Source organism: Zalophus californianus, chromosome 4 (genome assembly GCF_009762305.2).
Source record: "Zalophus californianus isolate mZalCal1 chromosome 4, mZalCal1.pri.v2, whole genome shotgun sequence".
In the NCBI taxonomy this organism is placed as follows: domain Eukaryota; kingdom Metazoa; phylum Chordata; class Mammalia; order Carnivora; family Otariidae; genus Zalophus; species Zalophus californianus.
The window spans coordinates 11,794,531-12,042,447 of record NC_045598.1 but is presented as its reverse complement, the minus strand read 5'-3'; the positions used below and the strand labels follow the sequence as shown (position 1 = coordinate 12,042,447).

The following is a 247,917-nucleotide window of genomic DNA, read 5'->3' as shown; positions in this document are numbered from 1 at the left end:
GTTGGGCCAGGCAGCCCCCCAATAAGTGCTCCAAGGCGAGGCCAGGCATTTTCCCTCTAAGACTCTACTACTCTGTCTAGGTCAGACCCAGGAATGCAGCACGTGCTACATAAATGCACATCAGTCAGGCTGCACCCCTCACCTCAACCAGGAAATCAGTTCTGCAAATGGAAAACCAGGAAACAGGGCACCAGGCCAAAAAGGTAAGGGCCACCAAGTTGCCATGGCAACCAAGGCCAAATTTCGGCAGAAGTGAACTTGGCCAGGGGCAGAGAGCTGTCACTACAAAACTCTGGGACTCCCATTTTCCCACCTCCAGACACCCTCCAGAAGTCCCCTCTATAGGCTGCACACCCATAACCTGAGCAGCGGGGAGGTCACAAACGCCCCCTAGGCCAGGATCTCCACCCCTGCTTGCCCAGCTTGGCACCGAGGGGGCCCCAGATGTGCTTGGTGAACTGAACTATTCTGTGCCTTCCCCCAGCCAGTGCCCTAATGGATTAGGGGAAGGGAGCAGGATGCCAGAACCCTTGGCTCTGCCCTGAGTTCTCCCCCTAGAGTCCAACTGGGTTCTCTAGATCCCAAGAAATCACATCTAAACCCTGTGTGTGCCACATCTGCAGTCAAATCTCAAAACAGTGATTGAATTCCTCATAGAAAACGTCTGGACGTTATAGCTTCAGCATCCAACTCCAGTCTTGACTATGCCTCCCTACCAGCTGCGTGACCTGGGCCAGTGACTTCAGCTCTCTGAGCCTCAGTTTCCTCATCTGTAAAATGGGATGATAATGGTGGTGACTGTTTCTGTCATGAGGATTCAATAAGGTGATCTCTGCTTAGCTGTGTGCTTGGATGTGGTGTGGCAGAGACTGCTATGTGTTCCCCAAAACATATTTCCAATTCTTCTTAAGAAATGGGACTCCCCCCACATCGGGCTCCCTGCTCGGCAGGGAGTCTGCTTCTCCCTCTGACCCTATCCCCTCTGATGTGCTCTCTCTCTCTCATTCTCTCTCTCAAATAAATAAATAAAATCTTTAAAAAAAAAAAAAAGAAAGAAATGGGACTCCCTTGGGGCGCCTGGGTGGCTCAGTCACTGGGCGTCTGCCTTTGGCTCAGGTCATGATCCCAGGGTCCTGGGATCGAGCTCCACATCGGGCTCCCTGCTCCACGGGAAGCCTGCTTCTCCCTCTCCCACCCCCCTTGCTTGTGTTCCCTCTCTCGCTGTGTCTCTCTCTGTCAAATAAATAAAATCTTAAAAACAAATGATTACACGCTATTAAGGAGTGTATAAGTGTTGGCTCTTATTAAGTGTCATCATTACTACCACTACTATTATTGGCTCTTCCCAGTACCCATTCTAGAACCTTGTGCCTGGTACACAGTAGCGTACCTCAGCCATTGTTTGGCGAATAAATACAGAGGAGACACTCTTTGCACTTGTTCCCTCCTAGCCTGCTTGGCCTCTGCCCACCCTCCAAGCCTGCAGTTTGCCAGATCTAGCGGCAGGAACCAGCCAAAAAAATCCCTCAGAGATTACTCATGCATTTCAAACACATCCGTGTTCTTACCCACTTATGCCTTTATTCTCCTACAGCTGACCAGAAATTAGAACAAAAACACTGAACCAACCATGAGCCCGGCCCTCTGTCCGTAACTTTGCATCTGTACCTTGTCTGTTTTAACCTTCTTGATAGCCCTGTGACGCCAGTACTGTTCTACCCACTTTACAGATGACAACACTAAGGCCCAGCGAAGTTAAATAACTTGCTCAAAGTTACCCAGCACGAAGAGCTGGAGCCACATGTGAGACCCAGGCATGCCTGGTTCCAAAGTTTTGAACAATAACAGCAATGGCTACCATTATGTAGCGCTTACTGTGTGCCAAGCACCACCCTGGGTCTCGGATGTGTATTATATAAGCTGCTGCCATCTTTTGCCTGCACTACTGAGATGGTTCTTCATAGGTCTACCTGCTTCCACTCTTGTCCCTCAGTTCCAGTCTATTCTCATGCAATGGAGATTACATCCCTCTTCTGCTCAATGTCCCTCCCCCCCACGCCACACACACACACACACACACACACACACACACACACACACACACACACACACACACACACACTCTTCCTATCACACTCAAAATAAAATAACGAAATTCAAAGTCCGGCCACAGCCTACAAGGCTTGCCCAATCTGGCCCCAGTCCACTTCTCCCACCTCATCATCCCCTTCCCTCTCTCCCCTTGCTCATGCCACCCTAGCCATGCTGGCCTTGATTCTCATCACAACACATCAGGCACACTCCCACCTCAGAACCTTTGCACCTGCCACTTTCTCTGCCTGCAATGCTCTTCCCTCTTTTGCATGGCTGATTCCTGCTTGTCAACCAGATCTTGACTCAAAAGTATCACCTTCTGAGAGAGCTAATCCTGACCTCCCAACTAAAGTGGTGTCCCTGCCCATAGTCATACACTATTTTCTCTAACATGTATGTTCTCTATCTCCTCCAAGGACAGGGACCAAGTTGGCCTTGTTCAATGCTGTCTCCACAGCCAGCGCTCCATGAACAGCTGTTGAATGAATGAATGAATGAATGCTAAGAGACTAGGAATGATATAGGAATAATATAGGAAATAAATGAAAGAAATTAAAGAAAAAGAAACAATTCCCCTGAGCTTTGGTGGGCGTCACATTGGGCAAGTCCTGGCCATAAAAGATGTCACCCACAGACCCCAGAAGGACCCCCAGGGAACACCCCAGGAGCTCAGGGTAACAACCTGACAGCATCCCCCACAGGGGACCCCTGAGTGGGAGGGGTGCCTAGTGTCCAAGGGCTGGCCCTCATCTCCAGGGCTTGAGAGAAAGCCTGGGGAGAGGAGGAGCTAAGTCAGGCAAATCCTCAAGATCGAGGAGTTCTGACTCCTGAGGTCTTTTCTGAACCCTGCTCCTAACTAAGGAGCCCAGCCTGGCCTTAGCCTCGGTCTGCTCCTAACACAGGACTTGTTTTATTTATTAAGCACCTGCTATGAGCCCATCTAAGGAAAAGAGGAAATCTCAGATGAAAACAGACAGAGGGTACCCTGATGGACACTGCCCCACAGTGTCCCAATCCCCCAGACAAGTCCCAGTCCCAGGGGGAGCTGGGGAGACTGGCCACCATGGGAGCAGACATTGGCCCAGACCACAGTCCTCTTGGGTTTGCATAAAAATCAAGACGGAGACCATTCAAAATGCCAACCGTAGGCCCCACGTTGAGAAACCCGAGGAGGGCCCAAATCCCTGCACAGGCTGTGCCATCTTGGGCCACTCAATTGACCGCTCTGGGCCTCAGTTTCCTCATCGGTAAGATGGGGCTACTCTGCACTCCGTCGGGTCGCAGCGAGGGCGAAATGCCTTCCCGCGCGAGGACAGCAAGGACGGTGTCGGGCCCACAGGAAGCCGCAGCGCGGGAGCTGCTGTTTGTGGCGACGCTGGGGAAGGGCCTCCCGCGGCGGCCCAGCAGGCGGGACGAGGGGACCCGGCACGGGGGCCCACATCGGGGCCTCAGGCCGCTGAGCCCGGCAGGCCCCCGCCGCGCCCGGCCCCCAGCCCGCGAGAGTCGGGGCAGGGTCTGGAGCGGGGGGGCACGCAGGACGCCCGCAGAGCCGGGGGTGCGGGGACGCGGCGAGGGCGCACGGTTTCCCCAGGGCCGGGGGACGGCAACTCCGGCCCGCCCCTTGGCGCGCGCCCGCCTTCCCGCCCGCGCGCGCCGCCGCCTCAGCCCCGCGGCCTCCGCCCGCCGGAGCGCGCGCCCGCGGCCTCCTACCTTCGCGCGCCGCCGCCGCCGCCGCCGCTGCCGCCGCCGCCGCCGCCGCCGCCGCCACACGGGCCGGGAGGGGCGGGGCGGGGCGTGAACGGGGGGCGGGGACAGATGGTGGAGGCGTGTCCTGGATGGGGCGGAGGCGGAGTCTGCTTTGGGGGCGGGGCCAGCGCCAGTGCCCGCCCCGCCCGCGGTCCCGCGTAGCCCGAGGTGAAGGGCGCGTCGCGTCCCCGGGTCCCAGCGTGGCGGCGGCAGGGACAAATGCAGCGCCCCGAAACTGTTGAGCGCTTGCTGGTGGCGGGTACTGGGTTGAGGGTTTTTCCAACACGGTCTCGTTTGCTGCTCCGGACAACGCAGCAAACAGGGATTGTTCGCTCCTTTTTGCATGAGGGGAAATGCCTACGCTTAGCTGCAGAGTCCCGCTATGGTCTCGCCTGTGTTCCCTGGCCCGGCCTCGAAGGTCTAAAACTCAAGCTCTGGCCTCCACGCATCGCCAGCCAGACTGAGGGGTTATTCCCTGACCGCGCCTTCGGAGCGCACCATGTAACAGTACTGAGGCTTCGATGACTGCCACCCGCAGGAGAACGTTTTCCTGCTTGCCCTGCAACCTAGCCTGAGGCGCTCTGGCCTCAGTTTGCTCATCTGTGAAATGGCGGAACTCCATCTGCTACCCACTCTTTCTCTCAAACTCATGTGCCTTGCCCAGATGGGATAGGGATCAGACCATAGAGGAAACCGTGCTTTTTGTTGGTGTTGTTGTTGTTGGAATCTCTGCACCCAAAGTGGGGCACAAACTCACAAACCCGGAATCAAGAGTCTCAAGCTTCACAGACTGAGCCAGCCAGGCACTCCGAGGAAACCATGCTTTCGAAACTAAACCGTGATCTGTCATTTAACAGTAAGCTAGATTCTATCCGCACACTGGGCCTCAGTCTCCCTCTGTTCTCCAAAGCATTGAATCAAATCATCCATTTTCAAAGGAGGAGGCAGCTCTGAATCTCTAGGGCAGAGAAAGGGGTGCGCTTGTTTTGAAAAAGCATGTTTAATTTTATGATTTACGATTTTATTTATTTATTTAACAGAGAGAGAGAGAGAGAGAGAGAGCACAAGCAGGGGGAGTGGCAGAGGCAGAGGGAGAAGCAGGCTCTGCACTGAGCAGGGAGCCCCACTCGGGGCTCGATCCCAGGACCCTGAGATCAGGACCTGAGCTGAAGGCAGTAGCTTAACCGACTGAGCCACCCAGGCGCCCCTAATTTTATGATTTTATATTTGGAAAGCAGCCATAGGTGGGTAGGAGGGGGTGAGTGGGAGTTTTCTATCTGTCAGAGAAGGGCCTGGGTCTTACATCTGAGAAACGGCACTTGAGGCTGCCAGTGTGGCCTTCAAGCCCTGACACCCTGGGATGGTGCGGGCAAGGCTGTGGCCTGGGCCAGGGCTGTGAGTCGAGAAAGGTTTGGGTCAATCCCTGGGGTTTGGGGATGGGGAGGTGGAGCTGTGAGGCTGGGAGGAGAAGGGCACAAGGGAGGGCTGACTGACATCTGCCAGTAAGCACAGCTGGCCCCCAGGTACCCCAGCATGGCCCAGGTCTGTGTCACCCTGTCTGGAGTCCCCAGACTTGCTGGGTCCCTACCCAGGCCCTGACAGGCTCATGGCCTCACCAGTCCACTGCTGATCCTGCGTTCCTGCAGAGCCCTCACTCCAGAGAGCTCCTCCCAGCACCAGGGTCCAGGCTCAGGCCCCCATCCCTGTCCCTCCTGCCAGCAGACCTGCCTGTTGCCTCCACCAGGGGTCCCTTGGTTACCAGCACCTGCACCTGAAGGCAGCCTCCACCGGCTGCGTGCCACACTGTGCGGGCTGCCGTGGCTTCCATTTTCTCATGCTATCCTCAGTCCCCTCTGAACGCTCTGTGAAACAGGATCTAGGCTGCAAAGCAGGTTCTAGGATTATTTCTATTTTATGGATGAGGAAACCGAGACTCAGAGAGGTACAGTCACTCGCCCAAGGATGCGCACGGCAGTGAGTTCTTTGGCTTTCAATCCCCCCCTTCTTTCCTCTCTATACTATGCTCCCTGATGTGAGACTTTGGGAGGGACAGCAAACACAGCAGCTCTCTCCTGACCCTCTTACCCCAGAGCCCACAGGACCCTGCTGCAGGGGAGTCGCATATGTACCCCAGGCCTCCTCGGGAGGCCTCTGGCCCCCCTCTCTATGACGAGGCTGTGTCCCTGCTGTGCCGAGTCAGTGGCTCTGCTCAGCTCAGCCTGACCAGTGGGTCAACTGAGTCCCCAGAACTGTTGCCCACTGGCCACCCTGCCCCATAACTAGATGGTGCTCCGCCCAGCGACCCCAAGACCAGCCACCCGAAGCGAGTCGCACGAGGGGCTCACCTGCTCACTGCAGAGGGTTCTAAATCCGCAGCTCAGGTAACTGGAAAACAAGTGACTGGAATCTCCACCCCAGGGTTGCTAAGGCCAAATGCCTGCCAAATCCGGGTGCTAGGCTGGGTTGGACTCTGCCCACCATCCGTAAAACCACATTAACCAGGAAGCTTAGAGGACGGGGCGTTCTGATTAACTGGATTCACTGATATCTTAAGGGTTACTTGCAAAGTCTTTCTATAAGGTCCAACTTGAATAGCAAAAAAATTGGGAAGACTGAAAGGTCCAGCAATAACATATATAATCTTGGGTGGTTCGTTTAATGGAAAACCATGAAGTCATTCCAAATGTTAGAGAAGAACAGTCAATGCCTGGAGAAATGGTTATAAGTTATTAAGTGAAGTGTTTCAGAACACTAAGCCCGTATTTGTAAAAAACAAAAAATACAATTTATTTACTGCTTATATATAGTAAGATGAAAAGACACTAAAATGCTCACCCTGCTCCGTATCTTTGGGTATTGATATGACAGATGACCTTTTAAATGTAGTTTTTCTTTCTTGCTTTGAAAAGGTGGTACATTTACATGGGTCAGATTCAAACAAAGCTATCAAGTAAAAGTATCTCCTGGTGTCTAGCATCTCCGTCTCCCAGGCACCCAGTTCTCACCTGCAGGCAACTTGTGGGGTGCTATTTCCTGTGTACATTTCCAGAGACATTTTATGCACATAAAAGTAGCTTTCCTTCCCATTTATGCAAAATAGCATATTCTATCTACACCTTATTCTGTACCTTCCTGCCTGCCCTTGATAGAGCTCAGCAATACTTCCTTACCTCTATATGAATAGCTTTAAGAAAAAAAAAAAAGATTTTATTTATTTGAGAGAGAAAACAAGTGGAGGGGAGAGTCAGAGGGAGAGGGAGAAGCAGGTGGGGCTCGATCCCAGGGATCCGGGATCACGACCTGAGCTGAAGGCAGAAGCTTAACCAACTGAGCCACCCAGGCGCCCCTATCAAGAGCTTTTTCATTCCGTTTTCCCCCCAAAATCTAGTATTCCACTATATGGATGTATCTAAATTTATATAACCCATGCCTTACTACTGATGGACCTTGGAGTGGGTAGACTGTGGCGAGTTGAATTGTGTCCCCCCAAAAGATATGTTCAAGTCCCAACCCCCAATACTTGTGAATGTGACCTTATTTGGAAATAGGACCTTTGCAGATATAATTAAGGATTATATAATTAAGGACTTTGAGATAAAATCGTCCTGGGTTTAAGGTCCACCGATACACCTAAGGCCCTAAATCCAGTGCAGGGTGTCCTTACAAGAAAGGGAGAGGACACACACAGAGACTCAGGGAGAAGGCCACATGAAGACAGAGGCAGATGTGGGCCCATGTTCCTACAAACCAAGGAATGCTTGGGATGATCGCTAATATTCTTTGTGGTTTTGTTTTCGTACCTGGGTTACATCTGTAATCTGGAAGAAAACATTAAAACATCCATGTTCAAGCTGCAGTAAGGAAAAACTGGCCTTCTCCCAACTCCGGTCCATTCTGCCCACAGAGCACGGCATCCTCCCGTCACTCTCTGCTCAGAGGAATCAACAGCTACTGAGAGCCTACTATGTGCCGTGATGCATGGCAGTGGCTTCTGATCACCTAGGAGGCAAAGCCCCATCCTTGGCCTGCCATTTGATACCTGCAATATTGTGGCTTTCTTGATCTACTAGGAGAATGGGAACTTCCACGGATTAACCAGGTCTTCTGAGCCAGCCCTAGAGGCAGCCCTGGTTGCGCAGATCAACCTGATTAAAAGCATGGATGCTGGAGCCAGACGCCCGGGTTCTAAACCAGCTCTTAACCCAGCATTTAGCAGCCACGTGACTTCGGGCAAACTACCTAATCTCACTGCTTCAGTCTCATCGTTTGTAAAACAGGTGAGTACCTACCTTGTAGGGCTGATGTGATGGCAAAACGAGTTTTATGCCAAGTGCATGGAACAGTGCCTAGCACGGAGTAAGCGTCACCAAGCAACAGCTGTCAACAAGGCCCAAAGGAGCATGTGAAGTGAGCTGCCAAGGCCACAGAGGCCTTGAATCTGTCCAGATGCTTTTCTCTGAGACTCCCGCTTCAAATACGTTTTGCTCACTTCCTAGTCATCTATTGCCATGTAACAGTATCCCCACAAACTTAGCAGCTTAAAATATTTACTGGCTGTTTCTCTGGGTCGGGAGTCTGGGCCCAGCTTGGCCGGGTCCTCTGCACAGCTGCAGTCAAGCCTTGGCCAGGGCTGGGGCTCATCTGAACGACCAGCTGGGGAAGGACCGGCCTCCAGGCTCCCAGGCTCCCGTGGTTTGGGCGGGCAGTGCTCTGTTCCTTGCAGACTGCTGGACCAGGAGCTTTGGTCCCCTGTTGGTGGTCAGCCTGAGGCTGCCCTAGTTCCTTGCCTCTTTGACCCTCCAACTGGGGCAGCACACACATGGCAGCTTGCTTCTCCAAAGGCAGGGAGAGAGGGTCTGTCTCTGGACAGATGTCCGGACAGCAGGACAGATGTCATGTTCTGTAACGTGATCATGGAAACATCTTGCCACCTTTGCCCTTCTCAGGCTGCTCAGAAGTCACGGGTCTGGCCTACGTTGGAAGGAGATTACATGAGATGTGCACACCTGGTGGTGGCAATTGTGGGAGCCACCTCCGTCTGTCAGGGCATTCAATCCCCCTGCTCTGTAGAGCGCAGCCCAGGCCTCACATCCCCCCAAGCCCCACCAACTTGGAAGCTCCAGTCAGGTGTCTTGAGTGAAGAGAAGCCTGGTTTGGTGGTGGGGATTTTCCTGGGGACCCTAGTCCCACAGCAGGGTTTTTTTTTTTTTTCCCAGCCAGGATTCCAGTTGGTGATGGAGAACACCAAAATGTTTCTTGCCTCACCCCCACCCCTCACAGATCTGTCAAGGTGTTTTTCGGGTTAGATCCTTGACGGCTGCTTCACCAGAGGCCTCACCACCATTTTGAGTAATGGTTCAGGGTAAGTTATCTGATTCTAGATGAAGGTAATTAAGGCCAAACTATGGGATATGGGCACCTGCTAGTCCATCTATGCCTCCTGTGAGTGACATTTAAGGACGGAGCCTGCGGTCACCACCTAACCAGGAGGGAGCCTAGACCCAAAGCCCAGGTCCATCTCCAGAACCCAAGAGCCCACCTCCAAGGGGAGGTTCTTCCACTCAACGAAGGGCTCCTTCAAGGTAAGCTTCCTTTTCCAGCCTTCAAGTACTTAGGAAGAAGATGGGATGTAATGGGCAACAGACATAAAGTTTACTACTCCTGAGACTCCTCTGATGCAAATTCCTTACTCTTACTCCAAGGGCAGAGGACCCTTCATTCTAATTTTCTATGTCCCCCTCTTAACACGGTTTATTTGCCAGAGCAGCAGTTTCCATAACTAACAAAAACTGCAGCTTTCTTACCGAACCCTCGAGCCTGGTAAGTGCTGGGGCCTTTCGTTTTTGGCTTCTGCATGACTGTAGACCCTTACTATTTAGGAAGATGCTTCCATGGAGAGGTCTTGGGGGGAGGCAGGGGCCCCCTCCCACATTACAAGCTAAAAAGACGGTGCTCTTCCAGATGCACAGGGGAGAAGTTACTGGTTGCCTTAGGGCAACAAGACCCAATTCTCTTATTCTGGCTAATCTGACACCCTCACACCAGACTTTAAATCTGGACACACGATCAGTGGTGAGAGGTGGCTATGAGTCTAGCTGTGGCACCCTGGACGGCTTAGTGGCCATGCTGCCAAAAACATGTTCATCTTTGACATACACTGACAGAAGTAAAAATATTTATTTTTTTATCTTCGGAATCTGGTCCCACAAAAAGGCCAACACTTTTTTTTTTTTCAGTTCATTGTCTTGACCCTTCAAAAAATCGATTTTTCAATTAAGAGGTAAAGAATGCTGAGAAAAGCAAATTTCGAGGTGTGCTCAGATAAAATTATTTCTCATAAACCATAATACAGGCAACCCCAGGCTTCCAGTTCACTCAGAACTCCTTCTGTCATGTACAGTCTCTGAAGGAGAAACGAAAATAGGAGGCTGTCTGCAGACAAGGCACTTCAGAAACCACAGCAAGGAGAAAACCCAAGGCCCCTGGGAACTGTGCTGGGAGCCTGTGAACCCAGAGAGCTGTCGGTGGACAGGACAGCCAGACCCCCCACCTCCACGAGAACAGTGCCGGCTTTCCTGCCCAAACACGCTTCTGGCGCCTGCCTCAGCCCGGCACTGCCCACCTGGCCCAGAAGACCCGGCAGCCAGGCCACTTGGCCAAGACGAACACTGCTTTCTGAAGCTCAGAGCAGTTCCTGCGGCAGACAGGGTAGAATACTCTCCGAGGCCCCTGCTGGGGCATCTTGCAGGAGCAGTCCCTTTTGCAAAGGCAAGTTAGTGCAGATCAGCACGTTAGCAAAGCAAACATTAAAGATTTTTTAAAAGCTGACTAATACTCTTGATTTCCCTCCTGATTAGCTGTTCGAGCTGCAGCCTATAAACCTGCCAGAAATCAGGAAGGACTCCCCCCCTCTGAAGGCACCTTGAATGAAGTGGCTACAGCCAATGGGAGTGCAGAAGGCCCTCCTTCTGGACAGTGATCACGGGACGCCTGTAACCACTGAGAAGGGCCCAGCTGAAGCCAGGGAGCACGCTCAACCCCTTCTTTTGCTTTGGGGGCTTGTGTTTAATATGGGTCACTGCGATGGAAGCAGCAGTCTCAGAGTCTCTCACGTCAAGAGACGGACAGGGACGGGGATGCTGGAGCGTTCCTCCTCCTGTGTTGTGGTTGCACGCTCGAGTCCCAGCAAACAGTGTGACACTGTGCCAATTTACTGCCTAACATGCCAGTCTGTCAAGAAAGTCGGGCGAGGAGGAGAGGAGTCATGCTCCAAACAGAGGCTGGCTGGGAGTGCTTCGTCCCCCTTCCGTTGGCCCAGGTGAGGTGGCTCCTTTCCAGAAATTGTATGAGGAGAAAGAGGGGTTGCACTCAGATCAGAACTGGACCCAGCCTGTGCCTGGTTGAGTCTGGCTGGAAGTCGACCTGTAAAAGGAAAAAAGGGAGGGGTGGGAGAGTTTAGATGTTTGAAAATACAAAGTCGATAAAATGTGGCTTCTCTCTGGGCAAAAAGAGCTCCAAAAAGTCAGTCCCTGAATGTTCTAGAGCAGGGATCAGCCAACTATAGCCCAGAGACCAAATCTAGTTCTCTGTTTCTGTAAATAAAGTGTTACTAGCACACAGCCATGCCCGTTCCTTTACACACCATCTATGGCTGCTTTTGAGCCACAAAAGCAAGACTGAGCGAGCAGAGGCCATAAGGTCTGTAGCGTCTAACCGACCTCTCTCTGGAAAACCCGCGCTGAGTCCTGTCCTGCAGACTACCCCTATAAACAACGGTGCAGTGAGTTTTTAGCATCTCTTCACCTCGACTCCAAGGAAAGGCGTGAAGTTTTATTGAGGCAGAGAAGGCAAGAGACCATGGACAGGCCAAGGCTAGCACCAAGGCTAGTTCTGCCCAGTGTTCTGGGATTAGCTGGGGCAGGGGTGGGGAGTGTGGCATCGGGGAAGAGGGGAGCTGCTACTGGGGACAAGCCAAAGGTCGTTGGAAGACCCGGAAGAGTTACAGTGTAGCCCCAGGTCACCTAGCAGTAGAGAGCAGTGAAAAGCCTTCATGGAGAGACGTATGCCACCCAAAGCAGGCACTCTGGGGCTCTGCCCTCTGGCTGGCCTGAAAACGTCCAAGTCCGAGCGGTTGCTCCAAACGCCAGAAGAAAAGCATCTGGAACAACCCCAGGTTTCTAGGGACACAGCCCTGGCCCCAGTCCCGCCACAAAAATGTGACCCTCTCCTCACCCTGTGGATTTGGTAAAGTCTCCCCAGATGTCGGTGGTGGCAGTCGTGGCAGGCTTGGGTTGCGGCCAGGACATGGTGGCACCTCCTACTGATGTCCCCAAATCCGCCAGGCAGGGAGAGAAGAAAAGGAGACAAAGGAGTCAGAAATCTCTCTTTCTGCTGGTCTCAGTGACCCTGAAATCAGTCTCATGATTCCGGGTGGCCGAGAAAGACACACAGAGACCTGCTCTGGGACAAACAAACAAACAAACAAGCTGCCACATTTCCACCTGTTCATGAGCCCTTGGGGGCTCCTGGAGAAAAGTGGAAAGCCATATACATACAAGGTGGAAGGCAGGGTGCCAGTGAGGACGAGTCACACACCATCCATCACTCATGCCTGAAGCTGACCTTGTTTCCAACTGCTTATGTGTTGGCAATCTGTTTAAAATTCACTCTCTCCCGCCCTGGCTTCTTGAATCTCCCGCCCACCGACGACGCAAGGTCATCTTCACATAAAGCCCTCAGTCCAGGGTCTGGATCAACTGAATGAAAAAGTTATGCTCCAGAAATGTGCCAAGTGCTGGGACCCAAAGTGGTTAGGGTTTGCGGCGAGCCTTCCAGAAGCAGCAACACAGAAGCCAGTATCTGTGTGTATCTCTTCATCAAGGTGGGGGCACATGGGGCTACCGTGCCCGCCTCTGTGCTTTGCCAGCACCTCACCCTGTGCTGCTGTCCCTGCTAAAGGCCCGGCGCCTTCCTCCCTCCGCCCTCCCACCAATTTGCTATTTCTGATCTGCTCTGGGCCAGGAGACCAGGTAGCATCCCGAGGGCCCTCAAGGATTTAGTTTTGTAGCTCGCCAAGTGCTTATCGTGCACTGTCTCCTTCAGACCCATCACAGTCCGTGGGGGAGGACAGGCCAGAACCAACTGTGTGACTTGACACGCATCCCTTGAGTCTGTCTCCTTATCTCTCAAACGGGGGTGACGGACGGTGACAGTGACTACTTCACAGAACCGGTCTGCGCCGCAGGAGCTAATACAGTGAATGCTTGGAGAAGGCCCAGCACGCGGTGGTGATAATGACATTAGTGGAACGAGACCTGACAAACACAAGCACTTAGTGTTTTAGGTATTCACGGATCAGCTCATTTGATCCTCACAAGAAACCCACACCATAGGCTATCATGACTGCCCCCATCCTACAGACGAGAAAACTGAGGCACAGAGAAGCAGGCAATCTTCTGACTATCACATGATTGATAAGCCAGAATGTGAACTCAGCCAGTCTGGTTTACAGGATATACTAAGTGCTCAAGAAATGGTAGCTCTTCGTGGCTCATTATCTGACACCATTTTGTCTGTGCAGACACCCTAACTGCCTGTCTTGTACGTTGGAATGTAAGCCCTTGGGGCGCCTGGGTGGCTCAGTCAGTTAAGTGTCCGACTCTTGACTTTGGCTCAGGTCATGATCTCAGGATCATGAGATCAAGCCCCACATTGGGATCTGTGCTCCTAGTGGAGTCTCCCTGAGATTCTCCCTCTCCCTCTGCCCCCATCACTCTCGATTTCTCAAAATAAATAAATAAAATCTTAAAACAAAACAAAACAAACCATAAGCCCTTGAGAGCGGGAACTTGGTGCTGTACTTGCAACATTCCCAGGGCTTAAAACACTGCCTGGCACATAGTAGATACTCCATATTAGATGTTAAACATGCATCAGTAACCGAGGGAAGGCCTAAGATAGTGGCTCTCAGACCTCAGTGAGCATACAAATAATGTTAGGAACACAGATTCCTGTCCACGTTCCTGGTGATGCCAAGGCAGGTGGTCCTGTTACTCTGAGAAACAATGCTGGAAGAATGGTTCCTCGTTCTGTGGCAGAGGCTGGCTGACCACTACTCCTGCCCACTCCTGGGCTGGGAATCCCCCACAAGGCTGAGATTGGAAGCCTGATCGGCAGATGGGGAAGCCTATGTCCACACCCTTAAAAGGGAAAGAAAGCAGGCTTCCTGCAATCCTGTCCTCTAGAACCTAGTGAGATCTGTATGGAGAAATCACCCAGCCTGGGGAAGGCTTGGAACATCGGCTAGGCTGGGCGGGTAGGGTGGGGAGGCCAAGGAAATGGGCTAGCTCCCCATCTCCATCGGTGGCTGGTACTGGGCACTAACTTCTGGAATCCCAGGGTCACCAAAAGGCATTCCTTTACACCTTAGAACAAGCACCAGCATAGCGTGCTGGGCGAGTTGCCTCTCGGCTTGCTAGCCTCCTGAGGGCCTTACCAAGGACCTTGCTCTAAACTAAATCCCCGATTTTATTTTCTACCACTCACCTTGGCATACTTATGCTACATCCATTTCCCTATACACACCAGGTGTTTAAAAATCTGAGCCTTATTCACACTCTTCTGTCTGGAACGCCAAGCGTCCCCTGCCCCCATCTGCTTCCTTCAAGGCCCACCTCCAATGCCACCTTTTCCATGGAGCCTCCCCACATCATCCTGGCTGGTCATATGTGGACCCATACAATTGGTCTTTGTGCCCAGGACTCCTGTCTCCTACCAGATATGAGCAGACCATGTCTCCACCACCCACCCACCCACTCGACAAACACTAAGCAGCTTCTAAGAACCAGGAACCCACATGCTGATGCTTTCATAGCAAATCGGTGTCACAACCAACAAGCTGCAGCCCCCACCCATCGGGGGTAGACAGAGGCACTGAGGGGGGGACGTGGCAGGTATCAGGGAAGAGAGGAACCCCTTACCCAGTCTGGGCAGAATGAGCTTCGTGGTGTCACAGACAGGTACCACATGATGGACAGTGTGAGTGAAGGAGGGAGCACCACGGGGCCCCAGCTGCACCTGCAGGGAGAGGAACCCGCAGGTGCAGCTTTCGCAGCAAGTACAGTGACTCCCGAGCACTGACCTGAACTGGGAGCAACTGCTGTCTGGACGAGGGATCCCCCCCCAGACAACTGCTCCACAGGCGGGGGGATCAGGATGGAGGACTTCCCCCCCGGGGGCGGGGGAAGCAGGCTCAGTCCTCCTGTGCTGGCGGGCCGTGCTCGGGGACTCCCAGCTGCTCCTTCCTTCTTCTTCATGTTCTGAAGAGAGGCGAGGGATGCAAACCAGTCAGTTCTGCTAAGGTCCCCCTGCTTATCGGAAAACCCCACCAAGAGGGCCCAGGGGGTCCCCAAGCCCCAAATGTCTGTATAACCAAAAGATGGTCAACAGCTGCCCAGCACTCACTGTGTTGAGCTGTGCTCAAAGCATCACAATTCCAGAGCTATCCCAAACACATCTAATTCGAAAACTCAGCCCTGGCTTCATTAAGCATCAGGGAAATACAAATTAAAACTACAAATCAAAACGAGTGCTATACCATTACACACCCACCAGAATGGCCAAAACGTAGACTATCAAGTACTGACAAGGATGTGGAGCAACCAGAACGCTCACTCACACACTGCTTGGAGGATGTAAACAGGGAACACTACCTGGAGAAACTGTCTGGAAGAATCTATAAAGCTGAACACGTGAACTGATGACCCTACAATTTCCCTCCTAGAAACAGACCCCACAGAAACACATACTCATGGCACTGAAAGACATGCACTTGCACGTTCACAGCCGTTACTTTTTGTAATAGCTCCAGACTGGCAACTACCCCAGTGTTCACTGTCTAGTTAAAGAGTAACACCGGGGGGCGCCTGGGGAGCTCAGCTGGTTAAGCGTCTGACTCTTGGTTTCGGCTCAGGTCATGATCTCAGGGCTCAGGTCGTGATCTCAGGTCGTGGGATTGAGCTCCACGTGGGGCTCTGCGCTCAGCAGGGAGTCTGCTTGAGGATTCTCTCTCCTTCTCCCTCTGCCCCTCCTCATCTCAAATAAATAAATAAATCTGAAAACAATACCCGCAAAGAGTACCACTGTGATGCATTCTCGCAATGAAATACACCACTGCAGTGACAATGGACAAACTACGAGCAACAGAACAGAGGCAGATTTTCTTTGAAAACAAAATCTAGGGCATTCCACTCAGGACCGTGGTGACTCTGTCCTGCGGACAAGAACAGGAGAGGGGCTTCCAGAATGCGGATGATCTCTTTTTTTTTTTTAAAGATTTTATTTATTTATTTATTTGAGAGAGAGAGAGAGAGAGAGAACACGAGAGGGAGGAGGGTCCAAGGGAGAAGCAGACTCACTGCTGAGCAGGGAGCCCAATGCGGGACTCGATCCCGGGACTCCAGGATCATGACCTGAGCCGAAGGCAGTCGCTTAACCAACTAAGCCACCCAGGCGCCCCTAATCTCTGCTTCTTGATCTGGGGGCTAGTTTGCGTGGGTACATTTGGTTTTCAAAAATTCACAGAGTTCTGCATTTATAATGTGTGCACTTTTCTGTATGCATATCATACTTCCATAGAACATTAAAAAAAAGGGGCGCCTGGGTGGCTCAGCCAAGTCAGCATCTGACTTCAGCTCTAGTCATGATCTCAGTGTCCTGGGATCAAGCCCTCTTTCGGGCTCCCTGCTCAGTGGGGAGTCTGCTTCTCCCTTTCTCTCTCCCCCCGCCCCTGCTCTCAATAAATAAAATCTTAAAAAAATAAAATAAATAAATAAAAACAAAAACAAAAACCTGAGCCCCGACGGGAGCCAGAAACCAGTGCCAAGTTACAAAGAGGAAGACACAGCTCCCACCTTGTGAGAAGCAGCAGCTTAACCCAGCGCTAAGACCACAGCCCTAAAGCCAGAAGCCTCAAAGCCCTCAGTCAGAGTCCAGCTGTGCTGGTTATTTCCAGCTCTATGACCTGGGCAAGTCCCTTAAACTCTCTAAGCTTTATTTCCCTGCCTGTAAAATGGGAGAACGCTTAATTCATATAAGTGCCTAAAAACACTACCTGGCACACAGCTGATGCTCATTAAATGTTAGTTTCCTCCCAGCAAGAGAGGACTCACATCCCAACCAGTCCACTGGACATGACCTGTATTTTCTCTTAAGGGCCAGCTGGCCAACGTCAAGGGTCCCAAATCATCACCAGCATGAAGCAGAAAAGAGGAGAAAGAGATAGTAAATAAAGAGTAAGTAAAGAGGAAGAGCATTATCTTAGGGTTACAAAGTTTCTTCACAAAACATTTCCATGTGGTTCTTGATTCCCCCAAATCACTCCAACCCCACTCCCTATAGTCCGGTGAGGACCGAGTCCTGGACACCCAGCCCAGCCCTACCTTTTCCCATTCTCCACAGGAGCTAACAAGGGAAACCCAGATGCAGGGCAGCTCAGGATGAAGACACGGGGTGTCAGGACACCACCCCCACCAGCAGAAGCTGCCCATGAATCCCAGCACCCACCTCAACACCTTCCTGTCCAGAGCTCTTCCAAATCTTCCTTACTCGAGGTGCAAGGCCAGGATGCAGCTGACCCCCATTCTAAGAGCCTGGTCAGAAATGCCAGCCCTGGGAGCAAGTGACTGATGCTTCTTTTCAACTCAGAGGCTTTGCACATGCTGTTCCCTCTGCTTGAACCGCCTTTTGATCTCCCTCTTTCCCCTTCCTTACAGGTCACTTCTTCCAGGAACACTTCCTTGCTTCCCCTAACCATGGGCTGCATGCCCCTCCTCTAGGAGCTCACGGCACCGCGCTGCATCCCCTCCCCTGCCAGGATGTGGTCACATCTTGTCTCGCCCGTCTCCGTTTAACTCTGAGCTCCACGAGAGCAGAGCTCTCTCGTTCACCACCCGGCACAGGACCTGGCAAAAGGCTGCTGATCCACAAACATCTACTCAACTGATGGGGAACTGAAGGCTGGGGAAAAAAGGGGTGGGTTCTGGGCCGGGGTTGGGTGCTGGCCAACAAAGCCAAGTGAGGGTGGGACTCACCGCGATGTTGAGCTTGATGGTCTGGCCCTCTTTGAAGCCTAGGTCCAACTTGGGGCCCTGGTCTGGGTTCTGGGCCTGTTTTGCAAATTCACACTGCTGTCTCACCCACCTGGGCAGGGGACAAGAAAAAGGTGGGGAAGAGACCGGCTGCCCTGCATTCCCGCCCTCACTCCGCCTCCACCGGCCACTGCTCCAGGAAGAGGTTTTGTATGGTAGAAAAAGCGCACGCAGGCTTGCGAGCTGGGCCTGAATTCAAATCCTGACTCTGCCACATAAGTAGCTGCGTGCACATCAGTTTCCCCATCAACGAAATGGAAATACAATTCTGTATGTGTTAAAGACAGCTATGAGAACTCAGTGAGCTCATGGATGTAAAAGAAGGTCCTGACACCGGGCTTCAGGAAATCTGAGAACCTGGCCCTCGCCCCCCTAGCACTTGGCATGAGGACTAGGAGAGTGTAACCACATGCCCCACTCATAAGGACTCGTAAGGTAGACGGTGAGACAAGACAGATGCCCAGGAAATAGAGAGCAACACAAAGGTCCCCCCACCCTCCACGCAATACCCATCTAGCAGCCCCCGGGCCTAGACAGCAGGCCAGGGAAGGGCCAGAGGTGCCCACGTGAGTTGCTGCACAAACTCCAACTTCCCAGCGGCCAGAGATGGAGGCCTGTAGGTGGCAGGGGAGCAGTCTTCCCTGCCCTTGTCTTTCAGCTTTAGAAAGGACTCCCAGGACATCTGGCGGGTGGCCACCTGCCACCACTTACTGTATCACGGAGGAACAGGCTCAGGAATGAGCCTCCCATGGCCTCCGGCTCCTCTGGTGCCAGTAAGGGAAGAGGTATGGCAGCTCAGAGGCTGGGTCCGCTGACCAGTGAGAGACAGGGCCAGGGGAAAGGGAAAGGACTGGAAAGGAGAGAAGGCAGCCTGCCCCACAGGAGCAGTGAGTCTCCCGGAGGCTCTGCTAGCAGACGAATCCCACACAACCAGCTGGGTATCCTAAGCTGGGAAACCATTCTGTCCAGGGAAAGCAGGGAGGAGGCATGAGCACTTGTGGCCTCGAACCACTCACTTGAAATGGTCCTGCAATGCAACATTGAAGTCAAAGGCATCGCCTCGGTCCCCGAAGCCAATTCCAATAAACGCCCGGCGCCCTGGGGGACAACACATGATTAATCCCACTTGCCAGAGGCAGAGGAAACCCTTCTCATGAGGAGGACCCCCCACCCCCCGAGACCCGCACCTACCGTTTCCATCTTCGATGCGGATAACGAAGTACCTGCTGGAATCCGTCACGCTCTCCACGGCTGTGCCAGGAAACTGATCCACCGGGGCCTGAGCAAAGAGCTCCCCTGGAAGCACAAGTTAGGGTGAGCCTTGAGCCCCCTTCCAGCCTAACATTTCTATCACACCACTAGGGTCTTTTTCCTGAAAGGCAGAGAGGCAAACCTTACTCTGGGGTTCAAAACAAATCCATTCTGATGGAAGAGAAGACACAGACCTATAACCAAGGAAAGGTTTAAGTCAGGAGTGGCCTGCAAGTCAGATACAGCCCAGTGTTAATATTCTTAATTTAACTGCCAAACTTTTCAAAATCAAATTACATGTAAAATAATCCAGATTTCTAGTCTTCTCTGACAATCCAAAGCTCTAGCAATGCTGGAACTCCATTCCCACAGGAGGGCTGAGCTAGAGCTGACCTGCCCACACCCGAGGGCCCCGGAGCAGGCAGGCCCTGGTCCAGGTATAGCACAACCTCAGAAAAGGCCTGGGACCTGAGGCAGGACTGTAGAGGAGCCGTGGAACCCAGTGAAAGAGGGTTTGGGCACCTACAGAAGAATGTGAAGCAGGGATGCCTGGGTGGCTCAGTCGGTTAAGCGTCTGCCTTCGGCTCAGGTCATGATCCCAGGGTGCTGGGATAGGGTCCTGCGTCGGGCTCCTTGCTCAGCAGGGAGCCTGCTTCTCCCTCTGCCTGCCTCTCCTTCTGCTTGTGCTCGCTCTCTCTCTCTCTGACAAATAAATAAATAAAATCTTTAAAAAAAAAAAAAAAGAGGAGGATCTGAAGCAGCTGAGTTAGGCTAAGAGGACCACCGGTTTTAAAAGGGGCCCCTATGGAATGCATCCCTTGTCACTCCAGTTCTCTAGGCCCCAGTGCAGCGCACACCTTTGGGGGCGTTCTGGACTCGCATCACTTCCACAGGTGCTGACCTCTGTTCGCGCTTCCAGTACTTGACCAAGGCTTCTCTACTCAATGCTGGGGTTCACAGGTGACTGTGCAATCAAGGCTGAACTGAATCCAAATCGGTGGACCCCAAGTCTGTAGCTTCTTGATAATTTCTCTGCCCCCCTAGTTTCGTCCCTAGGGATCTGGGACTCACCTGGACACCTTCAGCCTAGAGCAGTGATTCTCAACCAAGGGTGGTTTTGCTCCCTGTCCGCCCCCAGGGATATGTGGCAATGTGTGAAGAGATTTTTGGTTTTCACACTTTGGCAGTGCTACTGGCATCTGGTAGACAGAGGCCAGGGGTGTTGCTACATATCTGAAATTTGACTTGACAGCCCACAACACTCCCCTGGCCCAAATGCCACTAGCCTTGGCCGAGAAGGAGTGCAGAGCAAGAGACAAAGAGGACCCAGCAGGCCTGACCCCGAGCGAAGAGCATGCTGGGGTGGCTCCTGCAGGGGAGGCTCAGCTCTGGGCAGTCGCTGTTCCACTAGGCTGTCACCGTAAAGTCCGTTCCCAAGGGTCCCAGAAAACAGGTGTTGCCATGCCTTGTGAGATCACCCAGCAAATCTAAAAGCCAGAGTTCTCTGGCCTAGTCACAGCAGCTGTCTTTTCAAACTCCTCTGCAGCCAATACCCAGCCAGCCCCATGTTCCAGAACAAATCAATGCTTTGGGTCACCTTGCAGTTCACAAAGCAACTGGATAAATGTGTGCTCACTTCGTATTTCCAACAATCCTGTGAAGTATGAGCTAATGGGATCCCCATTTCAAAAAGGAGGCCAAGGCACTAGAGGTCATGTGTGGCTCGCCCAAGGTCTCAAAGCTCAGACACAAGAGATGCAGTTCTCAGAGGCAGCCGGTTTTGCCTATGACGCTTTACACTTGGTCCCATCCCACCCAGGAAAATCTCTACATGTTAGAAAAATAAATGACCGAATGCCACAGTGCCCGATGCCTGCTCTGGGGGCTGGGGCTCTTTCAGATCGCATTGCCCTCCACAGCTCACCCGGAAGCCCTGGTGGCACATGACTTCCAGACAGATTTCCCCTAAGGTGACATCTGCCAGCTGACCCCAACACAGGCCGGCTTGGCTTGCCCTTTCACCAAAGAGCTGAGTAGGACAGCTTCCGGCTCTTTCAGTTAATGGGCGTGGTCAGTCTGGGGAGTTACCCATTTAGTTGATAAACAGAATTCCTGAGTAAGAAGCAGAGCTCAACTGCAGAGGGTTGTGCATCTTCCCCCCAAAGCTGGTCTTCAAAGCAAACTCTGGGGCTTCCTACCTGTGACCAACCTGTAGGTCTCCTCTTCCTGGATTCCAAAATTAGTATGTTCTTAAGGATGCCCCCCACCAAAGACAGGTGCTGGACAGGAAATACTCCCTTTTACACCTGGAGACAGTGCTTTCTACAATTAAAGGTGGGGGGAATGGAGGCGGCTTAGAGGTACAGCTGGGCCTTTGATTTCGAGGTTCGGTTCCCATGACCTGAGTGGACTGGCCAGGGCCGCCTTTCCCTTCACAAAGTAGGAGGTGTGGCATCTCAGCCCCACTAGGGCCTCCGCTGCCTTTACCTGAGGTCCTGTCCTCCAGCTTGATGTAGGCCACCTGCCCTTTTGCAGTGATCCGCAGCCGGCCACTCCATGATGGCTGGTCCAGCTGCCACTCCGCGGCCCTAAGGGGACAAAAACCATGCTGGGGACGGGAATGGGGAGGGCATGTGGGCTGCTTGCTCAGGACCAGAGGCTGGCAAACTTTCTCTGACAAGGGCCATCCCATCCCTGTCACCACTACCCACTCTGCGGTTGTAGGGCAAAAGCAGTCATCAACAGTACAGGAACATGCTGGCGCTTTACGTATTTGAAAGGAGTGTTTTCTGCTGCATGTGACTGTATTTCAGCGCAACTTTCTGGACACTAAAAACCTGAATTTCATATAATTTTCGCATTAAGAAATATTCCTTTTAAAATGTTCCCCAACTATTTAGAAACGTAAAAACCGTCCTTAGTTTGTGAGACATACAAAAACACGGTGGGTCGCAGTTTGCCGACCCCAGTTCTAGACTACAGAGACTTTTTCCCAGAAGTAGGACTTCCAGTTCTCTTTCTGTAAAGGAAGCAGTTCCTGGGCCTGCTGTTTCAGACACTGCTGGGCTGAGGGGGCCAGAGTGACCATTTGGGACCAGTGAGATGACCTCGGAGGAAAGGCGGGCGGGAGCAATCATATAGCAGAAAGAGAACAGGAGAGCAACGATTCATGTGAGGAAAGTGGATGGGTGTCCAACAAATATAACCCCAAAGGTGTCCCAGGCCGAAAGAACCCCAGGAAACCATGGACCTATCACAATAGCTTCTTTGGGGACTTTTAAAGCGGTAACTTCACATTTTACTTCTAAGAAGCAGTTCAGTAAAACCCCCAAATAGCAAGAACCTTGGGTGTTTTCAAGAGGGTTTTCCTGGAAGTCCCCAAGTGACTCCATTAACTATGGACACAGATTGTTTGAAGGCCACACAAATGCAGACTCTCAATTCACAATCAGACTCAGTTTCAGTTCCTCCTAGTGGGGCAACACAGGCCTTAGATCCAAGCTAAGAGGAGCTCTGAGGGTGAAGGGCAGGGGCTGCCAGTTTCCTCTATGCCAAACCAGCCAGCCTTGACACTTGGGAACCTCACTCTCAGGGGGCCAGGAGGGACCAAACCCATCCTACTGAAGGGGATCAGAGTAGACTGACCATCCCGGGTTTGGTGTCCCATCTCCAGTTTGATAACAGAAAGCAAACGTGTTTTTGTAATTGTTTCTCTTGTTGCTTTCATACTACTTTTAAGTTACACCATGCATGTACTAGGTGTTCAATAAAATAATCTGTTATCTAGAAAATCAGCTACAAGTCTGTGTTAACACAACTGGAAAGTAACAAGAGGCCAGATATGTGGACACTCCACCATTCTTGTGGTGCAGGCCAATCCTGTATTTCCAAATCAAGAGACAAACATTGCCTTCAAAAGCGACCCCACCCCCGACCCAGGGACACAAAATAGCTACAGACCAGGTTGTCTGTAACAGGTACATCTTTTTTTTTTCCTTTCTTTTCATAGGTAACACATAGGCTTGGTAACAAAATGCAAACAGCACAAAAAAGCATACCGTAAAAGGAAGTCTCCTTCCAACCCCCACTGCCCGCCCGCAACGCCCTTTTTCCTGCGTTCCCTTCCAGACCCTACAAGCATCTGTTTATCCCTCTCAGGGGAACATTTCACTAGAGAAGCGCAGATGGACTCCTCCCAACCGCCACAAGCTGTGATAAGGCCTGAGGTTCGTGCGAGGGAGCTGGGCAGGGAGGGGTCCCTGGGCTCTGGCCATCCGCTCACAGCTCCTGGGACGGGCCCTTTTGGCCAGTTCTGGGCTGTTTTCCTTCCCCTGGGGATTTCCTCCCGTGATAGGACCCCCTCCCCCTTCAGGCTTTTCAAGGTTCCCTTGAAGGCCACCAATTAGGGCTGAAAGAAAAGGGCCTGTGACACCACCACCCCCAACCACGCTTGGGGACACGGCTAGACACGGCGCCAACGCCTTCCCCGCGCTGGGAGCCCCGTGCGGCAGACTGAGACAGCCCCAAGTCTGGGTCTCCCTCCCTGCTCTGGCCTCAAACTGGGAGAAACCGCAGTATTACCTCCCGCCTCTCCCCTAATACCGGCCGGGGCCGTCCTCGGCTCCCGCGGTGGGCGTGTCGGGCGACGGGGAAGGGGTTAAATCGGGGTTAGTCTGGCCTTGCGGCAAGCGGTCACCTGTAACCACGGTTGGTGGCTCGCGGCGGGATGCGGTAGACGTGGACCTCCGGCTTGACACAGAGCACCGATTCGTACTCGCTCTCCTCCATCTCGACACCCGGAGCTAGCCGGACTTCCGGCTCCTTCCCCGCCTCGGGGTCGGAAGGGACGCGACTCTATGACCCGGGTCAGGCTAGAGCGGCAGCTTGCGGGCCTCAGCACGATTGTCTCCCGCGCGCCCTCTGCTGGCGGCTCTGGCTCAAGACACGCGGCGGACGGATCCTGGAGCCACGTGATTACGGACAAGCGCTTTTGGGGAGCTTCCCCCTCCCGCTAGGCTCCGTGCGCAGCAGAGGAAACGTCGGTGCAGACCCCACCGTAGTCCGTTGTTTGGTTGTGGGTCATCCCCATCCCCTCAGCGCTTACACTTGAGGCCCAGTTGGCTGAGATTCAAAGCTGTATCTACCTACACAGCTCACCCTGTAGCAAATCTCTCTCTGGCCTTTACTTTCCCGGGCTCTTCGTGAATGTCCTTCCTTCTCCCGACTCTAGAAGCCTCCACTGAGGCTCCTCCTCGTAGAGAGAGGCTTACCAGACCCACCACTAAGTGGGGCGCCACCCTTATCCTCACCCACCACGTGCCCAGGGCCCAGTGTGGCCTCGACTCGACAAAAAGAGCAAAGTCGACTAATTTAAGTCATGAAAAAAGACTCCCAGTCCTAACTTGGATTTCTCACAGAATGTCATAGGGGATACATTTTGTCCAACCATAGTCAAATTCTAATTCTCAAAATCCCTTCTCCTGTACCATCCTCTCATTCGTTCCACGGTTATTTACTAAGCAATTATTTATTGTTTACAATGTGCCAGGTCCTCCGTGGGGAACAGCTGATCCCAAATCTTTACTTCACTGAATGCTCCCAAACTTGCTCCCCCCGCATCTCCTCTCTCCTCTCTCCCCTGTACTCACACTGTATAACTTCTTTATTATGGAATTAATCTAACCTCTTAAAAGATCTTTTTTTTTATTGTGGTAAAATATACATAGCATACACTTTAGCACTTTAACCATTTTTGAGAGTGCAATTCAGTGGAATTAAGTACATACACAATATTGCATGACTATCACTGCCATTTCCAGGATTTTTTCATCTTCCCCAACAGACACTCTGTACCCATTAAACAATAAGACCCCATTTCCCCCTTTCCCCAAGCCCCTGGTATCCTCTATTCTGGGCTTTCTGTGTCTATGAAATTGCTTATTCTAGAAACCTCATATAAGTGGAATCATACAGTATCTGTCCTTTGTATCTGGCTTATCTCACTTAGTATAATGTCTTCAAGGTTCCTCCCTGTCATAGCAGCTATCAGAATTTCATTTCCTTCTGATGGCTGAATGATATTCCACCATGTAGATATTCCACATTTTGTTTACCCAGTCCTCTGTTGATGGACTTCTGGGTTCTTCCCACCTTTTGGCTCCTGGGAATAATCTGCTATGTTTGAGTCCCTGTTTTCAGTTCTCTCAGTATCTATCTAGAAGTGGATTTACTGGGCCAAATGGTAATTTTATGTTTAGCTTTTTCGAGGAACCACCAAACTGTTTTCCTTAGTGGCTGCACCATGTAACGTTCGCACCGGCTCTGAACAAGGGTTCTGATGTTTTCACCTCCTCACCAATACCTCTCTTCCATTTCTTTGATCACAGCCATCCTGGTGGGTGTAAAGTTAACTTCTCTTTATGTGAATTGATTTAACCTCTAATTTCAACTTTTCTCATTGCCCTGATTCTCTGCAACAAAGAAGAAATTGAGAAATGACCCAGAAAATGAGATTTCTTCTTCCTTCTTCTTTGATCCTGTCTCTTTATCTTCCTAAAGTCCTGGAGTGGTGAAGACAGAACTCCCCTTTAAAGGGAGGGGGGAGATATCGAAAGGGGCGGGGAGGACACACCCCCACACCGACAATCTTATCCCCTCACATTCCCACCATTGGGTTTATATGACTGTTCTCCCACCAGACTGGGAGCTTCTTTTTTTTTTTTTAAGATTTTATTAATTTATTTGAGAGAGAGAGAGAGTCAGAGAGAGAGAGAAAGCACAGGGGTGGGGAGGGGCAGAGGGAGAAGCAGGCTTCCCACTGAGCAGGGAGCCCGATGTGGGGCTCCATCCCAGGACCTTGAGATCATGACCTGAACTGAAGGCAGCTGCTTAACCGGCTGAGCCACCCAGGTGCCCCAGACTGTGACCCTGTCCCTGTCATCTGCGGGAGCCAGTATTCAGCCACACAGGTTTTGGCACAGAGTCAGTGCTCCGTGAATGAGTAAGTAAATGTGTGTTTTCAGTTGGCTACATCCCAAAACCAAGTGGCAATTTGGGGACGTGCCACCACGTTTTCTCTTTCACGCTCTGACTCCTTGCATCAATACGTGCTGAACAACCCAGGGGAAGAGAGGGTATCCAAGGAGTAAAGCACCTGGACTCATTTAGAGTGAGAGAACTTCCAGCTGGGAGAGCATCTAGGACCAGCTCTCGAGAGCTGAACTTTGGGGTGGTGTCCACAATCAGCACCAAGCTCCATCACGTCCACTCTGGAAGCCAAGCAGTGTGAAGGCAGCACGCGGTGACTGGCCTCGCCATGTGGCTGCCGCAGGTAGGAAGCCTTCCCCTCGTGAACTTCGGAGGGAGTCATCACTCCATGCCAGGGGACAGCCTGGCCTGCCAGCGTGTCACAACACCGGCAGGTCAGTTCCGTCTAACATACGCTGGGTGCTGGGTGCTGGGTGCTGGGTGTTGGATGCTGGCGCCACAGGGATGAAACCAACCCAGCTTCTGCTTTTTTTTTTTTTTTTTAAGATTTTATTTATTTATTTGACAGAGAGAGACACAGCGAGAGAGGAAACACAAGCAGGGGGAGTGGGAGAGGGAGAAGCAGGCTTCCCGTGGAGCAGGGAGCCCAATGCGGGGGCCCGATCCCAGGACCCTGGGATCATGACCTGAGCTGAAGGCAGACGCTTAACGACTGAGCCACCCAGGCGCCCCCCAGCTCCTGCTTTCATCGAGCTCACAAACCAGAGGACACAGCGAGGAAGAATCTTTACAACGCACGGGCACGGGCGGGAAGTGCTAGAATGGAGGAATTCCCGGGGGCTATGGGTGCCAAGGGAAGAGAGGCCCAACTTAGCCTGGGGCAGTCAGGGAAGGCTCTCCAGAAGAGGTTACAGTGACAGAATAATACCTGTGAGGTAGGCAGGGCAAAGATTGTTATCTCCATTGTGTAATGGAGGCCACTGAAACTGTGACAAGCTGTATCTACCTACACAGCTCACCCTGTAGCAAATCTCTCCTCTGGCCTTTACTTTCCCGGGCCCTTCGTGAATGTCCTTCCTTCCACACTGTCCTGCAGTCAGAGGAGGTCAGACAGTCCCTGGACTTCTTCTCAAACCTCCACCTCATAGTTGGACATTGCCCAAAAGGCATTCCTAGACCTCTGCTTGAGAATAATTGGACCTATCATCTACTCCCAGGTTAATTACATTATTTACCAAAAGAATTCAATTCAACCCAACAGGCAGAGGATAGGCTCAGATAGAGCCCGTCCCAAGCATGAGGAGGTGAGCAGAGAGGCAAAGTCTTGCTGATTCATCCAGCTGCTTTCTGGTAGGTCCAGGGCCAGAGTGGGGGTTTGGTGCGGACCGCGGTCCTTGGTGGCCTCCTGAAATATATATTATAGGTCACTTATTTTTCTCTGCTGTATTTTTCTTCCATCATAGACATTTCTAAGAGAAATTCCCCCATTCCTCAGATGGGGAAACCACTTATAAAAGGGCACTCAGTAACTAAACAATCTCGAAAAAGAATGAAATTGGAGAACTCACATTTGCCAGTTTCAACACTTACTACAAAGCAACACTAATCAAGACAGGATAGTACTGAAATGATGCTGGACGTATAGATTAATGGAATCGAATTCAGAATCCAGAAATAAACCCTCACATTTACAGTCAGTTGACTTTCCAGAAGTGTGCCAAAACAATTCAACAGAGAAACCATGATCTTTTCAACAAATGGTGCTGAGATATCCACATGCAGAAGAATGAAGTTGGATCCCTACATCATACCATATACAAAAAAGTAAAAATGGATCCTAGTTTTAGTGTAAGAGCTAAAACTACACAACTTTTAGTAGAAAACATAGACCTAAGTCTTCATGACCTTGGATTTATTTTCTAATAAAAAATAACTTAATGGATTCTCAGAAATGACATCAAAAGCACAAGCAAGAAAAGAAAAAATAGACAAATAAGACTTCAAGAAAATTTAAAACTTTTGTGCCTCAAAGGACAAAAAAGTGAAAATACAATGCACATCATGTGAGAAAATTTTTGCAAATTATATATCTGACAAGGGACTTACGTCTAGAATATATAAAGAACTCTTACCACTCAACAGTAAAAAGACAACTCAATTTATACATGAACAATGGACTCTAGTAGACATTTTCCCAAAGAAGATATACCAATAGCCAATAAGCACAAGGAAAGATGCTCCATCATGGGGCACCTGGCTGGCTCAGTCAATAGAACATGCAACTCTTGATCTCGGAATTGTAAGTTCAAGCTCTATGTTGGGCACAGAGATTACTTACAAATATTTATTTATTTTTAAAGATTTATTTGTTTTATTTGAGGGAGACAGAAAGTGAGTGCCGGTGAGGAGGGGGAGCAGAGAGAGTCTCAAGCCGACTCCGCACTGAGAGCGGAGCCCAATGGGGGGCTTGATCTCATGACCCTGAGATCATGACCTGAGCCAAAAAGAAGAGTTGAATGCCCAACTAACTGCACCACCCAGGTGCCCCCAAAATAAAATCTTTAGAAAAATGAATAAAGAAATAAAGATGCTCCATCTCATCAGCCATCAGGGAGATGTCAATCAAAACCACAATGAGGGGCGCCTGGGTGGCTCAGTTGGTTAAGCAACTGCCTTCGGCTCAGGTCATGATCCTGGAGTCCCAGGATCGAGTCCCACATCGGGCTCCCTGCTGAGCAGGGAGTCGGCTTCTTCCTCTGACCCTCCCCCCTCTCATGCTCTCTCCCTCTCTCTCTCATTCTCTCTCGCAAATAAATAAAATCTTTAAAAAAAAAAACCACAATGAGATATCACTTCATACCCACGCCCACTAGGATGGCTAGAATTAAAAAAGGCAGATAATAACAAGTGTTGGTCAGGTTGTGGGAAAGTTGAAACCCTCATACACTGCATCTGGGAATGTAAAATGAGGCAGCTCCCTCGGAAAACAGTCTTGGCGATTACCCAAGAGCCTAAACATAGAGTGAGCATATGACCCAGCAATTACTCTCCTCGATGCATATTCAAGAGAAATGAGAACATATATTTACACAAAAATCTGTGCATGAATGTTTATAGCAGTATTATTCATAATAGCCTAAAAGTAGAAACATACAAATGTCAATTAACTGATGAATGGATACGTTGGCCATAAAAGGGAATGATGGATGTAGGTTACAACATGGATGAATCTTGACGTTTTGCTGAGCGAAGAAGCCAGTCACCAAGGACTACATATTGTATGATTCCATTTATTTGAAATGTCTAGAATAGGCAAATCTAAAAGGCAGAGAGTAAATTAATGGTTGCCTAAGGCTGGAAGTTGGGTGGGAAGATGGAGGTGATGGCGGCAAGGTGTGAGGTTTCTACTTAGGGTGATAAAAATGTTCTAATATTGGGTGATGGTCAAACAATTCTGTGAATATATTAAAAGCCACTGAATTGTGCACTGTTTGAGGGTGAGAGAAAGGACATGAGTGGGGGGTCAGGCAGAGGGAGAAGGAGACTCCCTGTTGAGCAGGAATCCCGACACCGGGCTCGATCCCGGGACCCCAAGATCATGACCTGAGCCCAAGGCAGATGCTTAACCAACTGAGCCACCCAGGTGTCCCTGAATTATACACTTTAAATGGGAGAAATGTATGGTAGGGGAATTAAATCTCAATAAAGCTGTGAATAAAAAGAAAAGGCACCAAGTGCTCCAAAAGGAGAACATCATCTGTATGTACCAGCCACCCCCTCATTTCTGTCCTCAGATTCCATGCCCTTCTATTAGGGTTGGGGGCGTCCCTTGTTCAGATGCTCACAGAGTTTGTAAGTTCCAGATGGGGACAGAGAGGTGGCTGGATCCCTTCTGGAGCCTCTGCCCCCTTAAAATTTCAGCTTGTGGAATATTGGGGCCTGAGGATTCTGAGGTGGAGACAGTGAACAATGGGGGGCGTGTTCAAGGGGTCTCAAGGGGGCTCCTCCAGATGGGTCATCCACCCCTGGGGCAGGAAGGCCTGGAGGAAAGGGGAACGCGCAGGGAGTCTCATGGGAGAGAGACAGGAGGAGAGAGGAACTCCCCAGGGAGAGGGAGGGACTTGGTCGCAGTGCTGACTTCCCTGTGCCAAGTGAGAGACTAGATCTTTTGGGAGGCGGGGACTGCGCCTGGGGTGGGCATCCCACAGGAATGGAGATCTTGTTTGCATTGTGGGGGTGCTGGCCTAGCTGTGGGAAGAACTGGAGGGTAGGCAAGGGTGGGAGGAAAGGAGGAGGGAGCGGGGATTTGAGTTCGTGGCTGGGGCGGGCACCCCCTCTGTGCCCCCGATAAACAGTGAGAGCCTTCCGAACACCCAGGGTACCCTCCGGGCCTGGTGCTGTGCCTAGCTTGGGCACAGGTCCTGTGAAACAGCTGGTTGCGGAGGTAAACGAATGAGAATGAGTGGCTTGGAGGCAAGATCATATGGTGAGACAAGCAGTCTCGAAAGCCTCACCATCCTGGGTCTGAATCCAGATCTGTAGGCTAGCTGTGTTGTATTGGACAAGAGACGGGGCTCCTCTGAGCCTCAGGGCTAAACCCACTGACCTCACAGGGGGGTTAGGAGAACACACCGCTTACAAACATGCCCAGCAAATAGAAGTTCCTCCATGTCTGTTGGCTGGCCTGCCATGATTTAAAGTGAAAACACCATCAAGATCTCCAAGATCCCACGGTCTCATGGAGGGGTAGGATTTACCCCCTAGAAACTCATTCACAGTAAAATGGGGGTCTGTGATGCACCCATAGAAATAGCGTTAATGTTGCCTCCGAGGAACTCAGAGGCTGGGGGAGAGCTGAGGTGGCTGGAAGCTTGGAGAAGAGGTGGGAGGCTGAAGAATGGGGGTGGGGGTTGGAGAGGCAGAGAAGTGGGCTGCAGGCACAGAGGCTGGAGGTCCCTGGGATTAGGATTGCAGGAGGCTGCCCAGGTTAAAACATCATGTTTGTGTAGGGGATGGTGGTACAGCCTAATATGAGGTTGGATGGGAGAGGCAGGAGAGACACCAAGAAAGGCTTTAGAAAGGGTTGTATCCGGGCAGAGGCAGCTGGCGGGCGGCGGGCGGCGGGGGGGGGGGGGGGGGGGGGAGTGTTTTGATGAACTACATATGCCATTGGAGACCTTGGGGTTCTCAAGACAGATGTCCCCAACTGCTGTTCCTGAAGCCCAAGAAGAACTTGGAGTTTTCATCTATAACAGCAGCAGCCGTGACATTCTCGGGCACTCTTTAAAATGCCTATCTAAAATGTTATTAAAGGGTCTGAGAAGTCCTGCAGCGCAGAGCCTGTTCCATTTTAACTCTGCTCTTTCCAAACACATCTGGTCTCAGAATGTTTTTTGCGATATACCTCGTAGGACCAATATTAGGACCAAAGAGCACCCGTTTGGAAATGCTGTGGTAGGAGAAAATTATGTGTGTTTTGGGATCCAACAGGCCATGGTTTAATTCCTGCTCTGTGGCCCAGTTGGTGTTGGACCTTGGGCAAGTCACTTTCTTCCCAGAGCCTCCTTTTCCTCAGAGTCATTGTGAGAATCAGGAAGAATTTGTGCGTAAATTGCATGTGGCTAACTCTTTGGTTCTGGTGCATGCCCCTCAGTGCCAGGCCTGGCCCTGACTCTTCCCTTGAGTCAGGCTCTCTATATTACAGGTTCCACATGGGCTGCTGAAGAGGTGCTTATATAATGGGTTTGGTGGAACTTTGATTGGATTTCTCCTGTGGGACCACAGCAACTGATGCCCCTCCCTTGGTACCCCCATTGGCTGTGGCACAACGGACAACAGAATGTACATGGAGGGAAGGATCAAGGCTCCTGGGGCCCAGCCAAGTCCTGGCATAAGCACCACCAGCAAGAGGCCAGGTGCTGAACCCACCATGTCAGGAGTCAGCCAGGTAGGGCCCTGCACCTCATGTTCTGACCCTGCTATTTCCAGCAAGCATATTTCACCTCCCCTGCCCAGGTTTCCTCCCCAACTACTTTAATTAAAACTCAGTTACAAGTGACATAAAACCCAATTCAAACTGGATTAAGCAGGAATGAGAATATGTCAGCTTGGGTAACGGACAGATCTATCAGTAGACTTGAGATATGGCTGGATCAAGGTGCTAAATGAGTGTCTCTTGGCTCTGCCTTCCAATGTGCCATTCCTTGGCCCACTCTCCCTGAAAGACAGCCACTCCAGACTTAAATCTTCTCATCTTGCATCCTCTGGAATAGCATCCCCAACAGGAAGAAAGCCTCTTTGCAATAGTTGAAGAAAGTCTCTGATACCACTGTCTTTGGCCCACTGTCACATGCTCATCCCTGAATTAGTCACCATGGAAGAGCAGAGTGGCCCGGATCTCTTGGTATAATGAAGCCAGAGGTGCTACTCAGTTGGCTCCACTGAACCCCGTGGGCCCCATGACCACCACCACCACACACACACACACACACACACACACACACACACACACACACACACACACACACACACACACAAAATGCTGGCTTCTTTTACCAGGATAGATGCTGGATGAGTAAAATAAGAATTCCTACTTTCTCTACTATGTGCCTTCTGTGGCGTCCAGCCCCCTTTATAACCCTTATTCCCCTGGCAGCTGTTCCAGACTTCCATCCATGACCTCCCCAGCCCCCCAGCCTGCACCCTAAGATCTTATCACACCTCTCAGCCTCTTTCCATCCATCCTAAGTGCCAAGTGGCATGAACTGAAGAGCACAGAGAAGGCCTTCCTTCCCATCTAGTTTCCCCAGAGCCAAAAATGTCACCATGAAAAAAAGGTCAACATTCCCATGGGTAAAGTATTGCCCTCTCCCTGTAACTTCTGTTACAAGTCATGGCTTCCCCTGGGGGGCAGGGAAAGCACCTGAAGGTGTGGGGGGGGCTTGGAAGGAGGCTGGGGAAGACATTCAGGACTTCTTTCACCTCTACCCCTAGTTTATTTTTTCAACGAGCAAAGTCATGGGTCTCAGGCCCATCACATAACCATCTGTATGACCTTGGGCAGGCCACTGCACCCCTTTGAACCCCACTGTCTTGTGTGTGTCATGGGTTCAATCCCTGGAGGCATGGGCACAGGTCCTGCCCCCTGGGGTAGGTGACCTTAGTGTTGGCTTCCAGCACAGTCTCGCAGTAGAACAGTTATCATCGATTGATCGAGCCCGGCCACCTGGAGTCTGCTGACTCAGGTGAGGCTCGGAGCTAGCTCTAAGTCACTGGCTCAACTAGGGACTGATAGACCAAGGTGGGCATCAAAACCCAGTTCCAGAGCCTGAGCTCTGAAGCAGTGGAAATTGTGGACACCTCTCTTGGATCTTCTCAGGGTCTTGATGTCCCCCAGGGGGCCCTGTGGGGCTGACTTCAGGGAATCCCCTTGGCTCAGGTGCTGCTCTGGACTTCAGCTTTGTGCTAGAGCCATTAGTACTGAGTGACAGCCTCTGGGCCGGGCCAGGTCTTACGCCCAGCCACATTCTCTGCCACCCCCCCCCCCCCCCACCCCGTCTCCTCCTCCTCAGCTCTCTCCGTCAGAGGCCAGGACAATACCCAGGGAGAGGGAGGAGCCCTCCAGAATGGGTACTTGTGGCCATCCCTTGGGCCAGCACCATGGACATCTCTGTTCCAGGTTGAGTATCCTGATGCTACAGGGATGGACAGTGGGAAGCCGCCCTCATCAACTCCAGGAGGGCCAGAAAAGGGACCTAGACACAGGGAATCCTCAGAGGAGGGTCCTCTGGAGCTCAGGACCCAGGAGCAGACGCATCCGGCAGGACCAAGGTGAGCTGGGGACTTCTTAGAGAAGGTCCAGGAGAGAACTCCGTGAGACACCTGGGAGACAAGGATGAGGCAGGGCTCCCAGCCTAAGGCAGAGGTGCCCTTGCTTCTCGCTCAGGCAGCACAAATCACGCCACATAATTACTCGTGGAACCTCTCATCTGCACTGCCCTACTAGACCACAAGCTTCTTTGACGTGTCCTGCTCAGCCTCAAATCCCTCATGCCTGGGACTGGGCCTGGCACATAGTAGATGCTCAGTAAATATGTATTCACTGAATCAATGGAAGAATGAACAAAAGAGAGGCAGAAACACACATTTACATGGCATTATGGTGACTGTTTTCTAAATGTTGTATATTTTTAAACTTGTCTACAGTGAGAGTGTAATCTTTTTTATTGATTGATTTTTATTGAGCGATAGTAAAGGTTATTGAGCAATAGTACAAAGCTTCCGAAGAGAGAGAGGGCCCAAGAGGGTTGCCCTAATCTTTTTTTTTTTTTTTAAGTAATCTCTATGTCCAGCCTGGGGCTCAAACTCATAACCCCGAGATCAAGAGTCACATGCTCCACCGACTGAGCCACCCCGGTGCCCCTAAATAATTAAGCAAAGTTTTATGCAAGTTTTTTTTCTCTGTCCACGATAGAGGAGTGGTAAAGTCAAGTATGTTTATACATAAAATATATATGTAAAATATGGAATTTTAGGGGTCCCTGGCCGGCTCAGTCGCTGGAGCGTGCAACTCTTGTTCTCAGGGTTGTGAGTTCGAGCCCCACATTCGGTGTAGAGATAACTTAAAAAAATAATAAAGAAAATAAAATATGGAATTTTATACTTTCACTTAAAAAGGATGTTTATTTAAATGTTTTGGCAGGGAAAAATTTAGGTTATAATGATCATCGAAAAAGGATTGCAAAACGACCTATGAAATATGATTGGTCTATGTAAAACCGGGCAATTATTTGAAGATAGTAATGAAATAAATCCCCACGACAAATACATATGCACACCCATAGGAAGAAGCCTGGGGGAAGTATTCCAGAACATGAAAGTGAGATCCGACTGACACAGATTCAAATCCTGAGCTGTCACCTGCAGCTTTACGACCCTAGGCTCAAGTCTTCAGTCTCAACTTCCGCACAGCCCAGTTCTCTCTGATTTTTTTTTTTAAGATTTATTTATTTGAGAGTAGGAGAGAGCGGGGGGAGGGGCAGAGGGAGAGAATCTCAAGCCGACTCCCTGCTGAACACGGAGTCTGACATGGGGGGCTCGATCCCATGGCCCTGAGATCATGACCTGAGCCAAAACCAAGAATCGGACACTTAACCGACTAAGCCACCCAGGCGCCCTCCAGGATTTATTTTTAAGTCATCTCTACACCCAACATGGGGCTCGAACTCACAACCCTGAGATCGAGAGTCACATGCTCTACCAACCAAGCCAGCCAGGTGCTCCTGATTTTTCTTTTTTTTCTAAACAACGACAACAACAATAGTAATAATAATAATAAAATCCTAACTCCCCTAAACATTGACATCAAAATGTTTGGGATTTGGGGAATTCACGTCAGTCCTTCATTCATCCTCTCCAGCATTAAGTATGCACCTATGGTGTGCCTAGTTCTGCACAGATGCTATGAGAACCACATAGGAGCCTAAGAATATAAAACTGTGGCCCAATCCAGGAGCTGAGGTTTCGCTTTGTTGTTCTCCCCAGGAAGAAGCAGTCAACTCTGGCCCCCCAGGAAGGGCCCAGGGAGCTGCAAGCAGGCCGGAGTCAAGCCAAGCCAGGAAGTGAGCTGGGGGTGCTGCCTTCCAGGGTCCCTGCAGCACATGAAGGGAAAGAGACTGAGCACCAGCAGGGGAGACAGCAGAACCCAGGGATGGTGAAGGGTCAGGCCCTCCAGAGCCACCAGGTAAAGTCCGTGGAGATGTGGCAGGAGGGTACAGAATGACTGCCCCACATGGGAGACGAAGGAGCTCCCCCCCGTGCCCCCCATTTCAGTACAGTTGTGTCTACTTCTCTCCGCGTCCTGGAGATGTCAAGTGTCCAGTCTCTGTGGGCTACTGGGATATTCTGGATGTTCTTTCTTTTTTTTTTTTTTTAATTCATTTGAGACACAGAGATACAAAGAGAGAGAGAGAGAGCATGAGCAGGGGGAGAGGCAGAGGGAGAGGGAGAAGCAGGCTCCCTGCTGAGCCAGGAGCCCGATGCGGGGCTCGATCCCAGGACCCCGGGATCATGACCTGAGCCGAAGGCAGATGCTTAACCATCTGAGCCACCCAGGCGCCCCTCTGGATGTTCTTGATTGCAAGACTTTGCAACCTGTTACCGGAGTGGCCCACGGATGCTGGAGGCGGGGAGGAGTTGAGGGGTTCTCTGTACAATAAAAATGGGGACGTGCTGGATTTCACAAAGCTCAACAGTTTTCTTTATGCTAGGATGTCCTCGAAGCTGTTTCTTAGTTGCTGAGATTGGCGGGACCTTGCAAGAGGTGGTTAGAGCTTGGTGCCTTTTTAAAGCTATCTGACTACAAAATACCTTTTATTTTCATTTTAGGATTAAATTTTTTAAAGCTTCAGGGAGGTAGGGGGGACCTGGGTGGCTCAGTCAGTTAAGCATCCGGCTCTTGGTTTCAGCTCAGGTCATGATCTCAGGGTCCTGGGATCAAGCCCTGCATTGGGCTCCACACTCAGCGCAGAGTCTCCTTGTCCCTCTCCCTCCCGCTCTGCTCCTCTCCCTGCTTGTGCACTCTCTCTCTCAAATAAATAGAATCTTAAAAAAAGAAAAGCTTCAGTGAGGCACAATGGACACACACTTGCACATACTTCAAGTGCATAGTTTGATGTCTTGGACATACATTCACACCCATGAAACCATCACCACCATCAAGAGAATAAACATATTCGTCACCCCCCTAGAAGTTTCCTCATGTCCCTTGTCATGCCTCCTCCCACCTGACCCCATCCCCAGGCCACCTCTGATCTGCATTTCTTGCTACAGATTTGTTCGTATCTCCTGGAATTTTACACAAACAGATGGGTACAAGGTACATTCTTTTTGCCCAGCTGCTTTCCCTCAGCACGGTTATTTTGAGATTCACCCATGCTGTTAGGTCTCAAGACTTCGTACGTTTTGTTGCAGCCTGATATTCCACTGCATGCATACACCGCCATGTCTTCATCCCTTCCCCTGCTGATGGCCATTTGGTTCTCACTTTTCGACTATGACAAACAAAACTTCTCCAAAAGTTCCGTGTCTGCAGAAACAAAAGCTTTCATTTCTCTTGAGCAAATAAATACCTAGGAGTAGAAGGGGTCATGTGGTAGGCATGTGTTGAACTTACTAAGAAATTGCCAAAATCTTCTCCAAAGCGGTTGTGCCATTTTCCATCCCCACCAGAGGGATGAGCATTCCAGTGGCTCCACATCCTCCCCAAAACTTGGTAGGGCCGGTCTTTAATTTTAAACATTTTTTTTTAATTTTATTTTATTATGTTATGTTAGTCACCATACAGTACATCATTAGTTTTTGCCATAGTGTTCCATGATTCATTGTTTGCGTATAACACCCGGTGCTCCATTCAGTACATGCCCTCTTTAATACCCATCACCAGGCTAACCCATTCCCCCACCCCCAAATTTTAAGCATTCTAATAGGTGTCTAGAGGACTCTCATTGTGGCCTTATTTTGCATTTTCCCGATGACTAATGATGTTGAGCACTTTTAAAAATATTTTATTTATTTATTTGGGGTGGGGGAAACGAGCCAGGGGAGGGGCAGAGGGAGAGGGAGAAGCAGACTCCCCACTGAGCTCAGGGAGCCCGACCCTGGGCTAGATCCCAGGACCCTGAGATCATGACCTTAGCCGAAGTCAGAAGCCTAACTGACTGAGCCACCAGGTGTCCCAATGTTGAACATTTTTTATTATTTTTTTAAAAGATTTTATTTATTTATTTGACAGAGAGAGACAGCGAGAGAGGGAACACAAGCAGGGGGAGTGGGAAAGGGAGAAGCAGGCTCCCCACTGAGCAGGGAGCCCAATGTGGGGCTCGATCCCAGGACCCTGGGATCATGACCTGAGCCAAAGGCAGACGCTTAACGACTGAGCCACCCAGGAGCCCCTGTTGAACATTTTTTAATGTGCTTATGGGCCATGTGTATATCTTCTTTGGAGAAATTGCTGTTCAAATACTTTGCCCATTGTTTTAATTGGATTGGTCATTTTATGGTTGAGTTGTAGGAGTTCTTTATTCTGGATACTAGTCTCATGAGATATATGATTTGCACATTTTTTCTTCCATTTTATGGATCATCTTTTCACGTTCTGCCTTTTTAAAAAAACGAAGTTCTTTGTTTTCTTATTATTGAGTTTAGAGGGTTCTTACATATTCTGAATACAAGTCCTTTATCAGACATGTGATTGATGAATGTTCTCCCCAACCCTGTGCCTTGTCTTTTCTATTCTCTTAACAGTGACTTTCAAAGAACAGAAGTTCTGAATTTTGATAAGGCCGAATTTATTAATCTTTTCTTTAGGGCTTGAGTTTTTGGTGTTGTTTCTTGCACATCTTTGCTTAACCCAAGGTCACATCGGACATTCGCCTATGTTTTCTTCAAGACGTTTTATAATTTTAGGTTTAACATTTAAATTTATGATCCATCTTGAGTTAATTTTTGTGCATGGCATGTTGGATCGTGGTTCAGGTTTTGGCATATGGTCATCCAACCATTCCAGCACCATTTGCTGAAGACTCCCCTCTCCCTACTGAATTTGCAGCTTTGTTGCAAATCAGTTGAGCATGCATGTGTAAGTTGATTTCTGGGCTCTTTTGTTCCACTCATATGTTTATCTTTATTCCAATACCACGCTGTCCTGATCATAAGTCACTTACTTTACAATAAGTCTTGAAACCAGTTAACGTAACACCCCTTTTTTAGGGAGCATCAAGATGGATTCTTGTACTTCAAACATTCCTTGGAAAATCCCACTTAAAGGGAAACACCTCAGTTCCTCCAAGCTCCCCTTTTTTTTTTAAGAAAAATTATTTATTAATTTTTTCTTTAACTTTTTTATTGTTATGTTAATCACCATACATTACATCATTAGTTTTTGTTGTAGTGTTCCATGATTCATTGTTTGTGCATAACACCCAGTGCTCTACGCAGAACGTGCCCTCTTTAATACCCATCACCAGGCTAACCCATGCCCCCACCCCCCTCCCCTCTAGAACCCTCAGCCAAGCTCCCCTTCTATGTCCGCAGAGAAGCATGGACCATGACTTTGGGTAGGCCGTGATTCCTGTGGGCCTCAGTGTCCTCATCCCTGAAAAATGAGTCTGTGCTACCTTCTAGAGGTGCTGAGAGCACTCAGTAAGAGGATGCTTGCAGTGCCTAGATCACAGTAAGCCTGGGATGACAGGCGAGTGTTGAGGTTCACCTGGGAGCCAGGCTCAGGCTCCTCATTTTGGTGTCCTGTCCTCGGCAGGGCCAGGAGTGTCAGCCCACCCCAGGTCACCAGGCCACTCATGGGGCAGACACGGTGCAACCAGTGGGGATTTCTTGCACCTTGGACAGCGGTGGGCAGCCACAGGGAGACAAGCTCCCCAAGGAGGTGGACACCCCACATATCAGGCCACAGGAGGACAGTGCCCAGGAGGCAGGGCCCCTAATGCCCTTGGCAACTCCGGAGGAAAATACAGCCAACTCTTTCCCGCCATCCACGCCAGGACCTGACCCACCCAAAGGAAGGTAAGCCATCTTCTGATGCCATCCCCTACCCGGCTCCCTGACCCAAAAGGATCACGCTTCTGTTAAGTTACAGGTGAGGTGGATTCTAGTCCTGACTGCTCCTGACCTGATATAGGACTTCGGGCAAGGCATGCCCCTCTGGGCCTCAGTTTCCCCATCTGTAGGATAGCTCTAACACCCAGAATTCTTTGTTCTGCAAACCTGTACTTTTAGGGCCTCGTCCCGACGTGGGGATGTGAGGGAATGAGGGGCCCCTCTGAGATCAGAAGTTTGGAGAGATGAGGCTGGGGTAGTGCACCTGAGTGTCCCGGGGGCTGAGGGAAGGTCGGTGCAGAGGACGAGCCTTGAGCTGAGCCCCTCTGCCACCCCGGGGTCTCTCCCTTGTTTAGGGTCAAGGCTGTGGAGACCCAGCCAGCACCAGGGCCTATTCCTCCACCAGTAAGTAGAGCCACAGTGGGGGTGGGGAGGGCGTGGGTGGGGAATCAGGAGGAGGAAGGAGGCAGAGGAGGGGCTGGGATGGTATTTGGAGTCCAACTGGGGAAGGTGTGAGTGTGAGTGTGACTGTGTGTCTGTGAGTGCGCACATGGATGTGCATACACGTGCGTGTGTTTGTGTGTGTGCATGCACAAGTGTGTGTGCATCTTGGGTGGCGGGCAAAGGATGCCCTTGGACTCTGGAGCTTGGAAAACGGAGCAGAACCCTGGGCTGGTAGCTGGTAGCTGGAGGGGTTTGTCAGGGGAGATTTTTTTTTTTTAGAAGGAAGATAATATAGCATGTTTATGCTGATGGACAAAATAGAGCTGGTGCTTTAGGGACAAGAGCTGCATCTCACGTGGGAAAAAGGGCTGGGGAGGGGTCTGTGCGGCACGGCTTTGTGGCTGGAGGTAGGCTGGGGACGGCCCATCCCCGTAATAGGAGGTGCAGGAGATGGCTAGATTTGTTGGATGAATGAGTGGGCATTTATTAAGTGCCTACCACGCGTCATCACTGGATACTCATGGATAAAAAAGGCAAACAAGGTGTTGCCCGTATGAGGCTTACCTTCTGGTCAGGTCGGCAAACAACAGGTATTGACAAGGCCACTGAGGCTGTGCTCATCCCAGGGAAGGAAATAAAGGAGGGGTGGGGTGGGGAGCGACTCACTTAAGACCCAGGTTCATAGCGCTGGGAGGCGGCGGAGCCCAGGTCAAGTGCAGGGAGGAGGCTCGTGGGGCGCATGGGAGATTCGGAGGACATCCTCCAGGGGCCCAAAGAGGTAGAACAGTGTGAGGATGGAGAGTGAGTGGCAGGAGAAGCTTTGTGGGGCAGTCTGGCTGGATCTTCTCCCCGGTCCTGTCCCCAGGAGGTGAGGGGCATTGGACAGAGGAGGGATCCGGACCCTGTGCTGAAGCAGCCTCAGAAGCCCACGGTAGCCACGGGGGCCCAGAACCTTGGGAACCTTCGGCAGGGCTTCATGAAGTGCTTGCTGGAGGTGGAGGAGGAGGAGGCCACGCATCGGAGGGCTGCCAAGGCCCGGGCCCTGCCAAACCGGAAGTCCCCCAGGACGCTGACCCCCGTGCCCACCTCAGCCCCAAGCCTGCCTCAGACCCCCGCCTCGGCCCCTGCGATGGCCCCATCCTGGGCCCTGTTGCCAGCCCCCGGGCCAGTCCCCGCGCCCACCCCCGTGGGATCCCCAGCCCCGGCCTCGGGGCTGGTCACAGCCCTGCCGGCCCCCACCCTGGACGTGGGCTGGAGAAGGGCTGAACTCTTGCACCCGAGCGGAGAGAGGAGCCTGAGCAGCACCAGGACACGGTAGGAGCCACCCCGGAATGGGCGCCCGAGGTCAGAGCCTGTGTCCCGGTGTCCCCGGCGTCTCCTGTCCAGGCTCTCGTCCCCGGCACTGCACCTGTCCCCTCTGCACTTCTCCTCACTTCTGCCCCCCTCCCTCCCCCATGTCTAGGTCCTTTTCCCCATTTCTGCGAGCTTTTCTCTTTCTAATCTCCAACGGGCCTGTCCCTTCCCCTCAGGTCCCCTCACCTCTGCGCTGTCCCACCCAGGGTCACTCTGAGACTCTCACGACCTCCCAAAGCCCCCCTCCCCAGGGTCCTTCCCCTGCCCTCCTCTGCCCCACCTTCGCCCTTGCCCTCCCCTGGCTTTGGGGGTGGCCCCGGGCAAGGGTGGCTGGATGTGTGCCCCGTGTCTGGGGTCTGTCCTCTGCAGGCAGGAGCTAGAGGAGCGCCGCCTCCTCAAGCTGGACCAGAACTGGGATGCGAGGTTCGAGGAGCACCTCACCCTGAGGCAAGAGGAAGGTGAGGGCAGGCCTGTCGGGGAAGCCCCTCCCGTGGCAGAAGTCTCACTCAGTCCTGGGGTGGGGAGGGGCCGGACCGCACCGCTGACCTGATGCCCACTGCAGCCCCATGTCATGGGCCCAGGGGAGACCTCCTGGCTAGGGAGACAAGGCAGGGTGGCAGCTGTCTGGGAGACCCAGAGCCCCTGCTGGGCCCTCTCCCTTGGGGTCCAATCCTCTTCCAGTTCTGCAGCCGCCTCTCTGAGTAAATGGAGCAAGTCCGGCAAAGTTCTTTAGGTTTTGGAGGCATGTCTGCCTCCCTCAACCCAAGCCCCACTCTCCTGGGCCTCCGGAGGCCGACTGGATGGGAGGCAGGGCTCCAGGGCCCGCCCTGTCCGCCCTGTCCGCCCTAGACCATCCCTCACCATTTACCAAGACCAGTTGCCCTGGACAAGTCCCATTTCCCACCGCATCCCACCCCCTCCAAAAAGTTTTAAAGTTCGGAGCCCCCACCTGGGGGAGGCACTGTGTCTTTGTCTCCATCATTCTTGGGGCTGGGCCCCACGACTCCACTTGCACCGAGAAGGAGGCGGAGGAGGGAGCACTGATTCCATGTGCTCCACAGGTTGCCTGCAGCCCCGCCACACCCTGCCCCCACCCCAGAAGAGCACGCGTCTGTCCTCCCTCCACTCTTCACTCCTCCCCCAAGGTCTGTGACTCTCTCCACTGGCCCCTTCTTCTGACTTCCCTGAATGCGCTCTCTGGCTCCCCGGGACGGCTTCCCGGGAGCTCACTCCTTCTAGCATTACAACTCTCTAGCCGTTTTCAGAGAGGCTCTTCTTCTGCTCTTCTTCTGAGCAGAGTTCACGGACAAGGTGCTGCTGTGGCTTAGAGACTCGGGGTTCCCACCACGCCCCTCAGCCCTGTCTGGCTGCTCTGTTCGGATGGTCCAAACCATGGTGCATTTTGCTCGCATCTGCTTTTTTTTTTTTTTTTTTAAGATTTTTAAAAATTATTTTTTATTAGAGAGAGAGAGAGTACAAGCAGGGTACCACTCTGTCCATCTCACAGATCAGAGGCTCAGAGAAGTATGGGGGCTTGCCCCATGGCAGCTGCATGGTTTGCTTGGGCTGCCGTTGACAGAGTATCACAAACTGGGTGGCTGAGCATTTCTTTGCTCAGAGTTCAGGAGGTCACAGTTCTCAGATCAAGGTGTCGGCAGATTTGGTTTCTTCTGAGGCCTCTCCCCTCGCCTTGCAGGTGGCCACCTGTGTCCTCACGTGGTCTCACGTGGCCTTTCCTCTGTGCACACACATCCCTGCTGTCTCTCGTGTTTCTGCATTTCCTTTTCTTGTAAGGATACCAGTCAGATTGGATTAGGACCCATGCTACTGTCTCATCGTAACTTAACCGCCTCTTTAAAGGCCCTGTCACTAAATACAGTCACATGCTAAGGGCCTAGGGGTTAGGCTTCAACATAAGAATTTCGGTGGGATGCAGCTCAGCTCACAGCAGCAACCCAGCTTATTATTAAATGGCAGAGCCAGCCCCCTCCCTCAGTCTGCTGATTCTGCCGGCATTTTGCTGCAGGCTGAGAAGCCAGGCACAGCTTTGGCATCAAGCTATCCTAGAAGGCACGTCCATGCAGATAAGCGACCACAGAGCACCAAAGTCAAAGGCACAGACTTAAGGGTCAGAAAGACCTGTCTGGTCACCTAACCTTTAAGCCTCAGTTTCCCTATCGTGACAAAAGGAACAAGCATCCCACTCTTACGAGGCTGTTGTAAGACTTTAATGAGAATGTGGCTGTAAAGAGCCTAGCACAGTGCCTGGCACATAATAGGGGTGCCCTAAAGTGGGTGTGCTCCTGGTACAAAGTGAAGGTCACTAAGGAGCTTAGCTTTTGGCACACCAGCTGAACCCTTGGCCTGACCTTGGAATGGAGAGTGGGGTGAGTTAGTGGGACTGAGCTGTTTTAGTTGCCTGTGCCCCTCCATCCAGCCATGGTGGTAAACGGTGCTGGGCAGGAGGGTGGTTGGAAGCGGGGGGACGGTTTGGATGGTGGGAACAAGGCATGTCCCCGCCTCACGTGACCCCACCCCACCCCTGCTGCCCCACTGCAGCCTTCCGCAGTTACTTTGAGATCTTCAATGGCCATGGCGAGGTGAACGCCCAGAGCCTGGGGAACATCCTGCTGCTCGTGGGCATCTCCCTCTCGCCGGCGCAGGTTGAGGACGCCCTAAAGAGTGCTGACATAGATGGTGAGTGGGGGGAGGCGTCATTCTGAGTCCCAGGCAGGGCCAGCAATGGGAGACCTTTCTAGTCCCCCAGGGCTCCCCGCTTCAAGGGGCCTGCATGTGGTTTAATGCTCTGCTATTGCAGTCTGGAAACATTTCACAAATTTTTGAGTGAGGGGCCCCATCCTGCATTTTCATTTTCCACTGGAGCCCACAAACTATGTGGTTCATCCTGGCCCCCAACATTAATGCTCTCTGAGCACCTACTCAGTGCCAGGTTCTGGGGACCCAGAGATGACCATGACCTACCTCCTGACCCCGTGATGTAGTCGGTGATGTCTGAGATCCCTCCCTTTTAGGCCTGTGTGTGTGCTTCACAGGACATTCTCCCATGACTCGGGCACTCATTTGACCAGGTGTGTGACCTTGGACAAGTCACTGAAGTCACCAAGCCTCGGTTTCCGTACAGAAGCAGCACTTAAGGTGGCTTGGAGGAAGGGGTCAGGAAGGAAGGCTTCCTGGAGGAGGTGATGCCTGAGCCAAATTGTGAAAGATTAAATAGCGGTTAGGCAGGGAGAGAAAGAAAGAAGGGCATTCCTCGGGATAGAAATAAACTAGACAAAGGGAGGAGGATGCAGGGTGAGGGGAATCCCACGTGGTTTGGTTGGCTAGATGCCGGGCGTGGGGAGCACTGGAGCTGTAAGGGGCCTGGGCTCCTGGACACTACCTGTCTGACCGTACTTCCTCCATCACCGCACAGGGGCGAATCCACACACACAAGCCAGGAATTGACCCCAGCTCTGCCCCTACATGACTCTTGGCAAAACCTTGCTTTTCTCTGTGTCTTAGGCCCCATCTGTGATGTGGGGATAAGAGTATTAGGCACCTCCAGAGGGTGGTTTTCAGGATTAGAGACTATCCATTCATTCATTCATTCATTCATTCATTCATTCATTCATCTAGTAGCTCAGAAAACATCGGCTAAGACTTACCCGACTTTTTTTGTTGTTGTTATTAAGTAATCTCTACCCGCTATGTGGGGCTCAAATTCACAACCCTGAGATCAAGAGTCGCATGTTCCTCTGAGCCAGCCAGGCGCCCCCGAGACCTACCTGTCTTAAGCCCTGAGGACACAGTACAGAACAAAACAGACCCAGTCCCTGTCTTCTGGCACCTCCATTAAATTCCAGATCTTCCGAGTGTGTGGCTGAAGTACAGAGTTTTATGAGAGTGTTTAGGGGGGCAGCGGACCCGGTCAGGTCTGACTTCTCTTGGGGAAGGGATGATCAAGCAGAAGCATGCCTAAGATGTTTACTAAAGAGTTAGAGGGCGGTAGAGAGGATTCTAGGAAGAAGCAGCAGCATGTGCAAAAGCCCGGGGCAGGGAAAGTGCCCCCCGTGGAAGAACAGGTTCATGCGGGGGGCACTTAACACCAGGTGAGGCTGGAGACAGATAACAGGCAGGTCCTGCAGGGCCTTGAAGGCCGCGGTAGGAATCTTGTGGGTACATAATTCTCATGCAGTGACTAGCACATGGTAATAATAATAGTGGCTGACATTTACTGAGCTTGTATAATACATACGGCTCTGTTCTAAGCACTTTGCTTCATTCAATCTCCCATGAAATAGGTATCATGGTTATCCTCACCCTCTAGATGAGAAAACTAAGGCTTAGCGGGGTTGGGTGCTTTGCCAAGGTCACACGGATAGTAAATGGTGGACCAAGGATGTGAACTCAGACTGCTGCCCCGAGTTCTAGGAGCTCCCAACCCAGGAGATTTTAACTTCCACCTTCTACTTTGTTGTGTGCACCACACTTGCTGCACTGAATACATGTTACATATGTGTTGAATATGTGTCTTCTATGTGTTTTATAATCAAACCCATTGCGTAAATGCTAATAACCATGCGGGGCTGCAATGCCTGGGCCCACTCTGGCAGGCCCCTGTTCACTGTTATACCATTGGCCTCCACAGGAGATGGTCATGTAGGCTTCAAGGACTTCTTGGCTGTGATGACAGACACCAGGCGCTTCTTCTGCTCCATGGGTGAGTAGGGATGAGCCCAGAGGAGTCAGAGCTCGGGGAGAGGTCTGGTGGCTGGTGGACAGTGGGCATCCAGAACTACCAAATGGTAACGGCAGACATCATCCCATGTCCCCAGAGCAGAACGCCCTGACGGACATGGCTCCCCCAAACCCCCACACTCTGCTCTTTGAGATCCTGTCCCTGCTGGTGGAGATGCTGGCCTTACCGGAGGCAGCCTTAGAGGAGATCACCAAGTGAGTGCGGCTGGTGTTTGTGGGTAGAGGGTTGCAGACACAGAAATGGCACCTAGTATTTTGGCAGCTGAGGAATTTTGATAGTTAGGACTCTCAGTTGCAAGTGAAAGGCACCCAAATAAAACTGGCTTAAGCAAAAGGGGAATATATTGGCTCACATAACAGATCATGGCCTCAGGAATGGCTGGATCCAGGAGACCAGATACCACTAAGGCTTTAGCTCTCCTACTTATCTCTGTACCCTGGTTTCAAGCCCAGCAAGGCTTGGGGCACCTGGGTGGTTCAGTTGGTTAAGTGTCTGCCTTTGGCTCAGGTCATGATCTTAGGGTCCTGGTGTGGACCCTAAGATTCCCATGTTTTTCCATTTCCCCAGTTTAAAAATAGGTCATTTCCAATAACTTCAAAGCCCTGTGTGCCCTACCCCAATCACAAAACACTCTCTCCCCAAATAAGAACCATTATTCCCTTGCTTTCTGTTTTAAATTTCCACTACTTGTTTTTTCCCCTTGTTTACTGAAAATTTCAAATATACAGTGAAGTTGAGAGAATTTCACAGTGAACGTTTTATATCTTCACCACCTAGATTCTACCATTGCCAATCTGCCATGCTTGTTTTAATCTTGTGTCTACCCATCCCTCTATTCATTGATCCATATTGGTTTTTTATTCATTTCAAAATAAATTATAGTCACTTCCCTCTAAATACTTCAGCATACATACCAATAACTAGAGATCGACATTTATTTAGAGCTTTTTCCCCCCATTATTTGAGGTATAACTTACATTCAGTGAAACACATAAATCATTAGTGTGTGAATCTCAGCCACTCCTGACTCCTGGGCAACCTGAACCCCTCTCAAGTTATATACAACTTGACCATCATTCCCGAAAGTGCCCTCATGATCCTTCCCAGTCGGTTTCTGAACCCACTCCCACAGAGGCAATCACTCTTCTGATGTGTTTTCCATCCCAGATAGGTTTGGCCTTTTGGCAACTTCACATCAATGGAAACATACAGTATGGAATCCTAGGGTCAGCTTCTTGAACTCAGCACAATGCTTTTGCGACTTGTCCATGTCATTGTGGGCGTCAGGGTTCACCCCTTTCTATTGCTGAGTAGTGTTGCACTTGTGGATCTACCACAGTCGGTTCATCCATTCTTTTACTGATGGATTTCTCTGTGGTTCCCAGTGTGGGGTTATAATGAGCGAAGCTGCCATTAACATTTTTGTACAAGTCCTTCTGTGGACACATACTTTTATTTCTTTGGGCGAATATGCAGAAGGGAATTGCAGGTAGGTGTATTTTACTTCTGAGAACTCACCAGACCTTTTCCCAAGTGGTTGTACCATTTTACCGTCCCACCATTAATAGGAGAGTTCCAGTTGCTCCATATTTTGTGCAAATTTGGTACTGTCAGTCTTTCTTCTGGTAGATACGGAGTGGCGCTTTCTGATCTTCACTCACATTTGTTTGTATTCCTGAATACTTTATTGCTTAGCTTTTCATAAACTTTATATGAGTGGACTCATACTTCAACCAAAGCACCATATTGCAACAGATTGAATGCAGAGCAGATATGAGACAGAAAGCTGTCTTCCTTTATGCCAGACTCTGGCAGAGTGGACTCCTACTGTAGTAAGTCTTTTGTTACTTGTTTTTTCTCCTCAATGTTTTGTTTTTGTGATTCATTCACATTCTTGTGAGTAATTATCAATCATTTATTGTTCTCACTGCTACATACTATTTTTTAAAAGATTTTATTTATTTATTTTGACAGAGAGAGGGAGAGAGCACAAGCAGGGGGGAATGGCAGGCAGAGGAAGAGGGAGATGCAGGCTCCCCACTGAGCAGGGAGCCCAATGCGGGGCTCGATCCCAGGACCCTGAGATCAGGACTTGAGCCAAAGTCAGACGCCCAACCAACTGAGCCACCCAGGTGCCCCACCCCTTTACACTCCTAAAAATTTTTGAGGACACCAAGGAACCTTTGTCAATATTTTCTATATTTGAACTTAAAACTGAGAAAAAAATTAAATTACTTATTAATTTATTTAACTATAATAACCCCATTACATGTTAACATAAAAAACCGTTTTAAATGAAAAATAACTGTAGTTTCAAAAAAAAGTTAATGAGAAGAATGGCATTGTTATACAATATTGCAAATCTCTTCAGAGTCTGGCATAAAGGAAGACAGGTTTCTGTCTCATATCTGCTCTGCATTCAATCTGTTGCAATATGTTGCTTTGGTTGAAGTATATAAAGGACTCTGACCCACACAAATATGTAACTGGAAAAGGAAGTATTTTAATAGTCTTTTCATTTAATACCCACACATCATGTGGATCTTTTTCTTTGAGACGACACCAGACTTGATAAGTGGTAGAGCCTTATGTGGTTGCAATATGTAATCTGAAACCATATCAATGAACTTTTTGTACTCTTTTGCTTATTTTTTAAAATATTTTTTCTTTCTTTTTCTTTTTCTTTCTTTCTTTCTTTCTTTCTTTCTTTCTTTCTTTCTTTCTTTCTTTCTTTCTTTCTTTCTTTCTTTCTTTTTCTTTCTTTCTTTCTTTCTTTCTTTCTTTCTTTCTTTCTTTCTTTCTTTCTTTCTTTCTTTCTTTCTTTCTTTCTTTCTTTCTTTCTTTCTTTCTTTCTTTCTTTCTTTCTTTCTTTCTTTCTTTCTTTCTTTCTTTCTTTCTTTCTTTCTTTCTTTCTTTCTTTCTTTCTTTCTTTCTTTCTTTCTTTCTTTCTTTCTTGAGAAAGAGAGAGCGCAGGGGGAGGAGCAGAGGGAGAGGGAGATGAAGGGGAAAGAATCCTAAGTAGACTCCCAAGCTGAGCAGGGAGCCCAACACGGGGCTTGATCTCATGACCCTGAGATCATGACCCGAGCTGAAACCAAGAGTCGGATGCTCAACTGACTGCGCCACCCAGGTGCCCCTGTACTCTTTTATTTTTTTTTAAAGTCTGTTTATTTAAGCACTCTCTACATCCAACATGGGCTCAAACTCAAGAGCCACACACTGTATTGACTGAGCCAGCCAGAAGCCCCTGTTTAAATATAAGAGTCTAGGGGCACCTGGGTGACTCAGTCAGTTGAGCATCTGCCTTCGGCTCGGTTCATGATCCCAGGGTCCTGAGATCACGCACGTCGGCTCCCTGCTCAGCGGGAAGTCTGCTTCTCCCTCTCCCTTTGCCTGCTGCTCTGCCTACTTGTGCTCTCTATCTCTCTGTCAAATAAATAAATAAAATCTTAAAAAAAGTAAAAATAATAAATAAATATTAAAGTCTATTGGTCTATCTTGTAGTTTGAATGGGCCTTCTCCCACGAATGTTTTTGTAACATGCACTGGTCATTTGGAAAATACTGCGTATCTCCCAGGTGTTGACACATTTCATTTTAATTAGTGTATATATATACACACTATATAATTAGTATATATATGACACTATATTAATTAGTATATATATATATACTATGATATTATAGTATAATTAATATCACCACTAATATCAGAAAAGTCTTTAAGTATTAGAAGTGTTGTGTGTGGCTATAGTTCATTCATTTTCACTGCTATAAACTATTTTGTAGGGGCGCCTGCGTGGCTCAGTCGGTTAAGCATCTGCCTTCGGCTCGGGTCATGATCTCAGGATCCTGGGATCGAGCCCCGCATCGGGCTCCCTGCTCCACGGGAAGCCTGCTTCTCCCTCTCCCACTCCCCCTGCTTGTGTTCCCTCTCTCGCTGTGTCTCTCTCTGTCAAATAAATAAATAAAACCTTTTAAAAAATAAATAAACTATTTTGTATCAGGACATGTATATGCAAATGTTAATGGATTTAAGTTTCCCAAAATTCTTTTTCTTGAAAGCTTTCATTTTATTGGAGGCAACAAATGCTGTCAGTTGTTCTCCTTGAAGTGATGGGCTAACTTCGTCCACTTTTAGAGAAATATCCACCAAATACCAAAGGCTGAATAACCATAGTTTGTCCTTCGTTCAAGTAAAAATGTCATTTGATGTCCAGGAGAGGAAAATTTTCCATTTCTCTCTTAGAATTTCCAACTGGGACTGACATAAGATAGATGAACAGGAGGGGCACCTGGCTGGCTCCATCAGTAGACTGTGAGACTTGATCTCAGGGTCATTAGTTCAAGTCCCACATTGGGTGTAGAGATTACTTAAATAAATAAATAAAACTTTAAAAAAAAAGATAGATGAACAGGAGAAAAGCATATGAATCTTATTTATATGTAAACGGGCGGCCTCATAAGAAAAATGGAGACCCAAAGAAATGACTCGGCCTGAGTGTTCCTATACTAGGTTGAACAGAGAGTAGTGAATGTGGAGAAGTAATGAAACTACATGGGCAGACTAAAGGAAGATAAGAGTTATTTTAATGAGGTCTATTACGGAGTTCTCCCAGCCAAGGCTCCCATCTCTTGTGATAAGAATGTTTCTTCCTGGGGCACCTGGGTGGCTCAGTTGATTAAGTGTCTGCCTTCGGCTCAGGTCATGATCCCAGGGTCCTGGGATCAAGCCCCGCGTCGGGCTCCCTGCCTGCTTCTCCCTCTCCCACTCCCCCTGCTTGTAATCCCTCTCTTGCTGTGTCTCTGTCAAATAAATAAATAAAATCTTAAAAAAAATAATAAAAAAATTAAAAAGATTTATTTACTTATTTTAGAGAGAGAGTGTGTGTGTGTGCAAGCAAGCAGGGAGGGGCAGAGGGAGAGAGAGAGGAAGAGAATCTCAAGCAGACTCCCCACTGACCGTAGAGCCCAACACAGGGCTCCATCTCAGGACCTTGAGATCATGACCTGAGCCAAAACCAAAAGCCAGTCGTTTAACCGACTGAGCCACCCAGGCGCCCCTCAGTCCATATGCCAAAAGTGGCCTGTTTGGTAGCGGCATGCCCTAAACTCCTTCATTCCCCACCTACCTGAAACTTCTTTGTAAATCTCATATATTAAAAGCTTAGTGACTACAGGGAGAAATTTGAGTTAGAAATTGTGATATAAGATACCTGTAAAAAGGGGAGAAAAACAGATTGTAACAAGCAGAAAAGAACAAATCTAGGCATGATGTCCCATAGTTCACTGGCTCAGTGGTCCCTTCAGTTTGCATTCATCCTACTTTGGGTTCATTGAGCTTCCTGGATTTATAATTTATAGTTTTATCATATTTCTCTTTTTTTGGTACATTTTTCCATACATAATATTTTTATATGCCCCCCTCCTCTCCTTCTGGGACTCCAATTCCATAACACTTAAAAGACTCTGTAAAGGTCATTTGTTTTTGTTTTTGTTTTTTTTAAGATTTTATTTATTTATTTGACAGCGAGAGAGGGAATACAGGCAGGGGGAGTGGGAGAGGGAGAGGGAGAAGCAGACTCCCCCGCTGAGCAGGGAGCCCGAAGCCAGGCTCAAGCCCAGCACCCTGGAATCATGACCTGAGTTGAAGGCAGACGCTTAATGACTGAGCCACCCAGGTGCCCCCAATTCCATAGCACTTAAAATTGTTTCATAGGTTACTGGTGCTCTGATCATTGTATCCTGAATTTTCTCTCTGTGCTTCACTTTGAATAATTTATATTGCTAAGCATTCAAGTTTGCTGATATTTTCTTTTGCTGTGTCTAATCTCCTCTTAGGCTTAACCAATGAATTTTTCATTTCAGCTATTGCATTTTTCATATTTAAATATTTCATTTGGTTCTATTTCATAGTTTTATTTTTCTCTTCATATTCGTATTTCCTTTAAATCCTCGGGCATATTTATAATAGCTCATTTAAGGTCCTCTTCTGCTAATTCCATCATCTTTGTGTTTTCTGGGTCTATTTATATAAACTGATTTTTCTTTTTTTATTGGTCACTTTCCTGCTTCTTCTCATGTCTGCTAGTTTTTGATTGGATGCCGTTTTGTCTGGATTTTGTTCTTTAAAATGTTGAACTAGAGGGCAGGTGATTAAGTTTCTAAGGATAGTCTTCTTTCTTTCAAGGTTTATGTTATTTTATTTTATTTTAGTAAACTCTACCCCCACCATGGGGCTCCTATTCATGACTCTGAGATCAAGAGCCATATGCTGTACCAACTCAGCCAGGCAGGTGCCCATCTTTCAAGGTTTTAAAGCTTTGTTAGGGAAGATCGAGTATAGTCTCTCCTCTAGGGCTGAGCTAGTCCCAACTACTGAAGGAGGACTCATCTAAGAGCTCTACTAATCCCACAGGTGTTCAACAAAGTCTTTCCGCTCTGGCTGTTTGAAACTCACGTGGCTCTCGGCCCTAGGTAAACTCTGGTAATTGTTTTTTGTTCTTTGTCTGGCTTTATGAAATTTCACACTATGTGTGTACTGCTTAATATGCAACCAAAGACTCAAGAATACCCCATGCATATTTCTGCAACTCTTTCTTTTGCATGGCTCCTCTCTCTCTGATATCCTGATACACTAATCCCAGTGGCCTCCATCTTCACCAACTACAATGTCTGTCCCTCAGTGAGTCTGCTGTTCTGCCTGGGTGCCACTTCCGGTACCACAGTCCAAACAGCACCTCCAGGCAAAGTTCTCTAGAGATCATTAAGCTCACCTCATTGGTTTCTCTCAGGGATTATAGTCTTGTGCTGCCTGTTGCTCAATATCTGACAACAGTTTCATATATTTTGTCCATGTGTAGTTATTTATGGCAGGATGACAAGTTCGTACCAGTTCCTTCATTATGGCCAGAAACAGAATTCTGTTCATTTGTCTTCAAATTTTTTTTCCTGTTCTTCAGATTGGATGATTTTTATTGGTCTGTCTTTCTGCTATCTCCAATCTGCTACAAGTGACTTTTTCACTTCAGTTATTGTAACTTTTGGTTCTAGAATTTCCATTTGTTTCATGTTTGTAGTTTCTGTTTCTCTATTCATTAAGATCACATTTTCCTTCAATTATTTGAATATAATCTTAATATCTTTTTTAAAAGATTTTATTTATTTGAGAGAGAGAGAGAGAGAGCACAGGTGGGGAGAGGGGCAGAGGGAGATAAAGAGAAGCAGACTCCCCACTGAGCAGGGAGCCTGATGTGGGGCTCAATCCCAGGACCCTAAGATCATGACCTGTGCTGAGGGCAGACGCTTAACCATTGGGGCCACCCAGGCACCCCTTTAATAGCTCTTTTAAAGCCATTGTCTGCTAAATCCAATGTCTGGGCTTCCTCAAGTTTGCTTTCCATGAGTTTATTTTTATGGGCCTTACGATAGGCCACATTTTCCTGTTTCTTTGCATGTCTGATAATTTTTGAAAATATTTTATTTATTTATTTTAGAGAGAGCAAGAGCAAGCAGGGAGAGAGGCAGATGGAGAGGGAGATGATCTCAAGCAGACTCTCACTAAGCACAGACCCTGACACGGGGCTCGATCTCAGGACTCTGAGATCATGACCTGAGCCGAAACCAAGAACAGGCACCCCATGCATGGCTGATAATTTTTTATTGTGTCCTGGACATTTTATTTTTTTAAAGATTTTATTTATTTATTTGACAGAGAGAGACACAACGAGAGGGAACACAAGCAGGGGGAGTGGGAGAGGGAGAAGCAGGCCTCCCGTGGAAGAGGTGGCCCCATGCGGGGCTCGATCCCAGGACCCTAGGATCATGACCAAAGCCAAAGGCAGATGCTTAACGACTGAGCCACCCAGGCGCCCCTGTCCTGGATATTTTAGATGATATGGTTTAGAGACTGGATTCTGTTTTGTTTGGAAACCAGACTCTTTGATGAGTGTTAATTTTTTTTTCTTGTAGGCAGTTCAGTTACTGGCTGATCACTTCAACTTGGTTTTTTACTTTGTTAGGACATATTTGTGAAAGGCCCAGGTGTTACCTAAACCCTCTAACTTGGTAGACTCAACTTCCAAACTCTGTTTCTCCTGTGAATTTTAGTTTTAGGTAAGGTCTATAGCAGGCAGAGGTCAGCAAATTACGGGCTGCAGGCCACATTCTGCTCGCTGTTTTTACAGTTAAAACTTTTATCAGAACACAGCCACATCCATTCATCCACACATATAGTATATGGATTCCTTGATGCTATACCGGCAAAGCTGAGTATCCATTATCACTTCTGTGATAATGAAATTGTCTACTTCTCCTTGTAGTTTTATCAGATTTTGCTTCATATTTCATTTTTAGAATTTTGTATTTCCTGATGAACTGAACATTTTATCATTATATGGTAATCATTTGTATCTCTAGTAATGCTTTTTGTCTTAAGGCCTAGTTTTTAAAATATTAACATGGTTATACCAACTTCCTTTGCTTAGTATTCAGCTGACATAACTTTATCCTTTGAGTTAATTCTTAAAAATTTAATGTGTACGTTGTTTAAAAAGCCAAATAGTCCAAAAAGGTTTATAATAAACCCTTGTAGTTCCCCACACCACCCTTCACCATGCTCCCCACTCCCTGAAGTCTCCCTTCCCAAGACAAATACTTTGACTCTCTCCTTACTTCGAAAACATATGCATGTACTACAATATTTTGGTTAGTGATTTTTTTGACTTGTATCTATTGACTTCCTATTATGGTATGGGTTTAGCTGTCTGATACAACCATCCCCTAAGTTCCCCTCTACCTATTCTAATATATTATCATTTTTTACTAAATAATTTGGGGGGGTTTCTATTATTATGGCTATGCAATTTTTAACAGCTGAGTATTTTATTATACTATGATTTCATTTCCTTGCCTTTCTAGTTCCTGAAGCTGACAACTGCCTTGATTTTGTTTTCTTTGTACTCGTTAACCTGTGCCGCCTTCTTAGAGTTTCTTTTTCTTGGAAGCATGTTCTAAATAATTCCATTATTCTCACTTCTGGATTAATTTCTTTTTAAGCCTGTTGCTGAGCTGTCATCTTGGGGGTCTGTTGTCATCCTAGGAATTCTTTCTTCCTTTCCTCTGATTAGGATTCTCTGTTTGTTAGATTACATGCCTTACTCTTCCTTGGTTTGCTTAATCCTTCTTGGTTTGTTTGGTTTAGTTAAAAAAATAATGGAGGCATTTTCCCTAGTAGCTTTGTTTGGGTTAGAAAGGAAGTGATTCAACAACTAGTGCAGGAATGCCACCCCTATTCTGTCTCCTACACTATAGTGATCTAATCTAAACTCGTCCTTTATGACAGTTGCACTACCAACATGGGATCTCCCTTTACCATCTTCCTTTACTGTTGCTTCTCCTGTGTTGGAATTTCTGTTTTCTATATGTATATCTTCCTTTTCTGTTTTGGTTTATGCCCTCATTTTAGAAGAATATGTCCTCCAGTATCTTCCTGAGGAAAGAATGCAGGGGATACAAAATTTTTGAGATTTTATGTGTCTGCAAAAGTTTATTTATATTCCCACTGAGTAGTTTAGCTGGGTATAGAATTCTATATTGTTATATTAGTTCAGGAATAGACCCTGATGCACTACAGTTCAAACAAGATAGTTTATTTCTCTCTTATATTGACAGTCCAGAAGAAGCAGGCAGGAAGATGAGGCTGCCCAGCACACAGCTTATTGTTTCTTTCTAACTTATTGTCCCACCAATCCCTAGGTCAATCCTAAACCAATTTACCAGCAACACATCTGAATTCAAGACCGCGGGAAGGGGAGAGAAGTGGAGAGCAAGCAATGTCCTTTAAAACTGTGACCAAGAAAGTTGCACACATTTTGCTCATGTCCTTTGGCCCTTGTGGAGTGAAGTTATTTCTTGGTCATCTTTTTTACTCAACATGTTACATTTGCATTTACTAGTTTTACACAGGGGTCTAGATCCAACTTCCACGTGAAGGCTCTGGTATCCATTTTCTGTGTTCTATGTGTGAAGCTCATCAAAACCCCAAATTCCAGGCCCCAGAGATAGGCAAAGACCGTAGCAGAACCAGCAACTTAAGCCTTCAGTGTTTCCCAGCACCAAGTAGCATGCCCACCCCTCACCACTGCCTCAAAGCCCTGGATGGTCTGGCTCTGCCATCTTGCTGCCCACATCTCCCACTCTTCCTCACATACCAGGCTCTAGCCCCTCTGGCCTCCTTGCCATTCCTAGAGCTCACTGAGCTCTTTCCCACCTCCTTTCCACATGCCATTCCCTCTGCCTGAAAGACTGTTCCTCCAGAGATATCCATTTGACTTGCTCCCTCCCCTCATTCTGCTCAAATGTCACCACCTCTGAGACTTTTGCTGACCTCTGTGAGCAAAATAGCCCCTCATCACTACCCACTGTCCAGCTTTTACTTGCCCTCATTACACCCACCACTATCGACATGGTATTGTATTTATTTGTTCATGGTCTGACTCTCCCACTAGGTGCGTGCCTAGGTGGTCGATTTAGAAAGGAATTCCAGGGAGGAGCGAGAGAAGGAATGGGAACAGAGGAGGGCCAATACAAGCATGTGTTGAGTCAACCACTCCCAGGATCTTCTGAGGAGTCTAGGGATAGTGGTTCAGAATTCTGTCAGGAGAAGAAAGAGAAACCTGTATACCTCGGCTGCTAGCTTCTTTGGTCAAGGGTGGCCCCCACCGTGGTTTCAGAGAAGCTCCAGGCAGGCGGCTTCTGAGGTGAGGCCACCTCAGACTGTCCCTGTGCAAAGCTGCTCCAAGTCCGTGTGGAAGTGGTCACTGTGGCAGTGGCCGGAGTGAGAGAGGGGCTGGGACACTAGGAGGCAGGGACCTTCTATGGAGATCTCCTGCACTGCTTTCCCAAGCACCTAGATGCATGGCCAGCCTGCAGTAAACACCCACTGAGTATCTGCTGAATGCATGAGCGGAGCCGCAGTCTAGTGGGCGGGCGAGTAGCCGTGAGTCAAGAAAATAAAACTCAAATCTGGAAGATGAGCAGGTTAATTGCACAGCTGTCTTACAGAGCACTTGTACATCTAAGTAAAAATATCAGTGATGGAAAGCATAGGTGACACTGACCAGGCTCTTTCCATGGGCCACACTGCTGAGTGCTTGATGGGCCTTGTTATTTATTCCTAGAACGTGAAGACTGTTTGATCCATTTCCCCCAAGGGAAACCTGAAGCCCAGAGAAGTCATGTGACTTGCAGAGATAGGGTTGGGGTGACTGGAGTCCAAAGCAAGGCAGTGACAGGGAGTTAATGGCAGAGCTGGGACTAAAACCCAGGTCTCCTAACTCCTGGGCTTGTGTCCCTGTCCCAGAGCTGGCCAGACAGAACAGGGGCTCAGAAAGAGGTGGGGGGAGAGGGCGTGAATTAAACACAGCCAGGCTGAGCTGGGCGGGCACTGCCTCCCCAGCTATTACCAGAAGAAGCTGAAGGAAGGCACCTCTAAGACCCGAGAGATGGAGTCGGCCACTGGCTGGCTGCGGTCCCAGAAGAAGCTTCCCTACAACCCCCAGCAGTCATACTTGGAAGTCCCAGAACGAAGGGTCCTCAGGATCCTGAGCCGGCTGAAGCAGCAGAACTATGGTGAGGGCCTTGGGCACAGTGAGCACTCTGCTCTCCTGCCCCCCCCCCCCCCAGCCTCTTTCCCTGGGCCCACAGCCAGACCCAGGAGCTGAGAGACATGGTTTCCCACTTTGGGCTTAACTGTGTGCATTAGTCAATGGTCTGAAAATCACCACCCCACCTCTAGCCCTCTGACAAGGGCCTTCTGCACTCTTCCCTGGGGCTCAGCCCTGAGCACACGTTGGTCCCGAGAGCCTCCACTGAGCAGGGAGGGCGATTAGCAATCGCAGCTCCACATTTACTGAATACCCACTGGGGTCACTGCCCATGCTAGGCCCTTTGTAGATGTGCCAGAATTTAGTGCTCACGATCACATATTTACCCCATGTTACAGATGAGAACAGTGAAACTGAGCAAGTTTAAGCCCAAGGCCCAGGGCCCCACAGCTAACCTGTGTCAAGAAAGGGCAGTTTATACCCAGGTCTGACTCCAAAACCTGTGCTCTTTTCACTGGGCAAGGCTGCCTCCCTGTAAGAGCAGTTGCCATTGATTAAACTAGGAGTCCTACTGTGTGCCAAGTGATAGGCTAGGAGCTTTCCAGAGTCTCTCTAGTGTGCCTACCAGACTGCCAGGACCCAGCACAAAGATACGTGTTCCTGTGTAAGCTGTTACGAGCCCTTACACTGTGCTTGGCGTTCAGCGGCACGCTGCACACATATTATCCCTTTAATCCTCCTTGTCAGCTCTGTGAGGAGGGTACTCACCCCCAGCTTACACAGAAGCTCAGAGAGGTTAAGCGATTTGCCCCAAACCCACCCAGCTCAGGATGTGGCAAAGCTGGGATTTCAGCTGGGTCTGCGTGCCTCCCAAGGCTGGGCTTGTTCTGAGGCACTCCCCGCTCCTGCCTCCTCCTTCCTCCCTTGCCAGATGCCAACCTGCAGAGCCCCTACACGCAGGTGCCCTGTGTCCCACTCTGCCCTCGGCTGGAAAAGAAGATGAACCGTCGGAAGCAGGGTAGCCACTGCGTGCTGGACCCGTGCACCCCCACCAACCTGGGCCCTGACATCCGGAGACTCCTCTTCCAGTCAGGATCTCAGGGAAGCAGGTGGGTGCCCAGAAGGCAGGAGCTCCAGCCCAGGCCCATCCCACCTCCTTTTTTCACAAGGCCCTGGCCTAACCCAAGGGGAATCCATCCTTCCAGGAGATGATGCCCGGGATACTGCTGCTCCAGGGAGGAAAAGGGGGAGAAGGGGGAAAGGATGGAAGCAGTAAGGAGCTAAGCTTTACTGAGGGCCCACGTGCTGCACCGACTGTGCTTAAGTTAGGGCACTTCTGCCTTGCTGTGCCCAGACTCAGTGGCACATACCGTCTTTCTCTCAGGCTGGTACCACCACGTAGGGGGTTAGCTCGCAAGTCCTTTGACCGAGTCTGACTCCACATAGGAGCGGTAGGAAACAGGCTTGACTGCTGGATGGAGGGAAGCTTCCCCTGCCAGTCCTCTTCTAGGCGCTTTGGGGGCAAAAGAACTCAGGACTTGCAATCAGTCCCCTGAGCCCAACTACTTGGCTCCATTGCTTCCCAGGGAAGCCACCTCTCCCCTGGGGCACCTGGGAATGGCTCATTTCCTCCCACCCTTCTCCTCACCTCTCTCCCTAGGGAACACGGCTCTGAGAGCAGAAAGTGGCTCAGCTCTGTGCCGGCTCAAACCCACTGACCTCTGGAGTCCTGACTCTGAGCAGCTGTTCAAGACCTGCAGGTGGACATGTCATTAGGCAGGTATCGCCGCTGGATTTTGCTTTTGCGGCCTGGTAAGCCAATAAACACCAAGAACCTTGGCCTGTGTGTCCAGTGCCAGGGGAGGCCCCCAGGTTTTCACCCCTCCACTTGGCTCTCAGAGTGCAGGGCCCCAGCCTCCCTCAGGCTTAGGAAACCCTGAGGCAAGACACACCTTGAAACCCTGCCGGGGTTGGGGATCCTGCTAGAGGGACCCTGGGTGCAAAGTTTTGACCTTCTATGCACTCTCAAAGCACAGAGCTGGGACTCTCTTCAGATAAGTGTCTCCCCCAAAGGCAGAGAGCATCTCTCCCCACTTGCTTGAAGGGAATGGTGGGGAAGATTCTGGACCCTAAAAGGGGTAGACAGACCCTGCAGAAGGGCAGAAGGGGTCTCAGCCATGCTCTCACCAAGACAGCCCCAGGACCCATGGGGGCCCTTCTCTTGGAACCTAAGGGTGTGTGGGTCTTTGCCCCCCACAACCCACACACCACCCCAGGCCTATTTCTCTAACAAAGGGAGAGCCCCTCCCTGGGACTGAGCAGAGGTAGCTCCCCCAGTGGTTAAACAAGCAGGCACAGCAAGAGGTTAGGAGGCCAGGGACTGAAATGAGGACAAGGCACTGACAAGTTTAAAACATGTATTTAAAATACAATTTATAAAATGCTTAATCTGCCGACTCAGGAGCCCGCGGTGCGGGGTGCGGGGGGTAGGCAGCTGCCCGCTAGACCAGCAGAGCAGGACTGCAGGGATGCGGCCCTCCCTCCCATGCCCTTCTGTTCAGACACCCAAGGGGCCCATGTGCACCCCTGGATCACACGACCAGAAAACAGGACCCCAGAGGTTTCCAGAGTCTCTGCTTACCAGGGAGGCTGGGGCAGCCCTGCCGGCCCATCCCTGAGCAGAGCATACCCACATGGGGCAGAGCAGGGTTTGGCCGGGCTGGACAGGGCAGGGCGGGGCGGGGCAGTGGGCTCTGGAAAGGGCTGATGGTAGCAGATAGGGTGTTGCCTCCTGCCTGCAGGTGGGGAGCACCCTGATTGAGTGGGCTGAGAAGGGTTGGTCACCAGGCCTGGACCCCCAGCTCCTTTGGTTATAGGCTGACATCAGAGTAGTGGCTCATGGGAAGCGGTTAGCTGGAAGGTCTGAGGCCTGGCTCATGGGGTCAAGGAGGAGCTGGGGGAAGGGGACAGTACCATGAAGGCAGATAAAGGGGCAGCAGCCTCAGGTTTCTGCCCCACCCCCACCCCCCTGGGGTTTTCCAAGCCAAAGCCTGCAGCTTACTTTAAAAAAAAAAAAAAAAAAAAAAAAAGGCGCACTTAAGGAAAGTTACAGACAACTACCAAAAAAAAAAAAAACCAACAAACAAAAAAAAACCCCCCGACACACAAAATCCAAACCATTCTCCCATCTCCCCTCCCGCCTCCCCCCAACATAATACAGTTCCTTGTTTTCATTTCTTTCTTTCTTTTTAAAAATTTCCTGCCACCTCTCCATCTGGGAAGCCAAGGGTACAACTGCTGGTGGGTGGTGGCAGGCACACAGCGGGCAAAGCCCCATCTTTGGCCAGAGGGAGGTGGGAACACCAGTCCCTACTACATCCTCAATCCACAGACACCCATCAGCTGACCTTCCTTTTGGTTCCCGCTACGGGAGAGGGGGGCAAGAACAGGTGGTCCCATTGGCTGAGCAATCAGTACTCCTGGCCATGCCACCTGGCCTACCTCTGTGCCCTTCTCCAACTGAAAGGACAGTCTCATCTCGGGCCAGAAACCACTATTACATGAGGGCTGGACACTGCATCCAGAAGGAGGAAACTTGGTCACAGGGCAGCGGAGCTATAAAGACAGTAGCCGACCTTCTTCCTTGCCCACTGCTGGGGGTCACCCCCTCACAACAGCCTCTGGGTACAACCCAGCAGCCTGTGGCTTCCTCATGACCGAAGCTCCGTCCGAGCTCTGCACACGTACAAGTTCCCGGCTGCTCACAGTCACAAGGCTGTGCTATGGACTAGCTGCGATTCCAACGGCAGCTGGCCCTTCCTCCTCAGTGGGAGCTGCAGTGGGACACGGCTTGCTGGGCCTGGCCTACATTCCCACAGGGCAAGGCTGAAAGCCAGATGAACCGAAGGTGGAGTGAGCCTGCAAAACCGAGCTTGTCACCTTGGCCACCGCAAGCTGCCCTAATCACAAAACGTCCTTCCATCCACTCCCAAACTCATCCGCTGAGTGGGAGGCTATCTGGCTGGCTGAGGGATAAGGCGCAGTGCAACGGAAGAGACCAGAAAGCCTGAGAGGACCCCGACTGTACACACACACACACACACACACACACACAGCTGCTCTGCGCAGTTGCCCTTAGCCTCTTCCACCTTAAAGAGCCAAAGCAAATCTCTAGGCTCTAGGGACAGAGGGGAAACTGCCTTCATTCCAGGCCCTCGCTCTGGAAAAATGGGTGAAGGGTAGCCTGGGTCTATGGGGAACCAGTCTGTCACCACCAATCTTTGCAATGCACAGCTTGCCTTTTCCCAAATGAATGGTCAGCTCCCAAGGTAATGATTTCACAAAGGAAATGTACCAGGCATGGTTACCAAGCTGGTGCCATCAACAGAGATGGTGCTCCACAGACCCTTGAGAGTTTAAGCATTGCTGGAGTGGGAAGATCTAGCCACCTTCTGAGCACACTGGGCAGGAGGCTCAGAGTCCTGGAGCCACTCTCTCCTGGCTCTCCTCGGAGTAGCAAGTCTCAGCAAGACTGAGCAAGTCTCACATCCCTTACTTCCGAGCCCGGAGTGCATCTCACTCCCTGCTCTCTTCCAAAAGGAGCAAGCCTGGCTGGCAGGGAACCACCCTGAGGGGTATGGGAAGGGGAAGTCTGTTCACTTTCCCTATTTCCCAAAATACTAGAGGTGGGGTTGGCACCCTCCCCAGGCTCTCTGAGCCCGTACAGCTAGCTCAGTCTCCACGTAGGGCCTAGATGCCCCGGGACTCAGCTGAGGGAGGGAGATATAGGCATGGGGTGCTCATCTGTCCAGGGGGCTGCGGAGCCCTGCCCCTTCTCTGGGCGGCAGTAGGAATACAGAAGCTAAGCTCACCAAAGTCCTATTGGTTAATGTTCCTAGTGAATTTCCCAGAAACATTTTTAAGTAGACTACCAAACTACCCTTTCTCAATTAAAAATTCATTAAACTGCTAAAACCCCTCCCATGCACTTTTCCTTGCAAATCAGGTATTTGTATAAACAAACAAAAATAGGAAAGAGAAAAAAAAAAGAAAGGATACTTTCAAATGGAACTTGCTTTTAAGTGATGAAGACATGCACTTGCAGGTGGGTGGACGGGAATTCTCATCTGTGTTTTGAAATCCCAAATTAATGAGCATGATAAACTGTTATTGCTGGCACTGGCTTTACCCCAAGTGGCCAAGTGGCACTGTCTGACTCTCTACTCTGAGTCCTTCGTGGGTCCCCCCAACCCTCCCCTGACCCCCACCCTTTCCCTTTCCATTGACTTGGGACAGCCCTTGTAGACGTGCCAATCACAGTGGGAAGGGGGGGGAAGGAGGGAGGTCACAGTGCATGGGGTTCAAGGTCACAGTGGGCGGAGCAAAGGGGATCACAGTGCAAGTAAGTCAGGTCGTTCCCTCTGCTCAAGTCCAGCTGTCTGCCACAGCAGTGCGACCCGTGGCGGACGACCCAAGAGGCGGCGGCGGCAGCGGCGGCATCCTTTCCCACACGCATTTATCTGCGCTGTTTGAAGCCCTGTGACCCATCTGGACCCAAAGGCTGTCTGATCACATTATTGGGCTGCCTGCTGTCCTCAGGTTGGGAGATCCTGGTTGGCCTGGAGGGAAGAAGATCAGAGGGTGGCCTGAAAAAGGACATAAAAGAGGTCCCCAGATCTTAAAACTGCAGCTAGAGCACAAGGCAAAGTAGCCGTCAGCCAGCTCTGGCTCCCTCTCCGATGAGCAGACTCGGGATCTGCAAGCTGGGAAGCCCCTATGGGCAGGTGAGGCAGGTGAGGCAGGTGGTCTATGTTCACCTGAGCAGTGGCAGCGCTCTTCCCCTGAATCTAGAGGGCAGGGGGAGTGCTCAAGGGCCCAGCTTGTCCAGAGGCTCCACAGAGCCTCTGGACAAGTTCAGCCTCCACAGAACTGCGTGGTGCAGACCCTTCAGGGTATCGGGCAGAGGTAGAGACCCCTAACCAGAGCTCAGGAGAGGGACCAGGCATCGGCCATGGCTACCCTCCTGCTTCTCTCCAAATCATGTGGCTAATGGTTGACTCATTTTAACATGGAAGACTACAAGGAAACAGACCTTTTCTAGGCTGCCAAGTGAAGGCTTAGAGGAGAATGGGAGTCTATCAAATTAATGAAGGGACAGGAAGAAGGTACATAGATTAGTTCAAGTCCCAGAATAGCAAACCCAACGAGGCCTCTCAAAGTCAGAAAGAGGCTATTTTAACAAATACTGCTTTAGCAGGAGGTGACAAATTTACATAATGCAACCTCTAGGACTGCAGAGAAAAAAAAAGTGCTGGGAACGAAAAAGGATTTAGAAAATGCACCAAACATCACAGAGAGCTATTGTAAGACCCGGAAGATAACATCTAAGCACTTCGTGGGGTACCATCCGCTGTGCCAGGCGGGGTTCTCAGAACACTACACATTTATTTGCACAACGAGTTGACAAGGGAGGTACTATCGTTATCCCATTTCCCCCACAGATGAGGCTATGAGGATACAGAGAGGTTAGGCAGCCGGAAGTGGAAGCAAATGGCAGATTTTGACTCAGAGTTTGTGTCTTTAACCTCTGTGCCACACTGCGCCCTCCCCACCCCCGTGCCCGCCTGCAGAGGCGGCAGAGCAGTAAGCCACGACCTCAAAGCTTGCAGTCCTGAGCCGAAGCAGCAGACCCTGAACTTGCCCACCAGGTCGGGCTTGGCAGCTGGAGCTGCCACGGTTCTAGAGCTGATTCTGCCCTCTTCTCACTACTCTGCCTGCAGCGAAGCTACTCCCCCTTCCACCTCGGAGCTGCCTGGCAGAGTGGTGGATGGTCAGCCCTGCTGGCTGCACTCACCTGTCGAGGATGGGTTTCTCTTGTTCCTCCTCGGGGCTGGCGCTGCCCAAGATCCGCTTCCGGGCCTCAGCGTACTCCGCCTCACGCTGCGCTAGGGACTTGACAGGAAGGGCTGGCCTGCTGGTGGAGTTGGGGCTGCTGACCACACCATTGCTGGTGGGCCTCTTGAGGATGCGGATCTGTGGAGGGGGCCCCGTGGGAAGGCTATCGTCCTGAATCACAATGGGCACTTTGGGAGGAGATTTGGATTTCCTGCTGACAAAGAGCAAATACAGCTTCACAAGTCTTACCCTTGACTCCAGAGGCCCCATCCATGTCCCTCACCCACCCCCTTCACTTCCCCTCCCTCCTCCTAATTCTTTTCATTATTCTCTGGCCTCTGACCAGACACCAAAACTCTCACTCCTCAAGAGGGGTTTCCCAAAAGAGCAACCTTGCCATAAGCTTATGTCGTCCTCAGGTCTGCTCCTCAGACCTAACCCCAGGCAAAGGGGGGCTGGAACAGCACCTCATTCTGGGACTTCTATCCCCCGGTTCACAGTCACATCAACCACTGTTTGGCCCCTGTGGCAAAACATTTCGTGCCCAGAATCCAATGACGTCAGTTAAAATCCCAACTTCCCTACACAGACCAGAGTGTAACAGGCTGGTGTAGTGGGACCCCTTAGCTGAGGGGTCAGCAAAGTGTTCACTCTAGCCATGGCCTTCCAGCACAGGTGCTCACACCAGTCAAACACTACAAAGGAGCCCACTCCACCATCCCTGCCTGGCACCAAGACGGGGTTTACCAAACCGCCTCAGCCTTCTGGTAAGTGACCTGTGCCTCCCAGAGACAAGCTACTCCAGACAACTGGATCATCTCTTCAGAAGAGTTTCTGAGCAGAGACACCTCCCTCACCATGGCTCCCTGGGACGCTGGACGCGGCGGGGCTGGGATAAAGGATAATCCTAGAAACAGTGCTTGGCAGTGCTCAGAGGAGAAGCATTGTCCAAGGCTGGTGGATGTGCACACCGGACAATGCGTCCACAAGGAGAGGTGGAAAACCACACAGGAAGGGAGAGAAACAAAAGCCACCAGGGAAAAAGGGATCCAGGCAGGAATGACGGCCCTTCAACAGCCACAAAGACCCTCCCCAGAGCAGCCCCAACTAGCTTCTCTTCAGAAGCCAACAGCCTACGGGGGCCTGTTTTCAGAGTCCCAGTTGGCAGGATGGGAAGGGGCTGGAGCAACTCAGCTGCTGCCAGGGGGACTGGAACAAGTCCCACGTGGGACAGGAATGGCGTGGCAAAGGGACTGTAACCAGACATCAGTGCAGTTGCTGAGACAAGCAGACAGACAAGGAGCCAGCAATCTGATCAGAGGCAGGGAGCCAGGAAACTAGTGGGTGGGCAGGGCACCATGGCGTCCCCTGGGGAATGATAAGCAAGTCCAGAGAGGTCCTCTCCTCCTCCTCCCTTCACTGTCCCTGTGGGAAGCCCACAGGTTACCTAAGTCCAAAGACAGACGGCTGAGGTCAACTTTCACATGCTCTGAAAACCACTTTCTCTGCTGTCTGGGTGGGGGAAAATATCCTTAAAAAGGTCTTTGAGAATTTCTGAGAATCTTCTCTTCCGGAATACCCCCATAATGCCCTCAGCCACCATGTACGTCATGGAGGGCCCAGAGAAATCATCTGTCCAACCTCTTTATGTCACAGAGAAAGAAACTGATGTCCAGAGGGGAAAACAGCTTGTCCCAAACCTCAGAGCAACTGGAACAGAGCCAGACTAAAACCCAAGTTTTCTGACTTGTCACCTCCCCACTTTCCACCAGACCACCTCACACCGGGTACCTACTAAGTTAGAAGGCAGATGCAACAGTCCAGTCTCACTCTCAAAGCCTCCAGCCACATCCTGGAGGGACACGCTCAGGAACCTGCCCTGCTAACCCTAACGGCCACCTGGAGAACACCAATGACTGCCCAGCTCTCAACTGGCAGAGTGCATGAGCCCTCAGACCAGACAGCAGCCTTACCTCTCCTTTTGTGTGATCTTCAGTTTTTTTTCCAACCGTCTGTCTATTTCCTAGAGGAAAAAAATGTATATAAAAAGTGGAAAAAAATCTCTCTTAGATAAAAACTTATGTCTTTATTTTCAGAGCTAAGGATGGTGTCCTCTGAGCAGGGACATTAGTGTGCCCTTTGAGGTAACGGATGCAGACCTCCCTTTACTAGACTTGGGTTTGGAAACCTGACTCCCTAAAGGTTCATCTCCCTCCATCCCCATGGCCACGGTGATAGTTCTAGACCTCAGCATGCAGCTGGGTTCTTTGTATAGCTTCCGACTAGTCTCCTGGCCTCCAATCTGTCCTCCACAGAGCCACTCAAATCAACTTCCTACACAAAAATCTGGTTGTGTCACTTCCCCACTGAAACCCCTTCAATTGCTTGCCAGGTTAAGTCCAAGCTCCTAAGCACGCCTCGCCCCTAGCTTCCTTTATCTTCTGTTCCTGTTTTACATGACTATGAAACTGAGATGTTACTAAGCCCCAGAACCCAGCATGCTGATCCACCCGCCCGCAATAGCCTCCCCTTTGCAAACTTCCACTGACCCTGCAAACCCCACACTGACATCAGCCTTTGCGTGGTGAAATCCTCCCTGACCCCATACACAGTTCATCTCAGACATTAAGCTCTCCCTTTTCCATTCCTTCATGAGCACAGGTTATCACCTATTTTACAGCCTCTTCTCCCCCACTGTTATGGACTTGAACTCTGTGACTGGCACCTTTACCTAACCAAAGGTCTAGAACAAAGCAGAAGCCTAACATCTGTGAAACTGGTTGGCAGTGAGCCCTCAGGCCCTCGGCACCAGGAACTCTGTGATGCTCCCATACCCTCACGCACAAGGGTCCACACACTGGACGGGGGGAAGCTATGTGCGGACAAAGACCAAACCTTCAGGCTCCTTGGCTGCCCCACTGCTTTTTCATACGAAACATCCCACTCAACTGTCCTCAGTGAGGACAAGAACATTTAGCTACTGGAGTAGGAAAAGGTGTATGAAAAATTATATTATTTCTCTGAAGAAAAGACTTGTAACAGTGGTTCTCAACGAGGACTGGCTTTCCCCCCAGGGAACATTTAGCAATGTCTGGAGACATTTTTGGATGTCCCTGCCAGAGGGGAGGTGCTAGTGGCAGCTAGTGGGTAGAGTCCAGGGACGCTATGCTGCGAAAATCCTATAATGCACAGAACAGCCCTCACAGCAAAGTATTACCTAGCCCCAAATGTTAGTAGTGCTGAAGGTGACAATCTTGACCTATAGGATATATGGGATTTTTCAAAGGAGTCTAGAACTTGCAAAATGTTAAGAATCACTGCCTTAACTGCCAGTAAAGTCTTTGAAATTTGCTGAGATCCACCTCAGGGCCAAGTGGGTAGCCAGTTTTCATGTTTCAAATGTCTTGAAAATGACTATTCTACAGTTGATGAGTACAGTTCAAGCTGGTTAACTATAATGTTCAGAACCTCTACATTCTTACTCATTTGTTAGGTTTACTGACTATGCAAAGAATCAAAGATTATTTTCTAGTAAATTACTGTTCATCATTATGAAATGATCTTCTTTGCCTTAAAATTTATTATTTAATATGAATAAAGCTGTGCCAGTTTTCTTTTGGTTAGTATTCCCCAGAATGTTTCTCTCTTTTCCTTCTCATCTTTCCCTCTTCTTATTTTTGTCTCCTGTAAACAATATGAAGCTTGACTCAGCATATGAAGCTAGATTTCAATCCAGTCTAATACCGACATTCATTCTGATTGGTGCTGAGCTGTGTTTAACATTGTTTGTCTTTATGACCTACCTGACACTCAACAACTGTTTGATGACTGACTGGCAAAGGTGCACCAAGAGTACAGGCATGACCTGGATGGTTTCTGGGAACTGACAGACGCCCAGAGAGTCTAGGCCCACAGCACTGACTGTATCAGAATTGTAATTCTTCTAAATTTTTTTAAATTAATACCGGTTGTTTGGCCTGAGTAGATCCTATGTCTCACATTAGTCTAAAGCCTGTTACCATGTAAGGGCTTTCCACAAATAACTTAGTTTTAAAGCTCCATACTGTATCATTTTGTTCCCATCTGAAAATGACACTTCTTACTCAAGTTTCTCCACCATAAATGCAAAGTTTACCATCTGTGGGATTTAGAGGCCCTCACACAGGGTCAGAACCAAATGCCTCCACGGGCCAGGCAAGTAACCCAAACTCCTTTTGCAGGGAGCACAGTGGGGAACTGAAGGGACTGCAAGGCACCAAAGGGCACTGGCCCTGCCTACAGACAGGCAGCAGAGCCTTGGCTGACATGACCAGAGCTGGTATTTTAAAATTCAAATAAAATAAAATAAAAAACAAATTCAAGATTTTTATGGGAAAGCTCTACATTTTTAAACTTCATTACATGAATTCTCACTTTCATATCACTATGATATAGCCAAATAAGGCATTTAGGCAAATGGGCTAATACATGAGTCAATTTTTTTTTTAATGGTGGTAAAATACACATTACTTTAGCTGAATGTGAGAAGTCCCATCCAGGTTTCTCTCAGGAGAGCAAACTGCTTCCTTCTTTCTGTTGGGCCTGAGGGAAGATAAGAGAATTTGCCCAGGCCCAGCAAATGGAGACTGGATAGAGAAAAGTCCTTTAAGAGGGCATTATGGACCATACCTGAGTGAAGGGGCCTCTGTCCCCAGACTAGATATACCTGACATATAAACAGCTGGCTTTAAAAATAATGCCTTACGTCAATATAATGCTTTACGGCTGTCAAATACACTTCCCCCAGACACTCATTTTCTGTTCACACCACCCCTGTCTGATAGACAAAAGAGCTTTTACCCCTTTCTGTCAGATGAAGGAATGTGGCTCAGGAAGGTTAAGAAACAAACCCAGTGTCACAAAGTAAACCACAGAGGCAGCCCAAGAACTGCGGCCTTTCGAGGCCCTCCCCGACGCCAGCACAGCTCCACAGCTGTTCAACCCCCTGGAGATGGTAAAGCCATTAGATCCTGATCTCTTCCTCATCTCCCCTGAATGTCACATCGCTCCGTGGCGCTCCAATGACTAGCGCTCCCATCAAACTCCATCACACCAGGCAGGATGGCTTATCAGAGTTGAGCAGGAATCCTTCCATCAGATTAGAGAATGGGATATAAATCCAACAGCTTTGGGAGAAAGCTGATCCTGACCATGTCCGGACGGCCAGCTGGACACCAGTGTGCCCAGAGCTGGCCCCGCTAAGAGGGAGTGCCCTGCCGGCAAATGGAGAGAGCGCTGCAGCTCCCTCTGGCGTCTGTCCAGGTATCATGAGTCAGAACATTCTCTTTTGGGACAAGGCCTTGCAATTGAGCTGCTCTCAGTCTCGTGCTCTGAAGAGCTGCACCAAGCCAAAACTTTCCTACGGGGTGCACTACAAGGAGAATGCTTGTCTCCTCCAGAGACAAGTGGAGCCCAGTGGAATTAAACAGGTCTCAGAATGCTGCATGAGGAAGCATCTAGATGTGGGCCCCAACAAGAAACCTTATCATCTAAGGGCACCTTCTCTTTTCATAAGGATGAACAGAACCCTGGTCCAAGGTCAAGACTTCTGTGTTAGAGGTCCAAACTCCACACGCAGTGAAAGAAACCCATATATAAGCTCATCACTCTATGACTTCTCGGAGCGACGAGAGGTCACCAGGACACAAGCAGGTGTTAGGGCACAAGCACATCAGAGGTGAAGTGCTAAGAAAAGTTTGATTTCCCATGACTGTTCCTGGAAAGGCTAGCTATTTTTGGTCAAGTAGCACTGAGCAGACTCCAGAAGATGATGCCCTGTGCTCTGTTAAGAGGTCCGTGGTCTCCTCTTTGGGTCAAAACCCAAGCAAAAGCTCTGTTCCTACTAACAGATACAGGTATCACTTGCCCAGTGGGGCTACATCTCTACAAAATGAGGTACACCCTTCTTGGTCCGAGAGAACAAGCAAAACCAGAAGGAAGGAGTGAAGGCAGGAGGTCATGAAGAACCACAGTGGGGAGCAAGGTAGTTCTGGACAGGGCCAGTCCCTTATGGGAGGTAAAGGAGAGGCCCCAGCCACAAGGTGAATGAAGTCAAGATGCAACGAAGCAACATCTGCAAATTCCACTCATCTGAGGAAGAAGCACAGCTTCACTGGCTGCTGATGCCCTTAACCTTGCAGTGACTGTCTTTGTGAGCTCCCACAGAAAGCTGGGGGATGGAGGCACACGAGGGAAAGAGCAGGGACGGGGCCGTCCCAGCCTATTCTGTTACACAGCCACCATCTTCCAAAGGATTAAAGGAGACAAAGAGGAAAGGGATGAATCTGCAAGGGGAGGCAAGTTAGCAGGAAGAGGTGGATGAGAAAGGAAAAAAACCAAAGTGGGAAGCGGAGAGAAGAGGCAGAAAGGCAAAGAAGAGCAGTAACTGGGCTGCTCCGGGCCTCGGTGCAAAGTACAGCTCGGCCCCATTTGTACCCTCAGGCCTGAACATTCAAGAAACAGACTATCGGTTTACCTGGGGGTGATGACACCCTGGGGGACTGATTCAAACTAGCCAAACTCACAAGAGACAGAGTGAACAAACCCAAATCCTCCTCTGCTACACTGTGGGGGTGGAGAGGGTGGCCACCCTTTCTGGTGCCTGACCTTCTGCTGCCCCCCGCCCCCCGCCGCCATAGTGCCAGAGGAGCGGACTACCCTGCTCCACCACTGCATCTCTCCTCTGATAACCAGAATCCCCGGTCACCAACACAATCAACACAATTCCTAAGATTTCAAGAAATCTTATATCAAATGGAGATTCCTGACTCCAAGTTAGGAAATAACCTCTTTTTATCAGCAGAAGTTACTATTTAAGTGACTCTTCTCAGATAATTTGCTTCTCTTTGTCAGTTTCCATTTCAGAAGATGACACTTTCTGACTTTCAAATTCAAGGAATAACGACTGGTTTTGGACTCTTTGTGACCATGTACCACAGATTTGTCTGGTCTTGTGCAGCTACCCCAAACTGGGGAGCACACATCTGCAGACAGACACTGGGTGGAATCTAAAAAGAGACAGGAACCCCACACGTACAGGGTTTCTCTCAGAACTGAAGCCTGACAGGTCCTGATGAACACAATGCCACCGTTTCAGAAAAAAGCACAGGAGATGCTGGGAAGGAGGAGAAAGCAGGCCTTCATTCCAACATTTCTGGCCCTGAACTCCCAGCACCAGCGACAGCGCCAGGCTGGGCCTGATCTCTCTATGTCTTGGGCACGACCCCAGCATCCACTCCCTCCTGTGTCCCCAGCAAGGCACCTATGTCTCCCATACCACACATCTGCATGAGATTCTGCCTGTTCTTACAAGGGCCCCAATTTCACTTAGGAGTGAAACACAAGAATTTACAGCTAGAGCCAGCAAAATCTGGTTTAAAACTATCAGATAAAAAGGTCTCTGTACTTTTGGAGGACACCACTGGCCATTTCAAATCCAGGCGTGTAATCCACAGACACTTCTCCAAACCACCCCCACCCCAACTCTTGGTTTTTTTGTTCCCAACAATTTCATTTTTTAAGCTTTTATTCATTTATTTCAGAGAGGGAGGGAGAGGGAATGAGCTGAGCGGGGGAGGGGCTGAGGGAGAAGCAGACTCCCCACTGAGCAGGGAGTTCGATGTGGGAGCTCGATCCCAGGAACCAGAGATCATGACCTGAGCGGAAGGCAGATGCTTAACTGAACCAACTGAGTCCCACACCAACTCTGTTAACTGTATGTTTTAGCCCCGCTTGCCTTGTTTCTCTCCGTCAGTGGCTTGAGAGTGACAGTGCTTACTCTACCGCCGCTGGCTAACTCCAGGGAGAGAAGCCCTCAAAGTTTTACCATGCCAGGTTTGATCAAACCCATGTTTCATTCAGGATCACCATCAGGATCAAAACATTAACTCAACTCCTGGGCAAACACTATTGGTTAAGTCAAAAACAAAACAAAAAACCCCCCTGAAAGGTGGGACGCCTGGCTGGCTCAGTCAGTGGGGCATATGGCTCTTGATCGCAGGGTAGTAGGTTCGAACCCCATTCTGGGTATACAGACTACTTAAAAATAAAATCTTTAGGGGCGCCTGGGTGGCTCAGTCCGTTAAGCGGCTGCCTTCGGCTCAGGTCATGATCCCAGGGTCCTGGGATTGAGCCCCACATGGGGCTCCCTGCTCAGCGGGGAGCCTGCTTCTCCCTCTCCCTCTGCCTGCCTCTCTGCCTACTTGTTCTATCTCTCTGTCAAATAAATAAATAAAATCTTTAAAAAAATAGGGGCACCTGGGTGGCTCAGTCCGTTAAGCATCTGCCTTCGGCTCAGGTCATGATCCTGGGGTCCTGGGATCCAGCCCCACATCGGGCTCCCTGCTCAGATGGGAGTCTGCTTTTCCCTCCCCCCCCCCACCCAGTGCTCTCTCCCTCTCTGTCAAAATAAATAAAATCTTAAAAAACAAAAACAAAACAAAGATCTATTTAAAATAAACAAAATAAAATCTTTAAAAAGGCAGCATTCAGAAGTTGAGACACAAGACCATCAAGGCCATGAATTCATTGGCTGCCTTTTTAATACAGACACATTAGTGTATTGGAAGGTTCTATTTCCCACAATACACTCTTCCATTCTGTTATTCCCTTAGCAAGGAAAAAGATTCCACTTTAAGTGGGTTACTGTGGGGGCACAGGATATAGTTTTAAAATTCCCTCCCTAAGGAAGTCCATGCTTTGCTAATGTATCTCAAAGGTGTCCTTTTGCTTCACTGTGACAAAAAGCTGGAAAGAAGCATTTGTGGAAAATCTACTATAAGGTAGGAGATGTGTCAGATGCTGGACCCCCAGAGGTCAGGCAATCATCATTGGAAGAGGAGAGCCCAGCCAGGAGGGAGAAGACAGATAAGGGAACCACAGTTGCTACATCAGCTGTACGAACAGTGTTTTTGGAAGAGAAATGGAGAGCAAGTGATCCTGCAACGAGGAGTCAGGGAAAACTGCAGAGACCTAAAGAACAAAAGTGTCAAGGAAAAGGGAGGGGTATAAAAAAATCGAGCGGAAAGATGAAAACATGAAGAGAAGGAAAGGAAAAAAGGAAAGGGACCCCAAATAAGAGATTTCCTAAATTGAAAAACTTCTGAGATTACTTGAGCTGAAGTAGGCAATGGCTTTTATTAGCTGATATGAACACTACTCAAAAAGCTGCTGCAGAAAGTCGGCTATACTTCACTGGGCCAGCAAGGTAAGAATTTGAAGAAACCAGGGGCACCAGAAAACCGTGAAGGGCTTTGGCGGAGTGTGTGTAAAGACAAAACAAATCATACTTCCCTGGAAAGGAAAACTGCTTCCTGCTTTCCTTCCCAAGTTCACTGGGGCTTTCAGGATCTCTCTGCACCTGCCCAGGAAGAGGGAATCCTTTGGGCATACTCTCCAGCTACGCCCCCCCCACCCCGTCCAGTGGCCACCACACATGGCCAGTCCCAACAGAGCTGTGCTGTAAGTGCCAAATGCACAGCAGGTTTCCCAGACTTAGTCCAAAAATAGTGTAAAATAGCTCATTAACCTATTATCAGTATTGATTACATGGTGACATGATACTATTTGGGGTATACTGCATTCCGTTTAAAATATTAAAATTAGGGGCACTTGGCTGACTCAGTGGGTAGAGCATGTGACTCTCATTCTCAGGGTCGTGAGTTTGAGCCACCCTCCCCCCACTTGTTGGGTATAGAGGTTAAGTAAATAAAACTTTTAAAAAATACTAAAATTAATCCCACCTATTTCTTTTTACTTTTTAAATGTGGCTTTGAGGAGCGCCTGGGTGGCTCAGATGGTTAAATGTGGCTTTGAGGAATTTTTAAATTACATGTGTGGCTTGCATGGTACTTCCTTGGACAACACTGCTTGAGATCTAACTTTAGAATAAGATGTATCTATCTGTTATACGTTTAATCTTTCAGCAACTAGCAACTTAATTCCTTAGAGACCCAAGGGGCATGTTGTTTACTGATGTGCAAAACCTACTCTGGTGAGTCCTGTCATTTTGGCATGACAGCAACTAGCACTTACCCAGTGCCCAACGTTTGGTCCAGGCCCAGCTCTGAGTAACACTCACCACCTTGTGTCAAACTAGCTCTGAAACTGCTGTTGTTGGGAGTCACCAAAGACCTCCACTGCTGCCAAATTCAATGGTAAATTCTACATCCTCACTTCACTCAACCTCTCCGCATCATCCAACACTGCTCAAAACTCCTTCCTTAAAGTATGTTCTTTCTTTTTTTTTTTAGGGGGTGAAGGGAGGGTCAGAGGGAGAGAGAGAATCCCAAGCAGGCTCCACAGTAAGTGTAGAGCCCGACACAAGGTTCAATCCCACAACCCTAAGATCATGACTAGGGCTGAAATCAAGAGTTGGACACTCAGCTGACTGAGCCACCCAGCTGCCCTTTTTAAATTTTTTTCTTTAATTTTTATTGTTATGTTAATCACCATACATTACATCATTAGTTTTTGATGCAGTGTTCCATGATTCATTGTTTGCGTATAACACCCAGTGCTCCACGCAGAATGTGCCCTCTTTAATACCCATCACCAGGCTGACCCATCCCCCCACCCCCCTCCCCTCTAGAACCCTCAGTTTGTTTTTCAGAGTCCATTGTCTCTCATGGTTCGTCTCCCCCTCCGATTTCCCCCCCTTCATTCTTCCCCTCCTGCTATCTTCTTCTTTTTTTTTCCTTAACATATATTGCATTATTTGTTTCAGAGGTACAGATCTGTGATTCAACAGTCTTGCACAATTCAGAGCGCTCACCATAGCACATACCCTCCCCAATGTCTATCACCCAGCCACCCCATCCCTCCCACCCCACCCACGCTCTAGCAACCCTCAGTTTGTTTCCTGAGATTAAGAATTCCTCATATCGGCGAGGTCATATGATACATGTCTTTTTCTGATTGACTTATTTCACTCAGCATAACACCCTCCCAGTTCCATCCACATCGTTGCACATGGCAAGATCTCATTCCTTTTGATGGCTGCATAGTATTCCAGTGTGTGTGTGTGTGTGTGTGTGTGTGTGTGTGTGTGTGTGTGTGTGTGTGTGTGTGTGTGTGTACACACCACATCTTCTTTATCCATTCATCTGTCGATGGACATTCTTGGCTCTTTCCACAGTTTGGCTATTGTGGACACTGCTGCTATAAACATCGGGTGCACGTACCCTTGGATCCCTACATTTGTATCTTTGGGGTAAATACCCAGTAGTGCAACTGCTGGATCGTATGGTAGCTCTATTTTCAACTTTTTGAGGAACCTCCATACTTCCAGAGTGGTTGCACCACCAGCTGCCCCTCTTAAAGCATCTTCTATACCAGCCTCCCAGATCCCACCTCCCACAGTCTCCTCCTACCTCCCTGGTAGCTCCTCTCACACCCCGTATTTGATTTCTTTTGCAACAGGATAGGCTCCTCTTCCTATCCAGACCTCCCGAGGTTGGAGAGTTTGCCCCTCTCCTCTTCTATAGCTCTGCTGGCCTATTCAGTGATCTCATCTAGTTCCACATTTTCTTTTTTTTTAAAGATTTTTTTATTTGAGAGAGGGAGTGAGCATGAGCGGGGGGAGAAGCAGAGGCAGAGGGAGAAGCAGACTCCCCGCTAAGCAGGGAGCCCAACGTGGGACTCGATCCGGGGACTCTGGAATCATGACCCAAGTTGAAGGCAGATGCTTAACCGGGTGAGCCCCCCAGACGCCCCTCCACAGCTTTATAGACATCAATATACAACTGCTGACTCGATATGCCCACCCTAATTTCACAAGGGACCTAACCTTACCAGGTCCAAAACCAAACTCTTGATTTCATTCACTCACCCAAGTCTGCTTCTCCCACATTCCCTCCACTTAGCCCATCTCAGAAATTCCAGTCTTCTCACAGCTCAGGCCAAATACTCTGGAGTTAACTCTGATGCCTCTTTCATACCCCACATCAGAACTTGTTGATGCTACTTCCAAAACATGTCCTGAATTTTCTCAACACTTCTGCTGCTATGACCTCCCTGGTCCAAATTACCACAGTCCTTGAATGGACAGCTGAAATAGCATTCTCATCAGTCTGTTTCTACTCTTTCCCCTACAGTTTATTTTACACACAGCAGCCAGAATGATCCTTTTAAAAACCAAGTCAGTCTCTGCTCAACACCCTCATATTGCTTCCTATTTCAAGGTAATACCCACCATGGCCTAGTAGTCTCTACAGGATCTGGCTCCTTGCTACCTCTGACTTCTTCTCCTACCACTCTGCACTATTAGCCCCCACTGTTCCTCATATAAAACAAGCATGCTCCAGCCTCAGGACATTTGCACTTGCTGTTCCCTCTGCCCGAAATGCACTTCCACCAGTGTCTGCACACTTGCTTTCTTATTTCCTTCGGTCTCTCTGCCTATCTTTATGGAGAGGCTTTCTCTGACCTTCCCCCCCCCACAACAAAACGGCACTTCTGCCAGTCACTTTTTATGCTCCTTATCTGTTTTATTTTTCTTCATTGTGTATGTGTATAAAATATTATTGTTTTACTGTCCATCTTTCTCCACTAGAAAGCAAGCTTTATGAGAAGAAACTTCATTCACTACAGTTGTCCATAGTGCCTAAAATAGTATCCAACATATGAATTAATGAACCATCCTATGAAACAGGATTTTAGAAACATAATTTTTAAAAAAGATTTTATTTATTGGGGCACCTGGGTGGCTCAGTCATTGGGCGTCTGCCTCCAGCTCAGGTTGTGATCCCATAGTCCTGGGATTGAGCCCTCCATCAGGCTCCCTGCTCTGCGGGAAGCCTGCTTCTCCCTCTCCCACTCCCCCTGCTTGTGTTCCCTCTCTGTGTCTCTGTCAAATAAATAAATAAAATCTTGAAAAAAAATTTTTATTTATTTACTTGAGAGACAGCGTGCACAAGCAGGGGGAGAGGAACAGGCAGAGGGAGAAGCAGGCTCCCCGCTGAGCAGGGAGCCTGACATGGGGCTCGATCCCAGGACCCCAGAATCATGACCCGAGCCGAAGGCAGACACTTAACTGACTAAGCCACCCAGGTGCCCCTGAAACAGGATTTTAGAGATATATTCCCATTTCACAAATGATTTAGAAACTGATTCCAAGAGGTTATTTAACTCAGCCATGGTTCCATTGCTAGTATGGAGTGGAGCCAGAATTTGAAATGGGTCTATTTGGGTCCAAAGGCAGCAACACCATCCATATTCTAAGGCTCTAAGGGGGCTCCTGGATGTCACAGCTGGTTGGGCATCCAACTCTGTTTTGGCTCAGGGTCGTGAGATCAAGCCCCGAGTCAGGCTCTATGCTCAGCATGGAATCTGCTCGGGACTCTCTCCCTCCCTCTCCCTCTGCCCCTCCCCACCACTCGTTCTCATCTCTCTCTCTCAAATAAATAACTATTTAAAAAACAGAAACAAACAAACAAACAAAAAAAAAAAATAAGAGCTAAGGCCGCTGTAGGCCTTTCTCAGCAGTGGTGGCCGCAGCAGCATTCTGCAAGCACCTGCCGCAGGTTCATGTGAGGAAGGCACTGTGCCCTCCCTTCACCGCCTCTCATACTCAGCACAATCCAAGGGATGTACAGCAGCCTTGCTACACACTCAGAGGTTAAATGACTTGCCTAAGGCCACTCATCTAGTAAGTGACAAAACTGAACCCTAAATCTCAAGAGGAGGAAGCAAAAGGGTTCAGGAGCTGGCTAGTGGGTGGCCACAGGAACTACCAAGCAGGATAAAGGCTGACAGAGAACACCAACCTGCCTCCCCTACACCTCAGGCCAGGTTAGTGCAAGCTCAGGGTTCCTACGGAAGGACTACAGCAGTGGCAGATCACAACAAAGTCCAGATATTAAATCTGTGAAAAAGTACCCAAAAAGAAGTAATTCTTCAACAGAGAACAAGCCTTACAATTGAGATGTATCTCAAGCTGGATACATCTCAGAAACTATGAGTTGCCATGTTGAGACACTGTTTCCTTCTGCTTCCAGTACCTCTTCAAAGGGCTCCATGGGGGGGCGGGGCGGAATCCATGCAACCCTTTCCTTTAAAGGTGCAGAACAGGCAGCAGTAGGAATAATGGTGGTGAGCCCTATCCTTGGAATAAAATAGCGGGTAGAATCTAACGGGGCTCCCCTTTCTCCAAGTTTATTACTGTTTTTCCCTTCCAACTTGTACAGAAAAGAGTGTGTTAGTCCTCAGGCGCAGCAATAAAAGAGACCCCTCAGCCAGTCTCAGGAATTTCCCACTCTTCCCAGACAGAGGCTGTACTGGAGTGGCTGGGGAGCTGGAGAACAACGTCCTCCCGTTCACAGCAATGGCACTCTGTGCCCTGACATCTGCCTTTGCAGGACACTTTACTAAGTGCTTCACTCAGCTCTTACCATCAGGCAAAGCAAGATTTTATTAACCTAAGTTTACAAAAGAAGAAAATGAAGCTGAGAGAAAGATAGGCAGTGATTTGCCCAAAAACCAGACCTGGCACCTAAACCTTTAGCCTAGCCTTCTGACTTTTGTTATTATTGCCATGGACGGAGGAAGTGGGTCACTAACTGACAGAAGTGACTACTCTTTCTTCCTTTTATTAAAGAAGACAGAAAGGCTCCTCTCCCAAAGGAAATATGCATTTGGACTCTGGGGAATGGCACAAAATCATTCTTACCTCCCCTCTACACCACCACAAGGGTTTATCCAAACACCCAAGGGCAGTGTCATCAAAGGCTAGTTAGAATCATGGTACTAAGCAAGGGCAGCAAACACAATGCCTCCAGGGCCAAGCCAATAAAGCCAGCAGGACAGAACACAAGAGGTTACATAATACATAAAGTGCGGACTCCAGAGGAAAGGAGAGGAGATCAACCAAGACCCAGGTAAAGGCATTCAAACTCAATATATAAAAAACAATGTGCATCCCAAAGAGTATATAGGCTGAATACCCAAGAGCTGCCAGTTTGCAACTACGGATACAGAGATCCTTAAGACAGCGGGCAGAGTTGTTAAATCTTCTCAAGAGATCTGAGCAAAACTTATTTATATTATCTCTTTTCACCTGCCCAGATGTTAAAAAGTTATTTCCCACTTATGATCGAGATTTCAACCAGCATGTCACTTGCCATCAGTGTTCACTGTTTTTAGTGTTACAACTAACAGCAGCATCACCCTCTCGGCTCTCAAGAACCAAATTCGAGATTCTCGGACAGGAAATTTAGTACCTCACCATCAGGTTACAGAGGCAGAAGGTCAATCCCCGGTGAGACAAGTAACTACCTCAAAGGAACCAGCAACTAAATATCCTAAGGCACTGAACTGGTTAATTATCTGCTGAAAAGCAAAGGTAAACAGTCCAGAATGCTCCCTGAGAGTGTGGGCTCAGGATGCCAATAGCTGAGCTGAGATGGACCAAGTGATTTCCCCTCCTGGACACTAGGAATAAAAACACCTCCACATCAGTAGGTCACAGAGACTGACTGGGAAGATGAATGTACAAATGTACTCCACCCAGCCTGTAGTGAGAACTTAAGATGCTAACAAGCCCTTCCAAAAGGGGACTGTGGGATTTGGGAGTTTGCAGGCTTATGGTCAGAGTCCATTCACGAGCGAGTCATGCAGCCAGGTAGCAAAAACAGAACTGACAGCTGGAGGGTCACAAATGCCTGTACAAGCCAAGAAGGCCAGAGCATGAGGGCTGGGAATTTGGCTCTCATGGTCTAGGAAGAGTGGTGACAATCCTGACCTCTCCAGATTCGAGTCATAACTATCCTGTACAATCACATCTAAGGATCACAACCCTAAGGAATGCAATTTCAATGTACATATTATTCCTTTTAGAAAAGAATGACTGTTATTTCCTGTGTTCATTTTATAAGGGCAAGAGTTTTGGGTGTGGGGAGGGGATGACTTACTGGGAGGGACTTTTTTTTTGGGGGGGAGGGACATTTTTTTTTAAAGATTTTTTATTTATTTATTTGAGAGAGAGAATGAGAGAGAGAGAGAGCATGAGAGGGGGGAAGGTCAGAGGGAGAAGCAGACTCCCCACTGAGCAGGAAGCTCAATGTGGGTGGGACTCGGTCCCAGGACTCCAGGATCATGACCTGAGCCGAAGGCAGTCGCCCAACCAACTGAGCCACCCAGACGCCCTGGGAGGGACATTTTGAAATGTCTTACCCCCAGGGATAAGATTCTTTATCTACATAAGGACTGAGGTCAGGATTTGTTGCTAATTTCTTTTTTAAGATTATTTATTTATATATTTGAGAGAGACAGAATGAGAGATAGAGAGCACGAGAGGGAAGAGGGCCAGAGAAGCAGACTCCCTGCTGAGCAGGGAGCCCGATGCGGCACTCGATCCCGGGACTCCAGCATCACGACCTGAGCCCAAGGCAGTCGCTTAACCAACTGAGCCACCCAGGCGCCCCTTGTTGCTAATTTCTGAGGTGGTGGGTCTTAACCTCTATCTTCCCAACAAACATCCTGCAGAGAGCTGAATGTTAAAGAGAAGGATGCTTGGTAGAGGGTAGCAGTTAAAAACACTTCAGCAAGAGAAATCTCTATGGTTACTACCTAAAAAAAATGCATTCTGTATTCTGGCCACAGCTATAAGTAGCTAAACTCAGTCTTCTCCTAGGAAACCAACAAGTCAGTAACTGTCCCAACAGAAAAAAAATTTCTACTCCTGTGGGGCAAGTGTGCAGGAAAGAACACACCATACCTTGTGAAGGCTTCTACCTGGTACAGCCAGAAAGGGATATTACTGTGGGGAAGCCACCGCAGTATAAAGGTGAAAACTGGAAAGAAAGGGCTGGCCCCAGTAATACGTTTAAGTCATCAGATCGAGACAGCAGTGCCTTTTCTCTTTGTAGGAATTTACTGAAAGCTTCAGAGAGATACACTGAGTTCTCTCCTGCTGTATAAGGAAAAGCAAGAAGGCCTGTGACTGCGTGAATTTCCAGGCCACAGCAACCATGGCAGCTCTCTCAAACACCCAGAGCATGCTGGTAACAGGCCCCCCATGCAGCTTCAATGAAAAGAGCTGAGAAGTTATAGTGAAAAGCTCATTATCGTACCTTCTTTGAAACCATAGTAAAATAGATCTTTTTCCAGAGTCGCAGGGACAGACTGTTCACAGCATGATCATGTCTAAACTGGCCAACTGCTTTATAGAAAGTCCGCACTGAGCACATCACAGTCCTTAGGACCCAATCTTCCCAGAAAGACCGGAATAGCTTAGAAATGGCTCCTTTAGGCATAGTACACCGGGATTTGTGCTTTCTCATACCACGAGTTTTAAATGCCTTCTTTACTATAGGGATAGACAAAGAAATCAGTACCAGGTAGCTCCAAAATAACTGTTATTTGCCCACTACCTACAGCCACTGTAAATATTCCATAATGACAGCAGTTACAGGAAATGCTGAAGACATCAAAGTGAGGTAGAAGCCATGCTTTGGGGAGAATGGCCTCTTCTCTAAAGAATAAGAAGTTAATCAAAGTTCTTACCTCTTAAATTAAACTCTATGTCACCACTCTGCTTAAAACAAAACAAAACAAAAGGCTTCAAAGCTTCAGGACAAAGTGCAAGCTCCCCAGGACCAAGTACAACGAGGCCCTTCCAGATCTGGCCCCTGCATACCTTTCTGGCCTCATCTGTTTCCATGCAGTCCTGCCAACTCCCTACCCTACAGCCAGAAGGAGTATTTGAGTATTTGTAGCTCTCCCAATGCAGCACATTCTTCTCTTGCTGCCTATATGCACACTGGCCCTGCACTCTACCCACCTCTTCCAGACTTAAAACAACTTAATTCTAGTGGTCCTTTGAATCATCACCTTCTCTACAGGACTGTCTCTGATCCCAGCCATGGTACCCCATCTATGCCTCTTCCAAAGAAAGCGCTGCCTTACCCATTTGACTCCTCCATCCAGTGCCTGGTACGCAGTAAGTTTTCAGTGTTTACTGACACCTTCCTACAGTAGACTTGTATGCCACCCAGCATCACTGATGGGGTCATGTTTAGAGGCTCAAAGAGGGTAAAAAGTAAACATAAATTTGAATTCTAGTCCAGAAGACCAGTCATCCTTTAACTTAAGATATATTTTCTTTCAATTAGCTATATGACTTGCCCTTGCCAAAAACAAAATGCAACTTTTGAGATGCAAAAAAATCCCAGAGAGGTTGCCAATGCATTATAATAAGTCCAATTCCATTTGTGTACCATTTATCTTCCCTTAGGTTCGGATTAGCCCATTACCTACAAGATGGACTAGGTCATGTCTTTTTTTTTTTTTTGTCTAAACAAGTGAATAGGGCGCCTGGGTGGCTCAGTTGGTTGGGCGACTGCCTTCGGCTCAGGTCATGATCCCGGAGTCCCGGGATCGAGTCCCACATCGGGCTCCCGGCTCGGCGGGGAGCCTGCTTCTCCCTCTGACCTTCTCCCCTCTCATGCTGTTTCTCTCTCTCTCTCAAATAAATAAATAAAATCTTTAAAAAAAAAATAAAAAATAAACAAGTGAATATATAAGACTTCAAACTATCAGAAACTGAGCAAACTGCTGATCTGATTTTTCTTTCCTGGAGCACAAAGATGTCTTCCAATTACAAAATGCTCTATTTGTCCCCTGAAATGTGCTTAAGACAAAGGACAGAATTTAGAGTTTGAATCAACATTAACTCAATTTATATTTTCATTTCTCCCAAAGGCAGTGTATTTTTTTTTAGATTTTATTTATTTATTTGAGAGAGAGAGAGTGAGAGAGCATGAGAGGGGAGAGGGTCAGAGGGAGAAGCAGACTCCCCACTGAGCTGGGAGCCCGATGTGGGACTCGATCCTGGGACTCCAGGATCACGACCTGAGCTGAAGGCAGTCGCTTAACCAACTGAGCCACCCAGGCGCCCAAGGCAGTGTATTTTTAAAGAAGCATTTCCTTAGCGGAATATAAGCTATATTCCTTGAATTGTCCTTTGACTGGGGATGTAACTCCTTGGGAGGAAACAGGCAAAGGAAAAATTCTATATTAGGTCAATGTTCGCCATACTAAAAGCAAAAAGCAGCCTATTTAAAGAACATCTGGACTGTTTCTCAAAGCCTTCCTAGAATGACACAATAGCACTCAATATTGAGTATTTTGAAGATATGCAAGAAAAAATGACCTCAGATGTACTGACACATAAGACATTCCAGCATGATGTCAAAATTTTTTGTAGTGATGAGGGCAGGGATCACCAAAAGCCTCTACTTTCAAGGATCAGAACTACCTCCAGATTATATAAAGTTAGAGTGTTCACTTTAGAAATTAGCCAACCCCCATTTGCTAGTCTTCTCACCATCCAGGTTGCTTCTTTGGACGGTGGGTACTTAACACTCATTACTATGTATCAGTTGGAAGACAGGATAAACAGAAGCTAAAACTTACAGATGCAACTGCAGACTTTCAGATGCTACATCTGAAAGACATGTACAGTGCATTGGTTTCCCAGTGATGTGGACATAGTGCTTCATCCCCTCCCTGGCTCCCCTCCCACAAAAGTGCACATCTACAAAACCCTTTGTGAAATTCAAAAAGGGAATCAAATTCAAAAGAGTTTTCAAATATAAGCAGAAAGCAAACATATTAAAAAAGAAAAGTAATGCCCAACTCCCACGTCTTCCCCAGGTCCCAGGTAAAGAGACAGCAAAATGCTACAGATTGAATTCTGCTTTGGAGTCAGACAGGCTTGGTGTCAAATCCCAGCTCCCTACTTACTATCTGTGTGACCTTGAGCAAGACAGGTTACTCCCTAAACCTCAGTTTCCTTGTTTATAAAAGGACAATAACTCTACAGGTTATTTCAATGGTTCAATTAAAAGATATAGAAGAAACGTACATTTTGGCAGTTACCACTCATTACGTTGACAAGGCAAGGTTTGGGTTCCATCTTTGTACCTGGCAGTTTTAAAGGGTTTTACTGAAGTACAGTAGAAAGAACACTGAAAGCATCAGAAAGATCTAAGTTAAATCTTATATCCCTGGGGTTCATTCAGCTGTAAAATTTGAGATTGGGCTAGCTGATCCCTAAGTGAATTTCACATTCTGAAAAACAAAAGTAATCCCCAGTTTCTGAATCCTGCATTCATTCTTTTCAGTTTCTTCTTCTTTAACATGAAATACTCATGTCCAGGGGCGCCTGGGTGGCTCAGATGGTTAAGCATCTGCCTTCAGCTCAGGTCATGATCCCAGGGTCCTGGGATCGAGCCCCACATCGGGCTCCTGGCTCGGTGGGGAGACTGCTTCTCCCTCTCCCTCTGCCTCTCTCCCTGCTCATGCATTCTCTTCTCTTTCTCTGTATCTCTGTGTCTCAAATGAACAAATAAAATCCTTTAAAAAAAAAAGAAAAAAAAAAGAAATACTCATGTCCCTTGTAAACAGGTGAGAAAAATCAAAGAAAGGCCAAGATGCTCAAGCAACTTATCATTTGAGTCACTCAAATTGCAGGCCAGGCTTCTTTTGCAGGAGGGTGTACCTGAAGGGTGTCTGAATGATGCACTCATATTAGTGGTAGGCAATAAAATGCCTGTACCCGGAAATTTTGCATTCTCTGGCACAAAGTCACTGCTAAGCACACTGCCTACCCTGCACAGAGAGACACTAAAAAATGTTTGTTGAATAAATACCCAGATGACACCTGTTGCTCCATACAAAATCTTTCACTTGGTCTCCTTACTCAAGTCAAAATCCAAGAAAGATGGTCAGCACATAAGAACTGTACCAAACACCTTCTGAACGAATTACTTCTTCAAAACTTTAATTATGCTAAGTGGAAAAACATAAACACCATGAAAGAAATGCTGAACCACCGGAAAAAACTTCGAAGCGAAGCCAAGTTTCAACATTCCCGCAGAGATACACCCACTGCTGCGAGGGTCAATTTCTTGGCCTCTTCCAGCTCTAACGAGCACCCTCAAAGGCGCTTGGGGGTGGGGAGGAGGAACCCAGCTCCTGTTCTACCCTGGCACACTCGGCTCTCCACGCCCCACTCCCAACACATAAACCTTGAAGGTGGCTGTCACTCGAGCCAGCACTGAACAGACACGAACACGGGGAAGCCTAAAGGCCATCTCCCCATCTTCACGAGGGTCGCCACAGAACCACAAACTCTGATAAGATCCAAATTAATCACAAACCTAATAAACTTGGTTCCGGCTGTTCCAGCTTGGGATAAGCTATTTTTTCCTACAGCTTCTGGAAGTCAAATAAAAACCCCAAAAGCAAAATCGAACGGTCCATTTCCACCCCCTCCTCTCCCAGGAATGTGGCTACTTTACAAATCGCAAGCACTCTCCGAGACCTTCGCCCGGGGCTCAGATCGTTGGGTGGTTCCCCGGGGAGAGGGGCTGCCCGCCGGGCTTTCGGTTGTTCCGGCGGGGTCCCCGGGAGACCAGCCTGCAATGGGCTCTCAGAGTAAAACTGAAAGAGAAAAAAACCCCAGACTCGCCCACAGTGGCGGAAGGCGCAAAGCAATAGGGGATTTTAGCGCAGAGTGGAGGGGCCCAGAGACGACTCAATTTCCCCTCCGGCCCTCCGCAGCTCTTCTCCGGAGCCGGGCACGCCGCCCCGGTCCGCGCACCCCCCCCCACACATGGTATGTCGCTCCTCATCAGAGCACATGAACTTTAAAATGGTGCCTCGGGCGGGGGGGGCGGCGACAGAAGAGGAAGGGTCAGAGAGTCCCGGGACGAGCGAGCAGGCGCGGGGGCCAGGGAAAGAGGCCCTGGGTGGCGGGTGGGGCGCCCTGGGTGACGCGCACGTCGGGGGTACAGAGGAAAGCGCACCAGGCAGAGGTGGAGGGAGAAATGGAACGCGGCCCCTTTAAGAGGCCTTCACGGCGCTCAGGGACCGGGGGCCTCTCCTCCACCCCCGGCCCGGCGTGTGGGGCCCTTCCTTGGGGAGAACCATCCCCAGGCCCGCTCCCCGGAGGCTTCCCTCACGCCAGGTCCCGCCCGGCCCTGCCCCGCGGCGGCGGCTCCTCCTTACCCCGCTGTCTGCCGCCTCCTCCCAGCTTTCAGCGACCTCCTCATCTTCCATCTTACTCGCCGCTTTCCCTCCTCCCCCACCCCCTCCCCGCGCCTGCGCCCTGAAGCGCGCCTCCGTCGCGGGCGCCGGCACGCAAGGCTTTACTCAATGGGCCCCGCCCCTTGCCAAGCCCGGAAGAGGCACCCAGCCAGGACCCACTAGCATCGAGAAAGCCATCTTGGAAAAGGGTAGAGAAACCAGAAAGCTGCCATTTTTCTTAAGGGCAACACGTTACCTCTCGTACTGAAGAGGAGAGCCCCTTTGAAGTCATCGTCTTGAGTACGGAAAGTGTGTTCTTTGGAGCCATGTTTTCTAAGGGCAGTCAATCCCTGAAAACTTTTTTAAGTGAGTCGTAATCTTTATAAACTGCAGATTACGTTTTCTTCAACGTTCTGAAAACGGTTTATACCTCACCAGAGGATGAAAAATATCTGCTGATGCATAAGACATTCTATTATTTCTGTGTGATAGGGTGGAAATTTTTTAGTTTTTCCTGCACATAAAGCGCTATCACAAGCATCTCTTAACCCTCCTTTGGATCCTCAGTAAAAACATCGTTAGTTGATAATACTGGCACACGAGCTGGACAACCAGCACTACTAAAGTTCTCCTGAGTCGTTAATAACAGATACATACATTAGCATTTCCTTAAAAATTTACTTACGCGTCTTCCTAAACGGTATTCCTGTTTTATTTTTCTCCATTACAGAGGTAGAGACCTTCAACTTTAAAGTTCGACTTCGGACACTTCCAACTCGAACAAGATCCTGTGATCTTATGAGGTAACTTACGGTGTCTGTGCCTCTGTTTCCCCGAGTGTACAAAACAGAAATAATAGTAGTAGTAGACGCTTCAAAGGTAGATCGTCAGAATTAAACTAGTTACTATGCGGAAAAGCGTGGGACCGTGATTGACCGGCAGTAAGACTTCCAAAGGTTAGCTATTATCATCATAAGGGTGTCTTGGCTCCCTAAGACTTGAAATTCTCTAATCATCCAGTTTCCCAAAACACAAAAACAAAGGAAAAATAAACATCATGTATTTTTATTCTCACCGATGTGTTCCTATAAACCTCTAAGTATTTAAACCCTGTCATTTGGTAGTGTTGCATTTAGCTGTTGTAATCAAATTGTCTAACCTGGAATGTGTTTCTTCTCATGTTTCTAGCATGCCATTAATCTTCCTAAAGTAACAGCTTCCTGTTGAGAATTTTTGCAATTGTATTCCTAATAATTATTATTATAAACTGCAATCATGTATTAAATGTTACTAGTCCTTAGAAGTTAAAGTGACGTGCTTATTAATTCTCTGGTTTCATGATTTTCTGTCTCTGAAATATGGATCATCTCTGGGTGTGTCCTCAGTCGGTCGTTTTTACCCAAATGCTCATGGTGTGAGCCACCCACTGAACACTAAAGATTCCTAAAGTTGATTTCCAGCCCTGACCTCCCCTGGTGTTTTTGATTCATATAGCTAGGCTTCTTCTTGGCATCTCCACATGGATATTCCATTAGCAGCTCAAATTCTCTAAAATACAACTATTATGAACAGGCTGACCAACTTCAAAGTGTTGTCTTGCTCACTGTGTGGAGCTATGTTCATTTTGAATATATTCTTCTGTGAACCTGTTCTCTTAAATGAATTATACTGACTAAGCCTTAGGGACAGCAGGGGGGTATGAGATTGTCTATCAGGCCTCAGGTAAGTCTCTTGGGATGTGATTAGTTTTTCAAGGCAGCGGACACTTTTTTTTTTTAAGGCTTTGTAGTTGTAGCATGTTACCAGCAGAGGGAGATAATTCCTTATAATTTTGTTATATTTGGCAACGTGCCTTAACGAAGGAACGAGTTGGGCATTCCTGGGACTGAATTTTCTAGGAGAACAGAAGGATAGAGATCTTGGAGACCATTGGAGGATCCTGCAAAGGAAATAGCTTTTGTTCCAACAGATGGGCTACCAGGAGACCGGCCCTAGTTAATCATATAGTCCCCTTGTGACCTTGGGCAGGTCCCTTCCCCATCTGCAAAATGAAGAGATGGGACCAAATAAGCTCGAAAATTGAGGAAGTGGGGGCACCTGGGTGGCTCAGTCGTTAAGTGTCTGCCTTCAGCTCAGGTCGTGATCCCGGGGTCCTGGGATCGAGCTCCGCGTTGGGGTCCCTGCTCCACGGGAAGCCTGCTTCTCCCTCTCCCACTCCCCCTGCTTGTGTTCCCTCTCTTGATGTGTCTCTCTCTGTCAAATAAATAAATAAATCTTTAAAAAAATAAATAAATAAAATTGAGGAAGTGGTGGTGGTTTTCTTCCACTGGGGGAAAGCCCCAAAAGTTGAAGTAGGGGCACATATATATATTAACGGATATCCTAAAACATGAGTTTCTCTTTCCTGTGAAATACGTTTGATATACCACTCATGTTTGGGACTTGCTTTCAGAACTGCAGGCACATTTGATACACCACATAAAACACTGAGATGTGATAGGAATTAAGAGCAAAGCCCAGGGGCACCTAGGTGGCTCAGTCAGTTAAGGATCTGACTCTTCATTTCAACTCAGGTCATGATCTCAGGGTTGTGAGATTGAGCCCTGCATTGGACTCTGCTGGTGAGCCTGGAGCCTGCTTGGAATTCTCTCTCTCCCTCTCCCCCCCCCAAAAAAGAGCAAAACCCACAGTGAGAAAACTTTCCATCTAATGCACAAGCTGAGGCAATTGTGTTAAGAAATAAATGGCAAAGGAGGAAAGAAAGAAAGAAGAAAGAAAGAAAGAAAGAAAGAAAGAGAAAGAAAGAAAGAGTAAGCAAACTTACCAATGTTTAAAGGTACATGCCTTTTGACCCAGCAATTGCATTTCTAGGAAATTTTCCTGTAGATACATTTGCCCATAGGCAAATAAGAAAAGTACAAAGATATTCTTTGCTACTTTGTTTATAGTCACAAAACACTAGAGACAAATGTCCATCTCTAGAGCTTTTGTTTAAAAGATACATGGTACTGGGACACTGGGTGGCTCAGTCGGTTAAGCAGCTGCCTTCAGCTCGGGTCATGATCCCAGGGTCCTGGGATCGAGCCCCGCATCGGGCTCCTTGCTCAGCAGGGAGCCTGCTTCTCCCTCTCCCACTCCCCCAGCTTGTGTTCCCTCTCTCGCTGTCTCTCTCTGTCAAGTAAATAAAATCTTTTTAAAAAATAAAGATTTTGTTTATTTGAGAGAGAGACAGATAGTGACAGAGATAGCAAAGAGAGAGCACAAGCGGGGAGGAGGGGGAGAAGCAGGCTCATGCTGAGCAGGGAGCCCGACGTGGGGCTCGATCCCAGGACCCTGGGATCATGACCTGAGCCGAAGGCAGATGCTTAACCGACTGAGCCACCCAGGCACCCCTCTAAAATACTATTTTCATCATATATCCTCCCTGTCCCCAAATCTCCATGACCTAGAAAGTAATACCCAGTTTTCCTGATGATATTTCAGATCATATATAAACTGGCCTCAATCTTATCTCCTCCTGTTTGTCAGAAGGAACATTGCATAGAGATGAATACCATAGGTTTTGGTACTCATCATCACTCATCATCAGGGAAATGAAAATCAAAACCACAAAGAGATATCACCTCGCACATGTGAAAATGGCTATTACCAAAAACACAAGAAAAAAACAAGTGTTGGCAAGGAAGTAGAGAAAAGGGAATCCTTGTGCATTATTGGTGGGGATGTAAATGGGTGCAGCCACTGTGGAAAACAGTATGGACATTCCTCAGAAAATCAAAAATAGAACTACCATAACATCCAGCAATTCTACTTCTGGGTATTTACGCAAAGAAAACAAAAACACTAATTCAAAAAGATACATGCATCCCTATATTTATTGCAGCATAATTTACAATAGCTAGGATATGGAAACTAAGTGTCCATTGGTGGATGAATGGATAAAGAAGATGTGATATATGTTATCACTCAGCCATAAAAAAGAATTAAATCTTGCCCTCTGTGACAACATGATGGACCTACAGGGTATTATGCTAAATGAAATAAGTCAGAGAAAAACAAATACTGTATAATTTAACATATATGGCAACTAAAAAAAACAAAACAGGGGTGCTTGACTGGCTCAGTCAGTGGAGCATGCAACTCTTGATCTCAGGGTTGTGAGTTCAAGCCCCACATTGGGTATAGAGATTACTTTAAAAAATAAATAACTAAACTTAAAAAAAAAAAAAAACCTGAGGGCGCCTGGGTGGCTCATTTGGTTAAGCGACTGCTTTCGGCTCAGGTCATGATCCTGGAGTCTAAGGATCGAGTCCCGCATCAGGCTCCCTGCTCAGCAGGGAGTCTGCTTCTCCCTCTGACCCTTCCCCCTCTCATGTGCTCTCTCTCTCTCTCTCTCTCTCTCATTCTCTCTCTCTCAAATAAATAAATAAATAAAATTAAAAAAAAAACCCTGAAACAAATGAACAAACAAAACAAAACAGAAACAGACTGATAGATACAGAGAACAATGTGGTGGTTGCCAGAGGGAGGAGGTGGGAGAATGGGTGAAATAGGGGAGGGAGATGAAAAGTACAAACTTCCAGTCATAAAATAAAAATAATATATAAATAAATAATAAATATATGAATATAAATATGTAATAAATAAATGAATAAAATAAAAAAGACACAGCAATGTACAATGGGATCATGTACTCGCTGTGTACAATGTACACCATGGGGAATACAGTTAATAATATGTAACAACTTTATGTGGTAACCTTTGGTAGATATGTCTGTGGTGATCACTTTGAAATGTATATTAATGTTGAATCATTATATCATTCACCTGAAACCAATATAATATTGTATGTCAAACTATAGTTCATTAAAAAAAAAAGTTCTAGGGGTGCCTGGGTGGCTCAGTCGTTAAGCATCTGCCTTCAGGTCAGGTAATGATCCCTGGGTCCTGGAATCGAGCCCCACATCGGGCTCCCTGCTCTGCCAGAAGCCTGCTTCTCCCTCTCCCTCTCCCCCTGCTTATGTTCCCTCTCTTGCTGTGTCTCTCTCTGTCAAATAAATAAATAAAATCTTTAAAAAAAAAGTTCTAGAGATGGATGGTGGTGATGGTTGCACAACAATATGAATGTACTTAATAGCAATGAATGCTACTTCAAAAGGGTAAGATAGTAAATGTTGTTTGTTTTTTATGTGTATTTTACCACAATAAAAAAGTTGGAAAAGGGCGCCTGGGTGGCTCAGTTGGTTAAGCGACTGCCTTCGGCTCAGGTCACGATCCTGGAGTCCCGGGATCGAGTCCCACATCGGGCTCCCTGCTCGGCAGGGAGTCTGCTTCTCCCTCTGACCCTCTTCCCTCTCGTGCTCTCTATTTCTCATTCTCTCTCTCTCAAATAAATAAAATCTTTAAAAAAAAAAGTTGGAAAAAATAATGAACAAAATTAATAATAATAACAAAGTCTTTGAAGCAAAACCACCTGGGTTCAAACCTTTGCCTGTGATCCTGGGTTGAGCTAGTTAATCCCTGTGTGCCTCAGTTTCTTTTGCCCTTTTTTTTTTTAAGATTTTATTTTTGGGGCACCTGGGTGGCTCATTCGTTAAGTGTCTGCCTTCTGCTTGGGTCATGATCCCAGGGTTCTGGGATCGAGCCCCACATCGGGCTCCCCGCTCTGCGGGAAGCCTGCTTCTCCCTCTCCCACTCCCGCTGCTTGTGTTCCCTCTCTCGCTGTGTCTCTCTCTGTCAAATAAATAAATAAAATCTTTAAAAAAAGATTTTATTTTTAAGTGATCTCTACACCCAATGTGAGGCTCAAATTCACAATCCGGAGATCAAGAATCACATGCTCCACCAGCTGAGCCTGTCAGGTGCCCCTCAGTTTCATCATCTGCAAAATAAGCACAATAATGGCACCTACTTAGCAGTTTGATACATAATAAGAGCACACAATAAACATCAGCTATGATTATTATCAAAGATTTTGCTTTAATAATAATACTGTCATGCTTATCACAATTAATAATTTTATATTGGCTTATTTACTTGTTTATTGTCTGTCTCTCCCAGTAACTCTAGGGGACCTCTACAAGGGCACAGGGCTTTGTTAGTTTTATTTAAAAATGTTACTATACATATTACATGGTTTGGCACATATAGGTGCTCACTAAATATTTGTTGACTAGATGCCCTCTTAGTTGTCAAATTCCCAATGTGTTCACTTATTCAACACATACTTAGTAAGTCTCTACTGTGTGCCAGTGTCTATATTAGATGATATAGCAGTGAACAAAACAGAACTATCTGCTGTCTGACTTAGGAAATTGAGTGGGGGAGTGGTTCTATATTTGAACTTGTTCTAACATGATCCAGCAGTTCCAAACCAACCTGAGCATCAGAAGTCCTACAAAGTTTCAGAAAAAGTCTGAGGTGGGGTGGGGTGTCCTAAGGTGGGCCCTGGAACCTGCATTTTTAAAAGGAAGCACTTAATAGCTGGTCCAGTGTTTCTAACATTGAGCTCCATAGAGTATTTTGGTGGGTGATGGGATTGGTCACAAGCTCTATGGCAATTTTTATGCTTGGGTTTTTTTTTTTTTAAGATTTTATTTATTTATTTGAGAGAGAGAGCACATGAGAGGAGGGAGGGTCAGAGGGAGAAGCAGACTCCCTGCTGAGCAGGGAGCCCGATGCGGGACTCGATCCCGGAACTCCAGGATCATGACCTGAGCCGAAGGCAGTCGCTTAACCAGCTGAGCCACCCAGGCGCCCTATGCTTGGGGTTTTTAATGACAGGATTTTAATATTTCTTTTCTTTTTTTTTATTTGACAGAGACAGAGACAGCAGGAACACAAGCAGGGGGAGTGGGCGAGAGAGAAGCAGGCTTCCCGCTGAGCAGGGAGCCGGATGTGGGACTTGATCCCAGGACGCTGGGATCATGACCTGCGCCAAAGGCAGACGCCTAAACGACTAAGCCACCCAGGCGCCCCAGGATTTTTAGTATTTCTTTTGCCAGTTACAGTTGTCAAGTTTCTCTTTCATAATGATATTTCCTAACTGAAAGACTTTGAGTTTCTTAAATCAGAGTTTCTCATACTGGGATTCCATGAGTATATCCCCTGGGGCCTCTGCATTATTCAAGTTTGAGGACCACAGATCCAGTGTTTTCTGGAGTGAGGCTGACCCATGTCTCCTCAACAGCACCTTGCCCTCCCAACTTGAGAGGGGACTTGGGTTCTGACCCAGACCTATGTCCCAAGAGATACCCCAGAAGGTCGCCTTTATTCCTGAACGGTGGGCTGGCAGTGACGAGTGCTTCAGTTTCAGGTGCAAACGGTGAAGACCGAAGCCCCTGGGCTCTGTATCTCTGGCATTTCCTTAAACCACTTGCTGTACTCATGAGTCCATGAAGATTCTCACCTACACACCAGGTTTCCCCCTTGAAAGAGGTATTTTGTTGGACCCCGCCGCCTCGTGATAGTGATACCGTAAAGTACTGGAGCTTGGGAATCATATATGCCTAAGTCCAAATTCTGCCGTCTTCCCCACCCCCATCTTGCCCCTCAGATGTGTGGCTTCGGGAAAATATAGTGATAATACTCTGCGCCTCAGTTTTCCTCATCTGAAAAATGGAGCTAGTAACAAGTCACACAGTGGTCACCTCCATTAAGGGAGGCTTCGATTGCACAATCAAGGCACTGAGGTTCCCTTCTTCAGTTGACGTCCAAGAGCAGTTCCATTCACCACAGCCCTCCCTTGTGCTCATCAGGCCCCCGGGGGTCCAAATGAGTTAGAGTTGATTCCCAGCCCTAGGTCTATACAGTCTCAAGCCATTGGGAAAACTGCCCAGTTGCCCCTAGGCCTAAGTGCAAAGGAGGGTGGGTGCAGCCCTGAGGTCGGTTCTAGGGACTCAAGGAAGGCGGGCGCAGAAGCGCGACGTTTCCCCACCCCAGTTTCACTGCCCCGGGCGGCGTTCCAGCCTTTGGGGAGCCTCTGCATTGGACCACATCCCTTCCCAACATGGCGCCATCCCCAGGCCGCCTCGCTCGGGCCTGCCGCGCTGACGTATGTGCGAGCGCGTCCTCCGCGCTGGACCCCGGCGCATGCGCACTCCACACTGTCTTCTCCCGGCCAGAGCAGCAGCAGCGGCGGCGGCGGCGTTTGAGTGGAGGAAGATGGCGGCTCCGGGCGGCTCTGGGTCCCGCCAGCTGTAAGGAGCCCCAGTGCGGCAAGCGCCGGAGCGCCTCTGCTCTGGCCCTGTCCCTGGCTCCCTCATCGCCGTCGCCAGCGGAGCGAACCCGAGAGCGTGGCGCGGGCTGGGCCAGGTGAGGCTTCTCCCTCTCCTGGGGCCGCGGCGGGGAGCCGGCGCCTTCTGCCCTTTATGCCCCAGGCCCGCAGGGGGCAAAGGGGGCGTCCCTGGCCCCGCGCAGGCCGCGCAACCTGTGCGGGGGTCGGTGCCGGCTGGCCTGGGGGCCTTGCTGTCGTCATCCTCGGCCTCTCTGGGTTAGGCAGGGAGGAGGAGTGCCCCTTCCCACCCAGCCCTTGGAATGGGAGTGAACCCGGCCCCTCTCCTCAAGTAGGGCGGTTCACATTCCCCCACCGGGTCCACGAAGGGGTGTATGACTAGGGCAAGGATGGCTCTCAGAGTGTCAAATAATCTTTCACTCAGCCTCCGGATCTTTAACGTCTTGCGCTGAGGAGCCGGAGTCCAGTGCCTTCCAAAATTGGGGCTGCGGCGAGGGGCCAGCATCTGGGAAGCTGTAGCTGCAAAGGGGCAGATTTTGGAATTGGTTTAAAAAATAAAACACAAGCAGCCTGTCTTACCGCTTAGCTTTTTGAGTGTTCCTCTGGCCAAGTGGGAACTGCGGGTCTCCTTGACTGAGACAGCAATCCACGTTGTGGCTGTGAGAATTGATTGTGCAAAGGGAATGGTGGAGGGTGGGAACGAATTTGTAAACGGAGAAAAACCGATTCTGAGATCTTGATAGTCTCTGCAGAGTAACTTCGGTGCTAATGAAGTCTTCGTTTGTTTGAAAACCTTTGTGTTTTTGAGATTCGGAATGGCTAATTGCTTTTGTGTTAAATCTCCCGAATTTTATTAAGAAAATAAAAGCTTTCCTTAATTGCCAAAGTCTTTGGGCTTTTCTGTGGTGGGATTCTGATTACTCTGGGTGAAGATTTAAGCACCTTACCAGTTCTCACTTGCTGGCAAGGACATTGTACTGTGCTTGTTATTCCTTTTTGAGAATAAGTTTTTGTTGTTCAGCTGCTAATTGGGAGGTTTTGATTTCGTTTCTCACGTTGGGAAGCCGGTTTGAAGCCTTGTGATCTCTTCCTTGAAGAATGATGGAATCAGTTGGAATTGTGCTATGGGGAAAATGTTGAGGCAATGGCTTTGGCGTGGACACACCGAGTATCTTTGCAACTTAAATTTGTTTTCCTTGTGCTTGCAATGATGACGACATGGGTTTAAGGGGGTAAGGAAATTAGAGGAGAAATACCATCATTTTGAGTTGAACATTTAAAATTCAGTATGTAGCTTTTACAGTGAATAGTGACTGTGTCAAATTCCTAACTTTTGAGCATATTCATGTGTATAATCTGATTGGGTGTCCTTTCTATTGTATGTTGTCATTTTATACCCTCTAACTGTTTGCTTTTGACAAACCCAGTATAAATCTATTACTCAATCTACATTGACCAACGGATGTTTTGTCTGCTTCAAAAAGCTTTTAATTGTTAAAATGACAACTGCTTGGTTTAATAATAGCTAATTCTTTGACCTTTTCTTAAAGCTTTTCCCATAGAGATTTGTAGATTTTCTTAGTGCCTTTCATAAAGACGTAAACCTGAAGAAATAGCTTCACAGAAAATTGGAGAGCCACCTTAAATTTCAATTTGCTACAAGTCATGAAATAATGCAGTAAAACATCCTGATGGTTTGAGGATGGGAGTGAACCTGGCCCCTCTCCTCAAGTAGGGCGGTTCACATCCAAGAAGCAAGTATGCTTCTTGGCATAATGTGTTGCATTGTTGTGCTAAATCATCATCAGGTATTGATGCAACTTCATGACATCCATGACATCATTCACTCTCCAGCATTTTGCCCTTTGCAATTCCTTACTTTCTCAGAGTCACTGAAAGAACAGGATCAGGAAAAATAGCTTAGGATGCTCCTTACTGTCTGATTTCTTAAAAGAGCCTTCATATGACACTGCTTTATGTAGTTACTCGTGTAAGATTCAGAGCTGTGTGTGATTCCTACCTTTATGAAAAGCAGGCACAGAAAATACTAGTAAAAACCGCTGGGTTTTACAAGAACATTGAGGTCCCAAGGAGAAGTTATATCAAAGATGAACAAATAAGTGATTATCTTTTGTGATTTCAAGGTCGTTTTAGTGAATTGACAACTCTTTACAAAACCAGAAGCTGATTAACTAATGCCTTTTCTATTTCAACATTGTTATGTGGGTCAAAAGAGGTAATGTTTTGTGAGAGTCCTTTGTAAAATAACAGGTAAATGTTAACTTGATTATTCAACGATCAGTTTTATGAAAACCCCCTACTGAGGGCCCTCTATATACGCAGGGCATTTGGGGGAGTAGGTACTAATGATTCTAAGATAAGACACCTTTTGGTCTCAAGTTGCCTACAGTCTGGTTGGGGAGCCAGACAAGGAAACCAGTTAAGTATGTTATAGTGTAAGAAGTAAGACGTGCACAGAATCCAACCAAGGGAATCAAGGAAGGCTTCTTAGAGCCAGGATGGTTTCACAGCCTTTCCTATTCTGCAGAAAAATCTGCCTTTTGTGAGTGACTTGCTTTTTATAAGAACTTAAAAAAAATTTTTTTATCAGGAGTTCTTTCCCCCTTTTATTCATTCACTGTCATGACACTTCCCACACAGTATGCCCCCGTTATGATTTCTGCATTCTCAAAAATCGAACAGTCTTGGGAGAACCTGAGAGTGAGTCATATGCCAGGCAACAAACAAAAACATTGCAGCTGCAATGAAAATATCTCAGATTACTAAATGGTGACAACTTTAGAGTGATGATGTTTTTGTTTTTGTTTTGTAAACTGGCATAAGAAGCGACGTATGATTTTAATTTGATCACATTTAGTTAATGTTTAGTTGTCAATCCCTTAGAATGTTGACTATAAGTAGTTATTAGTACTGTCTCGTTTCTCCCAATAATCAAACAAGAAGGTCCTTTTTCTTTGGGTGAAGCTGACAATTTAAACCAGGACTACACTAAACTACTTCATAGAATCCATTCATGTAGATGAAGGTTGCTTAGCATCTCTGATATTGAACTTCTGTATCCCAATACAAGTTCCTCATCTTAGTGCTGTGGTAGTTTTATAATTAATTATGTTGTTGCCTATATTGCAAACATTTTATGAGTTTTTGGATGTGTAGAATCTACGTGGTGCAATATTAGTAGAACATTTACAGTTTGGTAACACTCACGTTTACATGTTACCATGTAAATGGTAACATGAAAATGAGGGCTTTAAGGTGTTGGTTGACAGAAAAATGAAGGTGATGTGTCTGTTTATTTTCCTATATTGTGAGTTTGTTACATATAGAAGGATATGACATACAGACAAGTCATTTTAAAATTGCCCAGTCTTGGGGTACCTGGCTGTCTCAGTTGGAAGAGCATGTGACTCTTGATCTTGGGGTTGTAAGTTGGAGCTCCATGTTGGGTGTATTTATTTACTTAAGTAAATAAATAAACTTAAAAAAAAATTGCCCAGTATTGTGCTCACAGTTCAGCTTTTCTCTTTCATTCATTCATTCTTTCTTTCTTTCTTTCTCTCTCTCTCTTTCTTTCTTTCTTGACTTATTTATTTATTTATTTATTTATTAGAGAGTGCGGTGCGGGATCACGAATGGGGGGTGAGGCAGAGGGAGAGAGGATCTCAAGCAGTCTCCACACTGAGCACAGAGCCCCATGTGGGGCTTGATCTCAGGACCCCGAGATCATGACCTGAGCCGAAACCAAGAGGTGGATGCTTAACTGACTGAGCCACCCAGGCACCCCCGGCTTATTTTCTAAGCTGTTTTTTGTGACCTGGGGGTGCTGGCTGGCTCAGTTGATAGAGCATGCTACTCTTGATCTCCGGGTTGTTGGTTCAAGCCCCACGTTGGCCATATAGTTTACTTTAAGATTTATTTATTAGAGAGAGTATGAGAGAGAGCACATGCATGGGGAAGGGCATAGGCAGCGGGAGAGAAAGAATCCTCAGTCAGACTCTCCGCTGAGCACCAAGCCTGACACGGGCTCTATCCCTCAACTCATGAGATCATGACCTGAGTTGGAATGACCAGTCGGTCACCTAACTGCTGAGCCACCCAGGTGCCCCGAGTATAGCTTACGTTAAACGAAAAAAGTGTTGGAAGAGGGAAAAAAAAAAAAGAACTAAATTGTTTCTTGTGACCCTCTAAATGTCTTGTAAAATTACAACTTAGTGGTATTCCTATAGCTTAAATTCTTCCTTACTCATGGTTGTATTGGAAAGCAAATTTGCTTTGAAATTTGATTCTTTCTGTATTAAATTTCTACTTTTTTTTAAAGATTTTATTTATTTATTCATGAGAGACAGAGAGAGAGAGAGAGAGAGAGAGAAGCAGAGGGAGAAGCAGGCTCCCAAGGAGCAGGGAGCCCAATGCGGGACTTGATCCCAGGACCCCGGGATCATGACCTGAGCCGAAGGCGGATGCTTAACCATCTGAGCCACCCAGGCGCCCTAAACTTCTACTTTCTAATTGTAAAGTTTTCCCCCAAGTTTTTAATTTTTTCCAGTGTCACTGTTCTGTGTTTTGTTTCCAAAGTGGAAATAATCTTGTGGTGCTTTGATGCTTATTTATATATATAAATCTGAAAATGTAGAGGTATTATATAAAGTAGTAGTCACTTGTAAAATATTACTACAGTAACTTATCCTCTAGTAATACATAAATTTGAGGTAGTTCAGTTAATTTCTATAAAGGCGAACAGGTTTTAGTTTCAGCTGTTAATATTTTTTTAGAATATTTAATATTTAGGATAAGATTTTTTTTTTTTTTAAGATAAGCTGTATGCCCAGTGTGGGGCTTGAACTCACGAATCCAAGATTAAGAGTCACATGCTTTACTGACTGAGCCAGCCAGGTGCCCCTATTTTGAATACTTTTATTTCAGCTATTTTAAGGAATTCACTAGTAGGGCATACTTTCCAAATTTGTGTTTCCTTTATTATTCTTGTTTTATTAATTTTTTAAGATTTATTTATTTATTTTAGAGAGAGAGCTGGAGAGCATGCATGGGTGGGCAGGGCAGAGGGAGAGGGGGAGAGAGAATTGCAAGCCGACTCTGCCCTGACTGCAGAGCCCCACATGGGGCTCTGTCTCAGGACCATGAGATAACAACCTGAGCCAAAACCAAGAGTTGGATGCTTAACCTACTGCGCCACCCAGGGGCCCCTATTAATCTCATTTTAAATGCTTGGTTCAAGTGCTCGCTTCGGCAGCACATATATTAAAATGCTTGCTTCATGTTGCTAATAGAGAACAAGGAATTTTTTTCCAGAATAAACCTCTTAGTGCATTGTTTGGAGAAAGATTGATGTTAATTATAAATTCATCAATACAGTTTTACATAAGTCAAGCAGACAAAGTCACTTATCATATGGTTGCACTTAATTGTGGAACATAAGGAGTAGCCTGGAGGACATTAGGAGAAGGAAGGGAAAAATGAAGGGGGGGATATCGGAGGGGGAGATGAACCATGAGAGACTGTAAACTCTGAGAAACAAACTGAGGGTTTTAGAGGGGAGGCGGGTGGGAGGATGGGTTAGCCCGGTGATGGGTATCAAGGAGGGCATGTACTGCATGGAGCACTGGGTGTTATACGCAAGCAATGAATCATGGAACATTACATCAAAAACTAATGATGTACTGTATGGTGACTAACATAATAAAAAAAAATACAGTTTTACTAAAGTGTTGCCTTTCCCATCTCCTGGCTTTTCAAATGGAAGTCAGAGGGAAATGGAATTTATCCTTCTATTTCAATGTTTCTTTTTAAAGCTTTTTTTTTTTTTTAAGATTCTGTTTTTAAGCAACCTCCACACCCAACATGAGGCTCAAACCTACAACCCTGAGATGAAGAGTCACATGCCCCACCGACTGAGCCAGCCAGGTGCCCCTAAAGCTTTTTTATTAGTAGTCTTGCTAGCTCTTGCCAAAAAGGAACATCTTCTTGTCTTGGGATCAAACAGTATTGTGTTTGCATTGTGTTGTGCAGGACTGTTTTTCTTAACTTTTGATTTAATACTTAATGACATCTTCCCAAATAGATTCTTTGGTCTAGTCAGGATCAAGCAAGCTGCCCTCTTCCTTATTACTGAATCTAAAGGTTTACTTCCCTGTGGGTCCTTCATATTTTGATTTGTCTACCTTTTTCACCTCTCCCCTTTTTCTCACGAAATGCAATTCTCTCCTCCAAAAGTGTGTTTCATACATCATATGGAATTTGGGAATGTAATTCTCTAGAGATGTATAATGACCTGTGGGTTAAAATTTCACATTTTATTTACCTTAAAAGTAACTTAATGGTAACAAATCTTGAAGACATGATAGGTGAAATAAGCCTGACAAAAAAGAACAAGGACTGTAGATTCCACTTATATGAAGTACCTAGAGTAGTCCAATTATAGAGACAGAAAGTAGAATGGTAGCTGCCAAGGGCTGGGGAGAGGAGGGTTTGGGGAATTATAGTTTAAAGTTAAAAGAGTCTCAGTTTGGAGATGGACGGGGGGATGGTTTTATAACAGTGTGAATGTACATAAGACCACCAAAGTGCACACTTAAAAGTGGTTGAGATGGCAAATTTTGTTACGTATATATTACCACAATAAAAAAAAGTAACAATGGTTTATATATCCTCTGTGGGATGGCTTGAAAACCACTTATTTTAACATAGTAACTAAGATCCTAGGCTTTCGCCCCAGGTAGACCGAGGCTCATACCCTACTTCTCTTTCCTAGTATGGATCTTAGCTTCTCTAAGTCTCAGTTTTTTCATCTATAAAATGAGGATAATGGGGCCCCCTGGGTTGCTCAGTCGTTAAGCATCTGCCTTCAGCTCAGGTCGTGAACCCGGGGTCCTGGGATGGAGCCCCGCGTTGGGCTCCCTGCTTGGCGGGAAGCCTTCTTCTCCCTCTCCTGCTCCCCCTGCTTGTGTTCCCTCTCTCGCAGTGTCTCTCTCTGTCAAAAAATAAATAAGATCTTTATTTTTTATTTTATTTTTTTTAAAGATTTTTATTTTATTTACTTGAGAGAGAGAGTGAGAGAGAGCACATGAGAGGGGGGAGGGTCGGAGGGAGAAGCAGACTCCCCGCCGAGCAGGGAGCCCATTGCAGGACTCGATCCGGGGACTCCAGGATCATGACCTGAGCCGAAGGCAGTCGCTTAACCAGCTGAGCCACCCAGGCACCCCTAAATAAGATCTTTTAAAAAAAGAATGAGGATAATGATGCCTGTGTTGTGGGACAATTAAATATGGGAATGTATGTGACCTTCTTAGCACATTGTGTAGCACATATAAACATCCAAATGTTAGATGTTATTATATTATTTTTATGGAACATTAAAACTGGGGACAAGGGGTGTCTGGCTGGCTCAGTCGGTGGATTGATCGTGGGTTTGTGAGTTTGAGCCCCACGTTGGGTGTAGAGGTTACACAAATAAATAGATAAATAGGGGCGCCTGGGTGGCTCAGTCAGTTAAGCATCTGCCTTTGGCTCAGGTCATGATCCCAGGGTCCTGGGATTGAGCCCGCATTGGGCTCCCTGCTCTGCAGAGAGCCTGCTTCTCCCTCTGCTTCTGCCTCTCTCTCTCTCATGAATAAATAAATAAAATCTTAAAAATAAATGAATAAATAAACTTAAAAAAATAAAACTGGGACAAGGGGAACTTAATCTCCTAACTTCTTTATAAAGATTTTTTTTTTTTTTATTCATTTGAGACACAGAGATATATATAGAGAGAGAGCATGAGCAGGGGAGAGGCAGAGGGAGAAGCAGGCTCCCTGCTAAGCAGGGAGCCCAATGCGGATCATGACCTGAGCCGAAGGCAGACGCTTAACCATCTGAGCCACCCAGGCGCCCCTCTCCTAACTTCTTTATAGTGTGGTCCCAGTGGCATACCTGTCCTGTCGCAGGAATGCATGTTTTATTTTTTCCCTTTCTACCCTTGATTGGAGAACTGGGCTTATTCATGGCTTCATTTGACACCACTGCCCTGATGTCTCTTAAATCCATCTAGATGTGATCTTTCTTTTATGCTTCTTGGTTCTCTAGGGACTTTGTAGAGCATATTCTCTAACTCAGCTGTGCAGGTGTTCACAACTGAGTCCATTATCTCATCTCTCTCCTCTGTTAAGGTAAAAACCTTCACTAAACAAGTTCCCTTCTTAATATTCCCATATCCGTAGGTAGAATAATATTATTGTGGTCTGGTAGACCATAAAACTAGGAATCTTTTTTTTTTTTTTAATCTTTCGTCTCCTGTATCCTGCCATGCAGTTCTATATACTCTTCTTCAGTATCCATTAGGTTTGCTTGACTTTGCTGTGACTCTAGACCAGGCTTTCCTGAGCTGAAAGCAGACTGAATTAGTGTTAGAGTTCTTAGCTGCTCTTGTTGCCAGGGCTCTGCCATTTGGTAGTTTTATGATCTCAGTCTCCCTCATCTTCAAATGGCAATTACAAATCCTATCTCATGACATATGTGTAAAATATTTAACTAAATGCCTAACACATGGTAAACACTCAATAAACAGAAGCTGCTGCTGTTTGAGATTTTCTTCTCAGTAATCTTTGGAAATGGTTAAGATTGAGGTGACAGTATTTTGACAGAATAGTCTTAAGGGATATTGTTCGAATGTTTCTCCTCTGATCAAGAACCCATGGTAACTTGTTAAGTGCCTAGTTCCCTGCTTATCTTTTGAACTCTCTGTATGACCTTCATTGTACCTTCCCTTGCCTCATGTATATTATGCTTGTGTGTACAACTGGAACATGCGTCTTCCTAGGTAGAGGGCCTTTTTTCTTTTAAAGATTTTATTTTTATTTGAGGGAGAGAGCATGCGTGCACGCGTGAGGGAGAGCATGGGGGGCCAGGGAGGCAGAAGGAGAAATAGAATCCCTGCTGAGCAGTGAGCCTGCCGCCAAGACCCTGGGATCATGTTCTGAGCCAAAGGCAGACGCTCAACTGACTGAGCCAACCAGGCAGCCCAGGCCTTTTTTTTTTTTTTTTCCCATTTAACTACTCTGCAGCTCTGTATACTATCTCCTCTATACTCTACCACTTAGCCACTCGTCCTTGCACAATTAGGTTAAAGTTAATATTCAAAAAGAAAATTATTTGCTAATTAATTTCTGCCAAATAGCTTAAAAGGGATATATCATGCAGTGTAATTCATATGTAATATTTTTAGTGCCTTGTAGGCACATTTAGTGCTTATGTATTAGGCACTCAGGTATTCATTTAGTATATATTTTCAGTTCTTAAAGATTGATGTTCCTCATGAGCTTTCTGAGATATTGTATGATCTCAAGTGTCTGTTGAATCTTTGTTGCCTTTTTGTTGGTCCATTTATTTAACAAATATTTATCGAGGGGTGCCTGGGTGGTTCAGTTGGTTAAGCGTCTGCCTTTGGCTCAGGTCATGATCCCAGGGGCCTGGGATGGAGCCCCACTTTGGGCTCCTTGCTCGGAGGGGAGCCTGCTTCTCCCTCTCCCTCTGCCTGCTGCTCCCCATGCTTGTGCTTTCTCTTTCAAGTAAATAAAATCTTTTTTAAAAAAACTCCAAAACCCCAGATATTTATTGAACGCTATTATGTGCTAGGCATGGTTCAAGGTATTAGGAATACAGTGGACAAAATAGGCAAGGTATCTCGTTTCCTGGGTCTTACCTTTGAGTTTGCAGAAAGCAATTAATGCATGAATAAAATTTCCGATTGTAGTAAGTACTAGGAAGAAAATAAAACAGGGTGATGTGATAATAACATGGAGCAGAGGGGGATGGCTGAGATTGGACGGTTTAGAGGCCTCTGTGAGGAGGTTGTGTTCAGGCTGACACAAGGCTCAATGTTCAATGTCAAGTTTGGGGAACAGAGAACAAGTGCAGAGGACTGACGTAGGAACCAGGATCCAGCCAGTATCCCCAAATTGCATTTGGCTTCAATTAGCTTTTGCTTCTTAATCTAAAACAGCCCTCTGCCCCAACTCCCCTTTTTTCTTTCTCTAAATGACATTGACTTTTTGAAGGTACGGGTCTAGCTCTCTGGTAGACTCTTTCACATTCATGATTTGTCTCAAAGTTTCCTTGTGTCATTTAGCCCCTTTATCCCCTTTTGAGAGGACTCAGGCTTGATTGTATTCATATTTGCAATCCTTTGTGATACTGAATACTCATATTGTATCATACTTGGTGTCATATTTTTCCATTATAATGATGCTAAATTTGATCACTTGCTTAATATGAAAGTCTTGGTCTTTCTATTATAAAGCTTTCCCTTTATAGTGATCAAGTAATCTGTGGGGTAGCAATTTAACACAACACAATTATGCTATTTCTCAACTGTCTTTTGCTTGTTGGTTTTAGCATCCATTAATGATTCTTGTCAGGATCAGTTATTTCATAGGATGTTGCAGAAGGATGATGATTATTTCTCTTCCTTCCACACACAGTAGCTGGCAAGATATGATCAACTGAGAATGAGCTACTAGAAATCTCTCCTAATAAGGTAGAGTGTTTAGTTCTTTGCTTTTCATTGTAAATTTTCTTAGTAAAGAATCGGTCACCTCACTGGTGGCAAATAAGTTTCTTTGCTGTTTTCTGTATCACTGTAAGTACATGATTTTTATATTAATTATTTTACACGTAGTTGCAGCCATTAGTCTTTTTGACACTGAACTTTGGCTAGTGTAAGTCTCTTTAAGCTGATGTTGTGTCCTTCTGACATGCCCCCATTGGTCTTTGGGTTGTTTTCTGTCACAACAAGATATCCTAGATTCACCTTGTACTTTCCCTGACCTTGACTGAAATCAGTCATTTTTTTTCTAGGAAGACCTAGTTTCTTTTATAGGTAATGTCATTAGAAACCTACGATCTGAGTGTTAGGAATGCTCATCGCTACTGGGTCTTCATTATTTCTAGGTCCTTTCAATGGGCAGAATTGGAAAATATGTTTTTTAGAAATAAAAACTTCATATTGATGTTTCCAGCTTAATTTGAACATATTGCAGGTTTTTTTCTCTAAGAGAATTCGTATTTGTCTCTCTTTAACTGGAAGTCTTGGTTTTTAAGTACTGTTCACATTTATTTATTTTATATTACAGTAGACATAAATTTTAAAAATATAGTATCCATGTTACTACTAACCACATTACTGAGGCAAATTTTTTTTTTTTTAAGATTTTATTTATTTATTCATGAGAGACAGAGAGAGAGACAGAGGGAGAAGCAGGCTCCCAAGGAGCAGGGAGCCCGATGCGGGACCCGATCCCAGGACACTGGGATCATGACCCGAGCCGAAGGCAGACGCTTAACCATCTGAGCCACCCAGGCGCCCTACGGAGGCAAATTTAAGATTCCTTTGTGATTCTCTTTACCCTTAACATTCTGTCAGGATCCATTCAAGAGAATGAAAAATGTACTAGATATTCAAATGGAGATTTAGTGTAGAGAATTGGTAGTATATGTGTTGCAGGACAGTAAAAAAAGAGGAGGGTGTAACTTAGAAAATCATAACTATAGGGTGAAACTGTAGTCTCAGGAGTTGGGGGAGGGGCATCTGGGTGGCTCAGTCATTGGGCGTCTACCTTTGGCTCAGGTCATGAACCCGGGGTCCTGGGATCGAGCCCTGCATTGGGCTCCCTGCTCAGCGGGAAGCCTGCTGCTCCCTCTCCCACTCCTCCTGCTTGTGTTCCCTCTCTCGCTGTCTCTCTGTCAAATGAATAAATAAAATCTTAAAAAAAAAAAAAGTTGGGGGAACCTAAAGGTTAGATGGTATTACCAGAACTTTTAAAGAATATGGAGGAGGGGGTGCCTGGGTAGCTCAGTTGGTTAGGTGTCTACCTTTGGCTCAGGTCATGATCTCAGAGTCCCAGGATTGAGCCCCACATTGGGCTCCCGGTCAGCAGGGAGTCTGCTTCTCCCTCTGCCCTTCACCCCACACATGCTCTCTTGCACTTGCTGTCTCTCACTCTCAAGTAGATAAATAAAATCTTAAAAAAAAAAAAAAAAAGAATATGGAGGAGGGTCACCACCTCAAGCACTGGCTGCCACTTTCAGAGCTGGGACCATGAGGAAGGGTTGCCAAGATGTGCCACGTGACTGGTACTTGAACTCTCCTAATTTTTATTAACTTTTGGTTTATCCTTTCAGTGTTTCTTTTTGCAAGAATAAGCAAATATCTGCATATATTCATTTTTCTCCTTTCTTACACGAAAGGTTGCCATAGTATGTATACTGTCGTCATGAGCACGCTATGAAGGTGCACACACAAGTTGTCTTTCCACGGTGTCAGCTTTATTCGATCATAAAGCAGAGTGAAATCACAATTATAAAGCAGGTTCAGGATTCCAAACTCAATGACAGTTCACCATGTGATTAAACCTGGCTTCTTACACAGTATACAGAGCAGGAAAGAAAATGAGCCGTACAACAAACAAGATAACAGAAAGGTGCAGGAAGTTAATAAACCAAACTCAAAGGCAGCCTGTGGGCGCGCAGTTGAGATGAGGCCTCAGTCTGGTCTGGCTCAGCTCTCGGCACTTCCTGCTGCTTATGTTCAAGCGGGGAAGGCTTTCGGTTCTGTTTGGAGATCCTTCAGGCAGAGCCTTTGGCCGCAGTTGCCATTTTTATGTGGTCATAGAGGGGTCAGGTCTGAAGAATCTGACAGTTTACTGCCAAAATCCTTCCCTTTTTAAAGGGATTTAATTGGTTTGGGGTCTGCAGACTTCTGGTTCTGCTCGTTATTGGTTCTAGGGTGTCAGCTGATGCTTGTCCCCATGATATCTCCTAGCTGCAGTACCTTAACTGCTTGTGTCATTGCTTGACACAGGCCCCTGCTTGACATGAAAGACTCCAGTTTGCTCTCTACAACACTGTTCTGCACCTTTCTCTTTTACTGTATCTTGGAGATTGTGCCATATTGGAACAGAAGTAATCCATCTTTTTCTCAGCTTCTTTGTGTGGATGTGCTGGATTTGTTCATCTAGTCAGTTTTTGATAAACATCAATGAGTAATGCTTTACTACCACTCTTTTTTTGAAAGTAGATTTGGGTATGGTGTGTTAGAAGGAACATTGAGCTGAAAAACAAAAGACACAGGTTCTGTTTTGCCACCAATTACCTGCACGACATTAGGAAGTTGCATGTTTTCTGACCTCAGTTTCTCCTCATTGGTAAATAAAGGTTCAGTTGCTCTGTAATCTTTAAGATCTCCTGTTATAATATTTTATACTTTTCTGGAAATTTTATTGGCTATATTTTTCTGGAAATTTTATTAGCCATATTTTAAACCTGTTGCTCAGTAAAGTATGCAACACATAGGAAAACTATAAATGAGAACAGCAGATTAAGTTTTAAAAGTACTACCGAGGGTTTTCTGAACGTGGATCTACTGTAGTGTTTGTTTAAAAAAAAAAAAAAGATTCCTGGACCCTTCCCTATTTTCGGATAGTCTCTGGGAAATTTACTTACTAGGTGATTTTTTTTTCTTTAATGGTCAAGTGAGCTTGTGAAACAAAGATTTACTTTATGTGTACATGCTATTGTCCTTTAGGTTTTTTGGAGGATAGGGAATAAACAGAGATTATTCACCTTTTATGAATTCCTTTGCTCTCACCACCACCAAAAAAAATAGAAGTAGAAATAAAAATTTCCATTCCCTTAAAGCATCTTGTCAAAATGTATTATGTTCTTTGTAGAATGTGTTTGTGTGTCAGTGAGGAAGCTGGTTCTATATGCAAACTGAGAGATTTGATAAGAGTTATCTTGGGATTGTAGAGTACTTTGAATTCTACTTCCTGAAACACCATTTCCCCATGTTTCTCATTTGCTCACATTTAGTGAATTCTTTCCTGGAGACTTCAGAGTAAATTGATGGGGCCAGAGACTGGAATCAGGGAAGTTAGATATTAGATAGGTATTAGCTAGTTTAAATGTGAGTAACAATGACCAGCATCATAGCAGAGGGAATAACAGTAAAGGGAAGGCCATTTTGAAGAATGAACCAAAGGGGGAAGGTAAAAGTCTGTATGCAAGATACTATGAAATGGAACATGTTATAGTTATTTTTTTGAGAATTATTTTAAATTAATTTCAAAGCCTGATTTATACTGTCTCTTTTTTAAGAAATGGAATCAGAATTCAATTCAAATTGTGGTTCCTCTTCTTTTTACAAAGCTATGTAATCATGAGCAAATTAATTTATTTGAGCCCTGTTATCCTTTTTTTTTATATTTTATTTATTTATTTGAGAGAGAGAATGAGATAGAGCATGAGAGGGGGGAGGGTCAGAAGGAGAAGCAGAGTCCCTGCTCAGCAGGGAGCCCGATGCAGGACTCAATCCTGGGCATGACCCGAGCCGAAGACAGTCGCCTAACCAACTGAGCCACCCAGGCACCCTGAGCCCTGTTATCCTTATCTGTAAAACATGGCTGATAAAATGCCCCTCATAGAGTTGAGGTAAGGGTTAAATGAGATAAGGCAGCTGGCACATACTCTCAATACCTGTTGATTCCTTTAAAAAAAAATTTAAATTCAGTTAATTAACATATAGTTTATTATTAGTTTCAGAGGTAAAGTTTAGTGATTGATCAGTTGTATATAATACCCAGTGCTCATTATATCAAGTGCCTTCCTTTAATGCCCATCACCCAGTTACCCATCCCCCCATCCACCTCCCCTCTAGCAACCCTCAGTTTGTTTTCTAGGGTTAAGAGTCTCTTATGGTTTGTCTCCCTCTCTAATTCCCTTTTATTTTATCATCTTGACACCAGCCACGTTTTAATGGCTATTTAAGAACTTTATATTCTGGGACGCCTGGGTGGCTCAGTTGGTTAAGTGACTGCCTTCGGCTCAGGTCATGATCCTGGAGTCCTGGGATTGAGTCCCCCATCGGGCTCCCTGCTCAGCAGGGAGTGTGCTTCTCCCTCTGACCCTCCCCCCTCTCATGCTCTCTCTATCTCATTCTCTCTCTCAAATAAATAAATAAAATCTTAAAAAAAAAAAAAAGAACTTTATACTCTGAGTCCATGCAGTGGCAGCATTGGAATCACCAGGGTTAGAATGCAAAATGTCAGGTCCCACTCCAGGCCTACTGAATCCAAATCTGTAGTTTAATGAGATCCACATTAAAACTCAAGAAGCATTGGAACTTTAAGAGATTCCCAGTGAGAGATTTCCTCCTTTTTGCCTGAGTTCCTAATGATAGGGTTGTTCTTTTTACCTTTTGGCAGGTTGGTTTTGCTATGCACTATTAGCTGAAGTTATTTAATTAATTAATTAATTAATTTTTTTTTGAAAAAAGGATTATTTGAGAGAGAGAGTATGCACAAGTGGGGGGAGAGGCAGAGATAGAGGGAGAGAGAGAATCCTCAAGCAGACTCCCCACTGAGCTTGGAGCCCGACATGGGGCTTCTATCTCAGGACCCCAAGATCATGACCTGAGCCAAAATCAAGAGTTGACGCTTAACCACCTGGGCCACCCAGGCACCCCAGGATTTTATTTTTTAAGTAATCTCCACACCCATCGTGGGGCTTGAACTCACAACCCCAAGATCAAGAGTGGCAAGCTCCACTGACTGAGCCAGTCAGGCACCCCTGAAACTATTTTAGATGAAACATATGAGCAGATGTTTAAGAGTAAAAGTTCAACTGCAGAAATATTTACATGTTACGATTAAATAGTGTTGAAGGTTAAGTTCAGCTAGATTTTTAACTATTGTGAGACATTCAGAAGAATGCATAAAATGTATGTGTTTAAAGAATAATTACAAGCAAACACCTGTGTAACCACCAACCAAGTCAAGAAATAGAATATTGCTGGTGCCTCAGAAGCACTTCCAATGTACTCCTCTTTAATGACATCCATTTCTGTCTCTTGGAAGTAATCACTGTTCATGTTTTGTGATAATTTCCTTGCTTTTTTTGATACTGTTATCACCTGCATGTATATCTCTAAGCAGTAGTTTAGTTTTGCGTGTTTGTCAGCTTTACATAAATGGAACCATACTTTATGTATTCTTTTGTTGTCGTCTTTTGCTCAATTTTAAAGTAGCGAAGCCCAAAAAAGTCTGGCAAGTTTCGAACAATTTTAGAATAATTTTAGCTATAGCCTTAAACCTTGATGTTTAGTTGTCTCTAGAGAACACCCATTAATGCAGAGTTTGTTTTTCCCCCTACTTAAAGATACACAGTTGTAATATGTAAACCACTCAGCACTTTGATTCTGAACATTACAAAATTGCTAATTTTCTTATATTTATTTTTGGCAGGAATATTATAAAATCTCCTGGGTGTCTTTTTTTTAAATTAGACTATAGAATATTCTACTTTTAAATATGCATTTTTACATTTTAAAATTGGAACGGAGTTGGATTTACTGAAAATTTGGAAGACGTTTTTAAAAATTAAAGAACAGATGCTTGCTGTAACCAGTTCACATAAGCGAATCCTTTTTACAAACTGCCATAGATAACTACTTTTAACAGTTTGAAATGAAATTTTTTCTGTGGTTACAAAAAAATTCATCCTCACATTTTTAGGCAGAAATGGCTTTTTGAATTTTACAGTATGTTGTAGAATATAAAGTTAGTACATATAGTTCTACCTCCTTTTTAACAGCTGCTTAGGATTATGATTGTGTCATAATTTACTCCCCTGTGAATGGACATTTAGTTTGTTTTCTTTCTTTCCTTTTCTTTACCTTTTCTTTTCTTTTTTCTTTTTTTCTGTTGAAAAAGTACTGCACTGACCATCCATTTTGCAGTTGTGCCAAAGTTTACTTCAGACATATTTCTAGTAGAACATCTGGGTCATCTGGCATGTGCACTTAAAATGTTGACAGATAACAGTTTTTTTTTTAATTTTATTTATTTATTTGTCAGAGAGAGAGAGAGAGCGAGTACAGGCAGGGGGAGAGGGAGAGGGAGAAGTAGGCTCCCCACCGAGCAGAGAGCCCGACACGGGACTCAATCCCAGGATCCCGGGATCATGACCTGAGCCGAAGGCAGCCGCTTAACCGACCGAGCCACCCAGGCGTCCCGACAGATAAGTTTTTAAAAGATTTTGATGGGTATGGTTTAGTTTTCCTTCACAGTCCTCAATTGATTGGAAATTTTGAGTTATATTTTATCTTTATTCTTTCGTCATTGATCCATTCTGTTCATTTATTCATTGTCTGCTACCTGCTAATTACCAAAGGCAGTATATACATGATTAGACATATAACCCATACTTACTGAGAAGTGTGTGTACCTGATTATTATATACGGTGGAAAGTGAGAAGGAAATTTAAAGGGAATTCAGAAAAAGAGATTCCTTTTAGTTGGAGAAATCAGGGAAGGTTTCTCGAGTAGGTGGTGCTTGAGCCAGCCTTGAAGGATAGGCAGGTTTGCACGTACGAAATTGTATCCCAAACAGCGCATCAAGGACAGGGTCACAGAGGTAAGAGGAAGAGGCTCTGTGGACATTTTAGTTTGTTAGAGTGACAGGGGACTAGGTTGGGGTGGGGGAGGCACACAGAAAGTGAGGTTTGACCCAGAGTGTGGTGACTTTGAAGTGTTATGCTAGCTGTGGAGACCAGTTCCTCAAAAAATTAAAGATAGAACTACCATATGACGCAGCAATTCCACTTCTAGGTATATATCTACAAGCTTTGAAGCAGGAACTTAGACAGGTACTTGTGCGTCAGCATTCTTGGTAGCATATTCCCAGTAGCCAAAAGGTGAAAATAACGCAAATGTCCATTGAGAGGTAAGAATTACGATATTCTGTACAGTGGAATATTATGCAGCCTTAGAAAGGAACGAAATTCTGATACATACTACAACATGAATGAAGATTAAAGGTATTATATTAACTGAAATAAGCCAGACACAGAAGGACAAATACTGTGTCATTCTACCTATATGAGCAGTCTAATTCATAGAGATGAAGTAGAGTAGGGGTTACTGGGGGCTGAGGGAGGGGAGAAATGGGGAGTTTGTGCTTAATGGGTTTGGAGTTTCTGTTTGAGAAGTTTCGGAGATAGTAGTGATGTTGGTACAATGTGAATGCACATAATGCCATGGAAGTATAGACTTAACATGATTAAAATTTTTTTTTATGTTACATGTGTTTTACAATACAAATAGAAATAAACAAGAAAAATGCAATGCTGGAGACCTTGAATATTAAAGAAAAGGCATTTAGTAATCAATGAAAGTTTTTTTTACTGAGGTATAATTAACATACAGTGTTATATTAGTTTCAGGTATGCAGCAATGATTTGATGATTCTGTACTTACTCAGTGCTCATCCACAGTAATTATAGTCACCACCATCTGTAGCTATACAAAACTACTACTAGAGATTGCTGGCTATATTCCTTACGCTGTACTTTTCATCTCTATGACTTATTTATTGTTGTATTTTGGAAGTTTGTATCCCTTAATCCCTTTATTTCACCCATCCCCTACTTGATGAAAGTTTTTGATCCAGGTTTGCATGAAAATTAATCCTGAAATAAAATACAGAACAAATAGGAGGGGGTGCCTGGCTGGCTCGTCAGTGGAGCATGGGACTCTTGATCTCAAGGTCATGACTTTGAGCCCCATGTTGGGTTAAAGATTGCTTTATTTATTTATTTATTTTAAAAGATTTTATTTATTTATTTGACAGAAAGAGGCACAGCAAGAGAGGGAACACAAGCAGGGGGAGTGGGGGAGGGAGAAGCAGGCTTCCCACTGAGCAGGGAGCCCGATGTGGGGCTTGATCCCAGGACCATGGGACCATGACCTGAGCCAAAGGCAGACGCTTAACGACTGAGCCACCCAGGTGCCCCTGCTCTGTTTTTTAAAGATTTATTTATTTATTTTGGAGAGGGGAGAGGGAGAGGGAGAGAGAATCTCAAGCGGATTCCATGCTGAGCACAGAGCCTGACGTGGGGCTTGATCCCATGATCCTGAGATCACGGCCTGAGCCAAAGTCAAGAGTCAGACTCTTTTTTTTAAAGATTTTATTTATTTGAGAGAGAGAGAATGAGAGAGCAAGAAAGCACATGAGTCGGGGGGAGGGTCAAAGGGAGAAGCCGACTCCCTGCCAAGCAGGGAGCCCGATGCGGGACTCGATCCAGGGACTCCAGGATCATGACCTGAGCCGAAGGCAGTCGCTTAACCAACTGAGCCACCCAGGCGCCCAAGAGTCAGACTCTTAACCGACTGAGCCATCCAAGTGCCCCGAATGCGTGGGATATTTGACAACTGATTAGGTGTGGGAGGAAAGAGAAAAGGAAAAATAAAAGATGACCGCTAGGTTTTGAGTTAGGTAAACCAGAGGATAAGCAGCTGGCTGAAAGAATGTTCAATATGAATTTGGCATCACCTCTCCAGAAGGCATTAAAAATATGAAAATGGGGAGATGTAATTCAGGAGAGTCAGGCCTAAAGATGAGTTGTGGAGTGATTTGTCTGTCTGTCCATCTGTCCATCTGAACAAATGTCTAATCAAATCTGCCTTTGCTGGACATATTATATGAACATAACAGTCTATAACCAAGGATCTCATGGTCTAGTGAATCATTCTCTTAGCAGTTATATTTGAAACCAGGTAATTGCCTAACAAGAAAATGTAGCAAGGAAAGAGAAGGCAAAATGGAATTTTAGGGGCCACATCCACATTTAGGGTGAAAGGAAAAAGGAACCTCAGAATGAGGGGTCAGAGAGGTAGTAGAGACCAGACCAATGGGAATATATAGTCATCAAGAATTAAACTGAATTTAAGGAATCAAAATAGTGATAACAGATGAAGTTGGAAATTTTCAGAAATTTGTTTTTCAGAATAAATTTAAGGTTTGCTGTTTCACTTCTGTTTGTCCATAGGTGTGATGACAATGTAATCTTAAAAATCTTTTTTCTCTTGTGCCATTTTTCATATTTTTTGATCCATGACTGCTATTGAATTACATTAGTGTGCTAGTCTGCTGTGCTTTCAGTTTTGAATTTCTGCTATTAAGCAGAAATTCCCACTTGGAATTTTTTTCCTTAGTTTTTACCTGTAAATAAAATACTGTCTTCCTTTAATTTAAACTGGCCAGATTCATGATATTTTTCTTTCTTGTGGTAAAATATACATAATGTATAATTAACCATTTTAGTGGATAGTTCAGTGGCATTAAGTATATTCACATTTTTATGTAACCAGTAATATATTTCTTTATTCTTACTGCTTTTTATTTATTTTTTAAAGATTTTATTTATTTATTTGACAGAAAGGGAGAGAGGGAACACAAGCAGGGGTAATGGGAGAGGGAGAAGCAGGCTTCCTGCTGAGCAGGGAGCCTGATGTGGGCTCGATCCCAGGACGCTCGGATCATGACCTGAGCTGAAGGCAGACGCTTAATGACTGAGCCCCCCAGACACCCCGTATTCTTACTGCTTTTTAAAAAACAAACCTCTTTCCTAGCAATTTTTCATCTTTCCCACACATAAAATTGATTCTTCTTGAGGTTTAATTTCACTCTAATATTTAACTCACTTAATTCAAAGTATCCACTAGAGTGATTCAAGAGTGATACTTCATTTTCCTAGTTTTTTCTTTTTTCTTTTTTAAAGAAATGCAGTGTTTTATACCACATTTTACAGAAAATAAATTGCCATTTACAGAGGCAATAAAATTTTTTTTTTAACATTTCAACTAGTTTTATCAGGTTTGTCCTTTTGCCATATTTGCTTCAGATTTTTTTAAAAAGGAAAATAAAAGGGGCGCCTAGGTGGCTCAGTTGGTTAAGCAACTGCCTTCGGCTCAGGTCATGATCCTGGAGTCCCGGGATCGAGTCCCACATCGGGGTCCCTGCTGAGCAGGGAGTCTGCTTCTCCCTCTGACCCTCCCTCCTCTCATGCTCTCTCTCTCTCTCTCTCATTCTCTCTCTCAAATAAATAAATAAAATCTTAAATAAAAAGGAAAATAAAAGACACAGGTATCAGTTGAAACCCTCTGTGTTCCCCTTCCAATTGCCTTGAGCACTCTCTAAAATAACCTTAATGATTTTTGTTCATTATTCCCAGGCATGTTTGTATGTTTTACTGTATATTCATGTATTCATAACACTATGTAGTGATAGTATTGTGTAGGTATTAATATAACTGATAATTTTTATTTTTAAATGGGCAATATTATACGAATTAGATTTAGTTTTATGTACTCATCTTTGTGACTGTAAAAAATGAGTTGGTGAAGGGACATCTGGCTGGCTCAGTCGGTAGAGTGTGCAGCTGTTAATCTTGGGGTCTGAGTTCAAGCCCCATGTTGGGTGTAGAGATTACTTAAAAATAAACTTAAAAAAAGAGTTGGTGAAGCATGTCTTTCTTTACTAATGTACATAACTTTTTTTTTTTTTTTTTACTAACAACTTCCCTTTTTAGGTCTAAAGTTAATGCAACTTGCTTTAAACTGAAAATATGCATTCTATGAAATATGTATATAATGAAATACCAATTAATTTATTTCATTAATTTAATGAAGGTATTTTCATTAGTGCTGCAACTAATTTTTGGACAACTACTGCTGCTAAACCAGCAGAGGGGGCTCAGCAATGTAAAAAAACTGCCAATGTCCATTCTGACTAGAAAACATGAAAATTTAAAAATAGAAGAGTCCGGGTGACTCTTTGCATCTTTGCATATAAATGACTAACATCTTGATTATTACAAATTTGAAATCAGTACCACTGTGGGTGAGTGTTGTTAGTAATAATCTCTTGTAACATCTAAATCTTAAGTGTTTCCCCACTCCCCATTAAATATATGTGTGTGTGTCCCTCCCTCCCTCCCTCTCTCTGTGTGTACACACACACACACACACACACACACACACACACACACACACACACACACGCATGCATATGATTTTGCATTTCTTCCTAATCAGATTCTGGTAGACACTAAACACTTGTAGAATTTGGTGTAACTGTGTTTTTTAAAGTCTGAAGAATACTTTTTTTCCTTCAATTCTTTAAGTTTGCAAATAGCTCCTGGTTCTGGCCATAGCACTATGTAAATAGGAAATAATAATGAAGATAATTATGGTAATCTGTTTTAGTTAAGTAGGCTTTTCTTTATAAAATTAAACACTTAGAACAGTAACTCTAGGCTTCCCTCAAGTAGTGCTGCATTTTATAAACAGAATTTGTGGCTAAGCTGATTTTAAAAGGTTTTTGTTGTATTAGGGCTTCCTGAATTCAAGAAGTCAACTATAGATAATTTTGGAGGATAATAAGAGAATATATTTTCTCTCCTAGTGTAATATAAGCAAATGAGCATTAGTATAAATAAATTGCCTAGATTTACTTTATCAGTATAGTTTCCATACTAATCGTTTGTAAAGGACCATAATTAGAAAATTGTTTGCTTTTGTAAATTTAAAAGAAAGTATTTTTTATTTACATACAAAATGTTTTACTCTGGGGTGCCTGGGTGACTCAGTCGGTTGGGCGTTTCTCTTCAGCGCAGGTCATTATCCCAGGGTTCTGGGATCAAGCCCCACATCAGGCTTCCTGCTCAGCAGAGAGCCTGCTTCTCCCTCTTCCTCTACTGCTCCCCCTGCTTGTGTGCTCTCTCTCCCTCTCTGTCAAATAAATAATAAAATCTTTAAAAAAAAAAAGTTCTAGGGGCGCCTGGGTGGCTCAGTTGGTTAAGCGACTGCCTTCGGCTCAGGTCATGATCCTGGAGTCCCGGGATCAAGTCCTGCATCGGGCTCCCTGCTCGGCGGGGAGTCTGCTTCTCCCTCTGACCCTCCTCCCTCTCATGTGCTCTCTCTCTCATTCTCTCTCAAATAAATAAATAAAATCTTAAAAAAAAAAAGTTCTACTCTGGCAGAAGTGGGAATATTATTTGTACGGAGTGACAGTAACTCTTCTATCAAAGTGAAACCAGAGCTTCTAAAATGATTTGGAAATCAAGCAATACATGTTACATGATGAAAAATAGTTTCAGGAAATTTTAAAGATAACAGTATGAGGTTTTTATTTTTTTATTTTTATTTTTTTAAAGATTTTATTTATTTATTTGACAGAAACACAGCGAGAGAGGGAACACAAGCAAGGGGAGTGGGAGAGGGAGAAGCAGGCTCCCCCAGGGAGCCCGACGTGGGGCTCAATCCCAGGACCCCAGGACCATGACCTGAGCCAAAGGCAGACGCTCAACGACTGAGCCACCCAGGCGCCCCAACAGTATGAGGTTTTTAATTGTGGGATATTACTTGACATTAAAGAGATACAGAATATATACACATATATATTATTATTTTTCTGTGTGCTTTGTGTGTGCAAAGACATCTCCAGAGGAGCTCTGACTAAAGCATTATGCTCATTGGAAACCAAAATCAAGGGAAACCAACTGATCCTGGCCGACTGTTTTATCTCCTTTTGGACCTGTAATATGTGGCACTGCTTTCAATGGAAATTTCTTTGCTAGGCTTAGAACTCTTGGTGTAAGTGATTGTAAACTGCAACTTTTTCTTTGAATGTTTGCCATCCTATGTAACAATATAGGGAACACTATTTTCCGAATCAGTTTGAAATAAAGCCCCCTATGTTTACATTTTTGTGCTTATTAAGAACAGTGATTCATCTAATTTATTGTTGTAGAATATACAACTGCTTTCCTCAAAGGAAACACATCTTCTGGTAAAAAATTGGTATATATGGGGCGCCTGGGTGGCTCAGTCGTTTGAGTGTCTACCTTCGGCTCAGGTCATGATCCCAGGGTCCTGGGATCGAGCCCGTGTTGGGCTCCCTGCTCAGTGGAGAGTCTGCTTCTTCCTCTGCCTCTCCCCCTGGTTCGTGCTCTCTCCCTCCCTCTTTGTCTCTCTGTCAAATAAATAAATAAAATCTTTTTAAAAAATTGGTATATATGGTAAAACCAATTTACTCTCACTACTGGCTTGTTTAAAATGTACTTTAACCGGGTGCCTGGGTGGCTCAGTTGGTTCAGCAACTGCCTTCGGCTCAGGTCATGATCCTGGAGTCCTGGGATCGAGTCCCGCATCAGGCTCCCTGCTCAGCGGGGAGTCTACTTCTCCCTCTGACCCTCCCCCCTCTCATGTGCTCTCTCTCTCTCTCTCATTCTCGCTTTCTCAAATAAATAAATAAATAAAACCTTTTAAAAAATGTACTTTAACCATACTTCTGCAAATAGAAATGTAAAATAAAGTGCAAAAAACATTTGAGTATTTACTGTATATATGTCTTATTCTTTTCGAAGAATTTACGTGCATTAAAGCATTTAATCCTCATAATGGCTTTATGAGATAGGTATTATTATTACTCACATTTTATAGCTAAGGAAATGAAGGCTTTTAAAAGAAATACTTAAATAGAATTCAAAAATTTAAATAGAGCTTTTGCAGGCAATTGTGATTCCAAGATATACATTCCTTGCCAGTCTAATTTTATTTATATGCATACAAAAGTATTTCTGTACCATTTTCCCAACTACTGTGGCACCTTTGTTTTGAGAATTCTTCTGGCAGCATCACAGTTTTGCCACTGTTCTCAGCAACCTCTCATTAAGTATGCCCTTAATTAGTGCACAGAGTTTGGTCAAACCTTTTTCTTCCTTCTTTAACTTTATGTAAGGGGAAATTTCAAATATATTCATAAATAGGCTACTGTAGTGTATCTCTCTGTATTCCTCACTTAGCTCAGAAAATTACATGTTACCTGTCTTATTTCATCTGTCTTTGTACTTTTGGGCTGGGGTGTAGTGAAGTGTTGTGTTTTTTTTTTTTTTATGTTTTGTTAATCACCATACATTACATCATGGTGGAGTGTTTTGAAGCAGATTCTACATATCCTCTCATTTCACAAATAAATACATATTCGTCTTCAACTGATTTTCGGGTCTTGGGTTTGTTTTTTGTTTTCTTTTTTCCTTCCTGTATTTTGCAGCTCTTATTGACAATATACACATTTTTTAGGATTATTTCTTCTTGATGAATTTGCCTGTCATTGTGAAATATCATTGTGAAGTGTCCCTCTTTTTTTCTTGTTAATAATTGTTTTGAAGCCTATGATGTCTGTCATTAATATAGACACCGTAGCTTTCTTTTTTCTTTTCTTTTCTTTTAGATTTTACTTATTTATTTCTCAGAGAGAGAAAGAGAGCACAAGCAGGGGGAGTGGCAGGCAGAGGGAGAAGCTGGCTCCCGGCGGAGCAAGGAGCCCAATGCTGGGACTGGGATCCCAGGATCCTGGAATCACTACGTGAGCTGAAGGCAGACACTTAACAGACTGAGCCACCCAGACATCCCAGACACTAGCTTTCTAATCCTTGGTGTTTCCTTTCTGTCTCATCCTGTGACCTTTAGCCTCTCTGCACCTTTATATTTAAAGTACATTTTTTGTAGATAGCGTGTAATTAGGTTTTGCTTTTTTAGCCAGTCTGGTAATCTCTATTTTTTAATTGGAGACTTTAGACCATATATATTTAATATATTTTGATACAGATTTTAATTTACTATTTTTCTATTTTCTCTTTGTACCACCTGTGCTTTGTTCCTTTTATCTTTTCCTACCTTCTTTTGTATTAAGTAACTGAGTATTTTTTAGTAATCCATTTTATTTTCACTATTGGCTTATTAGCTACACCTCGTGTGTGTGTGGTTTTAGGGTTCACAATATATAATTTATCACAGTCTACAATATACAATATAAATTTTTCCAAAAAGATGTTTATTTATTTGAGAGAGAGAGAGGGAGAGAGGGAGCACAAGTAGGCAGAGAGGCAGGCAGAGGGAGAGGAAGAAGCAGGCTCTCTGCCGAGCAGGGAGCCCGATGTGGGACCCGATCCCAGGACCCCGGGATCATGACCTGAGCTGAAGGCAGCTGCTTAACTGACTGAGCTACCCAGGTGCCCTGGAATATAAATTTTTAAAAAGATTTTATTTCTTTAGAGAGAGAGTGTGTGCTTGTGCACAAGAGGGTAATAGGGGCAGAGGGGGAGAGAAAGGGATAAGTAGACTCCATGCTGAGCATGGAACTTGATGTGGTCTTGATCTCATGACCCTGAGATCCTGACCCAAGCCAAAATCAAGAGTCAGAACTGACTGAGCCACCCAGGCACCCCTATAATATGCATTTTATTTCTATATATGTTGTAAACCTTAAACTCTATTATTTTTGCTTTATTTTTTATTTTTTTAAAGATTTTATTTATTAGAGCAGGCAGAAGGGCAGAGCTGAGCAAGGAGCCCAATGTGGGACTTGATCCCAGGACCCTGGGATCATGACCTGAGCCAAAGGCAGACACCTAACTAACTGAGCCACCTGGGCGCCCCTTATTTTTCCTTTAGACAGTCACTTTTTAAAAAAATATATTTATTTATTTGAGAGAGACCATGAGTGGAAGGGGCAGAGGGAGAGGGAGAGAGAATCCCAAACAGACTCTGAATCCCAAAACAAGGCCAATCTCACGACAAGATCACAACCTGCACTGAAACTAAGAGTTGGACACTTAACTGACTGTGCCACCCAGGTGCCCCTAAACAGTTACCTTGTAAGGAAATTTTAAAAGTGTGAAAACGGAAGTCTTTTATATTTAATCATATATGATTTCTTGTGCTCTTCATTTCTTAGTGTATATCCAAATTTTTAGCTGATACCATCCTTCCACATTTAACATTTCTTGTCATGCAGGTGTATTGGTGTTATATTCTTTCCACCTTGTCTGTCTGAAAATATTTTTATTTCACTTTTTTCTTTTTTTTTTTTAAGTTTTTTAAATTTAAGTAATCTGTACCCCATGTGGGGCTCAAACTCATGAGATCAAGAGTCACATGCTCTTCCGACTGAGCCAGCCAGGCGCCCCCTGCACTTTTATCTTTAAAGATCTTTTCGTGCATATAGAATTCCAAGTTGATTTTTTTTTTCTTCCGGCGCTTTAAAGATGCCGTTTCTTTGTCTTCTGGCGTTCATAGTTTCTGACAGTCATTATCACAGGTTTTCAGCAGTTTGGTTATGATATGCCTTGGTGTGGTTTTGTCTCTGTGTATGTGTTTTATCCTGCTTGGTTTGTTCAGATTCTTGCCTCTCTGGGTTTATAGTTTTTACGAGATTGGGAAAATTTTTCTCCTTTATTTCTTTTTTTTTTTAATTTAATTTTATTTATTTGACAGAGAGATAGAGAGAGAGCACAAGTAAGCAGAGAGGCAGGCAGAGAGGGAGAAGCAGGCTCTCTGCGGAGCAGGGAGCCCGATGCGGGGCTCGATCCCAGGACCCCAGGATCACGGCCCGAGCCGAAGGCAGCCGCTTAACCGACTGAGCCACCCAGGCGCCCCTCCTTTATTTCTTAAAAACTTTATCTGATTATCTGGCCGCTACCCTCTATTCCATCAGGACTCCAATTACATGTGTGCTAGACTTTCTTATACTGTCCTCAAGGTTACTGAGGCTTTGTTAATTTTTTTCTTTTTTTTTTTTTCCTATGTGTTTCATTTTGGGTAGTTTTGTTGCTGGATCTTACATTTCAACTGAAATTTTTCTTATGCATGCTCTAATCTGCCATTAATTGCACACAATGATATTTTCATTTCATATATTGTATTTTTCCTTCCTAGAAGTTTCTTCTTTTAAATATTTTCCATTTCTTTCGCTATTACAATTTTGTTTCTTTTTAAGTCCTTGAACATAATAACATTCTCAAAGTTTTAATGTCCTTGCCTTTCAGTTCCATCTGCCATTTCCAAGTTTGTTCCTGTTGACTAACTTTTCTCTTAGTATGGTTTTGTTTTTGTTTTTGTCTGTTGGCACATGTAGTAATTTCTGGTTGGGTGTTGGATGAGTATCTGGCTTTCCTTGCCTTTCTTTAGAGTGTTTTCGCAGATAATTAGGTTGCCTGCTGATCAGTTTCATGGTTTTGAGCTCTGTTTTTATGTTTTGCTTCAGTAGATCTAGAGTTGCCTTCATTGCAGGGACAATTGAGCAGTATACTGAGGGGTGAATCCTGTATAGAGTCTCTACTGAATATCTCGGGTGATCACCAAGGACTCTTTACCCCAACTTGCTGGAGCTTGAATGTTTTTGTGCTTGTGAGCTATGAGAACTGACCGGCTTACAACTTCCCTGTCATTCTTTGCCTGACTGTTCTGAAGAAAAGATTCACAGCAGCTGTACTCTTAGTTTTAAAGGGGGAAAAAACATTTTATTGATAATTATAAAAATCTAACAGAAACTTGAAGAAAAGGGAAATCTTTGTATAGGTCAGGACAATAGTAAGCAGTAAAGGAGAATAAGACAGAGTTACATCAAATTGGGGACTTAATAACATCCAACCTCATCAGCTGGGGAAGCCCCATAGAGACAGCCAGGCTGGAGTCCCCATTGAGAGGCCCTGGTGAAGCGCCATTCGCAGAAAAGTGGTATTTATAGGGCAAATGATGGGGTCTGAAGTTAAACATTTGTTTGCCTACGTGCAGTTTGGAGCGAGCTGTGTTTCTATGTTACCATGTCTTACATATTCAAGGAGGCTGGGCTAGGTGTGTATGCCTCCCTTCCCAGATTCCATTCTGGGGGGCCAGCGCAGCCTGGAGCCGGAGGGGATGCAAGGCAAAATTTATAGCTCTTGGCATGCAGACTAGAAGGGCCAGTTCTGACCTGGAGGCCAGCTAATGTCAACTAATCAGGCTCCCAAGATCACTTGTGCAGCACAAGTCTCACAAACAACATTCTTTAGGCCGCCTGCATACGTGTAGGTCTGGGTGGTAGGTTATGCAGGACAAATCACAGAAACCTCCATCCGTACAATACCCTGACTCATCGTGCAAGTGTTGCACAATACTTAGAAAAGATTCAAGGGGATACTATGCAGATTGTTGTAGTTCTTTTTCTGTGTAGCTTCCTTCCTTTCTGGAATTTTGCCCTGAAGTTCTAGCCTCTTCAGCCTCCCTGAACCGTTATCTGTCTTCTCAACTCAGGAGAGGTTGTTGGGCTCCTTTGGTTCCCTCTTCACTTCATTGAGATCCAAAAATTGCCTCCAGGCAGACAGCCTAGGTAATCAGTCTTTTTTTTTTTTTTTTTTTAGATTTTTTTATTTATTTGACAGAGAGAGACACAGTGAGAGAGGGAACACAAGCAGGGGGAGCGGGAGAGGGAGAAGCAGGCCTCCCACAGAGCAGGGAGCCCGATGTGGGGCTTGATCCCAGGACCCTGGGATCATGACCTGAGTTGAAGGCAGACGCTTAACAGCTGAGCCACCCAGGCGCCCCAATCAGTCTTTTGAATAGCAGAATGTCCCATAGTCTGCATTTGTATGATGGCTTTCTTGTGGTATCATTTAGCTTAATCTAGAGGCTAAATAATGAAATTAAAAATTAAAAGCAGGAGTGCTTCACAGGCAGTGCTGCATACTTCCCATTGTTTGGCTCATGATGCGTAATTTCTAGAGGTCTCACTTTTAACCATCCTCAGATCAGGCTCTGGGTTCAGATGACAGTAGCCTGATCTCTCCATTAGAATGTTTTCTTTCGGGGCGCCTGGGTGGCTCAGTTGGTTAAGTGACTGCCTTTGGCTCAGGTCATGATCCCAGCGTGATTGGCTCAGGTCATGATCCCAGCGTGATCAAGCCCTGCATCTGGCTCCCTGCTCAGCAGGAAGCCTGCTTCTCCCTCTCACACTCCCCCTGCTTGTGTTCCCTCTCACGCTCTCTCTCTCTCTCTGTCAATTAAATAAAATCTTAAAAAAAAAAAGAATGTTTTCTATCAGCCTTTCATGTAATGTTTTTAGTACCTTTTGTTGATTATAAATTATTAGGGCTTGCAAAATGGTACTTTTCTTATTCTGTCCTTACTTCTTTATATAAGTGGAATTCCTCAGAAAGAATTTTACCACATTAACTGTTTGGTTACCCTGTTGATTAGTATAGGAAAGGCAGGAAAGGGATTTGATTCTTCCCCTTATTTTTCAAGTAATTTGAGAGTAATCATGAATCAGTCCCTTTAGCAGCCTGCCCTGATGACCATGAATTTTCTTTAGTAGCATTATAAATGTACAGATTTTTATATATTTCATATGTTTGAGTCCATAGTTTTGGTGCTCAAATTGTTTCCTCTTAGGCCTGTGGGAGTGCCTTTTTTGGGGGTCCTGTGACCTTTTGACAGGACTGTATTAGTCTTTAATAGTCTCCTTGCTTTGGGCACAAGAAGATGTTCCAGGCTCACCTTGCACATTTCCTGCCCCAATTTTAGAAATAGCCATTTCTCCAAGGAGACTTATCTTTTTAGTGGAAAATAGGATATAAAGACTGCAGTCGGGGTTCTGGAATATTCTTTGCTACTCATTGCTTTCGAATCTTTTTCAGTAGACAGGGTTAGAGAAATCTTTCTCTTTCTTTTTTCCTTCCTTTTCTTTTCTCTTCTCTTCTTTTCTTTCTTTTGTTTATGTAATCTCTCCACCCAACCTGGGGCTTGAACTCATGACCCCGAGATCTAGACTCGATGAAGAGTCTTACGCTCTACCACCCCAGGAGATGAAAAAAACGAGTTCCCCGGGGCTCCGCTCCTCAGTGCGCCCCGGAGAAAAGCAGTCACTCCCGTCTCCCTGGTCTCCGGCCGCACTCCATGCTCACCCGGCCTGTGACCGAGCATTTCTATCTCTGGCACCCGACTCGGTGTGGAGTCTCCAAACCCAGCAGATCACTGCGGTGCGCTCCCGCGCCACTCCTCCCAGGGGAGGAAGGGGAGTCTCCCCGGCTCTGCCGCTTGTTGGGTCCCTGCTGGAGGAGCAGTGGCCCGACTGGGCCGCGGAACAGTTTATGGCAACCCCGAGCTGAGAGCCCGCGCCTCGGCTCCGTCTCCGCAGCCAGCTTCCCCGCTCCAATCCCTGGGAGCTCTGCCGCACTCAGGCACCCCCGGTCTTTCTGTGACCCCGAGGGTCCTGAGACCACCCTGTCCCGTGAGGGTTCCACCCCCCGCTTAGCCACTGGAGCGACGTCCCTCCGCGGAGCCGACTTCTAAAAGTTCCGATTTTGTGCTCCGGGGCTTTATCACTTGCCAGAAGCGGCCGATGGAGACCCCCTATCCCGCCGTCTATCCTCCCGAATATCCCCTCGGATTCACTTCTCCGCACGTCCTACCTTCCAGTAAGTGGTCGCTTCTCTGTTCAGAGAGTTGTTGCTACTCTCTTCTTCGATCTCCTGTTGAGTTCGTAGGTGTTCAGAAAGGTTTGATCCCCATCCAGCTGATTTCCTGAGACCAGACGAAATCCTGGTCTCCTACACCCCACCATCTTGCTCCGCCTCTCCGGTGCATAATCCTTTTAATACACTGTTGAAATGGAAAAAAAAAAAAAAAAAAACGAGTTCCCACTGATACTTCTGATTCAAATGTACAATTACAGGGTTTTTATTTTTCAAAAAAATTTATGTATTTGAGAGAGAGAAAGCACGAGCAAGGGGAGGAGCAGAATGGGGAAGGGGGAGGAAACAATCTCAAGCCCACCCTATGCCAAGTGCTCTCCGACATGGGACTTGATCCCATGACTCCGAGATGATGACCTGAGCTGAAACCAAGAGTCAGACACCCAACTGACTGAGCCACCCAGGTTCCCCAGTTACAGGGTTTTTATTTACTCTTTTTAATTTTATACTTATAGCTCTCCATTTATGCTAAATTTTTTTGGTTTTTAATAGTTAACATAATTTTTTGTTGGCTTTATCCTGTACTTTACCTATATTAGTTTCAAAATAATAATGATAGTATTGTTACCAACAATAAGACTATTAAGTATAGCTTTATTGTTTCTTATATGGATTTTTTTTCGTACTTAATTTTTTTTAAGCTCTGTGCCCAACATGGGGCTTGAACTCATGACCCTGAGACCAAGAATCACGTGCTCTACCAGCTGAGCCAGCCAAGTGCCCTATGCTTTTGTACTTAAAATATAACTCACAGAAGATATATAGTCAAAAATGCTGTATTTTAAAGCTGCTTGAACTAATCCTTTCTCTGTGGTGTTATACCACCAACTTGATATAAACTTAGGTAATTTATTTCTTAAAAATTTTTCTTTTCTTTTTGATAATACATCAAGATCACTGTTTACCTTTCTAAAACTCCCATTTAGTGAGGGTTTGCTTTCATTCAGAGAATTTCGGTGTATAAGAATAAGAATTTTTTTTTTAAAGATTTTATTTATTCATGAGAGAGAGAGAGAGAGAGAGGCAGAGGGAGAAGCAGGCTCCCAAGGAGCAGGGAGCCTGATGTGGGACTCGATCCCAGGACCCTGGGATCATGACCTGAGCCGAAGGCAGACGCTTAACCATCTGAGCCACCCAGGCGCCCAAGAATAAGAGAATTTGAATGTGTCTGTATACCTGTTTGCCTATATAGTTCATCTTTATGCACTCTCTACTTAACATTTCTCCTGAAGTTTGGATTTATGGTTTGCAGCTTAAAAGAAGTAACAGAGAAGTAGATAACTTTTTTTTTTAAGATTTTATTTATTTATTTGACAGAGAGACACAATGAGAGAGGGAACACAAGCAGGGGGAGCAGGAGAGGGAGAAGCAGGCCTCTCGCCAAGCAGGGAGCTCGATGCGGGGCTCGATCCCAGGACCCTGAGATTATGTCCTGAGCCGAAGGCAGATGCTTAACGACTGAGCCACCCGGGCGTCCCAGAAGTAGATAACTCTTAATAACATAAGTATCATCTTTCTTCTGTATGACAGTGTTACTGTGTGAGTGGGAATTCTATAAATGCATGTCAGTTTGATTTTAGAGTTTGTAAACTGATTGAGAATAGAACATGTGAAGCAGTGAAATTAGGAGTATTTTGTTTTATATTGTGTTCTTGTGGGTTTCTTTTAAAGAATATTTAAATTTAGTCAGCTGTTTATGGGGAGCCTGGGTGGCTCAGTTGGTTAAGCGTCTGCCTTTGGCTCAGGTCATGATCCCAGGGTCCTGGGATCGAGCCTCGCATCGGGCTCCTTGCTCAGCAGGGAGCCTGATTCTGCCCTGCCTGCCATTCCCTCTGCTTGTGCTTGCTCTCTGTCTCTCTCTCTCATTCTTTCTGTGTCAAATAAATAAATAAAATCTTTAAAAAAAAAAAAAGTCAGCTGTTTAGAACAAACCATACAATTATCCTTTAACTCCAAACACCAGTAAGGTGTTGTCTGAGGGCATTTCTTTTGTCTGTAGAATCAATTTTAAGTAAGTACAAAATTTTGCCTTCACATATTTCTGTCTGGTAGTATATATATATATAAATATATATATTTTTAAAGATTTTATTTATTTGAGAGTGTGTGTGAGAGAGAGAGATCACAAGCAGGGGGGAAGGGTAGAGGGAGAAGCAGACTCCCTGCTGGGCAGGAAGCCCGATGCGGGACTCGATCCCAGGACCCTGATGAAGGCAGATGCTTAACTGATTGAGCCGCCCTGGTGCCTTAGCTGAATTCAATATTAATAAGCTTTCTTTGAATACATTTATATTCTGCACAATCTTCACTTATTTTTATACAGATGATACAAAATGACCCATTTTGAAATTTCTGGTAGTTTGTTTTTTTTTTTACCAGCTAATTGATACAGTATGCAAAATCAGTTTCCCTCAGATCACAGCAAATTTAAAGATCAAAAATGGAAATCAGTTTTCCTGACTCCATCCTTTTAAATGTGGACTCTTTAAATTAGGGTGTTAAAAGATTTTCAGCCATCACATTACCCATCTGAAGTACAGTATGATGCAGCACATAGAAAAGTGCAGTTGGCATTTGGTCATTTCACATGTTCCTAGACACCCTATCTTAATGCATATTGTCTGCCTGAAAGCAGAATTCCGGCTGTGTATGTTGAATTTCGATTACCTTTTGTGCTGTTGCTTTTGTCTGGCCTTTATTGGAAACCATAGCAATAAGAAGTGAAATAGGGGTTTTAATTAGGCAAGTTATTAATGAGTAGAATTGTAACTTTTGAAGTGATGAAAAGTGGGAACTATCTGTGTTATTTATCTAATGTTGGCTTAAGTCTTGTAGGCCACCTAACTCAACAAATATTTATACAGCTCTAAGATAATGAAGATACTGTACAAAATTAATAGAAGGCCAGAAGGAATACTTAATGAGCTGGAGGGAATGGGAGGATCTCACAAAAGAGATAACTCTTAAATAACAAGTAGAAATTTGCCAAGCTGGCAAGTAGGAGAAGGGTATTTTAGGAAGGTGGGGTAGCCAGCAAGAAGAAAGACCAGAGATGGGAAAAGAGCTGAGTCTATTACAGGAACAAGTAGCTCAAAATGACTGAATTGAAATTTGTGAGGAAGAGACATTAATCTTATTCTTAAATCCTTGGAATGTTTTGGCAGCTATTGTCTGGTAATTTTGTTCATTTTATCAAAACATTCGTATTGTTGATAGGAAGAATTAAACCAAATAAGATGTATTTTCTAGGGCGCCTGGGTGGCTCAGTTGTTAAGCGTCTGCCTTCGGCTCAAGTCATGATCCCAGGGTCCTGGGATCGAGTCCCACATCGGGCTCCCTGCTCAGCGGGAAGCCTGCTTCTCCCTCTCCCACTCCCCCTGCTTGTGTTCCCTCTCTCGCTGTGTCTCTCTCTCTGTCAAATAAATACATAAAATCTTTAAAAAAAAAAAAAGTTATATTTTCTAGGGTCCAGGAAGGTAAACTTTATTTACTTTCTGCCCAGGTGACATATCAAAGTTTAATCCATGAAATCTTTTCATCTATTCCATAAATGTTCTTTTTTTGGGGATAAAAATAGGTATGTTTGATTTTCTTCATTCAATAATAATAATTATCTGCTTTCCTACTGTGTTGGAGAAATTTAAAATTTTTAATATATAAGTACAACATTTTTTATTTAATTTTTTAAAAAGATTTTATTTATTTATTTGACACAGAGAGAGAAAGCACAAGTAGGCAAAGCGGCAGGCAGAGAGAGAGGGAGAAGCAGGCTCTCCACTGAGCGGGGAGCCGGACGTGGGGCTCGATCCCAGGACCCAGGGATCATGACCTGAGCCGAAGGCAGCCGCTTAACTGACTGAGCCACCCAGGCGCCCCAAGTACAACATTTTTTTTAAAAAGATACTATTTTTAAGTAATTTCTCTACCTAACATTGGGCTCAAAGCCCCAACCTGGAGACCAAGAGTCGCATAACCATAGACTGAGCCAGTCAGGTGTACCGCGATATCATCTTTAAGTATAAACAAAGCTCTCAGTATATGTGGTAAATTTTACTGAAGGTGGCTAAGGGGTAGTGACATTTTAATTTCATTTGTTTCCCTGCCTCCCCATACCTGTTTGTTATCCCAGAATCAGTCAATTTATCAATACCTTTTTTGGGAGGACAAAGGAACACAATATAAAAGGGCATCGCTTAAATCAATAGATCTTTTCTAAGGCAAAAATATGCTGCATCATAAGTGACTAAACATTAAAGGTAATGAAATATAACCAGTAACCCATCCTATATACTTTCTTTAAAGTATTAGTTTATTGGGGCGCCTGGCTGGCTCAGTTGGTAGAGCGTGCAGTTTGATCTCAGGTTGTGAGTTTGAGTTCCATGTTGACTGTAGAGATTGCTTCAAAATAAAATCTTAAAAAAAAATGTTAGTTTGTTGTGCTATAAATCCACTGTGGCTGGGGCGCTTGGGTGGCTCAGTCGTTGGGTGTCTGCCTTCGGCTCAGGTCATGATCCCAGGGTCCGGGGATCGAATACCACATCAGGTTCCCTGCTCCGCGGGGAGCCTGCTTCTCCCTCTGCTTCTGCCTCTCTCTCTGTCCCTCATGAATAAATAAGTACAATCTTTAAAAAAAAAGAAACTGTGTTTTAGAAAATCCTGTTATGGGGGTCAGTTGAGTACTGCCCTCCTTAAGATTGTGCTTCTGTCATACAGCTCTTTTACCATTTCTATTTTTCATTTGCACAGAAGCTGAATATATATTAATAAATATTGATAGTTCACTTTAGCTAAAGGGAAGAATAACTTGTAAGCAAGGGTTTTGTGATGATGATTATTAAGTTAGCTACTGTTATTAAGTCAACTACCAAAATTAGCAGAGCCTAGTTCTTGGGGTGCAAATATGAAGGTATACTTGGGAGGTAATCACAACTTGGAAATCATGATAGTTGGAAATGAGGTCTCGAGTGCCTTGGTGATGCCTCTTAATGGAAAGTACTTACTGGTTTTCATTTCTTTATTTTTAACCTCCATTTCCCCATTGTGAATTTCCTGGCATAGATAAACACATTACCCAGGGTATGAGGAGTGAAGCTATGCAGTAGTCTTCTGGTTGAAATTATTTTTTATGTATTGTAAAAAACTAGCTTAGTGTCTAGCTACACTGTATGCTAATAAGAATTCTACCTAGATAGAGACAAGTTAGGAAGATGGGGAAAATTAAGCCCCACCTATTGGAAGTATGCGTATGTGAATTATTATTATTATTTTTTTAAAGATTTTATTTATTTATTTAACAGAGACACAGCATCCTTAAATGGGTTATTTAACATCTCATTTGCCTTACGTTTATTTATTTTTAAATTTTATTTATTAGAGTGTGGGCGAGAGAGTGAGCGAGAGCACAAGCAGGTGGAGCTGCAGCAGAGGGGGAAGCAGGCTTCCCGCCGAGCAGGGAGCTCGATGCAGGGCTCGATCCTGGGACCCTGGGATCATGACCTGAGCCGGAGGCAGACGCCTAACGACTGAGCCACCCAGGCGCCCCTCTATATGAATTATTTGGAAATCTGCAAGGGAGATTTGTTTCCTGTCTTTTATTTATTTTTTTTTAACTTATTCAGTCATTTGTGTTAGTATGAACTCATGGATATTGTGCTCACGATGGCTCATCTTTGGCCATATCATTTGTCTCCTCTGTCCTTTTGACATGATCTTATAAGTGTTTTGTTTTTGAATTGTACCCTTACTTCCTGACACAATAGGGTTATTCAAGCGCATCTTTCATAGTTTCTGTCCTGGTCCTGGATTCTGCCATTTCACCAAGGAGCCCAGCTTCCTTTTATTAGAGAATGGTGTTAGAAATCAAGACCGGGGCGGGGGTGCCTGGGGGGCTTAGTCAGCTGAACGTCCAGCTCTTGGTTTTGGCTCAGGTCATGATCTCAGGGTCCTGGGATCACACCCTGCATCGGGCTCCATGCTTCTCTCCCCCTTCTTCTGCCCCTCTTCTCTCTCAAAAAATAAATTTAAAAAAAAGAAATCAAGATCTGGGTGCTAACGTATGCTTGTTGCTACTTGAGGGTGTTGTTGCTTCTAGGCCGCCTCAGCTGACAGAGCAAGGATCCATATGTGTATATACTAACCCGTGTATATACATAAGTGTAAATATTTCTGTATCTAATAATCTGTGTCTATATTAAGCTAAACATGAGTTCATACTAATGCCTGTCTAATGCACTCTCATATGATCATTACATCTTCCCCTTGCTTATCTATGAATTCCCACCCCAAAAGTGAGAAACTTGGCTCCAGCCATCAACCATCCATTTACTTACTTGTTCGAGTCCAGTATACGTGTATAGCTGTATTAGAATTATTAACTGGGCTCCTGTAGGAAACAACTTCATCAGATAGAGTCTGATAGAGTCTAGTGCTTATTCGTAGTGCCTTCTGCATTTAGTCTTACAGATGTCACTTATTTTCAAAGTTACTTAGGTTACATGGTTTCCTCCACCCACAGCTGTCTTATGTATTTGTAATACAGTTAGATTCTTTTGTCATAGTCTCATTCCTTCCTAGTAAGTTTTTTAATTTGCATACATTAAATTTTTTTAAGTTTATTTAAGTAATGTCTGCACCCGGCATGGGGCTTGAACTCACAACCCCAAGGTCATGAGTCCCATGCTCTTCCATCTGAGCCAGCCAGGTGCCCCATAATTTGCATACATTAAGTTTCACTCTTTGTGTTGTCAAGTTCTGTGGGTTTTGACAAATGTGGATTGGGATCATTTTACTAGAATGTTAAAATGCTTAAAAAGGGACACCTGGGTGGTTCAGTCAGTTAAGCATCTGCCTTGGGCTCAGGTCATGATCCCAGGGTCCTGGGATCAAGTCCTGAGTCGGGCTCCCCACTGAGCAGGGGAGTCTGCTTCTCTCTCTCCCTCTGCTCACCCCCTACGCTCGTGCTCTCTGTCTCTCAAATAAGTAAATAAAAACAACAACAACAAAAAGATGGTGATTTGGGGTCGGGTGCCTGTTTAGTTTTTTTATCAGCTAAGCCCCTAAATCTAACATGCAGATTTTCATAAAGTAATAGTTATATTTTCAAAGAATCCAGGTATTCAGAATCTGGCACTGAACAGTATCTTGACACTTTACCCTTGTTTTTGGGTGTTATCCCTATTATTCATTTTATCGTTTTATTCTTAGGGGGTTGACTCATTTGGTTGGCAAGAAGTTAGGTACAGCAAGTAGTTGAAGATTTATTTTTAATTCAGTAACTTTATCAATGAAGAAAAACCTGTTTTATGTTCTACTCCCAAGTAAGGCAGACTGTCTTACAGATGGCTTTGAGCTTTTGGTCACAAGGAGGGCTATGTGAAAGTAGAATCCAGTAGAGTCCTTCCACATTAAGCACTAAATACCTTAAGAGTGGCAACCAGAGGTGAGTAACACTAACCTCTTCAGTAAGGGACCTTGTGATCTTCATTCATTAAAAAAGTTTTTAGGGGTGCCTGTGTGGCTCGGTTGAGCATCCGACTCCTGATTTTGGCTCAGGTCATGATCTCAGGGTCCTCGGATTGAGCTCCATGTCAGGCTCCACACTCAGTGGGGAGTCTGCTTGAGATTCTTTCTCCCTCCTGCCCCTCCCCCCACTTGCATTCTCTTTCTCTCTCTAAAATAAATAAATCTTAAAAAAAAGTTTTTATGTTGATAAGGTACCTGCTAATGTGCCAGATGTTACAAAGACGAAAATGACTTGGACTCTTTCCTCAAGTAGTGTACCATGTAGTGGAGAAGAAAGGAAGTTAAAATGGAATTTAGAAGCAGACCATAGAAAGATGGGCTTTCTATGAGGGCTGTATAAGTGAATAGGACTTTTAGTGACATCTGTTGCAGATTAGAAAAAGTTAAATGCACATCATAAATTGGAAAGTTTTTGGAGGATATATACCTTGTTTAAGGGCATTTACCAATCACTTAGATGACATCTGTGTAGTTCATTTCTGTGTTTTGTCAATAGTCTAAGTTTAAATTATATGGGTAATGAAAGCTGTAGCTGATTCTGGCTGATGTGTTTTAAATGAAGTGTAAATTTCTAGAAAAAGATAGGAAATCACAAAATTGACTCAAGAAAAAAACAGAAAGCTCAAGTAGTCCTATTACACAAGAAATGGAATCTGGGTACAGAAAAATCTCACAAAGAAAACTCTAGGCCTATATAGATTTACAAGTGATGTCTGCCAAATATTCAATGAGCAGATAATTCCCTGTTTATTTATTTGTTTATTTACTTATTTATTTATTTATTTAAAAGATTATTTATTTATTTGACAGAGAAAGACACAGAGAGAGAGGGAACACAAGCAGGGGGAGTGGGAGAGGGAGAAGCAGGCTTCCCTCTGAGCAGGGAGCCCGATGTGGGACTCGATCCCAGGACCCTGGGATCATGACCTGAGCCGAAGGCAGATGCTTAACCAACTGAGCCACCCAGGCACCCTCCCTGTTTTATTTAAACTCTTCCAGACAATGGGGGGAAAAAGAACAGTCCCCAAATCATTTTATAAAACTAGCATAATTTTGATTCCAAAACCAGAGATAGACAGTACAAGAAAGAAAAATTATAGGCCATGTCTCTCTCATGAACATAGATAGAAAAATTCTAAACCAAACGTTAGCAAACTGAATCCAGCATTATAAAAAATACAGTAAATCATGGTCTAGTTTATCTGAGGAATGCAAGCTTATTTTAACATTAGTAAAGCAATTAATATAATTTGCTTCAGTAAACTAACAGAAAACCATATATTTTAGTAACTGCAGCAAAAACATTTGATAAACTTTTAAAACTCATTTATGATTTTAAAATAAAATCAAATTGGGGCACTTGGATGGCTCAGTTGGAAGAGCATGCGACTTGATCTCAGGGTCATGAGTTCAAGCCCCATGTTAGATATAGAGATTACTTAAACATAAGTAAACTTTAAAAAATTAAATTAAAATCAGTTGTTGCATACACTGTAGGAGTGTAAATTGGAATGATTTTTGAAGACAGTTTGACATTACCTTGTAGAGATGTACACGTCTGTACCTACATCCTGCAATCCTGCAATTTCACTCCTAAACATGTATTCTACAGCGTTGTTTTCAACTTAATGGCTTGTAGCCCAGTAGTAAGAATGAGGGCAGTTTAATGGCATTTGACCAACAGTTTTCTTAAGTGTTAAATACAACAGAAAATATTTGTGTACTTCATTATAAGGGTATTATTTTTTTTTAAAGATTTATTTATTTATTTTGAGAGAGTGAGAATGAGAGAGAGAGAGAGAGAGAGAGTACATGAGAGCGGGGAGGGTTAGAGGGAGTAGCAGGCCCCTCGCCAAGCGGGGAGCCCGATGCGGGACTCGATCCCGGGACTCCAGGATCATGACCTGAGCTGAAGGCAGTTGCTTAACCAACTGAGCCACCCAGGCGCCCAAGGGTATTATTTTGAGAAACTTATTCCCAATTATATATCTGTATGTGTAGGTGAACTGATTTGTGAGGTAAAATGTATTTTCTTACTGTGTTTGCTGTCAGGAAAGTTTGAAAGCAACTCCTAATCTACAGAAACTAAAAAATGCTCATGATTTCATAAGAGCAAACATTGGGGACACTGATTTCTTTCAACAGTAGAATGGATAAATTGTGATATCTTTGTACAACAGTTTTATATTGTAGTGAAAATGAACTACAGCTACATCCAGCAACTAAACAATATATTGCTTAGGAATTTATTTCTTTGTCGTATCCTTATGTGGTAAAGGTATAAGGAAAAGTAAGGGAGTGATAAAATAGCACAGTGATTACTTCTGGTTGAGTCAGAGGTGGATGGTAATGAGGGGGCATTCCTAACTTGGATGTGGGTACACGGTGGTTCATTTTATCATCTTTTGAATTGTACATCTGTGTTCTGTACAGTTTTTTAATTGTGGTAAAATATACATAAAATTTACCATTTTAATCATTTTTAAGTGTGTGGTTAAATGGCACTGTATATATTCACATTGTTGCTTATCAAACACTATCCATCCCAGAATGTTTTCATCTTCCTTGACTGAAATTCCGTACCCATTAAATAATAACCCTCCGTACTCCCCTCCCCTCAGCCTGTGGCAGCCACCATTCTGCTTTGTGTCCATATGTATTTACTACTGTAGGTACCTCATGTAAGTGGAATCCTGCAGTACAGGATAATGTATGGTAACGTACAGGATAATGTCTTCAGGCTTCTTCCATGTTGTAGCAGGTGTAAGAATTTCATTCCTGTTTAAGGCTGAATAATATTCCATTGTGCTTATGTGCTGCATTTTCTTTATCCGTTTATCAGCTGATGGATATCTCTACCTTTTTGCTGTTGTTAACAGTGCTGTTGTGAACATGGGTATACAAATAATCTCTTTCAGTCTGTCTTTTCAGTTCTTTGGGATATATATTCAGAAAAGGAATTGTAAGATATGGTAATTTTGATTAATTTTTTAAGGAATTACCATACTGTTTTCCACAGCTCCACCTCTATACAGTTTTATATATATGATATTTTTGGCTGTTAAAAATTAATTTTAAAAAGGCAAAGACTCCGTCTTTACCTCCTCAGAGATTATACTCTCAAATTTGATATGTGTATCTTTCTAGGTAATTTTTCTATGCATTTATATATATGGAGACTAGGTGGATGTATAATTTTTGTTTGTTTGTTTGGACTGGCTGTGAAAGAGTTGTTTGGGTGCTTTGTTAAAGATAAAAATGACTGAGATCCAACCCCTGCCTCCACCCACCCCTCCCACCCCTCCAGTGCATGCCCCAGAGATTTTGATTTGGTTGGTGTGAATGGTCTTAGGAATCTGAATTTTAATAGCTTTCAAGATTTTCTGATTGGCAGCCACTGATTTTTTTTTAAGTTTTTATTTATTTATTTTTTTAGTAATCTCTACACCCAACCTGGGGCTTGAACTCACAACCTCAAGGTCACGAGTCACATGTTCTTCTTACTGAGCCATCCAGGGGCCCCTGATCTATTCTTTATGGTATTATGCATTTTTTGCATAATAGTTTATCTTGGAGATTTCTTCATGTCAGTATATGAAATAAGCCCACAATTGAACTACCCAACATTTTTAAAAACTGCTATAATTATGTAATTTAGGTTCAGCATTATTTACCTAGCCATTTTCCTATTAATGGACATTTAAGTAGTTGCAAGTTATTGTCATTACAAAGAAGATACCACAGACCTCCTCTTGTACATACATCTTTGTGCATGTGTATGGATGTTTGTGTTGGAAAGATACCTGAAAATTAAAATTTGCTGAGTCAAAGAGTTTGAACATTTTATTTATTTACTTTTTCCTGAAGATTTGATTTATTTATTTGAGAGAGACAGCATGCGTGCACATGCAGGGGGGAAGGAGAGGGACAAGTAGACTCTGCTGAGCACAGAGCCTGACCTAGGGCTTGATCCCATGACCCCGAGATCAAGACCTGAGCCGAAACCAAGAGTCGGATGCTTAACCAACTGAGCCACACAGGTGCCCCGGGTTTGAACATTTTAAATTGATAAATATTGCTAAATCCAATACATTCTTGAACTTCTTCTGTATGAACTTCTCCTTCTGAAAGAAATGCTTAAACAAGTATTTACTTGTATAAAGTAAAATGAATTTGTTAAAAAAAAAAAATTATTCCTTCCACTGAAGTAGATCTACAATGGGTAAGTGAACCAGAAAGCTGTTAGCCTTTCTTAAAACTGAAGCCATGAAGTGGTGATTGCTTTAGTCAATCCTTAATGCAGGGGAGACTTTGTTTTCTTTATTATTTGATACTTTCTACTGGATCTTGAAGAGTTTACTAGCTTACATAATTTTGGAATGAACTTTAGACTTGTTCTTTTTTTTGTTTGTTTGAACGTAGCACGGCATAGCATCTTGTGTGAGAACTTGATGCTTAAAACTTTAGCTTCTATGGAAAGTTTTGAAACTATACTATGCCTGTAATACTCCCAGTAACAGTAATAAAATCTGACTAATATATTCAGTTGCAGTTTAAAAGAAAAAAAGTGCTATAGTTAAATCTTATTAAAAATAAAGGCCTTAAGAATTTAGTGGGGAAAGCACATGAGTTAAAAAAAACCACAAAACATTGTAAATTAAAAAGCATTATGAAAAGAGCAGCTAAGATATCTTTTTAAGATTTTTTTTTTTTTTTTTTTTTTGAGAGAGAGAGAACGCACAAGGGAGTGGAGAGGGGCAGAGGGAGAGAGAGAGAGAGAGAATCTTAAGTGGACTCTGTACTGAGGGCAGAGCTGGACACGGAGCTTGATCTCACGACCCTGAGATCAGGACCTGAGCTGAAACCAAGAGTCACACAGTCAATCAGTTGTGTCACCCAGGTTCCCCAAGAGCAGCTAAGATATTTCTAAAAGAAATCAGGTTGCATTCATCTTTCATGTACTCTTGCCAGCAGCCATCACTCCCTCTGTCTTTGTAGCATTAGGAAATGGTTTCCCAGCATACTGGGAACAGCTAGTTTTGTTAAAAAAAATTCACCAAATAAATAAATAAAATTCATCAACAAACTGGACAACCTAGAAGAAATGGATAAATTCCTAGAAATATGTAACCTACCAAAACCGAAGCAGGAAGAAAAAGAAAATTTGAATAGACCAATTACCAGCAATGAAATTGAATCGGTAATCAAAAGTCCAGGATGAGGCAGCTTCACAGGTGAATTCCACCACACATTTCAAAAAGAGTTCATACCTATTCTTTTCAAACTATTCCAAAAAGTAGAAGAGGAAGGAGAACTTCCAAATTCTATGAGGCCAACATTACCCTGATTCCAAAACTGGTTAAATACACCACAAAAAAAGAGAACTACAGGCCGTATCTCTGATGAACATTGGTGCCAAAATCCTCAGTAAAATACTAGCAAACCGAATCCAACAATGTATTAAAAAAAATCACCATGATCAAGTGGGATTTATTCCTGGGATGCAAGAGTGGTTTGATACTCATAAGTCAATCAGCATGATACATCACATCAATACGAGAAAGGAAAAAAACACGATCCTGGGGCGCCCGGGTGGCTCAGTCAGTTAAGCACCCAACTCTTGATCTCAGCTCAGGTCTTGATCTCAGTGTCATGAGTTCAAGCCCTGCGATGGGGAATTTTTAAGTGGAGCCTACTTAAAAACAAAAAAACAGGTGCCTTGGTGGGCTTCAGGCTCTTGGTTTCTGCTTGGGTCATGGGATCGAGCCCTGCTATGGGCTCCACGCCCAGCCCAGAGTCTGCTTGTCCCTCTCCCTCCTCCTCTATTCCTCCCTCAGCTTGCACATGCTCCTGTGTGCACACTCTCTCTCTAGAATAAATGAATCTTTAGGGGGAAAAAAAAAACCCCATATAATCATTTATCAATAGATGCAGAGAAAGCATTTGACAAAGTATAACATCCATTCCCGATAAAAAAAACTCGACGAAATAGATTCAGAGGGAACACACCTCAAAATAATAAAGGCCTTATATGAAAAACCCACAGCTGACATCATACTCAATGGGGAAAAACAGAGCTTTTTCCCTAAGGTCAGGAACAAGACAAAGATGTCCACTCTCACCACTTTTATTCAACATAGTACTGAAGTCCTAGCCACAGATATCAGAAAACAAAAAGAAATAAAAGGCACCCAAATTGGTAAGGAAGAAGTAAAACTTTCCCTATTTACAGATGACATGATACTATAATTACAAAGCTATAGCAATCAGAACAGTATGGTACTGGTATAAAAATAGACACATAGATCAATGGAACAGAATAAAAAACTCAGAAATAAACCCACAATTATATGGTTAATTAACTTTTGACAGAGGAGGAAAGAATATTGCAATGGGAAAAAGAATCTTTTCAACAAACATGTTGGGAAAACTGGACATCTACATGCAAAAGAATGAAACTGGACCACTTTTTTTACACTACACACAAGAGTGAACTCAAAATGGATCAAGGATCTAAATGCAAGACCCGAGATCATAAAAATCCAAGAACAGGCAGCAATTTCTCTGACATCAGCCATAGAAGCAACATCTTTCTAGATATGGCTTCTGAGGCGAGGGGAACAAAAGCAGAAATAAACTACAGGAACTGCTTCAAAATAAAAAGCTTCTGGGTGCCTGGGTGGCTCATTCAGTTAAGCGTTTGCCTTTGGCCTGGGTCATGAACACAGGGCCCTGGGATCGAGTCCTGCATGGGCTCCCTGCTCTGCGGGGAGTCTGCTTCTGCCTCTGCCTCTGCCTCTCTTTCTGTCTCTCATGAATAAATAAAGAGAATCTTTAAAAAACAAAACAAAATAAAAAGCTTCTGTATAGCAAAGGAAACAGTCATCAAAACTAAAAGGCAGCCTACTAAATGGAAGAAGATATTTGCAAATGGCATATCCAATAAAGGGTTAGTATCCAAAATATATAAAGAACTGATACAACTCAACACTCAGAAAACAAATAACCCAATTAAAAAGGGGGGCAGAAGACATGACTAGACATTTCTCCAAAGAAGGCATACAAACGACCAGGAGACTTATGAAAAGATGCTCGACATCACTCATCATCAGGGAAATGCAAATCAAAACCACAATGAGCTATCATGTCACACCTGTCAGAATGGCTATAATAAAAAACACAGGAAACAACAAGTGTTGGTGAGGATGTGAAGGAAAAAGGAACCTTCTTACACTGTTGGTGGGAATGCAAACTGGTACTGCCATTCTGGAGAACAGTTTGTTGGAGGTTCCTCAAAAAGTTAAAAATAGAACTGCCCTGTTCAGTAATTGCATTACTGGGTATTTACCCAAAAAATACAAGAACACTAATTCTAAGGGATACATGCACCCCTATGTTTATTGCAGCATTATTTTCAACAGCCAGATTATGGAAGCAGCCCAAGTGTCCATCAATAGATGAATGGATAAAGAATATGTGGTGTGTTCGTGTGTGTGTGTGTGTGTGTATGTGTGTATGTATATAATGAATGGATAAAGAAGATGTGTGCATGTATATATATATGCACACACATACAATGCAATATTAGCCATTAAAAAGAGTGAAATCTTGCCATTTGCAACAACATGGATGTAGCTAGAGAGTATAATGCTAAGTGAAATAAATCAGAGAAGGACAAATACCATATGATTTCACTCATGTGGAATTTAAAAAATAAAACAAATGAGCAAAGGAAAAGAGACAAACCAAAAAACAGTCTTAACTGTAGAGAACAAACTGATGGTTATCAGAGGGGAGGTGGGTTGAAACCAAAAAACAGTCTTTTTTTTTTTTTAAAGATTTTATTTATTTATTTGAGAGATAGATAGAGCACATGAGAGGGGGGAGGTTCAGAGGGAGAAGCAGACTCCCCGCCGAGCAGGCAGCCCAATGCGATGCGGGACTCCATCCAGGGATTTCAGGATCATGACCTGAGCCGAAGGCAGTTGCTTAACCAACTGAGCTACCCAGGCGCCCAAAAAAGAGTCTTAACTGTAGAGAACAAACTGATGGTTACCAGAGGGGAGGTGGGTTGGGGGATGGGGGAAATAGGTGATGAGGATTAAAGAGTGCACTTACCATGATGAGCACTGAGTAATGTATAGAATTGTTGAGTCACTATATTGTATACCTGAAACTAAGATAACACTGTATGTTAACTATACTGGAATTAAAACTAAAACTTAATAAAAAAAATAAAATAAAATTCAGATTAGAACTTATTTTAATTATGGGATTTTTTTTTCCATAAAGCAAAGTATTAAAATGAAATACCATGACACAGTAGTGGTTCCCAAAAGTACTTGTTCACCCTCATTGTCTTGAGGGTGTGTGCACGTGTGTGTGTGTGTAAGATTTCCTTTCTTGGAGGGGAAAGCTTTTATTGGAAGATTATTATCTTCTACCTTGTTCAGATTTTTAAATCTCCTTTGTGAAGCTATGATATTTAGATGGTAGGATTTGTGTCTGTGGTGTCTTTTTTTTCCTTGTCCTTACTTGGGAAAATAAAAATTTGTTGGCCCTATGTCAGTCTAAAAAAATTGCTGATCTGTGAAATTCATAAGTCTGGGAACCATTGTGATAGAATCTCTCCACAAAAGGCTAAGAGAATCCTGGCCTGCAGTGGTTTTTGCATACTCCTCTCTTGTTATCAGAAGAAAGGTGCATAATGACAGAAAAATCTGAACATCTTAAAAGTAGTAATGATTTGGGTGCCTGGGTGGCTCAGTAGGTTAAGTGTCTGCCTTCGTCTCAGGTCATGATCCCAGGGTTCTGGGATCGAGTCCCACATCAGGCTCCTTGCTCAGTGGGGAGTCTGCTTCTCCCTCTACCCTTCCTCCCTGCTTGTGATCTCTCTCTCTGTCTCTCTCAAATAAATAAATAAAATCTTTAAAAAATAATAAAAATAATGATTTGTTTAGATACTGTACATTTTTAATTTAAGAATAAAAATTCCCAGGATGCCTGGGTGGCTCACTTGTTTAAGCGTCTGCCTTCGGCTCAGGTCATGATCCCAGGGCCCTGGAATCAAGTCCCACATCAGGCTCCTTGCTCAGTGGGGAGCCTGCTTCTCCCTCTGCCTTCTCTGCATGCTGCTCCCCCTGCTTGTGCTCTCTCTGACAAATAAATAAATAAAATCTTAAAAAAAAGAATAAAAATTCCCACTTCTTCATGCCTGTTTTTACCCTCTATCCTCTAGTTTTATTAGTCTTTAGCCATCTGAATTTTCTTCTTATTGTTTTTTTTATTTTACTTTTTGATATGAAGTGTTTTTCCATTAGAATATGTAGGAATTAACATTTAGGTTTTGTCATTGACTCTAAAATTAATTCATAAAGTTGTATTTGCTTATTCATTCAATAGCCTTTTGCTGAGCTCTTATATGGATGCAGAATATAATTTTCTTTTGTGCCCTAAGGGGAGAGGAGGAGGCAGACAGACAATTGCAGTGTAGTAATTCCTAGTACTTCAGGCAGTACTTAGTATTGTGGGAGCAGAGAGGGAGAGGTAGCTATGTTCTGAGCATTTCTGTAGTCTGATGCAGTCAATTTCGAGTTAATATAGTTTACTACTGTTACAGTATGAGTATTTCCTCCTTTTGCATTTTTCTTTCTTAAATATTATTTTTTGAAGATTTTATTTATTCATGAGAGACAGAGAGAGGCAGAGGGAGAGACAGGCTCCCCGCGGAGCAGGGAGCCCGATGTGGGACTCGATCCCAGGACCCCAGGATCATGACCTGAGCCGAAGGCAGATGCTTAACCAACTAAGCCACCCAGGTGCCCTTAGATAATTATTTTTGAGAGGGGAAAAAATTTCCAAACCCAGAACAATGTACCCTTTAATGCACCTTTTTTCTCCTCTAACTCCTCTGATTCATACCATACTTCAGATGAAAGCCTTTTGTTTAAAATCACTGTTATATGTTAGGGCGCCTGGGTGGCTCAGTTGGTTAAGCGACTGCCTTCGGCTCAGGCCATGATCCTGGAGTCCCGGGATCGAGTCCCACATCGGGCTCCCTGCTCAGCAGGGAGTCTGCTTCTCCCTCTGACCCTCTTCCCTCTCGTGCTCTCTATCTCTCGTTCTCTCTCTCTCAAATAAATAAATAAAATCTTAAAAAAAATAAATAAAATCACTGTTATATGTTAAATTATTGCAATCCTAATTATTCTGTACTTTGTACACTATCATTGTCTTAAAATCTAAAAATTCAAGCTCTCACAAAATATAAATTTGGGTACTAAAGTTCTTTTGTATTCTTTCTACCAAATGAAACATTTTGTTGAACCTAGAATGTGTAGTTCCTCCATATGGAATTTTCAGAACCTAGAGTATTTCCGTTCATGATATGAAACGAGCACATTTTTCTTGACCATATACTTAGTAATAACAAATCTACATATGAATATGGGTGGCTCTGGAAAAGTCATAAAGTGCTTTCATTTAGTGTCAGTCATTGTAAAGATAAAAGTATTCTAAGTGGGTAGTTTGGCAAAATATTTTTCAATTTCATTAAAGTGAGTCTTAATTAGATAACACATTGATGAAGTTAACCACTACCGCAGCTGATATCTCTTACTAGGTTTGGAATGCTTTATAGAAACAACTCTCTGAATTTGCTTGTCAAAATAGCTCACAGTTTGCTAATAGCAACAGTAGTTAATGCCAAATGATTCTATTTCTAGACTTTGTCAAAACATTGACTGTGAGGAACTAAGGAATCTTCAGATCTGAGCTTCTGTTAATGTAGGTAAAATATTAAGTAGTGCGTGCAAATGGTAAAACACCCATCGAATAAAAAATAGGTTTTCCCTTTGTCCTAAAGGTAATTCCATAAGTAGCAAAGAATATCATTTCAAGAGATAGTAATTTGAAGATCTTTATCCCTCCACCTTCTCCCATTTCATTCTCTGAATTCCTACTTTTTCTTCAACGTGGAAATGCTTGCCTTTGTGTAATTTCCTGATCAGACTAGTTGGAAGCCATCTCCTCCTTTCCTGAATTGCTAAAGCTTCTTGTTTGTACCACAGGTCTGTCCTGTGTTAGTATGTGTCTTTGGCTCTTACCAGGTTAATGTCCTTGAGAGGAAATAGTGGCATATTCTCTTTTTTCTTTTTTTTTTTTAAGATTTATGTATTTATTTGAGAGAGAACATGTGTGCGAGTGAGGACAGGGGCAGAGGGAGAGAATCTTCAAGCGGACTCCCCGCTGAGCATGGAGGCCCACACAGGGCCTGATCCTCGACCCATGAGATCATGACCTGAGCCAAAACCAAAAGTCGGACGCTTAACTGACTTGGCCACCCAGGAGCCCCGGCATGTCCTCTTCTTTTTCACTCGCATGGGATGTAAGCACAGTATTTTCACGTATAGTAAATGTCCCATTGATATTTGTTGAATGCATGACGTAAGGTAGAAATTTATATTTTACCATTTTCTATAACTTTTTCATTTGACTTAGTACAATGATAATGTGGTATATTAATAAGAAGGCTTGTTATCATCTTAGATTGAATCATATTGTGGTCTTCATTTAACCGTATTTTATATTTTCAAGAGTGTATTCAATACCTTTTAGCTAACATGAGTGCTGCTGAAGTGGGTAACTTCATGAGTTCACACTGACATCTGTGCAAGGTTGCTGCTTTGCTCCTGAAGCCTCAGAAGCCCTCATGTTGAGGGATAACTGTGGGTGCTTTTCCATTCAGTCCAGCCACATGTTCTTCAGTGAAGTCTCAGTGCTTTATCTTACTGTCACTGAGAGGTTCCCTTATTGCATTTTTTTTTTAGCTTTTTGAAATTGTGAAGAATAATCTTGATTGCATTTTAAATCTTCAACTTTCTTTTAGTGAAGTGTATTTTGATTTTCATAAAGACGTGTACTCCAAGAGGATTGTCAGATGTCTAGTTGTACAGAAATCAAAGGCACAGTTAATCAAATATTGTACTAGGATCTGGTAAAAACTTGTATGTGGATAACAGTTTCATTCCCATCCTGAATTTCTTTGAATTGATTTTAACTCTTCACAAGGTAATCAGTTTCCTCCAAGGAGTTCAGAGTAGTTTGTTGATATCTGCTACCTTTACAGAATCTTTATAAAGTAGGTAGGGAATTTTCATTACTTAGAGTAAAGAGGTTTTCCCATGTTGTTCTGTGTGACCTATCCTGGGTCACACAGTGTTACAGGTAGAAACAGTAGCCAAATCTCCTTGTCTCAAAATCTTAAACTTAATTTATACTTCAGATGGGCAAGGTATATGGATTTTTGTTTTTTAAATAAGCTCTATGCCCAGTGTGGGTGTTTCTTGAGCTCTCTGAGATCAAGAGTCACATGCTTTACCAACTGACCCAGCCAGGCGCCCCAAGGTATTTGGATTTTTAAAAGTAATTTGTATTTAGTTGGATGTAGTCTCGTAGTATACTATATATAGTATAGTATAGTAGTGATACTACTGGGCCAAATAAATGGTTTCTTTAGTACCGCCCATCTTGACCCAGCAAAAGTTCATTGGGTATGGCTCCAGAGTCTGGTGCAGACTCTCAGGCCAGTGTACACCTTAAAAGGTCAAAATTCAAGGAACCAGAGAGATATGTTCATTCTGACCAATGAAATATCTTGGCAGCATCCAGTGACATATAAGGGTAGGGTCTGCTATTCTCGGATATACTGATGATGTAATTCCTAGTATAAAATAATGCAAAGTCAGCACAAGGGTGGTGTGAGTAGAAATTTCAGTAGACCTTGTGCTCATTTGCATGTCTAGTTCTAGCAAGAGAAGATGGCTAGACATGGTCTCTGCCCTCAAGGAGCTCAGATTCCAGTAAATGACTTTAGTTTGTGGTTTCTCCCAAAAACTTGAGGAAACTAAGAAGGTCTAACACAAATGTGAAGGGTGAGGAAGATTTCTCTTAAAGACTTCATGATGGGATGCCTGGCTGGCTCAGTCAGTGGAGCATGTGATTCTTGATCTCAGGGTTGTGGGTTCGAGCCCCACATTGGGTGTAGAGATTACTTAAAAAAAATAATAAAGACCAGGAAAACTGAGGCGCCCGGCTGGCTCAGTCTGTAGAGGCTGTGACTCTTGATCTCATGGTTGTAAGTTTGAGCCCCACATTGGGTGTAGAAATTACTTAAGAAATAAGATCTTGAGGGGCGCCTGGGTGGCTCATTCGTTAAGTGTCTGCCTTCAGCTCAGGTCATGATGGGATCGAGCCCCGCATTAGGCTCCCTGCTCCTTGGGCAGCCTGCTTCTCTCCTTCTCCCATTCCCCCTGCTTGTGTTCCTTCTCTCACTGTCTCTCTCTCTGTCAAATAAATAAATAAAATCTTAAAAAAAAATAAGATCTTGGAAAAAAAAAGACTTTCATGAAAACCACATTCAGTGAGTTAACAACAATTACATGCGAATTGTTTTGTAGGGCTTCTTTTGGCATGAAGAAAACAAAAACTGTTTCAGAATGCCTCCATATCCTGTGGGAATATGAGTGATGATTTCATTACCTAATCATGGAAGTGAAAATGAAGGACTGTGCAAATTGGTACTGGGCGTGTAATTACAGAGGAATCGCATCTGAGCCTATCCCTGTGTGTTCTCATTGGCATCTTTGCTCAGGGCCAAGTTTGCAAACATGCCTCAGGAGCATCAGGTTTGATGCTTTTGTGGACAGAGAAATGGTTGACTGGGAGAATAACCTAAAACTGGGTATACAAAAGTGTGAGTCCCTTTATGTTTGCTTGCTAATTGTACTTTGAGAAGATTTGGGAAGGGATTAAGAAGTTGTTTTATTGGGCCAAACATTTATTTTGCTTGGGGAAAAAATAGTATTCTATAAATAAGCTCTTGCAGCCTTTACTGATTTAGTTTGTTCTGAAGAAGACCCTAGCCTCACAATCTGTCAAGCTTTTGAGTAAAGGAACAACTGTATTTGAGATTTGATGTGTAATTCAAATGTGGAAGATGCAGCCAAACTCAAGGAATCTGTTTCTTTTTCTTTTTTTTAAGATTTTATTTATTCACTTGAGACACAGAGATACAGAGAGAGAGAGAGAGAGAGAGAGAGCATGAGCAGGGAGAGAGGCAGAGGGCGAGGGAGAAGCAGACTCCCCGCTGAGCCAGGAGTCTGATGTGGGGCTCGATCCCAGGACCCTGGGATCATGACCTGAGCCAAAGGCAGACACTTAACCATCTGAGCCACCCGGGCGCCCCAAGGAATCTGTTTCTTTGGATTCTTTTCCCTAGTGAATTTCAGCGTGCTGAGTGGGGGTTAAAAATATGAGAAAGTCAACAAATTAGGGAAGATAGCCAGTGGGAAGTGAGAAATGATAACTTACAGGGGAAAGAATAAGAGGGAATATGGGAAGTAATTTTTTCCCAGTAGTAAAAAGTACCTTTTTTTTTGCCAGAAAAAAAAAATTTTATTTTTGTTTTATATTTTATATGATTACTCTTTAGGGTAGGAGTTAGGGCTGGAAATGGAAAGGCCTTCCTTTAGTGAGTTAAGCATGTGGAAAAACAGCTCACCCAAGGTGGGGGTAACTATCTAGGATAATTTAATACAATTACAGTAAACCTACTTTTGGGGAATGGAGGGGATTGCTGCCACCTTCCCTCTGCTGTCCCTCCTCCTCCAGCTAGGAGAACTTAGGCTACTCCACTACTTCCAGTTAGCCACCTGTTGTTCACCATCATCAAGATTCTAGCAGCCACTTTGCTAGGACACATTGCAATATCAAGAACTAATTTGATATATGAGTTTCTTGGAAGCGACTTTATGAGCTAATGCATTTTTTCATTTTCCTTAATGGGATCATTCTTCCAGTTTTTAAGATGTTGTACATAGTTTGTATATAAATTACAGGAATGGTAGAAATGAGGGGGGAAAGTTGCTGTTCTTTGCTCTCCCCACCCCCCTCATCTTTTGGAACATTTCAGATCTCTCTCTCTCTCTTATATATATATATATATATATGTATATGTATGTATGTATTTTAAGTAATCTCTGTGCCCAATGTGGGGCTCGAACTTACAACCCCAAGATCAAAAGTTGCATGCCCTACTGACAGCCAGCTAGGCATCCCTGGAACATTTCAGATCTTTCTCAAAGCCACAGGTATATTTCAAGATTACTTTTCTCTTCCCATTATTTTTAATTCTTTGCATCAGTGTTAGAGGGAATGCTGGAAATTTTAAGATGAATGGCCTGTGAGTGATCTGGGTAGGTGTGTATGGGCAAGGAGAATAGATGTATTAGAAAATAAGAAAATGAACTCAGATGTCCCTTCAAGAAAGGACTTCCTGCCCATCTGTAAGGAGTATAACTGAAGAAATCCCTTAGTCCCTTCAGGGTGGGCCTCAGCTTTGGAGCAGCCCCCAGCCAGAGCAGAGCAATTATAGATGAGCCCAGTAGTGGAGCCCCCTAACTGGCTATCCTTGTTCCTGAGCTCTGTTGGACAGGCCCTGTCAGGGGTACATTGAGCTGTGTTCCTCCTGCTCAGTCCCGCTTCCTCTTTTTTTCTTCTCACAAGAGTTCCCCACCTTAAATCTTTTTTCATTCCTAATTTTGTTTTTTTAGCATTTGCTTCCTGGAGAATCGAACCTGTGACACACTTCTTACATAAATCACCCTATTCCCTTCATTTTACTGTCTTTATCTCAGGCTTTGCGTGAAACATCAGAAGAATGATATAAATGAGTTGCCTGCTTCTATGTGTGTATTTTAACATATTTTGTGCTCTTTCTAGAAAATTTAGGGAATATAGAAAAAGAAGTTGAAAATCATCCATAATAGGGCACCTGGGTGGCTCAGTCGTTAAGCGTCTGCCTTCGGCTCAGATGATAATCTCAGGGTCCTGGGATCGAGCCCCGCATCGGGCTCCCTGCTCCACGGGAAGCCCGCTTCTCCCTCTCCCATTCCCCCTGCTTGTGTTCCCTTTCTCGCTGTGTCTCTCTCTGTCATAAATAAAATCTTTAAAAAAAAAAAATCATCCATAATGATTTTTTAAAATTAATTACCTTCACGAGAGGTAACTGTTGATAATGGCTCATTTTGGTAAGCTTTAGAGAAAGAAGTGCATTAAACATTAAGTACTCATATTGGTGGATTTTTCACAGACTGAACACATCCGTGTAACCATTACCCAGTCAGGAAACAACTTTACCAGCACCCCTGCAGCACTCACTTGCAATAGCATGAATTAATTTTGCCTAGTTGTGAATTTGATATAAGCATGGTCATGTAGTATGTACTCTTCTGTATTCTTTTGCTCAGTATTATGTTTGAGAGACTTATCTGTGTGGGTGTCTGTAGTTCCTTGCTGTATTCCACTGTGTTAATTTCATTGTGTGAATGTACCATAGTATATCTGTTATGTTATTGATGGGCATAAATATTGTTTTTTTACTCCTTGGATCTGTTTTGATGCTTTCTAATATAAATATTGCCTTATATGTGATATTTTAGCTAGTTAAGCCTATTCTAGGAACATTTGTTTTCCTCTTAAGTGAATTGTATAGAAGCTAGAAAAACTTTTCTTAATCCGCATTCTCAGAGTGTTCTTACTACTCTTTATAGGACCCACAGTTTGTTTTTCCTTTGAAGTTTGAGGTCTTGAATCATGCCAAGGGAATCTAGTTGCTGTCCCCTTTGCTGTCTGTCAGTCAGAAACTTGCCTTAGAGTAGCTGTTACAGAACAATCTTCCAGTTTTATGGTTATACTGGAACTCAGCAGTCATTCTGGTTTACAGCAGAGAGAAAAAATACAATCAGAAGCCTTTAGGGATTTGTTAGATATTTGGGATGGGCTTGGTATTTGAACTCTACCTGTCAAATGGGGGTGGCTCACAGTTAGTGTGGGCAAGTACCGAGGAACAGATTTCACTGAGGGTCTAAAAGAAATCATGTGCTGCTTAGACGTGTGTACCTGAGTTGTTTCAGAGCTTCTGACAGTGTGTCCTGATGTTTGTTCATTTCCCACCGAAGGTGTTTGAGTGGAATGTCATGGCCAGCTCCTCGGACAGTGAAGATGACAGTTTCATGGCTGTGGACCAAGAAGAAGCTCTGCTGGAAGGGACAATGGAGCAGGAGGAGGAGCCCCGCCCGGCGCTGGAGGCTGAGGAGACGAGACCTAACAGGTCCATGTCTGAGCTGCCAGAGGAGGTTTTGGAGTATATCCTATCCTTCCTCTCGCCGTACCAGGAGCACAAAACCGCGGCCCTTGTCTGCAAACAGTGGTACCGACTCATCAAAGGTACTGGGGACAGCGGAGGGGCTTATTTAAAATCTGTTTTAATGATTTATTTTTGAACTCCCAGTTTCATTTTCCCCTTTCTCCCTTAAATGTGTTATGTTCTAAACTTTAGTGTGAGACATCAACTCTGTACGTTTTCCTTTTCTCTTAATCCTGGTTAGTTTTGTGAACAGCCTGAATTTTGTGATACTTAATCCAACTTGCAATTTTAAAACGAAGATTCTTTTTCTGCATACTCAGCGTTGATCTGGTAAATCGTATTGTTCTAGAACTGGAGAAGCAGGGATGGATATGGGGTAACGGTATGATGAATGTTAATATACCTCTCACTGTTGTCGGGCAGTGTAGTGACTGCTTTCCTGTCCTCACGGCCGACTCTGGGCCAGGTGAAGAAACAGAGTGTGAGGCATAGTTAAGTAATTTACCCAAGGTCACACAGGTAGCAAATGGGGGAGCAAAGGTTCGCATGCAGGCAGTCTGGCTTCCGAGTCCGTGTACTTTATGAGGGTATCATTTTGTTTCTTAAAGTAGCTAATTGTGGCAAATGTGGGATTGTGCAAGCATTTACTGCTTAATTTTCTCTCAAGCAGTACAGGCCCTGTGCATATCTTTTACATTTAAAAATGAGTTTCTCCTGTTTGTCCATCATTTCTAATCAAGATTTCAACTTTGGCCAACTGTTGTAGTTACTAGGTGTGCTGTATTTTTAATTAATGGATAGTTAATTGGCTTCATTACTTTTTTTTAAGATTTATTTATTTATTTGAGAGAGAGACAGAGTGGAGGGGAGGGGAGGGGAGGGGCAGAGAGAGTCCTAAGCAGACTCCACCCTGAGTGTGAGAGCCTGGTGAAAGGCTTGATCCCACGATGCCAAGATCATGACCTGAGCCGAAACCAACAGTCGGCCACTCAACCGACTGTGCCACCGAGGTGCCCCTTGGCTTCATTACATTTTAAGTGGAAAGGGCCCATTTTTTAAATGAAGATAATCAGGCCAGTTGAATAATCTTTGGTCAAAGCAAGGGTTGTATCAATTTGTTCTTTCCTGGTGGGAACAGAGTTATGACAGAAAAACCTTTAGATCAGACTGAGTCTTAAAATCTTTTCATCAGGGTGGTTCTCGTGAGGCATGGGGTCGTTGTCAATTGCTCAGACTCCAGCCTGAAGACTGAAGACCAGCTGTGTTGAAACTGCTTGCTAGGCCCTGTTACTGTGAGGTCAGTTGCTCACAACTGGTAATACTGGTGTGCACAGCCTGCTTCTATTTGTAGACTTAATGGACTCTCCAGGAGAGACTGGCTGCCTACCCTGTGGAAGTAGATGATTTCGTCTCTAAAATAGAAGTGGAAGAATCACAGATGAGGGACTGTGATCAAATCAAATATATGAATTTATTCTTCGTTTTATTTGGCATTCTTACCCCTAACCTAGTACTCACAGTCTTAAATCTTCTGGGGGAAGTAAGTCACTGCCAAGACATTTTCCCCCCTGTCCTTTTCTATCATTAAGTATCTGTCTTTTATTCCTTGCTGCCTTACCTCATTTCAGTGTTTATAAATCTGTGTTACTTTCTTCATCAATGTATAATTGGCAGTGCTGTCACACATTGAGTGGCTGTGTCTTTTTAATATTTCTTTTTTTTTTAAGTTTTTTTTTTAAAGATTTTATTTATTTGACAGAAACACAGCGAGAGGGGGAACACAAGCAGGGGTGGTGGGAGAGGGAGAAGCAGGCTTCCCGCTGAGCAGGGAGCCCAATGTCGGGCTCGATCCCAGGACCCTGGGATCATGACCTGAGCCGAAGGCAGATGCTTAATGACTGAGCCACCTAGGTGCCCCAAGATTTTATATCTTTATATGGGAGAGAGAGAGAGAGAGAGCACGAGCTGGGGGGCAGAGGCAGAGGGAGAAACAGGCTCCCTGCTGAGCAGGGAGCCCGATGTGGGGCTCGATCCCAGGTCCCTGGGATCATGACCTGAGCCAAAGACAGACGCTTAACCGACTGAGCCACCTAGGCACCCCTTAATATTTAATTCTTTTTTTTTTTAAAGATTTTATTTATGTATTTGACAGAGAGAGAGAGCTAGCGAGAGAGGGAACACAAGCGGGGGGAATGGGAGAGGGAGAAGCAGGCTTCCCGCTGAGTAGGGAGCCCGATGCAGGGCTCGATCCCAGGACCGTGGCATCATGACCTCAGCCGAAGGCAGATGCTTAATGACTGAGCCACCCAGGCACCCCTTAATATTTAATCTTTAATTGTGAGTTCAGCCAAGAGATAGTAATCGTCTTTAGAAAACATGTATAAGTACTCTGATCCCGTTTAAGGATCCACTAAGGTGATATGAATTAAAAAATGATATGTTCAAAAAAAATTTTTTTAAATGATATGTTCTTTCAAAGTGTAACATAATTTGTTATTCTCTTCATTCAGAATGTTGCTCTTTGAAATAAGATAATCATTTCATGAGTTAAAAAGATAGATTGTTCCAGAAACATGAAGCTCTCACTTAAAAAAAAAAATAGACTGTATTTTTTAGAGTGGTTTTAGGTTCACAGCAAAATTGAGCAGAAAGTTCAGTGATTTCCCATATACCCCCTGTCCTCCCCAAATCCCAGCCTCCCCTACTATCAACATTCCCCACCAGAGTGGTCCATTTGTTATAGTTGATGAACCTCATGGACATATCATCACCCCAAGTCCACAGTTTGCATTAGGGTGCACATTCTGTGGGTTTGAACAAATGTATAATGACACGTATCCACCATTGTAGTAAAAGCTCTTACCTTTAAAAAACAGCTTTCCTTAGTTGTAAATTCATCATTTCATAATTCCCTGTAAGCTAATAATCTCTTTGTTTAAGATGGAATATATTTGGTTGCCATGGTTTAACCATAGATATTTATGAATGCCTGTAATTTACATTCCAGACAGTTTTACCATGCTTTTTCTCATAAAGCTAAATTATTCCCCAGCCCCTTTGCTTTGGAGTAAATAATACCAATTGTTTTAATTTTATACTATTTTTATTTATTTATTTATTTTTTAAAGTAAACTCTACGCCCATTATAGGATTCAAACGCATGACCCCAGGATCAGGAGTTGCACGCTCTACTGCCTGAGCCAGGCGCCCCTACCAGTTGTTATAATGTGTTGCCTCATCATGCGATGTAAAGAGCAGTTACAGTGCGAGCTAATTTTGTAACCTTGAGCTTTGTAACATTTAACCTCCCTAAACCCTGGTAAAGTAGAAGGATTGGATCTTCTAGTTTTGAAATTCTGTTTTCTTTCTTTGAAAAATCAGAGAAATTTGGAGTTCCACTAAGAAACTTAGGTCTTATGAAAGTGATAAGACAGTTAGTACATGCAGTTTTGTTTCTCTTTTTAAGATTTTATTTATTTATTTGACAGAGAGAGACACAGCAAGAGAGGGAACACAAGCAGGGGGAGTGGGAGAGGGAGAAGCAGGCTTCCCGCGGAGCAGGGAGCCCGAGGCGGGGCTCGATCCCAGGACCCTGGGACCATGACCTGAGCCGAAGGCAGATGCTTAACGACTGAGCCACCCAGGCGCCCCAGTAGATGCAGTTTTAATAATTTGATTGAAAAGTGAAGTATCCAGGCTGAGGCCTTTGTTTTTTTTGTCTTTAGGTGTAGCCCACCAGTGTTATCATGGTTTCATAAAGGCTGTCCAGGAAGGACACATTCAGTGGGAGAGTCGGACGTACCCTTACCCTGGAACCCCGATCACTCAGCGGTTCTCACACAGTAAGTATTCACCGTGAGAGCAGAGGCCACCCTGCCTGTGGTCGTATTTCTAAAAATTACTTTGGAAGCGTGTATTTTGTTTGACTTTTTAATGACATGAATGCAAAATGAGGATTTATATTAATTTTATAATTAGAATCAGGGAAGGCTGTGAGCCTAGGTACAGTGTAGGTACCTTGGTATAATTTTATATTTGGATTTTTCTAGTATCTGCTCCAAAGAGGTCAAGGTATTATCTTAGACTTGAACATCTGACATCATGTCAGAGGAAAACAAAGGAAAGGAGTGCATGAGGGTATTTCTGAGATCCTACTTCCAGAGTAGCCAGAGTTTAGCAGTAAGTCTTAGGATAATTCTTTATTTTAACATAGTATATGTTTAGAAAATACTGATTTTGACTGGGGTCATACAAAAATTTTGAACATGAAGGGTATTAACTATAAATACAAATTTAAATAGTAAAATTATAAATGCTCTGGCAATTTGGATGTAATTTAGAGTTTTAAAAATTATTTTAGAATTGACTCTCCATTTTAATTTATTTTTGTAGACACCATTTTATTCTATTAGAGATTCATACCTTCATCAGAATGAGATGTGGTATATCTTAGGCCAGTAAAGGTGTATTATTAATAGTTCTGCATAAAGAAAGGTCATTGGAGGGGGACTCTTAGGAAGTTTCTCATAATTACAGCTTTAATTATATTACTTCCCTGTTCAAAAAGCTTCAGTACCTGTCCTTTGCTTACAAGATAAAAGCTAAACTTAGTGTTATATTCAGAGCCTTCTTTAATTTGATCTGTGTCCAGATTTACTCCTTCATCTCCCAGCTTCTCCCAGGAGCTCCCCTCTTTCAGGCTGTCACTTTGCTGTACCGGTTTCTTCCTTGCTTCAGTATTCCCATCCACTTAGCTGAAGCCTGCCTTTCCTTGAAGACTCAGCTGAAGTTCTAGCTCCCTCATGAAACCTCTCAACTCTTTAGCTCATAGAAAAGTTTTTCCTGTTCTGAGCCTGTGTTTTTGTCTGGAATACTAATTTTGATACTCTTTGATACTAATCCTAATTTTGAACTCTTTTTTTTAATTTAAGTTTTTAATTTTAATTCCAGTATAGTTAATTAGTTTCAGGTGTCCAGCGTAGTTATTCTACAATTCTGTAAATCACCCCGTGCTCATCATGATAAGTGTATATATTTTGAACTCTTGAGGAGAAGGAGAGTGTATTGGTTATTCATGTTGCATAAAAATTAACCCCAAAACTTAGCAGCTTAAAACATTTCTTATCTTACAGAGTTCCTGAGGGCCAGGAATTTGGAGTGCTTTAGCTGGCCCAGGGTCCCTGATGAGCTTGCAATCAGTCTGTCAGCCAGGGCTGTAGTCACCTGAAGGCTTGACTGGGGCCCAGGGGATCTGCTGCCAACCCCACTCAAGTAACTGTTGACAGGAGGCTTCCGTTCTTTAGGACTTGGACCTCTGCATAGAGCTGCTAATTACTTGGTAGCTGGCTTCCCACAGAATGAATGAACTGAGAGAAAGAGACAGATACCAAGACAGAAGCCATGGTGTCTTTTCCAGCCCCTTTCTGAAGTGAATACCAACTTTTCTGCTTGGTTCTATTGGTCACACAGAGATTGACCAGCAGTGTAAATACCCGGAAGTGAGGACCATCGGAGGCCATCTTGGAGGCTGGCTGCCCCAGACCATATGTTGTACTCATATCCAGAGGAGAGTTCACTCCATAATTATAATTTATTGTTATCTTTGAACTGGGTCTAAATAGATCAAAGGAACAGGCCAGACTATTCCTGTGTTTTCAGTTCTTTTGAGGAGCTATTTTTACTTGTCCTGTTATAAACCCCCTAAGACAGTGGATCTCAAAGTGTGATTCCTGGACTTTTGGGGAGGAGGGCATCGGTGAGACCCTTTTAGGGGTCTGTGAAGTCAGAACTGGTTTTATTTTAATACCCCTGCCTTGAGTCTTACACAGGCTGCAGCGGTTTTACCTAGCATTGCTCTTGCACCATCAGTGCAAACATCAACATAGTGAAAAGAGCCATTAACAGCAACTACTGAAAAATACTCCAAACCCAGACTGGTACAACTAGTACTACTAGTAGTACTATTACCACCATCACTACCTCCTCCTCCTCCTTTCTTCTCCCTCTCCTCCTTCCCAGTATTATTCCCTCAGACATCGTTTTGAAAGGGTCTTGAATGTTTTCAGGAGTACAGACTGTAAATGAATTCTTGCCAAGAATATTTAATGAAATTACAGAAGAATCCATGTTAGGTCCAGTATTTATTGTTGAGGGGGAGTTAACTTCAGTGACCTACAGATACTTGGAATAACAAGTGGAGACGGGGTTTCCAAAGGCTGTTTTCAGATTGTTTTTTGAAACAAGTAGCTTTAGAACCCTAGGTGAGGGAAATCTGGGGAAAGTAGAAACCAAACTGGCAAGTATTCAGAGGTGAATAATTATCACAGTAACAGTTCAGCTTTCTAATGAGAGAAGAAAAAAATGTTTTTCCGTTAACAGCTTTGGAAAGAGCATCACCACAAAATAGAGTTATTTGAAGGGGAAATGGAGAGGAAAAGTACAGTGAGTAAGCTCACAGAAATTCGGAGTTTGGTGGGTTTTGATATGTGTTTTTACCTTGAAATTTTTTCGTATCTTCACCTGAAAGGCAAGAAAAGGTGCCATAGATTTTTAAAAAAGGGGTCTATGTCTGGGCGCCTGGGTGGCTCAGTCATTAAGCATCTGCCTTCGGCTCAGGTCATGATCCCAGGGTCCTGGGATCGAGCCCCACATTGGGCTCCCTGCTCCACGGGAAGCCTGCTTCTCCCTCTCCCGCTCCCCCTGCTTGTGTTCCCTCTCTCACTGTGTCTCTCTCTGTCAAATAAATAAATAAAACCTTTAAAAAGGGGGGGGGTGTCGGTGTCTCGTTTCCTCTCAGCGCATCTCTCATTGTTCCCTTTCTCTCTGTGTGCTAACTGGCAGACTGAAGGAAGACGGTTACACGGAAATGGGCATTTTTCAGAATAGGTTGAAAACCAGGAATTCCTTCAGTGTCTTTCCTTAGCTCCTTTCTCTTCCTACTGTGTGTTTCTCCCCAGAGCCCAATTTTATTTCTTATTCCTGACTCACCTTGAGATCAAGGTCTGCATTTCCAGCTCTTTGCTCCTACTGCCCCAGAGATACACAGACGTTTCCTATCTCGCCAGCTATTGGTGGTATTTGGTAGTTGCCCCCAGATGTTCTGCTTTCCATAATTTAGTTAATGGCATTATCGTTCTTTCAGTTACACAGGCTTGAATTCTTGGATTTATCCTCAGTTCTTCTCTTTCCTTCAGCAACAAAAGTCAAATCTTGTTGATTCTGTCCATTTTTGCAATCTCTATCTTTCCTTATTTTTCCCATTACTCGTGTTTATGTGCTAATTGTTTCTTTCCTAAATCTTTTCTAACTGGTCTTCTTTTTCTCTCTCTTCATCTAAACCTGCACTAGACACTGTTGGCACCCATCTCTGAAACTGGGGACAGTGCCACCTCGAAGGGCATTTGGATATGTAAGATCATTCATTGTTCATTTGCTTGACTGGAAAGCACTGCATGCATTTAGTAGGCAAGGGCCAGGACTGTTCGCCGTCCTGCAGTGAATGGGATGCTCCTACACAAAGAGAATGGACTTGCCTAAAATGACGGGAGCCTGTGTCTGGAACCACTGCAAGTCTGTAACCTCAAACCAGTCTTGTCACTCCTCTGCCAGAAAACTGCAGTCTTTCCACACTGCATGCAGAAGTTTCCCCTCCCTCTGACTTTCAAGGCCCCAGCATACTCTTTCAGCTTAAATCTCTGCTGCATCCTCACACAGCTAGGCTCCACCCACATGAGACTCCTTGTTATGTCTTAAACTTCCTTACTTTTTTTTTTTTTAATTTTTAAAAGATTTTAGGGGCGCCTGGGTGGCTCAGTCAGTTAAGCATCTGCCTTCAGCTCAGGTCTTGATCCCGGGGTCCTGGGATCGAGCCCCATGTCGGGCTCTCTGTTCAGCGGGAGCCTGCTTCTCCCTCTCCCTCCCACTCCTCCTGCTGGTACTCTCTCTCTCTCTCGGTCAAATAAATAAATAAGATCTTTTTTTAAATAAAGATTTATTTATTTATTCGATAGAGACACAGCGAGACAGGGAACACAAGCAGGGGGAGTGGGAGAGGGAGAAGCAGGCTTCCTGCTGAGCAGGGAGACCGATGCAGGGCTCGATCCCAGGACCCTGGGATCATGACCTAAACCGAAGGCAGATGCTTAACGACTGAGCCACCCAGGTGCCCCTAAACTTCCATACTTCATGGCCTTGCTTGCATGCCCCTATTGCCTTCTTCCTTTCCCTCTCATTCCTTTTTCGTCCATGGACTTGTTTGTCCCTTGTTAATGGACTGAAAGTGTTCCGAAAATGTTCCATCCTCTAACACCCATCTCAGAGATAAAGCCAAAAGCCACATTCTTCATAAACTCCTCTCAGATTTTCTGCCATGGAGATGAAACTCTTTTCTTCCTCTACTTGTACCCCCTTAAAACACTCTTCTTATCTTTCTCGTACTGTTTATTACCATCTCTCGCCATAATTGTCTTTCAGAGAGGCTGAATATGAAAGCACTTTAAACTTGAGAAGCAAGTTCCTTGGCTCTTCTTTTTTTATTTTTATTTCACAAAATTTTTTTTAAAAGATTTCATTTATTTGACAGAGAGAGGGAGGAAGCACAAGCGGGCAGAGCAGCAGGCAGGGGGAGAAGCAGGCTCCCTGCTGAGCAGAGAACCCAATGCAGGACTCCATCCCAGGACCCCAGGATCATGACCTGAGCCGAAGGCAGACGTTCAACCAACTGAGCCACCTAGGTGCCCCTTTAACATTTTATTTTTTTTTTTAAGTAATTTCTACACCCCAGCATAGGGCTTCAACTCACGATCAAGAGTCACACGCTCCACCGACTGAGCCAGCCAGGCACCCCTCCTTGGTTCTTCTAACCCAGTGTTCTCATCTGTAAAAAGTGTGTAACAAATTCTGTTTATGCCACAGGGTTGCTAGGAAATTTAATCAAGGAAACACTTGTAAAAATATTTTTTAAACTGCAAAGTGATAGGGTGATGAAGATGTCTCCTCCACGAGTGGTTGTCTACTGGAGGACAAGCAGGTTCCAAGTCTTAGACATCCATGTACCTTTCACAACACGTGGTTCGTAGTTGAAATCTACTGAATTCTTTGAAATTAAGTATCACAAAGATGGATCAGCACAGCTTCTTTCCGGTGTAGAAGCCTGGGACCAAAACGAAGCCAGTTTTCCTAGTTTTTTGGCGGGTGTGTGCATGAACAATCATGAAGCCTTGACTAACAGAGAATGTCCTTTTCAGATTGATGTAGGGCTCTGTTAGAGCCCCCAGCATCATGCTTTTAGTGTTTAGGTCTAGGCTGCACATAGGGTCCGGTCATTTCCTACCCATGCTAGTAGTGCTCCTGCAGTAGCTAGCAGGCCCAAACTGGATTACCAGCCTTGCTTGTTCCATAGTTATGTAATTATAGGCCTTATCAAATCTGTCCTGGCTTGTAGACTGAGACACATGACAGCGTTGTCTTTTTAAGCATGGGATAAATGCCTCAGGACCTTTCCCTGGAAACAAGTGGAAAACAAAAGAGAATTTAACGTTTGAATGAGCAAAGGTTGGAGTTCAGTGGACATTGCCTGAGTGACTCCCAGGCATCATAGGAAATATGAAACAACTGGGAGACCTTGCCCTAGAGAGGATTATACTACAGTAGGCAAGTGTTCAGGATGCTGAAGAACTGCTTGCCTGCTGGGTGTTAATGTGAATATTTGACTTGCCTTTGAGTAGGGATTATTAGATATTAACTGGAAATAGATGTCTTGCAATAGTTGTTCATGGAGCAATCAAACCACTTCAGAAAATTTGAAGAGATTTAGCAATTAGAATAAACATTCCTAATGTTACTTCTTAGCAGAATATTCATACTGTGAACTATATCTTTTGTATGGCACATCCCAGTGGTCTAGATGTTCTGAAAAGAAAATGTGCTGTTTGGGTGGAGAACATTGGTAAAAGGGAAATGACCACTTGAGCACTGGCATTTGCTTAAATTCTTAGTTTTTCTAAAAGGCCCATTGAACTTGTTGGGTCTCCCCACCCCCACCCATACCAACATGTAGGTGTCTTAAATAAAAATAGACAGTAAACAAAAGTTTAATAGGATGCTTAAAATATTTGAGTGTATTATTATGATGGCTATTTTCTCATTCCATTATATCAGAGTTCTAAACATAGCTGCTTGAATTGACTCCCTTCCGCTCCAGGCTTTGTTGCTAATTAACTGATAGGCATTGAGAATACAGTGTGTGTGAAACTTGTCATTTCAGTCCTGCTAGTTTTGCAGAGTTTGGGCTGTGCCTTCCTCTTCTAGAAACCTTTGTTTGCTCAAAGAGAAGCAGGAAAATACCGATTGCCTTATTTTAGTGTAGGATTAAAATACATGTGGCAAGGACCTCATGGGGCCCAGCTGTTGGCTGGGTTTTCAATCCAAATAGAGAAGAAGAATGTTTGCTACCTCTTTGAAAAATAAAGGCACTGTGCTCTTTTGCTATATGAAGGAAACAGCTGCCGAGATTTGATCTTTGAAGAGTGGTGAGACATAAATGAGCCCTTGACTCTCTTAGTTATGGATTTGTCTTATTAAACATTCTTATAATGGACACAAATTAAGGCTTCAGAAGCCATAGGACACTGCTAATTTCTGTTCCGTAAGTATGGGTTACCAAGAGGAAAAGAATGTTCTTTCATGCCTGGCACCAGTTGGTTCAGTTCAAAATTTCAGTCCCATTTGTTGGAGTGGCTAGTTGAAGACAGATATGAGAAGACCCAAGATATTGAAGCTCAGCTTCTTTAGTGGAGATTGAAATGTGGTTCCAGCAGTTATGCTTTTTGTTTGTCTAATGTCAGCTAAATTCTGTCCTTTGTTATTTGCAGTTCTTTTTTTTTTTTTTTTTTTGTTATTATTTGCAGTTCTTAACACTCTGAAATACGAGCAGTGCAGTGCAGTAGAGTTTCGTAGGATTTTACTTCTTGGTGGGGGAGGGTTACTTCTTAATAGACTTTCTTGTTGCGGTATGGATTTTAAAACTGATATAGATTAGCAATTATTTTCAAAGGCAAAGAAAGTTAGTGGAAAGTGCAAGATCACTTAAATCTTCATATACCATTGTGTAGTGTTTGTTAATTTGAAAAGTCTGCACCTCCATTATCGTACAGTGTCAGAGGTCAGATGATTTGGATCTCTGCCTTCCACTGGCTGAGATGACCAAGTGTAAGTGACGGAACACACTGCTTGTAGTACCTCATAACTCCTGCAGTTTTCTGATGTGGCCTTCCTAGTGTAGAGATTCCTTAAAGGGCCTGTGAAGCGGGCTGGGTTGAGAAAAAAAAAGGACAGTCATTCGCAGAGCTAGTGCATATCACAGAGGTAATGATAGCAGTGGCACTTCCCTTTTTCTGACCGTGAGTAAGTGGTGGCAGAGTTCAGAAGGGCTCTTACAAACAGAGGTGTGCTAAACTGCACTAGACCCACAAATAAGCTGGCCAATCACTGAAACCATGCTCTAGTGGATTGAATCTTCAGGCTTCTTTTCCCTTTCCCCTGCCTCATATGGGACACTTACTGTTCCAGCCTAGTTTCACATGAACATTAAGAGGTCTTTTTTTCCCCCACCAGTATGCATGAAATGAATGGAAAGGAAAGTTTTGCTCGGTCCTCTTCCTGTGAGCCAAGATGGTAAATGCAAGACTGTAAGGAGTGGGGTCATCTTTTCCAAAGGATAGAGACTTAATGAGCTTTTTAGTGCCAAGCAAGGTGGCAGTGCCTCTCATCTAAACTCTGGCTCTGGTCCTCCTGGTTTTGGGGGAACAGCCCAGCCCTTCTTACAGTCCTTGCCCTTTTGCTTTGGAATGGTGCCCATCAGTGAGGCGTATATAATCATCTGATTGAAAAGGCTCTTCTGAAAGACTTTGGTGCTTTGTAAATGTTACTGAGCTGGTTTTCCATTCGGCACCAACCAGCCTGTGTTGGTGGCTTTTGGATGCACCTAGGGACTTAATAACTTCCATGCTTTTCTCTCAGTTGCTTTGGGACCGTACTACTTCTAAGGTCCCCGAGCTACATCGATCTTTATGTGCTGTTACTTCATGGCATTGATTAAAAATGTCTTCTGTCATTTTCTTCATATAAAGATGTGCTTCAGGTTTCATTTGAAAGCAAAAACGGTCAGAGGAGGGCTGCAGGTAAGAAGTGGGAGGACTGAGTGCGTCTGTTATCACTGACTCCGCCCAGCCCTAGAGCATAATGATGCAGATTTAGATGAATTATGCAGCTGTACTGAAATTTTACTCATTAAGCACCCTTAATCTGAATTCTTGTGTGCTCTTGCTGGAATGATACTGTCTTATTTGATGACGACATTGTCACTTTGCTTAGTGTGCTCAGAAATAACATTTCCAGGGGCGACTGGGTGGCTCAGTTGGTTAAGCGTCTGCCTTTGGCTTAGGTCGTGATTCCAGGGTCCTGGGATCAAGCCCCGCCTCGGGCTCCCTGCTCAGCGGGGAGCCTGCTTCTCCTTCTCCCTCCGCCACTACCCCCATTTGTGCTCTCTCTCTCTGTCAGATGAATAAATAAAATCTTAAAATAAAGAGTGATGTGATATTAACCAATCTGAAGACAAGAGGCTGGTTATAGAAGGATGGTACCTGGCAACAGAGTTGCAAAACGAGTGAAATAATTGATCTTTGAAAGATATGGGCTATAATTATGGTGTTAGAGGGGCTTCAGAGTTAAACATCAGCTATGAACTTATTGTTTTCTTTCTAGGTGCATGCTATTACGATGCTAATCAGTCTATGTATGTGTTTGGAGGCTGTACCCAGAGCAGCTGCAATGCTGCCTTCAATGACCTCTGGAGACTTGACCTGAATAGCAAGGAGTGGATCCGACCTTTGGCTTCAGGTAAGAAATAAAATTCTGATCTTTGCCATCGTACCAGGTAACTCCCTTTGCATGGTAATTCTATCTGGCTGTTTTGGTTTTGGTCTCTGGTACTGGGGACCCAGGCCCTTTGTCAGATCTGCTTTGTAAATGCCAAAAGTAATGTGCTTGTATAAGGTCTTTGGGGGAAAAAAAAAATCTTTATCCTGACTATTGGTGCCCTGCCAGAATTGCTGTACTACTGTGTGAATTCATCTGTGTGGTTTTCTCAAGTGCTTGCACTGGTGTGATACGCTTTTTGGTATGAAGTTGAAGTAAGAGCAGAAACACAGCATCGTGAGAACTGTAGTTGACTGACAGAAGCTGTTGTCCCAGGGCTAAGATCTCTGAATGAATATCTTTTGTTGTCGCCAGCTCAGATATTTGGGGAGTGTATGGAACATGCCTCTACTGGTTACTCTTAACACCTCAGGAGTGTGGGAAGATTCTCGAGTAGGTACATTACTGCACAGCCCCACTATGCCAAAATTCTAGCAAAAAGAAACTGTTTTCTCCTTTTTGACCTAACCTTTCTTGGGGCGGGTGGGGGATTTGTTTTGGCACTTTTGAGGCAGGACAATTTGAAAAGGCATAACCATAAGATTGAAGGAGCTAGTGTGATGGAGAAAGAGTCCACTGAGCATAAAGTACTCTACTAGATTTGTTGGCAAGCTTTTCCCAGACATTCATTTGGCTTTTCAAGGTCAGAATTCACACTAGGACTAAGGAAACTGAGGTTTTCCTTGAGTAGATGCTTTACTTATTTAGGTCTTGATTTACTACTTTGATTACTAGATGGGGAGCTACTTGGTATAGTAGAAAGGGCCCTGAGTTTCATTTCCTGGCACAGGAGCCAGTTCTCCTTATATCAGTGAACAGGTGACTTCATCTCTCTGGGACAAATATGGAGTGGGACTAGATGATGCGATTTTCCAGGGGGTTGGGAAGGCTAGTTTAGCTTACCTTTTTTTCTGTAATGACTGCTATGACTGTCTAGGCCAGGGACTTAAAACTGTTGTATGAGACGACGCTGTGTTTTGCTCCCCCAAAGCTGTAAGCTCCTGTTCCTTCCCCTGCAATAGGCAAACATAGGAGGCAGGAGCCTACCGACAGCAGGTACTCACAGGTGGGGTTGGGGTTTGCATGGAGGAAATTCTTTATTAAAATCATTAGAAAGATGACCAAGTGTTAATCTTTTAAAAATTTTGGAAGTCGGTGCTGTTTTAGGGCCCTCAGAATTGTGTACTTCGGAGAGTTTCTTCTTCTAACCCTTTGTCCCCGTTGCACTTGGTGTAATACTGATTAGTGTTTGGATCACAGATTCTAAAATGTAGACAATGTAGACTATCTCTTCAGCTTAAGCATCCTGTTGCCACTGTACTTGGTGTCCAGGTCCCATTTCAGAGCAGCTTTGATTATTTCAATCACAAAATACTAATACTCTCTTCCTCTATTTTGTAACCAAGCTTTATGCCTTTGATAATTTGAGCTAAGCACTGCTCTTTCTTCTAGAAGTGAAGCTCTGGACTGTGGGACCCTCATAACCCATTGCTAACTACTGTGCTTATTTTCCCTTATTTCTCCCTGTAAGGTAGACATGGGACTTTTTTCTTTTAAACCACTAAGACTATGTTTTGAAGTATCAGATAAATAACTGACTTTACAAATACAATGTCAGGGGCACCTGGGTGGCTCTGTCAGTTAAGTATCCAGCTCTTGGTTTTGTCTGAGATCATGATCTCACAGTCGTGGGATTGAGCCCCGTATCAGGCTCCGTGCTCGGTGGGGAATCTGCTTGAGATTCTGTCTCTCCCATTCCCTCTCCCCTGCTCTTGCGCGCCCACATGCGCGTGCTCTCTCTCTCAAATATAAATCTTTCAAAAAGGGGCACCTGGGTGGCTCAGTCGTTAAGCCTCTGCCTTTGGCTCAGGTCACGATCCCAGAGTCCTGGGATCGAGCCCCGCGTCGGGCTCCCTGCTCGGCGGGAAGCCTGTTTCTCCGTCTCCCACCTTGCTTGTGTTCCCTCTCTTGCTGTCTCTCTCTCTGCCAAATGAATGAATAAAATCTTTTTAAAAAAATAATAATAATAAATAAATCTTTCAAAAAAATAAAAATGCGGTGTTAGACTATTTCCTTTTATAAAACATAGAAACTCCTGAAGGTTTAATTTTCTAACAAAGTGTCTCAAAGAATCTGCTGGCCACTTCACTCGAATCTACAATTAAAGCCTAGCTTTAAAGGGGGAAAAACAGCTATTTGAAATGTCTCCTTTTTAAACAAACAAGCACTGGTTTTTAATAAAGAATGCTATGAGATTCTCCTTCAGGCAGAAATCCCATGGGAAGATTGCCTGAGGAAATGTTTCTGTCGGCTGTCATGAGTCCCAACCAAAATTACTTCGTAACAAACATCAGTGAGTCTTTCTGAACAAAACACAGTTGTTGATGTGCCTTGGTGTGCCTGACGCACCCATTTTAGTGCTTGGAGGTGGGTAGGTTGGAAGGTGGCTGAAGCCTCCGGAGGGTGCCTGCCACCCTTTGGTGCCAGCTGTGAAGTCTTCTCACATGTGAGCATTCGTCAGCAGTGAGTATTCAAAGCAATAGCCTAAACAGGGTTCAGTCTTCGGGAAAGTGTAGCGGTACGAAGAAGAGCATCAGACAAGCAGGAGGGGGGCAGTTTCATTTGGAGTGGAGAGTCTTTCTGGAGAGTGCTACTGCATCAGGTGTCTTTTTCCTTGTTTATTTGCTGATACTGCAGGTGAGACTGGAGCCTTCTCATTTTGGGTGGTGTCCTAACCCACTCAGGCTGCCATAGCAAAGTAGCATAGACTAGGGGCTTAAACAACACAACTTTATTTCTCATGGTTCTGGAGGCTGGGAGTCCAAAGTCACGGTGCTGGTGAGGGCTGTCTTACTGGCTTGCAGGCAGCTGCCTTCTTGCTCTGTCCTCACCTGGCAGAGATAGAGTTCTGGTGTCTCATCCTCTTTTCATAAGAGCACTAGTCCCATTATAAAGGCCTCAACCTTATAACTTCATTAAACCTGATTATCTCCCAAAGGTTCCATCTCCAAAGGCCATCACATTGGTGTTAGGGCTTCAACATACGAATTTTGATAGGACACAATTCAGTCCATAGCCATGGGAGTTCATGTGACTTGCCCCTGAAACCTTGTTAGTTCCTTTTGAAATGATGTAAGTGCTCCATCTGGAGGGAGCGTGGTAGTGACTAGTGTTAGAATGACAGCTCTCATGGCCGAGTGAGACCTCGGGAGGCCTGGCTGGCTCAGTCGGTAGAACATGTGACTCTTGATCTCAGGGTTGTGAGTTCTAGCCCCACGTTGGGTGTGGAGCCTACTTAAACAAACAAACAAACAGGGGCACCTGGGTGGCTCAGTCGGTTGGGGTCTGCCTTTGGCTCAGGTCATGATCCCAGGGTCCTGGGATCGAACCCCATGTCAGGCTCCGGGCCAGCGGGGAGCCTGCTTTTCCCTCTCCTCCCTGCTTTCACCATCTCTAGAGTCTCTGTCTCTCCCAAATAAATAAAATCTTAAAAAGAAACACACACACACACACACACACACACACAAAACGGCTGAGTGAGACTTACCACAGCTACACCCTCCTACAGCTAGTGCTTCTCAGGCATTTCCAGTGAGGTACCTCCTCCTCCCTCTACAGCTAATATTGTAGCCCCTCCTCTCATGAAGCTTGTATTGTATTGGGGGAGAAACAAAAACAGAAAGTATGAAGAAAACAAGAAATAAGAGGGGAAGAGCTACTTTAAACAGGAGGCAACATTCTTTGCTGAGATTTGAAGGATGAGTGGAGAGAGTGAGACCACATGTGCAAAGACCCTACAACAGCAAAGAATAGGACATACACCGAGGGCCTGAAGACACACCTTGTGGGCGTGGCACGGTGAGCAAGGGCTAGAGTGGTGGAGATGGGGTTGGGATGTAGACGGGCCAGTTCATTCCCACCCCAAGGTCTGGGAGATTTTGAGATTGTAAGCAGAGGGATATTATCCAGTTTACATTTTAAAGAACACTTTTGCTGCCATTTAGGAAATGGATTGGAGAAGTCACGAGAACAAAACAGAGACCGGCTAGGAGGCCATCACAGTGGTGTGGGTGAGAGGAAGTGATGACTTGGACTAGAGTCCTAGTGGTAGAGAGAAAGGGAAGCATATGAATTTGAGCTGAAATTTTATAATAAAATCAACAGGACTTCTTGGTGGATTGGCTCTGTGAGGGTGAGAGGGTTAGTCAAGGCTGAGTCAGGTTTCAGGTTTGGCCCATTTGCTAAAATGGAGAATACATATTTGGAAGAAGTTTAAGTTTTGATTTCTTTATACATTTAAGTGGTGGTATCCCATAATTAGTTGTTGTGAGAGTTTGACATTTAAAATAGAGTGCCTGCCTTCCCTTAAATGACGCCATAGCCCGCCCTTTTGTTTGGTTAATTCTACTCTCATCCTTCATTTGTTCTGACAGCAGATATTTATGGATTTCCTACTCTGTCTGGTATTGTTTCAGATGCTGGGGATACATGAATGAATAAAACAGACAAAAATCCCACTCGTAATGGAGATCAAATCCAAATGAGGGAAGACAGATATTTAAAATGACAAGTAATGTTGGGCACCTGGGTGGCTCGGTCGGTTGAGTGTCTGACTTTGGTTTGGGTCATGATCTTGGGGACCTGGGATTGAGCCCCGTGTTGGGCTCTGCGCTCAGGGGGGAGGCTGCTTGTCCCTCTCCCACTGCCCCTCCCCCGCTTACACTTGCGCACGGTCTCTCTCTCTCTCAAATAAATCTTTTAAAAAAATAATAAATAAATGACAATGTAATATAATATGTTAGAAGATGATTAAGCTACTGAAGCGAAATGATAGCATGGTAAGGGGGCCAGGGATAGGGGGACTGCAGCTGGGGTGACTAGGGTAGACCTCACAGAGGAGGCAACATTAGATCAAAGACTTGATTGGGTAAAAGAAGTGAACCGAATGAATATCTAAGGAAACAACATTACAAACAGAGGGAATATCCAGTGCAAAGGTCCAGAGGCGGGAGTGTGCTTGGGACGGTCCAGGGATAATGACAAATCAGTGTGACTAGCATCTGGTGAAGAAAGGAGAGTATACTAGCAGAGGGGGTTGGGCAAATAATGGAGGGAAATGTGTCATACATGTAGGACTTCCTGGCTGTTGTAGGGGCTTTTTCACTTTTTTTTTTTGAGTGAAGTGACTGGTCATTTAGGGTTCTGACAAGACTGTAAGAGGACAAGTGTGGCAATGAGGAGGCCAGCTAAGAAGTGGTAGCAGTAATCTAAGCGAGAAATGATGGTGACAGGGACTAGGGTGTTGTCAGGACGTTAAGAACTGGATGGATTGGACAGAGGGAAGAGGGTTTGCCCATGGCTTGGATGTGGAGTATGAGAGAGAGGAGTCAGGGACGGCCCTAGGGATTTTCAGCCTGGGCATTGGAAGGAATGGCGTTGCCATTAGCTAAGGTGGGTAAGAGTGTGGGTGGTCAAGGTTGGCAAAGTGCAGAAGTGACACATGCCGTTTGAACCATACTGCGTTGAAACACCCGTTTGGACATCCAGGTGGAGATGTGTCTGGAGTTCTGGGAGACATGTAGGCTAGAGACATTTGTCTAGATAGTCAAATGGAAGTTATTAGCATATGGATGGATTGAAAACCACGAGGCAGGGTGAGATTGCCAGGGGAGTGAGTGAAGATAGTAGAGGAGGAGGGTAAGTCTGGGACATAGCAGTATTTGGAGATCAGGGAGGAGAGGGGGAAACAGCAAAAAACTAGAAAAGGAACACTCAAGGAGGTGGGGGAAAGCCAGGAGGACGTGGCATCTTAGAAGTCACCGTACTGGAAAGTGTTTCCAGGAGAGAGGAGATAATCAGCTAGGTCCTACACAGTGAAGAGGTCCAGTCATTTGAGGACTTAGGATTGTCCTTAAAATTAGTAAAGAGTATTTTCGATGAGCGATAAGGATGAAAGTGTATTTGGAAAGGTTTCAAGACAATGGGAAGAGAGGAATTGAAGACAGGAAGTATAAATAGTGCATTACAGTTTTTGAAGTTTTGCTGTAAAAGAGAGCAGAGAAATGAGATGCTAAGTGGAGGGAATGTAGAATTGAGAGGTTTATTTTTAAGATGACAGATTGTATAGCATATTCATGTTGATGGGAATGATCTAGAGGGAGGAATGGGTGTGGAGGGAGAGGAAGGATTGTCAGAGCTGTGTCCTCCTGTCGTGAGAAAGGCAGAGGGGTTAGCCATGGATGGGAGCATTGACCGTTTATCCAAAGGAACAGGAAGGGTTGTGTGATTGCAGATGCTGGCGGATGGGTAGATGTGGGAACTGGTGGAAGTTCTTACTGATTGCTTTATCACTCACATAAAATAGCTGAGGGTGGGACAGAACAGAATCCTTTGGAAATCCTGGCGGGTGATTATGAATGCACAGTTGTGTACGTTGTAGTCTTTGCCAGACGGTTCTAGGAAGTTGAATGTTCCACCTTCTGGTGTTGTACTAAGGGAACACCTTAATTCTTAATCAGCCTGTGTTTGATTCCCAAAGCAACTGCACAGTTCTTGGGATAGGTTCTTCAGAAGGCTGATGTTTAAACCACTGATTCTAAAATACCCTTTCGTCAGACAGGCTAATTTTGGCATCTATTTAATATATAATAATTTCATCAGTCACAGCCTTTTTTGGTTACTGCAAATCCGGTAGAGATTTTCAAGCATACATTTTTACACTTAAAATTGGAGTGTCCTGATTTTTCCAAACTTCTTAAACATTAGCTCATACCCATTTACAAAAGGGGAATGAATTTCAGTATTCGAATTTTCCAAAGGTAGGAGAGTCGGTAAATGTTAGGGGAAGATTTAAAGCCCAGTCTGTCATCTCTGTTAACTAGTCCCTGAGCACAGTAGATTTTCCCACTACACTCTCCCCATAGAATCTTCTTGCCCAATAAATCCTTTTGCTTTTCGTTTTCTTCCCTGTCAGTCACACATGCAATTCCAAGTGACAGCTTATGGTTCGGGACCTTTGCTTTAGAAAACACTCAGGACAGAGATACACAACCGAGCCACGAGCCATGTGTTCTGGTCTTGGCCTTGCCACTCCTGAACCGCTTGCCTCTGAACTTAAAATCCTTAATCACTTCTGCATTCTTTGGGCCTCGATTTCCTTCTCTGTGAAAGAAGAAGAGACAGGATCACTGTTTCTAAAAATCCCATAGCAGATCACTTTTATCCAAGTCATCTAAAAATACTAAAAATAATAGATTCCTCAACCTCATACCAGACTCACCTTATCTCAAGGGGTTGGGGATAGAGTGGTGGATCTTTTTAAAAAAACGGAAAAATGTCCCGGTTGATTCTAAACCTAGCTAAATTTGGAAATCCTGGATCCCTGCAAAATCTTTTGGCTTTCTCATGTGCAATCTGTGACCTCACTTTGATATCACAGTCTGTTAGGTGAATGTGTAATATGCAGAGCTGCACTCCCTAACTTTTGTTAAGGAAGGATGGCTCTCTTAAACTGCTTCTTTGTAGAAAGAGCTACCTTTTACACCCTGGTTAGTCAGGAGTGGCCTGCTGTCTGAGGAAATGTGTATGGACACCCTTGAGAGGGTTTTGGGGGTGGAATGTTGGTGGTCTCAGATTATTTAAACATACTATCTAACCTTCAAACCAACCCAGTTAGGTTGGCACTACTATTATCCCCATTTTACAGATGAGGAAACTGAAGCTCAGAAAATCACCTAGTAATTTACCTAAGATCACACAGCCAATAAATGATGGAGCAGTGATTGAAACCCAAGATTTTGCCTCTAAAGTCTGTGTTCTTTCTACTCTGCCATGCTGTGAGTAGTTTTCTTTTCTCTCTCTCTTTTTCTTAAGATTTTATTTATTCATTTGAGACACAGAGATACAGAGAGAGAGAGAGAGAGCACGAGCAGGGGGAGAGGCAGAGGAAGAGGGAGAAGCAGGCTCCCTGCTGAGTCAGGAGCCCGACGTGGGGCTCGATCCCAGGACCCTAGGATCATGACCTGAGCTGAAGGCAGATGCTTAACCGACTGAGCCACCCAGGCTCCCCTAGTTTTATTTTTTTTCTATAATTTTTTTCATATTACCTATTTTTAAAAAACTTTTTAAATAGACTTTGTGTTTTAGAATAGAACAGAGTTCCCATATACCCACACCCAGCTTTCCCTATTGTTAATATCTTGCATTAGTATAGTACATTTATGACAATGAATGAACCAGTACTGATACATTATTATTAAATAAAAAGTCCCTACTTTACTCTGATTTCCTTATTATTTTAAAAAATATTTTATTTATTTATTAGAGAGAGTGAGAGAGCATAAATGGAGGAGTGGCAGAGGGAGAGGGAGAAGCAGACTCTCGCTGAGCAGGGAGCTGGACTCGGGGCTCAATCCCAGACCCCAAGATTATGACCTAAGCCAAAGGCAGACACTTAACCCATTGAGCCACCCAGGCACCCCCTTACTATTATTATTTTAATCTAATGTCTTTTATCTGTTCCAAGATCCCATCTTAGGATACATTACACTTAGTCTTTATGTCTCCTTAGATTCCTCCTGCCTATGACAGTTTCTCAGACTTTCCTTGTTTGATGATCTTGACAGTTTTGAGGAGTACTGTCAGATATTTTGTGGACTTCATTCAGTTTGGGTTTGTCTGAGGTCTTTCTAACAGTTAGATTAGAGTTATGGGTTTTTTTTTTTTAATTTATTTATTAGAGAGAGAAAGATCACAAGCAGGGGGGAAGGGTAGAGGGAGAAGCAGGCTTCCTGCAGAGCAGAGAGCTTGATTTGGGGCTCGATCCCAGGACCCTGAGATCATGACCTGAGCTGAAGGCAGATGCTTAACTGACTGAGCCACCCAGGCGCCGCTAGTTACGGGGTTTTGAGGAGGAACCACCACAGCAGTAGAGCATCCTTCTCATCACATGCTATCAAGAGGCCGTATTATGAACATGATTTATTGCTTTTGATAACCTTGATCACCTGGCTGAGACAGTGTATCTTTGATTGCTCTACTGTAAATTTTTTTTTTTTTTTTTTTGCCCTTTCTTAAAATTTTTTCAGGGCACTGGGTGGCTCAGTTGGTTAAGCCTCCAACTCTTGATCTCAGCTCAGGTCTTGATCTCACGGTCATGAGTTCAAGCCCTATGTTGGGCTCCATGCCAGGCATGGAGCCTACTTAAAAAAATTTTTTTTTTCCTAGGTTATTTTTCTTTCTTTTCCTGTGATTCCCTTTATTTGTAGTTGTCCTTGGTCCTTGATCTTCCATGGAATTTGGGGGGAATAACTAAGCTATCTGGCTGTTATGTCTATCATCAGAGTCAGGAAAGGGTAATGAGCAGAGGGTGTGTCATTTGAAGAAAAATTTTCACAGCTTAGGAAATTTTTAAATATCAACATGACTTTTTAAAACTTTTTGGTGGGGAGCAGAATGCTGAAGACAACATCTTTTTTATTATGACCTAGCACATCTGGATCTTTCCAGCTGCCCAGAGCCAAAAGCTCTACTGGAAATAATTTTGTTCCATTAGGACTGTTCCCTAAATGAATAATAACATCTTCCAAAATCACTGAGTAATCCAGCCGAAAAGCTAGTTTACTTTTGGAGTTGGATAGCAAAAAGAAAGAGTATTGGTCATATCGGTCGTATCAGATGTCTGTGGGAAGGCCAGGATAGCCTTAGAAGCTGGAAAGTTCTGGAACTGTCCAGAAATAATTGCCCAGAGTGTCATTGTTTCTCTTACTATGTAAATGATACCTTAAAAATGATGCACATAGGGCTCTTGGATCCATTGATGTTTTGCTGTCCTGTGTCTGGTAGAAAAGTTTAGTCTTAGGTTCTCTACTGCCTTTTCCTAAGCCTGTGGTAACGTGTCCAGGAAATGTCAAAACAAGTAAGGGAGTGTGGGACTGATACCTGGCACCAGGTATAACTAAAACAGCTAACCAGGAGAGTCTGTTCTGGAAAAGATCACACTCCTTTCCTCGGTGTAGGTCCCAGGTGTCAGTGTTAACATTGAAATAGCTGAATGTGGAATTTTAAAAATAATGTATTAGTGTACTTACTCATAGGCATGAGATTCTGCTTTTTAGTATTGTTTTGCATCTAAACACTTTATACATTTTTTTAAATTACCATTATATGCAAATGTGTTCTGAGAATGCCAGTTCTATGGAGATGAGAGAGAGGTGGATGCTTATCAACTGGTAAATATTGTACCATATAACAAGAGAACACATATGCCTTTCAAATACACGCCAAGCTTCTGTTCTCTGTTCTGAAAACAGGTCATCAGGGGTGCCTGGGTGGCTCAGCTGGTGAAGCATCTGCCTTCGGCTCTGGTCATGATCCCAGGGGCCTGGGATCGAGTCCTGCATTGGGCTCCCTGCTCAGCGGGGGTCTGCTGGTCCCTCTCCCTCTGCCTGCCTGCCCTCCCCCGCCACCCCCCATCAAATAAATAAACAAAATCTTAAAAAAGAGAGAGAGAATTCTGGGCTTTCATATCTGCACACTGTTATCCTGTCTGCCTACCATCTTGACAAGCAGTTTTTGGTTGCTCTTGGGTGTCCTGTGCAGTAAAACTCTCAGACCATCTAGGGTTTCTGTTTTTCTCAGGTATCCACATAACCTCCCCTCCCCCCAACAGCACTTGATGTGTTATGAGCACAGTAAACTTCATTTTGCATGATGCCTTATCCCTGTGTATCTCCATTGCTATATAGATTTATTGATTTTACTTTGTGTCCTCAATGAAATTGCAGAAGCCTAATCTTATGTGGGGGGAACACAAAAGATACTATCCTAGAGTCGTTCCTGACTCCTGCCGCATGGATGACACTGTTGGTTTTTAGGACACTCAGCAGTGTCTCATACCAGCTCCTGCCAGGTGCATATTATTTGGTTGTTTATTCTCTATACAGTCAGGATTGGTCCAGTTTCTCAAGCTTTCCAGCTCTTGTAACTTTGAGAAGATTTATAAACGATCTATTGGGTGGTCTTTCTTGGTGGGTGAGGGTTGTGATGGGTCATTTATTAACTTGAAATAGCAACTTAAATCCTTGGATACTACCTTATCCTTTCAAAGCTTAGAAGCTACCTCTCATCTCTTTGGGAAATGAACTCCTAAACTGTTGCTTTAACGAATCCTACTTTTCACACAAGCAGTGCCCCGGATAATTTCCTCTGTTCCATAATTCTCTCTAGAAGTGGTTATGGGCTATGGATTTTATATTTGATTTGTTGGCTTTTATGCTGTTCCTTTTTTACCTTCTTTCCCATTTTAGTAAGGTTTCTGAAATCCATTGCCCAATCTTAAAATGTTTCTCGCTGTTTGTTTGATTTACATGTGTGAGTTATAGCATGATTGCATTTTATTTGAGGAATATGTTCTTGACGACCTCACATAATGAATTTTCTGGCAGTGGATCAATGGTCTTTCTGTTTACTGGTTAAAGCGGTGGGTGATGCCATGTGACAGTGGCACAAACATGGTTGATAGTTCACTCTGTCAGCTCAGACGTTAGCTATTCTTTTTTTCTTAACAATACTTTTTTAAGACGTAATTTATATATAGTAAAATGAACAAATCTTAAGTACACAACTCCGACTTGTAAAAGCATGTATACAGGGATGCCTGGGTGGGGTGGCTCAGTTGGTTGAAAGTCCAACTCTTGATTTTAGCCCAGGTCGTGATCTCAGAGTCCTGGGATCGAGCCCTGCGTCAGGCTCCACACACTTCGCACTCAGCAGGAAGTCTGCTTGAGGTTCTCTCTCTCCCTCTCCCCCCACCACGCTCTTTCTTAAATAAATCTTAAAAAAAAAAAAAAGTATGTAGGGGCACCTGGGTAGCTCAGTTGGTTAAGTCCCTGACTCTTGATTTCAGTTCAGGTCATGATCTCAGGGTTTTAAGATCAAGCCCCATGTCAGGCTCTGTGCTGGACGTGGAGCCTGCTTAAGATTTTCTCTCTCTTCCTACCCCTCTGCCCCTCTCCCCCCAACACATGTGTGCTCTCTTAAAAAAAAAAAATTGAGGGGTGCCTGGGTGGCTTAGTCATTAAGCGTCTGCCTTCAGCTCAGGTCATGATCCCAGGGTCCTGGGATCGAGCCCCACATCAGGCTCCCTGCTCGGTGAGGAGCCTGCTTCTCCCTCTGCCCCTGCTTGTGTTCCCTCTCTCACTGTCTCTCTCTCTGTGTCAAATAAATAAATAAAATATTTTAAAAAATTGAATAAATAAATAAACCTCATTAAAAAAAAAAGTATGTATACAGCCATGTGGTTATCACCCAGGTCAAGATACAAAATACTTCTGTCACTTCAGAGAGTTCCCTCATGCCTTTTCCTGTCAATACCACTCCCCACAGAGGTAACCACCTTTTGACATCTAAGTGATTTGAGATTCATCTTGGTTTGTTTGAGATTCATCTGTGTGGTTGCATTTACCAGTGGTTTATTCCTTTTCATTGCTTTGAGTGTTCCATAATGTGAATATACTATTTTTTTTAACCCATCCTCCTGTTGATGGATACTTGGGATATTTCTATTTTGAATATAGTTGCAGTTAACATTCTCATATAAGTTTGTGGACATATCATTCATTTCTTACTTACTTAAGACCTACTTGTCAACTTTAAGAAATATTCTAGTGGCGGCGCCTGGCTGGCTCAGTCTGTAGGGCATGGGACTCTTGATCTCGGGATTGTCAGTTCGAGCCCACACTGGCTGTGGAAATTACCTAAAAATAATAATAATAAAAACCTTAAAAAAAAGGAATATTCTAGATATGGTGAGTATCCCAGAGAGTTCTCTGTTCACTTAGGCCTCCTGCTCTAAGTAGGAAGATCTGATGATGTAACTAAGTATTATAGAGGATTGGGGAGGAACGACTGCTTGTCTAATAATTAAAGATACTCTCATAATGAGGGCCTCCCCACCTAAAGTGATGGGAGGAATGTGTTGGAAGAGGGAGGGAGGCTGGTTGGGAACACCATTAAGAGCTTGGTTTTTGTGCCAGACAGACACAGGTTTGCATCAGATCTCTGTTGCTTAGTAACTGGCGACCTTAAATGGGTTATTTAACATCTCATTTGCCTTACCTTTATTTTTTTTTTAATTTTATTTATTTGACAGAGAAAGACACAGCGAGAGAGGGAACACAAGCAGGGGGAGTGGGAGAGGGAGAAGCAGGCTCCCCACTGAGCAGGGAGCCCAACGTGGGGCTCGATCCCAGGACCCTGGGATCATGACCTGAGCTGAAGGCAGACACTTAACAACTGAGCCACCCAGGCGCCCCTTGCCTTACCTTTAGAGTAGAGATGGTAGTACCTACCTTTCCTAGTTTATATTCAGATTATATCCCATTAAGGTATTCAGCTGGAGAGGGGATATAGAATCTGATGAAGTTGACACCTTTACATATACTGAAGTACTAGCTATGGAGTGGGGAGTAGTCAGAAGCTATCCTCAAGTTCTCAGAGCTTGAAAAGTGATTGCATTCATCTGTCTGTATTCATTTTCATGCCTTTATTTATTGAGCATTTATGGCCGGTGCTTTCCTAGCTATATAGCAGGTACAGACGTGAACAAGATGCAGGGTCTGTTGGGGACAGCCAATAAACCAATCAGTCAATCCAGAGAGAACATAAAGCACTAAGAATAGAATAACTGGTGGTTCCAGACAGCAGATGGCATGTTTAAAATAAGTTATAGGGGCGCCTGTGTGGCTCAGTCACACAGGAGTCCCAAAGAAGGCCATGCCTGTGCATCTGACTCTTGATTTCAGCTCAGGTCATGATCTCAGGGTCGTGGGATCGAGCCCCGTGTCAGACTCTGCTCAGCACGGAATCCGCTTGTCCCTCTCCCTCTGCTCCTCCCCCCGCTCTTCTCTCTCTCTCTCTCTCTCAAATAAATAAATAAAATCTTAAAAAAATAAGTTCTAAACTGTGTCGAGTCAGGACTTCTGTATGGACACATGGATTTTTGAAGGAAATCTGATTTATGAAGAAAGAAGTAGCACAGTAATGAATTTTGGATTCTTTTCACAATTTGTTACAATTTATTTTTAAGGCCAGTTGTGTGTTTTTATTAAGATGATTTGCTTTTGATTAAAATGACTGTGAAGTATTTTAAACATTTTTCTGTTTTCATAGAGGGAACGCATCCAGGTGCCCAGATACCACTTCCAAGTGTTAATAATCTCTGTGAAGAAGGCATAGGATATTATTTAAGCTACTACTTTAAGTTCTTTGTTATATTAGCAACTTCCTGATCCCTGGACCCGTTCCTGGTTAATCTTCTTTATGAGTTGGTCATTTCTCCTTGTCTGCTCTAGCCATTTGCAGTCCTGGAAACAACCTGGATCTGTGGTGGTCTCGGGAGATGTGCATGAGAGCAGAGCCAGTGGGTTCCCCTAGGAAAGGAAGGAATCCTTCCTGTTTATGTATAAAGTTCAGAACCTGGGATTTTTCCAGAATACATGCTTTTCTAAGGTGGGTACACATTCTCTCCTGCTGGAGAGAAGAGTGGGAAAATTTGCATAGCACAAATCTGGGTAAACCCTAGTCTTCCAGGAGAGAGAATAAATAAGATTATACCATATTTCAGTTTGGCTCTCTCCCGCCTGACTAGGATTTTCCTGTTTTGACACCAGGCCAGAAACTTTATGACTAGCAACATTGTTTTTACTTCTAAACAGAGCCACTTCAAAGGGTACCCACTCTCCAACCCCCATTAGAACTGCAATTAACAAGTTATCAGATTAAGCAGACTGTGGACCTCTTCTCTTCCAGGAGAAATTGAATCAAAAAGACTACTTGAAATGGTAACAAGGAACTATTATTGGTTTCGTGTCAATTTTTAGCTGATAAGTGCTATCCTATTCATCAAGTGGCCTTTCTCCTGCGTTTATTTAGAAGTGAAAACCGTGCCAATAGGGAATTTCTTTTTGTTAATGCCTGTGGCGGGCATACAGGATCTAAACGTTTCTCATGCTCATTATAAAAGTTCCTCTTGTTTTGGATGTTCTGTAAGTGACCCAAGGAGTGATGTTTTGATGTGGGTATAATTATAGTAATGAAAATCTATGCCCTAAAGCCCGAGATCCAGACAGGCTTTGTCTAATATCAGTGAATTGTTTTGATATCAGTCAGTAACTTTCTGGCCATTTTGCAACTGAAGAATGAAATAGGAAAAAAAAAAAAAAAGGCAGTGTAAGGGAGACACCCCAAAAAGTGTTTGGCCTTACCCCTGCCGAGTGACTGACTGATGCCTCCAGGGTAGGCTGTGATTAACTGGAGCCACTTTTATCCCAACTCAGGAGGGATCTTTAACCATTTGGTTTCCAGGGTTGGGTTTAGTTCAGCATTTTCATAAGAAATAGTTCTTGCCCCTTAGGATAGTAAAATCTTACTGGGAGACTCTAAATGGATAATTTCAACACAGTGTGTTAAGTTTTGGGACTGAAGTAGATACAGGATGTCCCTTCCCTGTGTACCCCTCCTCTTCCAGGAGGCTCTTTAGCTCAGCAATAGGAGGGATATGCTGGCAGAGGTCCCAAAGAAGGCCATGCCTGTGCAGAAGAATTTAGTGTTCTGCATCCAGTACCATGTTCCTTGTAACTTAAATCTCTATCTTAGACTGTTTAAACAACATACTTGAAGTTGTAGAAAGCTGTTTAGGGGTTCTCTAGTGACTTAGCCAAATAATAACTTTATATTTGCTTCCTACTTTGTTTCTGTAAAATAAGCACTGTATTTTTGTATCTTCTGAGGGCATCTCTATAAATGCAAAGACTTACTGTAATTATTATTGGCCACATTGATGGTAAATTGGAAATATTTTCATTATCAGGAGAGAGACTGTTATCTGTTCCAGACAGAACCCCTGTGGACCTTGGCTGTGTACTTTGGAGACCATTCGGAATAATTATTTGTCTTCCAGGTGTTTACAGCCCAAGACAGATTTTATACTCAGAAATTGTACAATGTTCTCAGTTTTCCCTTTTGTCTCTCCATTCCTCAAACGATAAAACTGTGAAACATGCTTTCCTTGTTTCTGTGACAAAGTATTACCTATAAAACCAACAGTTTAGAGATAGAAGCAGTTAAATTATAACTGCAGCAGTTTTTCTTTGAGGGATATCTTGCCTTTACTTTCTAGCCTGTCCCCTCGTACCCTCTCGGTTTTCTGATTCAGATGCTAATATGGTGTTCTGGGAAATGCCTTTCGAAATTATTCTTTTCCTGACCTCTGAACTCTTGCTGTCAAGGTCAGTCACTTCACACACTACCATAAAGACAGCTCTATCAAGCCAAAGGCTTGGTCAGCTTCCCAAGACCCAGCTTCGATTCTCTCAGCAAAATTCATCTCTCCTACCCCCTGTGCACACACCAACTCGAGGCTCCTGGCTACCACAGAGAAGGAGCACCCCACACAAAAGAAGCTGTGAGGTAGGATTGTAGGTCAGTCTGGTCTATCTGGTCTTCCTTTGCCCTGGAGGCGTGGGAAGGACTTAGGGTGCTGCCTGTGGAGCTGCGAGGGAGTGCCTTTCTTTGGACCTACCCTGCATGTGAAAGTGAGTGCATGTGAAGAGTTGCTAACACGAAGTGGGGACTGTGACCTGGAACTTCAGCAGTTACTCATGCTTTAACATCCCCATCGGCATCATTACTGTAAAATATTTGAAAGCATCCAGAGGAAAATCTTTTGATTGCCAGTTAAGAACCAGTTTAGACCAAGCCCCCTTTAAAAAGCAAATCACATAGCAGAACTTTCTGGAATTCCATGAGCAAAATAAAAGATTTTTATCCAGTACTTTTCTTCTGGATCTATTAGTATGCTCATGAGTCCCATGGTTAAATTTTTCATGTTCATAGTCGTTTTCAAACTTTACCTCCTGTAAGTCCCTAATTCCTAGTCGTCAAGTCTTTCTGTTTTCAGAGTCATGGAGAACTATTAGCAGGTAACCTATGTTGCTGTAAATAAGTCTTAAAGCTGTTTGCCTGAAAGCCAGTAGGTAGAACTTTTTTTTCCTTTTTATTTATTTTGCAAAGTGTAAGTTAAGTGACCTGTAGATGAGGAGAAATGTTTGTATACTGAAAATGTGAGGGTTCTTTTCACCACCCCTGTGAGCAAAGCATTTGTTGAGGAAAGCCCACTTTGGACCCTTGTCCTTACGTTATTAACCAAAATGAAGGTTTCCATATAGTCATATACTGAGTGTGCCTAGAAAAAAACTCTGTATGGGGTGCCTGGGTGGCGCAATAGGTTGAGCGTCCGCCTCTTGGTTTAGGCTCAGGTTGTGATCTTACGGGTGGTGGGATGGAGCCCCATGTGGGACCCTGCCCTCGCTGCCTTCCCCGCCCCCTTACACACACATGCGCTCACTTCCTCTCTCTCTCTCAAATAAGTAAATCTTAGAAAGGAAGGAAGGTAGGAGGGAAGGAAAGAAAAGAAAGACAGGCTGTATATATTCCATGTTAATGTCATTTAGGAGCATTACCTAACATGCTCACTCAAGGATGGTTTAACTCTGCAACATGGTTTTCAAAGTCTAGTCCCCAAACATGAACATCACCTGGAAGCTTGTTACAGATGTAACCTCTGGGCCCCCACTCCCTACCTACTAAATAGGAAAGGCAGAAGTGAGGCCCAGCAACCTGTATTGTAACAAGTCCTCCAGCTGCTTTTAACTTAACATAAGCTGGAGTTTGAGAATTAACGCTCCAGGGGGACGGTGGCTATTGTTTATAACACCTTAATAATAAATCGATAATATTAATAAAGACTGATCTTGGAATAGAGATGTAGAAATAATGTTTTAGCCATGCATAAAATTATACGCATCCCTAATTAAAACCAGTACTTGTTTTATCTTGTATCAAACATTTGAGCTGTTCTTCTAGTCCTTCGTTCTGTGTGAATAGAAACTACAGTTGTGGGAAAGTGGCAAAGAAACCAAACCAGAATTTGAACTTGCTTCACTGTTTTACCGTCTTCTTTGCAAAAGTAAACAAGAATGCCTTGTAATTCTGCCACTGTCTTTCACATGTGAAATTCCCTGATTTCATAGGAACCTTGGGAAGCATCTGAACTAATTTTAGGGAATGTTAGTTCTGTGTAGAGGGTGCCTGTCTGATTATCCAGTTTCCCACAGCTGCCTTTTTGGTTTGTGCCTTGTTCAGAGATTTGCTCCATTGATCAGATCTGTGTGATTATGTTTGGGGAATGAACCCTGTGAGGCTAACTATTGGCTCTGGGGGAGGAACAGGCCCGAGTAACATGGTTTGATATGGGCACATTCGGTCCTGTGGTGCTTGACAAGAGCCTGCATGGGAGCGACACCCTTTCTTCCTCTACTTTTGTGATACAATGATATTTAGACTGTCTAGAGGCTTAGTAGCCACGTTATTTTGAAGGTAGGCCAAGAGATGTCCTAATGAGTATAAATTCTTCATAAATAAATTTTCTTAAGGGAAGGGGATTTATTTCATCATACGTCACCATGATGATAATGATGGGCCTCTTAACTGTGGAGGGTCTGCTGTTGTCAAAGTACTTTATAATGTACCAGATTTCCAATAAATCAGTTTCTAGCATGGTAGGCAGGTGTGTGTTAATAAAAAATTATTAAACAAATATGGTATCATTCTAGCTACCGTATGGGAGGAATTGGATGCACATATGTACAGTTCTTCAAAGTTTTGGACCCCACATTTTGTCTAGGGCTAGTTCATATAAAAGCTATTTCCCTTATCTAACGGTGTGGTCATGTTTTGAGGGTTTTTGTTTGTTTGTTTTGGGTTTTTAATAAAGTTTTAAGTGCTCTTGAAATAGCTTGCTTTTCTTGGAACTTTAAAACATAGATAAAGGTGTGTAATTTGAATATGAGTTTTCTTGTTTTTTCAGAATTCTAGTACAGACTTGTTTGCTTTCTAGAACTCCGCTTGGCTAAAAAGACCGTTTATTCTTCAACTTATAGAAATTGCCAAAGTTCATTGACCCCGCAGTCTCTGACCTCACGATAAATTTAATTCATTTGATTTGTGAACCTTGAATTAAGATCACTGGGAGGGGAGTTAAAGACCCTCTGCTTTAAACAAATTCAAAATAGGAGGGCGCCACCTGGGTGGCTCAGTCATTAAGCGTCTGCCTTCGGCTCAGGTCATGATCCCAGGGTCCTGGGATCGAGTCCCACATCGGGCTCCCTGCTCTGCGGGAAGCCTGCTTCTCCCTCTCCCACTCCCCCTGCTTGTGTGCTTGCTGTCACTGTGTCTCTCTGTCAAATAAATAAATAAAATCTTTAAAAATAAATAAATAAAATAAAAAAAATAAATAAAAGTTAAAAAAAAAAAAAATAGGAGGGCGCCTGGGTGGCGCAGTCCGTCCGTGTCTGCCTCCAGCTGAGGCCCTGATCTCAGGGTCCTGGGACAGAGCCCCGGGGTGGGGCTCCCTGCTTGGGGGGGTCTGTTTCTACTCCTCCTCCTCCTTCTTCTCCCCTCCCCCTCCTGCCCTTGCTCTCTCTCAAATAAATAAAATAAAAAGAAAGAAAGAAAGACGTAAATTCTTAGAAATGATCAAATTAGGGACTTTGTATTACAGAGGGTTCACTATTGATTCTTAAAGTAACAAGAATTTAAAAGTATCCAATTTGCAACAAATACAAACATTATATGCATAATTGGGTCATAGAAAATCTGATACATTAGTATTTTTTACTTCTCCTACCTGAACTAACTAAATAGGGGCTGTATGTTGAATTCTGTGCCCTCCTCACCCCCCCCCCCCCCCCCCGCCGCTTCATTTGTTCTTGTGTGGTAATTTTTTCCTACCTTCCTTACAAATCTAGGTGGAGGAACACAGTTAACTTTATGACCTTACTTAGTTATCAAAATATTTAAGATGCTGAAATTAAAATATATATTTGTGACATGAAATAGGCCTTGGAAATGCTGGATGAGGGAGTTCTCCCACTCCTTGGGATAGGAAGTAGAGGGAAGGATTTTGGCTTTCTAAAAGGTCAAGATATTTGAGAAGTCACTTTTTTTTTTTTTTTTTTAAGATTTTATTTACTTGAGAGAGAGAGAGCACAAGACGCGGGAGGGTCAGAGGGAGAAGTAGATTCCCCACTGAGCAGGGAGCCAGAAGCAGGGCTAGATCCTGGGACCCTGGGATCATGACCTGAGCTGAAGGCAGACACTTAACCGCCTGAGCCACTCAGGCGCTCCAAGAAGTCACTTTGGAAAGTCCTTACCTAAGGTGATTCTTAAGGATTGATATGTCATTGTCACTGGCCCCAGTTTACTCTTCCTTGGAGAGTTCAGAGAACAAGTAAAGTGTCCTGTAACAGCAGTAGGTTGTGACCCAAAGTCTTGTGGGGAAAAAGAGGTCCTAAGAATAGCCTTCTGTTCAGTTTATTTACCTCTCTTGTGTACTCGTTCTCTGTGGCTTACCTAATTAATTAAGACTTAGGAAAGTGTTTTTTCAGCTTTGAAACACTCCCACCTTTTAAAATATCTGACTTGGGACGCCTGGGTGGCTCAGTCGTTAAGCGTCTGCCTTCAGCTCAGGTCATGATCCAGGGTCCTGGAATCGAGTCCCACATCGGGCTCCCTGCTCTGCGGGAAGCCTGCTTCTCCCTCTCCCACTCCCTCTGCTTGTGTTCCCTCTCTCGCTGTGTCTCTCTCTGTCAAATAAATAAATAAATAATCTTAAAAAAAAATAAAGTATCTGACTTGCTTGTGGCAACTACTCAGAAAGGATGTATGTATATGCATGAAGAGCAGTTTAATAAAATGGCTAAGGGAATGAGTTCTGTTTTATTTTTTTGTAAGATTTTATTTATTTATATGACACAGAGAGAGACAGCGAGAGAGGGAACACAAGCGGGGGAGTGGGAGAGGGAGAGGCAGGCTTCCCACCTAGCAGGGAGCCCGATGCGGGGCTCGATCCCAGGAACCTGGGATCATGACTCGAGCCGAAGACAGACGCTTAACAACTGAGCCACCCAGGTGCCCCAAGAATGAGCTTTAAATCCCGATTAAATAAGATTAGAATTCTTATTAGTCTGTGACCTTAGGTTATTTAAATGAGCTGTGCCTCAGTATTCTTCACCTGTAAAATGGGAATAAAACTAGGAGGTTTGTTTTGTTTTGTTTTAAAGGGAGGGATTAAATTAGCTTTTGCATGCGAAGTACTTGGGTGGTGCCTAGCATATGATAAATATACATATTAGTCATTATCATTAGTAGTAGCAGTAGTTAATAGTAGTAATTGCAATTTCTCTTAAAAACCAAGTCACCTGGGGTGCCTCAGTGGCTCAGTTGAGCATCCATCTCTTGGTTTCAGCTCAGGTCATGATCTCAGGGTCATGAGATTGAGCCCCATGTCAGGCTCTGTGCTCAGCACGGTGTCTGCTTGAGATTCTTTGCCCCTCCTTCTCCCTCCGGGCTGCTTCTCATCCCCACCCCCCCACCCCCACTCATGCATGTCTCCCACGCTCTCTCTCTAAAGTAAGTAAGTAAATAAATAAATAAAATCTTTATGGAAAAAAAAAAGTCACCCATCCTTTCCTACCACCTTCCCCATAACCCCTAAACATAGGCACATGGTCAGTTGCTGCTTTTAGTTTTCACCTAATAAAGAATGGACATTGATTGTTCTAAGACAAATAAAGAGCCCCATAATTTTTAATTGCCACATAGTGTTTTTTTATATAACTATTCCTTGGTCTACTTTAACAGTTCAAATGAGCATCCTTGTATGTATCTCTTTTTTCATTTTTTCCAGCTATCATTAGATAATCCTTAGAAATGGAATTACTGATTGAAAGCATATGCACTTAAAATTTATTTTTGAGATTTATTTATTTGAGAGAGAGAGTGTGTGAGCGAGTGAGTGTGGGGGGAAGGGCAGAGGGAGAGGGAGCGAGAATCTGAAGCAGGCACCACACTCAGTGCAGCGCCAGACATGGGGCTGAACTCACCACCCTGAGATCTTGACCTGTGCCGAAATCAAGAACTGGACATTTAACCAACTGAGCCACCCAGGTGCCCTGCACTTAAAATTTTTTGATGTAAATTTGATACAAATGGCCAATTAAAAATTCTGTTTGATCGTTTCCATGATTTTTTAAAAATTTAATCAGTTTATTTTTTAAAGTAAGTGCTAGGCCCAACATGGGGCTTGAACTCAACAATCCCAAGGTCAAGAGTTGCATGCTCCTCCAACTGAGCCAGCAAGGCGCTCCTGATTCCATGTTTTTTTGTTTTGGGGACCCTTGGTCTGCTGCTTCATTTTATTTTTTTAAGTTTTTATTTAAATTCCAGTTAGTTAACATACAATGTAATATTAGTTTCAGGTGTACAATATAGTGATTCAGCACTTCGTACACCACCCAGTGCTCATCACAAGTGCCCTCCTTTAATCCCCATCACCTATTTCACCCATCCCCTCCCACCTCCCCTTGGGAACCATCAGTTTGTTCTCTGTATTTAAGAGTCTGTTTCTTGGTTTATCCCTCTTCACCCCCGCCTTGTTCATTTTGTTTCTAAAATTCCACATATGAGTAAAATACGGCATTTGTCTTTCTCTGACTGATTTTGCTCAGCATAATACACTCCAACTCCATCCACGTCATTGCAAATGGTGCTGTTTCATTTTGTACACTTGATTTTAAAAGCCAGGATTTCTAGTATTTCAAATCCCAAACCAAATTTTAGTCTCGAAGGTTTTTAAGTAACTACTCTGCTGAATCTGTTATGTGTTTTATTTGTTTTTTCCAACTTTTTCATAGTATTTATGAGTTCCAAAGTTAGGGCAAGAACTTGAAGCATTGTTTGGTATTTCACAAATTAAATCATTTTGGGGAAATACTAGCATTTTAACTAGACCACTATATTAGTTAAGTTTTCTAGGAGGCTTCCTCCTGGGAACGCAAGGGTTTTGTTTGTTTGTTTGTTTGTTGTTGTTTTTTAATTTTGTTTATGGAGAGAGAGAGCATAAGCAGAGGGACCAGCAGGCTCCTTGCTGGGCTAGGAGCCCGATGTGGGACTCAATTCCAGGACCCTCGGATCATGACCTGAGCCAAAGGCAGATGCTTAACTGACTGAGCCACCCAGGTGTCCTATGGGAAGGCAAAAGTTTTCAGTAGAGATCACAAGACTCTGTGAAGGACAACAGCCCCCTTAGTCATGATTCCAGAAGGGTATGAGGGTAGCAGGAGCAAGCTCATGGAGTACCTCAGCCAGTATTCCCTCAGTCAGTGCTGCTCATTGACAGCAGAATCATTCCTAGAGAAAACTCATTTCTTTGGTCAGATCCTGTTTGGATTGATGTCTGTTCTGTTAGGAGAGTGCTCAAAATAGCTGATGCCACATAGTACTCTTAGATGCTCACTCCACTGTCTGAGGATTGGTACCTTCCCAGTAGATCATGGAAGTTCCTGTTAAGTGGGAGCCCAAGGAAGACAGCCACTTGCTCACTTTTTCAGCCTTGAGACTTTGTCATCAACACCATTAAAGCAGTCTAAGAGGGGTTTTCAAACCATGTTCCCAAAACCCCTTGCTGAAGGGGAGGGGCCCAGCTCTTTACCTGAATGGGAGCACCTCAGCTGCTATTAGCTTAATATACTGTTGGGATTCTTTCTGCTTAAGATTTTTTTTTTTTTTAATGGATCCTGTGGTGGTAACAAAAATTTTTTTTCTTGAATATTACAGTATTTACTGACACCTGGGTATTGAGACAAATTTCTTTGATCTTTAGCAAACTGAATGTGGCACGTAGAGTAAGAGATTGGGAGAAATAGCAATTGTTATTTAAAAGACAGAAAAGGCTCTGAAAAATCCTGTTTCTATGTGACATTTGTTATCCCTAAGGTTTTCTAGCATAAGCCATATTTCTGTTGTTTCAAGATTTGGTCAACGTAGCTCAGAAGTCCAGCCTGGATGGCCTTAATAGACACTGCTGGTATCAGGCCTGCAGCTCCGTTGGAATGCCTTCATATTGAGCCTGAAATTCTGCCCCCATTTGTGCTAGTGAGGCCCACAGCTAGAGGCCTAGAGGTCACCATGCTAACGTGTGACTCGACACAATGGAGAACTCCAGGCTGCCACCTGTTTTACCCAGGTTTGCTAACAGCAGCCGTTTTTATGCTGCATCCAGGTACTAGCCTGTATGTGTACTCGCTAGATTCCTTACATTCTTTTCCTGTGTGGGTTCTAGTAAGCTGATTAAAGGGATGGGCAAGAGAGTCAACATTTATTGAACACCTGCTTTGTGCCAGGCACTGTGTATGTGCTTCAGGTGTATTTTTTATTTTTTCTTAAGATTATTTATTTATTTTTTATTTTTTTAAAGATTTTATTTATTTGACAGGGAGAGACACCGCGAGAGAGGGAATACAAGCGGGGGGAGTGGGAGAGGGAGAAGCAGGCCTCCCATGGAGCAGGGAGCCCGATGCAGGTTTCGATCCCAGGACCCTGGGATCATGACCTGAGCCGAAGGCAGACGTATAACAACTGAGCCACCCAGGCGCCCCTAAGATTATTTATTTATTTGAGAGAGAGAGAGATACAGCGAGCACGAGCAGGGGAGAACAGGGTGAAGCAGGTTCCCCACTGAGCAGGGAGTCCAACGTGAGGCTTGATTCCCAGGATCCTGCCGAAGGCAGGCTCTTAACTGATTGAGCCACCCAGGTGCCCCTCAGATGTATTCTTTAATACTCAAAACAGCCTCATGAAATAGGTACTCTCATCCCTAATTTAAGGTAAGCAAAATAAGTAACTTTCCTCAAACTCAGGTTTCTCTCTTTTAATTATAAATGATGTATAAGTCCAGTGATATTATAATAGTGGTGTATGGCAACAGATGGTAGCTACACTTGTGGTGAACTAAGCATAATGCATAAACTTGTGGATTCACTATGTTGTATACCTGAAACTTAAAATAACATTGTGTATCAATATTAAAAAAAAAAGTTGTATAAATTGGTGATGGTTTTCTGTCAGACTTCAAACCAGTTTTGTTCTCCCCCTTTCCCTTATGTTTTATAATATTGGTTCCCCTTTTGTGATTCTTTCAGGGAAAGGTGATCTGTAGACAACCTGCCTATGGCTTGTGAGACCCTGAATCCTAACCATGATGTTATTGACCTTTCCTAGGGTCCTATCCTTCCCCTAAAGCTGGAGCAACTCTGGTCGTGTACAAGGACCTACTGGTGCTGTTTGGTGGCTGGACGCGGCCAAGCCCGTATCCCCTACACCAACCAGAGAGATTCTTTGATGAAATACACACTTACTCACCTTCTAAAAACTGGTAAGCCACAAAGATAAGATCCTTTCAATCCTTGAAATCTAATAACAGATTTCAGATGAATGGACGACTTACCTTTTTTGTGTCCAGGAATCTCTGAGAATTTGGTAAAAGCTCTGGACTCTTTCCGGGAAACAAATTTACATATGCACAGATTTGCTGACAGTTTCAGAAAGTTTACAGGACCCCCTTAAAACCTAAAGCTACGGGGCGGCTGGCTGGCTCAGTTGGTGGAGCATGTGGCTCTTGATCTCCAGGTTGTGAGTTCAAGCCCCATGTTGGGTGTAGAGCTTACATTTAAAGAAGTTTTTTTAAAAGGTAAAAAAAAGAATTAAAAAAAAATAAACTAAAGCTAAGAACCCCTGTTCCAAAGAGAAGAAGTGGAAGAGGTTTATTCCACTTCCTAGAAAAATAAATGTGCCAATTGGAGAATAGAGGCTCTTCAGTTTTGGCTGCTCATTCCTCAGGTGTGTTGTGGATCCAGATGATTCATTGTTCCCTGCTATGTCTCGAAGACTGATTCCTGACGCTCTTTTTCCTTTTTCCTTGTAATGGACTACTTAGTACAGGGCTCTTGGCAGCTGCGTCTGATCAGGACTGTAGAAAGAAGTGGAAGGTGGTCCTTCTTTAGCACATTAGGCTGAAGCAGCCAAGGAGTCATGATGGCGTCTCTGGTCACCTCTACACTCCACCTCTAAGCCATACACACTGAGAACTTGAAAGTGAGCATAGCTTTAGCAGGTTTGTAGGAAAGGCGTAATACCTTCTGCCATCTTCCATTTATTATCCTAACAGTATCTCTACTGAAGGTGATAGGATTGTCATTTTAAAGGCATTCCTACTTACTGTTTCCACCTTAAACACGTAAGACCAGATACAGGTGGTGTGACTTGCTGGCTTCCTCCTCTCTTTTTGTATTAGGTGGAACTGCATTGTGACAACCCATGGGCCACCTCCAATGGCTGGCCATTCCTCCTGTGTGATAGATGATAAAATGATTGTCTTCGGTGGCTCCTTAGGATCCCGGCAAATGTAAGTATATTTGGTTTGCTGCCTATCGACCTGAAGGTAAATACTCCTGGGGATAACAGGTCGGAAGAGTGAACTAGTCAGGTCAGTATTCCTCAGCCTGGTTCTGGTTGATCCAACCAGTTGTTGCTTCCTAGCATTCTAGGTTTTGATCCCCTAATCACAGAGCAATAGGTTGGAAAACTTCCTCCACAAAATCAGAGCTGTGTAGAATCTTTTTATTTGGTATGTGGTTCATTCGGTGGGATCGAATTCTTATATAGCCTCCACCTTGTTTGTTTCTACCTGTGCCCACAGAAGGCCACCTTCTAAGAAGCACAGAGTGCTTTTACTTGCTCTCTCCTTTATGTCTCAGCCTGTGCCCTTTCGGGCTTTATAGAAGAGAGGTAGATTGACAGGGCAGGTTGTAAATGATTCATTCTCCAAATGAGATGGGTTGGGGGAGTGGGTAGGAGTGAGAAAACTGTCAGGTCCGATGCACTTCTGTGAGGCTGTGCTCCCTACCTACTGTCCTTACCATCTCTGGCCACAACTGGCCAGCTCAGGCCAGAGGCAAGGGCCAGAGCAATCCATCGGAATCACTCTTTATCTGAGTTGATGGTAGCTGCATTGATGGTCATGAGAGGGAAGTTGATGAGCTGTCAACAGTAAAAGCATTCCAGACCCAACTCTCTTCTCTGTTAGACAAGGTATTCCCCATCTTCCTATTTCAAAACAGTTGTGGAGAGACTGAGCTGCCCCCCAGATGAGAAAGTTTAGGTCTTTACAGTATTAGAGTTCTTGTTCCTGTGTTCCTCTGTATGAGTAAATGACCTTAGCGAGGTGATGGTAAAATAGAGGCTGCCTTCCAGTAGTCTGTCCTTGCCATACTGGTCCCCTGAGGGTTGGAGATGCCAGTTTGCCCTTGATAAAACTGCAGATCTCATTAGCCATGGTGAAATTACTTTTTGTAGCCAGAATCGATAAATCTTTATCTCCTGGACAGTGATAGAGCTACCTTTTACATCAGTTTTTTCTCTTCCTTGTGGTTTTTGCTTTTGAATGGCTGTGTCTTGACCAGTAGCTATTTCCTGCTAACACTGGTTCACTCGTACTTCAGGTACTAGTATGTGGCTGCAGACATGACTCAAGAGAGGCTTTATGGGTCAGTGGGAAGAGCAAAGGTTTGAAGGTCTTGAGATGGGCTCCAGGGAAAGGAGGGGAAGAAAAATATAGTTTAGGATGCTATGACCAGAGCATGAGGGATGCCACGAATTCCGTTTGGAAGCACCTTTCAGCTTGCCGAGTAGACACCATGAGCAAAGCTCACCCTCCCGAGTTGAAAAAATTTATGGACAAGAAATTGTCATTGAAATTAAATGGTGGCAGACATGTCCAAGGAATATTGTGGGGGTTCGATCTGTTTATGAATCTTGTGATAGATGAATGTGTGGAGATAGCAACTAGTGGGCCACAGAATGATACTGGAACGGCGGTAACACAAGGACATGGTATCATCATGTTAGAAGCCTTGGAGCGAGTATAAACAATGGGTGTGTTCATCAGAAGAAATCAGCTGCTTCCACATGTCCCCTCCATAGTACCTGTTTTACTACGATATAAAAATCAGGTCGTGTGCGTTTTCATATTGAACTTTTTTGTTAAATAAGCTTTTATAATAGTAAAAAAAAAAAAAAAAAGCTTTGACCATGGCATTTTGCTAGGCATCTTTATAAATGTAACTTCCGGGGCACCTGGCTGGCTTAGTTGGTAGAGCGTGCAACTCTTGATCTCAGGGTCATGAGTTCAATCCCCATGTTGGGCATGGAGCCTACTTAAAAATAATAACTTAAAAAATAAATAAAATATAAATGTAACTTCATTTATATCAGCTCTGTGGTCCCTGGGAGCTCCCAACTCCTTCAACCTTATGTCCTTATCTTATAGGAGCAACGATGTCTGGGTCCTTGACCTCGAGCAGTGGGCGTGGTCCAAGCCGAACATCTCCGGCCCCAGTCCTCATCCTCGAGGTGGCCAATCTCAGGTGCTCAGGAATTAAAATAACTATTCAGCAAACACTGTAGCATCTTCCGGTTAGGATGGGAAAGGGAGGAGGGAGTCAGGTAAGCTGCCAACATGAATAAGCCAAAGAGACTTTGTCGTTCTTTTTTGCTGGTATTTATTTTTCAACTTCTAATGGGTTGTATTTATTTTTAGTGCCTTTATATTATGCCTCTCCCCAAAGCATTTACTTTGCTGTTTCATTTCTCAAGAGAACCCTGCACTTTATGTACGCTCACGTTAATGTTTGATCAACAAGGAATATATCCATTCAGGTGAATCATCAGTAATTTGTTCACAAGGATCGGAATTGACATGGTTTTGGGAGAATGGAGAGTTTATGGTGACTGGAATACTCTTAATTTGGGTTCTGGGTAGGCTATTTTCATATACCACTGACGCATAGGAGATCAGATGCCTGTGTCTTTGTAGGTTTATTTTAAATGTCTTCCTCTCCCCAGATTGTCATAGATGATGCAACTATCTTAATCCTTGGAGGGTGTGGCGGTCCCAATGCTGTGAGTATTGCTGGTGTGGCATTACAAGGCACATGCTGCTAAGGGTTCAAAACTTGCTCCCTTGTCTCACCTTGTGAGCATGACGTCCTTTTTATTGAGAGAGTACCTTTTTCACTTTGGGTATATAGCTGTGGTATTTTCTGGCCAAACTCTGCTCTGTTTCTTTTCCTTTTTTTCCCCCCTGTGGGGTGAGAGGTGCTTTAAATCAGAGACATTTGTCTCTTAAATATTCATATCTATATCTATATTCTTCCTACTCCCACTTCCTCTTTAGGCTGTAAGGTTTGCTGCTATTGTTTCTTTCAGGGAGGGGTGGGACAGAAAAACAGGCTGATAACTGCCAGAGTTTACATGGAATTTATTTAAGAATGCAGATTCAGAAAGTTGCAGATATGTATTATCTACCCTCTCCCCTACCAACACACACACACACACACACACACACACACACACACACACACACACAACCACAGGCAAAATTCAAAACCACTTACAATTGATTCATGGGTTACAAGCACAATCGCATGTTCTGGGCCAGTGGTAGTGTGTGAATGAATGAGGGCATGAGTGAATGAGTGACCACAAGTGTTGCTATTCTTTCTAAAGAGCCTACACATTCTCTAGACCAGACAGCCCAGCTTTGGGATTCCCAGTATGTGTATGTGTTTTGTAGCGTACCTCACCTGAGTCCTGGTGTTGGTCCTTCTCTTCTAGCTCTTCAAGGATGCTTGGTTGTTGCACATGCACTCGGGCCCCTGGGCCTGGCAGCCGCTCAAGGTAGAAAATGAAGACCATGGGGCCCCAGAACTGTGGTGCCACCCAGCTTGTCGGGTAAGCAGGGCACTGACTGTAAAGCCAAATTGGCTCGTCAGGTTTCCAAGCAAATTTGTATGGAAATAAAAAACACCTTGATATATCATAAAAGAAGTGGACATTAACCATTGCTCCTTGGGCATTGCTTATTGTGAACCTCTAGATGGGAAACCTGTGTGAGCCCCATTGATCCCTTTTTTTTCTTTTAAGTATATTTATTTGAGAGAGCATGCAGGGGAGGGGGCGGGGTTGGGTATGGCAGAGGGAGAGGAAGAAGCAGGCTCCCTCCTGAGCAGGGAGCCCACTTTGGGGCTCTATCCCAGGACCCCAGGATCATGACCTGAGCCAAAGTCAGAGGCTTAACCGACTGAGCCACCCAGGAGCCCCAGGTTTATTTATTTATTTATATAATCTCCGTGCCAAGCGGTGGGGCTCGAACTCCTGACACCAAGATCAAGAGTTGCACGCTCCACTGACTGAGTCAGCAAGGAGCCCCCACCACTGGTCCTTTCAGTGCCAGCCTTAAGCATCTCTTTGTGAACCTTTCCTCAGGGTCCCCAGACAGAAACTGATTCCTCTCTCCACCCCACCCCTATCCTGCAGACATACTTCTAATGATAGCCCTTGTCATGCTTCAGCCATATATTGTTCCTATGTCTGTCTCCCCGTCTAGCCTAGAAGGCAGACTACATTATTTTCACCTCTGTGTCTCCAGTACCTACAGAATGCCTGGCCTGCCCAGGTGCTCATAATAAAATGTTTGATATTACGGGCGCCTGGGTGGCTCAGTTGGTTAAGCGACTGCCTTCGGCTCAGGTCATGATCCTGGAGTCCCGGGATCGAGTCCCGCATCGGGCTCCCTGCTCAGCGGGGAGTCTGCTTCTCCCTCTGACCCTCCCCCCTCTCATGTGCTCTCTCTCTCTATCTCATTCTCTCTCTCAATAAATAAATAAAATCTTTAAAAAAAATAAATAAAATAAAATGTTTGATATTAAATGAATGATCAGAACTGAACATAGGTCTTTTGTCTCCCAGGTGGGGCAGTGTGTGGTGGTCTTCAGCCAGGCTCCTAGTGGGAGAGCCCCACTCAGCCCCAGTTTGAACTCCCGCCCATCGCCTATCAGTGCCACTCCTCCAGCCCTGGTTCCTGAAACCCGAGAGTACCGCTCTCATTCTCCAGTAAGGAGTATGGATGAAGCCCCTTGTGTTAACGGCCGCTGGGGAACACTGAGACCCAGAGCTCAAAGGCAGACCCCCTCAAGTTCCCGGGAAGGGAGCCTTTCCCCAGCCAGAGGAGATGGCTCTCCCATCCTCAATGGTGGGAATTTGTCTCCAGGAACAGCAGCTATAGGTGGCTCTTCGTTGGACAGCCCTGTGCAGGCTGTATCTCCTAGCACTCCATCTACCACTGAAGGATATGACCTCAAAATGGGACTTTCTCTGGCCCCCCGACGAGGGTCACTACCGGATCAGAAAGATCTGAGGTTAGGATCCATAGATCTGAATTGGGATCTGAAACCCGCACCGAGTAGCAATCATATGGATGGTGTGGACAACAGGACAGTTGGGGGAAGCATGAGACATCCTCCTGAACAGACAAATGGTGTGCACACCCCGCCACATGTGGCCAGTGCCCTTGCAGGAGCTGTCTCCCCAGGTGCCCTGCGTCGGAGCCTAGAAGCCATCAAAGCAATGTCATCCAAAGGCCCTTCAGCCTCTGCAGCACTAAGTCCTCCTCTGGGGTCTTCTCCAGGCTCTCCTGGGAGCCAGAACCTGAGCAGTGGAGAAACAGTGCCCGTTCCCCGCCCAGGGCCTGCCCAAGGAGATGGACATTCCTTACCTCCCATTGCTCGCCGCCTGGGCCACCACCCTCCTCAGTCCCTAAATGTTGGCAAACCTTTGTACCAGAGTATGAACTGCAAGCCCATGCAGATGTACGTGCTAGACATTAAAGACACCAAGGAGAAGGGGCGGGTCAAATGGAAAGTATTTAACAGCAGTTCTGTGGTCGGACCTCCTGAAACCAGCCTGCATACAGTGGTCCAAGGCAGGGGTGAACTCATCATATTTGGAGGACTCATGGACAAGAAACAGAATGTGAAGTACTATCCAAAAACAAACGCCTTGTACTTTGTGCGAGCAAAGAGATAATGTGTTCTAAACCCCTTTCCCTTTCTGTGGCTTTTAATTTTCCAGCGTGCAAGCATTTGGACTGAGAATTGGGAAAACAAAGGACAGATACTCCCATAAACCAAAACCCCAGTTCCCAACCTCACTCACTCCAGGCTGGGATCAAATCTCCATTAAGAAAAAAATTATATATAAATCTATAAATATATATTCTATAGCCAACTCTGTTTACAGAGAGGGAGACGTCTCCGTCCTGGTTCAGATAAATTTGTTGCTGTGTTTTAGCAGAGGCTGTGCTGCCTTTTTCTACTTTGCTGGTAACTAGACCCAGAATTTAGGGAACAGACTAATGTCAGAATTTACCTAAAGCAACTGAAGAGCCCCCGTAAATCTTTATGTGGCCTTCTTGGAGTTAGAGAAAGAGCGTGTGTAAGGTGTGCACGTGGAGCCTCCCGATCCTCGGGCTCCAGGAGCTGGCAGGGTGAAAGGAGCCTGTAGAGAACTCTTCCTCTCTTCCTTTTAAAACCACACGGGACCTGTGCAGACTTCTCTTTGAGGTCATGCCCTCTGCCCTTGGGACTGAGGAAAGTTACCCAGCCAGGAATTCTGTTCCACGTGTGTGTGCCAGGATCACCATGAGGCAGTGTTTATACAGGGACGCCTGTCCACCTAGTGTCCACTGGTCTTTAGCGTGCTCCCTCCGTGTCTCAGAAAACATATTGGTGTCTGATTTTGGAATTTTCTGACAATCGTATTTGATTGCAAGTTGCCAAAAACCACATTTGTTCCCTTAAAACTTGATCCTCAGAAGCTGCCTTTTCCTTTTTTTTGGCATATGTGGATTTTTTTTTTTTTTTTTTTTTTTTAAGCCCTGAAAGCTTTCTCACTTTCTGTTTCTTTTACAAAGCTAAGGTGCCTAGGGAAATCTCCTAGAGATATTTTTGGAACCCCTTCTCTGGTATCACTTAGGGGGCCTGGTAGGGAATTCCAAGATGTCAGTATCATGAGAAATCCTTAAAGCATCAAAAAATACTGTTTTTTCCCTTTGGGCTTCTTTTTACTTCCAAAGCACGTTGGGCACACCCATCCATATTTATACAATGTGGAAATTGATCCTGAAAGGTAATCTCAGTAATACTTCCTTCTAGAAGTGATTTCTGCCCTTGTTGCGACATGCATTTTTCTGCCTGGCTGTTGACTACTACTGATTGGGTTGAGTGTCGGGTGCTTAGCTCTTTGATGCAAGGCTCACCTCAGGAGCGGCCCCTCCTTTGTGACTGTCTCTTTCACATGTGACCCAAATAAAGGTTGGGTTTTTATGTCACGCCATTTCTGAGATAAAGTGCAACGAACTAGAGCATTTCTTTGGTTGATATAGGAAGTTACAAATTACCAGTCTGTAAACCATGGCCTGAGCCTAGAAGATGTTAGAGTAAGTCAAATGGCACCACTTTAATTTTTGGTAATTTCTCATCCGTGGAAAGATTTTTACTTTGCCTTTAGGATTTGAATTTTAAAACATTGCATTTCCCATCTTTCACACTCCCGTTTTTCTTAATAGCATTTCCCAAGCAGAAGCCTGCCGACAGCTGGCCTTGGGTCCTGGCTTTCGGCCAACACTTAGCAGTCTGTCTGATAAGTGTGTTTTCTCCTATTACATCATGTTGAATTCTTTCCCCAAGCCATTAGCTTTTACAATGTGGTCTTGGTGGGAAAGCCCCTCTGGTGCCAAGCCCAGGAAAGGGCCAGATCACAGGAAGAGGTCTGTGTTCCAGAAACTGTTCCCTTAGATGATGAAACTACCATGTGCCTATTTACTATGGTGTCCACCTACTCCTAGCTCAGCACTTAGCTTGCTAGACACCTTGCTCCTGGGCTGTTGCTGGTCCTTCTTCGGCAAAGACTGTTAGATCATGTGGGGTCCTTACTCACAAGAGAAAGCTTAGCCTGTAAAATTAGGTATTACATTATTGCTATTGCTGAACTTTGTTTATGACATTGCATATGTGCATGGACAGCATCCCCAAACTCAGTTCCTATTTAAATATAAAGTATTTGGAAGCCTGAGAGTTCAGAATCTCAACTTTGTGACAATTCCCTTTGTCCTGTGTCCTCCCTCAGCCAGCTATTGGCTTGTGGATTCCCTCTATTTGCCCCAGACAGGCAGGCAGTGGAGGTGATGATGCCCTTGGAAAGTAACTGGCTCCTTGGAACTCTGGGGCACCCAGTATTACCGAGACCGCTTGGAACCAGACTGTGTTTCCAGCTCCTTAAGAAAAATCTGCCTCAACTGCACCTGGTGGTTTTGGCCTTGGTGGCTCCTGGGCGCTGTGGGCAGATACCTTAGGAGAATGACTCCACACGGTCAAGGTGGTCGTGTCCTCAGACCCTTGTGAAGCCATCCGTGCAGGGGAACTTCAGGTGTCCCATGTGCGGAGAGCGTCCACCAGCACCCTGGGTGCTTCTGTGAGGGCACGTTTAACTACAGCTCTGGTTTGGACGGGATAACAATTTTGTCTTAACAATTCACTGAGAAAAATGAGACAAAAAATTTCTTTGGCCTTCAGGAGCACCTAAATTAGCAAATATTTGTCAGTATTGAAGTATTTAAAATACATCTTGTTTCTACTTGAAGCTTTAACCCCTTCCATTCCTGCAAGTGTGCCTTTGAGAGCCCCACTGTCACATGGACATCCCCGGCCACCTTGGGGACCTGTGAGAATCTCGGTGTCTTCCTTCCCTCTTGGACAGAGCTTCTGTTTTCTCACCTTGCAGGCTGGGCAGCAGAGAGGGTTCTGTATTTCCGTTCACATTTCTACTCTTCTAAACATGGGTGGTGCACTGCACAAACACCCCTTCACACCCCCCGCCCCACACACACACAGTTCTGTATTTTAGGAGCACAAATTAGGTGTCAAAACAAGCTTAAATTTAGTTGTAAGGGTAATATTGGCCTTCCTCTCCTCCTAGCCCTCTGCGGATTGATCTTATTTTAATGTTTGAGTTTTATATCAAGAGCTAAAACCACGAACTGTCCCAGGAACTGTGTTGGAACTCTAAAATGAAGAGGACAACAAAAGAAAACCAACTTGAGAAGTCCTGGCTTGGAGAACAGAAGGCCACCAGCTGATGGAGAACAGAGGGATACTTCTTTTCCTCTAACTTTATCTTTCTGGGTTTCCTTCTGCTTTGCTTCTTTGCTTCCCCTTAAAAGTGATGTTCCTGTGGGTTTGTCTGTCTGTCCTTGTCCTTGTCCTTGTGGGGACCCTGGCATGGTGATGGGCTCTGCTTTGCATTGTCTGTGCTCTCTTACCAGCGCACAAGTCAGTGGGGAGGATCTGAACACACCCAGGGCCAAGGAAGCCGAACTTTGAGGCCTGCGTCCTGGGCAGCCTCCCCACGAACTGCAGAAGGCATGTTCTGCATGGTCACCAGTAAGTGGCTCCCTCTCACTGTGTTCATTGTCATATGAGAGCAACCCTTAGGCCTTGGCTCCACCCTTGCTCTCTTTCCTCGCTCTGCTCCCTTCCCACCAAGCAGGGTTCATGTCCGCGCACACCTGCCGTGCCCTGGCGAAGCTGGTGCTGTGAGTGATGTTTCCCATACAACTCAGGGGTCCCTGGCGGCTTACCCTGAGATGGTCATTTTAGGCACGTTACAGTGTAGGAATGAAAAGTGGACTTCGTTGATATTTAAATCTGTCAATTTCATTTTTTGTTGAGGTTTTCCCCAATGACTTTTTAGCAATTTAACAAATAAAACAAAATGGACAGAATTGTCTTAACTGTTTTATTAGTAGAAAAGAAGAAACAACCTTAATGGCAAGCAGTTGAGGTTGGAGATTGAAGTTGGAAGCGAGGTAGTTGGAAAACTTCCCCTCCTCTAGGAGGGTTGTGTTTTGGGGTAGAGGTGGAGAGTTGCCCTTTCCCAGGGGACAGTTCCGTTTAATAATAAAGCAACTCTCTGTCATGGTTGAAGGACTTGGCATTTCAGAGCCTCAGGTACCACCCTGTAGTGGAGACCCAAGAGAGGTGATGAGTTTGGAGCAGAGGCCCAGGGACCAGGAAAACAACCACATCATCGCTGGCCTCCTAAGCAAGGAGGAGGTCACAGGGCCCCAGGATCTTGAAACAGCATAGCAAATCGTGGTTAGAAACATAGGCCTGAAGCCCTTAGAGGCCTATGTTCTAATCCTGCCTTCCCCTGCTTACTGCTTAACCTTGGATACAAGTTTTCTCATCTGTAAATATAGTTGTTTCTGTCTTAAAGGATCATGGGGATTAACTGAGGTTGTATATGAAAGCACTAGGCACAGTGCCTGGCACATGGTAAGTGCTCAGTAGATGGTGGCTATTATTTATAATGAACCCTTGAAGAAAAAGGATCGGGAAGGAAAGAGCTGGGCTCACTGTGTACATTGCTACAAGCATGCCCCTGGTAAGGATTATGCGTGTCTGGCTGGTTGTCTGGGTCATCTTTTAGATGTCAGCGTGAGAACCTCTGAGGCTTTTGCCTCTTGAGAGCAGTAAGTAGCAGCTGCTGCCGTAAATCAGGTCAGAATTGTCTCATTGTTTAATCTCCCTTTTGGACTTCAATTCCTTGGTTTGCTAGTTGAATTCTGCCTCTGGCGCATAAGGTGTTCTTCTGCCTGGATTCAAGGGCACACTTAGTTGGCTCCCAGTCTGGAAGTGTCAGTTGGGGACTGACGACATGAGTCTGCCCAGCGGCGTCGGGGCCTGGGAGGAGATAGGCACCACAAGGGTAGGGGGCTGCCCCAGTGCTGAAGCCACTTGCTGACTGTGTGCCAGTTTCTTATACCCATGGGTCTTTGTGCCAAGCACCATTATGTTCTTTTCATTCAGCGCGTACTGTGTACTGACTTTGTCCCAGGCTCAGGTGCTGTGGGGGCCCTCCCCACGCACTGATGTTTGCCTCCTTCCCCAGGACCACGGATCAGCTGTGGCATGAAACTTCCATTTCTAACAGCATGTAGTCTGATGCCGTCTATTCAGTTTCCTGTACTTTGAGAGACACAGCAAACTAGAACGTGGCCTGCGGAAGGGTCCTGGGTGCAAAGGGTGCAGCGCCATGTGCTGGCTGCTACTGAGTTGGCAAGAGGTAGAATGACTCTTTTGTATTCTTTTACAGTTGCCCTTGTGGAAGGGTTGGATGTGCTTATTGTGGGTCTGTTGGGCTGAACAAGGTCCAGTGGGTAGAAGCTCTGGAAAAGAGATTTCCGCCTATTTGGGAAGAACTCTGTTATGGTCAGAGCTATATGTATCAGATAGAACCAGTTCGGCACTGTTGGGGAAATTCAGGCATTGCCTGGGCAGTCTGTGGAATGTTGTAGAGGAGGCAGTGTTTGGTGGGTCGGGTGCCAGGGCTGATCCGCGGTCCTGGGGAAGGAGGCAAACATCAGTGCCTGGGGAGGGCCCCCACATGCCCAGCCTTCAGGATAGGTTGGCCTGTAAGCCTCCCAGACAGCATCCTGATGCACTCTGTCCCTGCCACCAGCCATGCTCCTAACCACTGATGGGCATGCTCCTACTCCAGAGATGACCTGAACATGGAGACAGCAACATGATCAGCCTCAGGTCAGAGGGTGTGTGGGAGCAGAGAAGAGGGGATGTGCCCATTTGGGGAGAACCCTTAAAGTCAAGGAGAACACAGCTCAGAGAAGATCCATGATTCCCCCAAGGCCTGGCAGGAGGCGGCAGCCACTGCCTTCCCATGCAGGCCTAGCACAAGATTCCCGGGCCACTCCTCTGGGTATCGACGGGCCAGAGGCCTGTGCACATTTAATCTAAATGACAGCTCCTAGCCAGGGGAAGGGCAGCTCCACACTGCCCTTTCTCCTTCCCAGGCCTTTACCGCTTTTCTCCAGCAGGCTCTGTGGGCAGGCAGTGCAGGAATCACTGACTCAGGCAAGGAGACCAAGGCCTTGCACTTGTCACTACCCTCAGTGAGCCCTGCAGCCGGAGGCTTTGCCTCCCATCACCATCATCTGGGAACCCGTGAAAGGCCAGCCTCCAGCAGGACAGGCGGCATCACCTCAAAATCTTGCAGGCTGTTTGGCTGGCTGGTGGTGCTGCCATGGTGCTGCCACGGGGGACCGGTGATCACCCTTGCGCCTCTGTGCCTTCCCACCTCCCCAGAGACGGGGGAGCATCTCTAGCTCCGGTCCGCCTTCTGCCCTCAGTGGCAGTAACTGTCCCTCCCCCCACGATACACCACTGCCGACAGCGGCCCAGAGCTCTTGTAGGTGCTCTGCGAGTTCGTGATTCCACCATGGCTGGAAGGGCCCAAGCAGAGATTGATAACTTGCATGGGAGGGGATGACAAACGATGTAAGCGTCAGATCAAGAATGGGACCAAGGGACCCCTCCATGCCCTTTCAACCCAGAAAGGGCTTCCTAGAGAGGCTGCAGGACAGGGACATGGACTGACTTTCACCCAGAAGAGACCTTGGTTCAAAAGCTGGTACTGTCACTTCGGGCTGAGACAAGTCATCCCACAACTCAAGGGCAGAAAGAGCACATAGGAGTCCCTTGACCTCATCCGAGGCTCAGCTTTATCACTAACATGGCGGCAATGCGCTAGCCTCTCAGGTTAGCAATTCAGTTGGATCCGGCAGTAACTGTGAAATGGGTGCGCTTCCCCAAAAGACCACTTGGGGGCACCCAGTGAAAGGCTTTGCGTCCTGGGCACTCTATGAGAAGCTGTCTTCAGAGGGAAACTGAATGGGCTGGAGGAGAAAAATGCCCATTTCTCCCCTCCCTCCGTTGGTAAAGCCAGGGTAGGACCCCATCCCTGGACTCTGCCACATTTCTGAGCACCACCCCCGGGCTGGCCCCCTGCCCTCTCTGCCCCAGCCCCCAGCTGTGGGAAAGCCAGTTTTCCCCACCGGGCTGGGCTCTGGGCCCAGGCCCTGTCAGCATGCACAAAGCTGAGCTGATGTTAGAAGAAAATGCCTAAGAGGCCTGGCAGAGTGTGCCATTTCCCCCTCAGGGAACCTGTCTGCCCACCCACTGCAGGGAAGAGAAAGAGGGCTGGGGGCCAGGCCTTACCAGGCAGAAACCTGGAAGAAAGAAGCTTCTGCCCACCCATCAGCAAGGCCAAGAGAGCCCAGCACTGCCCTGAGGATCATTCATTCTCAGCACACCTTTCCCTGAGCAGGTACTGACCCTCGAGGTGCTGGGACACAGATGGCTGAAAAGAGACCTGCCCCTAGAGTTGCTCACAGCCTCATCGCAAACCAGAGAGGTATCACATTAGGCTGAACAAAGATGACAAATCCTGAGCTTCAGAAGCCAAAGACGGTCTAGGTACCAGACTAGGAAGATAACAAAGGAGATAGAGAACTGTCTGTAACCAACATAGCCAGTCAGGCAGGAGAGTTGTTCAGAACCAGAAAGAGCTAAGAGATGGGTTTCTCCGTGCCCCAGCCTCACCCCACTGAACTGAGGCAAGGGGCAGATGAGAATAAAGCCTTCCTGGGAGATCCCACGCCTGGCCTGGGGCAGTCAATCATGCAGGATGTTGGCAGGCCTCTAGGCCTCACACTGGGAAAGACTGACTCACTGTGGTCCAGGAAAGGTGCAGAGGAGCTGTGGGAGGTCTGGCATATCCAGAAGGGCTGGTATTTGGAGCCAAGGGCAGTGCAGAGTGACCCGTATGGATTTGATAACCAGGGGTCATCCCCTCAAATGTAGGAGGGAAAGAAGCTTATGACCAGAAGCCACAGTGGGAGGAGAGGCCAGCATAGATGGGGCTGTGGCAGAATTATGGAAGAGAGTTCTCCCTGGAACAGGAGGCCCACAAGGGTCCAGAACAGAGGACATCCAACGAATGGGTGCCCCCCTCCCCAGACATGCTTTCCTGGCATTTGGGTAAGCCCTCCTACACATTGAACATGAGCCCCAGGGCCAGAGGAGGGGGAGATGGGAAGAAACAACCTTGAGGAGATTGAGTTTAAACTGTAGAGAATGAGAAGTCAACTGAATTCAAGTTCACCGGGAAATTATTGGATTAAAATGGCTGCAGACAGATTAAATCAAGTCAGGAAACAAAGTTCTATTTCGGTGAAGGTAAAAGCTTGTACTTGCTCCAGTTGGAAGGAAAGAAATCAGATAAAGTGCTAGGGAATCGCAAGAACCAAGGGTGAGAGGTGCTGTGGCCAGTGCCAGAGGGAGAAAGGAGAAGGGTATTCCGGTAGAGGGACTAGCCTTCGCAAAGTCACAGAAATCCAAGTGTGACCAGCCCTTCCGGAACCTTGAGAAGGTCAGTGTGACCCGAGTGCACAGGGCAGAACTGGAGAATGCATTGGAGATGAGAGGCAGGCAGGAGTGGGGTCTGGACCACGAGAGGCTGTTTAAATGTATAGGGAGAAAACTCAGCCCCTGGTGGCTGACTGGATCGAGAGAGGAGGGGGCTGGCGCTCACCCCTGCGTTAATGTAATGCCAGACCCTGCCTGTGGAGTTGACATTTCAGTGGGGGGTGAGGGAGAAGGGACAGATGTGCAAAGAGCTGAGCAGGGTTGTTCCAGATGAGGACCATGAAGAAAATAACGGGATGGGCTTGGACTCATCAGAGGAGGCCTTTCCGAGGAGGTGACATTTCAGCTGACATTTTACCTGAATATAAGAGCAGCTGTGCAGAGAGAACAACAACAAAGGCCCCGAGGCAGGCATGAACTTGACAAGTTCAAGGAGCAGAGGAAAGGCCAGCATGTCTGGAGTGTGTGAGTGAAGGCAGAGGGTGCAGGTGGCCCTTGTGGCCATGGTGGCGGTGGGGGGACATGACTCTAGGTGCAGGTGTAGAGGGTTGTAAGCAGGAAGTGATGCATGAGGCTGTCCAGGTCAAGGACACTAGCCTGGCTGCCAAGCACAGGCCTGGCACATTCCAGGCTCAAAAGAACTCCCTGGGGATGATTTGGCAGCTCCAGCCCCAAATCTTCTATTTAAACAGAATCTGGACGTTTCCAATCTGCCCTTCCTCTCTACCCTACTGCCCTGCTTCTAAGTGCAGTTGCCTGGTTATTTGATTACAGCCCCCACCAGTGTCGGATCCACAAGGGCAGGGTCTGTATCTACTTCACAGTGGTCTTCGCAGTGTCTGGCCTGGCCTGGGAGTGTTCGTACACACTTGACAAGTACACGTCTTCATCCACCCAGGCCTGGAATGTTTGCCCAGCTTCCTAACTGGTCCTTCTTCCAGGCACATCCCCTTCAGGCCATTTCCCAAGCTGCAGCCACAGCCAGTCAGCCGACACGTTTCTTTTGAGCTTTTACTGTGTCAGACATACTCTAGCTAGTAGGGATTATTATGGGCTGAATTATATCCTTCCGCCCCCCTCCCCGAATTCTTATGTTGAAGTCCTAACCCCTAGTACCTCGGATTGTAATCATATTTGGAGATAGGGTCTTTACTGAGGCGATTAAGTTAAAATGAGGCCATTAGGGTGGGCTCTGATCCAGTATGATTCGAGTCCTTCTAAAAAGAGCAAATTTGGACTCAGACTCATACAGAGGGAAGGCAGTGTGAAGACATGGAGAGAGGATGGTCACCTACAAGCCAGAGAGACAGAGGCCTGAGCAGACCCTTCCCTCCCACCCCTAGCAACTCCTCCATCTATCACCTCCAACCTCCAGAAATGAGAAAACACATTTGTGTTGTGTAAGCCACGTAGTCTGTGGTACTTCATTACTGCAGGTCGAGCAAACCGAAACGGGGTTGGACCAGAACAAAAAGACAAGGCCCTATGCTCATGGAGCTTATGTTCTGGTGAGAGAGACCGACAATCAATTTAAAATTTCAGAAGCAAGAGGCGCCTGGCTGGCTCCGTCGGTAGAGCATGTGATTCTTGCTCTCAGGGTTGTAAGTTCAAACCCCATGTTGGGTGGAGAGATTACTTAAAAATCTTTAAAAAGTAAAATTTCAGAATCAAGAACAGGATGCCATGAAGGAGTGAGCCTAGCGGGTAAGGGCATGGCCTTGCGTGGGGGAGGAGGCAGGTCTCCGCACAGGTGAAGCAGCCACGCACGGGACATTAGTGGGGGAGATGCAGAGAGCACCAGGTGGTGGGCACTGCAGTGCAGGGGCCCTGTGTGGGAACAGGAGAAGGCCAGGCTCACTGGAGTGCGGTAGGCAAGGGGAAGAGAGTGACCGCTCAAAGTACGAGGTGGTCAGGGGCCAGTCGCAAAAGGCCTTGAGGGCACAAGGTTTGGATTCATTCTGAGTGCAGTGAAAACTACTGGAAAACTCTAAGCATGGGTGTAACATTGCCAGATTTATGTTGCCTAAAGACCACTCGGGTGCCTCTGTGGCATTCCAGAAGGCAAGCTGGCAAACGCTTCAGGACACAGCTGCAGTGTCCAGGCAGAGAAGAGAAGAGAAACAAATCCGATCGTCCCTTCTCCACTTACACTCCCTGGGTGTCCCACTCACCCCTGCCCCCGAGATCCTCAGGTCCGTGTGTCTGCCCACCTGGGCCATCTACTTCAGGCAGGTGATTGTCCCTCCCTGCCTTGATAAATCCTCTCTAGGCCTTATAGGGCCTTGTCCAGAAGATGCTCAATCAGCTTGGGGGATGGAGAGAGACCAAACCATGAAGAAATTAATGGATTAATCAGGAGGTTTTACACCAGAAAGGCCTTTAGATAGATGGTTCACCTGCTTCACCTTAGGCCTTAAGGGGAAAAGCATCTTGCTCAGGGGGACACTCAATTTAATGGTCGGAGGGGGCACAGGAAAGCGGAACTCACCAGACCAAAATGGTCCACAAGAATCCTTCCGAAATGAAATTCTGACCACCTCACTCCCAGGCTCTAACCCTTGACTGGCTTCCTGCCACCAGCAGCAGTGTTTACGTGAGATCTGTGGACTTGCTATGGACTGAATCGTGTGTCTCCCTCTTCACCACCAACCAAAATCCATGTGTTAAAGCCCTAACCCCCAGTGTGACTTACTCGGAGATAAGGCCTTAAAGAGGGTAGTAAAGATTAAATGAGGTAATCAGGGCGGGGCCCTGATCCAGTAATACTGGTGTCCTTTTAAGAGGAAGACACACCAAGGGTGTGTGTTTGCACAGAGCGGCTGCCTGCAAGCCAGGGAGAAAGGCCTCACCGGAAACCAACCCTGCTGGTACCTTGAGTTTGGACTTCCAGCTGCCAGAACTGTGAGAAAATAGATTTCTGTTGTTTAAGCCACCCAGTCTGTGGTATTGTTATGGCAGCCCCCGCAGGCTGATGCAGAACCTACTTTCTAAACCGCCCAGTGCTCTTGTTAAATGTGCAAGCTTACAGACCCATCTGGCCCCCTAAAGCAGAATCTCTGGAGAATGGACCCCAAGAATCCATGTTTTGAACAGGCTCCTGATGCTCACTGAAACGTCCCCTCAGGCGCTCCTGAGGGCAGTGAAGGCTGATTCCCCTAAAACCTCTGGCCACTAACTCTGATCACCAGCCTCCCTCTCCAAGAGGCCTTCACATCTGGCCTCCAGGTGAACCGGCAAACTCATTCTGCCAAGTTGCTTCGTTTCCTCACACTCTCCCTGAGCCCTCCAAGAGCCAAGACAGAGCAGGGCTAAATGTGAAGCCTGTAAGTCAGATCTGAGCCCTGCCACGGAGAGAGAGCGCTCCACACAGTGTGACCAATCCTGACTCTGGGCTGATGCGGTAAGAACTGCAGGAAAGGGAGCTGAGCAACCTGGGAGTGTGGGCAAGGGTTTCAAGGGGCAGAATCTCATAGGAATGGGTATTCAGTTGTGTTTCTGCCCGGCTGCCATGGAAGCAAGTTGAGAGCAAGTGCCCTGTCTCACACAGCCGCATCCCCTCTACTCTCTTGGACATAATGGGCTGCAGTGATTTGTGGGTTCATGGCCCTCTGGCTGCTTTCAGCGTTACTATGAAGAGCCCTCCTAGTGGCTGGGGGCAGAGTGTAAAAAACATGAGACTCAGTCTGGCAGGATAGATGCTCAGAGTCCAAAAACCCTGGGTTCCAAGTCTAGCTTTCCCACTGACCATCTGTGTGATGTGACCTTTGATAATCACAATGTCTCTGAGTTCCCTCTTCTGTAAAAGACAAGAGGGATAATATTTCCTACACAGGCTTGTTTATGAAATTAAATGAGGTCGCCTCTATAAAACCTCCACTGTCTGGCACTTAGTTAGCCTTCAATAAAAGTTAACTTATAGATTCCTTACAAAACAAGGATTTGTCCTACATGAAGGCCCTGAAGGAGATACTGGTGAAAATCAAGCATAATAGACAACCTCTGAGGAAGGACCCACCTGCATCCTGTCCCACTAACAGGGATTTACTGAGCACCCACCTTCTAGTGACAGGCCGGTGCCCATTGTTGGAACCGTGGAGAGGGGCTCAAGGCCTCAGTGCTGAAATGTCAGCCCCAGGAGGGGAGTACTTCTGGGTAGTCTTTGTATTGCCAGCGCGTAGGACGGGGGGAACACATAGTAGGTGCTCAGTAATTATTTGTTGAATGAATGGGATGAATCAATCAATAATGAATGACTGGCCAGTACAAAACGGTGGGCCTCTTGACTCATTTTTAAAACCTTGAGCGAGTCCCTTAACCGCTCTGAGCTGCTGTTTCCCCACTTGTGAAGCCAGAGGTGTTTAACTCATCTCTTATGTCCTGCCGAGCGGAATTAATAGAGTGACAGTAACAGCAGCGATAATAATTTACTGAGCACTGCTATGGGCCGAGCGCTGTTGTAAAAACAAAACAACAAACCCTAGGAAGTAAATTTTACTTCCACTTTATAGAAAGGAGACTAAGGCACTGAGAGGCAGAGAAGGCTCCTGGAGGCGAGGGACTTGATCAGGTTTTGGAGGAAAGCTTGGGGGGATCGAACCGAGTGATGGGGAAGGCCCCGTCCAGGGGGTGTCGCTGCGCAGTGGTAGCGGCGAACTTGAGGGGACAGCCCCGCCCCCGACGTCTCCCTGACAACAGCCTCCGCACATGCGCCTCAAGCACGCGCGCCTGGGCGTGGGGCGGGGCTCCGAAGCCGGACGCCGGCAGGGCGGAAGCAGTCCGAGCGGGCTGGGCTTTTAAAGGGACCAGCTCCGCCCGGGCCCGTTCGCCGACAGGACCTGCTGATGGTGAGGGCTGGATGGCCCAGGGAGTCGGGATCGAGGCAGAGGAAAAGCAGGGCTGTGTTAACACAGCCCCCCCGCCCCCGCCCCGAGATGACAAAGGAGGGGAGGGCTGTGTAAATCGCCCCCCCCCCCCCCGCCACGAGGCAATAGTGGGATAAGTATTTCCCCAGGGAACAATATGGGGAAGAAGAGACTCTGGGATTGCAGCTTCTGGGTAATAAGAGGGAGACGGGGAGTGTGGAACTCTCCAGGACTGAAAGGAAGCTCGGGCTCCAATAGCGCTAATGGAGATAAGGCTGGGGGGCCATAGCTGATCCCCCACCCCAAGGAGGGAGCTGGGGCTCCAAGGGAGAGTCAGAGAGCAGGTTGAGAGGGATCACAGGTCCAGCTCGGGACAGTTACCCTCTCCCATCCCCTACTCAGCGTTCTGCCATCTCCCTACCCGGTCGGGGCGCCCAGCCATGGCCAGACCACCTGCCCCGGGCTCGGTGATTGTTCCAGACTGGCACGAGAGCGCCGAGGGCAAGGAGTACCTGGCCTGCATCCTCCGCAAGAACTGCAGACGGGTGTTTGGTAAGTGTCTGCCGCCCAAGTCTGTTCGCCTTTTGTTCCCTGGGGGGGGGGGGGGGGGGGAAGCAAAGAAGTAGGGCAGTGAGGGCCTGCTTTGCTGCACTCCTCAGCCTTGGGGACTCCTGGAAGCCCTATCCCTGGGGACTCCGCCACGGAATCACCTTAGAGTTAATTCCATCATCAGACCAGGAACATGGAAACAGCGGAAACCCTGCCAAGAACCACTGTCACCAGAGAGGCTGTTGATTGAGTTCTCACTGGGTGCCAGGCCCTCTGCTGGGCACGTTATACAACAGACTCCCAATTACCCTCAACAGTACACCTTACGGACTTCTCCAAGATCCAGCCTAGTAAGTAGAGGCAAGCCTCTTCTATATCCTGCTGTCTCTAAGACAAGACATTCATGTTTCCCAGGATGAAGCCAACTCACCCAAGGTTGGACTGGCAGGTCAGCAGAGGGGCCTGGCATCTGCTGTGGGGGCTCAGCTCTGGACAGAAGAAACAAAGCATCAGAAAGCTTAAGACCAGAGAATGAGAGGGCAACCCACAACTTAGGACTTTAAGGTCCTAAGCCTATGGATGTATCATAATTAAATTTTTTTTCAAGTTAGTTAAAAGCATTCATAAAGATCTTGATATATTGATTCTACTGAGTTTATTTATAGTAATTGAGAATATTTTTGCTGATATTTCTCCAATGAGGAAAGACTTATGAAAAACCTTGCCTTTACATGTGGGAAATCTAGAACATGTGATAAAGTATCAGTAAAAATAATCTCATGCATCAAACTTTAAATAAAAGTAATTCGATGTTATTTGGAGTAGGCCGTGGTGCAGCTCACAGAGCACAGGTGTTCTTAGCAGAGCTCACCCAGAGACCCTGCTTGTGTCCAGGCCTCTGTAATGAGCATAGAGAACCATGGCTGGCTGGCACTGAAAAGCTCTTAGAGTTGATGGGTCTGATGGGGCAAGTGCAGGTTGACCACTTGACCCCACCTGGCTCCCTTCTTGTCCCAGGGCTGCTGGAGCGACCAGTGCTGCCCCCACCCGTGGCCATTGACACAGCCAGCTACAAGATCTTCGTGTCTGGCAAGAGTGGTGTGGGCAAGACAGCCCTGGTGGCCAAGCTGGCTGGCCTGGAGGTACCCGTGGCACACCATGAGACCACTGGTGAGTCCGTCCGGGGAGGCCTTCCCTGCAGTGGAGGAGACACTGGCCCTTGTCCCACCATTTACTGTGCAACCTTGGAAAGTCACTTCACTTCTCTGAGACTACATCTGTTTCCTTCGTTCAGCACAGATAATAGTACCAACCCCAAAGTACTAGACCTAGTACGGAGCTGGCACAAGAAAGGTGCTCAGGGAGTACTACTCTTCCTTTCTTGTTTCCTTCCACTGGATGCTGATTGGCCAGCAGGTTGGAACAGTGTCCAGTATCCAGTATCTTTGGGTCCCCTTATACGTACAAGTGAAACTGCTTTGTCATGGCTAGGGCTAGGGCTGCATCTCCCCAGCAGACTGGAGGCTCATCTAGGGCAGGTCAGTTTCTCCCATCAGACTGAGAATTCTCCCAGGTCAGCGAATATGCCTTCCCTGTCAGGCTGGTGACCCACCAAGGACGTGTCTTCTTCCTATTCCTTCCTGGTCCCCTTAACCCTCTCCACTGTGCCTCCCCCATGCTGAATGGCTGACCCTCCCCAGGCATCCAGACCACCGTGGTATTTTGGCCAGCCAAGCTGCAGGCCAGCGACCGTGTTGTCATGTTCCGCTTTGAGTTCTGGGACTGTGGGGAGTCTGCACTCAAAAAGTTCGATCACATGCTGCCGGTGAGCAGGCAGGTGGGCCTGGGAGGGTCCGGGAGTGGCTGGTTGCGAGATGGACTTCTGAGTCCGAGTGTCTGAGCCCAGCCTGCCTTGTCTGCAGGAGCCAGATGTGGGCATGGGCTGAGGGTGCTGCCCCAGGTGGGAGAGCTCTGAGCTGGCAGTGGGGACTGGGCCTGTGGAGGGAGGGTGTGAGCTGAGACTTCTCAGGGCCCGTGGTACAAGTCTCACATCAGCCTCTCCATCCCCAGACTTGCAAGGAGAAAACAGATGCTTTCCTATTCCTCTTCTCCTTCACCGACCGTGCCTCCTTTGAAGACCTCCCTGGACAGCTGGCCCGAGTAGCCGGCGAGGCCCCTGGTATTGTCAGGATGGTCATCGGCTCCAAGTATCCTTTGGGTGGCCCCTGGGGCAGAGGCCACACTTGGCAAGGCATGAAGCAAGGGGACCGGGGACCCTGCCTCTGCCCAGCTGTGGGGGTCTAGTCCCATGGACTTCATCTTCAAGGCAGCAGGGGCCCTCCCCTCCACCAGCCCATCGAGGAGGGCTAAGGCTAGGTGTGATGGGGCGGTAAGCTGAGGCATCCAGCCAGGCTCCTTGACCCTCCTCCAGATTTGACCAGTACATGCAAACAGATGTGCCTGAGCGGGATCTCACAGCCTTCCGGCAGGCCTGGAAACTGCCCCTCCTGCGGGTGAAGAGTGTGCCAGGCCGGCGGCTGGCAGATGGACGCACGCTAGATGGACGGGCTGGGCTGGCCGACATTGCCCACGTGCTCAATGGCCTGGCGGAACAGCTGTGGTACCAGGACCAGGTGGCAGCTGGCCTGCTCCCCAACACCTCTGAGAACACCCCTGCTGATCCCTACTCCCAACCCTCAGGTGACCCAAGGCAGAGGGCAGCACCCATGTCCTAAGGCTGAGGCAGGACTATGGATCTCATCCTGAGGACTGGCCAGAGGGGCTGTCGGGAGGATGGTGTCCTGAGAAGCCTCCTGCCCCAGCAGCACCTTCCTGGCAGAATTCATGGCAGTGAGTTGGGGACGCAAGGCTCTGTGGGTCAGTGGTCTGAGGGCATCTGGGTGCCCCCTGGCCTTCTCCCTCTGACCTGGGGGTCTAGGCTCTGGAAGCTGAGGAACTATAGGGGCGGGGGCCCAGGACTCAAGCTTCTCCCCTAACTGCCTGCTGTCCTCCCCGTTTCTGCAGCACCTAGAGAGGGTGAGTGGGAAGAGGGGGTGTCCCAGCCCGGCCCTAGACCTCAAGTGACTTCAATCGAGAGCCTATATTAGTTGAGGTTTGCCCTGGGGCATCAGCCTCCAGTCCGCCAACTGGGAATGAGTGCAAGTGGAAGGTTACCTAGGAGGTTTCCTAGGACCTGGCCTCTGCCCACCTTCCATTGGCCAACACATAGTCACATGGTTACATGGAGCTGCAGCGCATGCTGGGAAATGTAGTCCACCATCGTGTTGAGGCGAGCCCTCTCTCTGCAGTACCTTTCTCCATCGTGAAGGTGTCAGACTAAGCTTAGGACAGGGGCCCCGCCAACTTGGGGAATCAGAAAGCTCATACAGAGGGCCAGGGACTGGACCAGGTGGGGTCAGGGAGTGAGTTGCCCTGTTGGGCAGCTCTGCCCTGTGGAAAGCCAGCAAGAGTGAACTTGCCCATTCTTGTGTCTCACTTCTGCCCCATCTACCAGACAGGCTAAAATCTGGGGGCGGGGGGGGGTGCTGATGAAGAGGGCCTTTATGCGTTCTGACACCCCCTAATGGTGGGCTGAGGCCTGGCCTGAGTCTGAGCTAGCTGGAAGGGTCTGGGGTCCCAGGTGTGTGACCCCAGAAGCCACCTGACCCTTGGAGCCCCCTCTTGAGAAGGCAGCACCGGCAACTCTGTACACCCCATACCCAACATGCATGATCACATACTAGCACTTGTTCTAAAACACTTTCCTCCACACATTTACATACTCCTACTGGCACACACAGGAGGTTCGTACCTCCCCACTCTGGCTCACACTCCTGGGCACCCTGATTGCCTGCACGGCGTCTACCATGTCTGCCTCCCTGGGCACTACCCATAGGTTCGTCACCCCTTCCAGGGCCTAAAGGACTGATTTTAGCATCTTCTTACCCCCAACTCTGGTTCAGAGCTGAGACCTGAGTTTATCCCATACCCCAGAGAAGGAAGCTCCCTGGGCAGGACCCCATGCCTCACAGTGGTACAGCTCGTAGGTTAGCTTCCACTCCTGGGCCGGAGACCTTCCCACTGTAGGCTTCCTCTGCTCCTGGGCAGTGGGTTCAGCCCGTTCTCTGTTCTTAGCTTCAGTAGACCTTACCCCAGCAGGCAACAGCAAAGCTTGGGAGTGGGACCCCAGGTAGCCTCTGGACCTGAATGTGACCCCGCCCCCCCCCCCCCCCCCCCCCCCCCCGCCCCAGCTACCAGTACTTGTGTTGTGAGCACCACCTACCCCATGTCCAGCCAGTTATCTCTGGGCTTGAAGCTCCCCCAGAAAGGAAGCTTCTGCATCCTTCTTGGACACCAGCAGGCCAGTTTTCTCCTGGTTAGCCCTGCTCCCATCAGAGAATCACCCTGTCACCCTCCTTCACCCCAAACCAAGAGGTGAACAATTCCCTTTGCTGTTTCCCTGTGTAAGGACAAGATAGGGAGGGTGGTGGGCCTGGGACTTGGAGCCCAACCACCTGCCATCCCAGCCCCACTTTCTCAGCCCCTGCGAGCCCTGCCCCTGTGCCACTTCAGTGTACTACTCCATGGTAGTGCAGAACTGGGAGCCCGAGGGAGGAAGGAACTGCAAACCATTATTGTAACAGCCGGTGGCTGGGCCCACAGTGTGTGCTCTGGGCAGGGTCACATGGAGAATAAGAAGCATGTGTAGACACACATGTGTGGATTCAGGCCAGCTTCGTGGGCCTGCCACGTGGGCAGTCCACAGGGTCCCACACTCAGAGGGGCCTTCCCACCTGGTTTAATGCTCTGCTGTTGCCATCTTGAAACTCTGGACACCACAGATTATGCAGCAGGTCCTGTGTGTATTGTCCAGGGAGAGGGTCTGGGCTCCAGATAAAACTCCCCTCTCAGGGCTTGGGGACAGAGGCCGCTTCAGTGAAGTGTCACAAGGCCATGAAGAAGTTGCCTTCCCCCTGCTTTGGTGCCCCAAATTCCACCCTTAGATCACAACAGCTCAAAGGCAAATACCTCTCCACTCACCCCACCCCCTCCATGGGCCCCGAGGCTCTGTGGAAGGAAGGAGTAGTGACTATGCCCCAGACTGGTTCAGGGGCGGGCCTCGACTTGGACCTTTGGGAAAAGGGTAGCCATGCTTCCTGCTCAGGGCCCTGGAGCCACTGAACTTTGGGGCTCTGGAGGGAAGGCTGTAGGAGGAGGGACCATCTCCTGAGGTGAGGGTGGCGGTGGGCTTGCTGTGGTCCAGCCCTGCTGCTGATCTTCCCAGTCAGGACTTACCAGCCCGCAGCCCGCCCCCTTCCTTACCCCAAACAGGCTCTCAAGGAGTCCTAACCCCCTTCCCTACAGATGGGGAGTGCCATAGACTGACTGTGTCCCTCCCAAATTTATAATTTGAAATCTGAATCCCTAGTGCGATGGTATTAGGAGCCTTTGGGAGGTGATTAGCTCTTGAGGGCAGAGCCTCATGCATGGAATCAGTGCTCTTATGAAAGAGACCCCACAGAGCTCTGTAGCCCCTTCTACCCAGTGAAGACACAGAAAGTGCAGTCTCCAAACCAGGAAGAGGGTTCTCAAGGACCCTGCTGGTGCCTTGATCTTAGACTTCCTGCCTTCGGAGCTGTGAGAAACAAATTTCTGTTGTTGTTGTCGTTGTTGTTAAGATTTTATTTATTTGCAAGAGAGAGAATGAGAGACAGAGAGCATGAGAGGGAGGAGGGTCAGAGGGAGAAGCAGACTCCTCACTGAGCAGGGAGCCCAACGTGGGACTCGATCCCGGGACTCCAGGATCATGACCTGAGCCGAAGACAGTCGCTTAACCAACTGAGCCACCCAGGCACCCAATTTCTGTTGTTTATAAGCCACTCAGTCTGTGGTATTTTGTTATAGCAGCCTGAACAGAGTTCGAGAAGCTGAGGTCCAGAGAGGGACAGGCATTTGCCCAAGGTTGCAGAGCCACGAAGCAGCTCCAAGCAGCTCAGATGCTCTCGGCCCTAGGCACTCCCCTCCCTTCAACCCCTCCCCCCATCCCCTAATGCTGTCTTGGGGTCCAGCCCCTCACAGGCCCTCCTCTCTTGGTCCTCCCAGCTTTTCCAGCTGTGAAGCCTGGGGGCTGCCCGTAGGAAGGGAATACAGTGCTGGCACCTCCTTCCTCCCTTTCCTTCCCTTTTTCTTCTCCCGGCTCCCTTCCCAGGCCACACTGAGCTGGTCCGTGGCAAGTTCTTCCCTCTGCCAGCCAAATCTGGCTGGGCACCTGGGCAACTGGGAGGACCCCTGGCAAGGAACCTGGCCCCAGGATAAGGAAGGGGATGCAGGAACCCACCTGCAAAGGCTGCTGGGTGGGCTCCCAGGGCCCAGGCCGAGTCCAGGGTGGGGGTGGGGGCGGGGTTTTCCTGTCTTGCGGTGGATCGCCTTACTCCCTGGGCAGCCCGGTGCCAGTTGTAATCCCCATGTGCCAGGCACAGGCTTGGGGGGAGGGGGAAGTGCCCAGATGGAGGCAGGAGGCTCAGGGGCCCGGTACAAGTTGGAGATGTGTGGAGCCAAATTCCGAGAGGGCCAAGCTGGGGGTGGGGAGTGAAGGGTGTGGGGGGGGTGGAGGTTCTCCCCTCCCTGTGACCTCAGACCCAGAGGCTGGGGCAGTGGGGGTGGGGGAAGCTGGTGTTCAACTCTATTCTAGAAAGTAGGGGTGGATCCTGGGAGCAAAGATGACTGATTGAGGCTGGGGTTGGGGAGGGCGTCCAGAAGGAAGGTGAAGGCGAACTAGGACCTCGGACCATTCACTTTAATTCCTGTGTGTTCGTCTGTAAAATGAAGATAACAGCCCCCGCTTCTTGAAGTTGTAAGTAAATGTGTGTAAAATGTTCAGCGCAGCACCGGGCACCAAGGCAAGGGCACAATAAATGTTGGCTATTATCTTCCCCGTTGTTCTTACGGTAGTGGTGGCCGCTCTTGGGCTGAGCGCGGCTGGAGAGGAGGGAGACGGTGCGGGTCGGGTCGGCACTCGGGGCTGCTGCACGGCCCCTTCAGCCGGGGGCGGGGCAGCCCAGCCGGGGGCGACGGAGACTGGGCAAACTCCCGGCACCCGCCCCTGCGCCTGCGCGGGGCTCCGCGCCCCCTCACTCCGGTCCTGTTGAGCCCAGGACGGCGATGGCAACGAGGACATGGACGACGACCATCTCTGCGCGTCCCGCGTCAGCATTTGTGCCTCAGAATCCAGGGGCAACCTTTTCCGCGGCGGGGAAACCGAACTCGGTGAGACTTGGGCCAGACAGGACTCTTGCCCCACTTCACCCGAGGCCAGTGTAGCCAACCGACAGTCCCTCTCCTGAATCCTCTCTCCCTCCGCGAGCAATCCCGTGGCATCTCTGGTCCATTGCTTGCAACGGGCAGTGGGCAGTTCCTCCTTAGAACTAAACCCAATCCCTCTTGCTGCAGCCCAGTTTCCTTTAATTCTGGCTTCACTGGGACTGATAAACCCAGTCCCCTGCCTCCCGCCCAGGAGGGGAGTGAGGCAGACCCATTCTGTCCACCTCCCCCCACCCCGGGCCCGCCCCCGCGGTGGGGCAGTCTTCGTGCTCTTGCCCGATGAGCCGCTGTGCCCTCCTCCGCCCCCCGCGGCGGTGCTCGCAGTGTGAGTTCCAGCGGACCCCGCGCGCGGTGGAGACGGGCTGCGCCGGCTCGGTACCCGAGGCTGAGCGCGGGCTCCCCTAACAAGCTCTGTGACCTGCGCAAGCGACGGCACCACCTCATCTGTAAAAATGGGCTTTACCGTCGTGTCAGTCCCCCAGAGGAGCTGTGATGCTTAAGTAGGTGAGGTGTGTACAGCGCTCAGCCCAGGGCCTGGCACACTGCAGGCGCCCAATACTTGGGGAAGAGCAGCCACTGCTCTAGGACGCCGGCCCACTCTGCGTCCTTCCACGTTTATAAAATGGGGGTGGCTAGTTCCCTCCTCGTTTGAATCTCAAACGAGAAAACGCGCGTCAAAGCCCTTTTGAAGGCGGAAAGGACCCTCGCTCAGAACGGGATCTGTCACCCCCTGCCGGGGTCGCAAGGGGAGGGGCTCCGGGCTCTGGCCCACCGGGAGACCCTGGCCCCCAGGAGCGCGGTCCCTCCCAGCGCCGCGCCGGGACCGTGCCCTTCGCCAAGCTGAGCGCGCCCTGGGGCGCTGCTCTGGTTTCACGCGGAGGAACTGAGACCGAGTCGTGGGCCCGGGAGGGGTCTGCCCGGGTGCGGAGTGTCGCCTGGTGCGGGTGACCCTCCAACCTGGCCTCGGACCGCTCGGGGGAGCCGCTGCGGCGCCTGCGCCTGTGCAACTCTCTGCAGCAACACGTGGCCCCGCAGCCGCTGGACTTCCACGCGCTCCCAGCCCGCAGCTCCCCGCCAGCCCCGTGAGGCGGGGCGGAGCCTTCCGCGGAGGGGCGGGGCGCTTTGCCCCTAGGTTCCGCAGGGAGGCAACTGTCGCCTCGCTCACTTTAGGTCTTAGCCAGTCTGTGTCCTAGAGGCTCCCGGTGCCTGAGTCCCACCTCTTCAATCCCCCTCAGAGGCTCCTCTGGCTGGAACACACCAGCCCAGGCTGAGCTTTGTGGGTAGATGGGCTCTCGGGCTTAGCAACTGGCACGTCTCCACCCTCTGTCTCCAGCCTAGAGACTAGACCCTGCAATCCCCTTGTGTTAGGTCTCGCACTGGGCAGGGGGCTTCTGACCCCTGCTCTGCTCACCGATTGCTAGGCAGTGAGTCCCATGACTCGTACTTCTCCAACACACAGAGACAAGGGAGACACACACAGAGACAACTTCCTGGGGAGGGTAGACCTGGGACCTTAAGGGGAGGGGGCTGATGTAGGATTCTCTCTTGGCTGTCTATAGGGAGCAGAAACGCACAGATATGGCCATTGCCTGTTTGCTGGCCGAGGGAGTCTACACTACAGCCTTCCCACTGCATGAAGTGGAAAAGACACAAGCTCAGCTCTCTTCCACCGCTGGGGGATCAGAAGGGAATACAGCCCTCCCTCCTTTCGTGTGCCTAGGGCCCCTACGAACTGCCCAGGTATCAGGCGCCTGGCGCAGACCCCTCGCCAACTGCTGTGCTCATACTGGGCCTCTGGCGATGCTAGCACAAGCACCAACCCCTGTACCTCGTATGAGAGTACTTTGGGGAGAAGGTGGCCATCTACTTTGGCTAGGTGAGTCGGGCACCGGGGGGTGGGGAGCGGGAGCTGGGGTCAAGTGCAGAGTTGGTGGCTCGCAGACTTAGTCACCTCTTCAGGCTTTTGCACAGCCTGGCTGTTAGCCTGTCTGCCGCCCTTGTGGGCACCCCGGTCTTTATCTCTGGCCTTATGGCCATGGGCACCAACACACCATGAGTGGCTGGAGCCAGGGGTAGGGGAATGGGCTGGGTGGGCCGGATCAGCTGGCTGCTTGGGAACAGCCCCTCCCACGATGGGCACCTTTTGCTCCCAGGGAAGAGATCTGGGCCGTGAGGTGCCTTCCTCATGTGCCCACTCTGCAACACCTGTGCCACGTGGAATATTTCCAAGATCTGGCCCATGGCAAGGTGAGCCAGGGACAAGAGCAAGGGAATGGGTAGGTGTTTGAGACATCTGGGCCTGCCTGCAGGGAAAGCAGTGCTGGCCCTGCAGTATGTCCTCTCTCCCTCCCTTGCAGTAGGGCTACTTCTCTGACTGGCAACTGTGTTCTTCAGCATCTTCATGTCCTTCTGAGCTACGGCCTTCGTGGAGCACTGGAAGTGCAGGAGCATCCCCTTCGCTCACCACTAGGACCTCAGTGGCTTCCAGGAAGAGGAGGTGATGCCCAGCTCACCCCGCCAGGTCCAGAACTCCATTTCCCAGAGTTCTCAGAGACCACAAGGCATGCTGGGAAGAGCCCAGACTGGAGTCCATCATTCCGAGATCCAGATCTGGCTCCTCCCCACACCTCCTGGGTTACTTTTCCACCCTCCCCTGATATCAGAATGATACAAGGTTTGGTGAGATTAAACACTGGGCACATTTAGGGTCTCAAAGAGAAACTGGAACAGGGAGGAAGGGGAGAAGCATTCTATTCACCCATCCATCCAGCCACCCACCAGCCTATCCAAACACCTAATCATTGACCTGATTCTGTTTGCTTGTCTCCATCTCCACCACTGCTCCTCCCCCACCCCCAACCCCAGTCCAAGCCATATTGCTTCACCTGGACCGCTGCTGTAGCCTTCCCAAGGTCTCCCTACTCCCACATTTGCCCTACTTAATTCATTTTCAGCTGCCAGGATGATCTTTTGAAAACACAAATTACATCATGCATTGCCCTCCTTAAAGCCTTCCAGGGGGTTGTATTATGCCATATGGGATGCACAAGGTTAAATAGATGTGGGAGGACCGAGAAAGCAGAAAGGGAACATTGAGGTAGCAAAGTCAATGTGAATGGTGCCCTCTAGAATAGTGCGGTGTACAACTCATGTGCCCTAAAGAATGGCCCTGCCTTTGCACAGACTGATCCTCCACTCTCTCCTTACTTAGCATCATTTCCTTCATCAGACTTGTTCAGAGTAACATATTTGTGCTTATTCATTTGACGTCTGTCTCCCCAACTAGATGGTGATTCCATCAGGAACCGGGCCTTGTCCAGGTTGTTCACCCCATCATATCCAGTATCTACTGCAGAATAGTATGGAGTCAGTGAACAGTTATTTTTTTAAAGATTTGTTTTAGAGAGGGGGGAGGGGCAGACAAAGAGAGAGAATCTCAAGCAGACTCTGCGCTGAGTGTAGAGCCTGACATGGGGCTCGATCTCATGACCCCAAGATCATGACCCGAGCCAAAACCAAGAGTTGGACACTCAACCATCTGAGCCACCTAGGTGCCCCAGTCAGTTAACAGTTATTGAATGAACTAGTACATTACCCATTATCCATTATTTATTCATCCATCCTCATGTCTGTCATCCAACCACCTAGCCATCCATCCATCTATCCACCCATCTGCCCTTTTACTCACCCACTTATCGAGATTTGCCAGTTGTTCGCCTGTCCGGTTTACCCACCCATCTGTCCTCTACTGCCCACCCATCCGTCAGCCTGTCCAGCCCTCTCCCAGAAGTGCATCCACTTGTTGTTTACATTTCTGTTTACCTTCCTACCTATGCATGCATACATCCATCCACAGGCTTTTAGCCAGGACCTTGGGGGGAAAGGCCCTGCAGAAACAAAAATCATGTGGACCTCATTGCTGTATTTCCAGAGCTCCCTGCGCAGGCAGAAAAAGATGGGGGGCTCCCCCAACCCCAGGGTTGTGACACCCAGCCTCTTGGGCCCCAGGAGGCACATCTGTTGCCTCTTTGAACAGGAGTGTGCACGTCCAGCGTTGGCCACTCTGGGCCCACAGATGGCCCAGATCCCAGTGACAGGCTTGAAGGAGTCCTACTTCCCACATTGCCTTCCTCACCTACTCACCAGCTCTGCAGCCATCCTCATCATGGTGAGGGGACTTTGGGCCCTTGCTCTGGCACCCCTGCTTGCTTTGCTTAACAACAACTGGATGGAGATCCGACTGGACCCACAAGTTCCTGTACGAGGATTGGAGGCCAGTGGCTGAGCGGGCACAGGGCATTGGAATCTGGCTGCCTCTGCTTGAGGCCATGGCCCACCTTCTGGTCATTGTGAATGTGAGCATGGGGCAAAGGAGGGGCATACAGGGTCAGAGGCAGAAATAGAGATCAGAGACCGGGAAAGGTGGCTTAGGAATAGGGAAATGGAGGCGGAATTCCAGGATCAGAGGTAGGGAAATAAGAGGTAGGGTTCTAGGATTCTGGGCGCAGGCTCATCCTGCCCACGGTAATGGGTTTGGACCCAGGTCGGGGTAGTTGGGAGACTGGGCCTTGGAGTCCCTCTGGCCCTGCAGGCTTTCCTCCTTGCTTTCACCTCGGACCTAATGCGTCTCCTGTCTCCTGTACCAGTGGGAACACACAGCCTACTGTGCAGCTTTGTCAACTGCAGAACTGCGCCCGCACCTCCAGCCTACCTTGCCCAGGAGGACCTCACGCCCTGCAAGTGGGAGCCTCAAGGAGGGGGGTCTGGGCCTGTCTGGGAGAGGTGGACCGCTGAGCCTGGGGACGCGCGGGGCCTGGCTGGGGGGGGCGGGGTGCTGAATCTGGAGGCGGAGCAGTGAGCCCGTGGGAGGGGTGGGGCGGGGCCCAACTGAGAGGACAGGAAGCTGAGTCTGCGCGGCGGACCGCTGGGCAGAGCTGAGGTGGGGGGGTGGGGGTGGGGGGAACCGCTGAAGGGGCGGGGCCAGGCACCAGGGCCGGGAGGGGCGGGAGAGACTCGCCGGACCCCGCGGCCTTTCTCGACCCACAGGGGAACCTCACCCTCTTCTACTGGAAGCTGCTGGCCGTGCGTCTGGGCTTCATCGTCGCCTTCGAGGTAGGCTCAGCTATTTGTGTGTGTCGGACAGACTTGGGTTCAAGTTCAAGCGCTGCCGCCGACCAGCTGTAAACGGGGGGTATGCTATAGAATAGGATCTACTTCATAGGGTCGTTATGAAGATTCGGTGCCAAGCACTTGCACAGTGTCCAGCACATTGTAGGTGCTCAATAAATTAATAGCACTACTACTACTACGACTATTATCTTTGGGCAACAGACCTGGAGGAAGGAGAGGAGGCATGCTCCCTCCGGCTTTGCTTAGGATCCTTTCTCCAGCTCTGCCTCTACCAGGGTCCCTAGTGTTACGGGTTTCGAATTATATCCGGGTCTTTGGGCAAATGACAACCGCTTTATGCTTCAGTCTCTTCACCTGTAAAACAGGAATAGTGACTGTACTCACCTCCTAGTGTTGTTGTGAGGATTAAGTGAATTAATATCCGGGAAACCTCAGAATGGTGCCTTGCACTTAGTAAGCGCTCGATAAATTAAGGTAGCTAAGGGACTCATTCTCTCTTTGACTCCCCCTTGGCCCCAGCACGTGGTGTTCTCCGTGCGCCTCCTCGCCTGGCTCGTGCCCGACGTTCCAGCCGCCCTGGTTACCAAAATAAAGCGCGAGCGCTATCTGGCCATGCAGAAGCCTGCGGACTCCGGGGAGGCGCTGCTTAGGTCAGCCTGCTAACGGACCCTGGCCCCTCCCCTGACCACGCCCCCGCCCCGCCCCGCCCCCGCCCCCAGGCCTTAGCTCAGCCCTCTCTTGCCCCGCCCTCTAGTTTGGCCTCTCCCCGAGGGAGAATTGGCCCCCTTCCGTCTCCTTTCTGCCTGGCCCCGCCCTTCACCAAACTCCGCCCACTCCCCGCCCCCTCTATGATATTATCCCCACTGGAGTCCCCTCTGCTCTCCAGGGCCAGCCTATTCAGCCTGACCAAGCCATGCTTCCCGTCCTCTGCAGCAGGGGCGCTGTCCCCAGAGCCCAGGACCAGACGCGAGTGAGGCGGGACTGCCATTCAAGAACCCTAGGTTCCCCAGATGCTTCCTTCCATTTGGGGTCCTCTGGCTCTGGCCGGGGGTCTGGGCAGTACCTTGGCCAGCGGCCCCAAGGTCGGCCTCGGAACTGGAGTGAGAGGATTAGAGCATTAAATTAGCTCTCTGAAGACCGCTAGTCCTGCATTGCCTCCCTCTCCCTGTCCCCGTCTCCTGCTCTATGTGCAGTGCTGGCAATAAACCTCTCTCTGCGCCCCGGTGTGCCACCTCTCCATGGACACCTGGTTTCCACACACACTGTGCAGTGTCTCTTCATTTTCTGGGTGCTCTGGAGGCCAAGGGAGTGGAGGGACCCTAATCACTCAGTACTGAGTGGTCACCAGTTGGTGGGGGAGAGTACATTGGGATCTGGGCCCTGGACACCTGCCCCATATGTTCATGGAGGCCGGCAGTGTATGAATAATAGTAAAAGGGTTCAGTCAGGAGAGCTGAGACACCTCCCAATGGACGTTTACACACTTTTCACCAGATCCTCCCAAAAGCCTGGTGACGCAGTCCTGGGCAGTGGCTAAGGAAAGAGGTTGGTGGTTGAGTCAAAGACCTGGGTTTGAATATTAGTTCTGACACCTATTAGCTGTATGACCTTGGGCAAGTGATTTAATCCCTCGGACCTCAGTTTCATATCTATAAAATAGAGGCTTCATAGAGCTGATGAGAGATTGAATGGGATAACCCCCTTCCCCCGATTTAACATGTACAAACCTCATGTCCTCATCTGATAAGTGGGAGCAGTAACAGGGCTGTGGTGGAGATTGAATGAATACAGTATCCCCTGCTTTTCAAAAGTTTGCATTACACCACTTGGCTTTCACCGAAGACTTCTATTTATTAGTACCTGTTTTCACTAACCAGAAGAAATCCAAAGAAAATTTTTGCTTTTACGGAAAAAAGTGAAAAAGGGAAAATAGCGTTCAACATTTGTTTTGCAGCAATCCCTTATAGAGGAAGCACACACCCTGAGCAGAGAGCTTGCCACACCAAGCTTTTCCCTGGCCCGGCACTCAGCGTCTCAGGACCAAGCCAACAGAGCTTTGAGCTGTGTCCCGGGGCATCTGTGCTTTATCTCGATTTATTTTGTGCATCTGTTAGCAAGATGTGTCCTCAAGTATCGGAAAAGCCTAAGAGAGGTTATTTTTGGTGTATGGAAATGCTAAAAACATTTTTCCATATACATTAATGGTAATTGCTTCTTTGTTTTATGCCATTTTGGCTTAGGAAAGCTTTCGTAGGAACGCTCTACTTTTGGGTAGTGGGGGAAACCTGTAAACAGATGTGAAGTGCTCAGAACAGTGCCTCGCACATAGTGTACAATAAGTTATGAGCAACATGAGTATTGGTATTTGTGTACATATTGATATTAACACTGAGTGTCTGGCAATTACCGAGTGCTTAAATAAATGGCAGGTAGTATTGGGAAGAGAACAGCTTTTCCTTTCATGGGCTTGGGAAGATTGCATGCTTGCTGCAGCCTCCTTACTGGAGGCTGGTTCTACTTGGGCTCTTGGTTTATTGAGGGCTCATTCGGTGTGCGCTAGAGTCTGGGAAGCCTTCCTGGTGGAGGAGGCCATTGGAAATGGCAAGGTGGGTCATTCCAGGCGGCAGGGGAGGGTGGGTCATTCATGGCAGCAGTGATGCTGGAAGGGTTGGCCAGGATGGTCCTGGATGCACATCACCAACTTTCATGATTTCCATCTCTCCACCATAGAAACGAGGGTTCCTATTTTATAGGTGCTGTAGCCAGCTCAGGGAGGGTCAGCAAACTGCAGAGTTCCCAGGTCCCTGAGGAGTCCAAGGCTTGGGAGGTTCTCTGTGAAGCCTCTCCTCCCCCAGCACGTCTTACATTTGGGAAGCTTCAGAAGAGGGGTGACCTGTTTCTTGGGTGGAAAAGCAGTGCTTCCCCCAACTTTAGGACATCGGTCTGGGGTCCTTCAGAGCCTCTCCTGGGCATAGGACTCCCATTGTTCCAGCCCCCCTCTTGTACCCCAGACTGGCCAAACCGGTTCTGAGGAAGGGGGGCGGGGAGCAGGCACGTTGAGACAGCCGCCTGCCCGCCTGCGAGGTTCCCTCCGCCTTCGCCTCCCCCTTCCCCGCCCCACACAATACCCAGGATCGTGCACTGCCCGGCTCAGGGGCCATGCTGACATAGCCCCCCGAGGACCCCGCTGCAACCCCAGAGCCCCCAGGTGGTCTGGAGCCCTGGACCGTGTCGGAGGCTGGACAGAGCTCCCTGGCTGAGGTAGGGCCCCACCCTGCTGCCTGCCGTCCCGTTCTCCTCCCGCCAGTCTTCCTAGAGTGAGTCCTTTGTGCTGCCTGCCTGGCCTCTGATCCTGGCTCCCACCCACTTATGGCCTCCTGGGGCTCCATAGCCTGTTTGGCCTGGATCCCCTTTCCAGCCATGACCTTCCACTCGGCTTTGTTCCTGAAGGGGCACAGGGGCCATGGCAGGGCCTTACCCCTCTGGCCATCGGGACAAGGGGGACCAGGGAGGGAGGCAGGGAAATCCTGGGCACAGGAAGCCAGAGGTGCTCTCCCTGAACCATAGTAGTATCCAGAGACCCTCTCTGCCAGCCTTGCCAAGTGGGCCCACTGTCCGTGTGACTAGCAGTGTCCACTGGATGGGGCCCTCCTTGGTCCCTGTCCTTCTCTGCCCACAGAGATACTCCTGATGACACGAGTTTCCTAGAGGGGGCAGCCAGGAGGGACCTTCCATGCTACTTTACAGATGGGGACACTGGGCCCCAGGAACAGGCTATGACTTCAACACTGGGGGTTGAACCTTGGCAGGGGTTTTCCCCTATGGGTTCCAGAATGACCATTGCCACTAGAGTATCCGGTGATCCTGTCTGGAGTAGGGAATGACCTGCTACTTGGGGCCAGTTCTCTTCCTGAGGTTTTTTTCCTTTATTTTTTTTTCTAGCAGAGATGAGCTGCACACAGTATGAACACAGTTCAACCCCTCCTTGGTCCCGAGCACTGAGGTTGAGCAGGCTACACCTTGGGAAGGCCACAGGGCTGGTATCCCAGCTAGATGGGTCATTCCCATTGCCTTTTGGTCTGGACAGAGGTGGAGGTTGACTCACCTCTGACGTTCCCTCTGGGGACCTGCCTCCAGCCGCCTCTCTACAGAAAACCTACCACCTTCCCCTGGCATCCACCCAGGCTTCCCTCTAAGCCTTTAATCGGGGGTGCTCCTGCCCCAAGGCTTCCATGTTTTTGCTCACTTACCCCTGTAACTCAGGAGGGCATGGGGGGGGTGTGCTCCCCGCCTTCCAGGGGCTCCCTGAATCCAAGTGGAGAGGATCTCCCAGAATACAAGGGAGCAGAAGCACGTGTGTATTCTTGCACATGGGTCCCCACAGAAGCAAGTAGGACTTCTATGTTGAGGACTTCAGATTCCTGGAGAGAAAGAGACCTCTCTGGCAGGCAGTGGTCCCAAGTCTCCTTCCACATGCTCCTACAAAGAAGGGTGGGTCTCATGCTCACTGACTCAGTTTCCCCATCCGCGTGACGACCCAAGCCACCTGCTGACTAGAGAAAGACTAATCACAATACTCAGGAGAATGACTATCAATGACAAAGCTCCCACTCTGTGCCAGGGGCTTTACGTGTGCTATCATTAATTCTCGTATTAGTGTTTTAAAGCTGGCAGGACTAGCCTACTTACCAGATGAGGAAACAGAGACGTGCTCAGATGGACAGAGGTTTAAGGTACAAGTTAAGCTGTCCCTATGGGGAGGGTAACTGTCTCTTAGGAGCAGCCCCACCCCATCCCAGGCAGGGACTGAAGAGAGCAGGAGAGCAGCTGGGTGGCTCTGCAGATAGAGTGGTTCCCCCCCCCCCCCGGGTCCTCTCCTCCATCCCTCCATCATCCCTCGGTCACTGACGCTGTCACTGTTTCTCTCAGGTCAAGATTTTCTCCCTATCGATGTTTATTGGGTCCCTGGCTATTTCAGCCGGAACAGTTAGCCATTACTTCCTCCAGGAAGCCTTCCTGGAATGCTCAGATCAAGTTGAGCCCAGCGCTGATGGTTCCTCTGGCTTGGCTCCTGCCAACCCGGATTGTAACTGTTTTCATTTTCAGCTCCCTCACTAGACTGGCAACCCTGTGGGCTACAAAAAGTTTGTCCATCTGTCTCCCTGGGTTTTTCTGGGCTTTGCATCTGTCTCTGAGTATCTGGTCTGTGAAATTTTCAGTGTCTCTGTCTCTGTCTCCATCTCTGGGTCCCTGAATGTCTTGGCGTCTGTGGTTTCCTGGGTTTGAGTGTTTTGGGGTCTCCTGTTCTGAGATGCTGCCTAAAGGGTCTCCGTATCTCTGGGTCTCTATCTCTGTCTCTGTCCCCTGGGTCTCCTTGCCCTGCCAGGCTGGGCACTGCTCCTCTGGCCAGAGGGGGCCTCTGGGGGGGCGTCCTTGCTGCCCCGCCTGCCCACAGTGAGGCCAGGCTAGGGTAGGCCCCCGCCCAGCCCGCTGCCTGCTCCCTCCCTCCCTACCGCTTGCCTCACCACAGGGTTTGATGAATCAAACTCTTTGTCTGGGTGGGATCTCCCCCAGCCAGCTGGGCAGAGAGAGGGCTTCTCCCGCCGGAGCAGGAGCAGAACAAGATCAGCAGCGGCCCTCGGCTGGAGAGGTGAGGGGCTGCAGGAGGGCAGCCGGTGGAGGGCCAGGGAGAAGGGCTGTGGGGGCGCGGATCCCTCTATCATTAGGCCTGTCCCGAGGCTCCAGCAGACTCCTTGGGGATGACTTCCTGCCCAGAGAGGACCCGGTCAGCCTGGCTCGATCCCTGGGGCTGGGAACCCCGGGTAGGGAAGAACCCCTCTCGCCCCAATTGGGGGATCCAGGACATCTCCCTGCCCTTCTCCTGGGAGGGCCTAGCCTGATCCGGGTGGTGGCCCGGGTGCCGGTCTGTGACCCTCCCAGCCAGCTTGGCAGGGTGTGGGCACCACTCGGCGCTGAAGGCTGCAACTTTGGGCATGGTAGGGGAGGTTGGGTAACACCAAAGCAAGGACTTCTGGGCCCGTGTATTTGTGTCTGTATCTCAGTGTGTGAGTGTGAATGGAACAGGAGTGTGAGAAAGCTTGAGTGGGTACATAAATATCTGATGGGTCGGTGTGTGTGTGTGTGTGTGTGAATATATGTAGTTGTGTGAAAAGTGTGTGAATGCATGAGCCTGTGGCTTTGAAGTGTCTGAGTGTACCTATGAAAGTGTGTATGTCCATGTGTGTACTTGGAAGAAAACGTGTGTGCATGTGCCTGGAACATACATGGATTGTGCGACAATGTATGTATGTGTGTCTGATCATAGGTCAGTGAGAGTTGAAAATGCACGAGGTGGTTAAAAGCGCAGACTCAGAAGCAAGACAGCCTGGGTGTGAATCCTGGCTCCCCCCATAGGCCAAATAACGTCTGTGCCTCACCTACCTCACCTATAAAATGGGGATAACAACAGCATCAACTCAGGGTTGTGAGGATTAAATGAAATAATATATATAAAGCACTTGCCACTTGCCCAGCACTTGCCACTCGGTAAGTGCCCAGTAAGTATTAGCTGTTACTATGCAGTTAGGTGTGTGAATGTGCGCACGTGTGCACACGAGGGTTGGTCCAGGCCTCTGAGATGGAGGTGGCTTCCTGGCCAGCCCTACTGTTCTATGTCTGCCTCTCATACCTTTTCCCGTGCAGGCCCAGGTGGGTGGCAGAGCAAAGGAGGAATGGACTGTGGGCCACCAGCCACCCTCAAGTCCCACCTGGCTGGGCCACGTGGCTCTGCCCGCCACCCGGTAGCCGTGTGCCAGCAGGAGAGCCTGTCCTTTGCAGAGTTGCCCGCCTTGCAGCCCCCCAGCCCTGTGTGTCTGGATCTCTTCCCTGTGGCCCCAGAGGAGCTGCGGGCTCCTGGCAGCCGCTGGTCCCTGGGGACCCCTGCTCCTCTCCAAGGGCTGCCATGGCCGCCATCCCCGGAAGTCCCAGACACCGACATCTCCACCGGTGGGGGGATGCGGCCTAGCAGGGCTGGCAGCTGGCCACACTGTCCTAGTGCCCAGCCCCCAGCTCTGGAGGGACCCTGGAGTCCCCAGCACCCACAGCCACAGCGCCGGGCCAGTCACGGCTCAGAGAAGAAGTCTGCCTGTGAGTCACTCTGGGTGAGGGGGTGGTGGCCCAGTGGGACAGACAGGGGAGAAGTCGGGTGGCTCTTTTAAGACTCATAAGCCTCAGAGTTCCCCAAACAGGCAGGACAAGTGTTAGATTCTAGAGAGAAGAGAATGGGAAATCAGGGAGGACTGGTGACTTGCTGGAGGTTGCACTGCAAATGAGTGGCTGTCCTGGGCTCCTTGGCCCTTTGCCCACTGCAGGCAGGCACTGTGCTCTCTCTGCTACCCCTCTTGTGGATCCTATTTTTGGGGTGCGGGGGGACCAGATCCTGGCAAAAACACTGACCTTTCCCCTCAGAGGCTCAGGGCCACAGGGTAGCAGCAGCGGGGAGTGGAGAGAGCGCCCAGTGGATGCAGCGTGTGCTCTCGCCCCACTTCCCCGTAGGGCGCAAGATGCGGGTGTACCAGCGTGAAGAGCTCCCTGGCAGCCCTGAAGCCCATGCTGTCTTCCTGGAGCCTGGCCAGGCGGCAGAGCAGGCCCTGAGCACAGAGGAGCCTAGGCCACTGGAGCTGTCTGGACCCTCCCGAGGAGGCCTCGAGGGGCCTGAGCGGAGGCGCTTCTCAGCCTCTGAGCTGATGACCCGGCTGCACTCTTCCCTGCGCCTGGGGCGGAATTCAGCAGCCAGGGTGCTGACCCCAGGGTCAGGCACTGGTGCAGCTCGGGAAGGTACCAGCTTCTTCCCTGGGCCCTAAGAGCAGGCCACGAGCCAGAGGCAGCATGGGGCACGGCCCACACCTGAGACGGGGTGCTGGTCAGCTGAAGTGTGGCACCCCAGTGCCCAGCGCCATTCTTGGAGCCACCCACCCTCAGCTCTCGCCCTCTCCAGGAAAAGCATCTGGAAGGGAGTCGCGCAGTGTAGAGATGAGGGTGGACAGCCTGGCGATGCCAGCTCCTGTTGACCCGAGCGGGGGCCAGAGCGGCTGGCCCGAGCCCAGGTACCATCTCCCACTCCGCACTCGGTCCGAGGAGGGGTGCCGGCGAAGAAGGGCCCTGAACCTGTCCCTTTCCTAGGCTGGACACACCGGAAGAGCTGGCTCCGGGGTCCAGGAGCACCAGCGAGCGGCGCCAGTCACGGTTTCTCCTTAACAGTACGTGGGAGGAAGGGGCTGGGGGGCTGCGGGTTTGGGGAGTTGAGAGGTTGGGATCTTGCGAGAGGGCGAGAGAGCGAGAGAGCTGAATCTCCGTAGCAAGCACAGTGGCTAGCACGCAGTGGGTGCGCATGCAGTGTTTCTGGAAGGAGTGAGTGAGTGAACGAGTTCACGGTGTCCCGCTACCCGAACCGTCCGAAAGGCTCGTTTAGTGAGGCGGGCTCTCGGGGCGCCGGGCAGGAGCCGGACCGGGCAGGCGGGCGCCCCACGGCCCTCCCCCGCCCCTCTCCCCGCCCAGCGGTCCTCTACCAGGAATACAGCGACGTGGCCAGCGCCCGCGAACTGCGGCGGCAGCAGCGCGAGGAGGAGGGCCCCGGGGACGAGGCGGAGGGCGCGGAGGAGGGGCCCGGGCCGCCGCGCGCCAACCTCTCCCCGAGCAGCTCCTTCCGGGCGCAGCGCTCGGCGCGAGGCTCCACCTTCTCGCTGTGGCAGGACATCCCCGACGTGCGCGGCAGCGGCGTCCTGGCCACGCTGAGCCTGCGCGACTGCAAACTGCAGGAGGTGGGCGCCGGGGGCCGGCGGGGCGGGGCCGGCGAGGCTACCAGCCGGGGAGGTGGCCCTGGGGCCCGCAGGGGGCGGGGCCACAGAAGGGGCGGGGCCAGGAGGACGTTGTGGTGTGGGTGGTCCCTCAACTTAGCGGGGCCCCGGGCCCTGGGTTACCGGGCGAGCGGGACTGCACACTGCTGGAGGTGGGCGTGGGACCCAGCGGGGAAGGCGGGGCTACGAGAGGGCGGGGCCGGCGGGACCGTCTATGCGAAAGGTGGGTGCACGGACCTGACCAGGTGGGGCAGGCTACTAGCGGTGCCGGGAGCGCTGCCGCAGCCGTCGAGAGCGGTGGCTGGGCGGAGGGGTGGGGCTAGGGGCGGGGCCAACAGGGCCAGCGGAGGGGCGGAGTCAGGCTGGGCCGGCCGAGGTGGGACGGCGAAAGCAAGGACCGGGAGGGGCAGGGCCTTCTGGAGAGAAAACGTCTGGTGGGCGAGGGACTGAGTGGGGCGGGGCTAAATGAAGCGCTCCCCACTGGAAAGGGCGGGCCTGCTAGATGGAGCTAGGGGCTCAGGCAAGGTCTTCAGTTGAGTTTGAACAATTGCTCGCGGCTAGAGGTGGTCCCTTTCAGCCGTCAGGCAACAGGTCATCGGAGGTGGGGCGTCTAAGGAGATGGTGTCCGGGGCTTGGACAGCAGGGGGAGGGGGAAAGGAATGGCGGAGTCGGGAGGGCGGGTGGTAAGTGAGGTCACAGTGTCCGGGGTGGGCTTGTCGGGCCCTTTCAACCCCGCCTCCACCCTCACTCAGGCCAAGTTTGAGCTGATCACGTCCGAGGCCTCATACATCCACAGCCTGTCGGTGGCCGTGGGCCACTTCTTAGGATCTGCTGAGCTGAGCGAATGTCTGGGGGTGCAGGACAAGCAATGGCTGTTCTCTAAACTACCCGAGGTCAAGAGCACCAGCGAGAGGTGTGGGAGTGGTCTGGTCAGGTGGGGGGGCGGGGGCAAAGCCTGTGATTGGCCCGGCTCCCAGGTCTGGGGTCTCTCGTTGGCCCTGACGCTGACCCCTCGCCGGACCCCTCAGGTTTCTGCAGGACCTGGAGCAGCGGCTAGAGGCAGATGTCCTGCGTTTCAGCGTGTGCGACATTGTGTTGCACCACTGTCCAGCCTTCCGCCGAGTGTACCTGCCCTACGTCACCAACCAGGCCTACCAGGAGCGCACCTACCAGCGCCTGCTGTAGGGTTGGAGGCTCTGAAGGGGGGGGCGGGGCGGGGAAGATAAAGGGAGTCTTAGGCGGAAGGGTGTACGGAGGACCGGTGACCCGGGAGGGGGGTGGTTCCCCAACAGGGCTCTCTGACCTAGGATCAGTTTAGACCTAACCCCAAGGGGCAGGAAGGATGTGCCGAGAAGATACCTGAAAAACCAAGAGGGTGGCTGGGGTCATGGATCCTGGCGGTTCATAGAATCGATGAGCCTATCTGTGACCCCAGGCCCCTCCCCATCTTCCAGCCTGGAGAACCCCAAGTTCCCTGGCATCCTGGCTCGCCTGGAGGAGTCTCCCGTATGCCAACGTCTGCCCCTCACCTCCTTCCTTATCTTGCCATTTCAGAGGATCACACGCCTCAAGATGCTGGTGGAGGTACCTGGAGGGCACTGGGCTACAGTGAGGGCTATGGGGGGGGGATGTTGCTGTGCCTTCCACAGCCCCTCCTGGGTAAAGACGGGAGGGCAGGGTTATGGGTGGAGGTCCCGGCTTGCCTCATTGCACCGACCCCACCCTCCAGAACATCCTGAAGCGGACCGCACAGGGCTCTGAAGACGAAGATGTGGCCACCAAAGCCTTCAATGCACTCAAGGAGGTGAGCTCAGCTCCCCAGGGCCCCCAGATTCCTGGCATATTTCTAAATGAGCCCCAGCCATCAGAGCCTCTGGTCCCCAGGTGGGAGAGCCTGAGGCTAGGCTCTGGGAGCAGGGGTGGGGGGGGCCTCAGGTGACCCACCCACGGCCTCCCCAGCTGGTGCAAGAGTGCAATGCCAGTGTGCAGTCCATGAAGAGGACAGAGGAGCTCATCCACCTGAGCAAGAAGATCCACTTTGAGGGCAAGGTGCATGCCTGCTGCTGGCGGGATGGGGGCCACAAAGGGGTTGCTCTTGTTCCTTCCTTCCCTGAGCACGGCAGGCCAGTTCCTCGCTCCCCTGCCGCACCCCTCCCCTGTTCTGTGCTTTTTGCCCTGCTGTCCTGGGCCTGACCTGCCCTCTCCCTGGCCCCTTCCATCCTTCCAGATCTTCCCACTGATCTCTCAGGCCCGCTGGCTGGTTCGGCACGGGGAACTGATGGAACTGGCACCACTGCCCGCAGCGCCCCCAGCCAAGCTGAAGCTGTCCAGCAAGGCAGTCTACCTGCACCTCTTCAACGACTGCTTGCTGGTCTCTCGGCGGAAGGAGTGAGTCTGGGCAGGGTGCGGGAAGTAGATCGGAGCCAGGTCCCTTCTTCCCCGCCATGAGGCTCCCAAACAGTCCATCGCTAGGCCTGGGAGCCCCTGTCTGGGCTGCTGGCGCACCCCGAGCCTTGGCGGTTCCCCCAGAAAAGGCAGAGATGTGAGGCCAGTCCGTTTTCCAGACCTGAGAACCAAGGGCTGGGCTGTCTGCAGAGCAGAGATTAAGAGCACTGTCCTGGAGTCCCAGCTGCACCCTAACTCATCCTGAGAATGGCCGACATTTACTGAACCCCTGTCCTGTGCCAGGCATGCTGTGTGCACTATTCTCTTCAGTCCTCTAACATCTCCCTGGAAAGTAGGCTCCCTTGTTATTCTCAAGAGCATGGATCTAGTAAGTGCAGGAGCCAGGAGGCCAGGTCTGTCCGGTGTCCGATCCCGGGCTCTTAACCATTGTATTATCTTATTTTCCATCTGTAACATAGAGACTACCATGTAGGGACACTCAGTGTGATAATAATACATGGAAAGAGCTTAGCACAGTGCCTGGCATGCAGTGAACACTCACTCAGTATTAGCTGTGACTGGTATCAGTTTGGGATGAGGGAGAAGTCTTTCTGAGTGAGGTAAGTCTTAAGGCTGGATGTGATGAAGAAAGGACTTCTTAGACTATGGGAAGGGTTCATTCCTGGTTTATTCATTCATTCATTCACTAAAGTGTCACCCCGGTCCCGCAGGCTAGGGAAGTTTGCCGTGTTTGTCCATGCCAAGATGGCCGAGCTCCAGGTGAAGGATCTGAGCCTGAAGCTCCAAGGCATCCCCGGCCACGTGTTCCTCCTTCAGCTCCTCCATGGGCCCCACGCGAAGCACCAGTTCCTGCTGAGGGCCCGGACGGAGTGAGTGGGCTTGGGTGTGGGGAGAGAGGACCACCCCACCCCCCCGGGGCAGGCACAAGGCCTTTCAAGCCCGCCTGCGGGGACAGGGGGCATAAGGCAGGCCACGGGTGGAGCTGGTGTCCAGAGCCTAACGGGCCTGCTCTCTCATGCTCAGAGCTGGGTGGGGCCCTGGCTTGGGGACCGACAGCGCTGTGGGGCGGGCCCTGGGGTGGGTCCTGAGTCTGGACATCATACCCCAATTCTCCCAGCCCTGTCTCACCACTCTGGCCCTGGGAGATTGCACTTTGCGCATTGTGACAACTCAGCCTCCCCCTCCCTAGAAGTGAGAAGCAGCGATGGATCTCAGCCATGTGCCCCTCCAGCTCCCAGGAGGAGAAGGAGGTCTTCAGCGAGGGCCAAGGTAGCAGCCTGCCGCCTCCCCTGCCCCCCCCCCCCCCCCCCCCCCCCCCCCCCCCCCCCCCCCCCGCCTCCAGGCCCGCATCCCCCCCTGCTGGGTCCCTCACTCCTCTTCCCCTTTCCTCACATCCTGGTGCCATGTTGCCTGCAGAGCCAGCAGGGAGAGAGATCAACCGGCCTGGGGCAGTCAGGGGCCGGCCTGGGGTCAGGGGTCGGCCTGGGGCAGTCAGGGGCCCAGGGGCAGATCCTTGGAAGAGGGACAACATTTACGTAGGCCAGGCCGACCCCCGTGTGCTCAGGTGACACCTTGGAGATGGCAAAGCCTTTTGTATGCTCCCATTTCATCCCCACAGAAACCCATTTTACAAGTTAGAAAACAGAGGTTCAGAGAGGTTAAAGTGACTTGTCCAAGTTCACCCAACTAGTAAGTGGCAGGCCTGCGGCTGGAGCCTGGGTCTGTCTCCACCTTCACTTCTGTTGCAAAGAGGGCAGAAACCAAAGTGGCCAGGGCGTGGGGGGTGAGGGACCAGCTCTGTTGATATAGAGGCTTCTCTCTGGGGTGTGAGTGAGGCCGGTAAGCCAGAGTGCTGCCCAGTCAGAGAGGGACCCTGGTATAGTGGATACCAGGCTGCTCTTGAAGGTTTCTGAGCAGGGGAGTTAAGGCTGAGCTAACGAAGGGAAGGGAAAGGAACTTGTTTCTACCCATGCTTGCCATGCATCAGGCCCAGTGTAAGGGGCTTTTATACGCATTTAGTTTACTCAGTCCTCATGATAACCCTGTTAGGTAGACTCATTTTCTCATATCTGAGAAAACAGACTCAGAAATGTTAAGTAACTTCCCCAAGGTCAGGCAGCCAGTGGGGAGCAGAGCTGGGATTCAAGCCAGGTCTGGCCCCAAAGCCTGTGGTTTTCGCAATACTGCCAGCCTGTCTACCATGGTAGAAAGAGCCTAGGGCCTAGATCGAAGCAGGTTCTCTGGCTTGGGCTAAGAGTCCTATTTGGTCTGTGGGGTGAGCGTCCCACTCCAGAGAGGTGATCAGGGAAGGCCCCTGAAGGATGAAGAGGGGCAGCCTTTTCTGGGGGAGGTACTCCTGGAAGGAGGACAGGCAGTGCAAAGGCCCTGAGGCAGGAGGGAGCTGAGAACGTTGGGGGAACAGCAGGGCAGCTAGTGTTGCTGAGCTTCATGAGCAAGGGGCAGGGGGGAGGGGGAGGGGAAGAAGAGGGGAGGAGGGGAGGCTAGCGAGGACGCAATGCCAGACCATGCAGGGCTTTGTAGGCTGTGGGGAGGACTTTGGATTTTACTCAGAGGAGTGGGAAGGCCCAGTTGAGAAGGATGGATTAGAGGGAGCCCTGGAGTAGTAGCAGGGGCATAGGAAGGGGCCATTACTGTTTTGTGGGGGGTGTCTGGGGGCAGGTGGACACTGGCCTGGAGGTCAGCATCAAGGTGTTAGACTGAGCTGGGGAGGTGAGAGCCCTGGGCAATAACCCAAGCTGGGAGGGACTGGGTTCACCAAGGGCTTGTGTTTAGCGTAAGAGGACAGTGGTCAGGGTGGGCAGTAGGAGGCGTGGAGCAAATGAAGCGGCGGGAGCCACCACCCTCCGACCCCTTTCCTTCCTCCTCCTACCCCTCCCCGCCCCCAATCATCCCCCCCTGGGGACTCCCTCGCTCTCCCTTGGGCTGTCAGACCGCCCCCAGGTTCAGTGTGTCAGGACATACAAGGCTTTGCAGCCGGATGAGCTGACCCTGGAGAAGACTGACATCCTGGCCGTGAGGACCCAAACCAGTGATGGTAAGAGGGGCCTCCTGGGAAGGCCTCCCTGATGGGACACCGGGCAGGCAGGAGGTAGCCAGATGGCTAAGACATCACAGGAAAAGGTTGTGCAAGGGTTGATCAACCACAGCATGCAGGAATCAAGTTAACAAGAGGAGGAACTTCCCGCTTATAAAGCTGGAGGATTCAGAGTGACTGATGGGGAAGAATGGGAAATACCCTTCTTAGAGGCTGTCAGGAAAAACAGGTCAGATGTTCATCTACAGGACGGCCAGAGGCAGGGTCCTTCCTGGAACTGGGGTGCTGGGATGATGTCACCCCTGCCCCCGGGGTGCAGACAAGGCAGAACTGGCCCTGGAGTCCCTTTGATGCCACTGATGTTGCTCCTGGCCTGCGTGCCCCTAGGCTGGCTGGAGGGGGTCCGCCTGGCAGATGGCGAGAAGGGGTGGGTGCCCCAGGCCTACGTGGAAGAGATCAGCAGCCTCAGTGCCCGCCTTCGAAACCTCCGAGAGAATAAGCGGATCACAAGTGCCACCAGCAAACTGGGAGAGCCCCCCGCATGACGGGCAGCCATGGCCTGGGACGCCAGCTCCGTGCCCAGCTCCTGGACAGGTCTGCAGGGACCTATAGTGTCCCAAGCCCCAGGCCACTGCTGGGGTTCCACGGCCTGGCGTCCAGAGTACAGCCCGTCCTCACACTCCAGGGCCGACACCAGTTTCTTCCTCCGGCAGAGGGACTGCACAGGTGACCTGTGACAGCTGGCAAGGACTGGGGCCTACTCCCTTCACGCTGCCTGACTCTTGGTCCCTCTGGCAGGGGCCCTGGTGGCTGTGACTTTTCTGTAAATAAACTCCCGTGATGCCTTTGCTTGGAGTCTGCGGGCTGTCTGATGCTGCCCCCAGCCCAGCCCCACTTCCTCCAACTAAAGGTCAGGAGGCTCTCTGTCTGCCTCCCAATGGGGAGAGTTCACCTCTTAACCAGAGGAGGAGACAGCAGGGCTGGGTATGAATTAGACAGCATTGGGCTGCAGTTGACAAAATACCCAATTCAACTAGGCTTGGAGACCGAAGAGACTTTAATGGCTCTTGTGTTTGCTTCTTACAGCTGCTGTAGCAAATGACCACAAACGAGATGACTTAAACCAATAGAAATGTATTCTCTGACTGTTCTGGAGGCCAGAAATCTAAAGTCAGTACCATTGGGCCCAAATCCAGGTGTCGGCAGGGCCGTGCTCTGCCCTGTAGCGGGGATGTGTTCCAGGGGAGAATGGTTCCTTGCCTCTTCCAGCTCTGGTGGCTACCAGCTTTCCTCGGCTTGTGGCCGCACCACTCAGTCTCTGCCTCTGTGGTCACGTGGCCTTCTCCTCTGTGTGTCTGTGTCAGATCTACCTCTGCCTCCCAAGGATAAGGATACGTGGGATTGCATTTGGGGTCCACCCAGATAATCTATCTCATAATCCTTAACTTAAAATCCCACCTGAAAAATCTATCTCCCCTCCCCTGTTTATCATAGAAGATAACATTTACAAGTTCTAGAGATTAGGATGTGGATATCATTTAGGGGACCCTTTCTCAGCCTACCGCAGTTCTCATAACTAAGAAGTATATGGGCAGGGTGGGCTTCAAGCAAGGCTTGATCCAGGGACTCCTTGATGTCACTGAGGACCCAGCTCTTGCCATTTTTTCTACTCGGTTGTCCTTGGTATTGTCTTCATCCTAAGGCTTCCAGGGGCTTCTTCATTCACATCCAACATGAAAGGAGGGGATTGTCTTTGTCCCAGCATTCCTTGTCAAAGTCCGGGGATGCTTTCTGACGAGACCAGCTTGGGTCACGTGGCTACCTCTGGGCTGATCACAGTGGCCAGGGGGCGGTGTGTGCTGACAGACCTAGCCCAGGTCATGTGCTTTAGCCCTGCAGCCAGGCTGGGGACTTACGTTTCTTGGAACCCCATGGATTCCCACGTGGAGTCTGATGGCTGCTGCAGAGGAGGGGTAGCTGCTGGGGAGGCCAATGTTCATTGAAACCCAAATCACCCAGGAGAGTAGAAGCACCTGGGAATGAGCTTGGAGATGTGAACACACCTGGGGGAACCAGAGCATCCTTCATCCCTCAAAAGGAGGTCATGGGGCAAGGAAAACGTGAGCCAGGTTGGTCCTAGAAGGCAAACATGGGCAGAGGGGGAGACGCTCAGACCCATGAAGAAGCTTTTGGGAATGACTTTCTAACCTGAGATGGTGCAGGGAGGGTGGAGCGTATGGGCCAAGGGGGCAGACACATTTGAATTTGAATCCTGGTTCAGACATTTATATTTATACCCATGTGATTTTTTTTAATCTTTTTTTTTTTTTAAGACTTTATTTATTTGACAGAGACAGTGAGAGCAGGAACACAAGCAGGGGGAGTGGGAGAGGGAGAAGCAGGCTTCCCAATGAGCAGGGAGCCCGATGTGGGTCTCTATCCCAGAACCCTGGGATCATGACCTGAGCTGAAGGCAAATGCTTAACAACTGAGCCACCCGGGCACCCCCCAGGCCCCCCCATGTGATTTTTTTTTTAAAGATTTTATTTATTTGAGAGAGAGAGAATGAGAGATAGAGAGCACGAGAGGGAAGAGGGTCAGAGGGAGAAGCAGACTCCCTGCTGAGCAGGGAGCCCGATGCGGGACTCGATCCCAGGACTCCAGGATCATGACCTGAGCCGAAGGCAGCCGCTTAACCGACTGAGCCACCCAGGCGCCCCCTGTGTGATTTTTTAAAATAAAGTTTTTACTTTGGAATGATTGTAGATTTACAGAAACGTTTCAGAGGTGGCCCAGAGAGTTCCAAATGCCCGTTTTCGCTGCTGGTAACATCTTCCATTCCGTGGTACGGTTGTCAAAACTAAGAAACCAACACGGGTACGTGACTATTAAGTGAACTCCAGATTTTATTCGGATTTCACCGGTTTTCCCACTAATGTCCTTTTTCTGGTCCAGGAATCCGATCCAGGATCCCACATTGCGACTTGTTCTCACGTCTCCTTGGTGTCCTCTGGTCAGCAACAGTTTCTCTGTCCGCCCTCGGTTTCCATGGCCCTGACAATTTTAAGGAGTTCTGGTCAGAATTTTGTTAGACTGTCCCTCCGTTTGGGTTTCTCTGATGTTTTTCTGATGACTGGATAGAAGTTTTGGGTTTGGGGGAAGAATACCTCAGAGGCCAAGTGCCCTTCTCGTCACATGACCTCAGGAGGCACGTGATGTGCACGTGACTTATTACTGGTGATGTTAACCTTGATTACATGGTGAAGCTGGGGGCTGCCAGGCTTTCCCCACTGTGAAGTTTACTACCTTCGCCTGTCCGTACTCTGTTCTTTGGAAGCAAGTAGAACCCACACTCCAGGCACACTCCCGCTTCCTGGTGGATATATCTCCCTTTATCCCGTTATTTGGGATTCTTCTGTAAGGAAGGTTTTTGTTCCTTTACATAATCAGCCAGTTATCATAAAGGACCCGTGCCTTTATGTATCTTTCCTTTGGGTTAGAATTCAATATTAAGTTATGTATTTTGTTGTTCAAATTGTTCCAGCTTGGGAGCTTTTTCCTATCCACTCCTGTGTCTGTTTTTGGGTTTTGATTTTTTTTAATTTTATTTATTTACTTGACAGAGAGAGAGAGCGAGCACAAACAGGGGGAGAGGCAGAGGCAGAGGGAGAAGCAGGTTCCCCGCTGAGCAGGGAGCCCAATGCGGGGCTCGATCCCAGAACCCTGGGATCATGACCTGAGCCGAAAGCAGACACTTAACGACTGAGCCACCCAGGCGCCCGTCCTGTGTCTGTTTGACATTCCCTTTTCTTTTTGTTTCTTTGAGCATTTCCTTACATTCTGGCACTATGAGATGCTCCAGGCTTGCCTTGTGTTTGCCTGGTAGGCCTTGTGTTTACCCTTGTGCCTTACCTGCCTGAGTGCTAGAATCAGTCTCTTCTCTAAGGAGCGTGGTTGCTTTTATTGGAGATAGTGTTCAGAAACCAAGATCTGGGGGCGCCCGGGTGGCTCAGTCGTTAAGCGTCTGCCTTCGGCTCAGGTCATGATCCCAGGATCCTGGGATCAAGCCCCACATCGGGCTCCCGCAGGGGCTTCTCCCTCTCCCACTCCCCCTGCTTGTGTTCCCTCTCTCGCTGTGTCTCTCTCTGTCAAATAAATAAATAAATAAAATCTTAAAAGAAAGAAAGAAAGAAAGAAACCGAGATCTGGGCACTGGGTGTGCTCATGGCTATTGAGGTGTCACAGTTTCTCGGCCCTCCCACTGGATGGAGGTAGGAAATCTCTCGATCTATATCACGTGATTTTAGGTAAGACACTGAATGGCTCTAAACCTCTGTTACCACATCAGCAAAATGCGGATGGTGACAGTAATGCCTACTTCATGGAGCCGCTGTGGGAGAAGACATGCCAGATCGGGGTGCCTCGGTGGCTCAGTGGGTCGAGCATCTGGCTCTTGGTTTCAGCTCATGATCTCAGGGCCGTGAGATGGAGCCCCATGTCTGCTTGTCCCTCTCCTCCTGCTCCTCCTCCTGCTCTCTCTCAAATAAATAAATAAAATCTTAAAAAAAAAGATGGGTGCCTGGGGGGTGGTTAAGCGTCTGTCTCCAGCTCAGGTCATGATCTTGGGGTCCTGGGATTGAGCCCTGCTTTGGGCTCTTTGCTCAGCCGGGAGTCTGCTTCTCCCACTGCTGTTCCCCATGCTCTCTCTCTCAAATAAATAAAAGCTTAAAAAAGGAAGGAAGGAAGAAGAAAGAAAGAAAGAGAGAGAAAGAAAGAAAGATGAAAGAAGGAAAGAGAGAAAGAAGAAAGAGAGAAAGGAAGGAAGGAAGGAAGGAAGGAAGGAAGGAAGGAAGGAAGGAAGGAAGGAAGGAAGGAAGGAAGGAAGGAAGGAAGGAAGGAAGGAAGGAAGAAAAAGAACAAACGAACATAAGGCCGACACAGTGCCTGGCCCATCAGAAGTTGCCACAAATGGCGGCTTATACTGTGCCGGAGCTGCATAGCCAGAGTGTGGGGGCCCCTGTGAGCTGGCGAAGCCTCTGTCCTTGAAGATGTAAGGAACTCAGAAAGTCTAGGGACGGGATTCCTGTACTGAGTGAAGACCGAAGCCTCTCTGCTTCTTTCAGTGCTGAGTCTGCGTGGGGAGAGCCAAGTTGGCACTAGGCTGGCCAAGCAGAGGAAACGAGCTCCCATTCAGGCTGCCCCTGGCCAATCTGGATGCTGGCCGGCACCTGAGTCTGCGCGAGGCTGCGGGGGGCTGGGCGGGGGCGGGGGGGAAGGATGCTTGGTGGCTGGCTTTGGGGCCATGCTGCCAGGCAGGGAGACGGGGGCTGCACCAGGCCCCACCAGGCCCGCCTCCCTCCTCTGCCACCTACCCGGGAGGTATATCCAGGCAAGGCATCTTGAGGGAGCCCCTCTCTCAGTGGTACCTGCCTCTGCCTCGTAGGCCTGGCCTGGGTATCTGGCCTTGGCCCGGGAACTAGGGTCCTGCCCCTGCTTGCTGTGGGAGAAGGAGGAAGGTGGGGGTGAGACCGGCGAGACAGGAGATGAGGATGAGGGCGGGCCTGTCTGGGGCAGGGCTTTTGGCCCCTGAGGCTGTCTGCGCAGCCAGTCTCCAAGCCCCGGACCTCTGGGAGGCCATCTCAAGGCTTCCTGGAGTCCCCTTCCCACCCAGGGCTCACTCCTTCCCGACAGGGACCAAGGGGATCCTGCTGTCCTCTACCACTCTCAGTGGACCCCAGGCTATTGTTGCAAAGATTTTACTATTGTTTTTTTAAAGATTTTATTTACTTAGAGAGAGAGAGATCACAAGCAGGGGGAGGGGGAGGGGGAGAAGCAGGCTCCCCGCCGAGCAGGGAGCCTGATGTGGGGACTCGATCCCAGGACCCTGGGATCATGACCTGAGCGAAGGCAGATGCTCAGCAGACTGAGCCACCTAGGCACCCCAGATTTTACTATTGTTTCAAAGATTTTATCCTGAAAGGAAACCGTTGAGAAAGAAATTTATCAGTTGTTCATTGATAGGGCACACTGAGGTTTCTGGGTGAACCAGGAGCCAAAGCTTCAGTCCCAGCAGCAGGCACTAAGCTCTGGGGCGGCTGTGGTGTGCAGGGGTGTGGGGCCCCCGCAGCCTGGAGTCAGCCTAATGTTTGTTGATTCTCTCCCCGCCCGCCCTCCCTTCCTTCCTTCCTTCCTTCCTCTCTCTCTCTCTGCCTCTCTGTCTCTCTCTTTCTTTCTGATCCCCTTCATTCTCCTCTCTCATCTGCGTCTCCTATAGCGGGTGGGGCACAGAAGCATCCACTCTCTGTAACAGGTGAGACAGACAAGTGATGGGACGCACAGCTCCCAGATAGACTCAAGAGTCGGTGAGGGTGGGGGGCAGCAGGACCTCTCCTGTACAGTCGGCAGGGTTCAAACGGGCACAATGACTTTGGAAACACAGTTTGGCTGCATCTGCTAAGGCTGAGTACATGCCTACCCAGTGACCCAACAAATCCACTTCTTTCTTGGGGTATATGCCCAACAGAAATGTGTGCATGCGTGCCCTGAAAGACAAGAACTAGAATGTTCATAGCAGTCCTATTCGTTAATGACCAAAATACTAAAAACGACCCGAATGCTCATCAGTGGCAAAATGGATAAAGTGTGGTCTATTCCCACGGGGAACACCATACAGTAAGGAGAATAAGGCATCGGCAAGTATGTTTAAGGACGCAATCTATAGACACAATGTGTGAGAAGCCAGACACAAAGAGGGCTTCTCAGATAATTGTATTCACATAAAGTAGGAAAGCAGGCAGAGCTCACTGAGGGGGCAGAGGTCAGGGTGGGGCTACCTCAGGGCAAGAGTAGTAACCGGTGGGGGAGGAGTCTGAGGACGCCCTTTGCACAGGCTGCTCTCTTGGGGACAGTTCATTGAGCTGCACATGTAAGATCCGTATCCTTGATGTATGTGAGTTAAACTTCAACAGAAGCTTTGTCCCAGTAGGAGAAACCCTGGGGCTGTGGATGGGCAAATAAGGCAGCAGCTAGCTCTTGCTGGAAACCGGGACAGGCTTCCTGGACGCAGCGCCACTCAAGCTACATCTTGAGGGCTGACATGGAGGTGTCAGGACAAGGGTGCAGCAGAGCAGAGACCCAGGATTTGCCCTCCTCTGGGAACAAGGAGCTCTTTCCAATCAGGAAGAGAGGAGTCCAGTGGCTTGAGCCCTTGACCTGACCTTGGCCTTGGCCTACTCCTGCTCGGCTTCCGTGTGGGAGGGCCCAAGGACCCTTACTCCCATATTTTTTCTGGGTTTTGATGGAGGGTTGCCATCTGATTCCAGCAGTTTAGCTGTAAGCCAGAACCATCCGGGCTTAAGGATCTGTGTGGCTGGAAACTGAACCCTTTTTTCAGATGAAGAACTTTTGGTAAGAAAGGCCTTTGGAATTTGAAAGTTCATGGTGGGGGCGGCAGGGGGAGGACCTGCACCTGACCTTCTCTGAGCATCTGCTGTGGGCCAGGTGCTGCCGGACCCTTTGCCATGGACGCCTCCAAGGAGTTCCTCAACAATCCGCTCTGCAGGGCAGTGGAAGGGTGGGAGGGGGTGCTTTATGAACTGTGAAGTGCAGTGCACTTGGACAAGGCCTAAAACCATTCCATAACCCATTACGTAGTTGGGCAGTCCTGTGTGCGTGGTGGGGGTAGTTTGGGGCTGGGGGATGGTGTTGAAATTACAACCTGAAGTATACCACTGATGGACCTGTTAATAGAGCAATGATAGAATATCAAGTGTTTAGGGACACCTGGGTGGCTCAATCAGTTAAGCGTCCGGCTCTTGATTTTGGCTCGGGTCATGGTCTTGGGGTTGTGGGATGGAGCCCCGCATCGGGCTCCACGACGAGTGTGGAGCCTGCTTGGGATCCTTTCTCTCCCTCTGCCCCTCCCCACCTGCTCATGCACCGTCTCTCTTTAAGAAAAGAAAAAGAATATCAAGTATTTAATGACCACTTACGCCCTGATATGAGGACTGTATGTCCATCTCCATATTAATCGGGTATTGTTGAACCCATTTCACAGCTAAGAAAACAGACATTCAGAGAGAAAGGCAGTGTGTGCGTCCATACACTGGAGTCCCACACAGGCTCGCTGCCCTGGCTGGCTTTCCAGTGGGTCTTTAGATGCCAAGCTCATCCCAACCTCAGGGCTTGTGCCCAGACCACTCACTCTTCCTGGGGTGTTCTCCTGTCAGATTTTCAGGTCTGGCTCCTTCTTGTGACCCTAGTCTTGACCCAAATGCCACCTCCTCGGGAGACCTCGCGGATCACTCTCACATATGTGGCCTCCCCACCTTCCCTCCTGCCACTCTGGATGTCTTGTTTATCATTTATTGACTTGCTTCCTGTCACCTCCACATTGGGCTGTGAGCTCCATGGGGCAGGGACCTTTGGCTTTGGCCTCAGTGCTGAATGCGGTGCTTGGCACAGGGGAGAAGCTCAGCAAATGTTTCTTGAGGGGTTTGAGGGGATTTGCACCCATCCAGGTGGCCCCTGAGCCTGAGCGCCTCACATGCCCTCAGACTGCTCTGTTCCTCAGTTCCCACGCTGGGCGCATGAGCCACACGGTGCCAGTGGGCAGGGGGTGGGTCTCGGTGCCCTCAGTCATGGGCGAGGCTGCCCCACCTGGGCTGAGGCTGCCCTGCGCATCAGGAGACCAGCTCGGCCACTCTTGCCGCCCTGCCCTGGGTTTGAACCTGGGCCCAGCTCTTACTTCCTGTCCCTGAGTGACCCTTCCCCATTCCAGAGTTCCTCTCTCCAGGCCTCAAGGGTCCTCCCCAGATTGTGTTTCTGACAATCCTGGGGGGAAAGAACAAAAGGAAATGGGCTGATGCGGCAGCAGGAGGGACTCTGGTGAGACCGATGGTAGAACTTCCCGACTGTGGGAACTGCTACCGCTGGGCGGGTAGAGGAAGTGGATTTATGGAATCTCCTTCCCTGAGCAGCATGAAGAACAGGATGAACAGTCATCTGCTTGGGCGGGGTGCAGGGGGATGGACAGGATGACCTTTGGAAGACACTCTCAAGCTCTCCGCTCATGAGTCGCCCTGAGGGCTGGGGACCTGGTCAGGAAGGAGGGAAGGGGGCAGCAGCTGGGCTTGGGGTTGTAGGAGAAGGTGGAGAAAAAGGCTGAAGGGGGCAGAGGCTGTGCCTGCTTATTCAGATGAGGCCATAAGGAAACGGGGGTTTCCAAAGAAGGGTGTGGGGAGTGAGCACTGGGATTGGAGTCAGACCAATCTGGCTCTGAGTCCGGCTTTACCACTTATGAGCCAGGAGGCTCTAGGCAAATGACTCCCCCTTTCTGAGCCTCAATCCCCTCATCTGTTAAATGGGAATAACAGTAAAGATTAGGGGCGCCGGGCTGGCACAGCGGGAAGAGCACGTGACTCTTGATCTTGGGGTCATGAGGTCGAGTCCCACATGGAGTGTAGAGATTACTTAAATAAATAAAGAACTTTATTATTTTTTTAAAGGCTTTTTCTTTCTTTCTTTTTTTTTTAGGATTTTATTTATTTATTTGACACAGAGAGAAGCACAGCGAGAGAGGAAACACAAGCAGGGAGAGCAGGAGAGGGAGAAGCAGGCTCTTGGCTGAGCAGGAGCCCGACACGGGGCTCGATCCCAGGACCCTGGGATCATGACCTGAGCCAAAGGCAGACGCTTAACAGCTGAGCCACCCAGGCGCCCCTAAATAAAGGACTTTTAAAAAGCAGTGCCAGTTAAAGAAGGGGACACCTTAAAAAAAGAGTTTGCGAAAAGCATTATTCAAAGGGGAGGTGATGCACGGCCAGCAGAGTGGGCACGTGTTATGATGATAATGACAATGGTATTGTTCCCAGCACAACCCGTACACCCGACATTAGGTCACCAAATCCTTACAACAGCCCTATTTTGTCCCCCATTCTACACAGGAGGACTCTGAGGCTCAGAGAGGTGACACTTGTCCAAGGTCACATAGCCAGTTGGAACCCAGTTGGAACCCGACTCAGGTTCTGATCTCAGGCCAGTATCCTGCAACCTACTCCGTGCAGCCTGCGATTGACTGAGAAGGCGCTTTACAAACTGTAAAGTGATGAATGTCATCATCATCATCATTGTCGTCGTCGTCATTTTATTGTTTATGGTAATTGCTGTCCCTGAACTGGTTCCCCCTAGTGGGCGCAGCGTCCTCCTCAGTCCTGACACTAGGGGGCAGCAGAGCCCCGGGCTGGGACGAGGGGGTCCTGAGGGGGGCGCCCCGCCTACTCCTCCCGGCCCCGGGGGATGAGCCCTCCCGAAGCTTAGCTGTGCGGGTGGGTAAGGGCACGGGGCGGCGGGCCGGGCAGGGGGCAAGGGAGGGCACAGCCTCCGGAAAACAAGAGCCCGTGCCCAGACCCGGTCTCAACTCTGAGAGGAAGGGGTCTGACGAGCAAGACGACGGTGGTTGATCGCGGCCACCTCCTCCTGGAAGCCAGCAGGCTGACTCCAGGGCTGGGTGCGGAGCCCCCTCCTTCCCTCACAGCCCCGCCTCCCGGGCATCAACATCACGGGGCTTGTGGCCGTCTCCCTACTCCCAGTGGCCAGTCAGTGCTTTCTGACTCCTTCAGGGATCCCCGCACAGGCCGGGCACCCAGGGCAGCTGAAGGTGTCTTGAATACATGCCCGAGCGTGTGTCCGCACAGAGTCCAGAGCCCCTTCCCTCTGAGACTGCCCGGAAGGTGAGGAGAAGGACAAGGCAGGAGTCCTATGACTGAGAAAGATGCTTATCCCCAGAGGCTCTGGAGACTACCCCCTTGGGCCTGTGACGTCCCAGGCTCTATGCCAAGTTCTTGGCTACATAATGGGACAAGGACAATAAAAATCACCACCACCAAGTACTGAATGTTGTTTGCCACTTGGTCAGCATTGATCACCTCCTTTAACCACTGTCACACCCCTCTGAGCAGGTTCTGTTTGTAGCATCCACATTTTACAAAGGAGGAAACTAGGGCTCAGAGAGGAGAAGTGACTTGCCTGAGGTCACACAGCCAAACAAGAGGCAGAGCCTCTTTGAACCCAAGCCCACCTGACCCCGAGCTTACTCCCCGAAGCCCTTTACTGGAACAACCACCTCCTCCCAGCTCTGCAGCCATTCCCAGCTCAGGAAGCCCATACCCATCCACCAGCCACGGTTCTTGCGGCAGCTCCGGGAGGTGGGCCGACGGTGAGGTGATGATGCCGAGATGCCCACAGACCCTCTCTGCTTCCTGACCAGGCTTGGGCCCCTCTGCCTGTCCCTCCTGATGCCTCAGCCCTCCCTCTGTTTGTTCATGCCTGGCTTGGGTGTGGGGATGATGCAGTTTGCAGCGGCTGAGCCCCGATCCTGTTATCGCCTATGAGGCGTGACAAGTGTGTGACGGGCCCTGCTGGGCTCCCTGCCCCATCCCCGGTACTCGCCGAGGCCGGGGGGGCGGCGCGGTGGAGGGGGCAGGGGGTGCTCCTGACCCAGCCCTTCTTCTGG

At 47.1% G+C, this 247,917-nt stretch overlaps 6 protein-coding genes across 12 annotated transcripts; 4 read left to right on the top strand and 2 right to left on the bottom strand.

Moving 5' to 3' along the window:
- Window positions 1–9,993: 9,993 nt before the first annotated feature.
- NECAP2 (NECAP endocytosis associated 2) lies at window positions 9,994–24,068 on the bottom strand. 3 transcript variants are annotated; one of them, XM_027593915.2, is made up of 8 exons: window positions 23,935–24,068; window positions 21,726–21,826; window positions 19,179–19,283; window positions 19,004–19,085; window positions 17,931–18,039; window positions 14,981–15,158; window positions 12,073–12,160; window positions 9,994–11,262 (listed from the first exon to the last, which is right to left on the bottom strand). In XM_027593915.2, exons 1-8 carry the CDS (start codon window positions 24,024–24,026, stop codon window positions 11,214–11,216), a joined length of 804 nt encoding a protein of 267 aa, XP_027449716.1. In that variant the 5' UTR covers window positions 24,027–24,068; the 3' UTR covers window positions 9,994–11,213. The 3 variants fall into 3 exon arrangements, with proteins under 3 accessions (XP_027449716.1, XP_027449802.1, XP_027449884.1); XM_027594001.2 differs by having other exon boundaries at window positions 12,073–12,157; XM_027594083.2 differs by lacking the exon at window positions 12,073–12,160.
- Window positions 24,069–30,226: 6,158 nt separating this feature from the next.
- On the top strand, window positions 30,227–61,086 carry SPATA21 (spermatogenesis associated 21). Of its 4 annotated transcripts, none has more exons than XM_027605203.2 (14): window positions 30,227–30,376; window positions 31,930–32,172; window positions 33,904–34,055; window positions 35,769–35,967; window positions 39,541–39,803; window positions 40,193–40,241; window positions 41,146–41,594; window positions 42,003–42,091; window positions 44,193–44,330; window positions 46,282–46,353; window positions 46,469–46,586; window positions 57,850–58,022; window positions 58,929–59,106; window positions 59,658–61,086. In XM_027605203.2, exons 2-14 carry the CDS (start codon window positions 32,065–32,067, stop codon window positions 59,713–59,715), a joined length of 2,046 nt encoding a protein of 681 aa, XP_027461004.1. In that variant the 5' UTR covers window positions 30,227–30,376; window positions 31,930–32,064; the 3' UTR covers window positions 59,716–61,086. The 4 variants fall into 4 exon arrangements, with proteins under 4 accessions (XP_027461004.1, XP_027460987.1, XP_027460977.1 ...); XM_027605186.2 differs by adding an exon at window positions 30,603–30,669 and having other exon boundaries at window positions 58,929–61,086; XM_027605176.2 differs by having other exon boundaries at window positions 58,929–61,086.
- Window positions 60,398–87,021, bottom strand: SZRD1 (SUZ RNA binding domain containing 1). 2 transcript variants are annotated; one of them, XM_027605209.2, is made up of 4 exons: window positions 86,939–87,021; window positions 66,865–66,914; window positions 64,851–65,105; window positions 60,398–63,615 (listed from the first exon to the last, which is right to left on the bottom strand). In XM_027605209.2, the coding sequence occupies exons 1-4, from the start codon at window positions 86,987–86,989 to the stop codon at window positions 63,513–63,515; spliced, it is 459 nt and encodes a 152-aa protein (XP_027461010.1). In that variant the 5' UTR covers window positions 86,990–87,021; the 3' UTR covers window positions 60,398–63,512. The 2 variants fall into 2 exon arrangements, with proteins under 2 accessions (XP_027461010.1, XP_027461018.1); XM_027605217.2 differs by having other exon boundaries at window positions 64,851–65,102.
- Window positions 87,022–95,083: 8,062 nt separating this feature from the next.
- Window positions 95,084–196,690, top strand: FBXO42 (F-box protein 42). The gene is made up of 10 exons (XM_027621506.2): window positions 95,084–95,269; window positions 150,933–151,200; window positions 154,846–154,962; window positions 163,883–164,017; window positions 189,272–189,425; window positions 190,344–190,454; window positions 192,378–192,474; window positions 192,953–193,009; window positions 193,724–193,840; window positions 194,858–196,690. The coding sequence occupies exons 2-10, from the start codon at window positions 150,951–150,953 to the stop codon at window positions 195,971–195,973; spliced, it is 2,154 nt and encodes a 717-aa protein (XP_027477307.1). The 5' UTR covers window positions 95,084–95,269; window positions 150,933–150,950; the 3' UTR covers window positions 195,974–196,690.
- A 12,241-nt stretch (window positions 196,691–208,931) lies between these two features.
- Window positions 208,932–215,332, top strand: CPLANE2 (ciliogenesis and planar polarity effector 2). Its single transcript, XM_027581904.2, has 6 exons — window positions 208,932–209,072; window positions 209,493–209,642; window positions 210,657–210,809; window positions 211,340–211,464; window positions 211,710–211,846; window positions 212,071–215,332. The coding sequence occupies exons 2-6, from the start codon at window positions 209,531–209,533 to the stop codon at window positions 212,372–212,374; spliced, it is 831 nt and encodes a 276-aa protein (XP_027437705.1). The 5' UTR covers window positions 208,932–209,072; window positions 209,493–209,530; the 3' UTR covers window positions 212,375–215,332.
- A 13,394-nt stretch (window positions 215,333–228,726) lies between these two features.
- On the top strand, window positions 228,727–237,543 carry ARHGEF19 (Rho guanine nucleotide exchange factor 19). The gene is made up of 15 exons (XM_027623311.1): window positions 228,727–229,235; window positions 229,644–229,925; window positions 230,086–230,194; window positions 230,271–230,347; window positions 230,646–230,908; window positions 231,697–231,857; window positions 231,973–232,125; window positions 232,399–232,528; window positions 232,674–232,748; window positions 232,904–232,993; window positions 233,172–233,332; window positions 234,061–234,219; window positions 234,540–234,619; window positions 236,301–236,405; window positions 236,793–237,543. The coding sequence occupies exons 1-15, from the start codon at window positions 228,761–228,763 to the stop codon at window positions 236,948–236,950; spliced, it is 2,478 nt and encodes an 825-aa protein (XP_027479112.1). The 5' UTR covers window positions 228,727–228,760; the 3' UTR covers window positions 236,951–237,543.
- The last annotated feature ends 10,374 nt before the right edge of the window (window positions 237,544–247,917 follow it).

What these genes read in the sequence shown, in the direction of transcription:
- NECAP2 (XM_027594083.2), bottom strand. Translation starts at nt 24,026, where the DNA reads ATGGAGGAGAGCGAGTACGAATCGGTGCTCTGTGTCAAGCCGGAGGTC. An exon ending in GCATTGCAGGACCATTTCAA is followed by an intron (nt 18,040 to 19,003) that starts GTGAGTGGTTCG and finishes TCCCCTGCCCAG; the next exon opens with GTGGGTGAGACAGCAGTGTG. An exon ending in AGCAGTTGCTCCCAGTTCAG is followed by an intron (nt 11,263 to 14,980) that starts GTCAGTGCTCGG and finishes TTCCTTTTACAG; the next exon opens with GTCGACTTCCAGCCAGACTC.
- SPATA21 (XM_027605176.2), top strand. Translation starts at nt 32,065, where the DNA reads ATGTACATGGAGGGAAGGATCAAGGCTCCTGGGGCCCAGCCAAGTCCT. An exon ending in CCTGACCCACCCAAAGGAAG is followed by an intron (nt 39,804 to 40,192) that starts GTAAGCCATCTT and finishes TCCCTTGTTTAG; the next exon opens with GGTCAAGGCTGTGGAGACCC. An exon ending in GCGCTTCTTCTGCTCCATGG is followed by an intron (nt 46,354 to 46,468) that starts GTGAGTAGGGAT and finishes CCATGTCCCCAG; the next exon opens with AGCAGAACGCCCTGACGGAC.
- SZRD1 (XM_027605209.2), bottom strand. Translation starts at nt 86,989, where the DNA reads ATGGAAGATGAGGAGGTCGCTGAAAGCTGGGAGGAGGCGGCAGACAGC. An exon ending in AGGAGGCGGCAGACAGCGGG is followed by an intron (nt 66,915 to 86,938) that starts GTAAGGAGGAGC and finishes TTTTTCCTCTAG; the next exon opens with GAAATAGACAGACGGTTGGA. An exon ending in GAGAAACCCATCCTCGACAG is followed by an intron (nt 63,616 to 64,850) that starts GTGAGTGCAGCC and finishes TCTTCCCTCCAG; the next exon opens with GCCAACCAGGATCTCCCAAC.
- FBXO42 (XM_027621506.2), top strand. Translation starts at nt 150,951, where the DNA reads ATGGCCAGCTCCTCGGACAGTGAAGATGACAGTTTCATGGCTGTGGAC. An exon ending in TACTCACCTTCTAAAAACTG is followed by an intron (nt 189,426 to 190,343) that starts GTAAGCCACAAA and finishes TTTTTGTATTAG; the next exon opens with GTGGAACTGCATTGTGACAA. An exon ending in TCCTTAGGATCCCGGCAAAT is followed by an intron (nt 190,455 to 192,377) that starts GTAAGTATATTT and finishes CTTATCTTATAG; the next exon opens with GAGCAACGATGTCTGGGTCC.
- CPLANE2 (XM_027581904.2), top strand. Translation starts at nt 209,531, where the DNA reads ATGGCCAGACCACCTGCCCCGGGCTCGGTGATTGTTCCAGACTGGCAC. An exon ending in GGCACACCATGAGACCACTG is followed by an intron (nt 210,810 to 211,339) that starts GTGAGTCCGTCC and finishes GACCCTCCCCAG; the next exon opens with GCATCCAGACCACCGTGGTA. An exon ending in AGGATGGTCATCGGCTCCAA is followed by an intron (nt 211,847 to 212,070) that starts GTATCCTTTGGG and finishes ACCCTCCTCCAG; the next exon opens with ATTTGACCAGTACATGCAAA.
- ARHGEF19 (XM_027623311.1), top strand. Translation starts at nt 228,761, where the DNA reads ATGTCTGCCTCTCATACCTTTTCCCGTGCAGGCCCAGGTGGGTGGCAG. An exon ending in AGCGGCTGGCCCGAGCCCAG is followed by an intron (nt 230,195 to 230,270) that starts GTACCATCTCCC and finishes TCCCTTTCCTAG; the next exon opens with GCTGGACACACCGGAAGAGC. An exon ending in CGCACCTACCAGCGCCTGCT is followed by an intron (nt 232,126 to 232,398) that starts GTAGGGTTGGAG and finishes CCCATCTTCCAG; the next exon opens with CCTGGAGAACCCCAAGTTCC.